General features: G+C 37.9%; 19 protein-coding genes and 4 pseudogenes across 32 annotated transcripts; 14 read left to right on the forward strand and 9 right to left on the reverse strand.

Annotated features, from left to right (window-relative positions):
* Positions 1–3,355: 3,355 nt before the first annotated feature.
* LOC136266809 (3'-5' exoribonuclease HELZ2-like) lies at positions 3,356–30,262 on the reverse strand. Of its 2 annotated transcripts, none has more exons than XM_066061830.1 (23): positions 30,071–30,262; positions 22,409–22,561; positions 19,718–19,876; positions 19,583–19,656; positions 19,364–19,533; positions 15,660–16,629; positions 15,477–15,603; positions 14,133–14,344; positions 12,064–12,153; positions 11,924–12,008; positions 7,956–11,874; positions 7,815–7,909; positions 7,608–7,760; positions 7,357–7,503; positions 7,066–7,166; positions 6,505–6,635; positions 6,346–6,452; positions 6,132–6,295; positions 5,963–6,085; positions 5,687–5,911; positions 5,470–5,632; positions 5,235–5,414; positions 3,356–3,595 (listed from the first exon to the last, which is right to left on the reverse strand). In XM_066061830.1, the coding sequence occupies exons 2-23, from the start codon at positions 22,557–22,559 to the stop codon at positions 3,489–3,491; spliced, it is 7,653 nt and encodes a 2,550-aa protein (XP_065917902.1). In that variant the 5' UTR covers positions 22,560–22,561; positions 30,071–30,262; the 3' UTR covers positions 3,356–3,488. The 2 variants fall into 2 exon arrangements, with proteins under 2 accessions (XP_065917902.1, XP_065917901.1); XM_066061829.1 differs by having other exon boundaries at positions 7,608–7,763.
* Positions 30,263–46,216: 15,954 nt separating this feature from the next.
* LOC136266817 (extracellular serine proteinase-like) lies at positions 46,217–49,822 on the forward strand. The gene is made up of 6 exons (XM_066061841.1): positions 46,217–46,631; positions 46,798–46,950; positions 47,006–47,131; positions 48,361–48,532; positions 48,680–49,085; positions 49,312–49,822. Exons 1-6 carry the CDS (start codon positions 46,344–46,346, stop codon positions 49,682–49,684), a joined length of 1,518 nt encoding a protein of 505 aa, XP_065917913.1. The 5' UTR covers positions 46,217–46,343; the 3' UTR covers positions 49,685–49,822.
* A 5,676-nt stretch (positions 49,823–55,498) lies between these two features.
* On the forward strand, positions 55,499–81,528 carry LOC136266810 (3'-5' exoribonuclease HELZ2-like). 2 transcript variants are annotated; one of them, XM_066061832.1, is made up of 24 exons: positions 55,499–55,667; positions 60,521–60,665; positions 61,506–61,667; positions 62,620–62,654; positions 63,047–63,207; positions 70,146–71,121; positions 71,177–71,303; positions 72,023–72,234; positions 73,817–73,906; positions 73,956–74,037; positions 74,088–74,178; positions 74,281–78,015; positions 78,065–78,159; positions 78,212–78,373; positions 78,720–78,872; positions 79,584–79,684; positions 79,755–79,885; positions 79,945–80,051; positions 80,101–80,264; positions 80,324–80,452; positions 80,505–80,726; positions 80,787–80,949; positions 80,996–81,175; positions 81,283–81,528. In XM_066061832.1, the coding sequence occupies exons 2-24, from the start codon at positions 60,530–60,532 to the stop codon at positions 81,387–81,389; spliced, it is 7,521 nt and encodes a 2,506-aa protein (XP_065917904.1). In that variant the 5' UTR covers positions 55,499–55,667; positions 60,521–60,529; the 3' UTR covers positions 81,390–81,528. The 2 variants fall into 2 exon arrangements, with proteins under 2 accessions (XP_065917904.1, XP_065917903.1); XM_066061831.1 differs by having other exon boundaries at positions 74,088–78,015.
* A 4,339-nt stretch (positions 81,529–85,867) lies between these two features.
* LOC136266808 (3'-5' exoribonuclease HELZ2-like) lies at positions 85,868–133,945 on the reverse strand. Of its 6 annotated transcripts, none has more exons than XM_066061827.1 (23): positions 133,791–133,936; positions 130,414–130,591; positions 129,444–129,599; positions 129,343–129,395; positions 129,120–129,292; positions 123,927–124,860; positions 123,766–123,880; positions 118,983–119,194; positions 111,013–111,099; positions 110,878–110,962; positions 106,897–110,830; positions 106,756–106,844; positions 106,551–106,703; positions 106,064–106,216; positions 96,493–96,593; positions 96,312–96,442; positions 96,156–96,262; positions 95,941–96,104; positions 87,084–87,209; positions 86,808–87,029; positions 86,558–86,753; positions 86,321–86,500; positions 85,868–86,092 (listed from the first exon to the last, which is right to left on the reverse strand). In XM_066061827.1, exons 2-23 carry the CDS (start codon positions 130,580–130,582, stop codon positions 85,974–85,976), a joined length of 7,659 nt encoding a protein of 2,552 aa, XP_065917899.1. In that variant the 5' UTR covers positions 130,583–130,591; positions 133,791–133,936; the 3' UTR covers positions 85,868–85,973. The 6 variants fall into 6 exon arrangements, 5 of the variants coding, with proteins under 5 accessions (XP_065917899.1, XP_065917898.1, XP_065917897.1 ...); XM_066061826.1 differs by having other exon boundaries at positions 106,551–106,706; XM_066061825.1 differs by having other exon boundaries at positions 106,750–106,844.
* On the reverse strand, positions 114,159–117,184 carry LOC136266811 (zinc finger MYM-type protein 1-like; annotated as a pseudogene).
* A 52-nt stretch (positions 133,946–133,997) lies between the features above and the next one.
* Positions 133,998–139,433, reverse strand: LOC136266816 (MFS-type efflux pump MSMEG_3705-like). 3 transcript variants are annotated; one of them, XR_010706304.1, is made up of 6 exons: positions 138,946–139,433; positions 137,080–137,388; positions 136,291–136,345; positions 134,921–135,493; positions 134,756–134,869; positions 134,428–134,565 (listed from the first exon to the last, which is right to left on the reverse strand). XR_010706304.1 is itself a non-coding variant. In XM_066061840.1 (5 exons), exons 1-5 carry the CDS (start codon positions 139,281–139,283, stop codon positions 134,176–134,178), a joined length of 1,665 nt encoding a protein of 554 aa, XP_065917912.1. In that variant the 5' UTR covers positions 139,284–139,416; the 3' UTR covers positions 133,998–134,175. The 3 variants fall into 3 exon arrangements, 1 of the variants encoding a protein (XP_065917912.1); XR_010706303.1 differs by having other exon boundaries at positions 134,561–134,700; positions 138,946–139,432; XM_066061840.1 differs by lacking the exon at positions 134,756–134,869 and having other exon boundaries at positions 133,998–134,565; positions 138,946–139,416.
* On the forward strand, positions 139,289–142,583 carry LOC136266819 (NF-kappa-B inhibitor-like protein 1). Its single transcript, XM_066061843.1, has 2 exons — positions 139,289–140,884; positions 141,503–142,583. The coding sequence occupies exon 1, from the start codon at positions 139,323–139,325 to the stop codon at positions 140,391–140,393; it is 1,071 nt and encodes a 356-aa protein (XP_065917915.1). The 5' UTR covers positions 139,289–139,322; the 3' UTR covers positions 140,394–140,884; positions 141,503–142,583.
* A 396-nt stretch (positions 142,584–142,979) lies between these two features.
* LOC136266821 (cyclin-dependent kinase 1-like) lies at positions 142,980–149,997 on the forward strand. The gene is made up of 6 exons (XM_066061844.1): positions 142,980–143,276; positions 143,327–143,450; positions 143,677–143,847; positions 143,897–144,060; positions 144,107–144,251; positions 149,686–149,997. The coding sequence occupies exons 1-6, from the start codon at positions 143,062–143,064 to the stop codon at positions 149,794–149,796; spliced, it is 930 nt and encodes a 309-aa protein (XP_065917916.1). The 5' UTR covers positions 142,980–143,061; the 3' UTR covers positions 149,797–149,997.
* On the reverse strand, positions 149,952–152,022 carry LOC136266824 (syntaxin-6-like). The gene is made up of 8 exons (XM_066061848.1): positions 151,862–152,022; positions 151,367–151,539; positions 151,185–151,279; positions 150,822–150,884; positions 150,551–150,664; positions 150,363–150,469; positions 150,189–150,283; positions 149,952–150,128 (listed from the first exon to the last, which is right to left on the reverse strand). Exons 1-8 carry the CDS (start codon positions 151,894–151,896, stop codon positions 150,049–150,051), a joined length of 762 nt encoding a protein of 253 aa, XP_065917920.1. The 5' UTR covers positions 151,897–152,022; the 3' UTR covers positions 149,952–150,048.
* A 3-nt stretch (positions 152,023–152,025) lies between these two features.
* On the forward strand, positions 152,026–156,522 carry LOC136266814 (WD repeat-containing protein 47-like). Of its 2 annotated transcripts, none has more exons than XM_066061835.1 (4): positions 152,026–152,163; positions 152,223–153,613; positions 154,051–154,208; positions 155,609–156,522. In XM_066061835.1, the coding sequence occupies exons 2-4, from the start codon at positions 152,237–152,239 to the stop codon at positions 156,378–156,380; spliced, it is 2,307 nt and encodes a 768-aa protein (XP_065917907.1). In that variant the 5' UTR covers positions 152,026–152,163; positions 152,223–152,236; the 3' UTR covers positions 156,381–156,522. The 2 variants fall into 2 exon arrangements, with proteins under 2 accessions (XP_065917907.1, XP_065917908.1); XM_066061836.1 differs by having other exon boundaries at positions 152,026–152,158.
* On the reverse strand, positions 156,468–157,902 carry LOC136266818 (death domain-associated protein 6-like). The gene has a single exon (XM_066061842.1). It carries the CDS (start codon positions 157,844–157,846, stop codon positions 156,599–156,601), a length of 1,248 nt encoding a protein of 415 aa, XP_065917914.1. The 5' UTR covers positions 157,847–157,902; the 3' UTR covers positions 156,468–156,598.
* Positions 157,878–168,892, forward strand: LOC136266813 (solute carrier family 53 member 1-like). 2 transcript variants are annotated; one of them, XM_066061834.1, is made up of 13 exons: positions 157,878–158,032; positions 158,080–158,137; positions 158,190–158,291; positions 161,938–162,125; positions 162,581–162,628; positions 162,683–163,160; positions 163,642–163,838; positions 165,348–165,527; positions 166,194–166,332; positions 167,692–167,895; positions 167,944–168,098; positions 168,216–168,308; positions 168,369–168,533. In XM_066061834.1, the coding sequence occupies exons 1-13, from the start codon at positions 157,964–157,966 to the stop codon at positions 168,396–168,398; spliced, it is 1,941 nt and encodes a 646-aa protein (XP_065917906.1). In that variant the 5' UTR covers positions 157,878–157,963; the 3' UTR covers positions 168,399–168,533. The 2 variants fall into 2 exon arrangements, with proteins under 2 accessions (XP_065917906.1, XP_065917905.1); XM_066061833.1 differs by having other exon boundaries at positions 157,879–158,032; positions 168,172–168,308; positions 168,369–168,892.
* Positions 168,893–169,775: 883 nt separating this feature from the next.
* On the reverse strand, positions 169,776–171,670 carry LOC136266822 (large ribosomal subunit protein uL18-like). The gene is made up of 8 exons (XM_066061845.1): positions 171,514–171,670; positions 171,295–171,364; positions 171,136–171,251; positions 170,939–171,073; positions 170,688–170,890; positions 170,366–170,543; positions 169,999–170,087; positions 169,776–169,940 (listed from the first exon to the last, which is right to left on the reverse strand). Exons 1-8 carry the CDS (start codon positions 171,514–171,516, stop codon positions 169,847–169,849), a joined length of 888 nt encoding a protein of 295 aa, XP_065917917.1. The 5' UTR covers positions 171,517–171,670; the 3' UTR covers positions 169,776–169,846.
* Positions 171,671–173,471: 1,801 nt separating this feature from the next.
* Positions 173,472–179,709, forward strand: LOC136266815 (long-chain fatty acid transport protein 4-like). Of its 2 annotated transcripts, none has more exons than XM_066061838.1 (6): positions 173,472–173,708; positions 173,853–174,274; positions 174,681–174,830; positions 174,893–174,962; positions 176,922–177,123; positions 178,698–179,709. In XM_066061838.1, exons 1-6 carry the CDS (start codon positions 173,545–173,547, stop codon positions 179,640–179,642), a joined length of 1,953 nt encoding a protein of 650 aa, XP_065917910.1. In that variant the 5' UTR covers positions 173,472–173,544; the 3' UTR covers positions 179,643–179,709. The 2 variants fall into 2 exon arrangements, with proteins under 2 accessions (XP_065917910.1, XP_065917911.1); XM_066061839.1 differs by having other exon boundaries at positions 173,853–174,271.
* A 4,186-nt stretch (positions 179,710–183,895) lies between these two features.
* LOC136266823 (long-chain fatty acid transport protein 4-like) lies at positions 183,896–185,251 on the forward strand. The gene is made up of 2 exons (XM_066061846.1): positions 183,896–183,913; positions 184,213–185,251. Exons 1-2 carry the CDS (start codon positions 183,911–183,913, stop codon positions 185,020–185,022), a joined length of 813 nt encoding a protein of 270 aa, XP_065917918.1. The 5' UTR covers positions 183,896–183,910; the 3' UTR covers positions 185,023–185,251.
* A 1,620-nt stretch (positions 185,252–186,871) lies between these two features.
* LOC136267633 (long-chain fatty acid transport protein 4-like) lies at positions 186,872–188,734 on the forward strand (annotated as a pseudogene).
* Positions 188,735–189,558: 824 nt separating this feature from the next.
* LOC136267171 (uncharacterized) lies at positions 189,559–212,519 on the forward strand. Of its 2 annotated transcripts, XM_066062260.1 has the most exons (4): positions 189,559–189,772; positions 207,188–207,264; positions 209,222–211,840; positions 211,939–212,519. In XM_066062260.1, exons 2-4 carry the CDS (start codon positions 207,246–207,248, stop codon positions 212,361–212,363), a joined length of 3,063 nt encoding a protein of 1,020 aa, XP_065918332.1. In that variant the 5' UTR covers positions 189,559–189,772; positions 207,188–207,245; the 3' UTR covers positions 212,364–212,519. The 2 variants fall into 2 exon arrangements, with proteins under 2 accessions (XP_065918332.1, XP_065918331.1); XM_066062259.1 differs by lacking the exons at positions 189,559–189,772; positions 207,188–207,264 and having other exon boundaries at positions 209,140–211,840.
* On the reverse strand, positions 194,064–199,616 carry LOC136267634 (uncharacterized). The gene has a single exon (XM_066062790.1). It carries the CDS (start codon positions 199,614–199,616, stop codon positions 194,064–194,066), a length of 5,553 nt encoding a protein of 1,850 aa, XP_065918862.1.
* Positions 212,520–216,343: 3,824 nt separating the features above from the next.
* Positions 216,344–217,833, forward strand: LOC136267636 (long-chain fatty acid transport protein 1 pseudogene; annotated as a pseudogene).
* Positions 217,834–230,585: 12,752 nt separating this feature from the next.
* LOC136267235 (uncharacterized) lies at positions 230,586–232,165 on the forward strand. Its single transcript, XM_066062320.1, has 2 exons — positions 230,586–231,146; positions 231,201–232,165. Exons 1-2 carry the CDS (start codon positions 230,726–230,728, stop codon positions 231,464–231,466), a joined length of 687 nt encoding a protein of 228 aa, XP_065918392.1. The 5' UTR covers positions 230,586–230,725; the 3' UTR covers positions 231,467–232,165.
* Positions 231,572–233,875, reverse strand: LOC136267234 (tigger transposable element-derived protein 6-like). The gene is made up of 4 exons (XM_066062319.1): positions 233,717–233,875; positions 233,527–233,633; positions 233,320–233,464; positions 231,572–233,167 (listed from the first exon to the last, which is right to left on the reverse strand). Exons 3-4 carry the CDS (start codon positions 233,457–233,459, stop codon positions 231,733–231,735), a joined length of 1,575 nt encoding a protein of 524 aa, XP_065918391.1. The 5' UTR covers positions 233,460–233,464; positions 233,527–233,633; positions 233,717–233,875; the 3' UTR covers positions 231,572–231,732.
* A 3,678-nt stretch (positions 233,876–237,553) lies between these two features.
* Positions 237,554–268,658, forward strand: LOC136266004 (protein NLRC3-like). The gene is made up of 4 exons (XM_066060955.1): positions 237,554–237,822; positions 259,515–262,239; positions 267,831–268,015; positions 268,071–268,658. Exons 1-4 carry the CDS (start codon positions 237,650–237,652, stop codon positions 268,165–268,167), a joined length of 3,180 nt encoding a protein of 1,059 aa, XP_065917027.1. The 5' UTR covers positions 237,554–237,649; the 3' UTR covers positions 268,168–268,658.
* Positions 268,659–270,460: 1,802 nt separating this feature from the next.
* Positions 270,461–271,702, forward strand: LOC136267637 (long-chain fatty acid transport protein 1 pseudogene; annotated as a pseudogene).
* Positions 271,703–288,358: the final 16,656 nt, after the last annotated feature.

The raw sequence follows: 288,358 nt of genomic DNA on the forward strand, positions 1-288,358 counted from the left end.
TCAGTCAATATGGGGATGTCAGAGTTGTTTGAGTGAGGTTTTGACAGAAATCTTCTTGAACTGTACATTTAATCATGTGCTGAAGACAACAAAATTACCATTAGAAAGTATGTTACCATAATTTGCTTTTTCCTTGTTGTAAAATAATTTTCGTATGCAAAACTTGTATGAAAATTTCTTACACGAAAACTTTTACCCACGATTAAACTACTCTAATAGAGTAATCATTCATGTAAATCATACGAAAATATTTTTACACGAAAATTTTATCACAAAAATTTTTTTGCGTAAAAATAAAGCGAATTACGGTAGTCCCAGATGTAGACTTAAGTATGTACAGCAACTGATGAGAACACTGTTATACACAAAGGATCCAGTGTTGCTATCCAGTGTTGTGTTTTTACTGTACATGAATATTATGCTACACATCAAATAAAAGTCAATTCCCTCTTTATTGCATGTATGCATTGTTTGCTGTCTGGGGCTTCTCATGTACTGCTCATTATTTGTTGCATATCATTGCATGCATTACTGATTATCTGTGGTTTTGTTGCTTTTACCATTGCTCATTTTGAGGCTTGTCATGCATTGCTCTTTGTTTGTGACTTATCATGCATTGTTTGTTGTTTTTTTTATCATGCATTGCTCACATTGTTTGTTGCTCATCATGCATTGCTCATTGCTTGTTGTGCATCACTGCTCCTCGCTTGACATGCATTGCTCGTTGTTGTTGCTTAGGCCATGCAAAGTTAATTATATGTTTCTGGTTCTATCAATTCCCCAAAATTGACCAGGTGACCGGGCTTTTTTTTTACAACTTTTTGATGCGGTAGAGTACATTTGACATAGCAATACATGGAATTATCGGGGAAAAGCAGTACATGGAATTGTAGGAAAAACAAAGTTAATGTATGAAGTTAGTGCATCTTTATAAGAAAAGAGTGTTTACAAGACATGAAAACTTTTCAACACATAAATTATTATAAATTATTGTATAGTGATTGCACAATTCAGTCAATAAAAAAGACCAGGAAGGGAACCAGAAACCCATAATTAGAAACCCCCTTAACGGGAAAAAAAAACAAAGAAAATATTATAGGCTTACATTAAAAAATCAAAAATCTCATTACTACAGGGTACACCACTTATGAAAATAACTTGAAAATTAGTGTATATAATCATTGCAGCAGTGCTTATTGGTGGATTGAAATGAATTGGAGTAACAATTACAGGGTTATAATTTCAAAACCAAAGAAGTGTAAATTCATGGGGTCAAGATGCCACTCTAATATAATAGAACAGCTGACGTAGGATTAGTTTGATGAAGATTTATTGGAATCCCTGGTACTGTCTCATTTGTCTTACTGTGTAACAGGACCATCACTGGGAAGCACTCTACTGCAAAGACTTCAGAGGATGCAGAACCGTGCAGTAAGGTTGTGTTATGACCTAAGGAAATATGATCACGTGTCTGAATTTTATCATAGATTACAACGGTTGCCACTGCCTTATTTTATTCAGTTTAAATCATTGTGTTTAATGTACCATCAGTACCACCAAGTTAAATGTATTCCACTTGAACCATCAATTGTTTTTGGTGAAACTACTTCTTATAGTGCAAGGACACCAGTATATTTTGCGAACATACCTATTTTCCACTTATGCTTTACTCAACGTTTTTTTTTTGTTATATAACCATTCAATAGTGGAATGTATTACCATCATCTGTAACTGACTGTATTAATTCTCCATTTTATGAGTACGTGGATGCCTTAAGCAGCACCGTCTTTGATAACATTAATAATGATTATAACTATATGCATGTTTGTGTGTGTGTGTGTGTGTGTGTGTATGTGTGTGTGTGTTGTAAGTTGTTTACCTTGGTTGTCTTTGTATTGGTTATACCTTGCTTTATTTAGTTTTGTGTGTACTATCTATGTACTGTAATGTGTCCCTCCGGGCAAGGAAGAACAGTTATAGCCAATTACTCGGAGGTTAAATATATAAATCAAAATTGATAAGGTGAGACCAAAAAAAAAAAGGGTCACAGCCAGCTGAGTCGACAATAGCTGCCCACCTCACCAACTATACGTTTATAGCTGATAAAGTACATAAAATCCTAACATAGCTCGCTACACACTGCTCTAAAACTGTGACTGCTTTATTAGAGTGACTGCTCTATTAGAGTATCTCGATCGGTCAAGAGCCCCCTTTGACCTCCCCGTATCCGCCCCTGTAAAGCACACTCTATCTAACTAGCTATAACAAGTGCTCGTTTTGTAATGCCCAGCAAGCAGTAATGAAAAAGCCTGTTTTGATACATCTCAATTACAATAAACAAAATTGTCTTGATAATGAAATGGCAGTGGATACTGAATCAAAAGTCGGTTCAATAAACCGGGCTCACTATTGAACCGACAGTAAAACTTCAACAAAAGGGTCACCAAACAAAAAAACACAAAACTCATCCGGGGATTGAGCCCTGGACTACTTACTGGTGCTTTATGCAGGTGTGCTACCACTGTTAGCTACCCACTACCCTACTTTTCTATCTTACAAATGTTACTCACGTAGTAGTCTCAGTATAATATAGTAAGAAGAATGTAACCTAAAGGTGAAAAAGAAACCAAGACTGAACCCAACCTTAACCTACTTTTCACATCCCCTAAAGTCGAATTCTCAAGGCAACTACTGGACGCGTCCCCTAAAATCAAATGCTCGGGGAAACCTTCTGGTTCAGTAACCACTTTCTAATGATAAATATTGCCATGGAGTACTTTTACATTTTCTTTGCATACTATTAACAGGCAGTAATCCCCTACCACCTAAAGACCTCTGGACATATAGTCCATCTACATCACTGATCACATTAAAGGCTTACATAATATTCCTTATTGTAACACCCAGCTCAGTTCGAGATCACTCAACCACACTCCAGCAGAATAAAGCAGTAAGGGGACTGCACACAAGTTGACTGCACTGACATTTCCACTATTTAAGTGACTAGAAAGAATTATCCTATTGTACTTGGCTAAAAGATGTATCTTTATTGTTTCATGGTATACCACATTAGCCTCCAGTACAGTATGTTTCCTCAATTCTAAACACTGGATTTGGCTGTTTAGAAATGAGATACCAGGCCATCACCAAACTCCAGACAATGTTATACATTTCTCACAACCAAGACATACGTAAACACAACAGCAATGCAGATGGGCTACCTAGTACATTTCATTGCATGCATACAAGTGTAAGGAACTGTACTTACTTGGAAAAGTAATTGTGTATGTAATTCAATGGTCATAATGTTATTGTATGGTTATAATGAAATATTTTCATGCAACACAGAACGTAATTGAAACACTGTGTAGCACAGCTACAATATTTATATAATTTTAAAATATGCACCGGTATTATATAGCAAATATATACACCTCATTACAAAAGGCCTTACAACAAAAGCTACATGGGATGAGGGTATAACTATATTAACAACGGCGAGGAAAAGATGAAGCCTTCACTACACATCTTTTATAGTAGTAGTGTGACAGTAATCTTCTCCAGGTGCCGTCATAATCAAGAAGGAGGGAATTTCCTAAGTAATGAACAACAACATGACAAACAAGCTGCAAAAATGCAATAGAAATACAACTGTTTAAGTAAGCCATGAATTATCAACCAACATTTATTACTGACTGGGGAATATTTGTGAATTTTCTGTAAATGCATAATATTATTGTTCATTGATCAACTGCAGACTAAGCGTAATTCTGTAGTTTATCTGTTTGAAAAGGTGTTAAATGGTCAACAAGAATGGATCTAAGGAGAAACAGACTTGATGCAACATGCTGCTTTTTCCATGACTGAAGAGGAAGATGATGTCCTTTGTTAGCATCACTGCTACTCTACACTGACTGTATACACAGTAGTAAATACCCTAATAGTCTTAAAAATTTGTACACATGTAAAGGTGGTGAAGAAGATGTAATCCATCTTACCACTATCACAAGCAAGTACTTAGGTAAAACTGTTAGTTTGTTTGTTTACATCTTTATTACACAATCTACTCACTCAAATGTAAGTGAGTGTATACATTAATACCTGGTCAGTTGCATAGTCAATGGTACTGTAGGACAGAACAGAGTTATCAGGAAAAAAATTGTTACTAGTTATATAATCCTAATGGTCAATAATTAACTAATGTATGTCAAGGGCGGGTTTAGGGGGATGCATGGGGGGCTGAGGTGCCCCTCTCCCCCACTTTTATGGGACACTGTTTGCAAGAAAAGATCGAGATACTCTAATAGAACAGTCAGGATCTGGATACTCTAATAGAGCAGTCACAGTATTTAGAGAAGCAGTGTAGCTAGCTACTTAGCTACGTATGTGTAGTTATAAATAAGGAGATATAATTGGTGGAGAGTAGCTATTGTCAGCAAGCTGTGATATTTTTGGTCTTCAACTTACAGCTGGCCTAGCCCCCTCCTGCTCCACCGCCCCTGTTTCAGGGGTAAGTGTTCTAAAAAACTCAATACTCTAATAGAACAGTCAACTACTCTAAAACATCCATCATTAAAATTATAAAGAACAAAGACCAACTCTTAGACCTATTGAACTTCAACTTCGAACTCAAACCATACTGCAGCATTAATGCTGTGCCCTTTATAAAATTATTTATGAAAGCTAGTTACTACTGCTATAAAATAATGATTTCACTTTAGAAATTGGTAAAGTGGCTCACAGTGCTTATTCAATAAGGTTTAGTCAAAATTATTGCAAAAGTCGATCTCAGAAAGTTAAATTTGCAAAATTATCCTGTGAGGGCATACTCCCAGACCTCCATAGATTAAGTGTGCTCTGCATGGTAAGTGGCCTTTGCATACTGTACTACTAGTTGTATCTACCAGTTGACACTTTTCTTAGCTCCCACTATAGATGTCCCTAGATTAGCACCCCCCTTGGGAAATCCTAGATCCGCCCTTGTGTGTGGAGTCAATGTCAATAGTTGATAATCCCTGTTTACATTGTCTCAGTCTAATGCAGATAACTGTGAGAGCAAGTGGGCTACTAAACCTGGAACAGCACTTACAGTGTAGCAAAAAGACTGGTAACGAAAATTGGAAATTCCTATGAGGTTCCCAGAGTTATAGCTCTAAGAATGAAATGTGCCTGATAATTAACAGCTTACACTGCATTATTAAAAATTTTATAGTAATTGGGTATATCATACTCACCAACGATGACCAGACCATGTTTGGCACGTGTGATCCCAACACAAATTTGGTGATGGTCAGTAATGAAGCCCAAATGCTCTCTGATCCATGTTCTGTCTGCCTGGACAGCTGCTTTATTTTCAATGCTCCGTTTAGGCATTGACCGTACAGTAGAGAAGATCACAAAATCAAATTCACTTCCTGGAGTATGAGTGATGGAGTAACAACATTGAATGTTACACTTTTAAATGATTACCTTGACTTTCATTGATAGTGCATACAGTGACATTTAGCTTCCTTTCCTTTACTATATCCTCCAGGAGTTTCTTTTGAGCTTTATAAGGAGTCAGGACAGCAATGCCTGGATCCTTTATGATACTCTTTCTGGCCTTTTGTTTCAGTGCTACAATAATCTCAGCCTGTAGGTTACCACATTGTACACCGTGTACACATCATAAAGTGATTTAACCCACAATCTTCTCTGCTTCAGTCCTGTTGCTCTTTGACTCCTGGTGGACTTTGTGATGGCTACTACCATCTTCCTCCTTCCCTTCCACATCACAAAAAGCAATTGGACAATTTTTATTATCATTAGGCCAAAATCCTTCTAATGAACAAAACCGTCGTGACACAGATGGGTGTGTTATGAGCCGACCATCATAGAATTCTTCAGATGGAAACTCACAAATTGCTTCATGCTGTAATACAAATTGGCGGTCTACCTACAATTGCAGTGTAGTATTGCATACCATTCTGTATTGAATAGTAAGCATCATTAATGAATATCTGCTACTTTCTAAAAATACTGCATAACGCTCGAACAGGGAACATCCCAATCCCTTTTCTTTAGCAGGGTTGTAGTTAATCACTGGCTGTAATAGATAGGATGTAACATACCACAGGGAATGTCCCAATTACTTGTAGTTGCTGGTGATCTCCAATAAGGGTCACATGATCTGCCAGTTGTATGGGAATCATAGCCTCAGGCTCTGTTGCCATAGCAGCCTCATCAATGATCAGATGGGTAGGTTTAATATTATCAACCACACGAACACTACTGGCCTCGTTACAGGTACAAAACACTGTATGGGAACTAAACACATCAGGGTAGCTACTATGATGTGCAGCTTACCTATCTGATAATTGCCATCACGTATGACCATTTTTTCAGCATCTGAAATAGTCATATTGAACTTCATTCTTTCAAGTGGAGAAGGAAGCTTATTTTCCTTTGCATATCTATAAGCCAAGCAAGAACTGATATCTGCCAATGAAATTTTATAGTTTAAACCTTTCAAATCTATCTTCCATTGCTAATAGTTCTCCAGAAAGTGGACATTCTCTGCTACGAATCTTTTTATGCAAGGCATATGGTTCATGAGCCTTGCTACATTCTTGTTCAGAGCTGGGCTTGTTGAGCACCTGTACATGGTGTAGTATTACTAGTGAACAGACATGGTGACTACATGACTACAGAGGTTTTTAAAAGTTCTTGCAATTCTGTAATTCAAATATATACACACACATGCACATTACAATACAATTCAATTAGTTTTTAGTTACCATTTTGCTTGTAATTTTATGTCTGCTGATTTTATTATTAGTAGGCACAAAAATGTGAAGAGTCTATATGAACTATTGTATGTACACATTCACATACTTGAATACCTATAAGTAAGAGGTAATACATTGGTGGTACGGTTTTAGTAGAGGATAATTATATTTCTGACAATAACTGTTGAGATAATTAGAACAATAACATGTGTATACATATGGTTAAATCATGTACAGGGAACTTAACAAACCAAGAACTTTAGCAAGAACTTTACAAACCCCTTTAACATTAAGTTACCTTGTTGCTGTGTGGTCCATAATATGATTTAGTCTCAATACTTTTACTGTATATTCTCAATATACGAAGATCCTTAACGTTGGGATGCTTCAAAAACATGTCTATATAAAAAAGAAAAACAAAACGTTTGTTATTCATGGTACAATGTCTTGCCATAGTATTATAGTGTCTTACAAGTAAGTAGTGATAAAGAGTAGTGTAGGTCTTTATAACACTATGTTACAAATTTTGTCAACTCTTCTGACAGTTCGTGCCTCATGAGCTACATGCTGTACACTACTGTATACTTACCCAGTACAACATCTACTGATTTATTGGATGGTCCACAATACATCACACATCTTATCTTCTCATCTGGCTCAGATCGTGGATTAGTTGGAAAATTGAATTGGATGAATGCATAGGCAAGGTGAGACCCAGTTACTGACTTTCCAGTTCCTGCAAGTTATAAGACAACATGTTCATACAGCACTGCTCAGTTAAATAGGAGTACAGGTAAAGAGTTATGTTTGGGTGGATCTTTGTGCATGTAGTATTATTACCAGGTGGACCCTGTATCAGCTGAAACGTGTTCCTCATCGCAGTCTCCACTGATCTTGCTTGTTCTCCATTGAGTCGTTTTCGTTGTTTATCTGACCATAATTCGTAGACTAGTCGGTTCTGCCTGATCTGAATGAGTCTTTGATCAGCATATGCTGCTAAAAGTATACACTAGTACATTCATAAAGTTTTACATCTATAGGACTTACAAGTTTTTCTCCTTCTAATTCCATTTCCCACAGCTATTTCCTTACACAGATGATTCTCCGTGTACCGCAGAGCAAGTAGGGACCTATACATCCTCCTGTAGTGACATAACATTACATCATGTCTGTAGTATGGTACATTACCTGTATGGGAGATCTAATGGGATTACTTGAATCTCACAAGTACTATCCTTCAAATACTGTCTCATAAATGGTGACACTCGTGCAGTATCTTTACTGGCAAATTTCAAGTGGATCACTTTCCTACTTCCTTCAACCAACTTCTTAGCATTTTGCTTTTTAGATCTTCTCTTTGTGAAAACCATTGTTTGGCTTTCACCACCATCTTGTTCATCTTCAATCTGGTGGATGATAAAATGGTAGACTGCACTTGCAGTGGTCACCTTCCTTCCATCAACTTCCTTTTCTTCACCCAGTGGTATGTTGTAGCGAGCACACACTAAGTTACCAACTTGAAGATCAAAATATTCTCCACAACGCTCCTCAAACTTGGCGGGTATAGTTAGTGTAATATCAGCAAGTTCTTCTTTAGCTGTATCTTCTTTAATAGGAGAATAATAAACATCATCAAGGGAAGATCCTGGTTGTCGCAGGTTGGGCCATTTTAGTGGAACATTTTGAATTAGTTGTATCTCAGCCTCACCAACACTTTGTACTGCAGCCTCAGCCAGTAATACACTCTCCCACAGTTCAATGTACTCGTGAATATCATTGTACTTCACTTTAGAGGCATGGGATAATATTGGACTAGAAAAACAATCAGCAGGTTTAGTACTATGTTGTACACACACATTCAACATTGGAGCTACCTCCAACAACTGGATACAAGGTGACAAGATGTGGTCACTATAACTTGCTGTAAAGGAAACTTCAAAACTTTCATAAATTTTAAATGACCGCTTTGCTTCATATAAGAAAAATGAAGCGCTCCCTGGAAATATGCTACCATCACCAGAAATACATTGGTGACTACCCAGAAGATCTTTAAGTGGAGCAGCCAAATCTGGTGAGGGAAGTTTCTTGAAATTTGTTACCGTCTTCCAATCTTTTGTGACCAGTGACATCGATCTACTAGGAAACTCAGCCATGTAGCAACGTTGTGTCAAGGCTGCAGTCTGACTTTCAGTAGGCTTACTAGCAGCTACACTATCACTAGCTGCTTCTGCTATGTAGAAAGTAATCATTGTATCCTTAGTTAGCTCAAAACTAGGCTGACATTTTTCAGCATTTATGAACAACCCATCAACTGCCAATTTACCACTAAATGATGTAATTTTTGCTTTCCACATGTACACCTTGCTTCCTTTTGCATCATTATCCTCTTTTGGACTTCCCATAATTGGTTTAGCAACCCATGGTCTAGCATTACTTGTGATGCTGCTGAGATGGAAGCTACGCTGGTCCAGTGATAGACAGTGATAATCTAATTCTTGAATGACAAAGTACAAACTCTTCTCTACTTTTGATATGTACACTGTACAGGATTGAGAGCATTTCGCCAGTGACAAAGCAATACTCAGACAATCACATTCTTTCCCTACCTTTCTAGCATTCCATGACTTTGTGTTACAATCTACACAAATTTCCTTTATCTCATCAGATGTATATTCAGCTGCTGTTGACGAAGACAGACTCTGCAGGATCAACCGTTGTACTACAATATCGATGTACCTTCTTAGAGGAGAGGTGGAATGAGTGTACAAACAACATAAGTCATTGTGACCGTACACCTCATTTTCATCCTGTGGCAGTGATACCAAGTAACCATTATTTAGTGACAGTGTCTTTTGCTGCTGTAGTATTGAAGTGCAGATATATTCAGCTCGACATCTAGTGCTGTTTACTTCTTTAAAAAGAACTGCAAGTTGAGGATAGTAATTGGTAATCCTAAGTACATTTTTAGCTTGCATCAAATTACCATGTTGTAAAGCCTCATAAAGGTGTCTACCGAGTACATCCATGATAACAACAGGACCAGGTTCTGTGGTGACCTTCAGATTATCAGCAAGTGTTTTGTGAACTGGAGAATGCACTACTATATCTTTGTAGTTCTTAAGAACCCTCACTAGTTGCTCTTGGTTTGGTGGTTTCTGTCTACGTAACAAAGCTAACTCAGGAAAGGCAGTTAATATATGCTCTGCTGCAATCTTGTTGGCCCACACCATCAGTTCCTTGACCAGGAAATAAGCTTGTGGGCTAGAAAGCTGATTTGCATCTTCTGTGGAGTAATCCATGTCATCAGATTTCACTCTGTTTCTGAAGAATGACTCACTGATCTGTAGTAGCAGTGCAAGTCTTTGCTCCAATCCAAATGTCTTATTGGTAGACAAGGCTTTGTGGAAATGTGCAACTTTCTCATCCAGTGATATATCCTTAACTTCAGCTAGTGAATGTTGCACTTCTTCATAAGTTAGTCGTGCTCTGGATTGCACATAACTCTCACAGATCTTTACTGTGCCAGGAACAATCTGTATATTATTACCATCAATACGTACTTGACAAGTATATGATATTGCAGAAGCTTTTCTGTCACAATCAAGGCTAAGAGAACTTCTTACCTTCTCTGGAAGTATGGGATAAACTGATGGACTAAACTCTTCGCATATTGACTTCAGAGGACTCAATGAGGACACATACACTGCAGTGCTTCTTTTCTGAGCCCCAACATCAACTTCACTCCCCTTCTTCACAGTTCCTCCAACATTGGTGATGTGTACTCCCAACTGGTAACACTTACCATCATCACTGGCAACAGGTTCCAGTGTAAGAGCATCATCCAGTACCATAGCTTCTGGTGGGTCAATGGTGAACGCATGATCATAGTGAGGTAGGGAAGACCCAGTAGTGGCTACTGTTGCAATCTCATCATTGAATGGAACCTTATCAATGTGGTCAGTATTGACATGATTGTGAGCTAACAGTAGTCGTTCTCCATGATACAGTGTTAATCCTTTTGGTATAGCAGCAATCACCACACCAAGTGGATAACGATATTTTGGCCTCCACCTCAAGTACCACACCACAAACAACAACTTTTGTGCAATGCTAAGAGGAATAACATCCTTTATTTGAGGAATTTCTATCTTTTCATCAGGTTTGCTAGGGATGTTAAAGGACTTTGGATCAAATATTGTCACAGCACGTCGCTTGTATTTCAACTCCTCTTTAATGATAAGATCTTTTGATGCTTGCTCTAACATCTCACGGGACAAGCCAGGCAGATTGACTAGTTTGGGACTCTTCCGATCAATAGGAGAGAAAAATATAGCATTGTAATTGTCTACACGACACACAAACTGTCGCTGTGGACCTTGCTCTACTACCTCACACACACGACCACATCGATCACTATTCTTGTACACACGTACAATTACCTGTGCTCCTTCTAGAGCACAACGTCGATTGTTTATTCCCTGGATTGTTATAGGTGGCTTCTTTGGATCTAGTGGAATTGCTAAAGACTTTCTAAAAGTCACATTCTCCAAGTAACACTCAATTAGAGTGGGTTCCAATGCAGCATCTTCAGGTGCTTTATCAACAGCTACTGAATCACTCCGTTCAAGGACGTAACCACGATCACCATTATCAAGATTTCCTAATATCACTTTTACATTCTGACAAGCTTTATTGGACTGAAACGCTCTTTTGTAAGCCTCTAAAATACTATCACTCACTTCATGAACTTTACTGCAAGGAGAAGCCAGCACATCTTGAATATCCCCAAACACTTCAATGTAAAGTTTATGAATACTTTCTTGTACAGCTGATCCACCTGCCTCGTAACATTGTGGTGTCAACTTGAGGGAGGAAGTCTCCAAACATCTTTTGACATACTCCCTCCAACAATAAATAATGTAACCAGTTGATTTTTCAATGGAAAAGAGCAGGAAGGGATTACCAACACAAACTACCAGTGACTGTGCTCTTGTTATGACAGTATTAAAGGCATACTGATCACAGATTGACTTTGTTGGATTTGATGTAGAGCCATCATCTTCAGTTTTCTCCAGAGTACTGATGAAAATAGCTCTAAATTCTCGTCCTGTTATATAATTGTTAAGTATTAAATCTGTACAGACATAACGACATACCTTGTAGCTCAAATGTTGCTAGTGTTTGTATATCTTTTATATTTTTGAAGTCTTGTTGGTTGAGCATTTTCCTCATACACCTCGCCTACAGTGTACATGTCACACTTATAATGGAATGGTCTTTATACATCCTGAATTACCTGGTTTCTACTGGATGCCATGGCACAAATAGTTGAAAGATTCTTTTTTCCCCATTGTGTAGTTGGCCAGGGATCAACATATCGTTGTATCTACAAATATGTAACAATGCAATGAAATGATTCTACACACTTTTGAATTTCTACTATATATATATATGTGACCGGATTTCATATAGCAAGGCTTCCACACGCACAAAATCAAACTTATGTTTTTACCAGAAACGGATTGCTGGTCTAACACACTATCATATTCCACACTGTACTTCCTTCAGGACTGGCAAGTCTGGTTTCTGTAGCAGCTTTCTTCCGACCCTGTCAAAGCCACGAGTGGGAGATTGGTGCCATTAAATGGCCATGGCTTTGTGATAATGCTGTGTGGTGAGCTGGGACTTCACAGAGAGCTCGCCAATAGTGTTCTCAGTAAATTTGGAGAGATTTGAGGGCCATGGAGGGCCCAAACTTGGCCTCTGGATTCCATTCGTCTTCTTACTTCATTTTATACCCCTATATTAAGCCCACCCACCACCCCCCCACCCTATTACTGCCACCTGTGATATTATTACCCACTCGAAAAAAGCTGCCCAAAACAGGGCAAATTTTGGGTATCAGAAATTAATACACCCACTCACTGATAGCTAGTAAATAGATGAATAATTGGTGCAAATTTTGTTTGCACAGCTGTAGGCACTGGGAAGTTATTACACAATGATTAATTAAAATCGCCATATCTCCTAACGAAGTTTTGTGCGTCGAAGCCTTGTTTTGTCAAATTCAGTCACATATATACTTATAGTACATTGATAACAGGAATTACAGAATTAATGGTAAGAATGAGCACTGTCCTGTTTACAGAGTCCAGCATTGCAGCCAGTGTGCACATATGCCCGTGCTTCAGTGTTAGGAGATCTCTATATCATATTATGTGACCGGATCTCCCCATGTTCATGCGTTTTTCAAAATTCCATTTTGTTACACTTTCCTTATCTAGATAGCCATAGGAATGGTCAACAGCTCTAGAATGAGATCTTTTGAAGCCAGCACTACAGAGTGGTAGCAACGATACAATGGAAAACAAACTACAGGCACTTACATAAATGGTCACAACTTAGGAATGAAGTTTTTTACAGGTATGCAATCTTCAGGTTCTCCATGAACAGGTAGATCTATTGTTGGGTATGTTATGTCTACCAAGTGCTTCCTACAACTGGGGCAAAGGTGAAAACTCAAGAAAAAAACTAGAGTAAGTCACTCGTACAATACAAGACAAACTAACACTCATATCTTACACCTCCTTGGGAGCAATGACACGAAACAAAGATTTTCAAACTCCTCTTGTTTTGGAGAACACGATTCTGCCACAGTTTTTGTTGTTAGTACCTTCCTTCATTGCAAAACAAGTGCTCAAAATTTATAGAAGTTTTTACAATTTGTTTAATGAATTCTACTGTAAAATTAGGCTTGCCCGAACATGTGGGATTCTTGCAGATTTGGTCACATATATCCCCCAGGTTTATATCACAATATGGAACATATACATTGACATATATATTCTGAAAGCATAACTGATACTTTATATGACATCATCTAATTGTTTTCAAGATAGTGGTATATATATAGCACTGTTACGGAAGAACGTATAACCACGAATTACTTGAAAGAAGATGATTGTTAGCACAGATGAATGGGCTGTAAACCACGAAAAAAGATTCATTGAAGCGAAACATGATGATTGATTATCATGGTTAAATTCGTGATGGCCACAAACCAACAAGCAGTGCTTATATAAGGCATTAGCAAGTGTATTTTAAGTTGGCTTTTTAAACAGCAGTGGGGATACTGGCTATTTCTTGTGAATAATTCCTCTATGGCAATTGGCCAAGTATTGGCCAACTTTCCCCCAAAATGTACCAGTATTGGATCGGATGGTAAAATGTGGTATCGATGTATCCTTAATTGATACTATCAATGTACTACTGAAACAAGATACATGAATGATGGTATTACAACATAGCTTTGTGGGAACTGAGGAAGTGAGGAACAGTAAGACATGTTCATACATCTTCACTAACTTGCTCTAGAGTAGCTCTGGCTTCTATTTCACTGTAATCTTGTGATGAAATAGTAATTGTACTATTCACTGATGTACAGACAAACTCCAGAGCAGAAACAGTCTTGGGGTGCAGTCTGCTGTTAGTACGTACTTGTAGTGTGGACTTGAAGAACAGGTTTGATGGTAGCCTCAAGATACTATCATGACAACGATAGTTGGTCAGTAGTAGACCTACATAACGACAACACATATAAGTTGCATAATTATTTTCAAACAGTAAGGTAGTACTGTTTAGTAGGGATTTCCCAAATCTTGAACAGTACCCACTAAAATGCTGCCTCTAAAAACCACCTTAGTAATAAACAGCGAAAAGTACCTTGGTGGGAATAGTCTTATCGTATGTAACGACAAAATAAATCTAACATACATGCGCCAATATTGGAATATTACCAAAATCCAATATTTAGTTTGCCTCCCTCCCTCCCTGACCACGGTTGCAAGGCTAGAGGTTATAAATGACGCATCATACAGCCACCATTTTTTGCTACAATATGTACATCTCACACTTGGCATGCGCCTACTGGGGTTCCACCTTCTGTGCACTTTGTCTTTTAATCTTCAATAATGCTGATCATCTTCTTCGTACATATCAAGGTGTTAATTTTCCATATCAACATTTTCCATATTAGATGCCACAAAGTTATTAAAAGTGGTACTCACACTGCTTTTAGAGATATAGCTGGTAGACAGTTGGTAGACACTGCACAATAGGACCTTTATTAACTAGCTGGATCAATAACAATTAAGCAACATGTCCCTTTACAATCTAGCTGGATCAATAGCAATTGAGGAACACACCCCAAATGATTTTAGCTATACTTATAGTGATTGATCATTATAAACTTGCTTCTTATTTGTAGCACAGTGAAAAGCGAGGCATGCTATGACCATTCCATTTAAATTATCACATATAGTCTAGTTGGCTGAGGCTTACGTGAGATACTCTAATAAAGCAGTCACCCTAATACAACAGCCATGTTCAATTTCTAATATAACAGCCAAATGTGAATGTAACAATGAACTACTATATTAAAATTAAATGAAGTAGGGATCTAAGAGTTATATAAAAACCAATTATATAAATAATGGTATTACAACATAGCTCCATGGGAAAATCACTACTTTGGCAGTGAACAGATCAATTCATGCCTATGTAGGGATTCTCCCATAAAATAATACCATCATTCATAAAATCTTGTCTGATTTTATCCTACTTCATTTTTTAAACTAATATAATTTTACTGTACCACGTAGTTTAAATGTGGACTAAATAAATTATATTTACTGTTGTATTCATTCTAACCTGCATAAGGATTCTCTTTACGGACACCCAGAATGCTGCCATAAAGTTCATGAAGCCGTTGAAGCAAGGATGTACCCAATTCATTGGCACGTGCTTTATCACCCAAAACCAACATCTGAGGTCCAATCTATTACAAAAATATAACACTCTAACACACTATTGTGTTGATAGACAATACTGTACTTGTAAGTGATCTCCAGCAATGACAATCTTAGTGTTATCATCAGCTAAACCAAGTGGTGCTATGGCTTCTGGTTCACGTGTTTGAGCTCCTTCATCAATCAAGATGTGAGAAAATGGTCTGACTCCAAGCTTTATAAGTTGAGGTGCTGTCAGGAATGTGGTGATAACCAAACGACATCTTTTGATTTCATGTATCCTCTGATGGTTGGAACTTTTGATCAACAAATTAGGATAAGCACCATTGTAATTATATCTATCAGTCCCAATCAATCTGATTGGTATCACTCCATGTGGGATACAATGTTTGTCCATTAGTGGACCAAAGCAGGTATCAATGTAAGCATCTGCTGACTGCAAGTGACTGGTGCAAATCAGAATACGATTGCTCCATTTCTTAAGAAAGTTGACTGCTGCAGTGGCAAGTAATCTTGTCTTCCCAGTACCAAATGGACCAGTGACAAGAAATGGAACACTAGAGTCACAGGCCATCATCTTCTTAAGGGTTAGTAGCTGATACTCCTTGTCCAGGAGCAAGCAATCTGACACAGGCATGGGAGTGCGTGGAAGCTTCTCTTGTTTAGTGTTGAGACCATGAGGAATGAGACGCTCAATAATTTTCCAATTCATGCTATCCAAAGACTTGTGAAGGTTCCGAAAGTATGAATGCTTTAAAACAAAGCAAACAGGAAAATTCTGAGATTTCATTTTGATTTTAGACTTTAGTAGGTCAAAATCCTTTTCATTGTCAAACTTGATGTTAACTACATCTAATCCTTTCTTGCTGACATCATATTTTAATATTTCAGCATGCATGGTAGTGCTACCTACTGTGATTGTTACATCTTCAGCAGCTTGTTGTAGGTATGCAACATCATCACTATTTAACCCCTTCATACATCCATACAGCTGCAGCTCTTCATCATGTCTATCACGTCTTTTGAACAAAGATACTTCAAGTTGCTTGTTACACCTTTAATAAAAACATAGACATGTGACAATAGCTACATTTTAGGTATAAATGGGTAGCTATATGATTTATATGATAACAAAATTGCTGATCAGTTTATAGTGAGCATACTTCCACGTAAGTCTACAGATAGTAAAACACAATTCCTATGGCTTTGTGCATGTCTACAAATTTCAACACAGCTTACTGAGGGTGGTTCCATGTATATCTATAAACAGTATAAGACATTCCCAATGGCTCACAAATGAAGCTGGTCTAATGCACGACTTAGACTATGACTTATACAATAACACTCAACTAGTGGACATGGCTCCACACAAGCCTGAAGACAGCAACAGACATGGCTTTGTGCATACCTATAGACCAAAATACACTCACTGACAAATAGACATGGCTCCATGTTGAGTTCCACATATAATGTCTACAGACAGTAGCATACAATATCAATATGTAGGCATGGCTCATTAAAGAAGCTGGGCTGGACTATGATGCATCAATACACTTCCACACCATCAAACCAATTAATTCATTTCACATGTGATCCAATTCAGGTCGGAATAGTGTTTTATAACAAAGTAAATTCCTTCCAAGATTGGTGTGCATGATTGTTTATTAGGATTTTTATTTTGCAGTGACTGTTCTATTAGAGTATATGCAAAACGTGTGATAGGTTGCATTTGCTCAACTTTTAACAAAGCAAATCTTGCACTTTTACCTGCATATTCTATAAGGTCTGATGATCCAGACAAAAGGCAACACAGTTGACCTGACCCAGTTTCAACACTGATTTCAATACTAAATTTATAGAAAATATAGAGGAAATATAAACTTATATTTGATTCATTTTTTAATGGCAGTTTTAGTTTTACTATGCAAAACAAAAAAAATACATTGTTGTGGTTCCGCATCATACAGGAATGATGAAGTTATAAAGTACCCCTAGTAGAGCATTTTACTGTGATAATGAAACTATATACGTACATGTGTATATGTGAAAGTCCCTTTATTATTATTTTGTTGTATTCTGTGACACATTACCATGAATCTGGATATGCAAAAGATTTCAGCACGATGTAGGTTTGGATAATCTTTCACAGAGTTAAGGATGATTGATGTAAATGACCAATGATTTGTCATGCCAAAAAGGCTGAAGAAATAAGCTAACAATGCACAAAGCCACAATTAAAGTTTATTATTATTAACAACATTGCAGCCATTCCATGGCCACTATTTTAGTCTGTCAGTTCCTTGATTTAAATGAAAGTTGTAGTTTAGTACACTAGAATGGTTTATAATCACATACGTAGATCTTTCAGTAGGTTAGAACATTCTATGTGCGTTGTATTAGAAATACTCAGAAAAAATGTGTAGTCAGTTCGAGTTCATCTGAGCCCCACTAAATATAGTAATATCAAAGAGGTGAACATGTGTTCACTGCCAATGGTTTTGTACTACTAGAACAAGTACCTTTTCATGTTGTAAACATGTTTGCATGCCTAAATCGTCTATACTACATGTATGGAATATTTCTAAAACCTCATAACTATTTGTTCTTGTCCATATCAAAGCACTTTTTATAAACAGCTCCAGTATTTAAAAGGCTTCACAGTGTTACAAAATGTTTGGGAACCTGGCACACGTAACAAGAGTTATTAACAAAAATGAGGGCTCAGATGAACACAAACCGATTATAGAGTACTACAAAAATATTAAAACAGGCTACAGTATATCAAGACACACGATAGTGTGTTGTGCGGCCAAGTACAGCCAGTGTGAGTGCGCAACAGACAAGTGTGTATTGTACAGCTCGTTGTTTTACTTCCTCGGGGTAGGGCACCTCCCATACCAAATTTAAGTTGAATCAACCAAGCCAACACTGAGATATGTACCTTCAGTGCTTTCAAGTTTGTTTGTATTTGTTCACTTTGTAAAATCACCGTGTAGATCTCGCTGTAGATAGTTCAGCTATATGTAACCCCCTCTAGCTACAGGGTTCAGTTTGTGTAACAAGTCACCCTAATAGCTACATGATAATCATTTTATTCAGTTTCAAAATTTACAATAAATACATAGATTCACACAAATAGCAGGCTTTGTAGTTCATAAATTCTTGCATATGTACTTGCTCCCTTCTCAAATTGGAATCATTTTTGTACTGAAAATACTCTCCACCTTCAGTGCCCCACATATTTGAGACAGCACCTTATGTGGTTGAGAAATATTAGCCCCTCAAAGTTCAGCTTAATTTCTTCGTGTTTTTTTCTTCATTTAGGTGACCTGGGGGGCTTACATTATTCTTTTTGCATACTTTACAAAAACAACTATTAAATGCAAATGTTTAGCTCGATTTTCTTGAACTTTGGTGCACTTTAAGAATATATTGTGGCAAGATCACATACCAAGTTTGTTGCAAATCTGATAAACAGTCATAGAACTATGGATGATCATTTGCATTGAAAAGGCTGCCTTGTTGTCACGCCTACAGGGTAAACCGCTTATGAGAGTAACTTATAAATTGGTATGTGTATAGGCTAACCATCATAGCTCAAACCTTTTGTGGTTTAAAAGAAATTGCTTTTCATCCTGTATGATGTACGTATCTATGATGATTTTTAGACATGGCATTTTAGTGATTCGCGTTACTGTAGGTGGCAATCCTACTAAACAGCACTACCATACTGTTTGATACACACATCCACACCCACATCCACAAACACACCTTTATTCATTTGTTTACCTTTTCTCCAGCACTCTTTTGTGTTCATGCTCCTCATAATACAACAAGGTGTGGAACTTGTCCACATAATTCTCCCTAGTAAGTGGCATAGTCAGCAGGTGTGCATTCAGTTTACTCTCAGGTGGGAGCTCATAGTTCTGCTTGTGTTTGAGCTTAGTCAGACCTCCAGCCTAACATTACATTTACTACTAAAATTATGTTTAAGGCTAGTCCACTGACCTTGTAGGAATAGGACTCAGAAAAGCTCCTTACTGGCACAAAAGGTTGAAATGATGATGGATCAGGCTGCTGACCTACACGTATTAGTGGACAATAAATGACCAGACAAGCATGCAATGAAAACAAATAGCTTACGGTTTAGCATTGCTTGCTTTTCTTTGTTCCATTCATGCAGCTCAAGACCATTATGAGCATACGTACATTTTGGTCCCAGACAGAAATCGCTATGACACTGCTGAAAGTTACCACGGATACGCATTGCTCTATTTCTAGGGAATGGTCTTAGTAGCAGTCCTGTATATGCAATATTACTTGTAATAAGTACATGTAGACTGTTCAAAATTCATGCATGGGCTAACATACCAATGCATAAATCCAGGCAGCAATGTTTGCATTCCACTCTTTTGTGGTAATTAAAAGTGCAATTTCACATACAATACAAGTTTATAACTTTTACAAGCACAAGGGAAAATTAGGAATTTTTAGGGATCATACAACTACAACTACAAGTGACACAAGTGAGACACGCCTTTCTCTGGTGTAGTGCAGCCTCAAAAACATACTTTATTGTAGTACAGTGGAACCTGTGTTACGGTCACCTGGATTAAGTGGTCACCTTTGCATAACGGCCATGGTCACGAGGTCCCAAATATTTTCTCATACAAATGTATGCATTGTGGTCTACATTAAGCAGTCACCTGTCTAATGTGTATAACAGCCAACCAAGAATTCACCTATAAATCACTGTATACATAACTTCATCCTTCGTATAATGGTCACTACCCTTTTATGGTGGCTCGTTAAGCCAATTGTCTGGTAACAGGCACCATTTCAATTGATGTGCAATTATTACACTTCCCGTCTTTCAATGAATGCTATATAATCTATCAGGCTTCATTGTTTAAATGTAGTCAATAGCTATAACCAACATTCATAACAAGCTCACCTTACCCTTTCTGTACAAAAAATTATAGTTGAAGCGAGCCTCTTAATAATAATTACTAACTTTTAATGGTCATAGCCACTAAATTGCTGCTGACCACCTTATGCAGGTTTTCTCCACCTGTAGTATAAAGGCCAGATATATCTGGTCCCAAGGTGACCATTACAGACAGGTTCTACTGTATCTTGGTCTCAAGAGCACTCCCCATACACCATCACTCTTTGTTCTTGCCTGTACAGCCATATTCAGTGCTGTCAAGACCCAAAATGCAGCCAATCACATGCTGGATACAACGCGCATTAAAAAGAAGTAACGCGTTACAATTTCCAGATGTAATATCTGTTATATATTACTCGTTACTTTGTCATGTAATGCGTTATATTACTTTGTTAAAACATAAGTAATATTATTACATAATGCGTTACAAATGAACTCAATACGCCCAACTCTGAGCTTTACTCCCGTGCACACTTCTCACCTACACCAGCCCACAAGCTCTTGGCACACTTTACCAGTGACAGGAATGGAAAAAAATATTTCTTGACATATATAATTAGCCCTTCACTGATAAATGTCATACACCCCAAAATGTACTAAAACATTTATGATAAAATCTTCTGATCATTATGATTGAAAGTAGTAAAATGTGCTCAACTTCAAATAATTTATGCCCATTTGAAGTGCAAATTTGTGTCACGGCTTACTCCTTGATAACAACTCTGCTTCAACTTACGAAGTCACCTTGTGCTACTATAAACCCCACAGTAAAGAACTTTTATCTAGAAATGTGTATAAGAGAGTTTAAAAAAGGTACTGAAGGAACTGTAGATGAGGAGTACACCCATAAAATTAGTTTTACTTCCCATTCTTTATGTTCCTCTACAATTTATGGTATCGTCTCTTGTTCCACTACACTTTTATCACTTGGATCCCTACTCGTTTATAAATTGTTATATATATGTGTGACTGTTTCTATTAGGGTGAGTGCTGTATTAGAGTATTTCAAGTCAGCCTCTCATCTACCAAGAGCTGGTCACTATTTTCATATTTTCACTGTGCTAGTATTAGCTACCATTGTGATCAAGTAAATAGATTGTTAAGTGGTGTGGTCTCCACACTTAATCATTATTAATCAATCAAGATCATTAGTTGACATGCTCTCAAACCTATTGTGAAATTACAGGTATCTATCAAGTGTTCAGTACCTCCTACAGTGGTGTAAGTGCTTTAAATAATTTTGTGGGGTCTAAAAATATGCTGCTCAAGGAAAGTGTTGATACAGAAAATTAAAGCCTTGATATGGTTTTATTGAATGAAGAAGACAACAACCAGCCTGACTGTAGATAACAAGGAGCAGAGGGCACACACTCATTGGAACCCCAAAAGACACATGATACTAGTGAGTTTGTTATTGTGGCGTAAAATGGTGGCCATGGGCTGCTTCATTTGGCCTTCACCTTGCAATTGTGGGTGAAAATTTGAGTTCTGGTGATTTTTTTAAAACAATTCTATATCCGACTGCCTGTAAGTGTTTAATACTGTATTTGATGTTAGGTGGACTAATGTTATTCAATAAAGGCAATTTTCATCACATAAGATGTCTCTAGGATTAAATATGACATTTTAAGCAGTGCACATGTCTTCATCTCTTCATGCAATTCCCTGAGCTACACACACACTGATCTGTACCAGATGGTGATGTGTGTGTATATATAGTACCTCATCCCTTAGGGCTTCTATTTCTTCCCTCTCCTTTTTGTTTGACAGTACTACTGTACTGTTTGATAGAGCCATTTAAATTTTATGTAAAGACTACACAATTAAATGTGATAATGTTACAAGTCAATTCGACATCACAAATATCCAATATTTGTACAGCTTACCTGATTCATGACAACGAACTTTCACTAAATCGGCATCTTGATGGTGAGGTAGATCTAAATGTAAACATCCATCCTTCAATAAAGATTCGATTGATTCATATTGATTGTACAGTTGATAACACTGCCAGCAGACTGTTTTCAGTTCAGGCATTCCTGTGAAACAAATATATATATTTATGTAATAGTTATACCGCTGGCACAAGTGCTTTGCCTGATATATATGCACGCGCCTGAGGGCCACAGGTCCGAGGGCAAGTGCATATATACAGGCAAAGCACAAGTGTCCGTGGTATAACTAATATGTTCTACATGCAGTACTTAAGTTGAAAAACTACTTACTGTATGGCCTCCACCTGTAAAACTAATGGGATGACTGTAGGTTTGTCTTTTCACATGCATCTATTAGGTGAGCACGCCCAAGTGGAATGTATTGCAGTGGATCCTCAGTTATTCAAACAGCTTTGTTCTTATAGTTAGTTAGCCAGAAGTGTTCAGATAAGTAAAATTGTTTGGATAACTGAAGCCCACTGATTTATATACAGAGCTTTGTTCAACTACTCTAATAGAACAGTCATTTACTCTAATAGAATGCACACTGATGACAAAATACTCTAATAGAAAAAATAGTCACATTTGGTGTTCTGATAATCAAGGTGTTCAGATATGGATAAGTGAGGATCCACTGTAATTTTAAGTTGGATTAGGGAAACAAAGGAATAGGGAATAGCTAAAAGCTTATGAAACAAGAGAGGTTACCTATACCTGCAGATATATTAAGGTGCCGGAAACCCATCTAATGGGAAACCTTATGAAGTGAAGCCATAATATTACTACAAGAATTTGCTTTATTAGATCACGTGATTACATTTACGTAATAATAATATGGCTACACTGCGTGTTAAAGCACGTGGCTTTGTTGTAAGAAGAAATTCGCTGTTGTTTAATGTGTAGTAGTAAAAAAGACGTTCACGAAAGTAAGTAGAGTAGTATAGAAACTTAGTTTAGGGGATTCATATCCTTTGTGCAAAATTTTGGTGGCAAGGGTAATTTGTGGTTTTAGTATGGTATCCCAAATAGTGAGGACAGGTTTTCTGTGTCCTAGTATACTAGTGAGTTAGACCTCTGTATTTGTGTTAGCTTGTGTAATATACGTAGGCGTAGTGACCAGTAGTGTAAAGAAATGGCTTCTAATGCTGCAGTGAGTAATATTCGCAATGTTTTCACAACTTTGCAATGCCATGAAAATTATGATGGTTAATAGCTCTTGTGTGTTGAAAGCTACTTAGACTTCTCTATTACTGGCACTAGCTAGTAGCCTATACCAGTGTACGGTGTTGTGATCACAGATCTGTAGGTGCTCTCTTCAATGAAATTTGATGCCAAGTGGTTATTCTGAAGGTGCATTTTACCCCGTGGCGTAAGTCGGCAAGTAAAGATCCCACTTCTCTGAACTTGTAGCCAGGAGAAGAGGGTACATTACTTCTTCAATTACAATTTGACTTGTGTGTGTAACCTGTAAGGTCTGTGTGCAAGAACTAAATTTAGGAGAGTATGCGTATTTTCAGATTTTCAATGGCTTCCAGTATACCGCCACCTTAACGGATATTCAATCCCTAATTTAATCTAACCATGACTGAATTAGGGATTAAATGTCCATTAGAGGTACGTACGTATAGACAATCTCTCTGTTTCACAGGCTTTTAGTTGTTCCTTTAATTCAAAACTTTTTTCTTTAATCCCTAATCCATTCCTTCTATTTGTTTATATTTTTTGTGGCTGAACTCTCTACAAGGTGACTTCTCCTAGCTAATCACTCTACAGGGTGACTTGTTTCTAGCTGAACTCTCTACAGAATGATCTGTTTGTAGCTGAAATCTCTACAGACTGATCTGTTTGTAGCTGAAATCTCTACAGGGTAACTTGTTTGTAGCTGAACTTTCTACAGGGTGGTTTCTTTGTAGCGAACTCTCTACACGGTGACTCTTCTAGCTGATCTCTTTATAGAGTGACTTGTTTCTAGCTGATCTCTCCACAGGATGATTTGTTTCTAGCTGAGCTCTCTACAGGGTGATTTGGTCGTAGCTGAACTCTCTACAGGGTGATTAGTTTGTAGCTGAACTCTCTGCAAGGTGATTTGTTTCTAGCTGATCTCTCTACATGGTAACTTTTTTGTAGCTGAACTCTCTACAATATGTCTAGTTTCTAGCTCATCTCTCGACAGGGTGACTTATTTCCTGCTGATCTCTTTGCAGAGCGACTCGCTTCCAGCAGGTGATCTCTCTGCAGGGTAACTTATTTCTACCTGAACTCTCTACAGGATGACTTGAAATATAGTGGAAGGGCTACTTGTTTCTAGCTGACCTCTCTTCAGGGTGGCTGGTCTATTAAAGTGACTGCTCTATTAGAGTATCTTGATCTCACACTTGCTACACCGAGTTGGATTTCGTGCTTTAACTCTGTGGTTTTATTCGCTAATCTCAATCGCATAATTGTTACACACTGTTGGTTTTTTTCGTTGTATCTTTATGGTCTTTAACTTACCACAAAAAGTTTGAGGTTCAATAGTTAACCTACCCACGCACCAATTTTCAGCTTCTTCCCATAAGCGGTTACCCTGTAGGCGTGACAATATATTGGTGTTATTATTCGTGAATAATTGCTAATAACTCCTTGACTGGTTATCACATTCCAGCCAAGCTTGGTACCAGGATGCGCCTTTATACTCCCTTTCTGTGTGCTAAATCTCAAGGCAATCAGATATTGTGTTCATGTTTTTATGGCAGTTTTAGTAAGTGTGCGAAAATATGAAGATAAAGAAAAAAACAACAAAGAAACTAAGTCTAGAAGTCTCGTATCTCAGGAATGCTTGAAGCGATTTTGCTGAAGTTTGGTTTGTGGGGTACTGATGTTGGCAGATGTGTCCACAGCAAAAATTTTGCTGTTCATAAAGGAAACACGGAACTATGAATGCGTGAAAATCACGTTTTCTTTCTTCCTGTCAATATACTCATGATGTGGCATACCAGCTTTTTTGGCCGCACAACATACTGTGTGTCTTGATCCCTTGAATTTATTAAAATTCTTTATATACACATTAACATACAGCATACTATTGATTTATTTCTCAGCTTGTTTTGTAACGATACATACAGTACATTAACATTAAATGTATTTCGTAATTCACCACTTACTTCATAATTCATTAATTACGTTGCTATGCATAAAAAAGGAAGCGACATTTGAACAAACCACTTTGAACTACAAATTACGGACAACGGTATCTTCTTAACTGTTTTATAGTTTGTCTATCATGTTATCATATGCAAATTCTTTACACTTGGCTGTTCTTAATTTTTGTTTGCATATAAAGGGGATATGCCTCCTTTCAACTCGAGAAGATACACCATTCCTGGTAGCATACAAGGCCTGTTACATTGTTTTTCAGCCATTATACGCCTGTTATAGCACATAGGCTAGCTCCTACTAAACTGTTTCACCTGGTTTCAGTTACGGCCACACACCCTTCAAGTAAAAAAGACAAAAACAGAAAGCTAAGCTTTAATACAGTACATAAACAGCCTTTATGCATTGAATATTTTCTGTAGTTCAAAGCCTGTTTGCTCATGTGGATGTTGGACAGACACACTGTTTTAGCTAAACCAATTTCAGGGCACACCTTCGGTCGGCTGTGGGCACATGCCTGGTTTTAAAAGGGTGCAGCTCTCCAAAAAGCCAGGGTGAAAAAGTTAGGAAATCAAAGGTTGTGGCCAAGAAATGGTTGCAATCATGCTAATACCAATCATTTTTTTCTTGATGATGGTTATTAAAATTGGGCATCATCACAGCCATTTCTTGGCTGCCACCTTTGATCTCCTAACTTTTTCACCCTGGCTTTTTGGAGGGCTGCACCCTTTTTTCACAGCTTGGTATAGATATCAATTTTTTGTGGACAAATCTGCTAAATATATGCACCTTCAAATTCATCTTATTTCAGTTCTTTGTAAATATATATAGCCATGCAATCTTTGATGATTCCTGGGAAAAAAGTTAAAAGGAAGTATCAAGGCCAACCATAGGATGGCTTTGGAACTTGTGATTGCAAAAAAAAAATGATATTTGCACAAAAACAAATGATAACTGCACAAAAACAAATGATATCTGCACAAAAACAGCCAAACTCAGGCACTGTTAAAAAAAAACATTTAATAGCATTAACATCATTGCAGCCATTTGTTGGCCACCACCTTTAATTTTACAACTTTTTTCACCCAGGTTTTTTAATAAGGCCACACCTTTTTCACAGTTTGACTGTTTTTGTGTGGATCTCTGTATCATCAATACATTCTTATGTTCTGTACAAAGTTACAGTAACAATAGAAGATTTGACATGTCATTTCAAAACTACTGGTTTTGTTTAACTATTTTAACTATGCAGTCATAATCTGTCAGTGATGGAGTATGCTTGCCTATCATAGCTATAACAGCCTCACTACAGAGCACTGATTGTGTAACGATTGTAATTAGCTATTAAACTATATTGTACGTTGTGTGGGAGAATTAAAGTGCCAATGAGTATACTGTATTTTTCATAAAGTACCAATTAGGTACATAACTGTAGTTATACGTTACACTGTAGTTAGACACCACATACCAGCATCTTCAAGGCTAAGTAGCTGTAGGAGGTATAAGAATGATGCAACGTAGAAACCGAGGCATAGCAGAAGTTTCTACTGCGTCATTCTGACACATCCTATGAGCATAGCTGAGGTTTCTGTTGCATCATTCTGACACCTCCTATGAAACATTGAAGTTGCTGGTACTGGTATCTAACTGTCTTTGAAAATGATCAACTAACAGTGAAAAATATATTGTAGCTATGCACTGGCTTAGTAACTGAAGACTTTGTGAAAGGCTGTATGGAAAACCTCACTTGAAAATTTACCTGCCATTTGAAAAGCCAGATATTATACTGTGGTAGACTGGTGATACACACTACTTACTTTAGTGGCATCAACAAGTAATGCATCAGTTTAAGCAAGAGAAATATTACAAAATTAGTAAAGTATAGCTGAAGTAAGGTGTGGGTACCAGACAAGCATTCTCACAGCTACACAGTCGAAATTTTTAAGCTTTCATGAGCAAAAACTCAACTGATAACTTCAACCTGCTCATGTAGAAGTGAAAGCAGAGTCACATAGCTAGCTAGCATTACAATGCCACTTGTCATGTCACTATAATGCAGCCCATTTTCTAGGATAGTAAGACACTAAATACCTGCCTTGGCACTGCAGTGAACTCACCGATATGAGGTGGTGAAGAACTCTAGCTAGCTACTAAGTTGGTTGTGCTATTGTTTCATTGACAATATTTCAATTAATAATACATTCTTGTGTGTATAGTGATAATGAACCGGTGTTTTTAACCACAAGTCTCTTACTACTAAGAGTGTCTCTTCATGAATAAGAACTTCAGTTTGAATTGAACTTCAAAGCATTGCTCATATACCTTTTTCTAAAGTATGTTATGCATATAATTGGGCAAAAATACGTACATGTACAGTACACTTGGGAAAATACAGGGGTAGGTATAAACAGTGGACCTGGGGACTGGGGACTCAAGGACCCACAGAGACCCAAACTTTTAATGGAATTTTGCATACTTCGCAACGTTTATATATATTCTGTACTTTCACTAGACACTTCTGCTAGTCACAGTGGCTAATCTCACATGGCCAATCCACTTTCTCCTTGACTTTATCTGCTTTTTGCCTGTTGCAATTGTTCACACTGATTAGAAATAATAAGTGCGTCTGAAAATTGCCTACAATATGCTACTCATTGCTGCACCTGTGCTACACAACACAAAGAGCACGCTAGCCTATTATGTCACCAGTTAATAAAGTTCAGTGCACATGAAAATGGTTCAGTGAAGCAATTACTACAAGGTACACCAACAGCTTGATAAACATCTTCATGCCATGTAGCACATGAAGGCAACAAGCTGTTAGAAACATTAATTAATACTACAGTTACTAAAGTAGTCAAGGTGCAAAGAATGAGTGACTTACGAGGCACTTATACTTTCTAGGTATTGTGCAAGGAACCGTCATGATTACAGGACAGAGAAAAAGTGATCTAGGCTATTTGAGACTATAGCCACTGTGACTTGCAAAGGTATCTAGTCTAGTACAAGGATAGAATGATAAACATTAAAAGTTCTACTAAATGTAGGGTCCCCACGGATCCTTGGATCCCCAGGTCCACCGTTTATACCTGGGTAACAGTACAGTTATGTAAGATATGTGTATGGCGTAGGTAAAAACAGTGGACCTGGGGACCAAGGACCCAGGACCCGCAGAAATTCAACTCTTCTTGGAATTTTATACTCTTCACAGTATTCTATACTTGTAATAGGTACCTCTGCAAGTGGCCAATCCACTTTTTCTCCCTCGAGGTGTCTCGCACGATGTTTGCACCAATTAGAAATTATGAGCACCTCTGAAAAAGTGTCCGAAGCTGACTGCATTAACTATAGGTCACTTGCTATTTCCCCAGAATTTGTTTGCACAATGTTCCTAAACTTCTCTAGTAGCTAGGCGGCATAATAGACTAGTATGCTTACTGTGCAGCAGGTAGTGGCCTATACATGCAGTCAGCTTCAGACACTTTTTCAGAGGCGCTTATAATTTCTAATGGGTGTAAACATCGTGTAAGACATCACAAGAGAGGGAAAAGTGGATTGGCCATGCAAGAATACTTGCAGAGGTACCTAGTACAAATATAGAATACCGTGAAGTATATAAAATTCCAAGCAGAGTTGGATTTCCGCGGGTCCGCTGGTCCCCGGGTCCACTGTTTTTACCTACTCATGTGTAGTATGTCATCAAAACAATCCCACTCAGACAGCATGAATGATCACAAGACATTTAAAGTTAAATCAATTCTACCAGTTAGATCACCAAAAATCGAAGTGGTTCGGACATGGGAGATGAATGCTCCAAGAAAGATGACCAGGAAGTATAACACTTAAAGCACCACCTATGCCTGTGTGTATGAAAAATACAGCACACCGGGGTGCGTCAAGGCTAATACAGTACTCGGCTTTGCCTTAATTGCGTTGTATATCAGCCTCTCAATATACCTACCCCATCATGCTGTATTCTCCGTACAGCGGTGCTTTAACTATATCATGTGAGCCACATAATGATTGGCTAAATTACTGACAATCCCCCACACAGTTGTAAAGTAGCTTTGGCTTGAGCTATGGTGCAACACAGATAACCACATAATTAAATTTATACGGTTGGATAGCTGGAAATATCTTGTTATGATTTGATTAGCAAAGCCCATCTGGGGCATAAAGATTTTAAAACTCTCTGAATCTTGCTTTCGACTACCACTAGCACTACCATGACCCAGCTATATACTGTAGTAAAATTGTGGAGTACTGAGCCGCGGGCCACAATAACCAGGGACCAAATACTCTAGCCGCAGAACCATGACTGTCGTGATACCGTGCCAAGCATGTACTCCCACAAGACCGCTGCCGGAGTACTGCCACAGGCATTTGTCCGCACAGTTCTGGACTCAGCTAGAGCCTCTACAGTGAAGTAGGCGAATTAATGTACACATTCACGATGAATAAGTATCAGTAATAACTAACCTGTGCCGGATCTCGTATAGTTGTCTTGACTACGTCACCCGGCCGGCTTCTCCACTCGTTAGTACTCTTGCAGCTGCTACCTCTAATGAATACACGATGGTAAATACACAATCATCTTGAAAACGGTATTATAGTGACGAGGCACTTTCAAAATGGTCAGGTTCAGCCCCCTTTTAAACGGTCATAAATAGCCAGTATACGGAGAAGTGAAGAATGCAAAGAATTCTCGGATTTGTTTGCGTTTGTAATTACAAGGATTTCTTATTTCATGGAAAAATAGTTTAATTAGTGTACTATAGTAATCAAGGGGGTTCCCCCGTTGAATAAACATTTATTTATTTATTTCAGTATTCGCTGTGCATATCAAAACTTGTGTAAGATATTCCGGATTTCCGAATGGGTTACGCCCGTTTCGTATAAAATAACACCGTCCTCTAAACAAGGCGCCATAACTTCCGCGTACTTTGGTTGACAGACACGAAATTTGGTTTATCAGATTCCTTGATGAAAGGCGATTCGATTCATGTGTAAGTTCTTTGTGTAGTAACGAAGGGGAAGCTAGAAAGGAGCCTTGTACCGCGAAATTTACGTGTCCAGAATGCCCGTAAAAACACGTGTTTTTAAACATATTTCTATAAACTAACCTGTTTAACAATTTGTACGGTCGGAGTCTTATTAAGCATCCTTCGCTGCGTAGAATGATACCAAATTTAGCGAATTTGGTTGAGGATAACAACTTGTAAATTGGGATTTTCCCGGCGAGATAATTAAATTTTCCAATAGGTTAATGTATGGAGCGCGTATTATGTCATCATCAGCAGTAAATAACTGTCGCTATGGCGACATTTTCCCATTTGTACGGTCGGAATTGGATAGAGAAATTGAAGGGCTTTCTTTTATTGTATGGTGTGCTGTAGAAATTTTGTGAGTTAAAGGTTGTAAATTAGTGTTTTAGCTTGTAGTGTAAAATACATGTATTTTGTATTGGACAAAAAATGACAAGGAATGATGAGATTTTATGATCAGCCTGTTTTACCAAGTTAAGGTTTCAAAAAGGATATTAAACAGATATTAGATTTATTTAATGCATAATTCTTAATTTTTAAAGGTTTAACCCATTGTTTGAAAACTTTTAATGTTGACCACCTGAAAATGCTTGAGTTTACAAATCCCATACATATGTTTTGATATGGTCTAGAGTCACGGCACCGCGACTGGACATTTTGCTGCTAAAGTCACGGTGCAGTCACCCAGAATTCACACACTAGTTGTATGAAGGTAAGTTTTTGTTGAGTTTGAGGCGAGCTAGAGTTGGCAGGAGTCTAGTGTTCCCCGAATATTCGACTTTAGGGCACGCGCCTAGTATGCCGCGAGCATTCAACTTTAGGGGACGCGCCTAGTAGTATGCCCCGAGCATTCGAGTGCGTCTTGTACTTTAGGGTTAGGTAAGGGTTCACTGAGGTTTAGTTTCTTTTCAATTATACTGGTGTTATGTATAGACAGTCTAGGCTTCTTCGAGAATGACATATATAAGGTACAAACTAAGAGCGTAAGGTAGTTGGTACCGCAGTGATACAGTGGTAGAGGGCTGGCCTAGAGCATGGGACGTCCCGAGTTCGAGCCTCGCTCAGTTTAGCCAAAAAAAATTTTTTTTTCATTTTATTAGGTTTTTTGTCTAAGTTTTTTTATTTTTTTTTTATTCACGTGATTGCGGTGACTCTAGGCACACCCTTTAATTTTTAATTAATGTGTATAGAAAGGACAGAAACTCTTTTGGCGCATCCTTGGCAACAAATCAATCCCATCTTACCATCTTAGTGTAAACTCAACTATTGAAGAAATCTGGGTGTGCTTGCATCTGTCCAGTGGTCCACCCATCATTATTGGCTCTTTTTACTGTCCCCCTAATTCTGCAGTTTCAGTGCTAGATGATTTATCAGCAAGTTTATCATATATCAAGTCACACTATCCTCCTTCTAGGATAATACTAGGCGGGCTCAATACTAGGCAAAGATTTTAACTCTTCTGGTGTTGATTGGTCAAGCTGTTGCTTAACTGACTCTTATGTATCCACCTCTCTTAGAGAAAGACTAATCCAATTTTCAAATGACTTTCAACTTCAACAAGTTGTTACCTTTCCAACATGTAGGGCTAATGTATTGGATCTATGCTTTACCACACACCTATAGACCTGATCAGGGCCGCCCACAGGGGGGGGGGGGGGGGGGGAACTGGGGCATTTTGCCCCGGGCCCCAGTCTGAAAGGGGCCCCAGGAGGCCCCACGAAGGGCCCCTTGAATACCTGTTTAAAAGATCAATATACTCTAATAGAGCAGTCAGACCTAAATACTCTAATAGAGCAGTCACAGTATTCTTCAGAGAAGCAGTGTAGTAAGCTTATAGATAAGGAGATATGGTTGGTGAGGGGTAGGTATTGCATTGTTAGCAGGTCATGACCTTTTTTTTTTTTTTTTTGGTCTTCAACTTACAGCTTGGGTAAAGTTGTGATTCAGAATGGAAACCTCCTTGCTTCTGGGGCCCCACTTTAACTCTTTTGCCCTGGGCCCCTTAATTTCTCTGGGCGGCCCTGGACCTGATTCTCAACTGTATAATACATGAGAGTGTGGCTGACTTATCTGTGGAATACTTTTCTTTAAACCAAGGTGCACAAAGATCTGTTGAAGAAAAATGGAAATTTATCTAGCTATAATAGCTGCATTTTGAAAATTGTTGATGACCATGCATGCCCCATGTAAGTTATTAAGTGCTAGGTTACACCTCCCTTGGATGTCAGCTCCCTTAAAGAGATTAATTAAAAGAAAATAACATTTATAACAAAACAAAATGTTTTCATCATGTCTCGGACTGGCAGGAGTATAGAACATAAGAACACAAGTTAGAAACCTTACACGTCATCAACATAAAAATTACCTTTCAAATATCTTATCAAATTCTAATAACAGTAAACCTTTTTGAAGATACCTTAATACAAGAGTACAAGACAGTATAGGTATCGGGAACATTGAAAACCCAAGGTTGCAACACTGTTACTGATCCTCATGATAAGGCAGAACTTCTTAACAAGCATTTTCAGTCTGTCTTTACAACTCAAGACCCAGATTGCATTCCAGACAAAGCTCCATCCCCATACACATCAATTCCTGGCATATAAATAACTACACAAGGTGTATACAACTTGTTGTATAATTGTAAAATTTGCAAATCTCTTGGACCAGATGGTATACATGCACATTTTTTAAAGGCTACGGCAACTGAAATTGCACTTGTTTATCTCACCTGTTTCAATAATTTTTATCAGATGAAATTTTGCCATCAACTTGGAAGCAAGCCTTAAGCTTACGTGAGTCCCATTTTCATAAAACTGATCCAAAGAACTACCATCCTGTATCACTAACACGTATTGTGTGCAAAATATGGAACATATCATATGCAGTCAAATGATGCACCATTTGGAAGCAAACAATATCCTTGCTGAAAATCAGTTTGGTTTTTGATCTAATCATTCTTGTGAGTCTCAATTAGCTACTTATTGCTATCGATGACTTTGCCAAAACAGTAGATCAGAAACTCCAAGTGGATGTAGGCATTGTAGATTTTTAAAAGTCTTTGACAAGGTATCACACCCCAGACTATTACACAAATTGAACCATTATGGGATCCAAGGGAAAATGTTAAACTGGCCGACAGCATTTTTATCTGACCGAATGCAACAAGTAATAGTAAATGGCTCACTGTCCTCCCATTGTAATGTAACGTCAGGTGTACCCCAAGGCTCTGTCTTGGACCCGGCTCTGTTTTTAGTTTATATCAATGACATTGTTACAGATATTCAACGCCAAATTAGACTGTTTGCTGATGACTGCCTTATCTATAGAACTATTCATTCTCATGAAGATCATGTAATTTTACAACAAGACTTGAACACCTTAACAGAATGGGCAGACAGATGGAAAATGATGTTCAACGTTTCAAAATGTATAGTATAATGCAAATCAGTACAGCTCTTCACAAAAGCATTTTTGTCTACAGAATGAATGGCAACCCACTAAGTCTTGTTACAGAACACAGATACCTTGAGACACTGATTACCAACCAACTACTAGGGTTTCTGCAACATAATCTACAAGGCTGCTCAAGAACACTTAAGGAACATAGCTACAAACAACTCATTTTACCTACTGTAAAATACTGCTCAGCTATTTGGGACCCCCACCATCAGAATGCTATCCACCAACTAGAAATGATTCAACACTGTGCTGCAAGATTTGTGTTAAATAGACCTTGGAGAAGAAACAATCAAGACAGTATATCACAGATGTTAATGAACTTGAAATGGCCTTCCCTTCAAGATCGAAAAAAACATTCTCTCCTTTTACTTTATAAAATAGTAACAAATCACCTCAAAGTCCCGTTAAATTACCTACCCTACCAATCATACTCTATAGTACCCGATCTCAACACCCTCTTAAAGTATCGCCACTATCTAGTATCCACTAACATATGTGGCCGGATTTGACAAAACCAGGCTTCCACACACATCCAATTGTTTGACTTTAACTGCTTGTAACTTGACCACACAGTAAGCTATTGATCTACAACTTTTACACAATTGTGTCATTGCATAAGATATGCCATCACAGGTCAAATTTGATTTGAAAGTGATAGCATGCTCCCACATTAAATCACGATCTATTAAAGTCACAAATCTGGATGTGTGTGGAAGCCTGGTTGTCAACTCCAGTCACATACATCATTATTCCTTTTTCCCAAGAACTATCTCTCAATGGAGCAATCTCCCCATTAGCAACATTACTGGCTTGACTCTTGAACAATTTAAAGAATCCTTATCATCTACTTTACTATTAAATTTATAATTGCGTATTTGTACATTAGCATGTTACCCTTAATTAAATACAGGGCTTTGCTAACTATTGCTAATAATAAGTAATAATGTTTGTACTGAGATATTAACACTCCATGAATCCTATAACATTACAAGTAGAAGGAAAATTTTAAGGAATCGACTCACAGGCTTATGTCTTTTTTCCTGTAATAATAATAAACATAGAAAGATAAAGTAGCTAGTGAAACAAGCTATAGGGAATATAGCTAGCTATAGCTGCAACAAGAAAGATTGTCTATTCCTGAAAACATACTAATGGACATTATAATTCCTAGCCTAGTTGAGTGTTCACAACTTTAATCAATTTTCCTTCTACTTGTTTGTTTACTTGTTATAATGACTACTATAAACCCACACATAAAAAAAGAATGGCATTGGACATGCCATAAAATTAATTTTGTGTCTAAACACACACCCTAACAATCAGTTAGTGAAAAGTGGCCATTACTCTTCATTTTCAGCTTGAAAATTGTGTGTTGTGTATGGCATATGTGTACATAAAATGAATTTGAATATTTTGTGCTTTATGCAATACGCAATTTTCAAACATACACTGTATGACCAATATATATATATATACACAGTCCATGATGTGGGTATTGCACTGCGGTTGGCAAAAAGGCACATCTCAGCTCAGGACAGCAGTGAAAAATCAAACCTGTGGCATCGGTTAGTCCGTTAGTCAGTCAACACAAAATTCTGTTAAATACGGGCTTGGCTATGTCTGCCAAGGTAAGGTGTATGAGGTTGTTTTGAGTGATATTGGCTAGAAAAGCCTAAGCCTCCATGATCCCTAATTATACAGTACTACCATACTATGTGATAACGACGTGGCTTAGTTAACAAGGTCCTTATGCAGCTGACTACTTGCATATAGCTATAATTTATGAATGAGTAATTACCAACAAATAAATAGGATCAGTGCTGGGCCATGCATGCTTTATTGGACATGACAACTGCTAACTTAAAATGCTTGCCACTCAGGAGATTTCAGGCTGTATTGCATTGAGTAGATGCATGAATGAAGCATTAAAAGTTGGCTTACATCTGTTAACTGTTCAACATCATTAATTTTTGAATTGCTAACACATATACATTATTTATAATATATAGCTGTACATTTATACATACAGTTTAAGAAATAATAATCAATAATGTATACACAGGCTGCATTGAATGTCCTTGACTCCATAGCTGAGAACAATAGAGTAACTGAGATCTGACTAAGGAATTATATAGGTTTTCATAAAGGATATTGTTTGTCCTAACAGTACGACGGAGAAGTCCCAGGCTTTTGCTGCAATGATCTTATGTATATGCATGTGCTCTGACCATTGGAGGTTGCCAGTAAGTGTATACATTTATAGGGCAATGAAAGTCATATTATTTACTATGAATCATCTTGCAAAACTCAACTTGAGTGGCTACAATTGCTACCACTAATGTATACATATGAACTCAATGACTTACGTATAGTGTTTCTAGTAAAGTGCCTTAATGCAGCCATCTGGTCATTTTAACATCATCCATTAGCATATAAAATAATTTGCTACAAGATCTGGAAACTCCTGAACTGAAGTTAGTTCATTCCAAACTGCATACATCAGCACTTCTATTTCAGCAGAATTGTCAGACTGTGGAACTATCTACCTGTAAATGACACATCTCTTTCAGTTCACAAACTTAAGCAACATTTTCTACCTCCAGGAAGAATTCTTAATCAACTTTAATTCTAATTTACCCTGCACCTTTTGTACTGTCTGTCCTTATTATCAATGTCAAATTTCAACTAGCTTCCACACTTTTAACACATGTTATTAACTCTGATCCATGACTCACTTGTAACTCACTCATGCACACACTGTATGCATATCTTAAGTAGTTTAATTTGTTTCTCAGGCTGCAGGACCGTTGACCTTTAGGTTGTGAAGTTTTAATAAATAAACGTTGTATATATGTACTGAGGGTAAATGAATATAGCTATATATGACAAAATAATTATTATACCATTATGTACAGGAATACTGGAGGCTTTTACTATAGCATTCTATTTCCTAAAACAGAAAGAAACTTACAGACCATGATCATGGTGTTCCCTTTTGTGCTTATATGTTGTTTACTCTGTAAATAAAAGTTAACATCATTGACCATTATGGGAAGTAAAGGGGGACAATGGGTCACGTGCACCATGCAGCGTTACTATTTATAGCTATGCATGTGCGCACTCAACTCAAGGCACAGACGAAAGTATTGGAGTCGCAGATTCTGTCCAGCTCTATCAGTTGAATAGCAGCCCATCATATGTGTACATGTGTGTGTAGCATATCATTTACAAGTCAACAAATTGGTTGTTCCCACTTGTGGTATAGTGCACCAAGGCATGTACTTGAGTACATGAAAATTTGCCACATTTTTTGCATAATTGTCAGTACATGCACCAAACATATATGGATATAATTAAAATGTACCCTAAAACACTCTATAAATTTAATTAATTTCTAAGGCTTCCTAATAGTGGCTCTGCGAGTTGCCCATACATTTATAGCTATAGGACATCAAGGTTTTTATGATATTCTATAAAAAACCTATTAATAGTTATGAACTTTTGCTACCCCTGATTGAAGTGGGCAAGTATCAGGCATGATTACTCTACCAAAAATTAATTAAAATTCTTAAAATTTACACTGATTGATGGTGTGAATTAATTAGAATTTGGCCTATTTTCAGTGATTTTCAATTTTTTTTATTTCTGCTTCCAACTATAAACAGATATTGCAAAATCTGCTTTATAAGAAATTTAGTCCCACCTGTTATGCACACATTGGTATCAATAAAATTTCTATTAGTAATTATCTGTGGGAGGAGAAACGTTTTTACGAAATTTCCTAAAATGGATGTTTTCTCTTGCAAAGTATTTATCGTAGACAAATTTTACAATTTGCTCTGGTAGATGTGTTGAGGTTTTGACTAGTTACCCATGGATATCAAGATTTTGAAGATTTGAAGTAATACCAAAAGGCAGATACAAAAAATCCAAACTGTAGTAAAATCCAATTAGCGTCCATTTAAAACTAGTTTCCATAGCAACCAACACTTCAGAGGGTAGAGTTACTTGAGGTACTTGTATGGTAAAATTTCTAGATGACAAGCTTAATTGATTACGTTGTTACAGCACAAAATGTAAAAATCACATTTTACTCAAGTACATGCCTTGGTGCACTATATACAATATAAGTATGCTTGTTTGGGTTGATGTAGCAGCCATTGTATGAGTTATGTCAAAGTAGTAATTAGTTTTGCACATGTTCATTGATGACTACAAAATAGAACATAATTTCATGATATTTGACCTATTGATGATGAATGGAGGGTATATTTGTACCAATATGCAAGGTACATGGCTAGTTAGTCAGCTGTTGACATGGCAAGCATGTACTAGACTTCAATAGCTAGTCCATGTCATAGCTAGTGTGATGATCATGATTTTGGTGTGACGGTCAGTAATAATCCCAAATGCTCTATGATCCATGTCATATCTGCCTTGTGCTCAAACATTATAAAAAAAGATCACAAAATCAATCCAGTGGTTAATTAATATGCATTAATGACTAGCCAGTGTAGCCTGCATGATTTTATAGTTATATCACAGCAGGAGCAGGATATATCTTTTTATTACTATGAGGCTGAGCTGAGGACAAGTGTCAGTAACTAATTACAAGGTATTCTAGTACTGAACTGGTTTATATCCAACACAGTTCTGCAGCTGCAGTAAATTTTTTGAAATATGGCATTTTTTATATTACCAAATATAGACTATAGTCTAGCTTGTTACACAAGATTTTGCTCATTTTGTTCTAATAAGTCCTGTACTTTGAATTTTGTAATGTAAGAATTTTCATGTTTTGTTCTGGCCTCAATTTTATGAACATGTAGACTTGCCATAGCATAACAATGTTCAGTATCTCTTAACGTAGGCCTTGCATGATGACCTCGTGTATGGTCACATATACTTTAGATCTCTTTTTTCCACAATACAAAACACAGTACAATTAGTCCATTAATCATATAATTTGGTTATACAAATTTATGTAAGAGACAAAGGTATATCAGTGTGCGGCTAGTATATAGCTATACTCTGAAATGCAGGAAGTTGGCACACAATAGATCTGCATCCACTTTATGCTACATACACATGCAGTATACTATCACTACTATACTGTCTTCGGTCATGATCCATGCTGCATGAATCAGTTGATATCAGTTGCAAGCCAATAAATACCCAAGCTTTGTATAACAGAGAAAGAAGATCAAAGGAGAATATACATTTTCAATGTACATAGAAATCCACTATCAACATACTGGTAGTTGAAATCTTATGAAATACAAGTCAGTTATGATCCATATAATATTATAAACATAGTACATGATCTCTAACCATTTATACACTCTAAATGCCTTTAAAATTTGCACATTCCTCCAAATAGCTATAGTAACAAACATGTGCATCACAGGATTAATTGAGCACATGTGTAGACCAGCCAAAACACAAACAAACAGTGCTATGTAATATTTCCACCACAAACGCAACTCATTTTCAGATACAATTACAGACAACCAGATTCAGTAGCTATATACTCATGCTTTCATTGCAATGAAATCATAAAAACTACCTTGATCCTGTTAAATGGATTTTTAATCGTAATAGTGGACTGTAAAAAATTATCTACACAGCTATCCAAAAGCACACAAAACTCCTTTTTATTTAAGGCTTAACACCTTAATTGAGAGGCATTTATGATGAAACACTGAAGAGAACATATTTGAGTAAAGTTGTTGGACATACTGTAATAGATTTAATTATAAAATGCACACATACTGTAGCTACATAATTTTTTTGCTATATTTTGACTTTGGTGCATGCAGACTACTATTACCTATAAAACTATAGCCCGATCACCTTTCACATATGCAACTAACTTAGTCACTTAAAACCAGCCCTTTGACCACTTTTTTAACCCCATGCCAGTGTTTGATGTCTCGGTAACTATATTTGATAGTGGCAGTGCATGTAACAAAGTGCATCTGTACATGTAACTATTAGTCATAGTCAGTCATCATCAATCTTATAGTAGCTATCATGCAAGAAAATTTTGCATGATTAAAAAGTATCAACAACGTATTAATGTGTGTATTTATAGCTGTAACTATAGCTAAATAATGTGCAGATCGTGTACCATACAAAACTGTTTATAACCCGTAAATTGATAAAAACAACACATACAGACTGGCTATGGTCACAGTAAACACATCTTTAGGTAGAGGAAGACTTTGGCAAGGGAAACTCAGTGGGCTTTACAAAATGTCTCTTTTCTTCATAGTGTTTCAGCAATCTATCCCACATTCCATCATATCTGAGAAGCATTTCATTTCCTATTGTAGAAATAAGATCTTGCATGTGATGATGTGTAGTTTGTATACACATGTAGTTACTGGAGTGTGGACATACCATGATTACTTGGTATCTACTATAAATGAGTATTTGTTACTCTGTAACAGTACATGGTACTTCCCTCAGAGTGTATGTCTGTGGCAGTTACTCCCCAGGGTGTTAAATATAAACATGAGAACTCTTTCAAAGTGGAAGTGGTTACTCTTCATTGTTATAGTCGCATAAGGTATTAAATCTGTTGCAATTAATAGATATAACATTATACAAATTATTTCAAGTAATATATAACCACTTAATCATACTATTATAGACATTAATTTATTTCATTTTGGCTTGTGCATTGCCATGGTTACATGAACAGTTGGGTGATGTGAGAAGTAACACCAAATATTCTGCATTAAATTGACACTCTTTGTGTGACCCATTCCTATACTCCCCGCTTCTTTGAAAAATTATTAAATTTAAAGCTAAAAAATCTGCAATGTTTATGTAATGGAGCATGTAGCTACTGCATGTTCGTCAATCAATGATCATGCAATTATGAAAAATAATTTTTTCTTTAATTGAATCCCTACACAACGTGGAAGATATAAATGTCATTTCTGTACATTTCCAGCAAACATACATTTCCTTGATATTTCATGAAGTTCAAGCAAAATTTCCCTTGACATTTCGTGAAGCCAATTTCCATGCACAACGTTTCCTGTTAGCAAGACTGATGGCATTTTCAGGGTAGAATGACATTTTGTCAAACTTCTTATTTATTTCCATGAAAACTCATGATAAAAGATTTTATTTTTCATATATCATATATGATTCTATTTTATGCGTAATGACTAGCAGAATATTATATCTTAAATCTTTTGTAAAAAAAATTGTGCAAGAAATTTTACAAATTATGGTACAACACAAGAAATATTAAAATTTCATATAAATATTTCTTAATTGCATTCAGTCTTGGTGGCGCACTGTACATAAATTCAGAAGTATGAAGTGCATATATACTAATGGTGTGCTACTTGCAGTCGTCTCTTCTAAAGTATATATATCATACTAAGTGACTGCATTGCAGGGAACATGCCATTCTATCCTACATCAAAGTAAAATTGTAGGAGGATATGATATAGTTAAACTCCAGGAATAGAAGTTAGATCAGATTCCTTAATATGAAGAGCACCTTCAGTTGGATCAAAGGAAACATAAAGCCATATATAATGTAAAACTGCAATCACAGCAAAATTGAAACCATACAAAACTTTACTAGTCTGTAGTTCTTTATGTAATCAAAATGCTTCAAAGGGTTACTAACATGATATCTACACCTCAATTTAGAAATTGTCATGTTGTTTATGATGTCAAATGCTTCAAAGTATAGGATAGAAGCTAGCTAAACTCCACACCTACACTTGTAGGATATCTGTTATGCATTACCTTGGTTTTGCATTTCATCTCAGCCTCTGGTTGATAACAATGATATCCTACTTGGTGTGACCATAGGAAGTGTCTAGTACATACTGTTGGAGGTGCAAAATTGAATACTCTTCTATCTAAGACTGTTTCTCGTTAAAAAAACTATGTAATCAAAACTAAAACTATTGTTATTTATTCACTATTTATAGTAGTGACATTTACCACTCTGCATTTACTGTGCATAATATCAAGAGTTAATAATAGTAACTCCTGCAGTGGCTAAAAAAACTATATTTTTACAACTAGCCAAATCTGAGAGTGGGAGGTTTGTTACACATGTAAACAAAATTTGCATTTATGATTGATGTATATACATATTGTACTCTATTATTATTGTTGTGATTGTCTAAATAGCTAAAGTAGTGAAGAGAGAACTTGTGTAGTGAAGTGTCAGTGAATGGGAAAGGCCTAGAGGGGCTGGGGCATATATACTGTCCCAGGAATTTTTTGAAATGTAGCTGTGATGAGATTGAATCTGGAAGCAATTTGACTAAAATCTGGATGTTTTAAGGAAATGGTGAATCGAAAGGATAAAAAGAACTACCTATATTATATAGAGGCAGCTTAGTTACAGGATTTAAAAGTAATTTTTTAGAATAAACTATTGTTTAACTAGCTAGATTTTAGAGCAATTGTGGACTGTAATAAAAGTAACTATGACTGTAGGCTGAATTTGTAAGGCATTTTTCTTATCAAATAGTGGAGTGGAGAAATTTTTTGAAAAATAGCTATCTCAAGATAGGATCTTGAGATACTTTTAACCAAATCCCTGTAAAAGAGATTTAAGTTGCACACAAGTGCACATAATGTAACTTTGAGATTATACTTTTCTGTGGTACAGTTTGCTATTTTAGCCTGACTTTTACAACTAGCCCAATCACCATTTACAACTAGCCAAAAGTCACTTACAACTAGCTTTTTGGCCACAACTAGCCCCCCCTTTTAGCCCCTGATTACTCTTGATGATATGTTGCTTGCTTTCCTTTACTAATTGCAAATGTGATGTGTAAATATCAACTCCAAGATATAGCCTAGGGAAATGTCTGATTTTGTAGGAAAACAGGACTTACAAGTGGCTAAGCAAATTCCATGTACTCATTCTGTCTTGACATTATCACTCCAACTGCACATCAACTTTATTGATTATATTAAGATCTCTATAGCTATATAACAGATTTTAGTTTTCCATTCTATTTGGAAATGTGATGCATTAGGTCAAGGACACATCATGTAAATTTTATACATGCAGTTATGAAACTTCGGCATTATGGTGAATTTTGCAAGTATAAAGCTTAATTGCTTGAGATCAGCAACATACGGAAAAAGGCATATGTAGTATGAATGTTGTTATATATGATTGTGTGTCTTGATATAGACATTTTATGGTTGCATGCTTATAATACTACTTTCATGACATCATAGTAATAATCTAGTCACCATAGTTACATAGAGTTTAAAGAAGGCATTTTGTGACTTCACATTAAAAGAAACAGTATAAGTGTTTTGCTAAGTACAGTAGCTACATCTTAGAACTTACTTATAGATCTTAGGAAGTGATAAATGACTGTAATCATTGTGAATTTTATTGCTAGGTGAAAAGAGCTGTTCTCACACCCTCTCTCAACCTTCTTAATAAGGTTAGGCTGAATATATGTACAGCTTCTCTTTACATGCTTTATACAGTGTCATGCATGCAATTCACCTTTAGAGCTGTAACTTAAAAGATTAGGTCAAGGACACACAATATAAATTTACTTTACTGAATTCACCAAAGTTTTGTGTTACCAAAGTATGTACGTACTAGACATTTCCTATAGTCACGCAATGAAATATTACCTTTGGTGCAAAATGTCACGTGTCCTGAACTGGTGAATTAGAAGACATGCATTTCGGTACCATATGCATATTGTCCCTCATCTGTATTGTGTTTAGGAAATGTGTTGGAACCATACATATGACATTTCTTGATATTTTGTACATAGACACAGAAATTTTGAATTAATGGAATGTTCCCTGTGGTCACCTATGAAAGTATAATATGTATACTTCAGGGGGAACATCATACTGGTTACTGCAAGCAGTACACCATTAGTATGAACCAGGTTTGTAGTAATTGTATTTGTAATTGTACTTAATTTATTTTCAAGTAATTGCTCACCTAGCATAAAATTAATAGTAATTGTAATTGTAATTAGCTGTTCAGTCAATAATCATTATGTAATTCAATGCAAGTAATCAAAGTTACGCTAATTATAACAGTACTACCCCATGACTTGACTAGTGTCTATATATGTACACAATGATTTCTGACAATGCTCCTCATACACCTACAGTAGAAGAAACAAGTGGAAAAGAAGTAGAATCAGTAGCACCCCCAACTAAAAAAAGAAATTGTTTGGCTGATACCTCAAACACAGTGGATGGTTTTTAGAAGGTTCAATAGTAGAGAAAGAATTTAAAGCATATCTAGATGACACAGATTTTACAAAGGATGAAAACTCTTTAAATTTTTGGAAGATAAAAGCAAATAAATACCCCATTTTAAGTACAATAGCAAAGAATATGCTGGGAGTTCCAGCAACATCTACACCAATTGAGCGTGCATTCAGCCATAGTGGCAATATTCTCAGGCCAAATAGATGTAGACTATTACCAAAAAAATGGAACAGTTAATATACATGTACCTAAAGATTAATGCTGGAGAATTGTACGTTATTGTTGTACCCCAATGTACAGTAGTAATTGAAAAGTAATTGTAATTGTTAATCATTATTTTACATACTGAAGTAATTGTAATTGTAATCGTTAGATTGGCTTAAAAAGTAATTGTAATTGTACTGATTACTTTTGGTTGGTAATTACTGACAACAAGCCTGGTATGAACTATGTACTTTTGTATTTATGTACAGTGTGCACACCACCTAGCTATATGAATACAAGAAATATCAAGAAATATCTATAATACGTACATGAAATTTAATCGTTTTCTTTGTTTTATTTTAATTTGCTAAATAATTTTGCAAAAATATTGAGATATACTCTAATAGATCAACTAGTCATTGTACATAAATAGTAGTTTTCATTCAGTTTGAATCATGAAAATACTTTTACACAAAACATAGGGAAAAAAGTGACATCTCTGGACCAAAAATCAGTGTGGAAATGTACAGAAATTAAATGTCAGTGTTGAATTTTACTATATCATACCTGGAGTAAATCAGTATATTGCAAATGTCACATGTTGTGACGTTTCCTAAAACATTGAAAATTTCACGTGTCTGGACATTTCCTCTGCCAAAAAAATTGACATGTTGTTAGATTTCCTGCACATGTATGTATTCAGAAATTTGACATTTACATGAGATTTCCTAAGTCAAGGACACATGTCATGTAGTGAGATTTCCTAACCTAAGCAAATTTTCACTCATTTTAGTCCAAGATTTTCATTCCCAACTGCTGTCATACCAGACTGGAAATGCAATATATATGGTACATTATATAGACTCCATTATAGGCCAAGGACACGCCATGTAAATTTCAAGAACATTTCCTACAGTAACAGGAAATGTGATAACCCAACCCCCAATAAAATATAGTATCTTGGTAATATAGGTTTCTTATACATTTTACAAGCTCTATTGCCATGTAGGAAATGTCCATAAATGTCATGTGTACGTGTCCTAACCTGGTAGAGAGGATAATGCACATTGCCACCATACTGTCCCCTGTGTTAAGGAAATGTGATGACACATGACAATTTACTGACATTTCCTAGACAGGAAATTTGCATTTTGACACCACCTATCTTGAATGCAGGAAATGTCAAGCAATTGCTGAACATTTGATCTTTCCTGTGTTTCAGAAATGTCACTAAATGGCTATCCTGCATTAGGAAATGTCATGGAAACTTCACTCTATACTACTTCAGGAAATGTCAATGAAATGTGAATTTCATGTACACCGAAAGTGTATTTCTGTACATTTATGGGAATTTCCGAATACCTGAAATGCAGCTATTCTTCCTGTGAAAAAATTTATCAAGAATTTTTTATGAAAATAAAGTGAATTACAGAGTATGGTAAGAAATTTGACAAAATCTCATCTACCCTAATGTCAGGAAATGTCATCAGTCCTTCTAAAAGGAAATGTTGTGCATGGAAATTGACTTCATGAATTGTCAAGGAAATGTACACATGTGTACGCTGGAAATGTACAGAAATGACATTTAGCTATATCTTCCTGTGTATATATCACCTTTGTGCAGGAATTCAAAGAAAATAATTATAGCAGGATACAAAAACTGCCCTGATATAATTTTGTTTACAGAATTCTTATAACAAATTCACCTCATTTGTTATAAAAGCAACAACACTTGTAGTAGAACAGTAGAACAAAGTTGAATATCAAAGAGATAACAAGAAACAGTCAAAATGATGTTTAAATATCAGCTACAGAAGATCCTACTAGTAGCTGTTACTATGATCATGATCACTTCAGCAATGAAATGTGACAAGTTGATACCTACCAGTAGTTCAGTGGGGAATAGTGGAACTACATCAGCTACTATACTGGAGACTGGTCGATACGTAGTCACTACCATTCTTTACACCAGATCACGCAAAATTCAGTCTCTCATTGAAAGACTAAATGGAGCAAGTAACATTCAGTACTCAGATGAATCATTTACAGCCACATTTTTTCCTAAAGATCTGAAAAAGGTACGTATGCTGTACTGATGTAGGAAAGGTATAGTGTCACAATAACTACAATTGTATTTGTACAATATTACTATATAGCTCCGCACATACATGGTCACACACACACACACACGCACACACAAGAAACCTTGCCAAGCATTATTTGCATATGTGGTAATGGTCACAGCTATGTCGCAGTGACCGGGTCGAGTCTATCAAGATGATTGAACTGATAGACAAGTCTTACAAATGTCAGAAGATGATCAAAGGTGGAAAAGGATCTGTCATTCCATCCAGCTACATTGTGATGATGAAGGGAAACTCCAGCATGTCTGAAATGGTGAGTGAATGTGCATAGCATCGTATTCAATGTTATGTTATATTATTGCTGTAAGATGCCAACCATTTCCAGTGAAACAAATGATATTGACAGTTCTGTGATGATTGGTGATGTTAAAGAATTTCACTCTTCACATCTTCATGGGGCCATAGTAAAAATGAATCATGATGGAGTTGACATGGTATGTAGGTAGTAACAGAATACTTAATTTAACTGTACGTATGTTTATATACTTACATGTGTGCGTGGGTGTGTGCACACATTTGCGTGTGTACATGTGCCGCATGCGTGCGCATGCATTTAGCATGTGCATGTACATATTAATTATTCACCAAAGCCACTTTTTCACTACCGATCCGATACCTATAGTGGAGATACATTTGAGGACGGAAATGGCGAATACCGATACTTTGCCCCACTTGCATTTCTCATAGCTTACTAAAAAGGGCTAATCCCATCAACTGCAGTTTGCAGTGGCTATATACATCAATTAGCTACACGAAGATAATAGTTTATGGCTTCAGTGAATCTTATTTTGTGACTTAGCTACTTCAGTTTCCACTGTACTAAGGCCACTCCAAATAAATTCTCTGTTTCCCGTCTTGGACTCAGGAATATTTGCATGCAGGCGGGCGGTCCATTTCCATTATTTCATTATAAGCTGTTGCTGAGGGGCACCTGCCTGCCCATTGAACCCTGGGCATGCTGTAGGTTCTGTGTAGGTTCTTTTCTGTAGGTTATAATTAATTTTTCAAATATTTTGTTAGCATTCTATAGAGATGTGTGGGAGGAAGGGAGTGCCACTAGGGCCGGAGTAAAAAAAAATTTTATAAGATTGGCTAGCTTTTCAAGCCATTATTTGCCTGGCACAGCCAAAAAGGCTGCATAAAAGCATGCTTAAGCTTGTTCCTTCCTTTGTAAGTTGCAAAAACAACACAAACGTGAAGTTTGTGCTGACTTGATAGCACTGTTGACACGTGAGCTGACACTGTTTCAAGATAGCTTTTACTGAACCTATCAGTATGCAAGAATAACCGGAAAATAATGGAAGAATACAGAATAATGGAATATTTAGAGCTGGCAGTAGCTAACCAGATGCGGGCGGTGGACGGGAAACAGAGAATTTATTTGGAGTGGCTAATAATGCTAGTAGCTGGCTTCTTTTAAAGAATTCATGGCTTATATCAACTTTTGCTCAACTCCGTTCAATGCGCTATGTATGCTGCCATCTTGATAAGTAATTAAATTACGTCATTTAAAGTATCGGTTGGTATCGGGCATTTATAGCTTTACCGATACAAGTCCGATACCGCCAAAATAGGGCCGATACCGATACTAATATCGGTATCGGTGCATCACTAGTACATATGTGTATATGACTTCACTGTCATGCTGGCGATATCTTGTCAGATGTGTCAACAGTCAGAAGTGGAATACATTGAAGAAGATCAGATAGTACAAGCAACAAGACAAACTTCACAGTGGCATTTAGATAGGATTGGTGAGCGTAATTACCCACTGAATGGACTGTATGGCCCCGACAATGATGGAGCAGGAGTTGACATCTATATCTTAGACACAGGTTAGCTGATGTCTAACTTACGCTAACAAACATCTACATACTATATGTACCCTGCATGAGTTTTCCAATATTTCTTGATTCCCCTTAATTAAATTAGTACATACATAAATATAATTTTTACACATAAAATTGCAATTGCTTCCACAGGCATCAGATTTGATCATCAGGAGTTTCAAGGAAGAGCTAAATATGATAACTATGATCCCACTGATGAAGACACTGGCAGTAATCGACAAGGAAAAGATTGTAACAGTCATGGAACTCATGTTGCTGCTTTAGCGGTTGGAAAGACTTTTGGTGCTGCTAGGGGAGCTACAGTGTACAGCACTCGTGTGCTGAGGTGTAATGGAATGGGCCCAGTTAGTAGGGTTGTTCGTGGAATAAACCATGTTATTAATGTCAAAGAAAGAAACAGAAGCAGGAGGATTATCATTAATATGTCATTAGGAGGAACAGGAGTGAGTCAAACACAACTGGATGCAGTCAAAGCTGCTACAAATGCGGGAATACTTGTGGTGGTCTCTGCCGGCAATAATTTCACTGACGCATGCAGGTAAATTGAAAAAGTACGATATTTAGTTTCAGTATATATATATATCAGTTTTAAAATACAGTATGTATGACATGCATGTGACCAACTGATCATGAGCTGGTATTTTTTACACCTAAAGAGAATATCCGATTGGTTAGGTCCACATAATTGATTTAGATTATAATTCAATCACTGCATTAGACCTAGATAACATTAATATGATGTATGCATTATCCCAATTCCACAGTCAGACACCTGCTGCATCACCTGATGCTATAACAGTAGGAGGAACACGTCGAGGTGACAAACTTTATAAAACAGGAGATAAAACTGGAACAAACTATGGAAAATGTGTAGACGTATTTGCCCCAGGACAGGATATAAGGAGTGCAGGATGTACCAGTCGTACTGCCGTGGTTACTTTCAGTGGTACATCAATGGCCACTCCACTTGTGAGTGGAGCAGCAGCCATTTATTGGAACCGTAACAAAGAGGCTGGACCACAAGAACTAAAAAGAACCGTTATAAATTATGGTACTGCTAACAGGATTAGTTTCAATGAGATTAAGTCATCAAAGCAAAGAAGGGAAACACCAAACTGCCTCCTGTTTATTGATTGATTCAGATGACTTTGTATTTATGCAATAATTGTTTATTATATACATACAAACAAATCAGGAGCATTGTGTAGTCTACACACCACATTTTTTATTATCATTACAGCATTCATTACATCATCTGAATTATGTGACCAGATCTCTAAGAACCCAACATATTTATATTCACATGTGGAGGATTGTCAGATGTATTTATGCAAGTGTGGTGGTAAAGGTCTTGCAAATCTATATCTGGCAAATACCAGACTGCAGATACTGGCAAATACCAGACTGCAGATACTCCAATATAGCGGTAAAGTACTCTGATACAATAATCAGCTATTCTAATATTAATGCTTATTATATAACCTGTCTTTCATCCAGAACAGCTTCATCCATATTAAGCACCTCTAAAATGATTACCATAACATTCAGCTTTCTGAGCTTTGGCTTGTTTTTTCTTAACTAGTTTGGAAACATTCCTAACAGTTTATTGTTTCATTAATGTACTCAAATGGTGTGTGGGTATGGGTGCGTGCGTGCGTGCGTGCGTGCGTGCGTGCGTGCGTGCGTGCGTGCGTGCGTGCGTGCGTGTGTGATATTGGATCAAAGCGAGTTTATGGCTGGCTTTGGGTGGCTATTTAAAATACGATTTTTTTACGCAGCTAAGCTGTAAAAAGGATGGTTCCTGGTGAAAACATAAAGGTAGCTGCCAAGGAAATGATGTTAATTACAATCAGTTTTTAATGGTTAAAAGCCTGAATGGAATTAAGCCATTTCTGGGTCACCATCTATGATTTTAAAACTTTTTCACCCAGGCTTTTGATAACCGCACCCTTTTTACAGCTCAGTTGTTTTTGCAAAAATATAATATCACCAAGACCTACTGTACTTTATATGGTCACTATATGATGAAGCCATAAAGTACATGCACTTAAAAATTATACTGTATACGTTTTGGGATCTGCTTGACATGTCCAGAGGATGTCACCATAACTGCTGAGTTTGGGACCAACTTAGTCATAATTTAATTTTATTAGGGTCATGAAGTGCATCCCTTAGCTAATATCCATATTTGGTGCCTAGGTGTACATGTGTTGCCTGCTGTTACTGCTTGATCTTTGTAGGCCTTTGTAGGAGGTGATCTTTTAGGTGGTGTGACCATGAAAATTTACCAATTACCAGTAATGGATGTCAACCCAGAAGGTGTCAAAAATTTATTAGATAATCAAGTAAACAAAGTATCAGGTCCAGATCAGATTTTATCTCGATTTTTAAAATCATTCGCAAATTATATTACACCATCCCTTGTGTTAATCTTCAAAGCTTCTTTACATCAAACTTAAGGTCAACTGAATGGAAGCATGCTATCATACTGCCTGTGTTTAAGAAGGGAGACCATAAATTGCCACCAACTACTTCCCAATATCCTTAACCTCCATCTGTTGTAAACTCTTAGAGCACATCATCTATTTTTCCATCAACTCTCATTTGGAGAAATGTCAACTTATTCGGGAAGAGCAACACTGTTTCCAGAAAAAGAAGTCCTGTGAAACACAACTTATTCACACCATTCATGAATTTGCACCATTACTCAACAACAGTGGGGAAGTTAATAGATGCACTATTTCTCAATTTCAGCAAAGCCTTTGATAAAGTCCCACTTGTAAGACTTCTTCAAAAACTTGAATGTTACAGAATATGCCCACACCTTGATGATTGGATAAAAGATTTAGTGAACATAGGCAACAGCAAGTGGTTTTGAATGGCATATCTAGTGAACAGTGTGAGGTCATCTCGGGTGTACTACAAGGTACAGTATTGGTGTGAACTCTCAAATACGACTATATGCTACTTTTTAGACAAATTCACACAATTTAGGATTGTTTAGCATTGCAGAGAGACCTTGATGCCATAGTGAAATGGAGTGAAGACTGGCAAATGTTTTTCAATTTTAGCAAGTGAGCACACCTCAAGATTACTAACAGGATGCAAACAACTGATTCAACATACCTTATGAAACAACATGAAATCCATCGATCCAAAAATGCCACTTACCTAGGTGTTATTATTGACGAACATCTCAATTGGGCAAACCATATTCAACATGCTGTCTGTAAAGAAAACCCTGCCAATGTTTTCTTATGACGAAACATCTCCTCCTGCCCTCTGCAGATCAAGAAAATGTGTTATTTAGTAATGGTACATTCCATCTTGGAATATGTGTCAATCGTTTGGTCTGCACACACAAACAGCAATATACACAAGTTAGAGATGGTCCAGCGTAGGGCTGGAGTTGGACCAGTTTCAACTGTCATCAAAACTGGTATTTACCTAAATATCACTATACTAACAACTGGTATATATACAACCCAGCATCAATGGGTCTGTGGTGTTAATACTACAAAATAACAATAAGGTACTGTGTTCCACCACTGAGTAACTTTAAATCTAAAAGAAGCATTGAGTGTATAAGAAAGATGACATCTGGGTGGCTGAGCAAATAACTGTGTCTAGTTTGAGTAGGGACCCGCCGATTATGCTCATAAGTTTACCTATTATGCTATGCTGCACTGCTCAAAAATTCACCTATTATGCTTAAATTAATGCTCAATATCTACCTATTATGCTCGATTATGCTCAATGTTCATACCTTAGTTCATATGCTTTGCTACTAGTTTAACACTGTATAGAAAACAAATGAGTGGCTGGAGCATAAATAATAAATTCCTGCTGCATATGTAAGAGAAAAGATCAATATACTCGTCAGTTTGATGATTGTTCTATTAGAGTTACTGACTGCTCTATTAGAGTATATCGATCTTATTTTGCAATTGTCATTTTCCAGCAAGAATTTATACTATCGTACAAATATTTAACCTATTATGCTGGCATTATGCTCAATGCTTTTAGGTACCTATTATGCTCAAAATTATGCCAGCATAATCGGCGGGTCCCTAAGTTTGAGTGACATATTGATGTTGTCATCCAAATTTTATGGGTGGATCGAACTAACGGAGTATGTTGTGTCTGAAAATACTGATGGTACATTGTGAACAATATTGAAGTTTTATTCATTAATGAATTTCTGAGCCAATTTCCTTGTCAAGGAACTGATGCATGGTGTGGCCAACAGGGTTGCACATACAATGCCAAAGCGCTGCAGAGAATGTTTCACTTTTCAAGTTGGAAACTTGGTGTGTGCTCACTATAACATCACATACTGGGAAGTAACTCCTGTCCACACATATGGACTCCACTGTAGGCCTAAAAGCATTAAGCATTGATACCTATGCCTTTTGCTGTTTGTAGTAAACACTTCTTTTTTACTCTGTGTATACTAAAATAAATACATTGTAATCTTACATATATACCAATGTTAGAATATAATACTTAGTAAACTAGTATCTTTGCATGTTATTATAGTACATCATATATTTACATTGTGGTCCTTATAGTACTGTGACTCAAAATAGCAAATCAAAATAAAATGGCATATGAAACATCCAACTGGATGGACAAAAATGCATGCATGTACGTAACAAGTGTGAGACTAACTATTTTATAATTTTGGGCTCTGTAAAAAAGACACTTTAAATTATATACAAGCTAGAGATTAAGCTTAACTTGATCTACTATGCTGTGACACTTATGTCCAACTTTGTGATTTTTGCAGGGCTCCATTTATATACATAGCCCTGTTGATAGAGCATACACCTGTACAGTCATTTTCAATTTTGGATAAATGAGGGTTTGGTTAAATGAGTGTCGGATAACTGAGAGCCTACAGTAATAAGACCATACATCCACTTATAATGGCATGGTCAGTCTGGGGTCCCTAACATATATGTTAACATAATTATGCTAACATGTGCATGACCTTATAATAACTGTGTAAACATGATCTCATGCATCAAAAAAATCACCTCATTATATATAGTGACCTTTTTAAGGCCGGGTAAACTTGATTAATTGCTTCTCATCCCTGCCCGCATCCTTTTTACCCCACCACCTCTAATTTCATAGTTGCTGTTATCAATATATGCACATATATTTTGATGCTAAGAAAGCTGACCATCATTTTTCAGCACAGCATATCTCACCTGTACCTCAGAAATGGAGGTAAATTGTAAGAAGCACTAGTTCTTAAAAGGCTTTAACTAACCTTTATATATAGTAATAGACAGCTTAATTTGGACTATTTTCTTTAATAACAAAAAATGAAAAATGACCTGCCGCCCACATGGAGACTGAATTTTTGTGGATGAGAAGCAAGTAATCAAGTTTGCCTGGTCTAAGTAGATCATACATATATATGTAGCCACACATGCCACACATCTCTCATTATCATGTAATTATTAAGACTGTCTAAGATATTTTAGTTCCATGCATGCATTTGAATCTAGTTAACAGAGAATCTACTATAAAGCTACTTTGAGCCAAATTGTAAAAAGTACAGCACCAGTATATACTTGATTTTTATGCTAACACCAACAGATACATACCACAGAATAGTTGTATTGTATATTGTAATGTTTTACTCCACAGAAGCCTCCATATGGAGTATATAGTACAACAATGATCATATAAAGTTAGCTAAAATTAATAATGTTGCTTATAAATAAATTAATGTTGGGTGATTCAACAGCACTGCTGGTAGGGACCCGCCGATTATGCTGGCATAATTATGGGCATAATAGGTGTCTGAAAGCATTGAGCATAATGCTAGCATAATAGGTAGAATATTTGTGTAATAGTATGAATTCTTACTTATAAAAATAGCTATCACAGAAACATCGATATACTCTAATAGAACAGTCAGTAATTCTAATAGAACAATCACATAGCTGACTGTTCTATTAGAGTATATCGATCTTTTCTGTGATATGCATTTTGACAAGTAGGTTTGTGCTTCAGCCACTTATTATTTCTCCATAAACTGGAAATTATTAGCAGAGCATGAGAACTGAGGCATAAATAATTTGGCATAATTTGAGCATAATAGGTAAGTTTTGAGCATAAACTTAAGCATAATAGGTAAATTTTTGAGCAGTGCAGCATAGCATAATAGGTAAAATTATGAGCATAATCGGCGGGTCCCTAACTGCTGGACTAAACAATTTAGCTAATTGTGGTGGAGTAATAAGAGTAGAAGTAAACACTGATCAATTCTTGAGTGTGGTTGTAAAAATTGTTGTTAGTTATGTATATGTGTGTGTGGATTTTAAACCTCTTTACAGTCTTGAGCAATCATCATAACTATGCAGAGCACAAAATGCATACTTCAAACATGAACTATAAGCTTTAAACTCATGATGTGCACCCTTTCTGTCGGAGACTATATAAACCTTCTTGGCAGACTGAGGAGGACTTCAGCCTCCACTTCTTCTGCCTATGTCCGGTGAATGATCAAGCCACCCTCCCAGCTGTAGAACTGATCGTAATTATACAGTCCCCGTGCTGGCATTCTTTGTACTGGTGTTAGTAGCTAGGCCAGGGTATGAGAAATAAGCCATCATTATTAAACAATGAGACACAATAAACTACACCATATAAATGAGTCCTCAGTCACATGCAACCACTAAAATAGGGTTAATGAGAATACCACACCCTGTGGGCATGGAATGCATGCATGCATGTACATTAGTCAGAAAGTCATTCTGGGGAAGGGAAGTTACATAAAGGTGGGGCATTGAGGAGACATTATGCAATCACGTGTTTTGACAGAAAACGCCATATCCTTGCGTAGTCTCGTGCCCAGCGGGGCTCGCGTTTGCGCATTAGCGCGAGCCCGGCTGGGCACGAGACTAACCCTTGCGTGCGCAAAACTGTGAAAGTGGGCTGTACCTGCACTGACCTGGCAACCATGAAAAATGCCCCGTCACTCTACGCTGTTCCGAGGTAGTCGTATCGTTGTCAGTGTATTGTACTGGGAGGCAGTAGCTGCATGATTGAGTCTATAAATAAAAAGGGTGACAAGACGAGATCCAGAGATCTGCCGTGACAGGTTAGCTATCAAACCGTGATGTATTCTCGGTCAGGTATCTGACTAATAATTGTACCACTGTGTGAAGGGTAAACTGAGTTGAGGTTGAGTTGATCCATAAACTGAGTCAAGTCTTGTAGTCTCGCTTCTAGTGCTATAGGCTCGCTATGAGGTGGGCGCAGTTGTATTGGGCTCGAGTCGTGTATATTAAACGGTTATATATCTTCCTGCTACTAACCGCCACGCTATAATGGCATCCTTGTTTACCTACGGTAGCTGAGGTACGGTACTCGTCACTGTCCACGCATCATGGGATTACGAATTTCCAGCTGTTGGATTCCAGCTGTTGAGGTTTTTTTTTCAGAGTCCCCAGCTAAAGATGATAGCTATGTGGTTTTTGATTGCACCAGTAATAATATTATTATGTGGCATTGTGATATAAGATATAGAGTGCTAAACAAAACAAAGACTTGAACCCAGAACCCCCATGATCACCACTATGCTATGCCATTACTGCCTAATTGCTTCTCTTATTTTCTATATAACTGTTAAATATATAAGTGTTATAACCAAGAGGAATTTACCTGTTGAAACAGTCGAATCTCATGCTGTTGAACTGACAGTTTTTAGTTAAATTACATAATGCTGTAACTATTATTTTTTTGTAACTTACTCTGTTCCCCTGGACGTATCAGTTATTCTGTCAGTCCAGTGATGATAAAATAAGAAATTATATCAGAAGCACACCCAAGTGAACACTAAACCTGACCCTAATTAGCACTATGCGTGGTAGCATACAACCCTAGCTCGCATTGAACTTACCAAAACTTATCTTCTCACAACTAGTGTACTTAAGCGATGATGGGTGTGACTCAGACAAAGCTATGGTGGGTGTGACTCAGATAAAAAGCAGAAAACTCTCTATCTGGCTTCCAGACGAATAGGCACTGCATAGTTAAGTAGCTAGCTATTCACGCAACCGGTTCTCTGTTTACTATCCATAGATCATGCCACACTGAGGTTGTGTATAGAGGTTTACATAATGTTTACAATGAAACTGTAAGCAACAACCTGAAAACTGAAAGATGTCATTAAAATGTGCAGTATTACATCACCACAACTTTGATAGGTCACGTTTCTGGTGACTTCCTGTATTGTATAGATTCCACAATCCTCTGTACATGTTAGTCAGCATGAAATGCATGTTGAAACTTCCCTTACCCACTATTGCACAACATACGATTTATAATGTAATAGCAGTGCCGCGGCTGCATGGTGTAATTAACAGTAATTATACGTCATACAGTACATGATAGATTTTGTTGCAACTTCTGGTTGGTGAAACAGCATGGAAAACAATTTGGTGGTATATTGTACCTAGAGCCAGGCAATGAATTTTATTGTGGGCTACCATTCTCATGTCCAGCCGGCTCGCGCTAATGCGCAAACACTGTCTGGTAACAATGCTCGAGTTTATTGGACCCAGAAGTGCTATCCAGCCAAAATATTGGCTGGCCAATCAGAATCGAGTAGTTGCATAATGTTTAAAAATCATTCAAAAATGGCTAGGAATAAAGCAAAACTCACAAAAGGGTGATTTACTAGATGCGATCTCTTCATACATCGTATTAGTAGTGGACAGTGTTTCATTACTGGTGAAACATCGAGTCACCAATCTTCAGTTTTATGAGGTGACATTGGAAGACACAACTTGACAACAGACCTCTTGAATAACCTAGGTGAATACTTGTAATAAAACGGTTTTAAATAGTCTGCTTTTTCATCAACTTCCAATGCATTCGTGCGATTATGCAACTCCTCAATTCTGATTGACCAGCCAATATTTTGGCTGGATAGCACTTCTGGGTCCAAGAAACTCGGTCATTGTCACCTGACGGTGTTTACGCGTTAGCTTGAGCCCGGTTGGGCACAAGACTAGCAGTTCGTTCATGTTAGCACGATAGCACGGTTCAGTTTGACTCGGTTCGGTACAGCCCAGTATTGCCTCTGCTCACACTACGCAGTCTTGCTCGCTAAGTCATCCGGTTTCCAAATGTGCACAATTAAATATTAATTAATTTGCTTACTAAAATTGGATGCAGCTCTTGCCCTTTAAGTCTCTTGTGCTGGAATTCTTTCATTTCAACAAGACAGCAATAGATAGGTGGCCGTGTAGAGCTGCAGAAATCCCGCCGCGAATCAAAGTGAGTGAAATAGTAACTGGCACGACGACAAGTAGTTCATAACTGTCACTAGGCTTTCTTTCGTGCTGAACCTTGTGTCAGTGTTTCTGAGTCCTTCTTCATAGCATGTTGAGTTTATAAAATTATTATTTTGTGCACCTGGTGAGTAATTATTGTACCATACCGTGCTGGCCTGGTTCAATCAGGTGGGCTGGCTCGGTTCGGTTGGGCCTGGTACGGACGGTGTTCACATTGCACTTTTTACCGAGCCGTACTGTTCCAAACCGTGCTACTGGGCTAGTGTGAATGGGGTATAGGCTACCATATGATAGAAGAGTTTAGCAGGAGGACACCTTGACAACTACCAGACGCCGGCGAGCTAGCACATGTAGGTTAGCCATTTGGCTCCACATCCACCTGACTGTAGACACCAGGCTGTTAACAATAGCGAAGTACACGCTGTCATGTGTCCTGTACTGCTTCCAGCTGTACTGGACCTACATGTAATTATATGCATTGGGTGTCCCCTTATGGGATTCGAAGTTACGATTTTGCATTCGAATGCTTCCAACAAACAAACCTCCACATTTCAGTACATTTGTTTATGCACTAATATAAAGCTGAAAATCTGTCCGTCTGTCTGACTGTCGTGCATTGCTTTGGAATTCAAAATTATCTTGCCAACTACTACATGTATAACTGCAGTGTTTGTGTCAAACAAAATGTTCATTTAAGAACTATATTGAAACTTGCATCTGTGGTTGTTTACAGTGCATTGAATGCAAGGGTATATATAGAGCTACTGGAACTTTTCTGTAAACTGCATGCACACCACAAGTAGACACCTGTGCCATTCAACTTATGGATGCCTTTATAAATATCTTCAACACACAATTCTTCTATGTGTGATCCTTAGTGTGGTGTTAGTGGTTAGTGCATGCGTCTGATAACTGTGAGGTTGTGGGATCAAGCTGAATTTTTGTACTTAATAGCAATCAATAATACCGTAGCTTCATTTACTGGCATGTGAGTGTTTACATGTAGATATTGTTACATTTGATAAGATACGTATGCTTCACTGGAATATATACACATGCTGTGGAACACTATAATATGTCCAGATTCTGTATTTATAAACAACAGGATAGATATTGTTTCAGTATTACAGTATATTACAGGCTATTATACATGTGCTTTCAATCAGACATTGTTTCAGTTTGAAAAAGTATTAACTGGTACTTTTTTTAGCTTGTTAGTCATGAACTCAGTTAAATTTACTGAAATAACTAGCACATAGGACAGATATTAGTACCCTTTCTACTTTTTCCAAGTAACTTCTCTTGAAGTTTTGTGCTTGTTTTAGAGTATAGGTTATATGTGTTGTGTTGTGTCTATTCAGTACAGTAAAGTTGGATAACTTTTAAATATAGTTTGAAAGTACATGTACTGTGGAATACTGTATTGTTTCTATAGCCTGCACTATAATTATAGTTGCTGTTTCAGTCAAAAGCACATTGAATCCTATGGACAAGGGAGTGTGTAACTTCGTACACTACCAATACTACGGGCGAAATTCAAACATGACGTCCAGTGTTACTATGTATATAATTGGTTACATCATTCTTACATGCAACAGGGATACACTGAATGGGCTGCTACTCCATCGTCTCTTAGTAAAGCTGCTTTGATAGGAAGATCGTCGAGTCAAAGGTAAAGCTTGGAATAGTCATGTGGAGTAATTCTGCGTGATTATCAACTGTAGCAAGACTATCTGTGCTACTATTCCTCCATTGTGTGCCATTGAACTTTGTTTATATAGTTTCACTTTGTCGCAGCGGAAACATAACGTACTCAAGCATACATCTTCACATTATATCCTAATTGGGAAATTTTAAAAGTTACTTATTATAGTACATGGCAGTCATGTTTGAATTTCGCTGTTTACAGAGTTACATGCTCCCTTGTCCGTAGGATTCGATGTGCTCCTGTTTCAGTATTTTATGGTATACTTTGAAATGCATTTTATGTACTATATACTTGTAAAATTTTACTTTGCACACAAAAACAGTGTCACAGGGCACACTTTTTGCAAAGCACACAAAGTTCTTTTGCAATGTAAATTCACTTCAATACGAATTAGTTACACAAATATTTTCCTTGTGGCAGCTACCATTCAAATATTTTATTTTTGGTGTATAGTTATAGTTTAAACAGTGGTTATACTATATAAAGCTGTAACAAAGTGTAGGAGGCTGTATTACAGTATGTATACACCCTAATAATCATCAAATATGTTCATTAATTGTGACTGGGCCTGCGAAAACAGGGCATGTGGGCACATGATTTTTGCCTACTTTTTCACAGTTCCTTGACTCATAACTTTTTACACCATTATGCTATGGCAATGAAAATTTTAGCCATTAGTAAGCATTTAATTGGCTTTATGATGCAAGTTACAGAATGTAAATATTCTGTTCCAGTACTGAGATGTGACCTATAGTGTGACAGGGTGTTGTTTGTGCTCACATGCCCTGTTTTCACAGGCCCAGTCACAATTATTGACATAACATTAGTAACAAAGCTTTGAAGCTTTAGTAACATATTCAAAAGATGTTTTGGAACCCCTGGTACAGACACTAGATTTCAAGCAATTGTTTCAAGCTTGCATGACCAGTATATTTTTGTTTCAAGGTTTACAGTATGTCTGAAGTCTGCTGGCACTGTTATCAACTGTACAATCAAGAACAGTTTGTTGGATCATTATGGCAACAAAGATGTTTAGACCAAGACCATCAAGGTGGAAATTTAGTACATGTCAGATATCATTATGAATCAGGTACAAGCATATTTATATTCAGTAACAGTTGCTATCTATACATGTAGTAGATTTGTAATATGCATGTTCTATATAATATATTTTACAAGTTAGTAACCATAGCTACATACTACAATTTTCAGCAAGGAAAACCATACAGCGGCAGCTACTATGAGCTAGCGTTTATGTGGATTTTCAATAACTGACCCATTTTTATGTACTATTACCCACTTGGCTCCTCTCAAAATTGTTATTCCTTGACTTACAACAACTCCTTTGCTTAATTTCTCCCTCAAACATGTGATATCAACATTTGTATCAACATTTCAAATACAGACCATGGCTCTTATCTGAAGGCAGCTCTTATGACAATAATGCAAGGTAGAGCTGTGGCTTCTATCCAAGGACGAGAGCCACAGTTATTAGTGGATAAAATACTTTATATTGTTTTAAATTAACATTAAAAATATTAAATAAAACTTCATCACTGTTGGGCCATTTAGTGGTAGTTAGGTATACATATATCTGAGTCCTCATTAATTTTGTTGTTATTATCTACATGAGTCAGCTGTCCAAACATTTAGTAGCACTTTGAATACTGAAACTGTGTATTATGATTTAAGTGAGTTATGAGGCTTTGACAATATCCCACACATTTAGTATAGACATGTTTACAACATGATAACATTATTGTTCCAGTTACAAAACCATTGGTAGTGTCCAGAGTGAACAAATGTTCACCTATTTGATATTTCTAGTAGTGTTTTTGGTGGGGCTCAGTGAATGAAACCAAATTTATGCTGTTCAATGGTTAACATACATGCAACTTCTTACCTAGTGTGAATGTATATGTATGTATAGGGCTGCTACTAAGACCAATTCCTGAGGAGGCGTTATCAAGGGTTACCGGCAACTTTCAACTGTGTCAAAAGAATCCCTGTCCAACACCCTGGTGTACATATGCCCATAATGATCTAGAGCTGAGTGAATGGAATAAAGAAAGATTGGCTGCTAGATCAAGCAGTAAGTTGCACATTAAGCTTAACTTGTACAAGTGTAGGAAAAATTGGAGTACGGATCATAGAGTGAAATAAAAACAATGAAACTAGGACGTCATCTGTACCTAAAGCTATATTAATGGACATTTAATTCCTACTTCAATCATATACAGCCTGTCAATAGTGTATCCATGGGATTAAATGAACACTAGTATAGCTTCAGGTGTAGGTGACCTCCCTTGTTTCATTGCTTTTTATTTCTATATTCCCTACTCAAAATATAATTCTTTAAACTTGCTTGATTACTTTTTTGTAACATGATTTATGACTGGAAAATCAATGCACACTGCATCAAAGGAAAAAATAGCACAAGAGATGCTTTTTTAAACTACAGCACTATGAATGAAGAACAGTACAAGAAGCACGTTTTATGGTCACTATGTAAACTATGACTATACATGCACCCCAACCATTGATTATTGAAAAGTGCAGTGGCCATTCTGCTTCATTTTTAGCACGTTCCACCCTTTAGAGTCTACAGCATTGCAAAACAGTATGAGAAGTGCCTCTGCAAACAACCCAATAACTATGGGATTGTTGTACTAAAGTCATGAGGCGTTGCTGTGGATCAACAGCTATGTGATAGCAGAGAAAGAAATAAGACACAAATCTTAGTCCATAATGTATGTGCTATAGATGCTGTGATTAGCAAAAAGGCATGTCTTGGGCAGAAAAAAATGTTGTACAGTGAAGAAATCAAGCCATTAGCCTAAACCGTATTACGTTACACTTGGCTGAAGGCATCAGTCAGTCTGTCTGTGTTTCTTTCTTTCTTTCATGGAAACCTGCTGGTAGGGTTTGGGGTCACTCTATAGGTTGGGTGACAGTTTTGAGCAGGAAAGCCCAAACCTTCATGATCCCTACTATATAGTTCTACTATTGTACTGTATGATAAATTCATTATGAAAATTATATAGATCAGCTCCTACCAACTTCACGTCAACCTAACAAGGTAAGTAACGTGACTTTAAGATGTAATAACTCGGTGGAATGAACCAGTGCAACCACCAGTTCATTCCTCCCCTATATGGACACATAGATTCAATTACCCATAACTAGATCACTTGATATCGGGATTTTTGACTTTAAATCTCACATTCAATCTCATTCTAAATCACTTTTTGCCAAAAACTTCGTGAAAATCCCTAATACTAAAGGTATGATTTTCCAAAACTCCTTTTATACTAAGATGATTCCTTTTTTAATATTCTAAAAGACTCCTTCATCCCAAATAACTTCCAACTTAACAATTTCTAGCTTATATCCAAAAATATTAATTGTAAAATTTTATTTAGCAATTAACAAAATCTAGCTGATTCAAAAATTAAATTAATAATTTACCAGGGTGGAGGTCTGAAGAGCAAGTGTAACTATGAGTTACCACCTGAGGATAAACTGGATGCAGGCTTGTTGACCCAGCGACTTACTTGGGAGAATTATGTTGACAAGTTCCACACCTTGTTGTATTATGAGGAACATGAGCACAAAAGAGTGCTGAAGGAAAGGTAAACATGATTGTTGTTTTGATAAAAAATCAGTAACATATGCAGCATTAACATTGGGGCCTCCAGGAAATTCCTTCATTAAAATAACTAATATATTGGGATGTAAGTAGTCTATATAGGGCACCTGTGGTATCGTACATACTTATATATATTTTTACCATACTATGTGGTGCTAACTAGTATCTCTTCTATAAATTAGTGACAAAAACAAGTTGATGCTGTGCTACTTCTAAAAACCAGATGCCCAGTTATATAGCTAACACTATCCCTTGAATTGATTATAAGATTTAGAAATAAGTGTAACGCGGAATCACTACATTGTACTAAAGATAAATTTTTCAGTGCTTTCAGCTTTTCTTGCTGTTTCTTGCTGTGTGTAGCTCTATCATCGCATTTTGCCATGTGCGCTTATCATCCATGGTTAATTACAAGAAATGAGTATGTGCTTAACAAATAATATGCGCTTAGGGGTGGTCCACAATTATCTGCTTTTTCACAAGCGTACAAACCATACGCTTGGGGGAGGGGGTAAAATTGCATGTACGCTTTTTAAAATGTCGATCACGTGAGTTGGCGAGAAATCCAAATGTAGTGATAAGACTCATTGTAGGAGTGCCTTTTAGTGGTTAGAAGAGCAACAGACTTACAGCTACAAAGTTATAAAGCAAAAACCGAGCAAGTGTAAAATCACGGGATTGAGATGCTCTATTAAAGCAGTCACTGGGGTCAAAAAAGGTGCATAAAAATGTCAAAAAAATGAACTGATCATAATCAGAGTTCGAACCAAGGACCTCCATACCTAACACCTGCATCCTTAACCACTAAACCACTGCTATCTCGGCTTCGTCTGATCACTTCACTTAATTTCTACCTTATAAATGAAAATTCTAGCTTAATAAGTAAAACTGATCTGCCAATAGAAAATCTAGATTGTTCTAGAACATTCTATGTGTGTTCTATTAGATGATTTCAGTGAAAGCAAAAACGTGCACTCTATTAGAGCATTAACACCATACTTAACACTTTGAAGCTCAATCTAGTAGCTATTTCATCAAATCAGAGCCATTTTCATATCAATCAGTGATTATTTGTAGTATTAACTTAGTTTCGCCCCCAGGCGGTCTGCGAGCAGACTAGTATGACCGACTTGCGCCAATCATCATCATCATAATAAGTGCTATATGCTTGCAAAACTTGTGATACAACAACCTGGAAATCATATCCCAGTAAAAATGTGCAGGATTTGGTTTTTGAAAATACAAAAAGAAGTGAAATCTACTCAAAAACAGCCAAGCTGTAAAAAAAGAGTGCGGCCCTCAAAAGCCTGGGTGAAAAAAGTTGTGAAATCAAAGGTGGCGGCCAAGAAATGGCTGCAATGATGTTAATGCTAATAAATTTTAACAATGCACACAGCCATTATTAAAATTTTTAGTATTAACATCATTGCAGCCATTTCTCCCAGCCATTGTTAAAATTTATTAGCATCATTGCAGCCATTTCTTGGCCGCCACCTTTGATTTCACAACTTTTTTCACCCAGGCTTTTGAGGGCCGCCCTTTTTTTACAGCTTGGCTGTTTTTGAGTGGTATTGATATCATGATATGTCAATACAAAATTTTCAATTTGTTGTGCTACTTCTAAAAGCCAGGTGCCATGTAGCTAGCTGGAATAAATCATCAATGCACTATGCTATTATTTTTATTCTAGCTAATCAGGACACACGATAGTGTGTCGTGCAGCCAAGTACAACTAGTGCAGACATGCAACAGACAAGTGTGCATATTACAGGAACCATGAAAATACTTTTTTCACGTATTTGTAGCTCCATAGTTCCTGAGCGAAAATTACCCAATTTTACTGCGGAAACTCCCTTGGGGTAGGGCACCTCCTATTCTAAATTTGAGGTGAATCCGCCCAACCATTACTGAGATATGTGCCTTCAAAGTTTTTCCTATTTTCTTTGTATTTTTCTTCATCTTCTGCTTCTTTTTTCTTCTTTTTGCTCCACTCGCTATAGCTTGTGCATGCTACTTCAAATTTTGAGGGCAGTAAGAGCATAGTGCAGCACATTTCCAGCCCAATTTTCGTAGAGATCAAATTAAGAACAACAGAATTATGTGTAATTTTGAAAATTTCAAAAGCAATTTGTTGTCATGCCTACGAGGTAATCCACTTGACAGAATAACTTTAAAATCGGTCTGAACATGAAGTTCCTATTGTAGTGCAAAACTTTTGTGGTTTGAAAGCACTGAGAGTATTAACTAAGGAGATATAAAGCAAAACCAATCATGTGAAAAAATCACAATCAAGATACTCTAACAGAACAGTCACTGAGAAGTAATATTAAACAAGTTGATGTTGTGCTACTTCTAAAAACCAGGCGTCATGCAGCAAACAAACCTAAATGGAATTAATTGAATTAATTAACAGTGTACTAAACTATTAATATTTATATTGGGTTTTGCTTTGTTGCTACATACACAATTGAATCAGTAATTTGTATTTCATAATTGATGAAATATTTTGTAATTCTGTAATTATGTTGCTAAGCACTGCTAAGGAGGCGTACCTCAAACAAAATGCTTTAACCTACTAATAATGCAAAGAGGTATCTTCTTAACTGTTATATAGTCTGTCTATAAGGCCACGAAAAGTTAATTATATGTTTCTGGTTCCCTTCCTGGTCATTTTTTTGCTGAATGAATTGTGCAATCACCATACAATAATTTGTAATAATTATATCTGTTGAAAGGTTTTCATGTCTTGTAAACACTCTTTCCTTATAAGGATGCACTGACTTTATAAAATAACTTTGTTTTTCCCTATAATTCCATGTACTGCTATGAATGTAGTGTATCACATCAAAAAGTTGCCAAAAAAACCCTGGTCATCTGGTCAATTTTGGGGAATTGGTAGGACCAGAAACATGTAACTAACTTCGCACAGCCTAACATTTTCTTACGCAAATTCTCCAGGCAAAAGCCTCAAAGTTGCTCTTCATTTTCATTCGCGTATGTATGGGCATGCCCCCATAGGAATTTGTGATGTCCAGTAGCCTAGGAGGCCAGCTGTGTTGTTTTTCGGCTGTTTGATGTCCTTAGAACTATTTGGGTAAGGCCTTCACCGCATCCTTATAAACTCGTTTCACCCGTATTTCAAACCGGCACATATTAACCATCTTAAATCAAAGCTTACCTGCCCAGAAGTTTAATACAGGTTCTATACAGCCTTTATTTATCACATAAAAGCTGTTTTTAGCGAACAATTTTGCTCACGTGGGTACAGAAAGACAAACAAATATACAAATATACAAACATATAAACATACAAACATACACACACTTTTTGGAAAATAATTTCAGTAAACCAGGTGCGCGCCCACAGCCGGCTTTTGGCCATCTGTGCGCGTGCACCTGGTTTTAAAAAAGGTGTGCAAAAGTACCAGAAAAAAATCTCCAGGTTTCAAACCAGGGACCTCCACACCTACATATCCAATCCCTTACCACTCTGTCACTGCTGTCAGTTGCTTACCTCACTTAATTTCTACCTTATAAATATGAAAGTTCCAGTTTAGTACCAGGTTTTTCCAGTCTGTTGTCCTATTATAATTACGCATGCGCTAAAAAATCTATGACTGAAGGACCATTCATTGGTGATAAAGGAGTCACAACAACACAGTGAGTATTAGTTTCACCACATTAACAAGTATTCAACATAATAGGACACACATAGTTACGTGAATCTCGTTTGGATCTTCCTTTTACTCCGCACTGCTAAACGCATGTGCCAAAATACATAGGACAAGGGGCTGTAAATCCCAGTACACTAAAATGATAACTCGTAGATCTATCAGTGGAAGTTCTGGAACATTCTATATGCGTTGTATTGAAGTGCTCAGAAAAAATGTGTGCTCTATTATAATTATAGTGTACTACCGTAGAGTCGGGTTGTTAAGCGCGTGTATCTATTAAGCGCATATTATTTGTTAAGCGCATACACGTGCACGTTTCTTGTAACTAACTATGGATGATTAGCGCACATGGCCAAATGCGACAATTAAGTTACACACAGCAAAAAAAATGGTAAGAAAAGCTGAAAGTATTGAAAAATTAATGTCTCCTCAAGCGCTTACGTCTCCCTTGAGGTCTCTCTTCGCTATGTATACAGCAAATCAGCCATCTGGATAGTGATAATCTCATTAATCACGAAGGATTTCACCCAGAAATGGAGTCAAATATCCTTACATATTGGCGTGGTTACCGACACAAACTGCATAGTATGATTTTTACAAAAAGTTTTCTCCGAACATTATAAACGCATGCGCTTAACAACCCGACTTTACGGTACAAAAATTATGAAAATAGCCTATATCAAGTGTGTCATGCAACCAAATACAGCCGGTGTGGGCGGGTGACATACAATTTTTTTCAATTCTATAATTACGTTGCTATGCACTGTTAAGGAAGTGTACCTCAAATAATCCACTTTAAGCCACTAATAATGCACAGAAGTGTCTTCTTAACTGTTTTGTAGTTTGTCTATGGCATTGTCTTATGCAAATTCTCCAGGAAAAGCCTCAAAGCTGCTCTTAATTTTCATCCAGGGCACACCCCTTTCAGCTTGAAGGAATTTCTTATACCCAGCAGCCATGCATGGTATAAGTCACCCTATAGAGAATTCAGCTACAGTTAAGCTACAACAAGTTTTCCTATAGAGAATTCAGCTACATTAAAAGTCACCTTATAGAAAGTTTAACTTTTAAGTGTCTCTATGTAGTTTTTGGCTGCATTACATGTCACCTTACGAAAAGTTCAGCTGTAAACCAGTCATTCTGTAGAGAATTCAGCAATGTTACAAATCACCCTATATAGAGATTTCAGCTATACAAACAAGTAAAATTCAGCTATGCATATAACAAGTCACACAGGAGAGAATTCAGCTACAACATTTACCCTGTAGAAAATTCAGCTACAAACAAGTCACCTTGTAGAGAGTTCAGCTACAACAAGTCACCCTATAGAGAGTTCAGCTACATTAAAAGTCACCCTGTAGAGAGTTCAGTTACAAACAAGTCACCCTGTAGAGAGTTTATCCACATTATAAGTCACCCTCCAGCTCCAAAAAGTCACCCTGCAGAGAGTTCAACTAAAGACAAGTTACATTGTGAAAGTTCAACTACAAACAAGTCTACCCCTAATGAGTTTTGTAATAACTTAAGTAACTTTTATGATCACACCTGTGCGTTATAATCTTTTGATTGCTGCACAGTAATAAATATAATATAATAAGTCACCCAGTAAAATGTTCATCTCTATAAATAAAGTCACTCTGTAGACAGTTCAGCTACAACAAGTCATCCTGTAGAGAGTTCTATGACAAGTCACCCTGTAGAGTTCAGTTACAACAATAAGTCATCCAGTAGAGCCCTCGATAGTTCTGCTATAACAAGTCACCCTTTAGAGAGTTCAGCTATGATAATCATTCTGTAGAGAGTTCAACTACAAACAAGTCAAACTGTAGGGGAGATATAATTTATTACTTTTAAAAATGGGTGACCCTCAAATAAAAACCAGTGTGAAAAAAGATGTGAAATCCAAGGTGGCAGCCAAGAAAAGGCTGTGATGGTAGGTTTATGGCTTAAATTTTAATAGCAACAGTCAGGGGTGTAGCCAGACTTTTGGTGATGCCAGGGCCTAGCTGTAAGCTAAAGACCAAAAAAAAGTCAAGTGGAATGTTCTTGGGGGAAGGCCTGGGTGCTTCCCCTAGATCACGTCTGAACGAAAACGATGCATACACAAAACGTGCCCTTAGGCAGTAACATTAAAAGGTGCTGTTGGTGCATCTAGCTAGCTAAAACCTACACACTGCTGTTTATGCAGCTTATAGAAACTATAAACCTATTGTAGCTAATACTAACTTAATCTCAGTTCACTTCCAGACCGGCAACCAACTTCAAATTTTCTAGCACATGGGAACCCTCCACGCTTGAGTCGTTTAGTTGGCAATGCTTCCTTGCGGGTATACATTATTCTCGGTCAGCCCTCCTGTTGATGGTCAGTAACTTCAGACTTGGCTTGTACTCCAATGTATTCGAGACATCACGTGCCTGCAACATGTGACAAATAAACAAACCATTCATCAGATAAATATACATCAACTATTCACAGTTTGTGCTCACCTAACACATGTATAACACGACCACTCAAGTTTATCACAGCTGCTACCTTGTAATATGTCTGCCTCAACCAATCAACACTCTTCCGCCATTTCCACCATGCAACACATGCGCTACTGATCATGTGATGCAATAGATCTCGATGATTTGCAATAGTTTAGCATTAATGCAATGCGACCCTTAAGAGTAGTACAGAGGAGCACTAGTGTGCAAGTAGCTACCGGAAAGCTCCAGGGCTATAAGATTTGATGTGATTTTTAGTTTTAAAATATTCTGCCTCTGATAAGGGGGTTCGGATGAACCCCCTTCCTGGCTACGCCCTTGATTTCCCCTCCACCAACTACACCTCCTTATTTATAACTACCTACGTAGCTTGTTACACTGCTTCTCTGAATACTGAGACTGATTTATCTCAATCTGACTGCTCTATTAGAGTATCTCGAATTATTGATGCCCGGGCCCAGTGGCTATGCCCCTGACAACAGTTCAGGTTGAATTTGGTGCTGAATTCTAGTGAAACATGGAGAAGGCAACACAAATTCACCTGAGTTTTATCATTATTAAAAATTTTGCCATAAACCTACCATCACAGCCATTTCTTGGTTGCCACCTTGGATTTCACATCTTTTTTCATGCTGGCTTTTTTGGGGAGCACACCTTTTTTACAGCTTGGCTGTTTTGGAGTAGATTAAATACATTTTCATCTCCTGGTATATACAAATGTTGTCACTAACATAATATTAGCAATGATTTGCACCCTACAGGTGTAACAAGGAGCTAAGGATATCACTGTTTGAAATACATGATGAAGCCAGTGAAATACATAATGAAGCCAGTGAAATACATTATGGAGCCAGTTTGGAGGGGCTGAATAGTAATGATGTTGCATATGTCGAGCAAGCTGCTACTCATGTTGAGATTACAGTAGATAGTACTACTATAATTGCCGAAATCACTAACTACAATGTCAGCGACAAGGGATTAGATGAGGTGAACATTGAGTTTAAAGAAAAACAAGCATATGATCTTATAGAGAAAAAGATAAAAGGGACATCCCAATGTCTCCCTGTTTGCTTTAAGTTGAAGCATTCTTACTTTCAGAATCTCCACAAATCGGTGGATAGAGTGTCACCTAAGATAATTAAGCGCCTCTTTCCAGATGAACTTGATGCTAGACAAAGGACGCTGCCATTTACTGCCATGCCTGAGTCAGACTGTCTGCTACTTGACAAGGAGTATCAGCTGTTAGCACTAAAGAAGATGATGGCCTGTGACTCCAGTGTTCCATTCCTAGTAACTGGTCCTTTTGGTACTGGGAAGACAAGACTGCTTGCCACTGCAGCAGTTAATTTTCTTAAGAAACGTAAAAATCGTGTTTTAATTTGTACCAGTCATTTGCATTCAGCAGATGCTTATATTGATAGCTACTTTGGACCAATGTTAGCTGACCACTGTTTCCCACAGAATGTTAGGCCTATCAGATTGGTTGGGGATGGTTACAAATATCATGGATATTATCGCCATCTGTTTGCAAACAATTCTAACAGAGATAAAATTGAAAAATCTCGTCTTGTAATCACCTCATTGCTAACAGCACCTCAGCTTATTTGGATGAAGGGCAGACCATTCACTCACATCTTGATTGATGAAGGAGCTCAAACACGTGAACCAGAAGCCATAGCACCACTTGGTTTAGCTGATGATAATACTAAGATTGTCATTGCTGGAGATCATTTACAAGTACAGTATGTCCATCAATACCATTGTGTGTTAGTGTGTTCTTTTTTCTTCATAGATTGGACCTCAGGTGTTGGTTTTAGGAGAAAAGGCACATGCCAATGGGTTAAGTAAATCATTGCTCCTACGACTTCATAAACATTACCAAGACGTTTTTAAGCACACCAAAAATAATCCCTACACAGGTTAGTATGAAATATTAGTTGTGGTTTCTAATATAGGTTTCTAATATAGGTTTATGTAAAACAGCCTGGCTGTAAAGAAAAGCATCACTGCAGGCTACAATATACACTGTGACATCAACAGTTGTACACTAATGCCTGCATTAATGCTCTTTATCCTTGTACTAATATAGCACCACAGAGTTGTTAAATGTAGGGTGGGGGCACTCACTGGTCTAAAATTTTTTTTTAATAAAATATAAAAATAAACTTAAAAAAAACAACAAGAAGTAAAAAGCAAAAGGCACTTTGCCCACACTATGCTATGAAGTGGGTACCACGAGTTGCTGAATACACAATGTATTTTTACATTCTACATTAGAGCTGTGTGATAATGAAATTTCTGATACGTATCTTGATAATGCTACTCATTATCACGACTATCACGATACTTGCATAAACCACAAAGACCAATACAAACTATTTTTACTCTGTATAAATTTACTCTAAGCCAGCACTAATCACAATGAAAATCTGCATCAAAAAAAATTACCTGGAAATTGTTACAGGAAAAGGGTGATAAATGACTGCTATTCATAAATTGTAGTTTGTAGTATGCAGAAGTTTACTATTATCATGATAATGAAAACTTCCACGATAACGATATTGCATTGAAATTATCCTAATTATCACACAGCCCTAGTCTACATTATTGAATTCATAATTTATATTGTGTCTTGTAGCTCTACTGCTCACCAACTATCGTTGTCATGATAGTATCCTGAGGCTACCATCAAACTTGTTCTACAAGTCCACACTACAAGTACGTACTAATAGCAACCTACATCCCAAGACTGTGTCTGCTCTGGAGTTTGTCTGTACTTCAGTAGATAGTTCAATTACTGCTTCATCAGGGGATTGCAGTGAAGAAGAGGCCAGAGCTACACTAGAGCAAGTTAGTTACACCTGTGGAGTTAATGAAACATTTTGAAAAGCTGCACATGCATATCGGAGGAGGTTGCATGGTCATGTGCAATCATACATTCCATAATCTCAAAGAAATGTTTAACTAATTTGACACATAATGATTCTATAGGGCAACTATGTGTTCCTTGTCTTTCACAAGCCTTCTCATACCAGTATGTTGCTTTAACCCTTGAACCCGCATAGAACTTCTGAGGAATGTGTGTTTACACTATAGCAGTGTTCAATTAAACTATTTTCTACAAATAGCTTTTAGTGTTTTAGGCTGAAGGGTGAATTTACGTCATTATTGTCACCATTTATGCCTGTATTGTGTAAACACTCACAAAGGCTTACTTGTTATGAAACATGTTAATTGAACAGCAACAAATCGTGTTTCTGCGATTGAATATTCCCCCGAAGTGTTTTAGTTCAGTCATGGGTTTAATCACATAAGTCATATATAGCCCAATGCAGAATTTAATGGCAAAGCAAGTGGTATTTGATAGGAGCAACCACTATTGAGTTATGAATCATTTTATAAAGGCAGGGGCATGGGAAGCATGGGTGCTTGGGCACCCATAAATATTTCCAGTGGCGTAACTAACGGGTGTCAGCACACTACTATATATTACTGAAATGATCATGATATTCTAATAGAGCAGTCAATGACTCTAGTAAAGCAGTCACACTCGAGACTTTTTTTTTTGGTCTTCAGGTTTACCACTGGGCACCCATAAGTTAAATATCTTCCTGCATCCCTGAAAGATATGTAAAGGGTTTGAACGTTTCTTTACTAAAAGTTTAGTAGTTTGGCCCAACAGTTTAGCGTCAGCATAAAACTCTAGGTACTGTTTAAATCCTTATATATCAGCAGTTGAATGACATAAATTGTGTAGCCATAGGAAGTACACTTTGAAAGTTACAGCGCTTTGTTTAAGGAATGCATATTTGATCCAGTTTTCTAGATTATGTGGGTTTTAGGGTTAAACATTCACTTGCATAGCACACGGTACGATGTTCAGTTATGTAAATGTATGGCATAAGGCTGACGCATGAGCACATAAGATTTTCTCATGACTTTCCTCAATTTTACTGAACGCAAGAGCTGTGCTACTGGTATGTTAAGTTGGCATTGCTGTTGCTTGATGGTGCTTGAAATCTTTTGTTGCTGCTTCAAATGTAAAAATGGTTAGCTTGTCTTCAAATAGCAACCACTTTTTAATTTCGACGTCCGTAGATGCCATCAATCCCACATTTACAACACCAGGTCCAGCATATCACCAAATTGCAGTACTGTGACAAAGCATGTAAATCAGCAACATAGTTCTGCCTTGTTCTCGTACTCTCAAGTTATATCAAAACCTTTGAACAATTTCAGGCTAAGGTGGGTTACAATAATCCCCATTGCTAGTATGTGATAACAATACATCTGTATAGGATTAAAGCAGTTGTACCATTAACAGACACAAGAGTGCACAATTATGCATACTACAGATCCCCCATTCAACTTGAAACTGCTGTTTTTCATGATTTAGGTAAACTATATTTTTAATGTATGCATAACTTATTAGGTGAAGCAGTATATCAATCCCTGGCCAGCTGCACAGTGGGGATATAAAGACTACTCAACTATCTGTGTTATGGCATCCAGTAAGAGCCAGGTGAAGTTGTTTACTGATGATGGACTTTTTATGTATATTGCCTGTTTAGGTGAGATTAATGAGAAAACTTCTGAAAACTGATTTCAAGAGTATCAAGGGTATCCATATTTTAGCAACATATGAGCTGCAAGGTTTGTGGTACAACATATCCAAAACTGTTTACTGTTTGGTGACACTTTAGGACGAGAATTCAGAGCTGTATTCCTTAGTACTCTGGAGATAACTAAACCAGATGGATCCACACTAAATCCAACAAAGTCGATCTGTGACAAGTATGCCTTTAATACTGTCATAACAAGAGCGCAGTCCCTAATAGTTTGTGTTGGTAATCCCTTCCTGCTCTTCTCCATTGAAAAATCCACTCCTGATTATAGCATTTATTGTTGGAGGGAGTATGTTAAAAGATGTTTGGAGACATCATCTCTCAAGCTAACACCACAATGTTATGATGCAGGTGAATCAGTTGTGCAGACACACATCCATAAGCTTTATGTCGAGGTGTTTGGGGATCTGCAGGATATGCTGACTTCTCCTTGTATTAAAGCTCATAAAGTGAACGATAGCATTTTAGAAGCTTACAAAAGAGCATTTCAGTCCAGCAAAGCTTGTCGGAATGTCAAGGTAATGTTGGGAAAACTTGGTGATGGTGACCGTGGTTATGTGCTGCAAAGAAGTGATTCAAAATCTGCTGCCAAAGCACCTAAGGATGCTTCAATGGATGCCACTGAAATAGAGTGTATATTGGAGGGTGAAACATTTAGGAGATGTAAGGCAATACCACAAGATCCAAAGGAGTTACCAATAATAATCCAGGGGGTTGACAATCGACGTGGTGCTCTAGAAGGAGCAAAGGTGAAAGTACGTGTGTACAAAGATAGTGATCGATGTGGTCGTGTGTGTGAGTTAGTAGAACAAGGACCACAGCGACAATTTGTATGTCGTGTGGACAATCACAATGCAATTTTTCTCTATCCCATTGATCGTAAGAATCCCAAATTAATTAACCTGCCTGGTTTGTCCCCTGAGATGCTAGAGCGAGCATCTAATGAGCTTATTATTAAAAAGGAATTGGATTACAAGCAACATGCTGTGACTGTATTTGATCCGACATCTTTTCACATTCCTAAAAAAAGTGATAAAAAGTTTAAGATAGACATACCTCAGATAAAAGATGTTATTCCACTTAGTATTGCACAAAAGTTGTTGTTTGTGGTGTGGTACTTGAGGTGGAGGCCAAAATATCGTTATCCACTTGGTATAGTGATTGCTGCTATACCAAGAGGATTAACATTGTATCATGGAGAACGACTGCTGTTAGCTCACCATCACATCAACACTGCTCCTGTTGATGATATAGATGATGATGAAACTTTAATAGTAACCACTGCTGGATCATGCCTACCTTTCTATGATAATGCCTTCACCATTGACCCACCAGAAGCTATGGTACTGGATGATGCTCTTACACTGGAACCTGTTGCCAGTGATGATGATAAGTGTTACCAGTTGGGAATACACATCACCAATGTTGGAGGAGCTGTGAGGAAGGGAAGTGGGGTTGATGTCAGTGCACTGGAGAGAGCCACTGCAGTGTACATCTCCAGGCTTAATCCTATGAAATCGTTTTGTGAAGAATTTAGTCCATCATTTTACCCCATACTTCCAGAGAAGGTAAGAGGTTCTCTTAGCCTTGACTGTCACAGAGAAGCTCCTGCAATATCATATACTTGTCAAGTACATATTGTTGGTAAAAATATACAGATTGTGCCTGGCACAGTAAAGATCAGTGAAAGTTGTGTGCAATCCAGAGCACGACTGACTTATGAAGAAGTGCAACATTCTTTAGTTGAAAAAAAAGATACATCGCTAGATGAGAAGGTCACAGATTACAACAAAACCTTGTCTACCAATACGACATTTGGGTTACAGCAAAGACTTGCACTGCTACTGAAGATTAGTGAATCATTCTTCAGAAACAGGGTGAAATCTGATGATATGGACTACTCCACTGAAGATGCAAATGAGCTGTCCAGTCCACAAGCTTATTTCCTGGTAAAGGAACTGATGGTGTGGGCCAACAGGATTGCAGCAGAACATATTCTAACTGCCTTTCCTGAGTTAGCTTTGTTACGTGTACAGAAGCCACCCAATCAAGACCAACTGGTAAAATGTCTTGAGAAATGTAAAGATATTGTAGCACATTCTCCAGTCCACAAGACACTTGCTGATTACTTGAAGGTCCCCAATGAACCTGGACCTGTTGTTATGATGAATGTCCTCTATATACAACTTTTTCAGGCTTTGCAACATGGTGATTTGATGCAAGCAAAAAATTTACTGAGGATCACCAATTACCATCCTCAGCTTGCAGTTCTCTGTAAGGAAGTGAATGGCACCAAATGTAGAGCTGAATATGTCTGTTCTTCAGTGCTACAGCAACAAATGCCACTTTCACTAGATTATTGTAGTTATTTGGTGTCTTTGCCTCAGGATGGAAATGAAGTATATGGTCATGACGACTTGTGTTGTTTATACACTCATTCCACTTCTCCTCTAAGAAGGTACATCGATATTGTAGTACAGCGGTTGATCTTGCAGAGCTTGTCTTCATCAACAACAGCTGAATATACATCTGATGAGGTAAAGGAAATTTGTGTAGATTGTAACACAAAGACATTGAATGCTAAAAAGGCAGGAAAAGAATGTGATTGCCTGAGTATTGCTTTGTCACTGGTAAAATGCTCTGAATCCTGTACAGTGTACATATCAAAAGTAGAGAAGAGTTTGTACTTTGTCATTCAAGAATTAGATTATCACTGTCTATCACTGGACCAGCGTAACTTCCACCTCAGCAGCATCACAAGTAATGCTAAACCATGGGTTGCTAAACCATCAGCGGGAAATGTGCAGGAAGATGTCAATACGGAAGGCTGTAAGACATATGTTTGGAAAGCTAAAGTTACATCATTTAGTGGTACACTGGCAGTTGACGGTTTGTTTGTAAATTCTAAAAAGTGTCAGCCTACTGTTGAGTTAACTAAAGACACAATGATCACTTTCTACATAGCAGAAGCAGCTAGTGATAGTGTGGCTTCTAGTAAGCCTACTGACAGCCAGGCTGCAGCCTTGGTACAGCATTGTTTCATGGCTGGGTTTCCTAGTAAATCAATGTCATTGGGTATAAAGGATTGGAAAAAGGTAACCGAGTTTATGAAATTTCCATCACTAGATTCTGCTGCTCCAGTTAAAGATCTCCTAGGTAGCCAGAAGTGCGATTCTGGTGATAACAGTATTGTTTTTCCAGGAAGCGCTTCATTTTTCTTATATGAAGCAAAGCGTTCATTCAAGATTTATGAAAGTTTTCAAATTTCTTTTGCAGCTAATTACAGAGATCACATCTTGTCCCCTTGTGTCCAGTTGTTGGAGGTCGCACCAATGTTGAATGTGTGTGTACAACACAGTACTAAACCTGCTGATTGCTTTTCTAGTTCAATATTATCCCATGCTTCTAAAGTGGAATACAATGACATTCACGAGTACATTGAACTGTGGGAGAGTGTGTTACTGGCTGAGGCTGCAGTACAAAGTGTTGGTGAGGCTGAGATACAACTAATTCAAAATGTTCCACTAAAATGGCCCAACCTGCGACAACCAGGATCTTCCCTTGATGATGTTTACTATTCTCCTTTCAAACAAGGCACAGTAAAAGAAGAACTTGCTGATATTACACTAACTATACCTGCCAAGTTTGAGGAGCGTTGTGGAGAATATTTTGATCTTCAAGTTGGCAACTTGGTGTGTGCTCGCTACAACATACCACTTGGTGAAGAAAAGGAAGTTGATGGCAGGAAAGTGACCACTGCAAGTGCAGTCTACCATTTTGTAATTCATCAGATAGAAGATCAAGATGGAGGTGGAAGTCAAACAATGACCACTTCAAAGAGAAGTAGTAAAAAGCAAAATGCCAAGAAGTCAGTTGAAAGAAGTGGTAAAGTGATTCACATGAAATTTGCCAGCAAAGATATTGCACGAGTGTCACCATTCATGAGACAGTATTTGAAGGATAGTACTTGTGAAATTCAAATAATCCCACTGGATCTTCCATACAGGTAATGTATGTACATACTACAGACATGATGTAATGTGATGTCACTACAGGAGGATGTACAGGTCCCTACTTGCTCTACGTTACAGTAAGAACCAGTTATGTAAAGACATAGCTGTGGGAAATGGAATTAAAAATAGTAGAAGATGTAAGTACGTACCATGCACATGGGACACTTTGTATAATAATGTATCTTACAGCTCGTGGTCAAAGATTTGTTCAAGTCACGCAGGACCCACTGGTATATGAATTGTGGTCGGGTAGAAAACCATCATCAAAACCAAAACAACTCAATAGTGAACAAGCAGAATCAGTGGAGGTTTCAATGAAGAACAAGTTTCAACTGATACAGGGTCCACCTGGTAATAATTACCATGATGTATAATTACAATAATCAGCCAATTATTTTTACCTGCAGTCCTTTGGCGGCTGGATTTATTATAAAGCCATTCAAATGACAAAGTAGTTTGAAATATAGCCATGGCATTACAGTTTCCATTGCAATTTAGATAGAACAGTTCAGGTGTGTAGTAGTATCATGAGTGCTCATGGATGGGTGAGTATAGGCTTAATTGATAAAGATTACTGAAGCTTTAAGTCAAAATGATAGGTCTATGCCTGGAATACTTGTAAATATAGTGGCATATTCAAAAATGTATAATAAATTTTAATGCATCACACATGCACTCATTATCTTATGACCTGCAGGAACTGGGAAGTCAGTGACTGGATCTCACCTTGCCTATGCGTTCATCATGTCCAATTCTGGTTTCACAACCAATCCACGATCCGAACCAGATGAGAAGATAAGATGTGTGATGTATTGTGGACCATCCAATAAATCAGTAGATGTTGTACTGGGTAAGTCAGCAGTGTGCAACTTTACTTACGTAAACTTGGAAATGTTCATGCAGTGTGAGAAATAAATGTAATTTGTAAAATAAACTCTTCACAAACTTTTAGTGGCCTTGCATTGTAATGAGAGCTGCATAAACCACAAACTTCATGGGTTTTGTACAGTAACATACGTTATAGAATGCATTTAAGCTTACCATGAGACTCTATACTGCAATATACTTACGGTTCACGTCTCATACTGTAAATACAAACATTGTCAACTGAAATAAAATACTCTGTATCATTGTATGCAAGCTTGAATTTTATTCATGGTTTCACATAATGAAAGTATTGCAGTGGTAGTTCTGTCCAGTCATGTGTTTCAAATGCCATTATGTGATTTTTGTGTACGTCGTATTTGGATTATTTTTATTACAAGTAGTGATAACACAAATATTTGTCTTGTTCTTGTGCTGTACTCTAAAAAGCAATAAACACAGATAGTTTGCTAAAGTATCTTTTTGTTGAGGCACAACATAATACCTTAAGCACATCCGTATTAATCACACATTATCACTGCTCATAATCCTGACACAGTACACGGAATAGTGATAACAATAGCTTACTAGTTTTTGGACTTTAAATTGTTGTTATATCATCAACTGGTGTATGAACCATTGTGTGTACACTAACTGTTTACCATCAATAGATTAATTTCTTTTTTATTTTATCCAGACATGTTTTTGAAGCATCCAAATATCAAAGATCTTCGTATATTGAGAATATACAGTAAAAGTATTGAGACTAAATATTACTATGGACCACACAGTAATAAGGTACATAATACATTTACTGCATTTGGTCACAACTACATAATATGTTGAGTATCTACTCTACTACATACAGGTGCTCAACAAGCCTAGTTCTGAACAAGAGTGTAGCAAGGCTCATGAACCATATGCTTTGCATAAGAAAATCCGTAGCAGAGAGTGTCCACTTTCTGGAGAAATATTGGCAATGGAAGAAAGATTTAAGAGGTATAAACCCACAAACTTTATAGTTGGCAAACATCATGTAGTTCTTGTTTTGGTTATAGATATATGAAAGAAAATAAACTTCCTTCTCCACTTGAAAGAATCAAATTCAACACAATCATGAAGGACGCTGAAGAAATGGTGATACGTGAAGGCGATTATCAGATTGGTAAGCTGCACATCTTACTAGCTATTGTGATGTTTTTACTCCCAAACAGTGTTTTGTACCTGTAATGAGGCCAGTAGTGTTCGTGTCGTTGATAATATTAAACCCACACATCTGATTATTGATGAGGCTGCCATGGCAACAGAGCCTGAGGCCATGATTCCCATACAACTAGCAGATCATGTGACCCTCATTGGAGATCACCAGCAACTACAAGTAATTGAGACATACTCTACACCATGTTCCTGATAATATTGTATGGTATGTCCTCACAGCCAGTGATTAACTACAACCCTGCTAAAGAGAAAGGATTAGGATGTTCCCTGTTTGAGCGCTATGTAATATTGTTAGAAAGTAGTGGATATTGGAATTCATTTATGATGCTTACTACTCAATATAGAATGGTATGAAATCCTAATATCACAAATTAAAGTAGATTGTCAATTTCTTATACAGCATGAAGCAATTTGTGAGTTCCCTTCTGAAGAGTTTTATTATGGAGAGCTCATAACCGACCGGTCTGTGTCTCAACGATTTTGTTCTTTGAAAAAATTCTGGCCTAATGGACCAGACTGTCCAATTGCTTTTTGTGATGTAGAAGGGAAGGAAGAAGGTGGTAGTAGTCATCACAAAGTCCATCAGGAGTCAAAGAGCAACAGAATGGAGGCTGAAAAAATTGTGAGCTACTTGATTTGTGCTATGTATGTGACGTATAATGATGCATGTGGTGACCCACAGGTTGAGATTATTGCCATGCTGAAACAGAAGGCTAAACAGAGCATGATAAAAGAACCAGGAATTGCTGTCCTGACTCCTTACAAAGCTCAAAAGAAGCTCATAGAGGATATAGTGAAAGAGAAGAAGCTAGGTGTAAGAGTGTGTACTATCAATGAAAGTCAAGGTGATCGTTTAATAGTGTATTATTGCTGTCATACATTACTTTACAGGAAGTGAATTTGATTTTGTGATCTTCTCTACTGTACGATCGATGCCTCACCGGACCATTATGAGCAAAGCAGCTGTGCAGGCAGACAGGACATGGATTAGAGAGCATTTGGGCTTCATCACTGACCATCACCAAATTTGTGTTGGGATCACAAGAGCCAAACATGGTCTGGTCATCGTTGGTGAGTACAATTATACCAATACACTGGCTTTATCCTATAACAATTCAATATACAAGAACTTAACATCTCATAATTGCAGGTTGTTTATCATGATGTTGTCCATTTAGGAAATTCTCTGCTTCTCGATTATGACGACACCTGGAGTAGATTGTTGACACACTACTACAACAAAAGATGTCTAGTGAAGGCTTCATCTTTTCCTCGGCGTCGTTAATATATAGCATACCCCATCCTTAGTAGGGCTTTTGTAATATGGTGCATTTTTGTTGCTATAATACGGGTATATGTTTACAATATGAAAATTGTATACATAGCTGTGTAATACTGTCACACCATAATTATGTATATGGGAACCACATAAGGCTGATGCTGTTACTTTGGAAATAAATGGGTTTAAATTGTCTAAATATAATTTATGATGATGGGTGGCTTATTGTAATTCGTATATCCCAGTGAAGTCATTCTTCCTCAAAGAATTTTTACTGGAATATAATTATGTGGTGACTACCACCATACAGTCTAGAAATTAATGTTGTTTACTCTGTAAATAAAAGTTAACATCATTGACCGTTACGGGAGGTAAAGGGGGGACATTGGGTCACGTGCACCATGCAGTGTTACTATTTATAGCTATGCATGTACGCACTCAACTCAAGACACAGATGAAAGTATTGGAGTCGCAGATTCTGTCCAGCTCTATGAGTTGAATAGCAGCCCATCATGCCAAAAACAATTGTCAGCAATTTAAACTTGCTAATGTAGCCATATACCATATATATATATATATACTACTTGCTTTAATATTCTGTCTCGTGCTAACCTCCCATTGGTAGACCATGTTTATTGTGCTGCCAGATAGCTAACTAGCTAATCCAATGAAATCCAGCTGAGAACACTGCAGCTCTTAATTATTTTATAGACTCAGTGAGTCAATCTTTCAACAGCATGCACAGTTGGAGTAACTTCAGATGAACTTGTTTCAGATTGACATGTTTTCAATTGGGAATGCCTCGTTTTGTTTTGTTTGATTTTAACAGGGAGTCTCGGCATCAGGGTATCAGCTGTGCCCTGGGCAACCACCATACATTAATTATACATAGGTGTATACATAACAATGTTTTAAATAATCCAACAACTGAATGTGTTACAATATAATACTCTCAATAGCAGCTTGACACATTATATTGAAATACGTCAAGCGATTAGCCAATAAAATTAGTATTACACTTGTTTGTCAAGGTCCCTTGACAAAAATCTGTAATACTAATTTGATTGGCTAAAATAGTGTGGTGTGCTCCTATTAGAATTAAATGTCTGACTTGACAACTAGTGTTACCATAGTGATAGATGCCCCATGGCATAGCAACAATATGGTTGTTAGGGTAAACGTCATTTTGAGACCATAGTAACGGTTGCTAAGTGTGATTGGTCTATTGCAGTGGTTATTTTTGAATTTCTGTTGCCTAGCAACAGTTGCTATGGTTGTCAGATTAATTTGCAATAGGATGGATGGCTGTGGTATTCAGGATTAATAGTTCTCACATTGTAAACAGAAAGAAAATAGTGCTCGGTTTTGCCTCGTACTATTTTACTCCTTCCTGTTTACAATGCTCGCACTATTAATCCCAAATACGTATACCACAGCCATCCATCCTATTACATATACTAATAAGCTATTGAGATTTCACTTCAGGTGGGCAGATTGTTTCAGATGCATGGTCATGCCACGAGAAACCAGTAGAGTCAATCAATGAAAAATGTGAGTGGACTCTCTGTCTCTCTAGACTTTGAAATGACCACAATATACATGTGCCTGATGCAATAGCTTCATCACATTGAGCATAAGTGGTTTAAGGCAGTTGACTGAATAATTATATAGCTTGCCATGAACCGTACCAAGTTAAATATTGGCTAATATAAATCCCTAAGTATCATACGGTAATACCTGTTTCAGTGGAACACTGTCAAGTGACAGTTGAAATGTCCTCCCAAAGGTACATATGTATGAGGTATATCTACAAAGGTATGTTGTTGAGTCATCCCAATGAATATGCATGAGGATTTTGCAACACTCAGTTTCAACTTGTTAGCAATTAGCTATCCAAGTAAAAAGCTGTGTAACAGCTCTAATAATTTTACATAGATAATAGACATGTAGCTGATATGTTTGGACATATATATATAAATCTTCCAACATGATTTTCTTGTCTTATGCAGGCAAACCAACTTTCAGTTAAGTACATTACATCAATTACATAATAACTTGACTGAGTCTGCGAAAACAGGGCATGTAGGCACAAACTACTCCTTATCACACAACAAGTTGTATCTCAGTACTGGAATAGAATGTTTGACTTCTGTAACTTGTGTTATAAAGCCAACTAGTTTCTTAATGAGTGCTGAAACTTTTATGGCCATAGAATGATGGCAGCAAAAGTTATGTGTGGTGAAGGTTTGGAAAAGCAGGTAAATTTTGTGTGCCTGTTTTGAGGGCCCAGTCACATAATTATTATACTGTACATACATATCATTATTATTACTAGCACAGGTGGCTTTTACTATCAAAGACTTTGCCTTGGTTTGATGTATATTAGTCAGAGTCAATTAGGCAATGTCATAGATGAAAGTTTAGTACATTGCTAACCATTGGAACATGCTGACATCAACAGTTCATAGTAATTATGAGCTCTTGCTGACACGTTGGAAAGATTTACTTTGCACTACTTCTCTTCTATGCTGAGTTCCAAAAGATTTACTTCTCTTTATATAGTACATTGCTAACTTTAGGAAATACCTAACTGTTTAAAGTTTAGTTCCTCAACGTGATGGAACAATTTAATTTGAACAGCTCAACTTCTATATTTAGGCAGCTCAATTTTATTCATGACAAGGAGGCACAAAGGGTTGGTTAAACCCACGTAAATTGGTAATAGAATTAGGGTTTTTGTACAAAGTATGTGGATTTCATAACTCATCCATTCTTCACATTTTAGTTACATGTTTCTGACACCCTGCATTTTCACAGGCCCCTAGCTTTCCATCTACTGTTAGAATGTGTCAGTCTCCCAAATAAATTTTAGTGTGATGTCATTTCAGAAAAGGCTTATCATGTTACATCCTAAAACGTACAATACCCTATTGGCTGTGTATAATAGAGAGATACCTGACTCTTGGGCAAATAGTGACTTTTAAAGCCAGCTGATTGTTCATTATTTTATCTCAGTATTATTATTTGTACCTTTACCAGGTATTTTAGGGAGGCCGCAGGAACTTCAGAAGAAACAGACTCTTCAAAGTCAACCACCATAAATTATGACTTTCAATTGCAGTCTATGACATTAAACGTGTCAACAACCATGCTTCTGCTGGTGACATTCTTCAGCAATCGTCATTATGTTCTTACTCAAAAATAAAAATTATTGATTTAAAATGAAGTCAGTAGGGTTTCAGTGATAAAAAGCAGTGAAACAATTAAGAGATCTAGATGATGATAGCTTTGCCGGAGGGAAAATTCCTACCTACTTGGCATTGTAGCAATGTGGGAAATTCCTACTTGGCATTGTAGGAATGTGTAATGCCAAAGTAGGGATTTTCCATATTGCTACAATACAGATTTCCCTCATAGCTAACTACCATCATCTCGTTTCACTATAGCTACATTTTATTGCTGGAACCCTACTTCATTTTTAAATTAATAATTTTATTGCACTAGTTTATTAGGCCACTCCAATTGGTAATTATGTTTCTGGTCCACCGCCCGCATCCTTTTTTGGAGAACGTGAAATTTCAGAAATACATGGGTAAAATGCCTGCATCAGCTTTTTGAAAAATCTGGATTTCGGAAACAAATATTGGGCTGCAACAACTATGCTAAATCTAACTATCTAAGTGTCATGAATTGTATTTTATCAGTGAAAACCTGCAAGAAATGGGCAAAGTGCATAGTACGGATCGATATACTCTAATAGAACAGTCAGTAAATCAAAAAATACTCTAAATGAGCAGTCACTTCATTGTTGCTTTGTTGCTGAATTCCGCCCGCCCGCACCTGAAACTGATTTTCAAAGGACCAGAAACATAATTACCAATTGGAGTGGCCTTAAAGCACTAATTAGGTCTGACGGTATCTGCATGGTTGGTTAGTCTTGCTTGAGCTTTGCGTGTTCGGTGCCTCAGTAGCTAGCAAGTTGTACATTAGTATAGTTAGCATGCATGACAGACAGCACAAGTACAAACGTGTAGATGATGCGTGTGCTTAGCCGCCCACGTGTTCAATTACACGTAAATTATCGAATGAATGGCATGTGTGGCTTGGGACGAGACTATATAGCATGTGCTTTATATTATACATGCACACTGCCTATAATTATGGTCATATACATCCTTAAGTAGAGGAAGATGCTGAGATGCTGCAGACTGCTATTATCTATATAACTAACCCAATCACCATTCACATGTGTGACTAGCTCAGTCATTAAAACTAGCCCTTAATTTGACCACCTTTTTAACCCCATGCCAGTCTCAGTAGCCAACTAGCTATATTTGATAGTGGCAGTGCATGTAACAAAGTGCATGTGTACATATATAAACTAGTCAGTCATCCTCAATCCTAACTATCATGCAAGGAAAATTTGCATGACTAAAAAGTATCAACAACTTATTAATGTGTGTATTTATAGCTGTAACTATAACTATAGCTAAATGATGTGTAGATTGTGTACCATACAAAACTGTTTACAACCCGTAAATTGATAAAAGCAACACATACAGACTGACTATGATCACAGTAAACACAACTTTAGGTAGAGGAAGAAGTTGGCAAGGGAAACTCAGTGGGTTTCACAACACATCCTATTTCTTCATAGTGTTTCAGCAATCTATCCCAAGTTCCATCATATCTGAGAAGCATTCCATTTCCTATTGCAGAAATAAGATCTTGAATATGATGTGTACGTAGTTTGTGTAACACATGTAGTTACTGGAGTGTGGAACATAACATGATTCTTTGGTATCTACTCTGAAGGAGTATTTGTTACTTTGCAAGAGTATTATTTCAAATTAATATGTAATATGCATACTATTATAGACATTAATTTTGACTTGTGGTTACATGAACAGTTGGGTAATGTGGGAAGTAACACTCACCAACAATGACCAGTCCATGTTTGGCCCGTGTGATCGCTACACAAATTTGGTGACGATCAGTGATGAAGCCCAAATGGTCAGTAATCCACAGTCTATCTGGCTGCACAGCTGCTTTATTTTTAATGCTTCTGCAAGGCATTGATCGTACAGTAGAGAAAATCACAAAATCAAATTCACTTCCTGTAAAGGCAGCACATACATAAATGGCTAGAGACTAGAATATGCTTGTACTATCACCTTGGCTTTCATTGATAGTACCAACGGTGACCATCTTCTTCTCTAAATCTTTCAGAAGGTTTCGTTCCTTCTTTAATAAGTCTTGTACAAGATATTTCTGGGCTTTGTAAGGAGTTAATACAGCAATCTTCAAATCTTTATTTTTCTTTTTGATGCTCTGCAGTATAGCCTGCTTCAATGCCACTATAATTTCAACCTGTGAGTTACAAATAATATTACAAATGTGTGCACTTTAGTACAGCAACATTACAATTTTTTCAGCCTCAATTTTGTTGCTTTTTGACTCCTGATGAACTTTGTGGTCACTGCTTCCTTCTTTTTCCTTCCCTTCCACATCACAAAACACAACCGGACATTCTGGTCCATTTGGCCAAAATCCATCTATTGGACAAAATTGTTCTGCCACAGATCGATCTGTTCTGAGCTCTCCATCATAAAACTCTTCAGATGGAAACTCACAAATCACTTCATGCTATAATAAACAACATAGTGTAGTGTAACAGCCAGAAAACTGGGATGCTACTACCATTCTATATTGGATGGTTAACATATGCAATAGTGATGACTTCATCTCCTTCAACACTTCTGCATAACGCTCAAACAAGGAACGCCCCAATCCATTTTCTTTGGCAGCAAAGTAGTTGATTACTGGCTGCAGTGAAAACACATCGATAACAAAACATGATGGCTAATTGTTTACAATAATATGTCACATTGCAATAATAAGCTCTGTCAATAATCATATGGTATATGGTAGTACTGGGAATCTTGCCCATTAATATATATATATATATCAACTAAAAACCACCTTTATGACTGCTTCACAGCACTGGTTAACCATATTTAAACAAAAAATCCCTCAGAGCAATCCCAAACACTTTCAACAAGTTACTAATCTTACTATAATATTACGTGGAATTTTAAAAATTAACTGAATTTTCTACTGAACTAACTAATGCCTTAAACCCACATAACATAAGTAAACTACGGGTATTGCTACAAACTTGATTTCTTCACTGTTTGCTGTTTGTTTAGGCCTGAGATGTGCCCTTTTACTTATTGCAGCAGTTACAATGGGTGCATTATGGAGTTAACTTTGACCTCCTTTACGTCCCATTCCTCTCTCTAATACTGCATAGGAGTTATTCGTGGTTGGCGCATAATAGTAGAGTGACAAATTTTGCAAAAATCGGTCAGTTGGTAATAAAAGTACTAAATTTTCTGTGGAAGTCGAGTAAGGTATACTAAATGATTTGAGATACAGTGCCACATCAAGATCATTGCGAATTTTTGGAAACTTATAGACCAGCTGCAGGTTATAAAGTCATGTCTAGCTTCCAGGGAAACCATATAAGTGCATTCAAAATTGTCTTGCATACCATAAATTTATTTCAATATTATTACAAGTCTATTAAAAACTCTTTTAAAATGTGGTAAAATGAACTATTTTACTCTTCTAGAGGTGCCAATATATCAGCGTAAAAGTACAGGCACAATCTAATCTATGCAAAAACAGCCAAGCTATATAAATAAGATGCAGCTTTCAAAAAGCCTGGGTGAAAAAAGTTGAGGTGGCAGCCATGAAATAGCTGCAATGATGATAATAAATTTTAATAATGACTTGTGCATTACAAAAGTTTATTAATTATCATCAACATCATTTCATGACCACCACCTTTGATTTCACAACTTTTTTCACCCAGGTTTTTTGAAGGCCGCACCCTTTTATACAGCTTGACTGTTTTTGCATTTTCACGTTTTTTGTATATACTCCAAAGCCAACCATAAACTGACTTTGAGGTTTGCTTTTACACACAACATTGTTCTCAATACAGAAAATACTTACTGATCCGATGCCAAAGCCATACGATCTATGTTACCTAATATGTAGCTACTAATAATTGTTCTATAAGTTTGTGTTTGCTTGTTCAATTTATAAAGTTGTATTAGAGTGCCTATCAGAAATAGTGTTTTATATTCCTTCCAAGTTAGGTGTACATAATTGTACTATTTGTCTATTTCGATTTTGAAGTGACTGTTCTATTAGAGTATCTTAATTTTGCAGTTGCTCAATTTTTAACAAAGCAAGTCTTGCACCTTTTATGCTATAATACGACTTCCAGCTTGTTGTCACAAGTTTTACTAGCACAACACTTATGATGATGATTGGCGCAAGTAAGTCTTACACCCCCGTTCACACTACCTTCTAACCTGGGTAGAGCACGGCACAACAAGGAGAGGTGGGCTGGCACAGGTTGGCTCAGGTTAGGATACAGTGTGAACACATTCAGAGCTGGCCAACTCAGATTAACAATATAACTTGCTTCTGTTGGCCACACAGCGAGTATATTCTACGTTCTAAAATGTTCTTCAAAATGGCTACGACGTACCGTAGTCTAGTAGACTTTGTGACGATTACGCTCGAACGATGCATTAACATTCCTGACCCACTAGCTTAAACATGGCATCTATAACATTGTACAACATGCTTCTACGCTTCCTCACTGCAATTCTAGTGCCTTTTTTATTAAGCACCTAAATAATCAAAAGCTCGTGCGCTTGTCTTAGCTAATTATTATTCAGCGCTCGCACTATCAAACTTGTGTCAGACGCAGTAGTGTGAACAAGTGCCAACCTGAGTTCAATAACCCGAGTTGAAAACACTCTAGCTAACCCGGGATAGTGTGAACGGGGTGTTAATAGTAGTGTGCTATCCCGCCGATCTGTACCAAAATGGCTATATAATATGCTAGCATTTTTAAAAATTGTTAATTTAAAAATGAAGTAGGGATCTATGCAATAAAAGTAATGAAACAAGAGATAACAAGAGATGACAGCATAGTTCAGTGGGAAAGTCCCTACTTTGGCACACTATTCAGTGCTAAAGTAGGGACTTTCCCACCGAGCTATGCTGTAATACCATCATTTATCTCTTACTTTTTATTGCATACATCCATACTTTATTTTTTAAATTAACAATTTTTAAAAAATATTAGTTTGTTTAGTTTTTTGTTGTAGCACAGTTAGACTTGTGACTGTTGTATTAGAGTATCCCAAGTCAGACAAGGGGTGTGTAGCTAGCTAAACTTGTTTTCTGCTAAGTAAATAGTTAGATTGTGAAGAAGCGTGGTCTCCGTACCCTATTGCAATTAGTCAACCTGGGTGGTGTGGTCACAAACCTATCGCGAACTAGTCTGGCGGCACCTGCATGGCACCTGCATGGCACCAAACTAATTGCAAAAGGGATCCCAATCGGATATCTATCTAGTATACCTCTTATTAGTAGCGCCAGAACTGAATGAAGCGTTTCTGAAATAATTTTGTGGCATCTAAAATATGTTCCTGAAAGAAAGTGTTGATACGGAAAATTAACGCCTCAATATATATGGTTTCATTAGATGATGAAGACAAGCAGCCTGACTGGAGATAAAAGAAAAGACAAGGTGCAGAGGGCCTACACTCGTTGAAACCCCAAAAGGCACATCCCACCAGTGAGTTTGTTATTGTGGCGTAAAACGCACTGCTTTGTTTGGTCTCTAGGCTTGTGGACGTGGCTGTACAGCTCTGTGGAGTTGAATAAAGACCACTGCTGTGAATTTGCTTTCATTTTAGCCAGTTTTGAGACCTGAATGGCCCATAACTTGGCCTAATTCATCTCTATGCTTTCCTTTTCATTTTTTAAACAACCTCTTGCCCTCCTTCCGGGCCCCCACCTCCCTCCCCTTTTGCAGTTTACCTGATACAGTCAACCACAATTTAAAAACTATCTAAAATGGTGAGAAACTTGGTTGTTGGCTACTTGCTCTGGAAGGTAAGGAATTGCTGTAAAATGTGTGAAAATTTGGTACACATAGTTTTAACCATTGGCGAACTATAACACACTAAATACTTAAAACTGGCATTTCTTGATACTTTTAAATAGGCAATAAGACCAGTTTTCCCAGACTGGGTCACATATCAGCTAAGATTCAATAGAATACTAGAGAAGTTACAATGATATTGTACTTCAGAGTTTATTTGATTACTTTTGTAATACTCTAATAGAGTGCACAAGAGCACACATAGAATCTTCTAGAATAATCTAGATTTTCCATTGGTAGATCAATGAAATTATGGATTTTTACTATTGTGCAGACTTTAGCTAGACTTTACATTTATAAAGTAGAAATTAAGTGAGGTGATCAGCCATGACAGCAGTGGCTTAGTGGTTAAGGATTTGGGTGTTCAGTATGGAGGTCCCTGGTTTGAATGCTGGTAAGTTTTTTCAACATGTTTCATGCACCTTTTTACCCCGCAGTGACCTGTTCTATTAGACTATTTTTACCCCACAATTTACAGTTGTTTTCTTTTTGCCTTGTAATTCTATAGTTGTCAATGCAATTTCTTTTAAGCCACAAAAGATTTGGGCTATGATGGTTAACCTATACACAAACTGATTTGTAAGTCATTCCCATAAGTGGTTTACCCTGTAGACATGACAAGTCAGCCTTTTTATGCACATAATCATCTATAGCTGGATGACTATTAATCAACTTTGCACCAAACTTGGTACATGATCAAATGTACAAGAGCTCAAGAAAATTGAGTTATGCATTTCCATTTTACAAATAGCACAGTAGGGATATATAATAGTTGTATCATGTACCCAAGTGATTTTCCTGATATGTACACCCATGCTCTCGGGCAGTCAGGCCTGAGAGCATGGGTGTACATATCAGGCAAATCATGAGGGCACATGATACAACTGATATGTACCATGCCAATGCAGGCTACGAGCCTGTGGTAGGCAGGCAGGTAGGCAGGCAGGCAGGCAGGCAAGCAGGTAGACGAAAATTTGAGTTTCAGTGATTTTTAAAAAAATTCTGTATCCAGCCACCATTAAGTGTTTTCTTGTCTTTAATGCTGTATTATTTTGATGCTAGCTGAACTAATATTATTCTGTAAGGTGATTTTCATTGCATAAGGTGTTTCTAGGATGGTTTTTAAGGGTGGAATTTTAGGAGGCGTGCGTTATTTTTGGGAGATCCCTACTTACGTACATAGTACTACCATACTGTTATATATACAAGTACACGAAAAAATTTGGAATTTTCGACTAGAGTAGGAACCATAGCACATCGATAAAAAGTACTGAAACAAGTTGGAGTAGTCCATGATATTAAATCACCGTAAAACAATAAGAAGTGTTATATCCCTACTGTGCATTTCCGTTATGGTATCTTGAGCACAGTAAGGATATAACACTTCTTATTGTTTTACGGTGATTTAATATCATGGACTACTCCAACTTGTTTCAGTACTTTTTATCAATGTGCATGGTCCCTACTCTAGTTGAAAATTCCAAATTCTTTCGTGTACTTGTTTGTTAACTTTTTTTGTAAATAATTTTATTATGGCTAGTGAACCCACACATACCGCATCTTAAATAGCACCGCACGCCCCAGCTATATCAATTATCGTCTAAAAAGTGAAGTATCCATTACACTTCGTTGTCAGTTATGCTCAACCCGTTACACAGCATTTCAAATCAAGAACTGTTCGAAAAGCACCTCTACAATCCACGCATACCAAAAGAAAGAAATCGTGCCGCACACCCCAATTATATTAATTATTGTCTGAAAAGTGAAATATCCATTATGCTTCGCTGTAGGCTATGTTCAACCCATTACACAGCAGTACGAATCTACCTCTGCAATTAAAATAGCCACTATGAAAAATACGGATGATTTCCGTTACGAAGGGAAGCCATTACGTGCTACCGCCAAATCGACACCTTTCGCTGTCAGCAAAGATGAATGGGACACAAAGGAGGACACTGGTAAGTCCATGAAGAATGCATTGTACATACTGCGGTATGCCAAAAGGCACCTGTCGGGCTGAAGCGACGTCGAACAGTGAAAAATCAAGCCCGTAGCCTTAGCCATTATCAAATTACACTTGTCTGAAGGAATCAGTCAGTTACTTACTTAGTCAGTAGAAAATTCCGTGGAATAAAACTTTTTTTAAAATTCTGTAGCAACTTGTTGACAGTGTTTCGGGTCAATCTGAAAGCTTGCTTGGGCTTAGTTTTACCTAACCAATACTGCCTCATCATTGTCAGGGAAATTGAGGATGGTTTTTGGGTGATATTATTTTGTGGGCCACACCTACTCCTTTGTGGTCCCTACTACACAGTAACTATCGTACTGTATGATAATAGTTAGACATCAAAACACAGAGCTCTAAGGAACTTAGTAACCCAAAAGGCCCTGTGTTGTGGTGCCCAAGCAAAGCAAAGACGCTACTACAGGAACGTCACCTGACGGTTTTGTAGAAGCCTATGTTTCATTGTCTAACTTGTTTATACCACAGCTTGTTGCTGTACCTTCACAGCTGCTTGTGATGCAAGAACTGTAGCATTAATTAGTATATAGAAACAAGCCCAATACACCTCCCTGTATCTTATAATGGCACTTGCTATCCATCCCATGTGCTGCCAATGTTACAGGCGCATAATTGCTGTGTTTTGAGGCAGGGATCTATTGAGACATCTACAGGATTAGATACCTGTAAGTAGCCAATGAAATTAGTGTTTGATATCTACTACTTTGGTCAAAACAAGATAAAGCTTATCTTATGAGTACCCCATATCCTGCAATATTGTATCATCCATATTATTATAATGTGACATCATACAAGTAAATGCCATTATGGTGGAACCTCAGTTTTTTTCCAAACTTTCAAACTTGAAAAATGATTGCTCTATTAGAGTATTTGATTATCAGTGTGTTGTGTGGCCAAGAAGCCAGCATGCAACACCCGTGAGTATATTTACAGGAAGAAAATGTGATTTTAGCACCTCCGTAGCTTTGTGCTGCCTTTACGAAACAAGATGAATTTTTTTGTGGACTCCACATACCAAATTTGAGTGAAATCGCTTCAAGCGTTCCCAAGATATGCAACTTCGAAAATTGGCTTATTTTCTTCGTTTTTTTTCTTCTTTTTCTTCGTCTTTTCGTAAACTTACAAAAATTGCCATAAAATGCGAACTCCATATCCACTTGCCTCAAAATTTGGCACACAGAAGGGGAGTATAAAGGAACATCTTGGTACCAAGTTTAGCTGGAATACAATAAACAGGCAAAGAGTTATTAGCGATTATTCACTAAAAATAACACCAATATGTTGTCACGCCTACAGGGTAAACCGCTTACGGGAAGAAGCTAAAAATTGGTGGGTGAATAGATTAACTATTGAACCTCAAACTTTTTGTGGTTTGAAAGAAATCGAGCTAAAAATCACGAAGATACAATGAAAAAACTAACAGTGTATAAAAATTATGTAATCGAGATTAGCTAATAAAAAATGACTACTTGCCACGCCTACCAGAGAAACTGCTAAGAGTAATGCTTTGAAAATCGCTGTACGGATGGAGTAATCATCTTAGAAAGGTTCTTTAATGGTGTAGAAGAACCAGACTTAAAGCCACAGAGTTATAACACAAAATCCAACTTGGTGTAGCAAGTGCGAGATCGAGATACTCTAATAGAGCAGTCATCCTAATAGAGCAGTCACCCTGAAGAGAATTCAAGAGATCAACTAGAAACAAGTAACCTGTATAGAGATCAGCTACAAACAAGTCACCCTGTAGAGAGATCAGCTACAAACAAATCACCCTGTAGAGAGTTCAGCTGAAGAAGTTACCTTGTAGAGAGTTCAGCTACAAAGAAACCACCATGTAGAAAATTCAGCTGCAAACAAATCACCCTGTAGAGACTTCAGTTACATTTCAAGTCACCCAGTAGAGAGATCAGCTGCAAAGAAGTTATCTGTAGGAAATAATTGACATATATGTATTATATATATATAATTTGTACATTTACTGATAAAATCAGAAATATTTAAAGTATTTAAAATCTGCTTCATCTTTTCTTCTTCCTGTGGTAAAGAAACAAATATAGGCTAAAAAAGCCCCAAAGCCGGCCTATTTTGGGGTATACAAATGCAAAAAGAAGTGAAATATAATCCAAAACAGCCAAGCTGTAAAAAAGAGTGCGGCCCTCAAAAAGGCTATAATGAAAAAAGATGTGAAATCCAAGGTGGCGGTCAAGAAATGGCTGTGATGGTAGGTTAATGGTAAAAATTTTAATAACAACAATTCAGGTGAATTTGGTGCCGCTTGGTCTTAGCACAAAATTCACCTGAATTATCGTTATTAAAATTTTTACCATTAACCTACCATCACAGCCATTTCTTGGCTACCTTGGATTTCACATCTTTTTTCACCATAGCCTTTTTGAGGGCCACACTCTTTTTTTACAGCTTGGCTGTTTTGGATTAGATTATTATTACTAGGACCGGGTCACATACAACCAAGTACATACACCAACACAACAACCCCCTGGGGGGGTGAGGCTATGCATGCGACTAGGTGGTGAAGGCACAATCAAAACAATTATGATCTCAATATGTCACAATAGTGACAGATATAACACAATAGTGGCATTGTAACTAGAGGCCACCAGTAGCCAAGTGCCATTACATCATTGGTGTGGCAATGGCACAGTGATGTGTACGCATACAAACATATACAGGAGAGAACTATACATTATTACAGTATAATGCATTATTGGCAACATCACCAAAGATGAATATTATTCAGCTATGTAGCCAATATACAGCATAGTATCAACATCAACTAGAGGTCACCGGTAGCTAAATATGGTTCATCAGTGGTGTGGCAATGGCGCAGTGATGGGTACACACTATATGCATACACAACTAGCAAACCAGAAAAAAAAAGTACAAGTAAACAATACAAACAAATATACCACTATTAATCCTGTTATTGGGTCAGGCGTGGCCACCTTAATTAGCTACCTTCTTCACTGAGGACATCCACTGGCAGCTGGCATGGCAACTTGAGACTTAGTGTACCAGCTGGCAACACTTTCAAAAACAAAGTTCGCTTGTTTAAATAGGTATTTGAATCTGCCTGCTTTGTAGTGGGCATCACGTGCTAACTGTTTTCATTGGTGCTAAATAGAATCGTTGTACGGTTTCTATAACCTCCTCGAAAACACCCGCCCCTTTTTAAGATTGTTCCTTCATACAACATGGATTCTATTCCCAGTGAGTGCGAAGCCTTAGGCCATGTAGTTTTCTCAAACATTTATTTATTTATTCATCATTATTATTTATGACATAATTTTAACCACATTTCTTATTATTCTTAGTACTTGGTTGTATAATTATTATCATTATTAGCACTTTACAGTGACCAGCACTGAAGGTCTAACACACTGTTTTAAGGAGATTTCACATACAACTTCGAGAAGTTACGGACTTTTCAGGTATCTGAACACTAGTTGGACCCCAGGGGGTTCAGATAACTACAACTGTACTTGTAGTTGCTGGTGATCTCCAATGAGAGTCACATGATCTGCTAGTTGTATTGGGATCATGGCCTCAGGCTCTGTTGCCATGGCAGCCTCATCAATAATCAGATGTGTGGGTTTAATATTATCAACCACACGAACACTACTGGCTTCACTGCAGGTACAAAACACTGTTTAGATGAGAGAAGGGTAACATTAGCAGATTATAATGATCTGTTTACCAATCTGGTAATTTCCTTCACGTATAACTGTTGCCTCAGCTTCTTTGATAACTGCATAGAATTGTTTTCTTTCAAATGGAGATGGAAATTTATTTTCCTTTGAATACCTACAAGAAAGAATATTAGTTAAAGGTATTCTATTCAAACAAAAAAAACCTTTCAAATTTTCTTTCCAGTGCCAATATTCTTTCAGAGAATACGCAATCATCACAACGGATCTTCTTATGCAAGGCATACAGTTCATGAACCTCTCTACACTCTTGTTCAGACCTGGGCTTGCTTAATGCCTGCACATGGTACATACAGTAGTAGTTTGATAACTATAACATGTTGATACCTTGTTACTGTGTGGTCCATAATATGATTTAGTTTCAATACTTTTACTGTATATTCTCAATATACGAAGATCTTTAACATTCGGATGCTTCAAAAACATGTCTGTACATAACAAAAGAATATGTACATAATTGCACACACATATATAATACTCTAAGCATCAATTAAACACTACTATGGATATCAAAAGCTTATTAAAATCACCAAACCAGATCATACACCCTAATAGAACAGTGAAGAGATCAATCGATCAATTACTGTGAAGTCTAAGTCAGTTACTACTAAACCTCATAACCTTTGTCACACCATGTTTAGCACCCCTTCAGGAAAGTTATCACCTGTAATAAAAATGCCAGCCAAAACAGCATATAGCTGTAAAAAAAGTGCGCATCTACGTAAGTAAAGCAGAGTTAACTGTGACAAAAAGTAATGATACCATAGCGCGGCCATGTGTGAGGCATTTAAGTTGTAAATATTAATGGGATAATACAATATTATTGTTGAAGTGTAAATGAGAACTATGTGATGCTGCTGGTTTTCAAGTGTGTGAGCATCTTCATAGATGTCACTCAAATTTGATTCTCAATACAGCAATGTGTATAGATTCTCCGATAGCAATAAATAGTTTGAGTTTGGCCGCCTTCCTTTGTTTGTAGCATTGCCGTATACAGGAAAGGCAGCCAAATTCAAACTATTTATTGCTATCAGAGAATCTATACACATTGTTTTATTGAGAATCAAATTGGAGTGGCATTTATGAAGATGCTCACACACTTAAAAACTAGCAGCATTACATAGTTCTCATTAACACTTTAACAATAATATTGTATTATCTAATTAATATTTACAACTTGCATACCTCACACATGGACGCGCAATTTTTTTACAGCTATAAACTGTTTTGGATGGAATCTCAAGCTTTTTTGTTAGAATAATTATACTCTCACTGTTGAAAACAGTAAGTGGGTTTCCGTGGTTTTAACAGAAACCCCTTCTAAATTTAGATTACAGTAACAGAATATTAAAATACAACTGTAATTTTAGTGGCATGCAACTGCAGTCAACTAACATTCATTTTCAGGGGCGTCAGAGTAGGTCCGGCAGATCCAGCAATTGCCGGACCAATACTTGCCATAATAAGATCGATATACTCTAATAGAGCAGTCAGGTACTCTAATAGAACAGTAAGTTACTGAACTACACTATATAAAAACTATATAAAAGGCAATCTAAGGATACAGTACACCACTACAATCTGTGTGAAAGTTTTAGTTGCCTGACCAATCCAAGATTGCTTCCTACTCTCCTGATTTTAACTATTAAACCCTTAGTAATACTTTACCTTTCATCTCGTACTGCATTAAAACAATCAAGATACTCTAATACAGCAGTCACGAAACAGCTCTAGCACGGCAATCAAAGTTACAGCATAGTTACAACTTCTGCCTAGAATTGCACTGTGTAGTTAAATTGCTAGCTACTTACCGACTTTACAACATAAAAATACTGCACTTGTAGAAATGTGACTGTTCTATTAAAGTGATTGACTGCTCAATTAGAGTATCTCGATCTGCTCCAAGCTTTGACTAATTCAAGCAGAGAAGCCATGCCCCTGCCCATATCAGTATGAGTGTTTGTAAAATGGCAAGTATGGTAGAGAAACAGCGAGTAATTCAGTAAACAATAGAGCGGCATGTAATTATTATTATTAATTAGCCCTAATTAGCAATATCCTAATGTAAATTACAATTATATGATTGTAATCAAATTATTCTTAAAAGTATCAATGTCAATCTTGTCAATGTCAGGAATAGGCAGTTGATTCCATTGAATAATTGTTCGTGGTAAGAAAGAGTACTTGTAAACATTGATTCTTGTTTGTAGGTGAATAAGCTTATAAATACATACATAACTAGTATACATCTATGAATCACTCTGAAGTGTACCACTTTTTAAAATTGTATAACTTGCAGCTACTTTGCTCTATCTTCCACCAATATGAAGAGAAAAGAATAGCGTTTTGTAGGTTTCGTATTATTAGAATATACGGTAGCATGTGTAAGTAGCTGTCGTTAGAAATGACGTAAATTTGTATTAGCTACTATTGAGAAACCAGTAAACTGCCGTAATGATGTACTCCAAGTGTAGCAGTTTCTTTTTAATTGCTCATTTAATGGCTTCGCTGCATATTTCCTCTTATGATGGACAGGTCTATTGGTAAGAAGCAGCTGTTCTAACTGACTATAGAGATAGATTTTGGTGATGGATTTAGTGTGCGACAGCATGTGTGAGTGCTGGCAGCAAGGGGGCAAGTGTTACTAACCAATCTGTTAGAGCACCAAAGGCACTTATAAGCTACTGACATAGGTTATAGGATCACAGATGGGACATTTTCCAAGTTGGCTGTCAGCCCAAAGTGTAAGAATTTCCTTTTCGGTCCTTATAAGCTCCTGATGAAGAAAGTGATGAACTCATTATCCATAGGATATATTATTCAGCATATCCATTTCAGTTCTACTATACAGTAGCCAAGCATAAGACAAAAATAACACCATTCACTTCCACTATTCCAGTGGTTTAGTGCCATATATACCTGAGTAAATCAGCGAAGTAGGTGCAGTGGAACCTGTCTATGATGGTTACTTTTAGGCCAAAATTTAATAAGTAGGTAGATGCTTTAGCAAGGCACTGATTTAACCATATAGATGTCTCACAGGAGAATTTAATAGTTGGCCTTCTTAGAGAGGCAGCCTTCTGTACAAGTGGCCATCAAGGCAGGTCCACTGTGTAAGAAATGAAAGCCAAGCATTAGATATTTCATGTGTTGAAGGCATTCCAGGGCCTCTGGCAGTCTGAAATCTCACCACAGTTTACTCAGGCAGTGTTGTAGTCAGCAGCCATATCAGTATACTGCCTAGCAGTGACACTCATCGTGAGTATTTATGTCACAATCCATCTAAGTACAATCCCTGAATGTGTCATTTTGTGTACAGAGTAATCTGCCACAAGGTTGGCCATACCTGAGTAAGGTTTCAGTGTATATCATTAACCATTAATGTTGTTCACCATTGTTAACCGTATGTACTTACATGCATTTTTACTTTTTGTAACTGTTCTTCTTCAGGTTTACTGATGGGCACTATGCAGCTCTGTTGACTGGTCTGTGCATAATGTGGTGATGTGGAATACTAAAACGGTACGTAGCATTTCTTGTATGCACATGTTGCAATGTGTTGCAATGTGTCCACACATCTTAGAAAATAATAAATATAATTATATTCTCCTCTATTAATACATAGTTCCATTGTGCCACTGGGTTGGTGGCTGGATCACCTAAGACATTTGGGTCACATTTTGTCCTGGCTAAGTGGATCTTATCCACTGGCGGGATCAGATCACGTGTATAAATTACAGTGGAACTTGTCTATTGCTACCTTCACTCAATAAGCAAGTAGCAGTGTATAAATTCTCACTTTGGAATTGGCCTTTCGAGAGAGGTTGTCTTTTTATACTGGTGGCCATTAAGACAGGTTTCACTGCAACAACCTTGATTGTACTGATGGAGTGTACATACTAGAGATGCAACTATATCCTCCACTCAGTGTCGAGACTATGTATCGTTGTACTTAAATACTATACTGTTGCAACTCTAGTACACATTTATACCAAGAATGTGTGCTAACTGTTTAGACATACTGGAGCCACACCCACTCATCTGGATTCTACAAATGGAGTCATACCAACTCATTCTCAGTGCACTTACTCCCCTGACCATTGCTTATCTGTGCTTGGATGAATATGCCATCGTGTGAGACCTGTTACCATAGTAGAATCTGCTAGGCCACTGGAGAAGTGGAGACATTATTTTCATAACAGTTATATCACAATCATTATATTGTACAATTCTTACATTATCAGTGTGAAAACTGTTGGGTATTCATGTGTCATCTGTATGTTGTAACTACATGTGTACCCAAATAATTTTGTGTGGGGGTGCTATAAAATGCATGGTGACAAGTCTAAATAATTGGTGGTTTTGCATACTTTCTTTTAGGCTACATGCACTAATTAAATATTCACAGCCTGTTTCAACAACTGGTAACCACAGTTGTGCTCTGTGTAATTCTTTGAATTCTTTAAGCCATACCAAATTACGTGGGGGCGACTAAATTCAAATTTCTAACTAGTCATTCTCAAAAACATATGTAACAATCTCAGTGAAACTTTTATAAACACATTGCCCTACATACCAAACGAGTATTGCGGAAAACAACAATATGGGTTTTGTATTTGGCCTCTAGGTTGACTGAGGACAACTGAAACTTCATTTGATGCTGAAATTACGACTGTAGGGTAATGATGTATGGTGAAATTGATGATGTGAATCTTGAAGCGATTGAGCAAATATTGAAGCGATGGCAGAGCAATCAATGTTCGGAATGCACAAAGGAACCGCAAGGCATGCACTCGTGGTTACGTCTAACTGCATGCATGCAAAAAAAAAAACCTCTCCTTTGATCTTGGCAATCTCAATCTCGAAACAGTTGACATGGAATTATTTCACTATTTGTGTGGTAGTTACTAGTGACATGATGAATTTAAGTTTAGAGTTTCAGAGGGATAGCGTAAATGACGGGAGAGTTACAGGTAGGCCAAATTTGTACAACATTCATTCCTATAAAATCGTCATGTGTACTGGTCACATCATTTATTGTCTGCGGCATGCGTTTCTGCTTTACTGGCCATGTGACTCACTACTGTGTAGTGTTCTGCAATACAGTGCATTTTGTGTATCGCGTATCACCATCAACAAACTGTATACTTTATCACGATACTATAATAATAAAGTGGTCATGGCTAATTATGACTGGCATATTAGCTAAGGCCAGGCCAAGTTGATTCACAGTTTATCGTCCGGGATGTTTGAAAAAGTCATGCGGGCGGGAGGTCATTTTTCATATTTCATAATTTTTTAAACATGGAAAAACATTTAAAAAGTAGCTTCACACAGCTGCTAGCTACTTTAACAATAATTGCAAGCTTTTGTGATTACGTCACTGTTAATACTTAGCTACTCGTTTATGCAATCTCTCTTTAGAAATCCATTTATTGAAGGTTCTAACGAGTCCAGACTGGGGATAATCGTCACGTTTGTTGCACACACCATGTTTTAATATACAAAAATGAGTCTGGAAGCGTAAGCAGTGATTATCACGTGAGAAATAATGAATTATGAAATTATTGCTCTATTCCTAAAAACCCATGCGGGCGGTGACGATAAACTGTGAATTAACTTGGTCTGGCCTAATAGTTGTAACAATGTCCAATTTATCTGTACCTTAAAGAACCAACACTGATTCTATATTCACTGTGTATGCAATTTCTTTATTCAGTGAATGCTGCTAAACTACAGTAATAATTATGCTGATCATGATGTGACAAATAGCTAGTGTGTTCCTGGTATGATTTTTAGTATGGAAAACAGAGTTGCTGTTAAAAGTCAGAGTACAATATAACGGTCGGCCCTCGGCCATTTTCCGACCAAGTGATGCTGTTGATCGATCAATCCAGCCGTTGGTCGGCCATTTTTGCCGATCAAATTTTTTACAACTGTGATTCTTTATTATTAGTCTTTATAACATGTAATATTGTTATTGTCGTATCGTTACCTTTCCTTACCGAAGCTATTTAATCACTGCGTGAAGTCTCGATCCCGTCGAAGCATCGATTCGATGCGCATGCGTAAGCTAGAGCACTGCACCTCGTATTTATCCAAATTATCGATTGTGGGTTACTGTCGATGTTGTGAAGAAGCAATCACTATACTGACTACACGAGTGGCGCCTTCCAAGAGAAGAAATGAAAGTAATGTTTGCGAAGTGGAGGTACAATATTAAGTATAAGATGGCCATTTCGTGGTTATAATCTGTAGAGATGCAGTGACTGGAGAAAGTGGAATGAAAGTCACGTGATAAAAGTGTTCTGCACAAGGAAAGTTCGAGAGTAAGTTTTGATCTATTGCTATTGATTATGATTATGATGTGATTTGGGTTGAGGCTTAGAAGCCTGTATACCCATTCAATTACATACATACACATACATAAATTAGATGCAATAAACAAAAATTAACTATGAATATAATTATTACATTAACATAAATCTATAGTCATAAAAGTAATTATCTATTGCTGATTTAAATTATTTAATGAAGAATTGCCTACAATATCACTTGTAAGATTGTTCCAGTCATTAATTACTCTGGTACCAAAATAGTTGACCCGACATGAATGGTGGGCAGGGGGCTTAAGTAATTTATATGCATGACCTCTAGTTTGTGTATTGTGGGAGAAAGTAAAAAAGTTGGAGTGATCCAGATTGAAGTAATCATTCAACATCTTGAAAAGAAATATTAAGTCACCACGTCTGTGCCTGTACAAAAGAGATGGTAAATTCACTGATGTCGGTCGATCTATGTAAGACTTGTCTCTTAAAGATGGTACTAGATTTGTAGCAAGCCGTTGCACACCCTCAAGTTTACGTTGATCTAATACATAATGGGGTCCCCAAATTACATTTCCATATTCTAATATTGGTCGAATCATTGATTTGTACAATCGTGATAGTACAAATTCATTCAAACCAATAAAGCTTCTTTTCATACAAGCCAATATCCTGTTCGCTTTCATAGACACTTCAGAAGCGTGTTGGTGGAACTTTAAATTCGCATCAAATATAATACCCAAGTCCTTATGACAATTAACTGAGTCCAATGAGACACCATTAAGATAGTAGCCTCCAAAGCTGTGTGTGGCTCGATCAAAGTGAATCACTTTACATTTAGTAACATTGAACTTCAGTTGCCACGCATCACACCATTTGGCTAGATTATCTAAATCAGTTTGGAGTTGTACATGGTCTGCCAATGTAGAAATGGTTCGTATAAGCTTGGTATCATCTGCAAATAAAAACACATGACTTGAGATGGATTTCGGCATATCATTAACATAAATAAGGAAGAGAAGAGGCCCTAGAATTGATCCTTGTGGAACACCACTCTTCACATCTTGCCAACATGATTTTTCCCCATTTAAAACAACGCATTGTCTCCTATTGGATAGAAATCCATCAATCCATCTAAGAAGGTTGCCTGTAATTCCATAGTGTTCAATCTTATACAATAAATGTTTATGTGGTACACTATCAAAAGCTTTCTGCAGATCCATGTAAATAACATCAACAGGTACTCCACGATCAAGTGTTTTTGTTAAAATATCCATAACGTGAAGTAATTAGGTAGTGCACGAATGGCCCTCTAAAAAGCCAAACTGGTGGGATGTCAACAAGTTATTGGAGTTTAAATGTTCTAGTATATTAGTTTTAATAATGGATTCCATAACCTTAACTACTGTAGATGTAAGACTGACAGGTCTATAATTACATGCAAGATGTTTACTTCCTTTCTTATAAATAGGGGTAACAAAAGCAATTTTCCATTCCAATGGCAGAACACCAGACTGGAAAGACTTATTAAATAAAATGGACAGTGGAACTGATAGTTGGTCAGAAAATTCTTTGAATATACGTGGAGGCCAACCCTCTGGACCTGGAGATTTATCTGTTTTTAGCCTATTCAGTTCATCAAATACTAATGAAGCAGTTATTGTTATGTTTTCCAACTTTGGTACCGAAGCTCCTGGATCTAGGGCTGGAAAATTGGTTAAATTTTCATTAGTGAAAACACTTGCAAAATATGAATTCAATAATTCAGCCTTCTCTGGATCAGAAGTAGCTGCAGAACCATCAGGACGTTGGATACTATCAATACCAGATCTTGTTTTCATATTTGAGTTTACATAATGCCAAAAACTTGTAGTCATGGTCAGCTTTAGACAAGGTATAATTTTTCCACAATTTCCGCTTTAATTTCTTCATTCTGAATGCCTCAGGAGACATGTAAATATTTCTTTTCTTCCTTACTCCTGTTGTTAGTGGCACAAATTTATCAATAATATCTTGAAGTACTGTCTTGAAAAATCCCCATGCTTCTTGAGTATTCATAGGCTCCATGATGTCAGGCCAATCGATGGTATGAAATGCTGCACGCATACTGCCGAAGTCAGCTCTGTTAACATTGTATCTAGGGGTGTGGTTTGATTTGATGGTAGAATAGCAAGATAGGTGAAAACGAATGCGTACATGATCACTATTTCCCAAGCCTGGAAGATAATCAATGTGATTGATCATATCAGCTTCATTTGTAAACACGAGGTCAAGCAAACTGGGAGTAGTGCCTGGTCTAAAACGAGTTGGTTCTTGAATGTGCTGGAATAAAAAAAGATCTTGAATAGTGTCTATGAAGGATTCAACATAAGTATTCCTATTCACAAGAGAAACTTTAGCAATAGCTAGTTGATAATTCAATCTGTGCTGACTCAGCACCAAAGCATTTAGCCTAGCTAAGTCTACAAACTGGCTATACAATACATTGATTCATAGTTTTTTTGTAAAATATGTATGCAGCAACACAAATTTTGTACATGTATTACCAAGAGTACATAATAATAGAGTAGGTACTCTTGGTATTACTAATAAACAATTAATTCTCTGTAAAATGCATGTGCATAAAGTTCAGTGAAAAGTAGCTGAAAGTGGTCTCAGATTCAATCTCAGAGTGATCCTTTTTCAAAACTTTCGTGGGGGGGCATGCCCCCAGACCCCCCTAGAAGCTTGTGCTTCGCATTGCGGGGTGTGCTTCGCACACTAGGATAGTACACCTCTATCTTATGGCCATGCAATTTCAGAAATGGCCAATCAAGTTTACTTTTGATTGGCCATTCTGTCCGAGCAATAATTTCCCTTATATTGTACACTGAAAGTACATCTCTACCTGGATACCTGCCTCTATTACACCTAGCTACCACAAACGTTTTATTTTAATACATGCTCCCACAAAGGCTTGTCTGGATTTCTCTGCATTTTGGTGAGTTGTCAAGATGGCTAGTATATACAGCAGATGTTTACTGCTAGTTCTTTATACTTAAAGTGTAACAGCTACTGTTTTTAGAAGACCTGGGTAAGAATATTTTAGCCATAACACAGTAACAGCAGCACTTATAAACACGTATTTGTATGGCTTCTTGTAACGTTGCATTTTATAGCACAGGTAGGTTTTCTGTTCGAGTATTTAGATCACTGTTGCAGTAATAGAGCAATCACTACCTGTTCTACTAGAAAACTTCGATATATCAATATTTCCTAAGTACAGTATCATATCGTGATACTTATTTGCTGTATCGATATATTGCCGTATCGATATGTATTGCAGATCCCTACTACTGTGAGCCTTGATTATTGTCTCATGTAGCCTATATTCAGCTAAGCCTCTGCTATTTTTCTGCAAGGTATTTATCACTTAAAGAGCAGGCATTTTAAATCCCTAATGGATAACTATAATAATTTATACACAAAAAGGACTAGCTATGTGAGACTACAGATTTTTATAGCCACTTTTGACCACTAATCTGCTAAGTAAAAATGCAAAGTGCCACATCACAACATACAGGTGCACTCACCCAGTACAACGTCTACCGATTTGTTAGATGGTCCACAATACATCACACATCTTATCTTCTCATCTGGTGTAGATCGGGGATTGGATGTGAAACCAGAATTGGATCTGATGGATGCATAAGCAAGGTGAGCTCCAGTCACTGACTTTCCAGTTCCTACAAATTACAACAGCAATGCAGTAATGCTTGAGCAATTGTTAGTTTCCAGTATGTAATGTGTAGACAGATTGATATAACAGTATTCCTAGTGGACAACAACTGCAGCATTTCACTATTGAAAAGTATCACTGAGTGCACGTGTAATGTAGTTTGCTTTATTTCATGCAACAAGAATCACTTGATGTCTCTAGGAGAAATTTTGATCCTTGAATAGTTGAATTAATGGCAAGCACTAGACTCAGTAGTATAGTTGTACAAAAATATGGAAAATATCCATACATTTTACAGTGAAAAGAAGAAAGAAAAAGGAATTATGGTAGCATGCTATTACCAGGTGGACCCTGTATCAGCTGAAATTTGTTCCTCATTGCTATCTCCACTGATCTTGCTTGTACTTCGTTAAGTCGTTTTCGTTGTCTATCCGACCACAACTCATATACTAGTGGGTCCTGCCTGATCTGAGTGAGTTTTTGATCAGCACGAGCTGCTAAAACACATTAGTACACAATGTCCATGTATGTGGTACTTACAGATACCATTCCTTCTAGTCATATTTCCCAAAGCAATTTCTTTACACAGAAAATTCTTAGTTGTGCGCAGAGCAAGTAAGGACTTGTACATTCTCCTATAAGATCATTGCACAAATTATGTCTGTGGTATAATAAATGGTACCTTACCTGTATGGGAAATCTAATGCTATTACTTGAATCTCACAGGTACTATCCTTCAAATACTGTCTCATAAATGGTGACACTCTTGCAGTATTTTTATTGGCAAATTTCAAATATATTTTTTGTTTACTCATCATTTCTGAATACTTGCCATGCTGTTTTTCAGATCTTTTACTTGTTGTGGGAGTTTTTGGATCATCTTCATTGGGGGCACCTTCATATTCAATGCGAGTGATAATAAAATGGTACACCGCATTTGCAGTGGTCACTTTTCTGCCATCAACTTCCTTTTCTTTACCCAGTGGTATGTTGTAGCGAGCACACACCAAGTTACCAACTCTTAGGTCAAAATAATCATGACAACGTTCTTCAAATTCAGTTGTAGTCTGTAGTAAAAGCTGCTGTTGCTGATGTTGATCACGCTGCTCAATGGAAGCATTGTTGGGATAAGGGGAATAATAGACATCATCAAGTGATGTAGACGGGTAAAGCTCTGGCCATTCTAGTGGGACATTTTGAATTAATTGTATCTCAGCTTCACCAACACTTTGTGCAGCAGCCTCAGCTAGTAACACACTTTCCCACAGTTCAATGTATTCATTAATGCCATTGTACTTCTCTTTAGAAGCATGGGACAATATTGGACTAGAAAAACAATCAGCAGGTTTAGTACTATGTTGTACACACATATTCAACATTGGAGCTACCTCCAACAACTGGATACAAGGTGACAAGATATGGTCACTGTAACTTGCTGTAAAAGAAGCCTTGAAACTTTCATAAATCTTAAAGGACTGCTTAACTTCATACAAAATAAATGAAGCATTTTGTGGAAACACGTCATTGTTAACATTATTAGATTGACGTTGGTAGCTACTCAGTAGATTTTTTAGTTGATTACCAGTATCTGGTGAAGGAAGTTTCATGAAGTCTGTAACCTTCTTCCAATCCTCCACACGTAATGATGTTGTCATGCCAAGAAAGTCAGCTGAGTAGCAACGCTGTATTAATCCTAAAGTGTGATTATCTGAATCTGAGGAGTCTGGAATTGCAGCTTCAGCTTGTTCATTAGGTGTGGTAGGCAAATAAAATGTGAGACGTGCATCTTGAATTACATCACTGCTTTCAGAATTAGTTTGAGACTGTTCAGACTTAACTTTATATTTTTTGACATTCTCTAATTTATCTAGTACAAGTTCATTATCAGTGAATGATGTAAGCTTTACGATCCATGAATGTGTCCTGCCAACTTTCAGCTGGCCATCATCATCTTGTGGACTTGAAGTAGCAGCAGCTTGAGGTTTAGCATTGCTTGTTATGCTGCTGAGACGAAAGCTACGCTGGTCTGTTGACAGACAATGATAATCTAATTCTTGAATAACAAAGTTTAATGCCCTTTCTACACTAGTAACATATACCATGCAAGTTTGAGAACACTTAGCTAGTGACAAGGCAATACTTAAGCAGTTGTAGTCCTTTTCAAATTTCTTACCACTCAATGTCTTTATATTACATTTTACACAAAGTTCTACCAAGTTCTCTGCTGAATAATCATTATTATTAACCAAATGTAAGCTTTGCAATATCAATCTTTGTACTAGTATGTCAATATATCTTCTCAGAGGAGAGGTGGAATGAGTGTACAAACAACACAGGTCATTGTGACCATACACTTCTTTTTCATCCTGTGGTAGTGATACCAAATAACTACCATTATCCAGTAAAAGTGGTTTCTGCTGCTGAAGCATTGAAGAACAGACATATTCAGCTCGACATTTGGTGCCATTCACTTCTTTACAGATAACTGCAAGCTGAGGGTGATAATTGACAGTTCTCAGTAAGTTTTGTGCCTTCAACAAATTACCACTTTGTAATGCCCCATATAGTTGTTTCCTTGTAGCTTCCATCATCATAACAGATTTGGTATTAATAGGAACATTCACATCCATATTGTCAGCAAGTGCCTTGTGAACTGGAGAGTGTGCCACAATATCTTTACATTTCTCAAGAACTCTTTCTAGTTGTTCTTGGTTAGGTGGCTTCTGTCTACGTAACAAAGCTAACTGAGGGAAAGCAGTTAGTATATGTTCTGCTGCAATCCTATTGGCCCATATCATCAGTTCTGAGACTAAGAAATGAGCTTGTGGGCTGGACAGTTTATCAGCATCTTCAATGGAATAATCCATATCATTAGATTGCATCCTGTTCCTAAAGAATGACTCACTGATTTGTAGCAACAATGTCAGCCTTTGCTTTAATCTAAATGTACAGTTCCTGGGCAAAGTATTGTTATAATATGTAACTTTCTCTGCTAGTGATGCATCATATACTCCAGTTAACAAATGCTGCGCTTCTTCATAAGTTAGTCGAGCTCTGGACTTCACACAACTCTCATAGATGTTTATTGTATTGGATACTATACTAACATTATCATTATCAATGCGCACTTGACAAGTATACGATATTACAGGAGCTTCTTTACCACGGCTGAGGCTAAGTGTGTTCCTCACTCTTTCTGGAAGTAGAGGATAATATATCTTACTAAGGGTGGACCCATATACGGAGGTGGCTCTCTCCACAGCACCAACATCGACTACACTCTCCTTCCTCACAGCTCCTCCAACATTGGTGATGTGTACTCCCAACTGGTAACACTTACCATCATCACTGGCAACAGGTTCCAGTGTAAGAGCATCATCGAAAGCTTTTGCCTCTGGAGGATCAATAGTGAAGGCATGATCATAGCGAGGCTCAGGGGTAGCTATTGCTAAATCTTCACCATCATCTAGACCATCAACAGGAGCAGTGTTGATGTGATGGTGAGCTAATAGCAGTTGTTTTCCATGATACAGTGTAAATCCTTTTGGTATAGCAGCAACCACTACACCAAGTGGATAACGATATTTTGGCCCCCACCTCAAGTACCACACCACAAACAACAAATTTTGTGCAATACTAAGTGGAATAACATCTTTTATCTGAGGAATGTCTATCATCTTACCATCTTTATGAAAAGATGCAGGATCAAATACAGTCACAGCATGCTGCGACTTTTTCAACTCTCCCTCTAAGATTTTATGAGGATCAGATACTCTATTAAGTATCTCACGAGACAAGCGAGGTAGATTTAGTAGTTTGGGATTCTTACGATCAATGGGATAGAGAAATATAGCATTGTAATTGTTCACACGACACACAAATTGTCGTTGTGGTCCTTGCTCTACTACCTCACATACACGACCACATCGATCACTATCTTTGTACACACCTACTTTTACCTGTGCTCCTTCTAGAGCACAACGTCGATTATTTATTCCCTGGATTGTTATTGGTAGCTCTTTTGCATTCAGTGGAATAGCTGTACAATTTCTATATGTCTTACACTCTAAGTAACACTCTATTTGAGGCCCCTCCATAGGGATACCTTCAGGTGCCTCATGAGCAAAGTGTGAATGACCTTTTTGCAGCACATATTCGCTATCACCATTTTCAGTACTCTTTAACATCACTTTTTTGTTCTGAAGTTCCTTCTGATATATTCTCCTATATGCCTGTAAAATGCTATCACTTACTTCACTACAAGGAGAGCAGTGATCAAGTGACATATAAAGATCCCCATACACTTCACTGTAAAGCTTACGAATACTTTCTTGTACAAATGATTCACCCACTTCATAACATTGTGGTGTTAGCTGCAGAGAAGAAGTTTCCAAACATCTTTTGACATACTCCCTCCAACAATAAATGCTATAACCAGGAGTGGATTTTTCAATTGAGAAGAGCAGGAAGGGATTACCAACACAAACTACCAGTGACTGTGCTCTAGTTATGACAGTGTTGAAGACATACTGATTACAAATAGACTTTGTTTGATTTGATGTAGAACCATCATCTTCAGTTTTCTCCAGAGTACTAATAAAAATAGCCCGAAATTCTCTCCCTGTAATATATGGCTAACAACTAAACTATACACAGATTCAATAATACCTTGTAACTCATATGTAGTAGAAGTTTTAATACCTTTTATTTCTTTAAAATTAGGACGGTTAAGCAGTTTTCTCAACATTCTAACCTACAATCATGTGAAAAAATGATATTTTATTGAAAAATACTGTCATCTACCTGATTCCTACTGGATGCTACCACACAAACTGTGGATAAGAATCTTTCATCCCATTCCACAGGCCAGGGATTAATATAGTTGCGTACCTATAAAAGAGATATTATTAAGGAAACTCTATGAGATGTTAATGCCAGCAATGTGCTGGCTACCTTTTGAATCTAACCCAATCTCTAATAGAGCATTTGCTTAATTAAGGGTGCTCTGTACAGTTTGTGTGCGTAAGGCTTCCCAAGTCACATGACGAAACACGTTATTTTTTACGTTGATGGAAATATTATGGTCGTTAATTAGTCTGTGGCTTATTACTGAATTTTTAGCACCTGTGCATTAGGCAACGGGCACGCCCCTTGCTATTTCTACACCTTTATGTTTAAAATAGAACTAGTCTGTCATTTTTCACCCAAAAGGCATGAAAAGTTTGGATGAGTTACTGTAGTAATCTAAAAAAGAGCACTTGCGGTTTTTTGATAACAACTTCAGGTGACAAATAGCATGGAAGTGAAAAGAAATATTGGTGGCAGTGTCAAACCGGAAGTTGAGTATCTGATGATTGAGAAGCTAAAAGATAAAAATAAAAATGCACAATAGTTTGTACTGTTTTGTATAGTGTATCATGAAAGCATCAAGGCTCTAGTGTGTAAACTGTAAGACTAGTTCTAGTTTAAAGGGAAAAATTACACCTTGCATTCTACAGCAAATTAGCAGTTGGATTTGTACTAAAGTGTGCTCTAGTGTTAACTTATATCCAGTAAGCCAAAGTTGAGCACTAAACAAAAAGGTGCAATTATTAATAGTCCTTGATACACACCAAACATAAAGAGTTCTATCAGTAATGCTGAAGAGTATACAACCATTACATTGGTAATCTTGCCTGTTCCAGAAGTTGTGGTCATTTATCAAGGCACAACACTGACAATGAATGTGTAATGCGTTATTATGTAACATGTTATGTATTATTATTATTACCAAGAGTTCATAATATATATACTGAGGAGAGTATCCTTAGGCTACTCTCATATACCCTTGTAGAAGAGCGTATCATGAAGTTAAGACAGAGCACTTCTGAGTTCGCCTGTTTTTCTTTGTATAATTAATGTCATTAGTTGAACATGGTATCGATTGAACGCGTGCCTAACAACGTTGCTAGCAACCAAACTAACTCCAGCTCTAAGCGTTTCTCACCGAACTACAATCATTCCTTCATGGGTTAAGACCACTTCGTAGGCATTTCTTGCTAGGCCACTTGCGAATATGGCTATCCTGAGCATCACGAGTGTGAAATGGTGCCAATGATTCTTGCACTTTTACGGCTGCTTGCACGTCACAAACCACAACATCTTGTCGTTACGTCATAACTTCACGATACGCCCTTCTACAGGGGTATATGAGAGTAGGATACTCTCCTCAGTATATATATTATGAACTCTTGTTATTACCTTTTGTGGTAACTAAGTAATATAATGATAATATTATATACTTTAAAAAACAAGTAATACAACTCAAGTTACTTTACTTACAAATGTAATGTTACCCAAGTAATGAAGTTACTGTAATGACTTGAACATTAAGTAATTTTATTACTACAAGTAATGAAGTTAGCTACTAATCTCGTTACTAATCTACTGAGTAATGCCTACCCACAATTAAGTAACAAAGTAGTAATGAAGCCCACCTTGAATTAATGCCCACCTTGAATTAATGAATGAAGCTTACTGACTAGTTAGGAATACAATTATAACCAAGATATTCACATTGTCCAACATCATGTCACATGGTAAGGTTGCATAAATGACAGCTTAACACTGTGCACACAGTAATGTATAGTCACTTTATTTCATAGGTAATATGTAACTGTAACTATAAGTAATGAGTTACTTTTAAAATGTAACTATCCCAACACTAATCATTGTGGTGTGGCTACATTGTGAGACTATATAGTGATCCACTTTCATTACTATCTCCCATTGTCTTCACAAGTGAAGACGCATCAACTATACCAGTACTGACTGGTACATCACAGCAGAAATGTCATACTGATGCAGATGGCATTGTTCCAAAACTTTAAACCATCTAAAGCCCTGGACCTGACAAAATTCCAACTTGCCTTTTGAAGGAACTGGCTTTTGAGTTAGCATCCAACTTATCTGTGATTTACAAAGTCTCGTTGGGACAGGACCAATTGCCTTAAGAATGGAAATAATATGCTAATGCAGTCCACATTCATAAGAAAGATGACAGATCGCTTCTACTTGTTCCAACATAGTTAAGCTCATAGAGACCAGAAATATTTAGTGTAATAATCAGAGTGGTTTCAGAAAAGGTCAGTTATGCGAAATCCAATAACAACAGTGGACAACTTTCTAGACTTAGGACTACAAACTGATGTGCAATATTGCTAGATTTAAAAAAAATATTTGATAAGGAGTCTCACCAATGTTTGTATTACAAGTTATTGATTATGGGACCTACAGTGTTAAAACGGATTCAGAATTTTCTTATGAATGGAACCCAACAAGTCATAGGCAGTGGAGACGAGGGGGGGAGGGGAAGGCCCCACTTTTATGGGACAATATTTGCAAGAAAAGATTGAAATACTCTAATAGAACAGTCAGGATCTAGATACTCTAATAGAGCAGTCACAATATTCAGAGGGCAGTCAGAGTATTCAGAGAAGTAGTCTAGCAAACTACTTAGCTATGTATGAGTAATAAATAAGGATATATAGCTGGTGGAGGACAGCCATTGTCAGCAGGTAGCTACCTCTTTTTTTGTTTTGGTCTTCAGCTTACAACTGGCCTGGCCCCTCACTTTTTGGTCTGCTCCACCGTCCCTGCAACAAGTGATTATAAATGGGTACAGTATATGTAGTAGCTCTAGTAAAGTGATATCCGGAGTTCTACAAGGGACAGTCCTAGGACCATTATCATTTCCTTGTTATATCAACGACTTTCCCAGTCTTGTTATATCATCTGTAAAACTTTATGCTAATGATGTCATATTTTATAGCAATAGACTCTGCTGCAGACCACGACATCCTACAAACAGGACCTTGTTACTTTATCACACTTGGCAAATGACGTTATTTTAATGTGAGTTACTGTGTAATACAAACAAAAAGAACCCTTCAAGACAGTACTACTATGCAGGGGCGTAGCAAGGCAAAAAATATGAGGGGGGCCCATGCATGCATGTACTGGTATAAGAGGGGAGGGTGAAGTTATGTACTTGTGGGAACATGCATAGTGCGCGAAGCGCACTCAGAGCATGCAAAGCATGCTCTCCTTCTAGGGGGGTCTGGGGGCATGCCCCCCCAGGAAATTTTTGAAAAATAAGTGTTATAAGACTGAATCTGGAAGCAAATTTAACCATTATTTCGGATTACAGGCATGGTTAAATAAAGAGTCTGATAGCAATGATGTATACCATGCATGTGAACATGCATGTTTTTGAATTAATTTCCTATATTAGAAAAGTACATAAATAAGATGTACATATATAGCTATAGCTATAAAAATACTTAGCTATATAATCACAACACAATATTATTAAAACCTTCCAAAATAATACATTCTACGTTTGTTTGCAGATGCAAAGTCCTTAGCTAAGTTACACAAGTCAAGTGAATCTGTAATGTCTCTGTGGATATATAATAGGAACAAATTATTTAATCTGGAACTTGTCATAGTACTTCTGAGATAAGTTTTCACATGTCTGAGGGAAGAAAAGGAGCGTTCAGCAGTAGAAGTTGTCACTGGAAATGTTAGATACAATTTTAAAAGTTTATCAACCTCTCGTAGCATGCCCTTGTATATTGAACTCTCGTTCATTACACTTGCTATTGTTCTCCCATTGGTTACCTTTTTTATGCCTAAACAACTTGTTTTAATTGCATCTGGTAGCATTGACAGTTGGGTCTTCAAGTTTTCAAATGCAAAATCATTCTTCAAATACATCTCTAAATCTGGAGAGATACTCTTTTCTGCATTACCATTAGAAAATTCAATAAGAATCGATTCAATTTCATTTACAATTCCTAGATCCTTTTGAATAAACCTTCTTTCAACTTCACCAGCAGTTGCTTCAGCTACTTCAAAATACATGCGACGGTGTCTGTCTTTCGGAGTTTCATAAATGTGGGAACTTGCACCATCATCAATTCTTCTAGGCCTTTTTCTTTGACGTGGAAGGGTTGGTTCTGCTGTTAAATTGACACTTTCACGCATCACTTCACTGTAAAAACTATTAAACCTTGCTTCATTTCTCATGGAATTTAAATGCGTTATGAGAAGTTGAGCACCACGAACTGCCTCTTGTACAGTGACATCCTTTGCTTGAATATTTATTGATACCTGTTCTGCAGCAGAAAATATGAGATATGCAAGTTTTAGACCAAAAAAAGTATCAAAATTGTCCATCTTTGATGCCATTCCATTAGCTTTTGCAGCATACTCATCATGACCTTTACTAATCTCATCTAAAGCACTCTGGATAGTGCTGTAATTTTTCAATATACTGGAAATCGATGAGTGTCTTACAGTCCATCTAGTTGGACACAACATTCGAAGATGTGGTGTCAGTTCACCAGTATTAACAGTTACTTCCTTTCTTAGACTTTCAAACAATGTTAATCTTTTAGGAGACGTTTTGATCAGTTGTGTTAACTCATAAATAAAGTTTAAAACATCTCTACATCTCTTATCATGTCACAAGTCTTTGTTACATCCTTTAAGCAAAGATTCAAACTGTGAGCAAGGCAATGAACGTACAACGCTTGCTCAACTTCTGCTTTAAATAGAGCTTGCACTCCATTATTGATGCCACTCATATTGGATGCACCATCATAAGCCTGACCTCGGCATTGATTGATTGAAAGCGAACATGTAGAGATTAAAGTATCTTTTACTGCTGAAAAGATTGTTTGGGCTTTAGTATCAGGTAACTGAACAAGGCCAACAGTACTTTCATGTGTTTCATAATTGTCATCTGTCCACCTAAGGGACATTGACATTTGCTCATTGTGAGAAACGTCTGTGGCCTCATCTACAATTACAGAGTACCATAATGATTTGCTAACATCAGCTAAAATGTTCCTCAGAACAGATTTGCTCATTAATGTGATAATCTCGTTAACAATTTCTGGTGATATGTACTCCCTCCGATTGAGCCAAGAGATCATTTCTGGACAATTTTTTGCCTGTAGTAGTAGTAATTGATAGAGGTTACCACTAAATGATTCTGCATCCTCTCTGTGACCACGTAAGGGCAGTCCTTGACGTGAAAGGTATTGGATTGCTTGCAGTAGCTTCATAAACATTTTTCTATGGTACTCTTGATCTTTCCTTAGCTGAGTATCACATAGGGCATCAATTCTAACTCCTTTGGCCTTGGCTGTAAGCTTTTCAACAGCCTCCCTATGCATGTTACTGCATTCATGCTCACGAAACTTTTCGAGAGCTTTCTTCCAATTGTTAAAACCTTGACGAATAAAAGTTGACTTTGCATGTATGGAGTTCAGCAAGCACTGCTCATTAGCTGCTCTACAAGTTGCACAATATACCTTATATTCAGATGTACACACAGTGATCCAAGGATGTGCTTCATACCAACTACTTTGAATCGTTCTTGAATGAGATTTCTGCTTGCCATGTTCTTTGATAGAGTATAACTGTTGTCTTTTAGAGCTATCAACTGCTGAAGGATGGTAAGGAATGTTAAAGTTAGTACAGCACTGACACTCGCATGGACTAGCAATGGATGACGATGATGGACTACTAGTGGTAGCAGTAAGTGATGGCATATCCCTAACTTGATCAAGTTGATGGTAATTCAACAATACAGCTTCACTCAAACTTTGACTTGAGGTATCTGGTTCAAACGAGTGAGGTTGCTCTGATTCAGCTACCTCCATCAGATTCACGCTCACAGATCCATCATTACGCACACTGTTATGGCTAAAACAAGGCGGATTTTCAGATCCACCTCCGCTAGTACCGCTTGAGGAGCCTCCTTTAGAAGCTCCTTCACTAACAACCGAATTCTGTGAGCCTCTGCTAGTGGTACAAAACAATTCGTTTAAAGTTTTCTGCCGAGACATAAAACAGCTCTTCGATAATTATCTAACACATGTCACCATGTGCTAGCACCACGTGAGTTTTAACATATTTCACAGCATTTTAGCGCCTCTATAATTATTTCAAATAAACTGAGTATGCTTTCACTCAGTGTCTCCCTCGGTGTCTCCAATCAATATCGTCAGTCAGGGAAGACAATACATCAGCGAAAGTAGGTATGGTTATATCACGTGATGTATTACTGTAAAATGGCTCCTGCTGGCAACTGAATAAGACCTGGCCTGTTCTCTATATGCATGGCCACAGACTAGGGGGGCCCTGGCCCCTGTGGCCCCCCCTGTTCCTACGCCCCTGCAGTATGTAAATGGTAGATTGTGCCATCACACTAAATACCCAATAGTTTTTCCGGATGAACATTTAACTTTCAATAAGCATATCAGGAAGATTTCTTATAAAGCAAATCAAGTTGAGTCTTTTTTCTATAAAGAAACACCCGTTCTTGTACAGCAAAGGTAAAGGAAGCCTATTATAGATCTATGGTGAGGCCAGTGATTGAGTATGCCAGTGCTGCGTGGTCCCCCCTATACAAAATACAAACATTAACTTAATTGAAGCTGTGCAGCAAAGAGCTGCAAGATTTGTGACTTGGGACTGATACTGTATGTTACAATAACTTGGTTGGACTTCCTTGGAACACCGCTGGGAAATTTCACATATTACTACCATGCTACCTATTAGTGCTGAGCGATATAGATTTTTTTTATGTCGTATGTCATGGCAAAATTTATTCACGATATGAATATATGTCACGATATATACCAATATTTTAACTTGATGCTTATTTTCTTTTTTCAGGTGGTTTTCTACTACACTGTACACAAAACACAGGAATAAGATCATTTATTAGCTAATACATCATATGCACATATACAGCTAGTTACATGATAATTAAAAGAAATGTTGATTTGCATACTGGCAAGTTACAACACCTAGTCTTCCGGTTCACCTACAACTTAATCTGCGATACCTTCATCATCTTGATCTATTATGATATTTAAATTAGAGATTAACTAGGAGGGGCATGCTCCCCCAGGAAATTTTAAAAAACAACATGTACAGATGTTTTTGAAATGGCTTTTTTACATACTCACTGAATCTCTTTCTTTTTTGATATCAAGATAACTTAGAGCAAGTATTATAATTAGTATATTCTACTGACTGTTTTATTAGAGTATTGCACTGACTGCTCTATTAGAGTATTTCGATCTTTTACAAATTCCAAGCTGAAAATTGGCGCTGTTTAATCACAATGGCTTTTCTCACTGGTCTACTGCTTCCTACATGTCCCAAGCACTGCACACACATCTAAGTACAGTAAGTAGATAGCGCCTTCAAAATACCCAACAGTATGCATATGCCACGCCGTTGACGTGGGTGCAGCAAGAGTAATGGCGAAACTGGAGATGCCATTTTATGAGCTCACGTGCGCTATATCGCGATATAATTTCCAGCTATCGTATCACGATATAAAAAATATATGTCGTGATATATTGTATGTCGGCTATATCGCCCAGCACTACTACCTATATAAGATTCTACATAATATAGTCAGTATACCTATATAACAATGGCTACCACAACTACAAGAGGTCATACACAAAGATTTGGATAAATACAAGCTCACCTAAATGTTTATCTGCACTCCCTTTTCCCCTCCACTTTCAAAATGTGGAATAACTTACCGGCTACAGTTATTGAAGCAACAAGTATAGAAGGCCTTAAGAAGAGGAATTATTTTTGTATATAACCCAGCTATTGTATTTACTGTTTGAATTTGTGCATATACTCCATACTGGAGATTCGTACAGTATTTGTAAATAAATAAATGTGGTACCAACCTGTTCTAATATTGTTCTAGCTTCTTCTTGACTAAAGTCTTCCTTTGAGGTAGTAATTGTACTGTCTACTGAAGTACAGACAAATGCAAGAGCAGAAGAAGTCTTTGGATGCAGACTGACATCACTTTTTGTATGCAGTGTAGAGTTGTAGAACAAATATGATGGTAGCCTTAAGATGCTACCATGGCATCGGTAGTTGGTTAGTAAGAGAGCTACAGAAAAGTAAAATAGATGTACATAAAAAGCATGCACACTATTAGTTAGTCACACTAGAACACTCTCCCCAGTTTCCCTTAGGACTCGACCCAATCATGTATATCAAAGGGAGCCTGTACACTATACAACCATCCAATAGATCATCAAATCAAAATAGTGATGTACAAATGTGATATGAGCACATGAAAAAATAAAATTACTACATTAAAAAAAGTCACTTGTGTTGTCTGTGGATAGCCATTCAAAGATGCCAAGTTCAACTTTGCCTCTCAGTATCCCATCACCATACATCAGCAGATGTCAATGGATTGTCACTAGAGCATCCCTGACTCATCTGATGTTGTCTGTGTATCTAACACTGGTGGTAAGTTGCGCACCTTTAGTTGATTTTTTTTTAAATTTCATAAATATTGCAGCTTTTGCAATCACAATTTAGTTTTTTCTTCAAACAAGATGATGTGCACTACACCAGTACATATATCTGTCTGTCCCTTGCTATAAAATCAATATCTATATATTTAAGAGCTTTTGTGCCAATGAAAAACATTTTTAACTTGGGACTACCAAGTTTGTCATGGAGGGAAGTTTCCAATTGCTGTTGTTTGCATCTTACTGCACATAAACTTGAGCTGCATTTTATTGCAAACTACTATAACATACACTTGCAACCATAAGTTATGGTTACATGGTTGTGGTTAGGTAGCAAGTTAGGTAGGTAGTATTTTTCTCTTCATACTGTAGCTTTTACTAACAATCATAGACGGTGCGGGGTGGGGGTGGGGGGTCAGGTGGGCTTAGCCCCCCCCCCCTCAGAATGATGTTTCGCTGAAATTATTCTTCTTGGAGTGGGGCTGAAGCTGTGATGAAATAGATTGATATACACTAATAGAACGCTCAAATACCCTAATAGAGCAGTCAAAGTGCTTCATAAAAACGTGTTCCTAAAAGTAGTAAAATATGAAAATAATAAAATGCCTATAGCAGGAATCGAACCACTATCCTCTTACCTTGAGAGCTGATGTTTTACCACTACAGCAAGTGTCTCCAGGTGGCTAAAGGCTGTTTTGTACTGCTTATAAATGCTATATGTTCATTAACCTTGTAGTCAACAGCTAAAACTTTGCCAAAAGAGGTTTCTATTAAACTGCAATTATTATAGCCTGCTTTAAATACTTGATTAAAAAAAGTTGGTGTTTTAGTTGAAATGCTTCAAATTGTACTTATAATTTAATTCTGGTGAACTTGAGATATTGTGAAAGCTAAAATGGCTACAGCTTCTGGGGGCGCAGTCCCCAGACCCCCTGCTGCCAAAGATCCTATACTCTGGTCAGCCCCCTCACATCAACTACTTCCTTCACAACTGCTAACCATTTCACAGCTGTATGTAGATTGTCTTCATTATGAAGAATCATTAGCATATTAAGTATCTAGAGGGTAACAACCCCTGTGTGAGTAAACTAGAGTGAGAGTCCTTACTTAGTTTATTAGTGTCCACATGCAGATAATGCTATGGTCTACACAGATACATAGCAACACAAATCCCACACAGTGAGCATGCAGAGTATAATAATGAGTTAGATGGTTCAGTAGTTATGGTTTTGCAATTACCTTGCTGAAAAGCTACCAATTTATCATGCTAACTTGCCAACTGTGTTGCACCAGTCAGCTATTTGCATTTTTTGTTCTCTAGAAATTTCTAAAAATAAACTCACAAATGCAAATGCCAGAGGGTTGGAGGTTATTGGTATGTCCTACTATGGGTTCATAAAATTTTAGTAAATTCTTAAATCCTTCTAAGGCATCACATTAAATCTGTTTCACATATTGATAGTTTATCATGCGTTTACATGGTCTATACTAGTGCTGAAATGAATAGAAATGTTTACTATTCAAAAATTGTGAACATAATGACCGATTATTCTTTAAGCATTAATAGACACCAAAATCTTTGTCGGGCAGTAAGGTGATACATGAGAGATACTTTATGAAATTTTCTTTATAATTTCAAACTTCTAAATTGGCTTTATCCATCTGATCACAGCTTACTTACTGTAGTCAAACGAATATTTAAATTGTATGTTATCGAATCAAATAATGTCATACCGACTGAATAATTTCAGCACTAGTCTATACAGGCTACAAATCTACTCTTGACATTATTGGAAATATTGGGTGATTTAAATTAGAGACTGTATAAATAATGATAGTTAGATCGAGATACTCCAATAGTACAGTTAGCAAAGACCAAGATACTCTAATAAAGTAGTCACTGATGCACAACCATATCTGCATAGCAAGTACAGGATTTGATTAGCATCACTGGGAGCTATGAGTAAATATGAGATATGACACACAAAAACTACAAAACTGCAACCCAATAAGGTAGGCACAACTAATACCAAGAGAGTTCGTATACAAAAAGTGCAATAAACAAAATACAGAACAGTTTGGAGATAATTCTGTGCATTTTTTGCTTACATTTTGTGTCCTTAGCAAAGGGATTATAACTAGGGCTTCATAGATATACATGTCAGTACGAGTCAAAGTTGATCTAACATGATCTGACTTTGTGTAGCATGCATAAGCACGCCTAGTTAGGGGTATGGGGCATGCTCACTGCAGGAAATAAATATTTCAAGATTACAAATGATTTTGACACCCAAAACTTCTCTGCAGCCCAAACACTATATCAATGCTAAACTTTGACTTTGCACCGCATACAATTGATTGAATCTATGAATGTGTTGATAAACCCAAGTTGACTGTAATGTTAAGTGATCTTGCTTGCTTTGGCTTTGCTTTTAAGATCTTTTAGGTGCACTTTTTAAAGAAGCACTTTGACTGCTCTATTAAAGTACATCAATTTTTAAGCTGCAAGTTGCCAGCCACTCTTGACCAATTCAGTATACATGGTTTTTGAGCTAACTGGTCACTAAATATCCACTGGCTAACCATTATAATTTCCTCTGGTCCTTAGCAAGAAATTAAAGCAATGGATAACTTATAAAATTTGTAATACCTCAAAGCTGTTCTTCATTTTCATTTGTGACCGGATTTTGGAAAATCAGCCTTAATGTCACATTTTACAGCTGGAATATTTATAATTAAAATAAGGCTTTACAAACTTCAACTCAGCTTTACAGTGATTAGACCAGTGTTCAGTATCCTGAATTACAAGATATTCTGTGAAATATTTTACTAGGTGTATAAGTACTTTAGCTAGTGGTCACACAAATAAGTGTAGATTTCTATGTATTTCAAATGTGACATTAAACTAATTTTCCAAAATCGGGTCACATTTATAAACACAATAATACCACACATTAGTGGGTCATGCAACTCAATAAAGCATACCATACCAGTCAGCGTTGAAACCGGGTTGGGTGACCAGGTCATATGTAAATTAAATAGTGTTTGATGATGTGGGTCATAGTCTAGTCTGAGGTCCTGCTGCAACCCAGAATTCATGAGCCACACCCACTTATCAGGATTACTGTCTGTACGCATACGTGGAGCATGCCACTTATCAGTAGGTGTGTTGCAGTCTGTAGGCATGCCCAAATCTATGTCCGTTGCTCTGCAGGTTTATGTGGGATCATGCCTACTAATAGACTGTTATTGTACAGGTCATAGCTCAGTCTTGCGGCAGGCCAGCTTCTTTCATGAGCCACACCTACTTTAGTATCAGGAATGTGAGATATTCTTTGCAAGGAATATGTGGAGCTACACTAATTTATTAGTACAGCGTGTTGAAGTTTGTACTGAGGTAAGCAAAAATTAAAGGAAACATGTTTTGCTGTTTGTAAACTCACATAGAATGACTGATTGCTAATTAAAAAACTTAGTTACTTATCATATAACTACCTGTTTAATATGCTATTCAAGCCCCCAAACCGTAACTTTTGGTGCACGCCTCGGTTTATTTAATCCAGAACCAGGTCTTACTCTCTTATTTTCATAGATTCTGATCCGTGGTTAATCCGGGTCAGCCATCTGGGTCAGCAGTAGTGACCCAGTTTCAATGCTGGGCTACTAAATAGGAAGAACAATATGATATGATGTTTACACATACAGTGTAAGCTCAATATTTGAACTCCAGTTATCTGAATATTCAGATAACCAAACTCCAAAAATGATTGTACTATTAGAGTAGTGAGTATCCTAATTGGTAGTTAAAAGGTGATTTTGCACAAAATTTCAGAGTTATGAACTTCTCAGTTTTCCAAACACCAGGTGGTCTCCATGGGTTCAGATAATCGAGTTAAAGTGCAAAATGACTGTTGCATTAGAGTGCCCCTAACACTGTTTCTAGATTAGCTGTTTGGTTTGCTAAGAAGCGAAGCTGTGGAAGAAGAATATGGCCTTCAAAAGGCAGGTTGTAAAACTTAAACACGGTTGACATTAATGTCGGTAAGTTTGACAGAACAATGCTGTTTTAATTAATGACTTTGACATTATCATCGCACCACTTCTCAACTGCTAATTTTCATTCATAAAACCTTGCTTATTTTGAAGTTTTTCAGCTGGTTGATTGGCATAGATACATTTACAATTGCATGAAACCAACCAGTGTAAGAATTCTTCGGACCACTTGAGGTTGAATGATCATGAAGTCGTTGAAGCAGTGATACACGTAATTCATTACATGCTTCTTTTCCTGCAACTAATACTTGAGGACCAATCTGTAATAATTAAAGATGATAAAAGAGTAACACCAAATGAAATTACTTGTAAGTGATCTCCAGCAATGACAATCTTAGTGTTATCATCAGCTAAACCTAGTGGTGCTATGGCTTCTGGTTCACGTGTTTGAGCTCCTTCATCAATCAAGATGTGAGTGAATGGTCTGCCTTTGTAAAAACTTAGATGAGGTGCTTTCAGGAATGTGGTAATAATCAAACGACATTTTCTGATTTCATTTCGTTCCCTTTCTTCGTAACCATCAGTAAACAAATGTCTATAATGACCATGATATAAAACATAATCCTTGGTAGTCAGTCTCTTAACAGAGCACCTAATGAAACCATCCTCCAACATTGGCCCAAAGTAGTTATCAATATAAGTGTCTGCTGATTTCAAGTGACTTGTACAAATAAGAACACGACTATGGCGTATTTCAAGAAATTTGACTGCTGCAGTGACAAGCAATCGTGTCTTCCCAGTACCAAAAGGACCAGTTACTAAGAATGGAACACTGGAGTCACAGGCCATTATCTTCTTCAGTGCTAACATTTGATACTCCTTGTCCAGCAGGTTGTAAGAGTTTACTTTAGGCAATTTTTTTTGTTGAGGAGGGGGATAAAAAGGAATAAGACGTTTTATCATATTCAAAGTCAATCTGTCTAATGATCTGTGAAGATTACAATAGTAAGAATGCTTCAATATGAAATGTACAGCAAAACGTGGTAAGGTTGCTTCAATTTTACTCTTCAATACACAAAACTCCTCATCAGTAAACTTAACATGTACCACATCCAGTTCATCATAGCTGAGGTTGTACTTGAAAACTTCAGCAGATATTCTGATAGTGTCATCAACTTTGATCTCAGCACACACTGCATTTTGCTGGATGTATGCTACATCATCACTGTCCAGCCCAACCAAACTCCCATATCTCTCACCTTCTTCATCAAACAAAAACACATCAAGTGGCTGATCACACCTACAATGTAAGTATACATCACAATTATAATGCAGTGTGGGAAGTGTTTGGAATTTTACTTTTTACTTGAATTCTCAGTCAAAGAACAAATGATTATTATTTAGTTTGTTTTCCAGCTTTATAGTAAAAATGAGAGTATGATGGGAATTGAAGGCCTGAAAATAAAGTATTTATGGTTGGTTAGTTGCATCGGACTATGGTACATAAATTACAGATAATTCCAGTGACAAAACAACAACAATGAAGCCATCAGATGTGCTACCCAGCAACACCTTTTTCATATAAGAAGACATAATACAAAGAATGATAAAAGTGTTGCACATACCAGTGGTGGATCCAAGGGGGCACCCCCCTCCCAAAAACAACAAAAACAAAATAAATGATCGAGATACTCTAATAGAGCAGTCAGTCAAATACTCTAATAGAACATTCACACACGTTATTGATAATCCTCCATAGTTGCTGTGTATGAAACAAACTAGCATCTACAACACTATCCCATGCATGGACACACTTAGCTTGCTAAGGATATTTTAATGCACATGGTCTTGTGTATGCCATTCTTTAGGTCCATAATAATTATACATACTTATTAGCCATAACTAGCTGAACTACTCATGACTGCACTTATCTCTTGATCAATGCAGAAAGCAGTATGATTTATAGATATTTGTGCATAAAACTACTCTACATCAAAATTTCCATACCTGAAACATATCAAATAGCTATAGCTTCTGGGGGAATGTGCCCTCCAGACCCCCTGCTCTATCTACCTACTACCCTGGTGCACCCCCTTGCCAAACCCTGGATCCGCCCCTGCATATTATGTGGCATGTGAAAAAGGCACATGTTGGGATCAAGTATGGGCGTAGAAATAGGGGGAAGGGCTCAACGCCCTCCCACTTTGAAGAGTAGAGGGGCATACCCCACTTTTCCAATTAAAGTGCAGCAACTATTGCAGGGGTTTCCCTAAAGAGCGGTAGAGTGGTGCAGCACCGCTCTACTTTACTAATGTGGTAAAAGGAATGTGTATAATTAGCAAATTGACTTTGATGTTTGTAACAAATTGACAGTTTTACCGCTCTATTTTAGTTTGCTGGGGAAAGCTCTGTATTGTACCTCTTTTTAGCCATACTTTACCTTGATTTAGTATGATTAGTGCTAAAGATTATGAAATAGACAAATTTCACACTTTATAACGTACAATAATAACTGTTACATAATTTATCCCCTAGCAACCTGAATTTTGCATAATATGAAGGTGACAATATCTAAAGTAACTTTTTAAAAGGATAGCATAAACGTGTCTTAAGATATGACATCTTGAAGTTTGTAGTTTTCCCATACATATCATGTGGGGGGCAACAGTTGCCCCTTCTGGGCAATCACTTAATCGAGGGATTTCAACATATGCAAAAAGCAAAAATTCAAAAAATTACGTCAATTTTTACATAATTTGTAGGTGTGAATGTTAACAATAATCTCTCCAATTTTTAAAAGGATAGTGTATATAGGTCATAAGATGTGACAGTTTTGAACCCCGTGATTTATGTGATTGCCCAGAAAGGGCAACTGTTGCCCCTCTCATTGACAATGTATGGGAAAATTATAATTTCAAAAGATATTTCATGACTTATATATGCTATCCTTTTGAAACTTGGAGAGGTGACTATAGACATTGCCACCTACAAATAATGTAAGGTTGCTAGAGGCAATAGTTAATTTTTAAACCAGGTGCATGCCCACAGCTGGCCGAAGGCTGGCTGTGGGCACGCGCCTGGTTTACTGAAATTGTTTTCGTAATAAACGTGTGTGTATACCTATCTATGTTTGTCCGTACGCACCCACGTGAGCAAAATTGTTAAATAATGGTAAAAGCAGCTTTTATGTAAGGAGTAAAAGCAAAATGAAGTCTGTATTAAACTTCTGCACAGGTGAACTTCGCTCTGAGGTAGTTTCTTTTCGGCGGACTGAAATACGGGTGTGGCGACTTTCCTCAGACTTCGTAAACTACCTTCCCTTTGAGGTTTTCAGGCGTTTAACAACTGAAAAACAACGGTGCAGACCTTGTACACTATCAGGAATAGCCTATCACTTCGAGTTGAAAGGGGGCGTATCCCTTATGTACGCGAACGAAAATGAAGAGTAGCTTTGAAGCTTTGTCAAGAGAATTTGTAGGAAAAAACACGATAGTCAAACTATAAAACAGTTTAGAAGATACTTCTGTGCGTAATATGTTGGTAAATGCGGTTTGTTTAAGAAGCGTTTCCTTAGCAATGCATAGCAATGTACTTGAACGAATCACGGAAATTTCATGAATTACAAAATACGAGAATTAGCTTATAATATTATTGTACAATCCAAAACTACCCTATTGTAAAATAGTAATACATAGTTGGTTAATTCATAGTAGCATACATAGGCGGCGGAAAGGGGGGGGCTAGGGGGCTGAAGCCCCCCTTGGTCTGCTGAGGGGGGGCTTAGCCCCCCTCAGAATGATATCACACCGAAATTATCTTTCTTGGAGTGGGGCTAAAAACCGTGATAAAGATCGAGATACTCTAATAGAGCAGTCACTCTAATAAAGTAGTCAGTATGTAGTAAGGACCCGCCGATTATGCTCATTATTTTACCTATTATGCTATGCTGCACGGCTCAAAATTTTGCCTATTATGCTTAAATTAATGCCCAATATTTACCTAGTATGCTCAAATTATGCTCAATATTTATACCTCAGTTCTCATGTTTTTCTAGTAAATTTGCACTTTATGAGAAAACAGTAAGTTGCTGAAGCATAGACTCTAAATCCCTGCTTGTCAAAATCCAAGTCACGGAAAAGATCGATATACTCTAATAGAACAGTCAGCTGTCTATTATTTTCTGACTGTTCTATTAGAGTATATCGATCTTTTTCTGTGATATATTTTGATAAGCAAGAATTTATGGTAATGCACAAGTGTTCTGCCTATTAGGCCCCTATTTGGTGATTATTAGTTTCTCATCCACCACCCGCATCCTTCTTAAGCTACCGCATGGTAAGCCATTATTTACTCTGTGCATGCTCAGAAGAACACGTGATACCAAACTGTTATAATTGTTTGTTGATGAACGCTACAATGCGCTAAATATCGCCAGGAGAACTGTTGTTTCCTTAGCAAATTGCTGCAGTGCCAGTTGCAATCGTGTTTTATCGACTTCATCAAAGCAGGCTTTCAGTTGACTGTCGAAAAACAGTTGGCGATCACGAAAAGTAGTGAAGGAAATGTTTGTAGTAAGAAATAAAGACAATTTGGACAAGGTCTGTACATCAGTGTGTTAATATTATAAAATAATGGCATAATGGTAATACCCTCCCGCCCGCATCATAATAATTAGAAAGGCTGGATGAGAAACTAATAATCACCAAATAGGGGCCTTATGGTAGCATTATGCTCAATGCTCATTATTATGCCAGCATAATCGGTGGGTCCCTAGTGTGTAGCAAGCTATGTAAGGATTTTTATGTAGTTTATCAGCTAAAAATGGTAGCTGGTGAGGTGGAAAGCTCTTGTCAGTTGGTTGTGACCTTTTTTTTTTTTTTTTTTTGGTCTCACCTTACCAAACTATAGAAATAAGTCTGGGTCAGCCCAGCCCCCCCTCATATCAACTACTTGCTCCGCCGCTGGTAGCATATACTATCTATGGTTAATCCCAGATGAGTTAGCTAGCTGCATGGCGCCTGGTTTTTAGAAGTAGCACAACATCAACTTGTTTCATCATGAAATTTGTCTATCGGTTTGCTTTGCAATGTATTCATTCTGTCTCCATTAACAGATGTACCTTAAGGTGACTAAATTTAGCGAAACACTAAATTTAGTGATTTTGTATATTGGCGAAATTAGTGCATGCAAAATTTAGCAATTTTATGAATTGTGAATTGATGTGATGAATTAAGCATAAATTTTGCAGGTTTAGCGTGTACTAAATTTAGTAAAAAAACCAAAATCACTAAATTTAGTCAACTTAAGGATCTATGTATAATCAAGAGCATCAGTCTATCTGAAATGCCTTCATTTACTGATGTATCTTGTGCAGTATCTAAGAGTCTATAATCCAAATACACATGGTCTGCTGAAAATGTTCTTAAATTCAAAATCAAATCATATAAAATTCTACCCCAAAAATCCTTAAGTATTGGCATATGCTTTGCATGCTCGCGCACTAACCCAGCTGGTTTTTGTGCGAGATAAACTTTACTGATTGAGTAGATACTTATGTACCTTTCCTTCAACACTCTTTCATGTTCATGCTCCTCATAATACAACAAGGTGTGGAACTTGTCTACATAGTTCTCCCTAGTAAGTGGTTGGGTCAACAGATCTTCTTTTAGTTCACTCTCAGGTGGTAACTCATAGTCAGGCTTATGTTCAAGCGTAGTCAGACTAGCTCCACCCTACAATGTAACACGCAATCAACAGATTTGTTTACAGTAAAGCTGCTAACCAAGTTGGGCTGGTGTGGAGGCCGTGGAGGACGCCGTGGAGGACGCCTGCGATCTACAAATTACTAAGGATAAATAAGTAAGTACCTTTTCTACAACTTACGGTTTAATTTAGCCTGTTTTTCTCTGTTCCATTCACTTAACTCTAAATCATTATGAGCATATGTACACTGAGGTCTTGGACAAGGATCATTACAACATCGTCTAAAATTACCATAAAATTGCAATGTATTTTCAGGAAAAGGTCTTAGTAGAAGTCCTAAAATATACAGTTAATGGTGACCAATAATAACATTAACTATACCAGATTAATTCACAACTTATAGCTAAGCTGAGCTACGGTAAAAGAGTATGGCCTTCAAAAGCAACTAGTGTGAGAAAATGTAACATCAACAGTGGTGAAATGGCTGCAGAGTTTTCTTGGCTGCCACCTTTCTTTTCACACTACTAGGAAAAATATACTCTTTTTCACAGCACAGCTATTTTGGATTAGATATTCTGTTATTCTATTATACAACTGCTCTAAAGAGTAACTTGTTCGTGTGTGTGAATGGATAACCAACAGTAGCAGTATGTCCTGTTAACTATTGTGACTTTAGCTGCTGCGAGATTTTATCACCTTTCACCATTGTTTGTTACATATGTTGACTTTTGCATTATAACTCCTTGATCAGAAAGTTTGTATCTTAGAATTTTCATAGGTGGTATATGCGGCAACAATTCATACTTATAATTTTTTGAAAGTGACATAACTCCCCAGTGCTCATCCAATCTATACATAAATTGGATGGGATATGCGGTGTAATATAATCATATACTGCTCTCCAAAATTGGAATAAGCATCTAAAAGAAAAAGGAGCAAGATGATTTTGAAAGCGTGTATTGGCTGTGTCCCAATTTTCTTTGCAAAATTCATTTCTGTCAGGGTACAAATCAGCTACAAATAATCTTGTATAATGTCTATTAAGCATTCGCACCAGGATTTTGTTTCATTGGCTTCATAACACAGTACAGTCCCAACTTTGACACATTACCGTGTACCTAAGTAGTTTAGGTAGGAGACAGACGCATACCTGACTCTTCATGATAAGTAACCATCACTGAGTTGTGGTCTATGCCACCATTCCACCAGTGGTGGGCGTAAGGATGACTACAACCATTACTCCACAAAGTTAGAGCAAACTCTGCTGTGGTATAGAACTGGTAGCACGTCCAACACACTTCACAGCATACTTCAGCCATACTTCAGCACTGCAAAATGACACACAGTTACACTGGCCACTTCATCACACAGATAAAAACCCTTGGGAACCACCCAGTGCTTAAAGTGAGATTATTTGGAATTACCATAAAACCACATGAGTAATCTTACAGTGCACCAAAACGAATCAATTACAAAGAGGTCACAAGTGCTAATTTTGCTTTAAAAATCCACAGCATGGGATAAATTGACATTGTAATTTTGAGTATCTAAATTTGTAGCATGTAGACATTCTTCAATGCAGTTAAAGAATCAGCTTGCTAGTGCATATAAAAATATAGTACTCACAGCTGATGCACAGCCTTAACACAAAAAGCAGTTTGTTTCAATCATGCAAGTTACATACATATTAGTATATCAAGCATGCTGAATGTGTATGGCACTTACAGAATTCTAAACTGAATTCAATAAAAGATATGTACACTCAAGCTAAAAGCCATTGATAGGCGGCATGCCCAACAATTTTCAACAAAGTTAACAGACAACGGTTATTGCTAACCACAGTAAAATTATGGGTATTACTAATCAACATCACCAGCTACTTATCTCACCAGCATGCTACATGATAGAATCCATTGCTCTGATATAAACACTAGTAACTGCATGCAATAAACCAATTCTTCCTGCCATAGGCCACAAACACCCACAATACATTGCGCACTGATGTGACAAGTCAGAGCACTACGTGTTTATTAGAATGTATTCAGTATACATACATGACCTGTTTATACACACTTAATTTGTGATTCTTGGTTATAATGCTACAAGTATGCTTCTACAATACTATCTGTGTCTGTGTATATGTACATGTATATGTACTTGTGCATTTGATTCAGTTCAAAAAGTTGATTTCTCCTATAGATGGTTTTTTAATGCAAGAACCTCACTACACTGTGATACCATTCTCCACACAGGAGGATCTGCTTTACTGTCTTCTGAGTACAAACTACATCTGCTTTTCAACATGTAATAACTGGTTATCAGGGTATACATATGGAACATGTAAAGTAAGCAGTCTAATTAAGCAGATGCAAATTAAACAGTACCACAACTTGGGGATTTTTTACTCACATTGCAATTTTAGCAGATGAAACAGCTACTGTATACCCTGGGAAATTATTTTCAAGGCTGAGCAAAACAAAATTTTGCAGATTTGCAAACATATTGAATTTATTTAGTTAATAATCAACACATTAATATTGAAAGGGAGATGCCCCCAAAAATATGTAAAATGCTTACAATGATGTAAAAACACAGTGATTTTCATGTATTTTCAAAGCACCCACAACATTATGTAGTGGTACCCACAAAAAACGGTCTGCTAATTACTCACATACCCCTAAGGAATACTCCATCATTTTCATGGCTGTAGCTGCAGCGGATACGTGGGCCTAGCATAGTTTCTGACCCTGGCTCCCAATGCGTAATAATTGTGGGATTCACCCATTACCAAGACTATGGAAATTCACCTTAAACCAATTAGTCTAAACACAAAAAAACAGTCTGGAACATTGTGAATTGCATGAAGAGTTGATGCCCTAGAGTGGGCCATTCAGTTTAAAGACAAAAGTTAAGGAAAGCTGCTTTGAGAATAGTGCCGCATGAGTAGAATGACTTTTTTCTAGTTTCTGTAGGCCTATATAAACAGACACCATGTTTCCTAAACCAACTTTTAGTGGGTTTCTCGGGCGTTTTTGACCTTACCATACCGGTAGAAATGCGGAATTCCGTTAAAATCAGTAAATTTTATTAGGTACACAATCCCAATGGCTATTTTCAATATGGCAATCCCAAATGTATTTTATGGAAGTCTAAATATTTCAAAGAATATTAACCCCTAAAACCTCAAAATCAGAAAAAAAAAATTACATTTAGGATATGATATATTATGGTACCATATATGTGGTTCATTGGCATCTGCCAAAATAATCCCTGTCATGACTCAAATGTTCCATGGCTAATGCCAGTAAATGATTTGAGGAACCTATTAACAGTCCACCAATAGCCAAACATATGAAGAAGTTTGCGGACATTTGCTATACTTTTATCGATGGCAAAAATGCCAGCTGGAACAGGCATGTCCAATACATTTTGATTGAAAAACCATTAAAATTTTAAAATTAATTACCGTGTACCACTTACCTCGAGTCTGTTTAGTAACTTTCCGAATTTGATACATGTAGAGCAACTCTCTGCGAGTACAATGATACCAAAAGAAGTCCAATTCATGGAAATTTAGATACGTCAAAATGGCCTAAACTGACCGGGTGTAGGAAATTTCCCCATACACTTTGTATTGGGCGTTTCGGGGGCATGCAATAAAATTCATAACCTGCGACACGTGATAGATACCTCAGATTCCGAACCAGATTTGGAAAGAGCAGTGAATAGTGATTAAGATGAGCTATAGCAGAAGGAAATCAGAGGAAATTTAAGTGCATCATTTTAAGGTTGAAAATCACTTACTTTTTCTATGGCAAATTGAATGGAGGTTATTGGAAGGGAACGCTCCGGAACACTCTGAGCTATTTCGATGTCTTGACAGCCATTAACCTTCACTACATTAGTGTTACAATGAAACAAAAGCATTGTGAATTAGTTCTGCAGGTTAGTTTGCGAAAATCACATTGTTCCGTGATTAAGGCAAATTATGTCCATGCCATGTAGTAAACTTCTTCATATACATGATTCCTGCCAATTTAAGTGTACAATAGGAAAGACATTTATTAATTTGATATTTCATCTCCAATGTTACAGTAACTGACTACTGGAGTTCTTTTGTGTCAGCCACTTTGTTGAGCAAACACAGCATTTTAATTAAAAAATCTTTGCCTTATTCAAACTGTGGGCAGAGAGGCAAACTCTGCCCAATCCTGTGATGATGGAATTGTTTCCATTACTGAAGAAGCATTACCACGTAACAAATTTTCCACAACTGTAGCTGTATTGCATGTAACCCATGCATAACAAATGACCCTGCAGAACGTCACGAAACACCTGAGTAACTGAAGTTATCACGTGATGCTGTCACAAACAAACTGACCACATAACCATGTGGGCCACCATAGATAACCTATGGAGCCACCATTTCATTGTGATAAAATTACCGGCTGTGATTTATGCGTAACTAATATGTCTCCACCAACCGGCATTTCGCCTGCTGTCTTACTAGCTATTAAAACTACTTACGCGTCAATTGTGAAGGGCTCGCCCACCAGCAGCCTTGTAGTGTAGCCCAGTCAATCACTTAATCAATTGCCATTGTGCATATATTCTGGCTCGTCCCTTATTGAATCTCCGCTTCAAGTACGCACATTGCTACGGATTCCCCCGGATATGGGGAATAATGAATTTTATGTGTACGCTATACAGATTAGAGCTGAAAGTATACATATGTCATAGCAAAGTGATATATTGCAATAAAAACAATTACAAAGTTCATAGTTTACCACATAATATACATAATATAACAGTCAAACTGTTTTAAGCACACAAATCGCTCCAAGCATATGTACACTTAGTTTGGATTGTACAGCTTAGCTATATGAGTTGATGCCGGTATACAATATAAAATTTATTGTTCATCTGTGCTAGTAACCACACTAGCATACAAATTGTTCCGAGCTTTAGACACCTCATAACGAAGCACAAAGTACGTTATAACAAACAAGAACGAGCCCATCATGTAGAACCCTGGAAAAGTTATCAACAGAGCCCATTTCCTGTCCAGACCAGCTTGCACAAACACAGACACTAAAACATTAAAGTTTCCACCAATCACAGTGATAATAAATAGATAGACAGCAATTACTGAGCCTTGAATGAGTGCAGGTACAATATCAACTACCACAGCTACAGTGACCCCTATCCACATCTCGCCAAACACAAATGCTGGTAGAAGTATCAGGAAACACCATGGGAATGGTAGGAATAATGCTCCAGCTGCAAATGGTGCAGCAATCATCTAAAGCAACAACAAAAAATAATGCAAAAAATATTATATATAAACATTTAAATCACGAGACGCTATCATCAAACACACAAACAACACTAAATTAAATAGATGATCAGTCCCAAGTATGAATAAGAGTGTCATCTCCTATGGTGAAATTATGACTAAAATATATAAGGACAATTACATAATTGACTGGTACCTTGTATGAATAAATATTCACGCTAGTGTGGGTGGGATGCTATTTGAAATTTCTTTAATAACAAAATACCATATAGCTACACAGCCACCTCAATGAAACAAATACCGGCCTAATCTGCAATACACACATATACAATAGTAATATTTCAATAGAAACTACACAGACCTGGCTTAGTGCAAGCACCCATAGACGATGATGAGGTTGTCCATATTTGGCAACTAAGTCAGCTGCAAGTCCACCAAGAAATGCTCCGACAATTCCCCCGATGGCAGGTATCCATGACATAAACTCTGTTATCTGATCACTACTGAGACCTTTATCATTAGCATAAAACAATTGAGCATTGTAGCCCCAAACATATCCCCCAGCGTTCCTGACACCTCCTGCTACTATCAGCAACCACAAACCAAATGAAAACATGGATGGATAGACTGCCATCGGCTTGTAACCACAAAACAAACTTTTTGGAAAGAAGTTAAGTAACAGTAATAGTGTTCGGTCCTTGAAACTCAGACTGCTTGCAAGTTGTCTCTTCTTCTGTACTTCATTGACTTGTCTCTTTGGTTCTTCAATAGTCAACAAGATGAATGGAGCAATAGCAACACCAAATCCTCCAGTAAGATAAAACACCCAGTGCCAACTCAGTTTCTCAGCCACTTGGTTGCCAATAGCAAACGCAGCTCCATATCCAATGTAGATACCCCAGTTATAGATCCCCAGTACAATACCGTGTAACTCCTCAATAGGTAAATAAGAAATATATGAAGAAAAAATGCGTGCTACTATCACATAGCGTAATGATGATGTAATGAATAAGTGTTGTGATTTGGGTGCACGAATGGTACATCAAGGAATATCTATGTAAACCATACAAAGCCATGTACCGTATATGACCGTATTAAAGCCGGGCTCAAATGCACGCAGGGGCTCAAATATACGCCGGGTACAGCTAGTGGACTGTCATAATAAACGCCAGGGCTCATTTAAACACCGGGGTGCTAATGATATGCACTGAAAGGGGTTCTAAACTCGTGTCAGCTGCTAACTATACAGTGATGTCTCGTCACCAGTCTTATGATGTCTTGTCTTGTTCGACTATGCCTTCTCTTCTGGTGATGGCCATAGCGTATTTATCGTGGTTATTGTCATCTTTCCGCCCGACTTCCAATGTTTCACCCAGCAGAGGAGTCCAAATGGGTTTATGTACGTGATGGGCTATGGATTTCGTATTTCGTAGGTACTTGTACTGGCACCTATCATTCTCAACGAGTGGCTAGTAAGAAATAAACGCCCGGGTCAAAATTAACACCGGTCTCGTTTAAACGCCGGGTCAAAAATTGGTTTATAGGAAATAAACGCCCGGGCTTCTATACGGTCATATACGGTACATAGTTTGGTGACAGTCATTAAGAGCTTGACTTGGAAAAATTTGCACTGATCATAACCATAATTTGTATGTGGGAGTAATTTACTCTCCTATATTACTCACAAAAGAACACATCGTGAAAATTATATATTCACAAACTCATACTCACTTTTGGAAAGTAATTGACAATGATACAAGCAGCAAATGGAGTACAGCCGGCTGAACTGGATAAAATTAATAATGTCACAGATAATTTGTATATACAGTCAATGAGTTAGTATACACTTGTATTCATGTAATTCTTGAGATAAGTCACATGATAGCTACAAGTCAGTGAATTTTTGTAGTGGCTTTGGTGTATATACACACACACTGCTTAACATGGGAGATTGCTTACTACATATACTATGTTTAAATGGAGTGGGGCATTTTCACGGATGGTTAACATACATCGATAACCAAATAATACAGAAGTTTTAATCCTTGTCATTGACAGTAGCTATTCTGTAATCCAATACTCAATGGAACAAAGAGTTATATGAAAGCAGTTGCATTTAAGCCATGTCATGAACGTCATAACACAAACAAGTTCTATTACGGATGTCACAGCCATGAAACTGTATACACGGGTAATTATACTTGGCATCCTTCAAATTAGTAGTAAATTGTCAAAATGCATTAATTGTAAATATACACGATTGAAAAGCCAATGGATTAGCAAGGCTATGATGTTGTCGGTACTGCTGAATTGGGGAGAGTTTTAGAAATACCCAAGGCTATTGAAATAATGATGACCACTGCATGACTATTGAAAACAGATAATAAACAGGTATACAAATGATAAACAGAAAGACAGTTTAATGAACTCCCCCGCCAAATATTCTAGATATTGTATATGAAATTGATTTCTTATGGCTGCAATTAAATCTTGTCTAATTTTCTACTCGTATATGCTTACCCTATTGCCACTCCAAACCTGGCCAATACCAATTGCCAGTACTCTTTAACAAAACCAGTTATACCTGTTAGAACACTCCATATTATCAGGTTTATACACAGAAATATCTTTAAGTGGTGGAAGTCGGCAAGTACACCCATGAAAAGTGCAGACACAGCAAAGATGTTGTCAAACACTGGTCCAGCTACCAGCTGATACTGGAATCCAGTACCATCATAGTTGTAGGCACATGGATGATGCACAGTCTTGTTACCAAGTTGTCCGAGACTGAAAGTGATGTTTGCAGTTGAGCAAAATGACTCGTTAGCACTGCAAAAGTAATAGAAAACACATGCTCACAAACACACAGCACAAGAATCAAACAGCACTTAGTAAGTTCTCCCTAAAGTGATGGGTGTTGCCCAAAATGCTGTTGTTAAAAATTATCACAGCAAAATGACAGAGGACAGATGAAAATCACTTTCATGGGATAGCCTTAATGTATCTAACTTATAATTCCAGTAATAAAAACAAGAAAACATTCACAGACAGCTACACATTGAATTTTAATGAAATCATTAAAGTTGGAATTATTCCTGCCAGACAACTATAGAGGTCAAATGAAGTAATAGCGCACTGCCACCATTTCATGCCACAATAACAAACACACTGTGCATGGCATGTGCCTTTCCGGTTCCGACAAGTATCCACCTTTGACAAGTATCCACCTTTTGTTCTTTGCCTTTCCTTTTATCATCAATTACAAGTCTTCTTCTTCTTCATGCAAGGAAACCATACCAAGTTCTGCATTGACACTTTCTTCAGAGGAGTGTATTTAGATGCCACGAAACTATATTTGAAGCACTTAAGCCACTGTAGGTGGAGAAGATAAGTGTAGTTGCACCTATATCATTGGTCTGACAATGCCCCTAACGATCAGAACATGCCACCTCAAACTTAACAATCAGAACATGCAGTGGCCATGCCCTTAATGATCTAACTGCAATAATCTAAGACATGGCAAACCATGCTGTTGCTCACTCGAGATAAGCGGTGAGATCAAAATACTCTAATAAAGCAGTCACAGCCACAGATCTATAGCATAGCTAAAAAATAACAAGTATAATAAAAGTATTAATGTAAAAAATGAAGTAGAGTTTCACGATAAAATATAGTGAATAAGAGATTTGATATGCTGGGAGTTATTACAACAACATAGCTATGTGGAAAAATCCCTACTTTGGCATTGAACAGATGGTAGTAACATGCCAATGTAGGGATTGTCCCACGTAGCTATGTTGTAATAGCTACCACCATTGTTTTAACGTATAGTGGGAAATTTTCAAGGGATGAAACTTTCGTGAAACTGTGCAAAATACGATTTCACGTTTTTTAATCCACGAAAGTCTAGAAAGCGGGCAATAGCTATGTGTATTAACTGAAACATTTCACGATTATATTTCACAAAGCTATTGTTGCTCGCGAAATTCGCAAAAGTTTCGTCCCTCAAAATTTTCCGGCTATACAGTATCCTAAAAGGTTGTATTTTATATACGCATGGTAATAGCTAGTATGCACATATCTATGTGCACAGGACATGGCATACTTGGAAAAATTATTTCTTGACCGCATGATTGCATGTGACAAATAGCTTCAAGTAGCTAGGCTCTCAATTTAGTTTGAACAGTGTGAAAAGAGAAACTCAGGGTGGTATTCAAGTCCCATGTTGTGTTTATCAACCGACATTGATTACAATCAAACATGAAGCACTAGTAAGACAGCCTTGAAAACACTTTGAAAGCAAGTTCTCTACTTGCACAGCTAATGTTGTGCACATTTGCTCAGCTGTGATATGCACAACAAGTCGGCATGCACATATATACTAACCCTTTACTGCACAGGCTACTCCATCTATTGAGCTGATGCTGTGACAAGCTATAGTTTGCAGTGAACCTTCCCTGCACATCATCGTTCACCATACACTCTTGATTACCATATTGCAGCTCCTGGGCGACTGGCTCTGCTACTATTGATAGTGAGAACTTGTCTAACTGGTTTACCGCGTACGTGAAGAACAGCAGCGTCAATACGTAGGCTGCATATGTCCTGTTAGGTCTTGTATTTGATGTATAAATGCCTCCCTTTTCAAACTGAGCACTCAACGCAACATCTTTGAAGTTTCCATCCACCAAACATGCTTGTCTTTCCTCGTGACTCGCATCCATTTGCACCAATCACACTATCACGCTAAGATGACGTAATTGATGTCCAGTGTAGAGAGCGAGGAAAGAACAGCCAGGAAAAAACTGAAGAAATATGTTCAACGCGGAAATGTCAAGAAACTAAGGAAGTTAATTAGTCAAACTAATTTTGACTTCAACTTGATAGTCGACAGAAGCAAAGGATGGGGTGCGCTTCATTTAGCATGTGACCTTGGTCAATGGGAGATAGTAACATTTCTGGTAAAGAATGGATCAGATGTGTCATTTTTAGACAGTAACTTGATATCCCCAGTGCATATCCTGCTACACAAGGCATGTAGCTGGGTCAAGTATGATTATTCTGAACCTGAGGTAGGAGCTATGCTCGAGTGTACTTTATTGGTACTTCATGCTAGTCAGAAAATTGATGCTGATAGTTTTAAATGGACTGACAATGAAGATATGGCAGTAATTGACCTTATAGAATATCTGGTAGACCAACTAACAGTTGTCAAGTGTGATCATTCATTGTTGGATGAACTCTTAGGACATTTGTCACATATTTCAGTTGATGGTTCTTGGAACACCAAAATTAAGGAATGCTATTTTGATGATGTCAGTCAAGATCCTTTTGAAGGTTACAGCTCTGATGTGGAGTATGCGTATGAAAACTTTGATACATTTGCTGATAGAATAACTAGAGAGCGACAGGAAAAAAAGAGAGGGAAATGTGAAGAGGAGCATGTAAACAGGAAAAAAGCTAAGAAATCCTTCGGCCCTCCATTGAAACTGAAACCAGAGTCCCCTAAACTTGATGTGTTAAAGGTGAAAAAGGAAACATATGAGGAAAATTATCAACTGTTTATTGGTAAAGAACATTCTAGTGTATCTTTTGATGACATACCCTGGCCTGGTGGGAGTCATGCTACCGCAGCTGAACAAGCTAAAGTCTGTTTGTATTCCAGTGATCCACAAGTGTCGAGGAGTGTCGTGAGAGATCAACAGCGTCGGTGGCATCCAGACAAGTTTGTACAACTCTTTGGACAATGTCTCAGTGAAAATGAAAGAGATAAGATATTAGAACATGTTAAGCAACTGTCACAGGCTATTAATGATTATGATAAAGTACCATGATGTTAATTTTTTTTTTTAGAGAATAATATTTACAAGTACAACATTTCAATTAAATAAAAGTCTTTGCCTTGCTCAAGCTGAGCAGAGAAGCAAACTCTGCCCAATCCTGTGACAATGGAATTGTCATTACTGATGCAGCATTACCACGTTGAACACCCTTCTGAATCAACAATTGGGTGGCCCTATTATCTCCAGACTACTACATTACCCAGGAACGTTAAAAAAGTAATCCTATATATTATGACTGTTATATCATTTCCACTATTTAGCAATCAAGGATAGACGTAATTGCGGTTGTCTTATGACTGTATAATGATAAATTAGCTACTATGTTGACATGTAACTAACCGCTGGAATGCGGAAGTAATTTTTGTTTACGTCAGTTCCTAGCGCAACTATGTTCCATTTAAATAGCACTAATCAATGATGACCTCTGTTTGTACAAGCTGCGGAGTCGTATGTGCCCAGAATAACAGTGTTACGAGAAGAAAGTGAGTTTAATATGTTATTGCAATGCCAATGGTACTATTCTCGCGTTAATTCAATGCGGTTGTTCGATGCGCGGCATTCTCAAAACCACTAATCAACCCGCGCTTTTGCATCAAGCAAGTCTGCGAGAAAAGAATCTTAGTTGTACATTGTAATAGTTCTACTTCCAATGCTGAACGGAAAGGGTGGCGTCGCGGGCTTGATGGTATTATACTAAATATAATACCCATGGGATTGTTTATAATGTGGTAACAGGAGCTTATAACTGCACAGGCATCTTACAATATACTTGGTCAAGGTGTGGTGTGTGGCGGGCTTATTCAACTGTCAGGCAAACTCATGGCCTTGCATCCACACAATTGTCAGCAAAGTAGCAGTGTCTAGTCAGGATTTTGTTGTAACAAAGCAGTGGTCATCAATATTATTGTGGTTTTAAGTTAAAGTGACCTCAGACCACTGACCCCTTTGTGGTTTAGATAGGTGGGAAAGGTGAACCCAGCAGGTGTTTCATGATTTATCACGTTCAGTGACCCTCAGTTATCTTGTTTATAATATGGGATATTTGTGTATTGGATTGCATGTACTGTGAAACTCATTATAAAATGAATTTCTTTTTTTAGGCTGTGTCTTTAGTGTAATGGCTGCTGCACAAGTGATGATACAAATGAAGCACGAGGATGAGTTTGGGTTTTCATGTCCTTCTGCACCCCCACCCAGTCCAGAAATTCCCATGAAAAGAAATATATTCAGCTGTATTAACTTAACAATGGACTCTTCAAGAACTTCTGCCTATCACAGAGAACAAGATGATATTGAAATGGATCCAGATGAACTGATGTTTAACTCTCACAACAGTGGTTCATTACTGTCATACCAAATCCCTTCTAATTTCAGTGTGGGTAGTTTTGATTCAGTGTCTGCCACCCCAAGTCTGTCAGTACCTTCAAATAGTTATTGTGAACAATCTGAGACAACTCTTCAAGCACGTATGGGTCGAATACAGATCAGTGGTTCTCCCACGAAAAAGATAATTCTTTGTGCAGACAGTCAGCCCCTTCCCACTGGATCAGGAAGTTTCATATCAAGAGATGTTCCATCCAGCCCACCACACAGTCCAGCAAGAAAAAGAAAAATATCAGCTCACAGAAGCCAAGAAGGGAACTTTTCGTTTAGTCCATCCCCGAGCAGTACAACTGACATGGATCAAGGTGAAGTAGAAATCATGGAGAAGAAACGATGTATACTATCGGATGAGCATTTGTCATCTTTTAGTGTCACCAAACCACAACTGATGCGACGAAGAAATGCCATTTGTCATCCTCAACCTCATTTAAGTATGTTCAGAAAAGATCTGTCTCCAGTCCCTGATAACTATGGTGTATTTCATGCATCATTAAAACTGGATGAGACAAGACCGCCAACAAGAAAGATTTCTGATTCACCGATATTCACATCCTTTGGTCAATTTCTAAATGTTGACAATAATAGCATGGACACTTCACAAGGTCCGGTATTCCCTCGATCTTTATGACTATCTAATCTTGTAAATACACAATACTCTGTCCATTAAATGACAGGTTTTTTTCTTTTTCATTTTTACACCTCCCCATCTTAAATTATATTCCCTTGTACAGTTTTTGTATTTGTAGATTTGTACTGTGTTATTATTAAGCAAGAAAGTTTCTGCTTTACATGTGAAAAGTGATAACTTGGGATAATATTAATTATAGTTTCCTGTTTCGAAAGTGGCATGACCTGTAATCAGATCATTCTTAGAACCCACAAGTCTGGCTTGTTTGGAGCCGTTAAACCCTGGCTGCTTAAAGACATTCATTGATCTCTGACATCAATATTGTTGATCCTGTGACAGATGTGATGGATCAGTCATAAGGGCAACTGATCACATCTGCCTATTGAGTCTTGTTAAAGGGTTGTCTCCATGGTAAACAGACCTTGACATTTCAGGTATGTTGATACCAAGCCAAAAACAAGGTATCTATCACCAAATACAATAACTCAATCAAAATATTGAATGGGGCATGAGACAGAGTTATATGAGTGTCTACCGTGCGTACGGCTTCATTTAAAAGTCGCGCACGCGACATATTAACCACGTGATCCTAAAATTTGAAATCGTGGCGGAAGAACACGCTTATTGATACCTGATTTGATTTTTAAAATGGATAGGCAAAACGGACATTCTAGCATGTATACTAAGATCGAAAAGATTGGTGAAGGCACCTACGGTGTCGTGTACAAAGCGCGGAACAAGATAACGGGCCAGTTAGTAGCTTTGAAAAAGATTCGATTGGAGAACCTAGAAGAGGGCGTCCCTAGCACAGCAATCAGGGAAATCTCATTGCTAAAGGAACTCAAGCATCCTAATATAGTTAGGTAAGTTTGTTTTGCTGTACTGAAAAACGTTTGATTTGTCTTAATTGCAGATTAGAAGATGTCACACATGAAGATGTCAAGCTCTACCTGGTTTTTGAATATATGGAAATGGACTTGAAAAAGTACTTGGACAGTCTACCTCCTGCCACAATGGTGGAACCAATGCTAGCAAAGGTAAAATAAGTCAATTGTACTGAAGTACAAAGACAAAGAACAAAACATAATTTACAACCTTATAATAAAATCTAAACAAGCATAGCTTCCAAGCATTTATTAGTACATAGCCTTTTGGTTAAGGATCATAAGTGGCTATTGAAGTACAAGCTACATATCTCGAGGTTGCTGGCATCAAAAATGTCATAGAAACCTTTTTAGTGAGATCATTGTATTCCTATTGCAGAGTTACTTGTACCAGATTTTACAAGGCATTGTATTCTGCCACTCAAGAAGAGTATTACATCGTGATCTTAAGCCACAGAACTTGTTGATTGATTCTAAGGGAGCCATCAAACTAGCCGACTTTGGACTGGGTCGTGCTTTTGGTATTCCAGTTCGTGCTTACACACATGAGGTAAACATCATATTTTTGTATCAAAGATTTCCACATTGTGTTTTAATAGGTTGTTACACTCTGGTATCGTGCTCCTGAGGTGTTGCTTGGAGCTCAGCGTTATTCGTGCCCTGTCGATGTGTGGTCTATTGGTTGCATTTTTGCTGAAATTGTAAATAAGCGTCCATTGTTTCAAGGAGACTCTGAAATCGACCAGCTTTTCAAGATATTCAGGTTTGTTGTGAATTGTACAAAAATTCTGTTGTGATTTGTTACACAGGACAATGGGCACACCTACTAACCAGGTGTGGCCTGGAGTTACTGATCTTACGGATTATAAATCTACCTTTCCTAAGTGGAATTCACAAGATCTTGGTACGGTGATGAAAAACCAGCTCACTACAGCCGGTGTTGATGTATTAAAGGTACTGCACGTGTAATTCTTGTATTAGATGGCTGCTTAGTATTAGGAGGGGAAAGGGACATCAAGCATTTTGTATCAAAAAATGCCAAACAAACTTTTGTTGTAGAGTGTTGTGTGAAAGGAAACCTATACATGCACTGTATAATCGTTTGGCTATGTGATTACAATGGGTAGGAGTTGATCATGCATCCACTGTTTGTCAAATCATAGATATTAGAGAGAAGGGATAGGCAACCGAGCGCGCACCGTGTATATCTACCATTGATTGTGGTTGAAGCACTCCTCGGTATTGATTAAATCCATGTGGACAGGATGGCAGTTTGTGGTTTAGTCGTCTTACAGTTGATTTCAACCACCTTGTAGTATTTTAGTTGATATACAAGACTTTTAATACTTCTGGCTTCTGTTGTTTAATCGTCTTGGGTGGTTTTCATCGCCATTTACGATTTTGATCATCAATGAGTACCTCCGTTTTTTGTCTACCTGTTACGAAGAACAGAAGTCTAGTTCCACTCACTGGGGAAATAGTGCTGAAGTCTTTGCAATACTTTGAAGTTTTGCACAGTATCACTGAAAGATGTTTCTCGCATAACAGCGCTTGTGTTGAAGTTGATAAATCATGGAGTAGTATTTTAAAGAACCGAGATGAGACTGCCAAAGGGCATTAAACAAGCGGAATAATAAAATGAAGTACACCATGCAAAACTATGTCACTTTAGGGTTACTGTGGCATTGTTTGCCAGTCGAAAGTGAACTTACCATGAACACAACAGGTACACAAAAAAATTGTGTCGACTGAGATTAAAACAATTGATGGTGGCAAAATCTCACAACAAGACTTACAATAGGAGTTTGCCTAGTACTTGTAAAACATAAAGAGATTGTCATGAAATACTCCACGCCCGTAGAAAGTAGTCCAGAGCAGAAGACACCATTTTGGCCTCATGAATTCACCAACGGCGGAGTGTTTCAGGGCGCGCACTAGTTTCTAATCCCTGTACTCTAATATCTATGGTCAAATGTAGTGATGTGATATTGCATGCCCTGGCTAGTTGGCATTTGTGGCCTAATTTAGTGAAGCTGACCATTTCAGCACAATGCACATACATGTACTCTACTCAAAATCACCAGCTACATGTGTGAAATTTGGAATTTTTGAGAATTTTGCAAGTGATGGCTGCTCCGTGAAATAATTATATTCATAAGTGCCACAATTAATGTCTTGTGGTGCTTGTGGGCTCTCTGGTTACATATATTGTTTCTGGGAATTAGTGAATAAAAATGCAAATACATTGCTGCAAAATTCCGAATTTCCACCACCTACACGGTGCATGAGACTAGAATGCTTCTGGTGTGTTCTCAGTCTTTTATTCGGCATTGTACGTAGTTATGTAGCTGCACATGGTAAGCCTAGTACCCACTAGGGTTGGGCGATATTGAAAATTTCCTCCCACGGTTATTGTGGAGTTTATTATCACGATTATTGCAAATATCACGGTATTGAAATGAACTATAGCAAGTACACTCAAAACGGTTTACACAGTATATTTGCATGGGTGAACTTTGTTTACTAGCTACAGCAGCTACTACACTGAACTGTAAGGAGTTTGGAAAAACCAGCCTAATTTATAGAGATGCCATGGAGTGCATATAAAATTAATTTTGAAAAGAGGTATAGTTCCTATGTATATAGCTAGCAAAGGTGAGGCCAGAATTTTCATCCCACAATCACAGTAGTGTTACATCCAGTACACATGCCCCGCGTGTATTCTAATAATTAGTGTGTCGCTTCGTGTAGTATAGTCTCGCGTTACCAAACCAATACACGCCAGGCGCTTATCGATATCCTGATTATAAGTGCCGGCTGTAATTGGTCTGGTGATATTACAACCCATTACCAGTTCAGTAGTGCAGCATATGGTGCGCAAGCAATTAGCATAAACGGCGCCCGTATTTGTGGGGTTTACCTCTGTTTGACAACGAAGGGCCACTGTTGCTAAGGAATTGTAGTGGTGAGTAGTAAATGTAACAACCTGTCACTTGTGTTAGCTGTGTTATATAGAATGGTCCTAACTCTAGTGTAATACAATATTAGGTATCTATGGAAACAGCTGCCGCCACGGCTATACTGTGCACGCTGCTACATTCCAGTAGAAGTGGTAATGAGTCGTAATGTCACCAGACCAATTACAGCCAGCACTTATGGACTTTATCCACAATGACGTCACAAGCACAAGATGGCTGCGTTATTTGGGGTACTAATGTACAGACGCCTATGGAGAAATTGTTTTGATCGATCATATTTCAGCCAGGGAAGGAGATATCGAGCTCTAAGCAACAGGTATGAGTACAAGACAACACGATAAACGATTTGTAACGCATGGTGAAAATATTCGAGATAACGTGCTTGTTTGCAATGATTTTTGTTACGTTATACCCATACCTGTTGGCTACTGGTCAGTATCTTTCTTTACGAGTGAAATATGATCGATCAAAACAATTTCTCCATAGGTGCCTGTACATTGGTACCCCAAATAACGTGGCCATCTTGTGCTTGTGACGTCATTGTGGACAAATTCCATAATCAGGATATCGATAAGCGCCTGGTGTATTGGTCTGGCAACGCGAGCGCCTGGTGTGTAGTAGTGCATGGGTTATAGGTTTTTGGTTTTTCAAAACCAAGGCAGTATCGGTTATTGCCAGCTGTATCGTCTTGTTACCGTCATACAGGTATATCGCCCATCCCTAGTACGCGCTTCATGTGCACCAAAATAAAAGTGCTCATATCGATCGATAATGTGGTGCCTGGATGCGCTCACTGATATTTAGTGAAGAAGAACCTGAAGAGTAACTTCAAGAAAAGCAAAAATAAAGAAGACGACTGGTTAAACAAAATTCTCTCGAAAGTCGTCACGGTAGAGAAGATTCAGCTGGGCTCCATGAGGAACTTGGCGAAGAAGCTACATGTAGGTATCTCAAGAACGCGATGAGTAAGCTGCACCGGTAGGAGTTAACTGGCATTATACAACCAAAAGCTACAGTACCTGGGTCACCATAAAAACTGGGTCACCACCACCATGTGCTGTCCTCCTAAACCTGTGATTTTGACAAGCGGGAGAATTACGAGATACTTCATTGATATACTGTACAAAAGTGGTATCACTGCTGTTGGCAAAGTTCTTGATATGCAAGTAAAGGCTATCATCAGTGATCAACAGTCCTGTTATTTGTGATCATGTGTCCGATATTTTACTGGTGATACAAAGCGGTGGGTTTGTACGTGGTATATTGAGCATTAGACACTACAATATTATGAACTCTTATTATTATGAGGTTGGAAGTTCAATGGAAAATGCAGCACAACTTAACTAAGGTAAAGTGCCAAGTGCTGTGTTAGTCTTGATCAAAGCTACATTACAAAGAAATGTGTTTTGGTTATATGATTTCTTTAGCTAATTTAAGATTTCAAGCTTTCCCATTCTTCCAGCATTGCAGGCAGGACTTGTGAGTGATAGCAAGTGAACAATGGCATTGTTTGGCACGTAGCAACCAGAATTAAAGCTTTCGTCAATATGACTTATCGTAAGTCACCAATCGGCACTTGTAAAGTATACAGACTACAAAGGGTATATAGAAGCTACCCAGTAACACTGTGGGCTGTTGTACCCTCTAAAACATTTCTTACGATCATTTCCATTCAATAATTATTGTTCCTAAACTGCTCTACAAGCTATGCCAGCTGGTTAACCATGCAGTTGTGTAAAATTAATTTTGTATTGAAAACCAGTATGGTTACTGGTTTTGCATCTAGCCTGAAGATCTCTTGATCAGTTGGCCTCATCTTCATGAAACTTCTGTGAAATGGAGTTATCCAATGACTGTATGTGCCACAAAAATTTCACAAAGAACCAACAAGGCATCAAAGAGTTACTCACGAATTCGCACGGTCTATCAATAATTGGTCGATTACTGAAGTACGGGGTGCCAATAATTTTCGCATGATAGACTTTACAATTTCATGATGTTCACTCACGTGAGATAAGCCGGAAGTCCATATGTCATTGCAGTGAAGAAGTAATTACAAACACTTGACAAAATGATGCTGAATTGTCGACTTGTGCTATTTTCTAGTTTCAAAATAAGCCAGCAGAGTCAAAATAGTGATTTCTGGGTTTATTCAATGTAACCACAATCCTTGTTGATTTATTCCAGCAATCTCATGGATTTTTTTCACAGTTTCTATTTCAAAATTTTCAAGTTTTTCTTATATATCTAGTATTATAGTGAATGGAGGTGTACTACTCCTTCCGGGTTTGTTTCTAAGATTCAGAAAAATTGTTTTGGAAATTTCATATTCTCCACCACCTTGTTTTCTTATTACCCTCTATGATGCATTCAGGTAGTGATGTAATGAGAGCACATAATTGTATCATGTGAGCATGCATGGTTACCATGGTGCCAGAAAGATCCAGCCACTTTTATCGATGTTACTGCAGAAACAGCCATAGAAGACGTAACTAATTATAAAAGCATATATACGGGCATACACTATAAACTCCTCGCCACCACACTTGTGTGCTACAGCCCAGGTTTTACAAATTCCATTGGCTTCACATTGTGCCCGTATAACTATTATTCAGTTTAACTAGTGTCACAGGCTTTCCATGAGCACTCAATTTTGTTTATGTGTGGCTCTGGAGCACTTACAACGATGATGTTTGTAGTGCTGTACACTGGTATTCGATCCTCCCATGTAATGACATTTTAGATGTTGGTGTAAATTCTTTGTTTGTTGACACATACTTTGGTTGATTAAGGTAACCTTGCCTTTTTAAACCTTAAAGACAGCAGAACTTGTTATGTGTTGTGCGTTTGTATGATCACAAATAACCTTATGTGTTAGAGAAGACTTTGCCTTCCAAGTAGTCAGAGTGGGCTGGGTCACAGTGTAGTGGGTGGAAGAAACAGTCAATTGTTATATCAACAACTTTGAGGTCCTAATGATGAGGTGCAATGTGTACCACAATCATGTTGTAATCAGCTTCATCAGTAAGTTTGTGTTGGCTTGCCAACATTGATTGACAACTTGTGAAAGTTACACTTCATTCAAAAACCAAATTAATGTTTTAGTCTAAATCCTTTGAAATCTGACCCATCAAACATCATTGATGTTTTCATGGCTGCTGGACAGGCCACAATGTAATTTGTAAAGGATGTATGATGCTGTTGTATATCATAGCTTGGTACTCAATAACCCGTGTCTGGTTTCCATGTATCACTAAATTCTGTCAGTACCCATTTCACTATCATTCATTAGAACTAGCTTACAGGAAACCAGTTTTTTCACCATGGACATCCTATCATGCAGGGCTTTTGGGTGTTTCCCTGGGAGTGTAAATATAGTTGTTTAACGTTTACATTGTTGTTCTCTACAGAAAATGTTGATTTACAATCCCGCAAGACGCATATCAGCGAAGTCTGCAATGAAGCACAGTTTCTTTGATGATCTTGACAAAACGACGCTGCCAGCTGCAGAGAATGTCTGAAACATTTAATACACACAGTACATGGCCTATAATACTAGTGTATGACACAACAACTGCTTCAGAGTGTAATTCTACATGCAAGTTTTGTTTTCTACTTTACAATAATATAACCTTTATTGCATGCATTCCTGTTAATTTGTTTATTGTATTGTATATATATATATATAATATTAAAATTTGATTAAAAAAATAAACATACAATATGTTTATCCATAAATCGTGTGTGAGGTGTAATATTGTTTGTGTGGTGTCTTAAAATGGTACAGCAAATAAAACTACAACGACGATTAACAAAAGGACAAGTATTACAATACAACATAATTGTGCTCTTCCTACATTAAAAAGGGAAAAAAAAGATCACTAACAAAATAAGACTTTGTTTAGTGACTTACCACTAGTTTTTTTGATTGCGAGTTCAACTCGTTTTGTAAGTGTTCTTAATCTTGAATCTGTGTGTTCCAATTCTCTATCAAAATCTTCTAGGATTCTATAATGTAAAAACAAAATGATCTTCAAATTACCAAATATGCATGGTGGGTGTTAAATAGAAACTGACAGTAACTTACACAGCTTGTTCATCCAGTTCATCACCAATGGCAACACCCATTCTTTTCAATGTCTGTACACTTTGTCCGACGTCTTCTAACTGTTCATCTTGTTTGACCATCATAGTCTGGAGAAGAAATGAATATAATAATCCCACATCCTCCATTACAGTCAGGACTCATAGTTATACAAGGCACTCTGTATTTACCTGTTGTTGATTGTGTTGCTGTTCAATGAAGCCTTGGTTAGATCTCTCCATTTCATCATCAAGCTTTCTATATCTGCCTTGTGGAGCTTTCCTTGATGAGGACCCCAATAATGTCTAACCATAGCAACACAATGACATCAGTAATACATGACATCAATGAAACATATATTATTAGGAAGTCTTAACCAGGGTTCCTGGTACAGATAGGAAATACAATGGGATGTACTATTTATAGTAGTTACCAATAGCAACTTCTATATATGTAACTTACTTTTCTTTGGTGAGCTTCAAGTTTGGCCTTTGTGGCATCACTGTTTAAATGGGTCCTGATTTTCTATTGAACAAACAAAGACAATCAATCAACTGTTAAAATGGTCATTAATTGGTTTCCCAGTAATGATGACTACATGCTGGTGAAAACTGTTTATGGTATACCCACCAATAAGCCAATTGTGGCAGACAATATTAACACTAATTTAACAGATGTCAGGTAACTGTTTAAAATCAAAACAATTCCCACCCATGGAAAAGTGGTCCAATAAAAAGGTCTCTCCCACAAAACAGTACAAGAGTTTATGACATTTCAGACTGCACTCTGGTGGGGTCATGGTGTAACAGAGCACCTATTACTTACTTCGACTGTTGCTGTAGTGTTTCTGACAAACTGTTTTCTTTGCTCAAGTTCTCCTACATCAATTCTGAACTTGTGTTGATTATTTTCAGCAATGGCTTACATCAGTTAAGGAAAGAACTCACCCACAATACAACAAGAGGGAAACTACATTATAATGATGTACGCATACAGAAAAAGGATACTGATAGTTTGTCCTAAATCTTGTAAGTCCCATTCAATGCTCTTTAGACAGCTTTTCAATTCTGTTGTGGTTGTCTGTAGTTGTACATTGTCAGCACTCCCGCCTGGTTGTTCAATTTGGGCTGACCACTGCGTGTAGAGGGTCTGTGCCGTCTTTAACGATTGGCTCACCTCCCTAAATAGAGAGACATTCAGTCATTCAATCGTAAAAGGGAGTTGTGTGTATACATACAAACGAAGCCATTACGTTAAATACAACCCGAGTCCATAGTCTCCCAAGTGAAGTCATACTGATTAACTTTTCCCAAAAGCGCACTCAACAGCAGATTTAGAATAGTTACAGTTAACACTATATACACTTAATACTGCGATAACTTGAGCGTGTGTAACATGCGCGAGACTTATGTACTACAGCTAAAGACACAAATTCAAATGTTACCCTGACCCTTTCTCTTCGGCAATGTAAACAAAGAACTCGAGACAGAACACACACTTACTCTTTTACAACGAAGAAAGGGTCCTCCAGCGACATTATGATAATAAATATAAACGATCTTTATCTAAAAGAAGTGATTTAATCGACCGCACCAACTTTTCTGTCCCAACGCACTCACTCCCTACATTTATTGTGAACTCCCTTATTACGTAATGCCACAAGCACGTGAGCGTACTTCTAATTAAAGCTCATTGCAGCTGTCGTTAGTAACCGACTTTCTAAGTTCGAGTGCAGGTTTGATTATAAGTTAGCAGTGAGCAGAGAGCACGGACTTAGCTATGTCAGCTTGAGTAATCGAGTAAGGTTTGTTTAGTAGTATAGATGGTTGTTTATTTGTTCACAAATTTTCTTACACATTTTAGTATGTAGACTGATTATGACTTCGTCTGTAACTCTTAATGAGCAGAAGGTAATTGGTTTATTGCGGCAATTTGTACAGGAAGCTGAGCTCGAGGCGCAAACACTGACTGCTGAGCAAGTGCAGGATGTGCCTCAGCTTCCAGGGGACGTGTCGTCACTCCGAAATGAAATAGTGGCGGGAAACTGGAGCAAGGCGCTTCAGCTGCTAAACAGTTTTACTATTAACAACTCAGACTCACTGTCTACCATGAAGTACAGTATTTGCAAGCAAAGATACTTGGAAAGTATTAACAATTTATTTAGCAGCAGTAGTAACAACATTCATTTCAAGAAAGGCCTCAAGGAGCCCAGTAAGGAAGAACTGGTGAAATTTGTCAACCCTGAACAACTCAAATTGGTAGCCAGTAATCTCAAGTCTTTAGAAAAGCTCTGCTCACAAGAAGAGTATTTCAAGTTTTCATTTCTTATTTCATGTCCGGACTTGAAGACTCATCCGAATTACTCAGATTGGAGTGTAGAGTCAGGAAGGGTTAACACAGCCTCTGAAGTGTGTTGGTTAGCAATGAAATCAAAGTATTCTTCATTGTTTGACAGACATTATGGCCCTACTACCAAACCTAAGCAGTGTAATAGATTAATGCAGCTTGTGGCCAAAGGATTTTTGTACGAAAAATGTGAGAAATTCTTACAGCAGCAGAGGAGTGGTAGTGATAATAAAATATGTTACTCTGAGCTTGGTGAAATGTTAGACGTTTATTCGTGGCTGGAACAGCTACCAGAGGAAACGTTTCAAGTATCCCCACAAATAGTATCTCTTTGTATTGAAGAGCTATGCTGTATCCAGTCCACCAATGACCATCATGATGGCCCACAGGAACTATCAAATGGTCATTTCCTTCCTAACTCCAGAGATACTGAGAATGCCATGGTAACTGACAATGGTAAAGCTGCCACAGTAAGATTCAGCCAGCCAGAAGGAGTTGGCAGCCCTCTTAATCATCATGCGGGGGATGGCGATAATCAAGTTGCTATAGTGCAAGAAAAGAAACTTCAAGCTACAGAGACCAAGTCTCATGTTACAGAGGAAATCAAGATGGCAGTTATTAACTCCCACCAACCTCCTCCACAGTCAGATACTGGCACTGCCATTGCTTCTGAGTACATTGCTCCACGAGATATCTACACTCCCGAGAATTGTCAGTTTCAAGTTGAACCATTAGTTAACTCTTCTACACCTAAGCCATTACACAGCAAACACGTTGTAGTGTTACCAGTGACGTCACCGATACACTGCAATGATGAAGCTCCAGATTATGGACCATACCACACACCTACTGGCTTGAGGAAACAAGCAACTGAAGTGGCCACAATGATGAGTCTTGAAGACATGGAGGTACCTATGTGTAAGATATATACTTACGATTTAATCCAGTGTTTGTGACATGCAATGTGTGGTCTCTTATTGTAACATACATCAATACTCTTACTAGGGTTTGGAAATGCTTAGAATTTGTATCTGATCCCCTACTTTGCAGAAATCCTGTTTAAACTTCAAAAGTAGGGCTATGCCGGCCTCAAATTAAGCCCTTATTCAGTTGCTTGTGCTACAAAACAAACATGTTGGCTTCTGTGTAGATCATGTACCATGTGGAAGAAATTGGTGACTAGCTGGGCTAGCATCTGTACACTTATGTACCCCCAGGTTTATGACTTTTTAATATTGCCAACAATGTTGTATGGAAACTTAAGTTTTGTCTGCTATACCAAAAATTTTAACTTCATGCAAGCATAATAATTCTAGACACTATTTTATGGCTGTCATTTTGTTAGTTTCCAAGGTACCACATGGTTGCCAGTATAAAGGAGACTCAGGCAGTTAGAGCGGTGACGTTTGACCCAGATGGTCAGTTTGTTGCTATTGGAGCAAACTCCAAATCACTTCGTGTTTGCTCCTTACTACCGATACTTCAACCGGATAACAATAATGAGTGAGTCTACTTTTAGTTGTTGCTGTTGTTGTTTTTGGCAAACTCTTCACCATGTTTGCTATTTAACTACAGTGAAGTGCTTTATATGTTGTGCATCCTCAAAAGTTGTCTTCTAATTTTCCCAAACTTTGTCTCTTGTAAAGTTCTATGAATGTGACAAGGTATGCAAAAAAATGGACAGAAAATTTACCCACTTGTCAGAATTTGCAATGCTCATAACTCCCTATACTATATCTCCACATGTCTTCAACTGTTTATTCTTAAAAATGTATCACCTCATCAGTAAGAACATCTTGAAGTATGTGTTAAAACCAGTAGACAATTGTAATACATAGGTCCCACTCTCCAATGACCTTAAGTTTTATTTACTCAAGTATTCACATATGTTCTAATTCAGTGGAAATTTGTGTGTTTGTTTTGTGGCCAGATACCTGTTCTTTGCTTCCGTACCTGGTCATATTATATAGACTTCAGGTATGCTTGTGTACAGTGCAGTTGTCAAATACTCAATGCAGTGTGTTGTTTTTCATTTCCAGAACGTTGTACACAATTTCACATGCTTAATGTCTTATAAAGTAGTCGAAATATGTGTATGTGATCAGATCTGCAAGAATTACACATGTTCATGCAAGGCTAATGTAAACACATTTTGTGAAATATTTTAATTTTGAAGGAAGGTGCTTGCTAAGAGCAAAAACCTTGTATTCCCCAAAGCCATAGTTCAAACATCATAGTCCATGTCACTACTCCCAAGAACAAGGTATAAGGTCACATTGGACATGTGGTTTGCTCTTGTCGTCCTGGTGATAGGAAGGATCTACTTACCCAGCACTAGATTTTCCTGTTTTATTGGGTGTAGTAGGTCACATCTCTACATAGGACTGAGTTCATAAGTTATGACCTTTTAACTGTGTGTAGTTTATTTTCCATATTATCTCCGTACAAATTGATCTTTCTGTTGTTACTACTATGCAGCGATTTTTCTTAGGGCTAACCATTCCTATGTAGATAAAGGAAAGTGTAATAAAGTGAAATTTGAGAAATGCATGAACATGTGGGGTTCTTGGGGATCTGGTCACATGTTTTACAACCTACCAACTCCATACAGCCAAAATACAGTGTGGCAGTGTACATGCATGGTCCATATTTTTGTCAGTCGTCACAATAGCCTCCAGCAGACTTCATTTTTGCAAAATCTGTGAGGCACATTTGCTTAATAATTTCTCTGTATCTTTTAGAATTCAGAAATTGTTTTACCATGTACACCTTCTATCAGATCAGAAAACTATGAGTGCAGGCTTCTGTTTTGTAAATATCACAGAATCTTGTACATGTGAATCACTATCTGTATATCACATGATTTGTGCATTATGGATCACATGCATATCTTCTTGTTGCAGGTCACATGATCTCCCAGTACTCTACCATCACCCCAAGTACCACAAGGGATCTGTGTATTGTCTAGCTTGGAGCAATGAGGGTCTGATTGCATCTGGATCTAATGACCAGACTGTACGACTCTTGAAGTTTGACAGTGATACTTCAACAGTGGTAGGGTCTCCTGAAGATATTCATATACACAAGGGGACAATCCGAGATGTTTTATTCCTTGCCAACGGATATCTCATTTCTGCTGGGGCAGGAGATTGTGCCGTGAAAGTCTATGATTGCCTGGCAGAACGTTGTGTCCGTAACTATGCTAGCCACTCCAGTCAAGTGCTGGCACTATCATCTATAGCAGAAAACGTTAACCAAGTGTTGTCAGCTGGGCATGATCACAACTTGGTGCTGTGGGATGTACGTCAACCACAGCCAGTTCATACTGGCAAGCTCTCTGCACCACTAACTTCTGTAACAAACCACAACAAAGATATTTGTGTGTCAATGTTAGACGGCAGCTTAGCATTCCTGGACTTGAGACAGTTTTCTGTCATCCATGAGCTACAGTATTTACACAGAGATGAGTGTCGCAGTGTCTCTTATTCCCCTAATGGACATTTTGTCTTGTCAGGGTCGTATGATAACACCATCCAACTGACAAACATCCATTCCAAGTTGTCGCAAGTGGCAGCCAAACACAGTGACAAAGTTGTGCAGTGCAGGTGGCACTGTAGTGGTGACATGTTTGCCAGTACTAGCGTGGACAAACTTGTTTGCTTCTGGGAAGCTTAACTACACACCACACATCTTGATTTGTATATTATACTGACTATTCCGTATGTTATACATGATTTGTAACACAGGTACGTATATAACATGTTTAACATTGTTCTATAAATAAACACTGTATAACAGAGATAACAATTCTAACAGATATTTACAATGGCATTAAGGGTATCCGGAAAAAAAAATACATTAGAAAAAGATGTGTTATACCTCAAGAAAAACTACTAATCAATGACAATAATATCGTATGAATATTCTTTGAATTTTCCCTGTGGTTTGTCTGTGTTTGGCGTGAGCTGTTTGCTAGGGCCCCTACAGGCACCAGACACTGGAGTTTTACCATTGACAGCTTCTTTAGGTGAGTGTTCGATAATCATTGGGGGTGAGGGGCTTGTTAAAGGTGCTGGAAACAAATCCTCTTTAGTAACAGTTAAGTCTCTGTCCTTATCATCTGTGTGACTGGTGTCCATGACCATTTCATTAACGTCAGTTTTGCTACTACAAGGCAGTTCAGTGTTCTCTTGCACAGCAACCTCAACACTATTGTCAGTTTCCACTATTGGTTCATCCTTGTCTAAATCTAATGTGATTTTAAAAGAGTTTTCATCATTGCCAACATCACTGATATCTGACTCGTATGTCTTTTTGTTTCCTGATTCAATCCCTTCTTCTTCTTGCCCTGATTCTTTTTCTGATTCGTCTTGGTCATCTTCTTCATTATCTTCTCCTACTCCTTGTGGATTAACCTCCTGTTTAACAACAAAGTCCTCTATTACCTGTGCCATCTTTTCTTCTCCCTCGTGATGGTGTTTGTCCAATACACCACGCAGTTCAACATCATCCAGTGCTGGATCACGTCTGTCTTTACACTCGTCGGTTAAATGTGAGCCAAAGTAGTTGACAAAATCACTCTGCCTACGTCGTTTCAATTCCTTTATGACGTCTTGAAATATACGGCGGGCTAGTGGCCCCTGCTCTTCACTGGTGATGCACAAGTTGTATTTTGTGTTACACCTTGTAACCATTGTCAGTATATCAACATAGTCAGGAAAGCAATCAACCGACTTGTCAAGTAGTCGGTTAATTTTCTGATTCAACTCTTCGTATTTCGTCCCACCAAATGATTTAGCGTTGTATTTAACTGCTATTTCAGGAGAAGTTCCTTGCAGCCGGCAAATGTCCTCCCAAGTTTTAATTAGTTTTCTTTGGAGAGCGTCCACCTTCATGTAAGCGGAATCGTCACGGTTCATTTCATTGAAACTCAGAGATTCCTCGTTAAACTTCTTGATCTGTCTCGAGTAAACCTCCATTTTCTTCTGCAATTTTTTGATTCGATATTCAAACGAAGCTTGCTTGCGATTTTGCCGCCCACCTGCACTCACTGGCTTACTGTCCGAAGGCTCAGCAGATCCTGATGCTCCCTGGTCCTGTAACTCTTTCCCACCTGGCGCACTGGATGCCTCAGCCATCATATATTCGGAAAACCAAAAAATTTAAACCTCCAAAATTATTAGCGCGTGTAACAATATTTACCACCCCCGCGATACAGTCCCACGGCACCCTGAGAGACCCCGCCCTGAGATAACGAGATGAAATTCGGGCAGCACTTGCTGTCACACTTGACTCCAGAATGGCGGAAGCAGTACGTGAACTACGAGGTTAGCTGTGTTACACTGTTACCAGTGATACGAACAAGTGCGTACAGGAGCTCAAAGATCTCCTGTACAAAATGATAGGAAACGAGGCGACGACGTACATGGATGGTAAGCGGTTTTCATTGTGAATGTTACCTCATACTTTGTTTCTTAACAACAGAAGTGACTGGGCTTACAGTATACACAGTGGACACAGAACTGCAGGATCAATTCTTTGTTGAAGTGCACAAGCAACTGCATAAAGTGGAGTCGTTCTTTAAAGGTATGACAATATGCATGTAGTTATGGCAATGAAACTTTGATATCCAAACAACCACACTGCCTTGCCTGTAAACCTGTTTCAAAACATGCTAAAGTCTGGGTCACCACATTATATTTGTGCCAATTCTGTTCCTGTCCTAGTGTCAGGAATATTTGCGTGTGGGTGGGCGGTCCATTTCCATTATAAGACTGGCAGCTTTTCAAGCCATTATTTGTCTGGCACAACCATAAAAAGCTGCATTTAAACAATTGTGCTACTTCTAAAAACCAGCCGCCATGCAGCTAGCTAACTCATCTGGAATTAACCAACTATGTATTAAAGTTGTGCTATAATGTATAATTATATTGTAGTTCTTGGATTTTGTAATTCATGAACTTTTCATAATTCTTCAATTACGTTGTTATGCACTGCTAAGGAAGCGCTTGTTAATAATAAAACCACTTTTAACAAATTACGCACAGAAGTATCTTCGAAACTGTTTTATAGTTTGACTATAGTGTTTTTTTCCCACAAATTCTCTTGACAAAGCCTCAAAGCTGCTCTTCATCTTCGTTCGCGTACGTAGGGGGTACGCCCCCTTCCCAACTCGAGATAGGCTATTCTTGGTAATCTACGAGGCTGGCACTGTTGTTTCTCAATTGTTAAGTGCCTGTAATACCTGAAGGGAAGGCAATTCACAAAGTCTGAGGAGAGTTGCCACACCCTTGTTTCAAAACGTGATCCAGTACGTCACTTCCTGCCTTTTACCCAATCGACGGTTTAGACCCTTTAGACCGGACCAACGGTTGTGATTCAACCAAGTTGCTTGTTGATAGATTTTATACTCGTGTGTCAGTGTTTCACTGGTCACATGGCATGTTGTAGGAATTTTAAATTTCACGTGATAGGCGTGCACGTGAACGCATTGCATTTTGGTGTTGCAAAGATTTTGAAATCCTCAGTAGGTAAACACACACTTTTACGAAAACAATTTCAGTAAACCAGGCATGCGCCCACAGCCAGCCTAAGGCCGGCTGTGGGCGCGTGCCTGGTTTAAAAAGCATGCTTAAGCTGTACCACAGATTATCGAGAGAGGGGATAGAAAACTATCACGTGACTCATTAAATTTGTTTTAACAATCAGTCCTACACGATTCTTTATCACTATCTAGTGGAATGAAATGGTTTATAGTACTCTCTGGTAATGCTCACTTGTGTATCTATCTAGGCATTCTATCCACTATCCACTGCCTGGTCGAATTTTATTCCCGTGCGCACTCCTCACCTACACCAGCCCACAAGCTTGTGGTACACCTTACCAGTGACAGGAATGGAATTGGATAATTCTTTGCCATTCACTGATGAATGCCATACACCCCGAAACGTATTAAAACTTCGATGAAAGAGTCTTTTGGACATTATAACTGAAAGTAGCAAAACAGATTCAACTTCAAAATGATTCATGCCCTTTGAAGTGCGAATTTGTGGTACAGCAATAACAATGGTTAGGCGGCTCTGCTTCGAGTTATGAAGTCGCCTTGTGCTACTGTACACCCCAAAGAAAACAACTTTTCTCTACAAACATTTATAAGAGAGTTTACACAAGGTGTAAATGGAACTGTAGGTGAGGAGTGCGCCCGTAAAAATTAGTTTTCTATCCCCTCTCTCGATAATCTATGGCTGTACCGTACACAAGGAAATGTTGACGTAAGAAAAATTTGACGAATTCACACTTCAGCAGATTTGACGAATAAAACGTTGACAAAAATCAAGAAATTGTAGACAAACCTGTACTTTTAAAGGCGCTTATAAACAGTTGACGAATTTAAATTTGATGAATTAAACCGATTCATCAAATTCATCAAATTTTTCTGACATCAAAATTTCCTTGCGTACGGTACCTTCCTTTTCAGTTGCAAAAATAACACACAGATGTGAATTTATGTCCAACTGCTGACACAGGAGCTGACAAGATAGCTTTTACTGACCTTACATAAGAAGAACCAGAAAATAATGGAAGAATACGGAATAATGAGAGCTGACAGCAACCCAGTAATCAGATGCAGGCGGTGGACGGGAAACAAGAGAATTTATGTAGAGTGCCTTAGTTGTACTCATTTATAATGACATAGCTAGGGAATTTTGATGTAAAGGAAAGTTATACGGCAAAGAATCAGACTTGTACACTCCTTACAACTATAACTACATTCATCTATTGTATGTACTAATGGAGCACACTGACTAGTAACTGTAAAAAGATTTTTAAAAATATTGACAAATTGGATGGCCAAGTATTTTGATAAGTAAAATTTTGATGATTTGTACTATAAAGTTTTTTAGTGGACATAGTTTGACGAATTGAAAGAGAGTTATCATTCAGTAACATTAAACTTTTACACTACACAATTTACAAAATTATGAGGTTACAGCCAGTAAATTAAAGTTTGTGTACAAAGCTTCTTTGAAGTTCTCAGAAGTTTGGTTCTTCGAGCAGCTTTCAGGTATGGTACTGCCCAAGTGCAATGTCGCACTGGCTCGCACGCACAGCTTTGCTCGAGATTTTTAAAAATCGCTAACTAAAGGGCATGTCAACTGTTTCGCTCACGATTCTCGTGAGCTAAACAGCTGCCACGCTGCCTCGCGAGTGAAACAATTGCCACGCCCCCAATTAGTGATTTTTAAAAATCTGAGCAAAGATGCAAGTGCGACGTTGCGCTTGGGCAGTACCATATAAAGTTCACTGCAGTTTTAAAATAATAGAATATATGTCACTTATTTCACCTGTACATGTATCAAACTTTTTTGTTGGTAAAATGATACTACAGTGAAACCTCTCTATTACGGACATTTTGGGACCCACAATTTTTGGCCATTTTTTGCTGTAATATAGAGGTTTTCCTCTTTCAGAGGTAAAAATGTATTAACCAGACCTGTTGGGACCAAAATTTTTGTCCTTATTATGGAGGTTTTTCTGTTGTGTCCTTAATTCGGGGAGTTTGTTAAGAGAGGTTCCACTGTATTCCATACTGTACACACCTAGTCTCCTATCTAGCTATTATCCATCCACATAAACCACTTAGCACATGTGACTATATGTGTACTTACACCCTTACATGTTTACCATTCAAGTAAGGGACAAATTTGCAGGTGCTTGGCTGTTCACAAAATTTTTATCCTCAAAAATATGTCTATGCCAGAGTCAATTATTACTGCCTGACATAAGCCATTTGTCAGGCAAATATCATACCTGGCCAACCACAATGGAACCTGCCTGACTAAATGTCAGATCAAAATACAAGGAAGTAGTCCAGGTTGTATAGTTATTTTAGTGCATAAGAAAACACAATAATGATTGCACCATTATACATACTAAGATTAAGTAAATCTATTGATGTACTCCCTGAATGCCTAATTGTGTAAAGTAGCAGTGTATCAATGTCAGGTAAAGCTTTAGTTTGCCTGACATTTTCACTGGGGTTTTTAAAAAAATTATAATTGTCTCTGGTATAGTTGTGATGTCTGTATGAAAATGAGTATCCTTTAAAAATGAAACTACACTTTTATCGGTGTCCAAAGGCTTTTTGTTCATCCACAAACATTGTACAACTGTGAAGATTTGTGTGTGTATAGTATATTCTTGTGGTGTCACTGGTGTATCATTACTTTAGCACAAGAAGCTGAGGCTATGTTCAAGTTTAGAGAGTTGAAGGAGGAAGCTACTTCTTATCAGGAGAAACAAATGCATGGCCGCCGCAGCCACAGTCTACCTCAGTTAGTTGGCAATCCAAACATAGAGGTGCTGAAACTGGCATTCAGTGAGTACTACCTCAACCTCATCTTGCTACAGAACTACCAGGTTAGGATGATCCAGTGAATTTAAATCTCTTCAAAAGCATTTTTGATGCATGTTGTTGATCATTGTCCTGAAAATATCTGTGGTATTTATTGTAGTTTTGGTGGTGCATGTGCTTAACCATTAATCAAAGGTCACAATTTCTAATGCAACAAAATCTTCAGTGTATGTTCAAAGATTCTGTGTACACTTGTGTGGTCTAGTGTCCTGTATACAAAGATAGGTCTATGTATTACTATGCAACCATTGTGGATCTCACAAGCAGTGGCGTAGCAACATCAGGGCTAGAACCTTGTTAATGACAGCCTATGTAACTGGAGCTCGATCTGTTGATTTAAAAGTATGGTTATAACAGCCGAAAGCCCTGGGCTATGCCACTGTTTAATTATATATGAAGAGGTGTATACTATTGTGCCGTACTGTACAGCACACACATTACACTGGCATTTTTCACACAGCAACTTAACTATACAGCATTCAGGAAGATACTCAAGAAACATGACAAGGTACTTTATGAGTTTTCTTTTCTTGTTTGCTTTAAGCATGTTAATTTTTGCTAGCTTACCACAAGCTATGAAGGGACTCAGATCTTCAAGCAGAGAGTGGAAGATAACCATTTCTACACTTCCAATGAAGTGGAGAAGTTGATCTCGGAAACTGAGAATATTTTTGCTATTTGTCTGGAGGGTGGGGATAAAGCTAGGGCCATGAAGAAGCTAAGGGTACCTCCCCTGGGGGGACAGGTGAGTCAAAGTGCCTGTACACACACACACACACTGTACAGACATGTACACACTTGCACACTACACACACCCACACAATTACACACTGTACATAGACACTATGCACAGACACCATGCACAGACACTATGCACAAACAACACGCATACACTATATACAGGCATACAAGCATTACACCCTACATAATATTACACACACACACACATATTTACATTCAGAGATCCCATTGGGTGACGCTACGTGCTGGAATCTTCATGGGCATCACACTCACCAGTATAATAGTCATCATCCTAGCAAGTGAGTATTGTGTATGTATTAGATACCCTTTCCTTCCTTTATAATGTGCACTTGGAGGGCTGACATGTTTTTCCATTTTTCAGAGGAAGCGCTGCACAGCAAAATATTTGTCCTTGGTCTAATACTGTTTGTTGGATAATACTAGCAGCTCTCCTGAAATGTGGAGACCTGGCCTCAGATTTTGTTTTCATAGTCCCATTATACTTTAAACTGGGCTCAAGTAAATGTCAGGTCATATGTATGTGAAGGCTGAGGGTGCTTACATATGGCAACCCTTGATTTCTGAAATACTAGCAACAGTTACCCAAGGAGCAGATTAATACATAGAGTAACTAAATATTAGGGGACTTCTGTTAATAAGGGGTTCTTTAAGAGGTGACTCCAAAACTTTCAGAATAGACATACAGTATGTTTATTGTATATGTGTTCACTGACAACTTCATCATTCCATTAATGCTCACATGTTCGTTATCTTATCTAGTTATCTTTCATCGACCAGATGGTTGGTCTGAAGATTGGGATTCTCTCTATCATGGTCTCAGGGGTGGGATGTTGATTGTGCTGGCGTTGTATGGCTTTGCGATCAACACATACATCTGGCGTACCACTGGTGTCAACAGTACTCTGATCTTCGAGTTTGATCCTCGTGACTATCGTAGCTTCAATGAGCTTTTTGAAGTATGTTGGGTAAAAGGTGTGCCGAATGTACTGTAATTGGAGCACTTGTAATCTTGTGATTGAGAAACTGCTACTGTAGTTTAATGGTTTTGTGTTCCACATCAAAAAGTTTTCCTTGTAGTTAATAAGTTGTACAGTTTTACAGGAATCTGCATTATACATGTACTCCACAAGGTCTCCCTAAAGAGTGGTGTGGCTTTATTTTGCTTCTATTTCTTCCTTTGATGTGCCAAAAAATTTCTTTTATTTTTATTTTGTGTACATGATGCTCGCAATGAAGGAGTTATTTTGCTTTGTGCGATGGTTTTTCGGTAGACAATACTAGTGATGCACCAGTAAATAATTGAAAATTGGTTTATTGGCCAGATTTCAGCAATATCGGTATCAGTAATTATTAGCAGATGATTAATTTTACTGACCCTGATGTTATTGTTTTCATAATAATAAGGCACAAATAAAGTTTTAAATGGTAATTTTACAAAATACGCATGAAATTTTAAACATCAGATCGGTTATTGGTATTGGCCATGATTTGAATTTCAATACTGGATAGTCGGCAAATCTCTTATCAGACACTACTGTACATCCTTACAGTACCCTCATATATCCTTCACAAAAGGTGTTGCATCCGTAGCCCACTGTTGAATCTAGAGCGTACACGTTCTGTATACGCAGCTTCTATATTCTTCTTAATACAACTAACACAACATCACCTGAATACAAACAGCACAGACGCCATAATTGCAGCAAGAAACCATAATATCTACTTGTGTACAAAGGTGTGAATGCATGTATGTTTACAAAAAAACAATTTACTTGTTAAGCTGCACTAATATACACATACCAAAAACTAAACATGCTAATTACAGTGTTAACAAATACATACTGTAAACAAGTTTGTTGTGCATGAGTCCACAGTTACCACTAAAGCATAGATTGTATCAGTATGATAACTGTTAGTAATTGAGTTGATCCAATAAGCCATATGGCACATCAGCAGCCATATACCTTTAAGTATGTCATATTCTAAAAATATATATAGATACAGTGTGGTTTTCCTTGTTTGTGAGGAAATGAGCTCTTTGTTATTATCTGTCAATGTCAAAGCTTCCTTCCCTATGTTGAGAGATAGGGTAATGAATAATGAATCTAAGGAATCCAACAAATTGGAGTGTTTTCATGAGAAATTCCTTTTGCTGTATAGTGACATCAGGCACACTAAAGGAAGTTACTTAAAATATAATAAGCATGCATGTACAGTAAGGTTACTTTTTATCCTGTGTGACTCACTAAGTCTGATTACCTGTTTAATGTAGACGCCTTGGGACAACAATTAGTATCCTGATTATGAAAGTGCCAGATTAGTTTATGTACAGAAGGACACTTGGGGACCTTAACTGCAGATGTAAGTGTCTGGGTGTCCTCAAGTGTCCACAGGTTCCAGTATACACGGGTTACTTAGTCAATACTGATTGTTTGTTCTGTTAAGTGTTTCTCTTCTATCTATAGGCTGCTTCTGTGATGGGCGTTATTTGGATAATTTGTGCGTGCTTGTTTGTGTTTGCTGATCGGCTGGGCATCCCAGCTGAAGTTGGGCCTTCTGTTATGCTGTTAATATTTCCTGCTATTTTCTTCATGCCCTTGCCAATCTTCTACTTCCGGTCTCGTCTCTGGCTAATGAGAATACTGGTAAGTCCATGAGGGTAGGAACAATATTTTAGTAAAAAGACGAGAGTTTAATTATAAGAATTTAGTGTGTATCATGTCTACTATCTTTTCAAGGATAAATAATTTCACGCATGAAACTAAGACCCCAACAAAAATTTTGGCCATATGAACTTCTCACTTTGTAGAAGGTAAATGGCGGTTATTGCTGGAACAATTGATCAATACAGTTTATTGTTTTCAATGAAATACTTTACATCATGTTTTTGCTATAATTCATGACATATAATGACATCATTGTAATCCAATATCACCCTTGTAATCCAACATCACCCTGTGTGATGATGTCACAGACATGGAGTTGATATTTGTTGTATATTATTACATCACTGTTCTACATCATCTGTTGGTACTGTAACTACACTTTCTAGACTATCACCATTTCCTAACCTCTTCTTTGATTATAGCTCTGATAGTTTGATATTGTGAAGATTTTGATAAAATTATGTTGATGATTTTTTTGTTATCTTACAGTGGTAAAATCATAGAGATCTATAGGAACCTCAGAAACTGTCCTTTATACAGAGGCTAAAATGTACAGTGTCCTTTTTTGGAGAGTCCTTTAAGAGCCCAAGAATTAATCCTTTAAGTATGTAATGGGTTACAATGGAGATTGTTTTGTTTTGTTAGGGCCGAATTGTGTTGGCTCCCTTCTTCTATGTCGACTTTGCTGATTTTTGGTTGGCTGATCAACTGAATAGCCTTGCTGTTGTGATCTTGGATGTTGAGTCATTTGGTTGCTGGGTTGCCTGGGGCAACCATAACCCAGGTAGGTCAGTGTTAATTAGGACTGAAACGATCATGGATTTTTAGTATTCGAGTAATCTCTAGCATTAACGATCGAGTACTCACGAATACTAGCTACTTTTAACCGTACCTACTACTGTATGTGACATGTTTTGTAACATGTACTATATGTAGTTTAAACATTTCAAGTAACAGTGATTCTAAATACACTACATTAAAGTGGCCAGTAAATGTTCCTGACAAGCAAAGTGTTTTAAACTGAACAAATCAAACTTCACGTGATAACAAATGCATCTTGCGAGCTGATAAATATTGGATCACTTGATCTTACCAAGTACTCGAGTACCAACTTTACTATTCAAGTACTAAAGTCCTTAATGAGTACTCAAGTATTTGCAGTATTTGTTTCAGCCCTAGTATATTAATATTGTAATAGCTACAAGTATTAGTACCACATGTCCAGCTAATTTTTTTTTTTTATCACTGTATGAAGGCATTTGTGAGTTGGGCAGAACTATCAGCACTAATACTGATACTTGTAATTATATTGGTATTGATACTGTTGTAAGAATTGGCATCGATATTATCAGTATTTCTATTGCCAATTTTTAGTCTATTCCACTGATATATTTCATATTATTAAGACCCCTCAAGTGATTTTGTAGCTCTGTTGCTAATGAGTGGAAGGTTGGTGTGCATTTTGGTTCAAATCACACACTGATCAAGTTTGCTTTTTCATCGCCATGACAGCTGTGGGCTCCTGAATATTGTACAAAAAAATCAAGGTGTAGATACATGTAAAGGAGCTGTACATGTACACTGTAGCTTTGGAAGAACTTTAGCTCACCAAATAACTGCTACGCTTGCAGTGATCAAAATACTCTAATAGAGCAGTCATATATACTCTAATAAAACAGCCAGGTACAGCTGATATGATTTCAGAAAAATTTTTGACCTACTAGATGAAAAAAACCCTTTAAACACAAGATTAATTTAAGTATCACCTAAAGGTCTTTCTATTGTTTTGCCTTGACATGATCAGACAACACAAGCTTGGTGTCAAACACTTGTAAACACCTACAAAATTGTTAGAAAGCATATTAAATACAGCAGTGAATATTGGTTACACTTTTTAAAAGTATCCACTGTTTATTTTGTTCATCTAAAGGCCTGTAGACAAATGTGGAATATAAAATGTGGCATCAATATAGCCTTATTTGTGTGTGTAGTGTAGTGTAGTGTAGTGTAGTGTAGTGTAGTGTAGTGTAGTGTAGTGTAGTGTAGTGTAGTGTAGTGTAGTGTAGTGTAGTGTAGTGTAGTGTAGTGTAGTGTAGTGTGTAACATATATAACAGATTTGTGTGTGTGTTGTTGTTTACCCAGACTCTGATCCTGAATGTGGTTCAGTCACTTATGGTCTGAGACCTTTCCTTGCAATTCTACCAGCTTGGTTTCGATTTGCCCAATGCATCAGGCGTTACCGTGACACCAAACGTGCCTTTCCACATCTAGTGAATGCTGGAAAGTATTCCACTACCTTCTTTGTTGTTTTCTTTTCGTCCCTTGCAGCAGCTTTAAGGGATGAAGGTACATAAATACTCTATCAACATGAGTACCATCATTCTGTACTTCCAGATGATGAGTCAGTTGGTTATTACGTGACATTCTTCCTGTGGATCATATCAGCACTGGTCAGTACTGCCTACACTTTCTCATGGGATATCAAGATGGATTGGGGTTTGTTTGATGGTAAATTCTTTCTTAGAGAAGAATTGATATATCCTAAAAAGGTTTGTACATGCATGTATGCTTGTAGTGTTTGTGTGCATGCGTGTTATTGCAATGTTGTTCTATTGCTGGCAGATTTACTATGTGCTCGCCATATTTGAAGATTTAATCTTCCGTAGTCTCTGGACGCTAAATATTTCGGTTGGAGAGGTAGATATTCTCCCACACAGGCTGATCCTAACATCTGTCTTAGCCGTGATGGAAGTATTCAGGTGTGTATTGTGGTGTATATAAGACAATAATATGGTTACTCACTTTCTCTTCCTTATTAGACGATTTATCTGGAACTTCTTCCGCCTTGAAGCAGAACACTTGAATAACGTTGGTGAATTCAGAGCCGTGAGAGACATATCATTGCGGCCAATCAAGCGGCAAACAAAGGAGGACAAAGATGAAGATGGCGATGTTCTCTCTCCTCTGCCAGCCAACATTCAACAAGGAGCCTCGCTTCAACTAGTACATGTGACTTCTTCACAAAATGTCCACAATGCTTCCATCAGATCATCAGACATTAGTAGTATCCAATCACTAGATCTTGCTGGTAACTGCACACTTGTAGTAGAGAATGAATACTCAAGTCCTGCAACAGAAACTAACAAGCTGGAGTTGCAATTGGTAACACCAAATCAACAAGTAGTGCAGGCTGAAGTCATGGAAACAATAGCAGAGGCTAACATGTAATGAAATTCCATCAAAGTGAAATTATTTCTTCCCGACAAACACACATTATTCATTCAATTGTATGGTGTGCTGTGTGTCATGATTCAATCCATTGTACCGTATATGACCGTATTAAGGCCAGGCTCAAATATACGCCGGGTACAGCTAGGGGACTGTCATAATAAATTCCGGGGCTCATTTAAACGCCGGGGTGCTAATGATATGCACTGAAAGGGGTTCTAAACTCATGTCAGCTGCTAACTATACAGTGATGTCTTGTCTTATGATTATGATTACATACTGGGTCGAGACAGCACAGCTGATAATTGACCCAGGTAATTACAGACAAAAAAAACAAACATTTAGCATATACATGCATACATAAAATTATTTATTGTGTGATGACAAGGTGGTTGGTAAAAATTTCTGTGGATTGCTCTTCAATAAAGTTGTTAGGTAAAGTGTGTCTTGTTCGACTATGCCTTCTCTTCTGGTGATGGCCATAACGTATTTATCGTGGTCATTGTCATCTTTCCGCCCGACTTCCAATGTTTCACCCAGCAGAGGAGTCCAAATGGGTTTATGTACGTGATGGGCTATGGATTTCGTATTTCGTAGGTACTTTTACTGGGACCTGTCATTCTCAACGAGTGGCTAGTAAGAAATAAACGCCCGGGTCCAAATTAACGCCGGTCTCGTTTAAACGCCGGGTCAAAAATGGTTTATAGGAAATAAACGCCCGGGCTTCTATACGGTCATATACGGTATGCTGTGTGTCAAGATTTCTTAATTTTTTTATCGACCACCATCACTATGATGAAAGTATTACTAGTGGTGACTTTGTTTTATCCATGCCAGGAAGTGTCGACACCTATAACTTCTGGCTTGTACCAATTGAGAATTACTCATTAAAGAAAATTGTTACAAATAAAAAAAATACCCATGCCTTTTCTAGCAAAACAATTTTCATAATCACAGTTGCATTGCTGTGACCTTGTTTAAATAAGCTGATTACATAATTATTATTTCCAGTCAATTATAATGAAATTTTACATTAATTTTAGTAATGCAACATTTGCCATTTGTTCCACTATGCTTCATTCTGTATCTTTCGCAAAAAGGCTGCCTTCTTTTGAGCTACTCTAGCCCTGCGTTGCTGTAGTGACATCTTCTTGCGATTCCATCTACAAAAAAAGATGAAATATAATTACATGTACACTGTGCAACACTTAGTTAACTCACTGTTTTGGTTTAACTTCTTTCTTCGGTTTCGGCTTTGCTGTAGGATCTTCCCGAATCTTTGCATATGCATTTTTATACATCGTCTCCATCTGTAACAAGATGCCATTATAACCTACTGTATGGACATAGCAACAAGTGCTGCATCACATGGGACCGACCAATGGTGTCCTGGCCTTCCCTTGTACTAAGATACTTTGGGACCATAACTAAGTCTCTGGATTATGTAGGCATCCACATTAATAGGTTTAAGTGTAATGACACCTTGGGACAACCAACATGTTCTCATTTTCCAAGTTAGATTTTGTACTAATGAATAGTTCGGGACGTTAACCAAGTGTCTGGTGTCAGGGTTCAAGTCACAGCTTACATTGTCTGCTGTTATGCCAGCCTTGATGAATTGAGAGAAGTGTGTTTTGTATTTCTCCTCATTCTCATCTTGCAGCAACCTCATATAGTCAGCAACATGTCCACCAAACAGGTACTTCCTCAAGACATCAGCATTCAATTCTTCGGACTCCTGATCATAACCGACCAAACACTTTGGACTAAAGATTGAAACAAGAAGCAGTCTCATGACCTACACTAACACTACAAGCACGCACACGTTTCTAAATCAATATGTATACAGCTAGGTATTTTACTAATGGAGGCCACTACTTTAAAAGTTACAAGAGGAGGGTTTTACTCACCTGTGAGGTACATCTATCCCACCATCTGCAGCTCCTTTCATTGCAGCAAACACTCGGTTACCAGTTGTTGTCCTGGTGAGGCCGGCATCTAAGAAAGCTCTAAATGCTCCAGGACCCTCCGTGTTGTCTTCCACACTGTAGTATTCTCCATTCACATCTTCTTGGCCGGAATATTTGTCCGCCAAATTGTACTTTGTCAGCAACTGTTTGAAGTAAGATTTGACCAACGAGTCAAAAGGATTTTTACTTACTCTTCTGGCTAACAGCAAACCAGTAGCATAAGCAGCAGAGTAATTTGTGAGTCCAACCTTAATACCATAGTTAGGCAGCTCATGTGAGTAAGCCGCAGCAATGATCACATCACCCTCTATCCTAGCATAGGCTATCTGTGATGGCGTGACACGTGGAACTTAACACACAAGTGGTATTAATTTGTGAACTGTCTTACTTGACAAATGATATCTTTGTTCGTGAAGCGGACTATCATGCGATACTTAGGTGTGTTGTATTTGTTCTTGTCTTGTATGACGAGCCGCTTACGAGCATAATAGTCCGTCTTGCCCTCTGGAAGAATAGAATGGTTGACGGTCAGCTGAACCACGCTTACCTCTTCGTCTCTTAAACTTGACCTGGTACCTCTTGAAGTACGCTTTACGCTTGATGGCTTTCACGAAAGGCTACAAGAACAACACACATTACAGCTGACGACCAGCACGTGCTACAATTGTATCCGTCTCCATCAAGCCCGCTAGTAACAAACTTTACATAAAGTGACTATGAACTGATATAAGGTGTGATTATTTTATACTTCTACACTTCACCGTACCATTTTTCTCCCTCTACAGCGGCTTTCTTCAACAAGACGGTAAGATGCTACCCGGAAGTATCCGAAGAGAAATCGGTACAAGTGCGCGTATTTATTAGCATACGGTCTTCTTCAGTCATGACGATTTACAACATCTACATCTTCAACAAAAATGGTACGTGTCTTTACTACAATGCTTGGAACGCAAAGAAAACTCACAATAGTTTATCTCAGGACGAAGAATTCAAGTTAATGTATGGTATGATATTTTCCATCAAGTCCTTCATCTCAAGAATGTCAGAAAAGACTTCCAAGGACTCTTTTGTGAGCTACAAGACTTCACATTACAAGCTACACTACTACGAGTCACCTACTGGAATTAAAATTATTTTAAATACAGACACTAGCAGAGGAAGTCTGCTCAATACGCTTCAACACATTTACAGAAAGATATTCGTGGAGTATGTCACATACAATCCGGAGTGCAAGCCAGACTGTTGGGTTGAGAGTGAACTGTTTGTTTCAGAACTAAACCAGTATGTAAAATCGCTGAATTTCTTTGCATAGTAAAATTTTATTTTCAGTACATATTGTATGTGTGTAAAGCGGTGTACTCTCAAAGATGATCAAATTATTTGTTAGCATGGACCAATTCCTTTGGCTGGGTTACTTATTGGATATGCAGAGTCACACAAACACACCCCTGGTTAACACAGAAGATAATGTGGCCAAACTTTACAATGCGAATCAAATTTCTATGGAATGAGAACAGAACAGTTATCATGTCAATATTAGAAGGAAGCCATGGAATCTGCTTATCTGTCAAATATAAGCTGTGTGGTACCTGCATGTAGAACTTGCTGACTGCTGTGTAATGGGTATAGTCCGAGTGTTCTATTAGAGATTTATGACCAAAGAAGTGCCTGTCTGAGAGACTTTATTTTATTTTCATGGCACTGCAACTGGTCCGGTCTCACTGTAGAAGAGAAATGGATCATTTTATTTATTTCAGAAGTCACTGTTACTTCCCCCTAAGGCCAAGCAAACTTGATTACTTGTTTCTCATCTACAAAAATTTGGATTTCCATGCGGGTGGGATGTCATTTTTCATTATACAGCTTTACTATAAAGGTTCGCTAAAGCCTTTTAAGAACTAGTACTTACATTTCTGAGGTGCAAGTGACATTTGCTGTGGTGTAAAATGATAGCCAGCCTTCTTAGCATCAAAATAAGTGTGAATGTGATTGATAACAGCAATAATGAAAATAGAGGTGGTAGGGTAGAAAGAGGTACAGCGTGGATGAGAAACAATTAATCAAGTTTGCCTGGCCTAAAAGTTGCTCAGTATGTCAGGTAGAGGGTTTGCAAATGTGCAGCTAGTACTTGTTGGACAGCATTATAATTAATATGTTGTGATAGCTAAGTTTAGTTGTCAAGGGAACTGCTGACTTTGAGGTCACACGTATAGGTTGTTGTGGTTCTTCAGATGTGACCATTCAAAGAAGTGTACATTACCCTTATCAAAGACCTTTCACCTTTCTCACTTCAAACGACACGTAGCTGGCTTATGTTTTTTTCCTTCCTTCCTGGTACCGCTAGCTGGCCACCTTAAAGCCCACGTCGAAAAGTGTTATGTGTGTGCAATTGTTTTAATTATAAAGGAGGCTCAAGGAGAGTGAGCTCCGTTGTGTTAGCAGCATAAACTGCCATTTGCATGACTGTGCTTCGACGAAAGGCCCGCTCGTCCTCTACTCAGCCCAAAAGAGCTTCTTCGCATTGTGAGGAACGAAACGAACCTGGCACCAATCATGGCTGACACTTTCTGCCATCAAGTCCGGAGACTTTCCCCAGAGCAGACCAGTGACTGGTCTAAGAGCGGAACAAGCTACTCGTACGTTGCTCCGACAGCAAATCTTCCTGAGCCTCCTGAATAAGAAATGCCAAGGGCCATGCCTTTTATATGGGGATGACCACGTGTTTTGTAATGCGCATGTGCTGTAGCAGTGCCGACTCCAATAATTTAGTGCACACCAAAAACTAACCTGACCTGCCATGAAGCCGGGAAAAGCACTGCTTACTGGAGTACTGGTCGGTTCAGGACTTTGGCTGTTGGGTAGCCCAGTTTTGGGCTCTATTGGAATTTCGTTAGGTGCTTTTCTAATGTTTGGTGGGTGGAAGTTCGTGAAACAACTGCAAACGTTCCCCAGGGATTTCCGGTGAGTTATCCACAACAGTATATATCAGGACCTTTCATCTGAATTCATATTTAATACACAGATGCCAGTTGAGGTCATCAATGTGACCTTTTAAATAGAATCATGCAATTGTGGTATTGTATATTATTATTGTGTGTATTGTAGAGCATTGATGGCATTATTGAGTGTGCAGGGAGAGATGCGACGCAACACTGCCAACGATACTACCATACCTGACATGTTTGCTCAATCACTTGCCAAGCACAAGGACAAGGCAGCCATTTTGTATGAAGATCAGACGTGGAGTTTCCAAGATTTAGAAAACTATTCTAACTCCGTTGCCAACTATTTCATGAGCGAAGGCTTCCACTGTGGAGATGTAGTAGCTGTAGTATTAGAAAACTCACCAGAATATGTTGGACTATGGCTGGGAATGGCAAAGGTCGGAATACATGCTGCTCTCATCAACACAAACCTGCGTGGTGATGCATTGGTCCACTGTATCACTGTGTCAGAGGCAAGATGTGTGGTGTATGGGAAACAGTTCTCTGAAGTGATAGTCAGTATTGCTTCATCATTAGAAGGTGGTCAGTTTGTAGCTACGTAAGACCATAACCTACACTCCTTTGTATGTATTCTTATTTGAGAAATTGTAAATTGAAGAATGACAACCGTCTTGCAATCCACTGTATCTGAATACAATATGAACATTGCAATAACAGCCAAGTACTGATCTATTAAGACTTAACTTTCAGTTTATTTTACAATCAAGTATGCTATTATATTGGTGAGGGGGTGGGGGCATTAATAAATCCTATGGTGAAATAGCGTGTAATATGAAAATGCTCTAGCTGTTCTTTGCCTGTTCATAAAATTGTGTGCATATCCTTTCATACGAATTTTATGTGCTTGCATCAATACATCACCTAGTATTGTTGTGTTAAGCCTTGTCCGTGAGGCAGTAGTAGTCTTAGGTTTTTTTACTTCAACTAGGCAATGACATTGATGGTAGGAGAGAGTGCAGAATGATGTGTGCTCGTGGGTTTGCCTCTGATGTCCCCAATGCCATTGCATTGGATGATAAACTAGAGACTGCTTCTAAACAGCCTCCAAGTAATCCAGAGTATGTCAAGTCATTCTCAGGTATGCACTAACTGCATAACAGTTGTAATCGTATGTGATGTTGTTGACTGTTCATTCTCTAGGGACTTTGTTTTATATTTACACTTCGGGAACAACTGGTCTACCCAAGCCTGCCATAGTGAAGCACAGCAGGTACTAATTTGGTACTTCATTCTAGTCAGTGATCCTGAATAACCTTGTACCCTTAAAAATGACCCTATACATACAAAAATATAATGACCTTTTGGTTATAGCATCGCTAAATCTTGTACCTCTTTACATAGTCTAATGTACACATATCGAAGTATATCCACCTTTGTTACCAATTTGTGTGTTTGTAATCCTGTTGTGGTATATATAGTGAGGGATGAATAGTTGAACTGTGCTGATTGTAGTGTCTTTGTCCCTACAAGCTATCTCGTACATATAGATGTTTATTTCTTTTGGACTTGGTTTTTAAATGGACCCAGCATTAGAGGTGTGCACCTATAAAATTTTATTCACTACTTAACCTGCATGCGCCGATATATCAGCGTTTTTTTATAAAACTCAAAATACGTACAATTATTATTATTACTAATGGATGAATGTGTGATGGCTTCTAAACCTGCGGTGTATGAAGCTTGTCTAATTACATTAGTCCAAAAACCACCTATCACTGGAAAGTACATTCATTGGGCTACTTAAACGGCAATGAATAACCATTGTAACAACATTCACTCAATTGTTATGACGAGCTGAAGATCGACGTCTGGTTTCCCCTACCTCGTGAACACATGGTCTGCCAGCCATTTTTATGAATGTCTGACTCACGTGAGCTTTATATGCCGTGATTCTCCAATGCATGGCGAATCTACTAGCATTTATTTCAGCTCGATACAGTGAACTGAGACGGAGTTTTGATCCATTTTCTGGAGGTATGTATTGGCATGCATGTTTTAATTACGTACATGTTGTTTCTTGGTGAGTTTTGGCCCCATACATGTGTCGAAGGGTAAATCCCTTGGTATCATATTATTCCTTATTACATCACAAATATAGCAGCACAAATTGCGTAGCCGTAGAGTTATTAGTTCAACAGCTGCAGCGTTTTGTTTGAGGCCATGCGTAAAAGCCGATATATTGGCATATGCATTTTCAGTGCATTGTTACTAAAAATTACGTGTGGGTTTAAGGGTTAATAGTGGATGACCACTGATACATAGCAAAAAAAACATTGCTAAGATACCAGTTACTGAATTACAGTGATCAGTGTGTTCACCACTTTTTTAGCTACTCAACTGTTAGTGTGTTTGAATTAAACATGTGGCAGCCTATTAATGGTTTTTTTTTCACCAGTTATTGGAGTTCTAGAAACCTCCAATGGCAGATCGTGGATGGGGCATTTGGGCCCCCTACCTACCTTGTGGAGGAGCCTGCCATACTTCTGATTAAAACACTAGCTGAACTTTGTATGTCAGGCCAAGATCAGTTTAGCTATAAAACTCATGAAAATATGGCATTTTAATAGTATTTATTACAAATTCACCTGAAACCAAAGTAAACCAATCCAAACTGGCTATGAAACTATCACCTTTGTGCATATCAAGCGCTTCTAAAAATACTTATCGTGTTGCTGCTGTTTAAGACATTTGGAGCCTTTTAACAGCTTTTAAGACTTCACAACCATCTGTAAAGGTCAAAATGACAAAAATCAAGTGAGACACTATTAAGAGGTGATTATTTGTTTCTTCAAAAATGCAGCAACTAACAAGAGAATCTGGCTCTTCCCAACCACCTACAACTTAGCCTGTTTGTGCCCCTCCCCTTACCAGCTCCTGGATCCTCCCCTGACCTCTGATTGATTAATCAGTTATTCAGTGAGCAATAACCAGCATCTGTTCAGTCCCTGGCATTTATTTTTATTAATGTGCACCAGACAGAGAGTGACAATGGTTTATATGGTGGTGACTGGTGGTTTGGAGTTACCACTTCATTGGCCACTATACATATCAACTATGTTACAAAGTTTAAGGTGCAGGTAACTTACACGGCCTAAACATTGAGGTTTACAATGCCTGATGTGCCCTAGTGTAGAGTTGTAGAGTTAAGGTTTTTCTGTTTGACTATTAGGTACTTCTACATGGCCAGAGGGATTGAGAAGTTCTTCAATGTAACAGGGTCAGACATCATCTACACAGCTTTACCGCTCTACCACACCAACGCTAACGTGTTGGGGATAGGACAGATGATCAACCAGGGTAGTACTGTAGCCCTGAGGAAGAAGTTCTCTGCTAGCAACTTCTGGAATGACTGTATCAAGTATCAGTGCACGGTGAGTGGTTGTGCTGTTAGGGTATTTTGTCTTGTCTAAGTGGATGTTACATGTCTAGATTATGTATGGGAGGTACCCAAACACAGGAGCCTTTTTGCGAGCCATTTTATTTAGGCCAGACCCTCAGTAGGGTGGATAGGGCACCAGATGATAGAAGGGACATGGATTCTACTACGACAACATTAGTAGCATGGGTCCATGTATGAATGCACACACACACACACGCACGCACGCACGCACGTATGCACACACACACACACACACACACACACACACACACACACACACACACACACACACACACACACACACACACACACACACACACACACACACACACATACACACACACACACAAACACACACAAGGTTTAAGAGCATTCGAATGTGAATTCAAATCGCTCAAAGGTAGGTAGCTAGTATCTATAATTAGGTGTTTGCAACTGAAAGCACTACCAGGCAGGACACACACTAGGTGTAAAGTTGTTTGTTATGATAAAGCTTGTGCTTTGCTATTGTCTATACTCACTTTGCTGACTGCGTCAAGGAATATTTAATCAAGTAGGTGTTTAGAATTCTCACAATAGGGCCTTTATTCCTTAAATACAATAATCTGAAAAGTATAATTGTGGGTTTTAGTTACTACAAATAGTAATTTCTAGCATTTGTTTAAATACATGCACTACACTCAGGGCCCTTGAGGGCCCAGGACAAATTCAGAATGTGGGACCCTGATTTATACCTTTAGCATGTGTGCCCCCCAGGAAATTTTAAAAAATTTATACCCTTGAGTATGAGAGTATTTCAATAGTTTATCAGTATAATATTAATGTTTACTTGACTTGTATTAGAGTGATTGATCTATTAGGGTATCTTGAGCTTGAATTTTATAGTACCGTACGCAAGGAAATTTTGACGTCAACAAAAATTGACGAATTGGTTTTAATTCATCAAATGTTTATAAGCACCTTTAAAAGTACAGTTTTTGTCTATAATTTCTTGATTTTCGCCAACATTTTATTTGTCAAATCTACTGAAGTGTGAATTCTTTTTTTTGTGTGTCAAAATTTTCTTGTGTACGGTAAGCTATTTTATAGTAAGCTTTCTGCCAAATACGTACCACCTAGGAAAAATTTAAACACTGTACCCTCTGAAATTGAATGTGAGATTTTACAGTTTGTTAGAGTAGCTGAATATTTTCCTGACTGCTGTATTAGGGTGACTATTCTATCAGAGTATCTCAATCTTGATAAAAAAGTCACAGTGCTCCTTATAAGATGTATTATGAGTAATAGTTTGTTGTCCCTGGAAATACACCCATTTGCTATGGATCTTATGAATTTTCTAGCTATCTCTTACTGTGTCTTCGAGTCTACAGGGAAGGTTTACACTGCTGTGTGTTCGTTCAGTTTTATTGTATGTGTGGATATAGTTATTGTGTAGCTATGAGGCCTCTTTGGGTCCCCTTACAAAGAGGGCAAAATGCCCCAGTCGTTTTACCCCCCACCCCCGTCGGTGGCCCTGACTATACACTACCCACATAGTTCACCTGTTTTTTATATCTATATATCTAGGCAGTGCAATACATTGGTGAGATCTGCCGCTTCCTACTAGCTCAGCCTGTTAAGCCAGTTGACAAGCAGCACAATGTCAGACTAGCCTATGGCAATGGACTACGTGCACACATTTGGGAAGAGTTTAAGGAACGCTTTCAAATTACACGAATTGGTGAATTCTATGGTGCTACAGAAGGCAATTGCAGTTTGGGAAACACCACGGGTAAAGTTGGATCTGTTGGATTTCTCTCTGTGTTAGTCCCAGCAGCCTATCCTTTAAAGATTGTACGTATTGACCCAGATACTAATGAACCAATAAGAAATTCATCAGGTTTTTGTGAAATAGTCGATTACAATGAACCAGGAGAGCTTATTGGAAAGATTATACAAAATGATCTCCTTAGAGAATACACTGGTTACAAAGGACTCTCAAATCAGACACAAAAGAAAGTGTTAACGGATGTGTTCAGCAGAGGGGACCGTTTTTTCCGTACTGGTGATATCGTGAAAATGGACGACTTGGGATATGTTTATTTCACTGACAGGACTGGGGATACGTTCCGCTGGCGTGGTGAGAATGTGTCAACTACAGAAGTAGAGAACACCACTGCTAAAGTGTACAAGAATCTCCAAGTGGCTTGTTATGGAGTGGAGGTACCTGGAGCAGAGGGTCGTGCTGGTATGATAGCTATTGTACAACAAGATGGTATTGACATGGATGAGTTGTCAAGGGAACTACAACAACGATTACCGACTTATGCTGTTCCTCTGTTTGTACGTGTAGTCGAGAAACTGGAGTATACGGCAACTGAGAAGATCATCAAACGACATTTGAGGGAAGAATCATTTGACATCAAACATATTAGTGATCCTCTCTACTTCCTGGACCCAGCCAGTAAGATATACATTCCTCTAACTGAAGAAGTCTACAAGAAGATTTGTGACAAGGAGTACAAATTTTAGATTGTAGCTATTAGAGATAACTGTTTTTCTAGATTTAATAATGATGGCACCTGTGTGTTTGAACTTACCCTTTGCTTTCTTGCGGTAGCTACAGGGAGTACGCTGATCACAAATGGTACACTAGTACTAGGGGAATTTCCAAATTGGTAGGGAGTGACCCCGTACAGGTGACATCACTGCCGCAAAACAGCACTGCTTGAACATCATGCTTGCTTGTGTGGTGGTATCAATACTGTATTTCATAGTAACAGAGTAACTTATCTAACTGATGGATTTTGGAGTTGTTCGTACATTGCATGTGCCACACTGAGGTGACTAGCTGGACTACGGGTGTAATAAACGTTCCTTGATTTCTGCACAGGTACAGTAAGAATGTTTCCATCGTGAATTATAAATGTAGAGCATTTTTTCCAATTCCAGACACCACAGAACAACAGACTACATCTAATTCCAGACACTATTATTACCCATGCACCGAAGCTATGTTGGTATTTACTTTTGGGGGTCACAGGAGGTGACATTCAGTTGTCTAACTGAATAATCACATCAAGGGCAAATCTAGGAGGGGGGTGGGGGGCACACTGATAGAAGTGATCCATACTGCAAAATTTGAAGCATGAACCTTGGAAATTAACATTCTAAGATTGAATTGTGACCGAAATTTAATAGTTCAACACTGGAAGTATGAATGCTAATAGTATAGCCATAGATAGTATATTCTACATATCAGAATAATAGTATCTATGGTATAGCTGAAATTATAGTGTAGGGTCAAGGCTGCTCCCCAAGGAAAATTTGAAAAATTAATATATCTGAGATTGAATTTGTGAATGTTTATGAAAATTCAATACTGGAAGCATGAGTGCTACTGAGCTGGTACTACAAGGTCTGAGCTCTAAAAACTGACTTTGAGAATGATTTTGGTGACAATTTTGAGTCTGACTGAAATTTAAGTTGTTGAACGTTCACTACTGAGCCACAAAACAGAATTAGCATAAGGTAAAGCACATGCACTGCAAAATATTTAAACATATATGTGCAGTGTGTGCCGGTGCATGATTTTTCATCTGCAGAGAGTTTCTAGTCACATTGACTAGGGTGTGGATATAGTCAGCAACTCAATTCAGAACGGAACGGTGTTTTAGCTGATAAACAATGTTTTATAATTACACTGCTCTTAACTGTTTTATTAGAGTACTAGCACTGGTACCTGCCCCTATGGTGTAGGACTGTTTACAATGTCATGCACTTTACACTAAGTTTAATCTTGTAGCTATCTAGTGACAAAAATTCCCTAACTACACATGTAGCTTGCTACACTGCTATACTGTGACTGCTCTATTAGAGTATTTCGATCTGGACTGAGTATATCGATCTTTTTACCCCCCCTCCCCCCTCCTTTCCATGGGCGGCCCTGGCATCAGTATACACTGCCCTACAGCACTGGTATGGGCCAGCTTAAGTTGAATGGAAAGCTGTTTACTTGTGGTCTGCATGCTGTTTACAGAAAGAATTCAAGAGAATTTTTGTCTACACCCTTGTACTAATCGTGCTGTAAATGACGAATGACGGCAGTTAGAAGCTTCATTTAAAAATGATGCATTTCTTAGATGATGTGCACTTTGTTTGACACAGCAACTGCTTTGATACATGTATCAGTTAGCGAGATAAACGTCTGACGTCAAAGGAATATAGACAGACAGACAGACGCCTTTTCAGCTTTATATATATAGTAGCAATTCAGACCTCCCAAATTTTATACTTTCAATTACACTGTACAAGTAACAATTATAAACTTACTGAAATTGTTATCCATACCCGTGTTTTCAATCTGCAGTCACTTACGCACGTTTTAATCTTTACCTTGTAAAATTCCGTAAAGCCATCATAAAGATATCGTAAATTAAAGTTTACTTAATTATTTTCCCCACAGATTATTCATTGGGAGCAGTGACACTGCTATTATTATGCAAATCATGGCCTGACCAGCACTTTTACTGCCAGTTTCAGTAGCCCTAAAGGGATTTATAATCTGGAGCGCTGAATCCAAATATGATGGTGATTTTTGCATTTGAGTATGATTTTGCAGATTTTTCCAACACAAACTGTACTGGAATCCGGAGGTATGCTCTTGTAACATGGATTTTATGTTGTAGTGTAACCTTCTGCCGACGATGAACATGTATTTTGATAGTTATTTGCTGCGGGTATTAGCGGGTTATAAACATGGTTTTGTATCTGTGATAAGCCTAGGGCTGCTAATTATGGTAATGCTGCTAGCAATACATTCGTCTATTTTGTTACATAATAGTGTCTGGTAGATATATTCATGTAGGAATGCTTAAATGGTTGTTTTTCACTGCCCACTTAATCAAAGATTTTGCTGTATTAGTAGACCTATGTGCCATAGCTTAAGGGTGATACCATTCAATACTGCTTAATATAAATGTGCTTTACACACTATATGAAGTTGCATTGAAGTGATTATGGTGGCTAAGATCACCAAAATAAGTTCTTAATATATATGTGTGTAAAGTGATATAATAGTGATTTGGTGATTTGGCTGTGTGCTGAAGATACAGGGGTCAAAGTGCTACATTTAATATAGATGAGATTCATGGCATACCTAATAGTTAATATGAAATCAAAAGCAATGAATAAAGGCATTTTTATTGTTGGAATTTACATTGGTGCCTAACTATGGATTTAATATGTACCAAAGCAGTATACAAATTAGCAATCATAACAGTGTTATAGTGGGCAAACATGGTTTGTAATTACATTTTCAATGTGTACACTTGTTCATTTCACTACAGTAAAAATTTCATGCACATGTTCACTCAAGTTATAGCCAATTACTGTAGCAGTGCCATATTTTCAATGGGCAAGTCCATACAGAAAATTCTTTACACTGTCAGACATTTTGAGTCATAAAATGATAACAAAAAAAGATATTAAGAATATTTCTTCACATCTTGCTTAGTGGAATGTTCCTTTGCAAATATGGAATCTAAAATATTCAAATTATGCAATTTTAAAAATAGTCTGAAAATTGCTATAATTATATAGATACTGGATGACTGTTCTATTAGAGTATCTCAATCTCCACCTGATGCCTGTATGGGAAATTAGAGACAGATTATAGACTACACAATTATAAACTGTAGCAAAATTATATCTAAGGGGCCTACTATGTTCAATGACCAACACTGAGAAAAATTTCTGAAGGGCACTGTGCCCCCTTCCCCCCTCCTCCTAATCCACCTCTGCACGCGTGTTGAAGCATGATATGACATTGACAAGCATAATTGTAAGGATTCCAGTTTGTAAAGGGGCTTTACTGAAGACAGTGTTATAGTCATTATATCTAAAGTACCATGGAGCTTGCAGATTACAATAGTTTAATAATAAAAGTAAATACAATAAAAATCAGCTAGTAGCTGAAGATTTATATTCTCTAATAGAGCAGTCACCACATTTTGGGATATATATGTTCACAGTTATCAAATACTCTAATAGAGCAATCAGGATACAATTTTTCAACAGTATATTTTGGGCACATTGGTACACAACTGAGCATAATTGGGGAATTTTGGAGCATTACTCAATAGCACAATTTCAAAAACATAATGAACTCAAGCCTATTCTAAAGTGATTCACTGGTATTTTGTGCATTGTCGGGTAGCCTAGGTATCGCTCATATATTGAGCATTAGCTAATTGGCATTTAGGTGACTGATAAAAGGGAGGAAAGGGTTGATTACTGCTTGCCAACGACAGGGGCTGACTGCATAGCACGATGTGCATGGATTGACTTACATTTAGTTAAAAGGATAATGCTTCTATGCGATGTGCATTCACATAATCATGTTGTCAACTCACGTGTATGAATTGTTCGTTTTCATTTTGCATGCAAGCAACCTGAAATTGACTGTAACATCTGAGTGTTAGCTGTACGTTGTACACATAGTGAGGGAAAGTCCCAGTACCAGACTTAGCTATCACATTACAGGTAGACACCATCATATGGACATTGTTATATCTATCAGCTACTAGTTGCAAACGAAGCTACTTTACATTACTTGTTTTTACATTAAAATTGTAGGAACATAGCACAGTCACTGTAGATTTAAGAGCTGCACTTGTTGAGGTCTTCCGGACCATCAATTAACCAAACAGTGACGCATATACCAGGCAGGAAAAGAAATTGCTTCAGACTCGCGAAATTTAAATGTGCTGAATGACTAGCTCAACATTATCTAACATAGGATGGTGAGTAATTTGGTTGCATTATTAAAAGAGCTTGGTTGTAAAGAAATAACTCCTATGTGTGAATATGTTCAATTGCATTCACAACTGCCAAGCAACAATAGGTTTTTATTCCTGAGATCTGAAATTTTAATTATGGGTTTTAGTTACTAAAAAACATTCATATTTCATTCAAACATTCGAATCCTAATTTCTAGCATTCATTTAAACATTATTGAAGTCACGCATCCACACATAAGCATCATACACACACACACACATACCCACACACACACGTTCACCTGTTTTTTATTTCTATCTAGGCAGTGCAATACATTGGTGAGATCTGCCGCTTCCTACTGGCTCAACCTGTTAAACCAGTTGACAAGCAACACAGTGTCAGACTAGCCTATGGCAATGGACTACGTGCACACATTTGGGAAGAGCTTAAAGAACGTTTTCAAATTACACAAATTGGTGAATTCTATGGTGCTACAGAAGGCAATTGCGGTTTGGGAAACATCACGGGTAAAGTTGGATCTGTTGGATTTCTCTCCGTGTTGGTCCCAGCAGCCTATCCTTTAAAGATTGTACGTATTGACCCAGATACTAATGAACCAATAAGAAATTCATCAGGTTATTGTGAAGTAGTTGATTATAATGAACCAGGAGAGCTGATTGGGAAGATTATACAAAATGATCTCCTTAGAGAGTACACTGGTTATAAAGGACTCTCAAATCAGACACAAAAGAAAGTGTTAACAGATGTGTTCAGCAGAGGGGACCGCTTTTTCCGTACTGGTGATATCGTGAAAATGGACGACTTGGGATATGTTTATTTCACTGACAGGACTGGGGATACGTTCCGCTGGCGTGGTGAGAATGTGTCAACTACAGAAGTAGAGAACACCACTGCTAAAGTGTACAAGAATCTCCAAGTGGCTTGTTATGGAGTGGAGGTACCTGGAGCAGAGGGTCGTGCTGGTATGATAGCTATTGTACAACAAGATGGTATTGACATGGATGAGTTGTCAAGGGAACTACAACAACGATTACCGACTTATGCTGTTCCTCTGTTTGTACGTGTAGTCGAGAAACTGGAGTATACGGCAACTGAGAAGATCATCAAATGACATTTGAGGGAAGAATCATTTGACATCAAACATATTAGTGATCCTCTCTACTCCCTGGACCCAGCCAGTAAGATATACATTCCTCTAACTGAAGAAGTCTACAAGAAGATTTGTGACAAGGAGTACAAATTTTAGAGTGTAGATATTAGAGCTTACTGTTTTTCTAGATTTAATAATTTAATGATGGCACCTGTGTGTTTGAAATTACTCTTTGCCTTCTTGTAGTAGCTGCAGGGAGTACAAATGGTATACGCTAGTATTAGGGATTGGTAGGGCGTGTAATCCTGCACAGCTGACCTTACTGCCTTAAAACAGTACTGCTCGGACATCATGCTTGCTTGTGTGGTGGTACCATTACAGAAACTCATCTAAACTGGTGGATTTTGGAGTTGTGCATACACTAAGCCACACAGAGGCGACTAGCTGGACTACAGGTTTCTTGGTTCTACATAGGTACAGTAAGAATGTTTCCATCATGAAATGTGAATGCATATAAATGTACATTTTTCAAATTCCAGACACCACATAACAACAGATTACATCTAATTCTGAACACTATTACCCATGCACCATAGCTATGTTAGTATTTATTCATGGGGTGGTCACAGGAGGTGATGCCAGCTGAATAATCACGCCAGAGGTGGATCTAGCTATAGGATTTTGCTAAGGGAAGGGGGGCACACTGGTAGAAGTAAATCCAGTGTACGAAGCATGAGCCTCCTCAGGGGGGGGGGGAAATTAATGTTCTGAGATTTAATTTGGTGGCAATTTTGACTGAAGTTTTATAGTTTAACACTGGAAGTAAGAATGCTAATTGTATAGTTACTGAACTGGAAAACAGAATTAGTATAGTATGAGATCTAGCTAAGCTATGCACATTAGTATACGCTCCCCAAAGAAATTTGAAAAATCAACTTTCTGAGATTGAATTTGGTAGCAATTTTGTAAATGCATATGAAAATTCAATGGCTGAAAACATGAATGCTGCTGAGCTGATAGTATAAGCTCTCTTAATAAATTTTTGAAAAATTGGCCTTTTTGAGAATGATTTTGGTGATAATTTTGGTTGAAATTAAGTTGCTAAATGTTCAAATATTATCTACTGAGTTACAAAACAGAATTAGCATATGGTAAAGGCACAAGTACTGCAAAATATTTAAACAGATATTGCTGGCATGTGATGTGCCGGTACATGATTTTTCATCTCCAGAGAATTTCTAGTTACATTAACTAGGGTGTGGATAGGTAGTAACTCAATTCACATCAGGCGTTTTTTTTTGTTAATACTGATAAACAGTGTTTTGTAATTACACTACTCTTTACTGTATGTTCTATTAGAGTATCTCAACCTGTAAATGTAAAGGGCCACCTATTCCCCTTGTGCTATGCCTATATGGGTAGCAATTTTCTAGAGACAGATTTATTATTATATTATATTATACAAAGTCATAAACTTGATATCAAAAGTACCTATATACGTAGCTATGTCAATGAGCAACACTATAAAAATTTCTGAAGCTACCCTAAATTTACCCTGCACACATGTTGAAACATGATATGACGTCGACAAGCATAACTTATATATTGTAATGATTTCCAGTTTGTAAAAGGGTTTTACTGAAGACAGTGTTTTGTAGCCATTATATCTAAAGTCAGTTTACTTAAGTTGGTGCCATGTAAGTTATATGGCTAGCTACACCAGTCTAGCACTGACCCAATGGCCAAATTTTAACTACAATAAAATACTTTGTAGCAGTTTAATAGCTATGTATGTTTTGTGAGAGCCTTTTGTGAGGAAATCTTGGCTGACTACATAGTACGATGTACATGGATTGACGTTAAAAGGATAATGCTTCTTTGTGATGTTAAAGTAATTTCTTTCCTGTCTGGTATATGCATCACTGTTCCATTAATTGATGTTCTGGCAAGTGCAGCTCTCAACTATGCTCCTACAGAAAAACAAGTAATATACTTCAGTAGCTAAAGTAGTGCAGCTATATTTGCAGCTAATAGCTGGGTCCAGGTGGTATATATAACAATGTCCATGTGATGGTGTCTGTAGAATGTGATATCTAGACTGGTACTGGGGGCTTCCCTCACTACATGCACAGTGTAAAGTTAGCACTCATAGGTGTTACAGTCAATTTCAGGTTACTTGTGAATACAAATGAACAATTCACACACATGAGTTACAAACGTGATCATGTGAATGCTACTCGCAGTGTTTAAATGTGCTGAATAACTAGCTCAGTATGTTCCTGGCATTGTGTAACATAGGATGGCGAATAATTTGGTTGCATTATTAAAAATTTGGTTGCATTATTAAAAAGAGCTTGATTGTAAAGAAACAACTCATATGTGTGAATACCATATGTGTGAATTGTTCAATCACATTTCACATTCACAAGCAACAATAAGTCTTTATTCCTAATATCTGAAAATTTTAATTATGAGTTTTAGTTACTAGAAACATTCACATTTTGTCATTCAAACATTTGAACCCTAAATTCTAGCATTCGTTTAAGCACTACTGAAGTCACACATACACTACACACATGTACAAACGCACGCACGCACACACACTCACACACACACATGCACATACACACACACACACACACACACACACACACACACACACACACACACACACACACACACACATACACATGCACACACTACACTACACATGGTTCACCTATGTTCTCTGTTCTTTTATATCTAGACAGTGCAATACATTGGTGAGATTTGCCGCTTCCTACTGGCTCAACCTGCTAAACCAGTTGACAAGCAACACAGTGTCAGACTAGCCTATGGCAACTGATGGACTACGTGCTCACATTTGGGAAGGGTTTAAGGAATGCTTTCAAGTTACACAAATTGGTGAATTCTATGGGTAATTGCGGTTTGGGAAACATCACGGGTAAAGTTGGATCTGTTGGATTTCTCTCTGTGTTGGTCCCAGCAGCCTATCCTTTACAGATTATACGTATTGACCCAGGTATTAATGAACCAATAAGAAATTCATCTGGTTATTGTGAAGTAGTTGATTACAATGAACCAGGAGAGCTTATTGGAAAGATTATACAAATAATCTCCTTAGAGAGTACACTGGTTACAAAGGACTCTCAAATTGGACACAAAAGAAGGATGTGTTCAGCAGAGGAGACCACTTTTTCCATACTGGTGATATCGTGAAAATGGACAACTTAGGATATGTTTATTTTACTGACAGGACTGGGGATACGTTCCGCTGGCGTGGTGAGAATACGAACGTGTCAACTACAGAAGTAGAGAACACCACTGCTAAAGTGTATACAAGAATCTCCAAGTGGCTTGTTATGGAGTGGAGGTACCTGGGGCAGAGGGTCGTGCTGGTATGATAGCTATTGTACAACAAGATGATATTGACATGGACGAGTTGTCAAGGGAACTAGCTACAACAACAATTACCAACTTATGCTGTTCCTCTGTTTGTACGTGTTGTGGTGGAGAAACTGGATCGAGTATACAGGATTATCAAGCTACATTGAGGGAAGAGTCATTTGACATCAAACATCATTAGTGATTCTCTCTACTTCCTGGACCCAGCCAGTAATTAAGACATACGTTCCTCTAACTGAAGGAGTCTACAAGAAGATTTGTGACAAGGAGTACCAATTTTAGGTGATAACTATTATTGTTTTAATGATGCAGCCAGCTAATGATCACGATGTGTATTAACTACTGTACCTGTAGCTCTGCTTTTCTGTGGTAATTACAGTACTTTGTTCACAAATAACACACTAGGGTACCCTACCCTATACCATATAGCCTAAATATTTCGAGGGGCAAATATTTCGAGTATGAGCAATGTTGTTAAAAAGTAAAATTTTCGCAGATTTGCAAACACTCCCAAAATGTAGGATATGCATGCTATATTATTCGAACGAAAAATGATCAGCGGCGCGGCGCTTCCAAAAAAAGTTGATGGTGAACGACTATCGAAGATTTACGAAAATTCTATATAAAAGTACTGGGTGGTGAATGCGGCTCGAAGTATAACTCGCCTTTTAAGCTACAAGCAGGCTTTCTGTTGTCGTGAACGATTACCACAAGGTCACGAAAAACTCATATAAAAGTATGGGCAGTGAATGAATGTTCGAACTGGAACTCGCCACTAAAGCCACGGGCCAGCTTCTTCTCGCCGGATGTACTACTTCTTAGGCAGAAGGATATGTCACTTAGTAAGAATTGCTCGTAACTGATCTACCGTCCATGTAATGAATCGATTCGCATTCCGTTCACCGTCATGACGTATGAAAAAATCACGTGTTCATTAGAATGTATTCGGCAGTGCATATCCTGTATTAGACTATATAGAGGTCTAAATATTTCAAGGCTAAAATTTTCGCTGATAAGCCCGAAACCGCGAAACCAGCGAAAATTTCCCCCTCGAAATATTTAGGTTGTACGGTAACTTTGGGTGGTGTCTGGGTTTGGGTTAATGCAGTGGGTGACGTCTGGGCACGAGACTAGATAGGCGTGGTAGTGCACGTGAATGGGTGATAAACGAAAAAGACTGGAACAGTTCTAGCTACTACATAGGGAAATCATTGCTCGTGTACGTCGTGGTGTGCAGTATAAATTTTGGCCAGTCTTGGAATTCAGTTGGAGTTGTGTGTAACCGCGAGCGTAACCGTTTTCCGTACTCTGTGTACATTGGAGAAAGGTGAAAAAACGTTCTTCAATTTCTGCCTAGATACGAAAGGTATATACAGTAAACCATAGTGTAACGTTATGAATCTCTAATCGATAAGCTCCTGTACTGAAATAAAGGAACACTTTATTGTCATTGTATTGCCATCATGAAGCTTTGGCTTATGCATAAGTAGCTTGTGAAAAGGGAGGGGCTATGAAAAAGAACTCTCCCCATCCATTGGCTAAAGGGGGCAGATTCTCTTAAGGATAAATAATTAGGCCACTGTTTGGTGATTTTCTGTTTGTCATTAGAAGATTCCAAATGTAAAGTGCGGTGGGTGGGTCATTACCTATAGTTAGTACTAGACTTATTTTCACGCCTCTACTCTCCAGGACCTGATACTATTTGCATAACAGGCAATTTTAACTTATATTAGCTAACTCAACATACCTACTGTAGTTGGCAACTATCCTCTTTAGATGATGCTACATTATACAGTAGTTGTCCTTTGTCACATGATCAGTTCCACTCAAGGATCAACTTTTTACTTGTAAACTTCATTGTACCAATCTGTCATATTCTGTTGGCTACACTGCACAAGGTAGCTACTTTATGAGTGTAGCAACCTTGAAAAACTGACTCAATATTTGGTTAATCAGATGAAATTATTAATAACAGGAAAATACGGGTGGCAGTAAAAATATATGTGGGCAATGAAAATTAAGTAGTGGCCTTAAATTTCTAGGAGTATAGCAGAATAACAGTTAAGATCAAGATAATAGCAATAAAATTTACTGTCAACAATGTACCCTACTAGCCCTTATGTATTCTATTATCTATGCTGTATTGTTACTTTTTGTGAAGGGGCAAGTGGCGCCAGACTAATAATATAGGAGTTACCAGTTATCATCTTCAGACTTGGCTGCAGTGGTGGTAAATTCCATGTTAGTGGTACACATAACATATAACTACAAAAATAACCACAAATTCCCAATTGCTTCTTGGGATAGAAATTGATCAAAATTTATGAGCCGTAACTCTTGGTAGCCTTGATCCTTTATCACAACATTAGAATTCAACCTTCCTCTGTGAGTAAACCTTCACCTAAAACTAAAAGCATTGCTAGTGTGGTTGCCTGTCGCTGCATCATTTGAGCATGAATTTGGGCTCCAAAAATTGGTTTTCGTCTATAAGCACCAAACTGGAGATAATTGCGTGCCTCTATTGTAACTTTATGATTATGATTATGATTAGATACTGGAAAGACAGCACTCAGTGCTGGTTACATCCAGGAGGGGGGGGGACCCTCAAAACAAAAAGGGGGTTAATTACAACAAATCTAGTCCAAAAATACAATTATTAAACTGTTCTAGTGACTCTGTATCGATGATGTGATTAGGGAGGTTATTCCATTACTTGATAGTTCCTGGAAAGTAACTCCGTTGGTAAGCAAGTGTTCTAGTTGGAGGAATTATATATCTGTATTGGTGATGCAATCTAGTTGGATATGAAGTAGGCTTGAAATACTCAGGGAGCTGGATAGATGGCAAAGCGTGATGTAATACTCTATATAGTAAGTTCAAACGATCAATACATCTTCTGCTCTGTAGGCTCTTCCAATGCAGTTGATCCAACAGGTAAGTGACACTACTCATTGGATTGTAATCCGATGCTACCCATCTTGCAGCACGACGTTGTACCTTCTCTAAAGTATTAATTAAGTATAGCTGGTGAGGGTCCCAGACACAACTAGCATATTCCAGCAGAGGACGTATTGATGTTAAATAGGCTGTTATCTTAACTTCTTTGGAGCATTTACTTATATTACGTTTAAGAAAGTTGAGACTTTTAGTTGCTTTGCCGCAAAGATGATCGATGTGGTGGGACCAAGACATTGATTGGTGGAATATGACCCCTAGATATGGATGCTGACTCTTCAGTTCCAGAGCTTTATTGTCAATGCTGTAGGTGGTGAGCATGGGAGTTTTGCTTCTTGAACAACGTAGAAAAACACACTTTTCAACATTTAGTTTCATTTGCCAAGTTTTAGCCCAGTGGAAGACTTTATTTAGATCTTGTTGTAGGATACTATTGTCTTCTTCTGAATCAATAATTCTGTAAATAATACAGTCATCGGCAAAGAGACGAATCGAGGAGTTGATATTTGTAGATATGTCATTGATGTAAAGTAGGAACATTAATGGCCCAAGTACAGTGCCTTGTGGGACACCTGACTTTACTGGAACAAACCTGGAAGTTACATTATTTAGCACTACTCTTTGTTTGCGTTGTGTTAGCCAAGCCTTAATCCATTGATGAAGGTCTCCTTGTATTCCATAGTGTGATAGTTTCTGTAATAATCGTTTATGAGGAACTGAGTCAAAAGCTTTTGAGAAATCTAATAAAATTAGATCTATTTGTTTCTGTTGGTCCATTACCTTTAAGATTTCCTCTGTTAGCATTACTAGTTGGGATTGACATGAGTACTTAGGCCTAAAACCGTGTTGGTAACTTGCTCACATCACAGTAGTATTCCATCATCAATTGAAAGAGGTAAATGCAAAGTGGTTAAATTTTGAACATTTCTAACCATCTATCTGGGTGAACCAGACATAGGGCAAATTATGCCGAAAATCACACCTTGACTCTTCTGCCCACTTTACTACTTAAAATAGAAACCGTGACATAAAACTATTGTAAGATTCATAAGTGTACTGTAGCTAGTATCAAGACACACGGTAGTGTGTCGTGCGGCCCAAGAAGCCGGCACGTAACACCCATGAGTATATTGACAGGAAAAAAGAAAACGCAATTTTCGCACCTCCGTAGCTCTGTGCTTCCTTGATGAAACAAGACGATTTTTTCTGTGGACATGCCCTCCAACTGCAGCACTCCACATTCCAAATTTGAGCGAAATCGCTTTGCGCGTTCCCGAGATATGCGACTTCAAAAAATGGCTCAGTTTCTTCGTTTTTTTTTCTTCTTATTTTTCTTTTTCTTGTCGCACACTTACAAAAACTGCTATAAAACTCGAACGCCATATCCGATTGCCTTGGAATTTGGCACACAGAAGGGGGATATAAAGGCGCATCTCGGTACCAACTTTGGCTGGAATACGATAAACAGGCAAAGAGTTATGAGCGATTATTCACGAAAAATAACACCAATATGTTGTCACGCCTACAGGGTAAACCGCGTATGGGAAGAAGCTGAAAATCGGTGGGTGAATAGGTTAACTATTGAACCTCAAACCTTTTGTGGTTTGAAAGAAATCGAGCTAAAAACCAGGAAGATACAACGAAAAAACCAACAGTGTGTAACAATTACGCAATCGAGATCAGCTAATAAAAAAACGACTGCTTGCCACGCCTACCAGATAAACCGCTTGGGGTAATGCTTTGAAAATCGTTGTACAGATGGAGTAATCATCTTAGAAAGGCTCATCAATAGTGTAGAAGAATCAGACTTAAAGCCACGGAGTTATAACACGAAATCCAACTTGATGCAGCAAGTGCGAGATCGAGATACTCTAATAGAGCAGTCATCCTAATAGAGCAGTCACCCTGAAGAGAATTCAAGAGATCAGCTAGAAATAAGAAACCTGTATAGAGATCAGCTACACACAAGTCACCCTGTAGAGAGATCAGCTAGAAGAAGTTACCTTGTAGGGAGTTCATGCAACTATGGAAAGAGATAGTTCAGCTAGAAAAAATCACCTTGTAGAGTTCAGCTACAAAGAAACCACCATGTAGAGAGTTCAGCTACAAACAAATCGTCCTGTGGAGAGATCAATAGAAGAAGTTACCTTGCAGAGAGTTCAGCTACAAAGAAACCATCATGTAGAGAGTTCAGCTACAAACAAATCTCCCTGTAGAGAGATCAGCTAGAAGAAGTTACCTTGTAGAGAGTTCAGCTACAAACAAATCACCCTGTAGAAAGACCAGCTAGAAGAGGTCACCTTGTAGAGAGCTCAGTTACAAAAAACCACCATGTAGAGAGCTCAGCTACAAACTAGTGACCTTGTAGAGACATCAGCTAGAAGAAGTTACCTTGTAGAGAGTTCAGCTACAAAGAAACCATTCTTTAAAGAGCTCAGCTGCAAACAAACCACCTGTACAGAATTCAGCTACAAATAAATCACCCTGTAGAAAGATGAGCTAGAAAAAGTTACCTTGTAAGGGGGACGGCGTGATAGTAGTAGCCTTCTGCAGCGATCTACGTGAAGGATTGCCTCGTAGTTTACGGATAACTCAAGCCTGTCGTTAACCTTCAAGTCTATTTACTGCACACACTAAAATCACGTGCTCATTTACATTACATCATACACTACTAATTCTATATAACGCTATACTAATGTAAGTCAGTCCGTGACATCTTCGGGGGGGCCGCCAAGTTCCTTGATCCAGTGTTTTACCTTGTCCATACCCCTCTCTGCGGCTCTTCGTTTAGGACGTTCCCTTCCACTATTCTTATCTTCACTGTTGGCTGCACTGTTAAGTTTATCATGAGACTGAGAAGTTTTGTCACTTGCTGTCAGATTAGAGGATACTTCTAAGGGAATAAGTTTAGCTATAGGACGATTAGTTCTTCCATGTGTTGTTCTAATGTTTGCAGCCCGGACCAGTCCATCATTTCCCTTCAACAACTCTTCCACTACTGCCAATCTCCATGAAATCCTAGGGCTCTCATCATACACTAATACAACGTCACCTTGCTTGATTCGTTGGTCATTGTTCCCTGAAGCTCTGTGATGTTCTCTGAGTGAGGTGAGGTATTCGTGCCTCCATCGGAACCAGAACTGATTTAGCAGAGCTGCTTGTATCTGTGCTCTTCGAGTTACTTCTGAGGAGTTGCCAAACGTGGGGTCATCTATTTCTTGCTTCATTACATACTCGTGGGGAAGTGACACAATACGACGACCATGTAAAAGGTGAGATGGGGTTAGGGGTTCATCATCGTCTAGCTCTGAGGACACGTATGTCAAAGGTCTATTGTTTAGAATGGCCTCAACTTCAACCACCAGTGTTTGAAGGACTAGGAGTGAAACTCTTGATCTGCCAAGCACCTTCTTCAGGGCCATCTTGGTGAGACCAATTAGACGCTCCCACCAGCCACTGTACCAAGGAGCACGTTTTGGTATAAAACGCCATTGCACACCACGTCTCCCCAGTGCTTCAGTAAGGTGGTCTGATTTCAATAGCTGTTGTAGATCTTCTGCAGCTGCTGTATATGTTGAGGCATTATCGGACACCAGAATTTGTGGTAAGGATTTGCGGCTAGAAAACCTCCTAAATGCAAGTAGAAATGTTTCCACTGTCAAGTCTGTCACAACTTCGAGATGGATAGCCCTGCTTGTAGCACATGTAAATAAACATACATACACTTTGGCTTCTGAATTCATATGTCGTACATACATTGCACCGGTAAAATCAATACCTGTGACCTCAAAGGGTTCAGACTCACGTGTTCTGATCTCTGGTAGTGGTGCAGGGTCCGGAATGGTGTATGGCTTTCCCATGTGTCTACAACAAGTAGTGCAGTGGAGGAGGATTGACTTGATACGTTGCCTTCCAGTTGGGATCCAGAATTTCTGTCTGATCATAGTCAAGGTTGAATTGGTGCCGGCATGAAACAATCTGACATGAGCATCTAAGATGATGAGAGATGTTAAATGGTGCTTTGGTGGTAATAGCAAAGGAAATTTGGCAGTTGCACTTAGGGGGGCATTGTGAATTCTGCCTCCACAACGAAGTAGTCCATCATCAAGAAACAGGCGTAACTGACGGATAAGGGTGTTTCTCTTCCTACGAGACTTGGTAGTAATGTTGACTAGAACATTGCTGTAAACTTCTTGTTGGCTTGTCTTGACCCACTTCACTTCAGCGTAGCATAGTTCAGAAGGTGTCAATGGTCCTGTTGATCTTTCCTGATGTTGTGCTCGGCAGTTTGCAATGAATCTCAACACATAGGCTGACACTGCTAGTAGCTTGGAGAGAGTGCTGTGTTTGGAGATGTCAATTACACATTGAATACCAGTAGGATGTGACTCTGAAGCATTGGATGGTTGAAATTCTGTGGCAGTGACGGCTAATGCTTGCAGTTCAACAGTAGGTGAGTACTGCCAAGTAGGCCAACTGTCATCACAAGCAAGCCACTGGGGTCCGTGTTTCCACAATTCAGACAACTTCAGTTGTGAAGCGGTGATTCCTCTGGTCAGCAAATCTGCAGGGTTGTCCTGTGTTGGGCAATATCGCCAAGCATGTGGTTCTGAGAGGTGGTGAATTTCAGATATGCGGTTGGCTACAAATGTGTTGGTCCGTTTCTCACCCTGTATCCAGTGCAGGACAATTTGGCTGTCTGACCAGAAACAAGTGGATAAACTGAGAGGGTGAAGAGCTTGTAAAATAAAATTGCATAGTCGCACTGCTGTGAGAGCACCCATCAGCTCAAGTTTAGGTAATGTTAGTGGTTTGAGGGGTGCGACCCTGGACTTAGCCATGACGAATGAAGTACTATTTCCTCTACAAATGAAAGCCACTGCTCCATAAGCTGTCAGACTGGCATCAGCAAACACGTGAAGTTTGTCAAGTTGATTTGACAAATTGACTGTAGGGAAGTACTGCCTGGGGATCTGTACACTTCTGGCATCCTGGATATTCGTTGCTATGTTCAGCCACTGTGTTTGGTCTTCGTCGGATAGTGGTTCATCCCAGTCCAAGTTACGTTGCCACAATGATTGCATAAATATCTTGGCTCTGACTGTCACGGGAGACAACAGTCCTAGTGGGTCGAAAACCTTGGAGGACTCCTTCAACACTTCTCTCTTTGTGACTAGTGAAGTGATACTTGGAATAGGTGACTTGGACGTGAGGTGTAGAGTGTCTGCTTGTGTGTCCCACTGTAGTCCCAAGACATTGACTGGGTTGCTCAGGTCTGCTACCTTGTCTCTGGTTGCTTGCTCTGTGAGTTTGCAGCTGTTTGATGCCCAACTTCTTAGATTAAAATGTGCCTCTGTCATTATGGATCGAGCATTCTTGTATAACTGAACAGCCTCTGATTCTGAAGAGCATCCAGACACTATGTTATCTACATATAGGTTGGCGAGCATGTTCTGGGCAATGGGTGAGTTGTGCTGGGACAAATGACAGTGTAAGGCAGCATTTAACATGAAAGGTGAGCACACAGCACCAAACAAAACTACTCTAAATCTGTAAGTTACAAACTCACTCTCTGGGTCCTTTGGGTTACTCAGCCACAGAAATCTTGTCCAATCTCTATCATCCTCATGAAGAGAGATGTGCAGAAATGCCTTCTCTATGTCTGTACATATTCCAATGGTGTGAAGGCGGAAACGAAGAATGATAGAGCACAGATCATTCAGCTGGGGTTGGCCTGTGAGCAAACAGTCATTCAGACTTGGTTGATTCCTGGCTTGATGGCAACTGCAATCATAAACTATCCGAAGCGGGGTAGTAGGTGAGTCTTTGCGGACAGCATGATGTGGAATATAGTGGCATCTAGAGGTGTTGGTTGGGTGTTCTACTTTCTCGATAAAGCCACGCTGCTCCTGATCAGCTAGGATGTCATTGTACTTGGCAAGTAAATGAGAATTCTGTGCCAGTTTGCGAGCCAATATTCTTGTTCGGTGAATACAAGTTGAGAGATTTGTCGGAAGGGGAGCATGATTGTCCTTCCATGGGAAACGAGCACTGTATGAACCATCAGTCAAGCGTGTCACATTGTTGGCAATGTATGTGTCAAGAGTACTGTTAGTGGATTCCTCCTTTGGCGTGATTCCTACCGATTCTACAGACCAGAATTGCTCTAGGTTAGGAGTAGGTTGAGCTGCAACATGAAATGAACTAACAACTGGCTTCCTTGCAGAGGGTGTCTCTATTGGACCTGACAGAAGATAGCCGAGTTTGGATTTAACGGCAGTAGGACCATTGCCTCTGATCACATGGTCCTCCACAATGTTCCAATATTGGTCAGCTCCTATTAGTAGAGTGATAGAAAATTGATCAGTTGGAGGAATCGGGTGAGCCAAACGTAATCCTTTGAGATAGGGGAGGTTCGTGAGTGATGTTTGATCCACTGTATGTATCGGTGCGGCAATTGTCGGCACAATCAGGACGGTTAATGGTAACAGTTTACCAGAAATACTATGGAGGTTTATTGTTGCAACATCAAACTTGCTCGTGTTGCTGGTACCACTACCAAAGGTGGACAGGGAAAGTTCTATACTGTCATGTGGTTGTATCTGTAAGCATTCTGCTAAGCCTTTGGTAAGGAAGGAGCGTTGAGACCCCTCATCAAAGAGGATATTTGATTCCACATATGTGCCTCCAGCTGAAATGGTAGCTACTGCAGTCTTGAGCAGGCAAGTGTTGCTGCTTGCCAGGTGTAGTGAAGCTGATGTGGTTGGTTCTGAGACAATGGTACTCAAGGATCCTTCTGTGGTAAGAGAGGTTGATTCAGTGTTGGGTCCAGGTCGAATGGTCTCCTGTTTCTTCGAATTGGCTTCACTGCAAAGGCTGGTATGGTGCTTACGTTGGCACTTGCGGCAGCGATACCTTGAATTGCAGACACTGACTTTATGCTTCCCAAGACAGTTGAAGCAGAGGTTCTTCTCGGTTACCAGCTCCTTGCGTGCTTGACTGGTTGCTACGGTCTGGCAATCTGAAGGGGAGTGGGCTCCCTTGCAGAAAACACATGTGCGTTGAGCAGGTGTACTGGATCGTCCTGTGTGTTTGTTGATGGCCTTACTTGTGCCAGCATGAAAGGCTGCAGTGGGGTGAGTACTCTGAAAGGCATGACCTGTCAAAAGTTCTGATTCAAATACCCTGACTTCCTTCTTGATTGCGTTTTGTAATTCTGTCAAGGTCCACTCATCGCTGTCATGTTCTCTAACCATAGTCTTCCTTGTAGCCGGTGGTAACTTGTTTAGAATTATTGGGACTAATAGATTCTCATAGGTGTCTGTGGCTTTGCCCAAGGAGGAGAGACTTCTTACATGTCTTTCAATAGTGTCATAAAACTGCTGCAAGCCAGTGAGTGTATTAGGGGGCTTTGGAAGATCTATAAAGGCTTGCATGTGGGCTGCAACTAACTTGTGAGAGCTGCCATAGCGGTCTTTGAGGAGTGTCAACGAGTGTTCATAATTGTCACTTGTCAATGAAAATCCAGCAACAACTTGAGAGGCTTCACCGCGAAGAAGTGATTTGAGATTGTTCAACTTCTGGACTTCAGAAATAGCAGGGTTGCTGTGCACAGCGGCATCGAAGCCATCCCAGAAGGGCTGCCATTCCAGTGCGTTACCGGAGAAAGTAGGTAAATCAAGCCTGGGTAATCGCACGGTTGTGTTAACTGCCTGTGTGACCTGTGACGCTTTGGTAGGAGGATGAGGACTGGCTGATGTGTTTGTATCTGCTTTCATTGTCAGTGATGAAGTATCAGAGGAACGTGAAGCATCTTTGGTCTCAACTGTGTCTGTTTTAGATTCTAGTGTTACTGGTGGTTCTGTGATACTAGCACTAGGTGGGCGGTGTGTTTCTGTATCCTTAGGCTGTGGTACGACTGATATGGGTAGTTCCAGTACCTGAAGACGTTTCTGTAGTCGCTTCCCTTTTGACAGAGTCCTTGATATTTCTGATTGAAGTTCTTCTGATTCCAATACCTCCATTTCCAGTTCATCTTCGTTGGTTAAAGCCAAAATCTGCTTGTCTAAATCTGTCAGTATTGTTTTCTTCCTGTCCAGCTGTAAGATCAGTTCGTCGAGTGTGTCAGCATCGTCTTCTTCAGGTGTAGAGGTGGTGCACCGTTCCAGTAACTCGTTGGTAGAGGTAAAGAGACGTTTCAGGTGAGCGCGGTATCCACGACGAGACTGAACGAGGCGTTTGAGTTCATCGGCCATGGTAGAGGCTCCAGTCGGCGTTGCTGTGGATGAAACAAACAAAGAAATGTTCTGAAAATGTTTCGCTTGCCTTAGTTGGTACCGTTAAACTGCCACGGTACCACGACGTTTAAGTAGCGAGTTAACAATGAGACTAAGGTGAAACGAATCTTCTCCCCTTACAGCACCAGAAATAAGGGGGACGGCGTGATAGTAGTAGCCTTCTGCAGCGATCTACGTGAAGGATTGCCTCGTAGTTTACGGATAACTCAAGCCTGTCGTTAACCTTCAAGTCTATTTACTGCACACACTAAAATCACGTGCTCATTTACATTACATCATACACTACTAATTCTATATAACGCTATACTAATGTAAGTCAGTCCGTGACACCTTGTAGAGAGTTCAGTTACAAAGAAACCACCATGTAGAGAATTCAGCTACAAACTAGTGACCCTGTAAAGACATCAGCTAGAAGAAGTTACCTTGAGAGAGTTCAGCTACAAAGAAACCATTATTTAAAGAGCTCAGCTGCAAACAAATCACCTATACAGAATTCAGCTACAAACAAATCACCATGTAGAGAGATCAGCTAGAAGAAGTTAACTTGTAGAGAGTTCAGCTACAAAGAAACCATCATTTAGAGAGTTCAGCTTCAAACAAATCACCTGTAGAGAGTTCAGCTACAAACAAATCTCCCTGTAGAGAGATCAGCTAGAAGAAGTTACCTTGTAGATCGCTCAGCTACAAACAAATTACCCTGTAGAGAGATCAGCTAGAAGAAGTTAGCTTGTAGAGAGTTCAGCTACAAAGAAACCACCATGTAGAGAGTTCAGCTGCAAAGAAATCACCCTGTATAAAATTCTGCCACGAACAAATTGCCCTGTAGAAAGATCAGTTAGAAGAAGTTACCTTGTAGAGAGTTCAGCTACAAAGAAACCATTTTGTAAAGAGCTCAGCTGCAAACAAATCACCTGTACAGAATTCAGCTACGAACAAATCACCCTGTAGAGAGATCAGCTAGAAGAAGTTACCTTGTAGATAGTTCAGCTACACACAAATCTCCCTGTAGAGAGATCAGCTAGAAGAAATTACCTTGTAGAGAGTTCAGCTACAAAGAAAACTCCATATAGAGAGTTCAGCTGCAAAGAAATCACCCTGTAGAAAATTCTGCCAGAAACAAATTGCCCCGTAGAAAGATCAGTTAGAAGAAGTTACCTTGTAGAGAGTTCAGCTACAAAGAAACCATTCTGTAAAGAGCTCAGCTGCAAACAAATCACCTGTACAGAATTCAGCTACAAACAAATCACCCTGCAGAGAGATCAGCTAGAAGAAGTTAACTTGTAGAGAGTTCAGCTACAAAGAAACCATCATTTAGAAAGTTCAGCTACAAACAAATCTCCCTGTAGAGAGATCAGCTAGAAGAAGTTACCTTTTAGAGAGTGAAGCTACAAACAAATCACCCTATTGAAAGATCAGCTAGAAGAAGTCACCTTGTAGAAAGTTAAGTTACAAAGAAACCACCATGTAGAGAGTTCAGCTACAAACTACGTAGCTACCTTGTAGAGACATCAGCTAGAAAAGTTACCTTGTAGAGAGTTCAGCTACAAAGAAACCATTCTGTAAAGAGCTCAGCTGCAAACAAATCACCTGTACAGAATTCAGCTACGAACAAATCATCCTGTAGAGAGATCAGCTAGAAGAAGTTACCTTGTAGATAGCTCAGCTACAAACAAATCTCCCTGTAGAGACATCAGCTAGAAGAAATTACCTTGTAGAGAGTTCAGCTACAAAGAAACCATTCTGTAAAGAGCTCAGCTGCAAACAAATCACCTGTAAAGAATTCAGCTACAAACAAATCACCCTGTAGAGAGATCAGCTAGAAGAAATTACCTTGTAGAGAGTTCAGCTACAAAGAAACCATCATGTAGAGAGTTCAGCTGCAAAGAAATCACCCTGTAGAAAATTCTGCCAGAAACAAATTGCCCTGTAGAAAGATCAGTTAGAAGAAGTTACCTTTTAGAGAGTTCAGCTACAAAGAAATCTCCCTGTAGAGAGATCAACTAGAAGAAGTTAACCTTGTAGATAGTTCAGCTACAAACAAATCACCCTGTAGAAAGATCAGTTAGAAGAAGTTACTTTGTAGAGAGTTCAACTACAAAGAAACCATTCTGTAAAGAGCTCAGCTGCAAACAAATCACCTGTAAAGAATTCAGCTACAAACAAATCACCCTGTAGAGAGATCAGCTAGAAGAAATTACCTTGTAGATAGTTCAGCTACAAACAAATCACCCTGTAGAAAGATCAGTTAGAAGAAGTTACTTTGTAGAGAGTTCAACTACAAAGAAACCATTCTGTAAAGAGCTCAGCTGCAAACAAATCACCTATACAGAATTCAGCTACAAGCAAATCACCCTGTAGAGAGATCAGCTAGAAGAAGTTACCTTGTAGATAGTTCAGCTACAAAAAATCTCCCTGTAGAGAGATCAGCTAGAAGAAATTACCTTGTAGAGAGTTCAGCTACAAAGAAACCATCATGTAGAGAGTTCAGTTGCAAAGAAATCACCACTACCCAAATTTCAAGGCAATAGCTATTTCCAATCTGAAGTTATCAATTGTCAAAGTTGGCAAATTGGATGTGTGTGGAAGACCCCTTTTCGCAAATCCGATCACATATGTATTATATATATAATTTGTACATTTACTGATAAAAATATTTAAAGTACATCTACTTCATCTTTTCGTCTTCCTGTAGTAAAGAAAAAAAACATAGGTTAAAAAAGTCCCAAAGCTGGCCATAGGCCGGCTTTGGGGTATACAAATACAAAAAGAAATGAAATCTAATCCAAAACAGCCAAGCTGTAAAAAAAGTGTGCGGCCCTCAGAAAGGCTATGGTGAAAAAAGATGTGAAATCCAAGGTGGCGGCCACGAAATGGCTGTGATGGTAGGTTAATGGTAAAAATTTTAATAACGACAATTCAGGTGAACTTTGTGCAGCACAAAAATTCACCTGAATTGTCGTTATTAAAATTTTTACCATTAACCTACCATCACAGCCATTTCTTGGCCGCCACCTTGGATTTCACATCTTTTTTCACCATAGCCTTTCTGAGGGCCGCACACTTTTTTTACAGCTTGGCTGTTTTGGATTAGATAATACATATTATAGCAACATTATTGTCATGTGCAGTTTAACTACAAAAGCATTTAGCCAATCCAGTCAATCTCACATGACTGTGGTCTCTAATGATACAATGCCTAAATTGTGCCAACGTATACAGAAAGGCATGTGCAGATGTTGTTAATAGTACTGCACAAGATGTTGAGTGTTAAAATCACAATAATAGTGGATAACACATGAGCTTGATGTTATTTGATGTAGCACCTTTTAGTTTTATTTAACAGCTCCTGACAAAAATAATCTTCTATACTTTTAAGCATCTCACTGTTGTTTTATGCCAAGATTTCTAAGTTGGTTGGGTAAGCTATGTTGTCAGGGTGTGATTTTGGCTTACTTCGCCTTATTTCGGGTTCACCCAGATGGTTAGAGATGTTGAAATTTAACCGTGCTTTGTATGTTACTTCTTTGTTGATGGATGAGTGCTACTGTGATGTGAGGAAGTTATGGTTATCATTCATTTGGTGTCTTGTAAATCATGCTCAAGTGATACAGCGACAGGAAATCTACCTCACCAATTAAACTACCAATGACTTTAAATGAAAGTTTACTCACAGAGGAAGGTTGAACTCCAGAACTGTGATAAAATTTCAAGAGTTATGGCTTGTAATCTCAGATTTGGTCGATATTTTGATCAATTTCTTCTACCCAGAAGGCAATGGAATTTAGCACCACTGCAGCTGTGTTTAAGTGATAGTTCATCCAACATGTAGCGACAGTTAGCAAAGATATGTCACATTGGTATGAAGTAGGGCTGCAATGGATGTTAAACTTAGTATACATACTAATCAATTTGTTCCTGAAATATATGCAAAATTTATAGTAGCTGCATTTATTAATCAGTTTTACATAGCAGAAGAGGCCATCTTGTAGAAATATAGATGGTAACCAAAATCATTTTACTGTACACACTTGTAATGTACTAGTAAACGAATACCTGTTCTTCATGATTCAACTTGAGTAACTGTTGAAACTGAGCTGAAATGGCTACAGAATCGTTATTTTCAGAAAGTGTACATATAAGTATTATATATGGTTATCTTCTGGCAAAATAAACATATTACAAAAGCTAGCAAACAAGCGTAACATATATATGAAAGTAACTAGTAACTAGATACTTTTCTGAAGTAACTACCCCAACTCTGGAAATAGCCACAGTAAATTGTTGCATGTCGCATTGTTATACATATATACTTGTGTTTAAAATGTGGTATCATAAATACAGGTACTTCCACATGACAGGTACTAATGTTGTCATTAGCTATGAATGTTATCTAGGGTTGTTGTGCTCAACTAATAGGTAAAGATCTAGCTGGATTCGCTGCACAGGCTTGAATTGTCACGTCAATCAAACTTTATGTAGGGTTAATTGGCAATGAAAAAATCAACCTCCTTCAGTTTGGGTCTACTAGTTTTAAAGGGCAGGTTTGCTACTGAGAAAATTCCTTCCGTTTGGCATATAATTGTGCCATAAACTTCAAGGAATTTTGGCTCATATACATAAAAATGGGCAGGAACGTCTAGAATGCTGTCCTTTGTTTTTTTTAGTTAAAGGGCGAGGTGTTCTACAAAATGCATACATGTACTTAAAAGGTAATTCACTGTACTTTAAATTTCACTAAAACAACACATGCATGGGCAGTGGAAGTGGGGATGCCATCCATCTATTTTACAGGTGGTGCTATGCACTCCCAGTTTCAGCACCCGAGTGTGGTGTCACGTGAACTGCATGGTTTCCGGAAACTGTCAATCACGATCGATGTACTCTAATAGAGCAGTCACTCTGATAGAGGAGTCACCTTATTACAGTTTAACTGCTGAAATGCCCGAAAAATTTAATCTCCTACACCTACTTTTCAAAATGTAGGTCCAGAAAAGTGTTTGAGATAACCTAATCATTCATGTTGTTAAATGAGCTTAAGGTGGGTGATATTTTATTGGAGACCCGTCAAGTCATAGGAGGCAGAAACTAAGTAAAGCTTTTAGTATCATTTACAATAATAGTTCATGTGTCAACACTACAATTGGGATACTTGCAGCATTCGTTACCCCAAGAATTGCATCTGTTTTCAAAAGTATAATGTCTACCTTAAAGCGTGCAGTGCAAACAGCAAGGGGAATGACCATATTATTTGCCTGCAGTTTTGATGTTGGATTGATCAGACGGAGTAGGTGAAGAAAATACAGAGGTTCTTTTTCGTTGCTAACCCTATGTTTTTGGACCTTCCTCACAGCATAGTGATGCAATTGCAGTCCCTACTGCAATTTTGAGATTGTTTACTATCTGGCTGGTGGCGATGAAATTGTCATGTCGATAAAGAATACGAAATTCTACAGTTGGACTGGATATATCAAAGCTGACCATTCTCTGCAAGTTGGTTTTCATCATGGCTCATTACAATCCCAAATGCAGCAGCTATTACAAAATAAGTATTTACATCTAATCCATGTTTCCTATCTTGCTTAATGTGTTCTTGCACCTGGGAATCCAGCACTGCTCCAATTAGCAGCGACCTTTCAAGGAAATTTGTATTGTCTTCTACAGTCTCATCAGGGTCTTCAGCAGTTTCAGTTGACAATCATTTGGGCTACTTAAATGTGGAACAGTACTGATTCTTACACCTTCTTATGGAGGTTTCTGTTAGCCTGCACTATAATATCACATAGCCGTTATGTTAGATTATAAGAATCAAACATGGAGATTTTCTGCCACATGGTTTCTTGTTCAATTTAGCTTCTACTTTGGTGATGGCCATTTCAATTGCCATAGGTGGCATCTTCTTGCTCAGTGGGCCAGTTGGATCAGACAAGCCACTCAGCAAAGATGACTGAGATGACAATACTTCAAAACACTGGAATCAGATCCTGTTGCCATATTCCATCTGTTGTTGCCAAGGTAGTTGCATTTCGTCACCTGTTGTAGAAACTAGTCTGTTGATCAAATGCTCTTGGGACCATCCAAACTTCACAGGCCTACCGGTTGCCTTTTTCTTTCTCATGAGCAGTGTAAGTGGCCTGGAAAGAGTTCCATACAATATCTGGGATGAATCTACCAGCAAGCCCAATAAAGTTCTTTATTTCCTCACACTCTTCAGGGCTGGAAAATTATTATGTAACGGCCCATTGTACCATCAGCACCGTCAGTATAAATGTATACCACTTTAGCCACCTATTGTGTTTGGTGGAACTTCCTCTTATTGTACAAGAGCACCTATATATTTTGCAAATATACCTAAATTCTGTTTAAGTTTTGCTCAGCGTTTTTTTTTTCCCGCTACAAAGCTATTAAATGGTGGAATGCACTGCCACTGGTGACAAACCACATTAATTCTCCTTTTAACAAATATGTGGATGCTCTTAGACAGTATAATGACTCACTTTATTGATTGTATGTGTATATAGTCTTTTTGTTTTTGTTTTATAATTTTGTTGATATGTCTGTGGTCATTTTTGTATTGCTTTGGTTTTTACTGATGTGTATGTGAAGTGTTCCTCTGGGCAAGGAAGAACGGCTGTAGTTGTTTGTCTGGAGGTTAAATATATAGCAAGACTGAACAGTATAGGGCCAAATAGTAGCAGCACTAATACTTGTGAGGGGTGTCTTTCGTACGTGCATACACTACAGGGGAGTGAACAAGAACACAGTCCCAGATCAGTACCCTATACCAAGGATCAACGAGTTGATCAGCAAGGTAGGGAGAGAAGCCAAAGATTTTCACCTTGCTGGACTTAATGAAGGGCTACAGATGGCTGAGGATTCTGAGCCGAATACCGTTTTTACATGCTATATGGGGTTGTATCAATACCAGTTCGGTTTTAAAAATGTGCCTGCTACCTTCATGAGTCGTCTATTTTCTAGAAAGATCGCTGATTACTTTCAATAGAGAACACATAAGTCATGCTCATGTGGTGAAAAATAGACTTAAAGAGATTCGTTCAAATAATCTAAGTATGTGTTTGCCACAATGGGGATAAAGTACTTGGGCATACACTGACTACAGAGAGACAAAGTAACTGCTTGATTTGATTTGATTTGGTTCAGAGCACGTACGAAAGCTGCCTGGGAGATGCTCGTTTAATACAAAATTGGTATGTCCAGTGCCACTCTTTCTTTTGATGTGGTATGCACCAGTTCACCAGTCATAATTATATTGCAAAAATGTATAAACAATCAAGTTAGTACACAAAAAAGTTAAAGAATTTTAGGAAATGAAACAAGGGAGCCACTTACACCTGCAGATGTGCTTATACCTACTTCAGTCATGGGTATAGAGGGATTAAATTCCAATTCCAGTAGTATACTTGCAGACTCTAATCAAGTTTAAATTTATTTTCCTTGTATTTGTAATAAATTATTACAGTAGGTAAAAGTCCTTAGCTGCTGATGCAATGTACAAATTCATTTATTAACAGGTGTGGCAGCAGTAAAAGTATTCCTCCAAGAAGTAGCAGGAGTTTCAGTGAAGGGCAGATGACAATGTCCAATACAGGTGAGTAAAGCTTCCAGTGTGTGTGATAATTATGTTGTGGTTTAAAATGGCAGATCAAACACCAAACACTGTTTATTGTTTACTAGTATTGGTATAACTTCTTTACCATGCAGAACTTACCTTACACCTTGTAGTTACACTGCTTAGTAGGGTTCCCCCCTAAAGTAATGTATGGAAAGCAAAAATCACCTTTACAAAATAATCTTACTCCAGTCAACATCAATTACAGCATTAAAAACACAGAAAACACTTACAGGGGTATTATTTTTTTTTTAAATGCCATATTTGAAATTTTGTCTGCCAGCTTACCTGCCTGATCACAGTTGTAAGGCTAGAGGCCAAACAAAGCAGCACATGACCACCATTTTTACACCACAACAGCAAACCCCCCAGTGGGATGTGCCTTCTGTAGTTCTGATGAATCTCTGCCTTCTGTGCTTAGCCATTCCTTTTATCTTCAATAGTTCATAAATAGGGAAAGAAATCATGACTATCACTGGATTGCTATCAGGGACTGATATACTGCTGCGGTCACAAAAATAAAGCTACTACATCCTGTCAGCCACTACTGACTGTTTAGCAGATTTCTCCAAGATAGTAGCACTCAGTTAATAGGTTTTGCATAATAAGAATGTGCCACAATGCAACTGTAGCATCAACTGTACCATCTAAGTTTTACGTGTCTGTTTCTTAGATGTTACAGAGCCTTAACCTTGATCTTTACTTGTGGTGGTCCCTTCCCGCATGGCCAATTCTCGAGCCTTCATTTGTTTCGTCATTGCTTCTTAGTTGTTTTTGCAGTTGATTCTTTCTCCTGAGACTTCTCTGGCCTTCCACAAGGCCGTTTACCAAGCTGCTTGGGCTTCTGTGTACATGCAATGTGAAAAGTTCTGATCACGTGACAGTCTGTGCAGTATTATAGTTAAATTTTGTGAGGGGCTTTATGCTTGGTACTATGCAGTGTAGCCGCACTTGGTCAGTGCATTATCTAGTAGGTCTATCAAAGCCAGAGGACTCCACACAGTTATTTTTGATAGATCATACAGGAGTTCTTCTCCATTATTCAATGTACTCCTAATGTTTACTGTAGAACAACACCTGTTGCTGTCAGTTATATTATTCTTTGCACTTCTTGTTTTGTTATATATAGTGACGAATGTATCTATGCATGTGGGTGATATTCTGCAAAAAGGTAAAAAATCTAGAGAAAGTACTACAAAGCTCAAAATTTTCTGAAAAGAGAAAAGACATATCTTCCTCATACAATGCTGAATCTGGCATACCAAATCATGCAGTGTGATATTAACAGGAACCACACTAATGAAAGTTCTGTATGCATAGCTCTGTGCTACCCTAAATGAATGGGACAATTTTTACAGCAGGCATGCCCTTCACTCTCAGTACTCTACATATCATATCTAGGCAAACTTTCCCAAAATACATACTGTGAATGCTATCCCACTAGGGACCTGTGAGAAGGCTTAAAGCCTGTGAATACAGGGAGTACATGTAAGCTCTTGGGTTCAATTCTATTATTTTTTGCACAGTTATGAAAAATACCAACACATTATCCAATTGCCTTAAAATAATAGCACACTTAGAAGAGGTCAAAAGACAAGTTTGGTATGAATCTGACAGAGGCATATTGGTCTAAAATAATACCAATCTGTTTATCATGCCTACAGGATAAACTGCTTATGTCAATGAGTTGAAAGTTGGCCTGTGTGTAGGTTAACCACCATATGTAGGTCCATAGCTTGACCTTTTTGTGGTTTGATAGTGTGTATAGGTCAACCACCATAACTTAAACCTTTTGTGGTTTGTAAGAAATGGGTGTAATGACAGTGACAGTATTATTAACTTTGGAACTTATGTATCTATCACATTATTATGTCTTTGACATTTGTAGGCATTGAACTTCTAACTGTAATCTGTTGTTTATTTGTCATTTATGTAGTGGTTCCAACTATTGCAGTATTAGGCAGTTACTGTGCTGGCAAGACATCTATAGTTCACCGATATCATTATGACGAATTTAAGCTGTTTCCTGCAGCTTGCGGTTTTGTCCCTCATGTTATAGAAAAAGATGAAAGAAAATTAATGGTACTGGACACAGAAGATTATATGTTTCACTGCCTTAAGAATTTTGATGAGGATCCACTTTTTTCAATGTTTATAAAGAATGTACAAGGTATTATGCTAGTACTTGATATTACTAACAGTTTCCACAACGATCCTATACTACCTGAAGGTATTATTAAAGTAGTAGAAAGGCTCAATCTAGTGATGTTGCTGGTAGGGAATAAACTTGATCAGGAGTCTGAACGACAAATTTCTTATGAGGAGTGCCAAAAAGTTGCTGAAGAGCATGGTTTTACATATGTTGAGGTGAGTGCCAAAACAGGATACAACATCAACAAGGCTTTTCAAATGTTAAGTGCATTAATCAGTAAGGATCCATGGAGATTGGTCAGTAAAAGACCCCACAGAGTATTATTGAATCGAAATATTGGCGATGCCATAAGGGAACACAAAACTATTCAAATTAGGTTTCTTAAAATATTGCTAACTGGATCTGGTGCAGCTGGTAAGACCAGTTTTTGTCACTTACTATTAAACCAAAAGTTTAGGAAAGATCACCACAGCACCAATTTGGTACATACTAGTCATGCTATAACAGTTACTAAGGCTGTTATACAGTCATCATGTACACCAAGTGCAACAGAATGGGTTCAACTAGGTTTTAATACTGAGATAGATTACCTACAATCATTATTTTCTATGTCATCAGCACCAAGAGAAATGGCTACCAGAGAAATGTCTATCATACCTACCAGTTCTCATAGAAAACCATGGGAATTTCTTAAACAATTATTTTCATCAAATACTAGTAATGTTGAAAGAAAAATACCAAGTAAACATTTGTCAACTTTTGACAGAATGGTGCAAAGTTGTGTTCGCTCACAATTTGACAGCTCAAGTTCTTTATTACACTACTGTCCTGAGGATGTTCTAAACATTATCACAATCCTGGACACTGGAGGTCAGCCAGAGTATATACATTTATTGCCTGTGTTAAATCTCTCCCCTGTAATTAATTTTATTATTCATGACCTGTCAAAAGATCTTACTGATCAAGTAATGGTAAAACATAGTCAAGATGGTAAGCCAACATTCACCCCTTATCCCTTGAGTTATTCTAACCTTGATATGATCAAACTGTTGATGTCAACAGTCAATGATTCTGTAGAAAGAGATTCATCTTGTATTCTGAAGACTGCTAAACCCGGGACTGATAGCAACTGCTATCTGTGCTTGGTGGGGACACATGCAGACAAGGTAACTCCAGATGTAATTACAGTCAAAGCAGACAAATTAACTGGGGTGGTGGATAATATGAAATGTAGAGCGTCAGTGTGGCAAAGAGAAGATGGCAGTGTTCTATTTCCAGTTGATAACACAACTGCTGGTACCAACCATGAAGACCCTAATGCAATGCTGATTCGAAACAGAATAGAGGAATTAGCTTCTAAAAGAAATACATATGAATTACCTGTAACATGGATGTTATTAAATCTTGAAATTCAACAAGTTTGCTCTAAGAAGTCAATGTTTTATATTTCATTTGATGAATGCCTTACAATTGCTAGGACTAGTGGGTTAGTCTTTAATCCAAGGGAAGTTAAGAATGTTCTCAGATATTATCATTTATTAGGAGTTCTGTTGTATTATGAAGAGGTGCCAGGATTATGTGATTATATCATTACTGACCACCAGTGGTTATTTGAAAAATTAAGTCAAGTTGTGTGCCTTGCTTTCCAGGGCACATACAATGATCATTCTGCGGCACAGAGGTTTAACTATCAAGGCTTGCTTTCTAAAGATGTTTTTCAAAATGTCAAATGGGAAAGTGATATTAAATGGGAATCTTTTTTATGTCTTCTTGTTCAAATGAAGGCCGTTGCCACTGTCACCACTAAAGGACAAACAGAATATTTTATACCTTTTGTTCTACCTAATTACAGTGATCAGCAGAAAAGTGAACTTCTTTTCCAGTATGGGCATCTTAAAGGAGATCCTTTTCTGATACGTTTTAAATCAGGATTGTTACCTAGGGGATTATTTTGTTCTCTGATAGTACAACTACTTCAACCACCAACAGAATGGCACCCTCACTTTTCACAAGGTGACACTCACCACACTTTTAGAAATCTTATCACATTTGCTTTACCAAATGCTTATTCCTTGTCACTGTTTGATAAAGTGTCTTGTTTAGAAATACAAATACGCCATAAAGAAAGAGATTTCAACTCTCCTGGTCATTACAAAATACTAAAGAGAGTGGAGCGCTCCTTAACCCTAGCATGTAAACACTTAAAATTTAATCACACAAGATTGGAGCATGGATTTTGGTGTACATGTCATGACAGTCTTGATGGTCATATTGCCATTCTGCCAACTTTTTACTTTATACCACCGCAATTTGCTACATGTAGTCTAAACAGTACTAAACATGTGAGATTGAACCAATCACATTTACTGTGGCTGACCAACAAAGTTTTTCCCACTGAAAATGGTAAGTTATGGTGTGATGATGTTTCTGTGCACTGTCTTCGTGTGCATGTGTGTTGGTAGAAAGTTTACCTTGTTCAACATTGTCTATCATTTTTATAGGACAACTATGCAAACCAGAAACTAACGTTCAAAAAGATTTACCTGATGCCACTCAAGGAATTACCTGTGACAACTCAACAACAGTGTCTTCTCCACAGTCCACCACTAATATCAAGCTATTACGTGAGATAGTAGTTCAAAAAGTAGCAGCTTACTGGGATGAAGTATCTGATTATTTAGAGTACGAGCCTGAATATCAACATCTAATACGGAAGAAGTGTCATAATGACCCAGAGGAGTGCTGTCTAGAACTGTTGAAGGACTGGTTTTCCAGCAGCAGGGGAGTATCACCAAAGTCATGGCCTAAACTAGTTAGTGTTTTAAGAGAAATAAAAGGTCATGCATCAACAGCTGAAAAGATAGCAAAAGATTTAGCCAAAGCAGGAGTCGCTGGAGTAAAACCATGCGAAAATGCTACCATTTAATATTTAGGCTATATGCATTAACAAAGAGTACATTGCTACCTGTTATAATAACTATATGGTGTTTGCATAATTATATGCATTTAAACACAGTGTTACTACTTGTTGGGTTATTGGTATTAAGGTTAGTACAGATGGACTCTATGCATAGCGCATAGAATAGGACTGAATAGTACCACATGTTTTATTGTGTGCTTAAGTTACTAGTTGGAACTTAAGGGAAATGATGAGGAAATACATGGTGTCAAATGACAAGGCTCAGGGTTGGAAAAGAAGGAAGATTATACAGTCAAATTTATATGTGGTCAGAATTTCCAACCATCCACAAATGAGTGATTTCTGTCTATGAGTTAAAAGTTGATTAGTGGTATATATAATATATTATGTCAAGGTAGAATTTTGTAGGCAGTCAAGTTGTAGAACATCAGCCAGGCAATCACAGGTCTCAGGTTCAATACTTTATGCCCATGCCAGTTTATGTTTCCTTCAGCAAGATGATATGCTTTGTGACACTGTGCATGCATGCTCCATGGAGCTGTTAATGTAACTTCATGTGAAATACGTAGCACTGATCATGAGTGCTATCGGGTGATACGAGTCAGCATGGGCAATGGGATGGTAGGTATCACAGGTGAAGGTGTTGGCACTTAAAAAGTTCATCACTTGGTATAGATGGTTGGATTTACTTCCACGGTTACCACCAAATGTTATGGTTGTTGTGTTGGCTGGTTTCCCAGTTAACACCTTATCATCATTTGCTTGACAAATCAATTTCAGTGGTTATATATTGAAAGAAGTTGTTACATGCATGGTTACAGCATTGAAGTTTGTTGATACCTGCAATACTTCTCCCATGTTACCATGTAGTTAATTTATAATTGCTTTTTCAAGCTGAATTAAATATTGGAGCTGCTTAGGAGCTCCTTACTGATATAATTATAATGTAACACCTCAGTACATAAACAAAGCTACAATGCATGGTAAAGTTCTCCCGCCCAACTATATTGCTGTGATGAAATATGAAAAATGTGTATAGTTGCAGTGGTGGCTGTAATGTTTATTTCACCATGTAGTTCAAAGAGCAAAGTTATGATTTAATATTGTGTAAGCACGGGATGCATGGTCACTATGCGAGTTTTCCAGACAGCTTTGTTAAGCTAGTATAAATGACTAACTATGTACGTACATAAGTATAGAAAGCACCTGACTAAGTATGCTACCAGAGTCTTATTGGACTGGTACGGTATATCTCCAGCTGCAAGATACCATGGTATTGTTAGTTTTACATGTGCATGCAGACGCTTCAACTTTCATGCTCAATATGTAATTACAAATAAGAGCATTTCAATCTACAATTCAGTTTGTAGCTGAAGAATAAATTTTCATTCTTATTGTTTACATTTTTCATTACTTTGAAACTTAGCAGGCAGAGATAACACATAGATAGTTTCGTCATATTGTAAGTTTGGATTTCAAGGTTAGGATATGAATTACAATTTTTCATTGATCAGGGAATGAAAAGTGTAACAAAATACCAACCATGATATGGCAAGATGTTTGGCACAATGGTGAGATAGATGTCTGAAATCATGAAGAAGAGATTCCATATATAGCAGTGTACAAACCGGTCGTGATCATTTTTATCACTATGTGTAATATGTGCTAATAGTATAATTATATAGCTACTGCATGCTTGAGCTAGAAAACAGAATTAGTTAGTATAGTAGCTATGAGATCTAGCTAAGCTATGCAATTAGTATATGCTCCCCAAAGAAATTTGAAAAATAAACTAAATTTGGTAGCAATTTTGTACATGTTTATGAAAAGGAAACATGAGTGCTACTGAGCTGATAGGATAAGGTCTATAAGCTCTCTTAAGGAAATTTTGAAAAATAGGCCTTTTGAGGATGATTTTGGTGATACTTTTGGCTGAAATTAAGTTGCTAAATGTTCAAATATTATCTACTGAGCTACAAAACAGAATTAGCATAAGGTAAAGACACAAGCACTGCAAAATATTTAAACAGATATTGCTGGCATGTGATGTGCCGGTGCATGATTTTTCATCTCCAGAGAATTTCTAGTCACATTAACTAGGGTGTGGATAGGGTGAGTAACTCAGGTGTTGTAGTTGTTTATACTGATAAACAGTGTTTTGTAATTACTCTACTCTTGACTGTTCTATTAGAGTATCTCAACCTGTAAATATAAAGGGCCACCTATTTCCCCTTGTGCTATGCCTATATGGGTAGCAATTTTCTAGAGACAGATTTATTATTATATTATATTATATTATACACAGTCATAAACTACATCAAAAACGTTTGATATCAAAGGTGCCTATATAGCTATGTCAATGAGCAACACTATAAAAATTTCTGAAGCTACCCTAAATCTACCCCTGCACACATGTTGAAACATGATATGATGTCGACAAGCATAACTTATTGTAATGATTTCCAGTTTGTAAAAGGGTTTTACTGAAGGCAGTGTTTTGTAGCTATTATATCTAAAGTAGCATACTTAAGATGGTGCCATGTAAGTTATATGGCTAGCTACACCAGTCTAGCACTGACCCAATATATAGCCAAATTTTAACTACAATAAATTATTTTGTAGCAGTTTAATAGCTATGTATGTTTTGTGAGAGCCTTCTTATTAAAATGTGTTATTGCTAAAGCTGACTTGAAATGCCATAAACAAACTGTTTTCCTGTACCAATTATGCCTTGGGGGTATAATAGCACTGAGCATAGTGCCAGTATAATAGACACAATTTTTGTGCATTAGTTATCAGTAGGCATGAGGCTATTATGCTCCAAAAATTTAGCATTATGCTTTTGAGCAGTGCTCAAAAATTCACCTATTATGCTTTTGAGAATTGCCCATTATTCCCAAAATTATGCCACCATAATTGGCTAATAATGCCAGTTCATTGCTGTATCAGGCCATTTTCATTGATGTTTAAGCTTCAATAGTCTTGAATTCTTTAGCTGGTTGCTGTATTAGAGTATTTCATTTCAATGTTACTGCTTTATTAGAGTAAATAATATTCAGTGACTGTTCTATTAGAGTTTCTGACTGCTCTATTAGAGTATCTCGATTTTTTAACGGAATTGTGCAGTCTGCAGATTTTCCTACTGTTAAAGCTTTATAATCACCTCAAAATGCTAGCATAATTCCTGATTCCCACACATACCTATTATGCCCGAAATTATGCCGGCATAATCGCCGCATTCCTAGTTATCAGAGAAGCTGAAACTGTATTATTTTACATTATGCAGATTAGGAATAGTCTAATAATAAAAGCAAACACAAAAACCAGCTGGTTGTATATACATGTGAAGGGAAGAGTGCCTAAAGATCGATGTATTCTAATAGACAGTCACCACATTTTGAAATATTCTAATAAAACATTCACAGATGTATTAAATACTCTAATAGAGCAATCAAGATACAATTTTTCAGCAGCATAATTATTTTGTCACACAACTGAGCATAATTGGAGTATAACAGGGAAATCTTGGAGCCTTGCTCGAAGTATAATAGGCGATTTCAAAAGCATAATAGGTTCAGGTCTATTCTAAAGTGATTTACTGCATTACCGGGTATCCTATTAGGTATAGCTTGTATATGAGGGTTACCTAATTGGCGTCTAGACAACTGTAGGAAAGGGTTGATTACTGCTTTCCAATTACAGGGGCTAACTACATAGTGCAATGTACATGGATTGACGTTAAAAGGATAATGCATCTTTGTGATGTTAAAGTAATTTCTTTCCTGTCTGGCATATGCATCACTGTTCTGTTAATTAATGGTCCAGAAGACCTCAACAGATGCAGCTCTCAAATCCACAGTGACTGCACTGTGCTCCTACAATTTTAATGCAAAAACAAGTAATGTAAGTACTTTAAAGTAGTGTAGCTTTATTCGCAGCTAGTAGCTGGGTACAGGTGTTAATGTCCATGTGATGGTGTCTATAGAATGACTAGTTACTCTATCTGTAATGACATAGCTAAACTGGTGCTGGGGGCTTTCCCTTGCTACGTGCACAGTGTAAAGATAGCACTCGTAGGTGTTACAGTCAATTTCAGGTTGCTTGTAAAATACAAATGAACAATTCACACATGTGAGTTGCAAACGTGAATGCTACTCGCAACATTTAAATGTGCTGAATAACTAGCTCTGCATGTTCCTGGCATTGTGTAACATAAGATGGCAAGTAATTTGGTTGCATTATTAAAAAGAGCTTGGTTGTAAAGAAATAACTCATATGTGTGAATACCATATGTCCCAAATTGTTCAATCGTATTCACAAGCAACAATAAGTCTTTATTCCTAAGGTCTGAAATTTTTAATTATGGGTTTTAGTTACTAGAAACATTCACATATTTTCATTCAAACATTTGAATCCTAAATAGCATTTGTTTAAGCTCTACTGAAGTCACACATACACTACACATGCACACACATGCATACAAACGCACGCACATACTACACACACACACACACGCGCACACACAGAGTTCACCTGTTTTATCTATCTAGGCAGTGCAATACATTGGTGAGATCTGCCGCTTCCTACTGGCTCAACCTGTTAAACCAGTTGATAAGCAACACAGTGTCAGACTAGCCTATATATATGGCAATGGACTATGTGCACACATTTGGGAAGAGTTTAAGGAACGCTTTCAAATTACACAAATCGGTGAACTCTATGGTGCTACAGAAGGCAATTGCAGTTTGGGAAACATCACAGGTAAAGTTGGATTTCTCTCTGTGTTAGTCCCAGCAGCCTATCCTTTAAAGATTGTATGTATTGACCCAGATACTAATGAACCAATAAGAAATTCATCAGGTTTTTGTGAAGTAGTGATTACAATGAAGCATATTGGGAAGATTGTACAAAATGATCTCCTTAGAGAGTACACTAGTTACAAAGGACTCTCAAATCAGACACAAAAGAAAGTGTTATCGTATGTGTTCAGCAAAGGGGGTCACTTTTTCCACACTGGTGATATTGTGAAAATGGACGACTTAGTATATGTTTATTTTACTGACAGAACTGGGGATACGTTCCGCTGGTGTGGTGAGAACGTGTCAACAACAGAAGTAGAGAACACCACTGCTAAAGTGTGCAAGAATCTCCAAGTGGCTTGTTATGGTGTTGGGGTACCTGGGGCAGAGGGTCGTGCTGGTATGATAGCCATTGTACAACAAGATGGCATTGATATGGATGAGTTATCAAGGGAACTACAACAACGATTACCAACTTATGCCATTCCACTGTTTGTATGTGTTGTCGAGAAACTGGAGTATACAGCAACTGAGAAGATTATCAAGTGACATCTGAGGGAAGAGTCATTTGACATCAAACATATTAGTGATCCTCTCTACTTTCTGGACCCAGCCAGTAAGACATACATTCCTCTAACTGAAGGAGTCTACAAGAAGATTTGTGACAAGGAGTACAAATTTTAGTTGGCAGCTTGGCCGCCTAACTGTTTTTTTAGTTATTTAAATTTTTAATAATGGCACCTGAACTTACCTGCTTCCTTGTGGTAGCTACAGTCATAGATTGTTAGTGTGCTCACAAATGTCGTGTGTACACTAGCTAGGGGCCAGGATTTCTGAATTGATATGCCGTGATCCTGTATGAGCCTTGTAGTATGGTAAAAAATATGCTATACTGCTGCTTGTATGGTAGTATGTTGTGCATACCACACCAAGGAGACAGGGAGTACAGGTATAAATGTTCCTGCATGCACAGGAAAGTTTCTGTTGCATAGTTCGAATTCCCTTACTGTATGCAAAATATTAGGTTAGCAGAGGTGGATTCCAGAAACCTCTTCCAGAATTTAGCTGGTGGGCTTGCAGCAGCTGCAGGAAAACCAAACCATCTTAATTTGCATGGATATTCTAATAGAACAGCCAAAACTACCCTACTGAATAGAACATTCATAATGGAATACAATTTTAAAAATTGGTTACTGAAGATTAAGGATACAGAATAATTTAGCAGCTATTGGCTTTTTCAATTGAACGTTTTGGATAATTATGCATACTACAGCCAAAATTCCATATTTGATCATGACATTGAGGACTTAGACAATCAATAAGATTCCTTGTCTCCTGTCACCTTATTAAGATCAGGTAGTGAGGGCGGGTGGCTAATAAAATTACCAGCTAAGTAGTTTCAAAGAATAGACTAATCTATAATGGCCATGGAGATTTCAAAGGATTGTAAATGTATTGAGATGACAACAGTAAGTGAGGACAGGGATGATTGTAGATAATGTCCAAGAACACTTATTTCAGTGGTATCAAGGAGTTACTATTCTCCAGTTCAGATATGCGTAATCTGTATGTAAGTAATCTTCCTTGGTCTGCTTTTGATCTCTTGCAGATTCCAAATGTTGGTGGATGGAGTCTAAAGGACACATCAACTCCAATAGAACAACTGTATGCATTAGTAGATTCATTGCAAATCACAATGTCAGGACGGTAAGGAGTTGTAGCTAATAAGTGATGGAGGGATGGTTGCCTGAGGAGATGCACTAGCATACATTCCCGGTAAATCAGCATAAATATGCAACACAAAGCTTGATCATGTCTGTAAGTAAAACAGCCTTAAGATAGAGCAACAGGGTAAAACATTAGCTGTGATGGGACGTGTATAACCACTTCACATCACACTGAATATACAATTACTGCAGACTTACTGGTGTGGGAAGGGTCAGAGGCAGCTCGCAGGATAAAGGAAAGGTGACCAGGATGATACCCCAACAAAAGTCTGTTCCAAGTTTTACAGCAGGATTCCAAACGCACAAGTTTGCTCTGAACAGACAGTGTGTCCAAATAATCATCATACCTTGAGCGCTCATCAGCCACTAGCATGCAGCTTCTTTGACAGCAGATAAAGAGAGCGAGGTATTGGAAAAGATGACAACTACGAACAAGCCTTAGATTAAAGTTGATAATCAGATGCTTGGGTCTGTATAAGCATCCGCCAGATGAACCTGCAATTAACTGCTGAAGTTGGGGGTCTCCCGATGTGCTGATGCAAGATAGGAGGCATAGCTTAACCTCTCTGGACACTACTGAAATACTTGGACAGCAGACACCAGGATAGTAGAGAATGGCCTGAGTGGCACATCTAGGAAGTCCCAGCCTCTTCTTAAGGTAGTGGGTGGCTAAATTCTCCAACTTACTAATAGCAGAACTTGGCATCCACAGACAAATGAAAATGTAATAACAAAACAATACAGTTTCTGTACAGCCATAGCTTATATTCACCACGGATTGGCAGTAAGTATGTAGCTGATATAAGAGCAGAGACAGTGAGTTAATCATTTTCTTGTCTGCAGCAGCTTTAGTGGCACTCAAGGACACCTCCAATGATTTCCCCAAAATGTAGTGCCACCTTCAGTGATCAACTTAGTGCAGCCTCCAGACAGTTGAATTCCTTCTTTCCTATGACTGTGGCCATCAAACACATAGGAGACACATTTGGAAGGCTTAAAAGACAGTTCCAGATCTGCAGCTTTTTGATCAATTTGCAGCAACGCATGTACAGATACATGTACTTCTAGGGAATCTGATATCAATGTCGCATCATCTGCATAAGCCTTGACTGCATGTTCCATGAAAGAATGGATAAAAACAAGTATAAGGAAATTTAAGTTTGATTAAGGATCATAGAAAAATGGTAGGGAAACAAGGGAGGTCACCTATACACCTGCAGATATACTAGTGAACATTTAATCCCTAATTCAGTCATGGGTATAGTGATTAAATGTTCACTAGTATATCTGCAGGTGTAGGCGACCTCCCTTGTTTCCCTACTTTTTTCTATGATCCCTTATTGAACTTAAAATTCCTAATTTTTCGTTAATTTAACTCTTCAGTTGCCTAGAGACTAAAGATTGTTCCAATCTTTAAATCAGGTGAGTCCACCTCAGTAAATCAGGTGAGCCCATGCAATTTCTCTACTCAGTAATACTTCTAAAGTTCTGGAATGAACAAAATGGTTGATCATGTTTCAACTTTTATCAACCCTGCTCAGTTTGGATTTATGCACAATTGGTCCACTACTCAACAGCTACCTTTATTTTTACATCTTCTCGTGACTAATTTGATGCTATTTACTTAGATATCAGTAAGGCATTTGATTCAGTTTCCCATTCTTATCTACTGTCCAAACTTCATAACTTTAGCATTTCAGGTAGCTTGTGGCTTTGGCTTCCAGCCTACCTTAGTACCAGATTCCAGTTCGTTTCTATTAATAACTGTCATTCCAATCTTTTATCTGTTGAATCTGGGATACCCCATGGGCAGTCTCCTTTGTCCACTTCTCTTTATCATGTTTATAAATGATCTACATATTTCCATTACTGACAGTAAATTCAGGCACATTAGGACACCTCCTGGCAAACAACTATTACAACGTGACCTTGATAACCTTCTAACATCTTCTAATTTACATTTTATTAACTCATCTAAAAAGTTGCCCATTTATCTTTTAATTGAAAGTTTCTTACTTCATATACTATTAGTGGTAGCATAATCATTACTAAACAATCACATAAAAATCTTGAAGTTACGCTAAGTGATAATCCTGAATGGAAAACTCATCATGATATTATTTTAATAAGATATTGGATCTTGTACAAAGAACCTTCAGTTCATCTATACCACCACTGACTAAAGTTAAGTTATATGTATCTCTAATCAGGTCTCAACTCATGTAGTGCTCCCCTATCTGGCATCCGTATTTAGTGAAAGACATCGATAACCTAGAACATATTCAGAGACAAGCCACAAAGTATATTCTGAATGATTACATTTCTGACTAGACTTCTCAAACTAGAGCTTCTCCCATTAATGTACACCTTTGAGCTTTCAGACATCATGTTTTTCATCAAATCTATTAAAAATCCAACCAATATTCATCATTTCATTTCCTTTTCTACCAGGAGGCTTCAAATTACATCATAATGCATCATTGGCCTTCTACCACTAACAAGGCCACTTCTGTTTCCTGTCCACCACCCGCATCTGGTTACTGTCAGCTCTAAATACTCCATTATACTGTTTTTTCCATTATTTTCTGGTTATAATGGAATAACAGAAATGGACCGCCTACTCACATGCACATATGCCTGAGTCCAGGACGAGGAACAGAGAGTTTATTTTGAGTGGCCTAAGCAACAACACTTTCATTTCATAATGATCTCACTGCTTGAAGTGTCTTAGTTTACTACAGTGGTATATCCCCAGTATATGGAACAGTTAATTGTTTGTTATTTTAGTAGTTTTTCAGTAAACCCACATTCACTGATGTTTTACTGAGAGTTTAAAACTTAGTAAAATAATTATGTTCCATATACTTAAGTTTACTGACACTTTACTATCAGTATAACTACAGTAAGGCATCTTAACAAATTAGTAAACTAAGAACCTTCAAGCAGTGCGATCTGTTGCTTATGGAATGCCCTTCCATTAATCGACATTAATCTGACACTATCAGGAATAGAGTTAAGTCACATTTCTGGGATCATTTCACTCATAACTTTGACCCCCTCAATCCTAATACATTGCACTACCTCTGTCCCTGTAGTTGGCATGTTACTGATTATTTCTCTATTAATACACGCTGTTATATCATGTGGTCTTTTACTTCACTTTATAATCACCATTTGTGGCTGTAGTTACAAGCCTACAGACCTTTAGTACACCATATGCATTGCCATACTTGTACTTGTGTGTGTTGTGCATGTGTGCATGTACTAATAATTTATGGCGATGCCAGAACACGGCAAATAGGCGCTTCCAAAACACCACTTACTATGTATTTTATTAGTTAATTCTGTGAAAGAATCATGAAGAAACTAGAAATCAGTTACAAATAATTTAGAACCCCAAATGGAGTTCACATTGTTCTAAATATTGGACTTTACATGGATGGAAATGTCAATTGTGGTTTTCAGTAATCATTTGCATTCATCGAACATATAATCCAACTATGCTGAACATCTGCCAAGCAAGATAAGTGTGTGTGTGGTGAGATTAATTGTTGGGTCTTCCCCACATGTTTCTATCCTTGAAATCCCTTTGAAGATCAAGATGGCTATAGAACAGTCATTTTCTCTAAAACCAAACAGCAGGCTTTGACAGCAAAAGTACAAAAAATGTAAAAGTGTGTGTGGTATTTGTTAGTACAATTTTCTTGTGTTGTTTCAGCTCTCACTTGCTGACTTAGCTATAGCTATACTGCATGTGATGAATTATTCTAATTGACAAATCAAAGGTGGTGCCCAACAAGCTGCTAACTATGCTTGCAATGGTGTTGTAGCTAACAACTTGTGCTGAAGCCTTAGGAATAGCTACTATGAGAAATGAGAATGTTAATACACAGCACATTTTAATTCCAGTCCACTAGCTGTGGTATCCAAACACACCTTCATTATAAACAATGATTACAATGATATAGCTATGTCCCTGTGATCAAGAGTTAATGGTGCATGTGATGAAAGTAAGTAATGCGTTGCAGTATAAACAATCAACATGTTCATGCTGAAGCAGTATGTGAACTCTCATCATGCATCACTTCGAGCATCTCTTATAGTACTAGCTATGATGTGGTCTACCTGTAATTTGATCCTAATAGATTATAATAGTACAGATACAGCTGCCCTATGTATTTCATTACAAATTATAGCCCAAGATGTAGAATGACATGCAGCTGTTCAGAATCACATATTGATGTGTTTATGAATATACATCACAGTATTAAAAATGTGTAAAGCCCTACACACTGCCGTGTTCTTAAATGTTATTGAGATAGATGGCATTCCATTGTATTGCATTAGTAACTAGGTGAATGGTTACACTGAAGGAGAGTAAGTTTTGTAGCAATTTATTGCAGTTTACAGAAATACATATTCTCAAGTTTGCAACTATACTGTAACTATACTATAACAGGAAGCCAAAATATATAATTTAATTTGAGACAACTGAAATAACTATATGTAACAGACATACTTTAAGCATTTCAAATTTAAATCAACACATGCAGCATGACATACAACTGTATATGTGTGACCGGATTTGCAAATAGGCACACATTTTACATGTTAACAGATAAAATGTTATAACAGTTGACTACTTTTACTGATCAAGTTGTTCTTTGTATCAAGATGCAGCCAGTTATAATGTACAGCATCAATCATCAAAAACTTCAGATAATTTTGTGTAATGATTAAAAGTTATGAAGTTTCAAAATTTAAAAACTGGGTCAAATTTTGTGCATAAAAGGTACCCTTTTGCAAATGCGATCGCTTATATGTTACATACCAGTCAGTATCTCACAAAATCAAGTTTAAGACAGCCTAGAATTACAAGTACACAGGAGCACAGCAAGGGCGGATTTAGGGGGGGTGCTTGGGGCGCTGAAGCACCCCCCCCCTCCAAAATCTTACAATGAGCAAGCTAGGAAGCTTTTAGAAGCTGTACTACAGGTACAGCTGCATTTTATACACATGTATGGGAAATGAAAAGATGGAAAGAACAAGGGGAATAGTAATCTTATCCAAGAATTACTAAAAGGGGTTCAAAATTATACTTTTGGAGTAAATCTTACCTTAGAAGTTGCTAAATCCGAAATACTCTAATAGAACAGTCAACTACTCTAATAGAACATCCAACATTAAAACTATAATTTCAAGAAGTTACCAGAGTGTAAGCTGAAATTAAACCTATCTTCTTCTAGACCTGTGCACTGCTACCCTCACCATTGTACCAAACATCCTGCCAGATACCAATCACTTCAGGTAAAAAATTTATACCTTTAATGTACTATAAATTGTATAAAACATCATGAATTGAAAATCTATTCTGAAAATAACCTTTTCTGTCAGTTTTTTAGGCTCTGTTACAAACTTGATTCTTGGGTTGGAATGCTTCTCTTGCAAGTAAAACAGTAGTCTTATATAATAATGAATTTCTTAGCTTTATAAAGTCCACAAGGCGGCAACATCTGAGAACTGTTCGTTTTTGTTTTCCTTGCTTGATCAAATCCCATGCTACATTTGTATAAATCTACCAGCTTTGGAGCTTGTACTATCAAATCCCTTGAAGCTCAACTTTAAGCTTAAATGATACTGCAGCATTTATGTTGTCATGATCATTGTGCGCTAAAAAGGGGTTAGTTGTGGTCAAAAACTATTGTATTTGTAGACTATAGTTGTAAAACAATTATAATGATGGATGGATCCATCATTTTAATATTTAGATTGAAATAGCAACCTGCACTTCAGAACAGTGGTTACATATGAAGTAGATCCAATCCTGTGTTTTAAATATGTGACCGGGCCTGCAAAAACAGGGCATGTGGACACAAACTGCACCTGTCACTTTACAGGTCATATCTCAGAACTGGAACGGAATATTTGCAATCTGTAACTTGTATCATAAAGCCAACGATATGCTTATTGAGAGCTGAAAATAGCATTGTCATAGCACAATGGTACAAAAAGTATGAATGATAAAAGTTTGGAAAAGTAGGCAAAAATCATGTGCCCACTTACCCTATTTTTGCAGGCCCAGTCACACATTCTCTTTGACCTTACATTCAATTAACTATACTGTCTATACACTCTTTATTCTCTTTGACAAGCCACTATTAGTGCTGAAACGAGTAGCAATTTTTACTATTCGAATAGTTGTTAACAAATAACCGAATATTCGATTATTCTTTAAGCTTATACTCCTATTGAATAAGTACTGAAACCTTTTGTGAGGGAGCAAGGTAAAGCCTAAGAGCTATTTCTATATTTTCTAAAATTGAATTTTTATATCATAGATACATCACTTCATTCACAATCTTAAGTTTCAAGGCTGGCTTTTCCATCTGAATACAGTGTACAAAGTGCTAATGATTATTCAAATAGTGTGTTAATGAATCGAATAGTGTCATGCTGACCGAATAGTCAAATAACCGAATAATCATTTCAGCACTAGCCACTATTATACATTTTCAAATCCAATAACAAGAAACAGTGTATATAGTTCTTAAAATTACTTCCAACTGAAATTAAAATTACTTCCACCTAAACTCATTTATCTTGTACCCACATTTGGTTAAAAATAGCTTCTAGATACAATCTTGTGATAGCCATTTTCCAAAAATTTCCAGGGGGTCCGGTAGTATATATGCCACCAGATCTATAGAGCCCCTCTAGCTGGAGAATTATATACAGCTGAGTGCACATGCACTCCATACATTGGTGAGTTAGTCTACTTGCCCTCTCCACTCCCACTTACCCTCTCTACTATACTGTTTGGACAGCTAGTGTAGTTTGAGCCATGATACTGTAAATTATGCTATACTTCAAAACACTAAATTTGATCATGTGCAGCTGCCAATACCCATATGTTTCCACTACTAGTTCTTTAAGATGTTAGTCTAAGATTGAATTTTAGCTAGATGGCTGCACCCTTTACACTGCTTGAAGATTCTTAGTTTACTAATTTGTTAAGATGCCTTACTGTAGTTATACTGATAGTAAAGTGTCAGTAAACTTAAGTATATGGAACATAATTATTTTACTAAGTTTTAAACTCTCAGTAAAACATCAGTGAATGCGGGTTTACTGAAAAACTACTAAAATAACAAACAATTAACTGTTCCATATACTGGGGATATACCACTGTAGTAAACTAAGATACTTCAAGCAGTGTTAGTTATATTGACAAGCTGTAGAGGAATAATGGTATCACATAAACAAAGTGACATCATTTTCACTCAAAATTACTACCAAATCCAATCTCAATAGGCCAAATTTGCAAAATTTTCCTGTGGGGGTATGCCCTCAGACCCCCCTAGATAGAGCATGCTCCACATGCTGAGTGTGCTTCTCACACTAGTTGTATCAACTATCTTGCTACATATATAAATGTCCATGTTAGCACCCCCCCCTTCTGAAATCCTAGACCCGCCCTTGCACAGTAGGGATCATATATAACACTTCTTATTGTTATACTGCGATTTAATATCATACACTACTCCAGCTTGTTTCAGTACTTTTTATCGATGTGCTATGGTTCCTACTCTAGTTGAAAATTCCAAATTTTTCTGAGTACTTGTTTGTTAACTTTAAATATTATTATTATGACTGGTGAACCCACGCATACCACATCTGAAATAGTGCCGCACGCCTCAGCTATATCAATTATTGTCTGAAAAATATATTACGCTTTGTTGTCAGCTATGTTCAATCCGTTATACAGCATTTCGGATCTAGAACTGCTCGAAAAGCACCGGGGTCCCAAAGCACATCTGCAATCCAAGGAAATGGTGCCGCGAGCCCCAGTTATATCAATTATCATCTGAAAGGTGAAGTGTCCATTACACTTTGTTGTGGCTGTGTTCAACCCGTTACACGGCAGTACGAATCGAAAACTGTTCGAAAAGCACCTCTGCAATCAAAACAGCCACTATGAAAAATACGGACGATTTCCGTTACGAAGGGAAGCCATCACATGCTATTGCCAAATAGGCACTTTTCACTGTCAGCAAAGATGAATGGGACACAAAGGAGGACACTGGTAAGTCCATGAAGAATGCATTGTACGTACTACGGTATGCCAAAAGGCACCTCTCGGGCCAAAGCGACGTCGAACAGTGAAAAAAAAATCAAGTCTGTAGCCTTAGCCGTTGTTGAGTTATGCTAGCTTGTCTGAAGGTATTAGGCAGTCAGTTGGTCAGTAGAAAATTCCGTTAAATAAATTACTTTAAAAATTCCATAGCAAATTGTTGAAAGCGTTTCGGGTCGATCTGAAAGCTTCTTTTGGGCTTTGTTTTACCTAGCCAACAATGCCTCATTGTTGTTGGGTCAGGGAAAATTGAGGCTGGTTTTTGGGTGATGTTATTTCGTGGGTCATGCCTACTCCTTTGTGGTCCCTACTATATAGTACTATTGTACATGTACAGTTTATATAGCAGCTTAATTAAGTCATGGATTTAATTTGTCATGCATATCTCATACATGTATATACAAGCAACCCCCATTTTGCTTGAACTACTCACTGATCATGCAGTAGAAGCATGCACTATGCAGGCTTAAGCATGTTAGAAATATAACTAGAATATCAATTACCTTACAACAGTGCATGCATTCAGTTTAAATCAGCATGCATATTACGTAGCTATACACATGAATTGTCACAATTACACTGATACACCATTACAATCACAATTAAATGTGAAGTTAAAACTTTCAGCATCTCCTCAGGAAGCTGTGCCAATTCCAAGTGCAATTGTACCCATAAAAATCTGTGTAGAAAGCATCAACTTTAAATTCTTTACCAATAGGTGTTTGCAGAAAGCTTTTCAGTGCATCCAGTCTGCGTTTTCCTGAAGTGCAACACTCTTTAAATGAATTATAAATTTCATATGGACTTTCAAGTATTGCATGGTATGTCAAGCTTAGTATCTTCTATTACTAGATAGTCACCTGCCTTCATGAAATGGCTCAGATGTTCAGTGACCACATCATTAATATGAAAACTATTGACAACCAGCCAAGGATGTGGTAGATGCTGCTGCAGCATGGAAGATGTCAAGTCATATCCAACAATTAAGCAACTTTTAATAAAAAAATTTTTATTGGCAAGATACACGCGTCTACACTGGAAGCAGATTTTCAAGGCTCTGTTATGGAGCGTCAGATAACTTTTAAACCTTTTCCAGGTTCTAGCAGGAATGGCCAGCATGACATCTACTTTCATGTAAAATGTAACAGCTTAATACGGCCTTCTTCATGGTACAAAGTAGGGGGTTTAACATTACACATAGAACAATTGGCAATGAAAATATTGGCTCACCCCAACAATCCAGGCGCGAACTTTTTAACGATTCCAGGTTATACCAGGCTAGATCTATCCTTTCTTGAATACTTCAGCTAGCTATACCGTTCGTGACGAACGTTTTACACGGTACAAATAATTTTATAAAAATCACCATCTCAATCCAATAGTTGCATACCCTGGCTGAGCACTGATTATTAGACGCGCGCTATATTGCGTGGGCGAGTTGCAATGGAGAAGTATTCCGTTCTTGAATGTTTAATTCATCAACTTTTCAATGGTCAATAGTCCTTGTACATCATGCTAATAACTTTTTTTGATCACGTGATACATCTTTGTATTTTGTACATGTAATCAAATAAATATTTTGAAAAATGGTCATTATAAAAATTTCAAGTTATTTGTTTGCAGTTCTCCAACGTATAAACCTGTGGAAAAAACAGTCACATTTAAATTGGTGAATTTAAAAAAATCTTTATCACGCACACACTACACACACACACTACACACACACACACACACACACACTACACACACACACACACACACACACAAACACACTACACACTTCACTACATATTCACATAAAAATAAAACACTACAAGGTATGGTAATGATTGTTTACATTGGTTAATTTTGTGGTGTGCCACATATAGCAACAAGGGAAATGTGTATCTGTGATCAAGAATTTAATTTAGTTTGTAATATCATAATTAGATGGTCACACTATCTTTGTCAACTAGAGATGAACTGGCTTTTGGTAAAAAGCGAGGGGTAGCCAATGCCTTGGGACTCTTGTATGCTATGTGAGAAATCCAATCAGAAATACACAAATATATTAGAAACCAAATCCTAAATCCAAAATCATGTAAAAATAATGGAGAAAGTGAGTTTAACAAAGTAGACAATGATCGATCATGAATAACTAGAACAAGATGTAGATCAACAACTGTACAGGTAGTTACTAGTTAGCAATATCACTAAATGCTTTTAAAAATACATAAAGATTGGGAGTCTCGTACACGCCAGTTGGGTGCTTTTCGTGGGCGTTGGCAACCCCTCTGGTACACCATTTCTGTGTTTTGCGTGGGCGTTGGCTACCCCTCGGGAAAAATAAAATAATGAAAGACTATACAGAAGCTGATCTGTACAGAAGATGAGCCCTGCACAGCTACGTGGGCTTCTTTTTACAAAGCATACACTCACCTTATTTGCACATTGCCCAATCATCATCATGGACGCTTCCACCTCCCACCGTGCACTAAAGTAATAGAAACAAACATCATTAAATAATATAAGCATTAATATTATTATAGCATAACACAGCAGCACAATATTACAGCATGATAAACAAACCAAAGTATTTATACAGAAAACTATGTCATAGACATTTAATCGTCTTTGAGCAAGGCCATTTTAACGAAGGCGCAAATTGGGCGTGGGCGTGGGCGGGCAATTCATTACATTCTTTTCGCCGTTTATAACTATCACTGGCAAACTAATGCATATACAATATCAAAGAACGTATATATTTAAACAGTTGGCTGAGCATATAAAAGTTGCTAAAATTAACAGGTTTTTGTAGAATCAGTTTTATTTTTAAAATTCTAATTGAACAAACAGTACATTTTCATACTGTAGCTGAATGACATTAAAATACATTGAATTGTCTGATATGATAATGATACAGGCGAATGATTGTTACATGGAAAGCCTAGAATGCAATATTGGTGGGGTTAATTCTATCAACTTCTTATCTCACATGACCACATACAGTATTGGTAGTACCAATGGTTAGCCCCTTACCACATTTCAAGCAAAAAAAAAAAGAAAAAAAAGTGAAACATGATGATGATACAGGCGAATGATTGTTACATGGAAAGCCTAGAATGCAATATTGGTGAGGTCAATTCTATCAACTGCTGATCTCACATGACCACATACACCTTTGGTAGCTAGTACCAATGGTTAGCCCCTTACCATATTTCAAGCAAAAAAAAAAAAAAAAAAAGTGAAGTTTTGGCCGAATTTCAGCATATAGATGGTTCAGCCAGATGGCTAACAAGCTTCAAATTATAACCATACTCCGCATGCAGGTACTTTACCTAGTACTGGTCATTGTTGACCCACGGCGCAGTTGCTGCTCTGCTTGTCCTGTGCTCCAGAGCAAGAAACATTTTGTCTGTCGCCAAAAAGCTGCACAGATCGTGCAGCCACCGGAAACTGACCAATAAAACCAAACCACCAATACTTTGAGTTGATGAAAGACTACTTGAAAAATGTTGAGAGTGAATATCGTAGCATACGAAGAACCCTACGAACTGCTGCAACGAAAAATCACGTGATTTTAAGACATTTGTATCGTTTTCTACCAGAAGAAAGTGACAAACTTGGCTGCCACGCTGGTGTTATTCAAGTTACACTTAGCCTAACATATGACACTGATTAGTTAGGTAGTTGATTGGAGGATATCGATTTTTCGCGTTGCGGACCCTATCTATGGTGGTTGGCCACGTGCCACGGAAGATTTCAGCTGCCTACAGTGTATTTTTGGAGTTTGGGGGAGTAATTCGCTGTACTATCACAGGGCTAAGACAGTATTCAAGGGATTTGAGACAGGGAGGCTTAGATGTGCCATGTAAGATAACTTTCATTGGTGAAAATCCTCACCTATCAAATGTTGCAAAACTGATCAAGCGTTTTGAAATGAAAAAAAGAAAATTTGATGGTGAGCATAGTGATAAAGAAGAGACACATCCTAGTAAAAAGCAGAAGGATGATTCTCAGGATGACTCCATTCAAGAGGTTATTTGCGTTGAGGATCTACCTACCGATAGTGAAGAACTGCAACCAGCGGAACAGTGGGTCAGTTTCAACAGGAAAATGCTCAGTATCGTAGATAGAGAAACAATTGTGAAAGGTTTGTAACAATTGGTTTTGTTGCAGTATGATATGGTATAAAATATTTCTGTAGGTTTGATGCTGAATGATAAACATATCAACTATTCACAGGAAATTCTTAGAGCACAGTTCCAAAGTGTTGGTATTGTTGGACTGCAGTCAACATTAACTTTTGGCAACCACTCTAGCATGGTATGTGGTGATAAGTACCTGCAGATCATCCACTGCAGACAAAACCATTGGATTGTGGCCTCAACCATTAAATCCTACCCAGAAGTTTTTATCTATGATTCATTGTACGAGTCGGTAGATGAGCCAACAATGAATAAGATAAAATAAGTGTTTGGGGTACATACCTCTGTTAAGATAGCCACTGGCATCTCCAAACAAGAAGGTTTTGCAGATTGTGGCTTATTTGCTATAGCCACCTGTGTTTCATTGTGGAAAGCAGCCATCAAAGTATTTACAAAATTTCATGAGAACTCATTTAATTAATTGTTTTGAAAATGGCATGTTTGTTGAATTTCCTAGTGTTTGATTGATTCTACAATATTACAGTATATGAACAGAACCGTGTATAATACAATAAAATGATGTAGCTACTTTTATAGTTTGATGGCGTCCAGTATTCCAGCCTTTCTGAATCCATTTACTACCATCTGTGGCTTTGTTTCCATCTCTTTCCAAGCTTCTATAATCCACTTGGCACTAGGAATTTTCACCACTCCAAGGTTTACATCCACCTTTACTTCTTTGACTGATGACACCTTTAACTGTTTACTGACTTCCTTTGCATACCATGATTGAAAATTAGCCCTAAGACGATCCTTCATGGACTTATTAATGGCAATATCCAATGGCTGCAACTTGTCAGTACAGTTGGCAGGAATCTGTACTGTATAAATGTTGTGAGCAGTAAGTAATGAAAAAATTGCATTGGTAGTCTGTCCACGAAATCCATCATATATGGCAAGTGCAGGGTAGTCATCTTGTAAACCCAATTCTTTTCTTTTACGGTTAACAAAAGGAATAATGACCTTTTCTAGGTATCGCTTCATTGTGTCCTCATTTGACCAATGATTGTCGGAATGCCAAATATCCCAACCAGCTGGAAATTTCAGATCAGGATGGCACCTTGTTTTTCCCTTATAGATCAACTGAGGCGGTAGATACTCACCCTTAGCATTTGCAGCCAATACTGCTGTAATTTGCCGCTCATCATCTGAGTGTGCAATTGGTACGACCTTTGCCCCTACTTTGTGGATCGTCCAGTTTCCAGTGGGAATAATTGAAAGCCCAGTTTGGTCCCAGTTAAAAATCAGATCAGTTGGTATGCTCCTCATTACAGCTACTGCAGCAACATCAGCCAAAAAAACCTCTTTGACTTCTTCAAACTCAGAAATTGTAATTTTCCCTGCTATCGAACATTTTCTCTTCACATATCCCATACGATTCAGAATAGACCTTGCCAAACTTTTGGTGATATTAATATGACCACCATAAAAATGCCCATCATGCTGCCTAAGCTTGGTCACGTCTCTTGCTGCAACAATTCCTTCTGCTGCTTCCATCACCACAGTTGCATTGACTACTGTGCCTGCCAATCTAAGAGACTCAATATACTGTTGGACAGCAGCATCCATTTCTTCACCAAGAATCAAAGGTCTTTTCTTCTTCGTTGGAAGGGTTTCTACCGTCACCGCTTCTTTAGCTTTTTCTGGATCTTTAGATGCATTTTTAGACGCTTCTTCGCAAGCTTCGCTGAGTGCATCCAAATATGCTGACTTCAACTGCCTTGCTGTAGATTCATTGATATGTATTTTCCACAGTGAACTGAAATGGGCTGCAGCTTTTGTTGGGCCGTGATCCGCAACGTATTTGCCGATTTGAGCTCTTTGTCGGTCGGAGTACGTGTTGTATTTTCCTCTGTCCTTGGACTTGGACGACTCCATCATTTTCGCAACGCCTTCATCTGCCATTTTAATTTCTTTAGGCACGGGTAGTAGCTTCTTGTTATCGTCCTCATCTTCTTTATTCACCCTGCGGAAGTATTTGTACAACGCCACATGGTCACAAGTTTCAATCACGTGATCATGAAGATAATGATTTTGTGTTGGCGGTGACTTTGATTTGGCGATTTAGGCAGAATTCGTCAAACCGCCAAATTAAAATCACCGTCAAATGTACCGCACCTACGGTATCTCCAAGAATATCCACTCGCAATTACGTCTTTTTGCTGATGACTGTCTTCTCTATAGAGCAATAAATACTGAACAGGATACTCTTCAATTACAACAGGACTTTGACCTATTATCCAGTTGGGCAGAAACATGGCAACTGAAATTCAACATAAACAAATGTACTATAATGCGATTCACTAGGTCTACATCACCACTCACATTTAATTATCAACTCAACAATCAAGTCTTATCCACTGCAGATCAACATCTTTATCTTGGTGTATTACCGGACAAGAAATTATCATGGTCACCACATATATCTCGCACTGCAAGTAAAGCCACATGAACTCTAAACTTTCTAAAACATAATTTAAGCACCTGCTCTACAGATGTAAAAGCTGCAGCTTACCTTTTAATGGTCCGTCCCTCAATGGAATATGCAGCTGCAGTCTGGGATCCCCACCATACTGGGGATATCCAACATTTAGAAAAGGTACAATGCGGAGCTGCAAGATGGGCACTTAATGATTATGAACGATATAATTCAGTTACATCTATGTTGGAAAATTTAGGATGGGGCACCCTTAAAAAGACACATGATAACAAGATTACAAACACTATTTAAAATATTACACAATGACTATGCGTTTGAAATTCCACATCACTATCTCCACCAAACATGACACACCAGACAGTATCACCCCCAACATTTCATTATTCCAAATTCATCTACTGTAACGTATCAACAGAGCTTTTACTCAAAAACAATTAGTGAATGGAACAACTTACCCACTGCAATAATTAATCACGATGATTTGAACTTATTTACTAATAACTTACTAACATTACTATAGACTCTTAAATCATTGTAGCTAGCTAATACTTGTAAATCTTTGTAAATTCTTTTCCTGTAGGCACCGGCCTATTATGCCCGAAATTTTACCTATTATGCTTTTGAGCATTGCTCAAAAATTAAGCCTATTATGCTTAAAATTATGCTTTCAAAATCAAAATTATGCTCTAGAAGTGACTGTTTTATTAGAGTATATCAGCCTTACCTGACTGCTCTATTAGAGTATCTCGATCTTATTTCTGCAAAGTGTGAATAACCAACAAAGAAACGGTTTAATAAGTTGTATTACGTGTTTTTGATTATAAAATGCACTAATAATACTATTGGCAGTGAATATTTGCTTTCTTTCAGGCGCGCGTATTGCGCATTTAATTAATTTTTCAAACATCGTCCCTATAGAGCAGTTTCAAAACCATGGTAACCAAAAATTACGCAATGGACCACACCCAAATCGCCATGTTTTTGTACCAGATTGCTTGATGTTGCAAGTTGAATTCCTCGCTAAATCCATGCCAAAACTTATTAATTCGTGAGTAAAATAGATGCCAGTGATAGAATAAAATGTGCAGGTGAGTTATTAGGCATTAAAAGATACGTACTGCCTCCCAACAGGGCAGTTTCGAAGGAAAGAGAAATGCGTAAAAATGGATTTGGCCAAATTACGACCTATTCACCGCCCAAAGGTGGTTAAAACTAGGGGAAACTTACAGTATAGGTCTTTACCCAGCACCACAGCAGCGTACAGCCACATCCAGCTATCCCAGGATTAGCCAGAGCTCATGAAAGGCACGAGACCGGTAATGGCGTACTACCAAACTGTGATAAAACGCCAGCAAAAGAAGACTCTTAGTGGTGAATTTTGCTAGAGTTAAGTTTTATTGTCGAAATCAACCATCAGTTGAACTTTAGCGGTCTTATTTTGCTGTCTGATTTTTCACACGAAGTGGGAATCCCAGCACATGAGCGATTCTGGCTAACTCGGGGATAGCTCGATGTGGCTGTACGATGCTGTGGTGCTGAATAAAGACCTATACTGCAGGTTTCCCCTAGTTTTAACCACCTTTGGGCGGTGAATAGGTCTAAATTTGGCCAAATCCATCTTTACGCATTTCTCCTTCCTACGAAACTACCCTGTTGGGAGGCAGTACGGATCTTTTAATGCGTAATAACTCACCTACATGCTTTATTCTATCACTGGCATCTCTTTTACTTACGTATTAATAAGTCTTGGCATGGATTTAGCGAGGAATTCAACTTGCAACATGAAACAGTCTGGTACAAAAACATGGCGATTTGGGTGTGTCCATTGCGTAATTTTTGGTTACCATGGTTTTGAAACTGCTCTATTATGCTGGCATTATGCTTGATGCTTTTGGCCACCTATTATGCTTTAAATTATGCCGGCATAATCGGCCGGTGCCTATTTTCCTGGGCACATCAGCAGAGATGCCAGCCCAGAATTAATAATTAAAATTAATAATAAACCCTACGAACCGCTGCAACGAAAAATCATGTGATTTTAAGACTTGTATCGTTTTCTACTAGAAGAAAGTGACAAAACTTGGCTGCCACGCTGGTGTTATTCAAGTTAGTACACTTAGCATAACACATGACAATAGTTAGGTAGTTGATTGGAAGAGATTGATTTTTCGCATTGTGGACCCTAAGTTTGATGATCATCTACTGGGGTGATCTCATAGTCCCTTCAGGATCCAGTGTCATAATACTTTAGTGTCTATTGTACACCATACATACCTTAAATTGCTCCAGGATCACCCTGGTGTTCTTAGGGAGCAAGGCATTTCATCTGACCAATCTCGTCCTGGTAACATATACCACCCTGATTTTCATCTCGGTTGTCCTGCCTATTTTGATCTCTCCGTCAGGAGTACCACACAGTCTGCTGTCATATCTTCTGCTTCTTCTCAGGCTGGGATGGCCACTGCTGTTGGTGAGATAGCTAAGGACACTCAATTCTAGGACATTGTGAATGATAATGGTTAGAAACGGTCGAGTTTACCTCAAAAGTTTGCTAGGCACCAACTTCTCCAGCAACTGTCTGTGACTTTGTGGAGGTACAATGCAAAAATGATACTCCACCAGTATTCGCTTACTACTGAGGACGAATTTCCTGACTTTGACATTGGTTAAGTTAAGCATGTAGCTACACTGTAAATACAATAGTGGTCACAACACGCTAACACAGGTGTGATATCATTGTCCAAACTGGCACATCCTTACAAGAATAGTATGCACACCATATTAGTCAGGAGTGGAAGGGTAGAATGTGATGGTTTTATTATCAAAGTCAACCACTCATCATAGTATTATTGTGAAATATTACATCATCTGCAGTTTCACAATTGGTGTAACATTACTGGAATGTCAACAATCTACAAACAGTACACAACACTCTTAGTCATGCAGTCACTGCTTTCAAATCTATACTTAAACATCGTTTCAAAATGTATATAAAACCTATATCACCAAGCCTGGAGTTTGATTGTGGGTTTAGTTTCACTCAACTGAGGCTACCTTAAGATATGTATGGGCCCCCACTGATCATCAGTATACAGTGGCGATTCTAGACCTGACCTACAGGGGGGGCCCAGTAGGGAACGGCATAACTATTGTTGTTTGGCTATAGTATAAAGTAGAATTTTCAGGGGGGTCTGGGGGTGCAACCCCCAGAAGCTGCAGGATTTTTGCAATTTAAAGGCTTGAAAACAGCCTAAAATTTGTTCTAAAACATGAAAAATGCTAAAAATAACAATGCCAATCTATACAGCAACTTTTCCCCAAGATTTTTTAAGTTATTTTTTAACAGGGGGGGCCTTGGCCCCCCCTGGCCCCCCCTTAGAATCGCCTATGTCAGTATACAAATTTTTGATCTCTACTGTTGACTGGATTGATCTAATGGAAATTCTATGAGTTAATGTTAATCAAGAGTAAATTTACTCTTGGTTAATGCAAATTGGTTACTTTATTGATACAAGCATACCGGCATTGTTTACCGACTTGAACTGTCACTACAATAAAATGTGTTTTTGTGCATATCACACACACATCACATACTTCGGCGGAGTATGTGATGTGTAGGAGATACACATTTGCTAACTAATGGACAAATGTGGACAATCATCTCCTACATATCACATACACCACAGGAGTGCATGCTATGTGCAACACATTTAGAGCATACCACATATGCACAAATACACATTGTGTAATTTAAGTAGCAAAAATATGTGTGAAACATTGATTGGTTGAAAATCGCTAATAATACGCGCGGGGGGGTGCCCACGGTTGTAAACTGGTGCCATAAGTCTTACCGCTGGTTTTCCCGGTAAACTCTTCATGCTTACATCAGCATGTATAAACGAGAAACTACGGGTAGTATTGCGGAGATTGTTTATTGGGACTACTCGCGTTTTTTGCTTACTTTCCCGGTATCCTTACTTTGGGTTGCTAAAGTTGGAGTTTGCTTACATGATGGAAGGACTAGAGCTGTTGGAGATTACTTTTATGAAGTTCTATGGAAAGATCGGCGAAGTAACGTATGACCACGATCTCATTCTCACTGAACTGTGCGAATGCAGGTTGATAAAAAAGGACAATTGCAAACAAATTGCAAATTTACCCGAAACTCCGGATAAAAATAGGTAAACAGTTCGCATTCACTCACTTAAGTGTAGCAGGACCATTTTCTCATAATATTTACTATTTATTGGTCACTGACTCACTGTAACCATAGATGCTATGCTGATTGGAAGCTCTATTTCGTGCGCCGGCACTTCTCTTGTTCCGAAAGTGATCAATTTGGCAGTTGTGTCAGACATTATTTGCTATACCAAAGGCCGGCTTGGGGCGACACGCCTGGTTTACTGTAGTGGTGTGTGTGCGTGCATGCGTGTGTCTATGTGTGTTTGTTTGCACCCACGTGAGCAAATGGTATGTGTGAGAAATGAAGACTATATAGTCTTGTAGAGTAAGTTTTGCTATAGGGCAGGTCATGCCGGTTTTCAAATTTGGTGTGGCAGCTTTCTGAAAACCCTGTGAATGCTTTCGCTATGGGCTCTATGGGCATTTGACAATGGCGAAACTACACTGCTGGCCTCCTAGACTACTAGAATAGTGTAGTGCTTTGAGTTCAGAAAGGGCGTGTCCAGCTCATACGTATTTGAAAATGAAGAGCAGCCTAGGAAATTTGGCCTAGTTTGAAAACACACTAGACAAATTATAAATCACTCAAGAAGATACTTCTCTTTGTGTACTTGTATGTTTAACTTTGTTTCCAGTAAGTCGTTCCTTAGTACCAAAATAAATACGTAATCAGTAATTAATGAATTACACATTTTGTTTAGCATTACTGTAATTAATTTAATGGCTTCTATTTAACCTGCAAGCCTGGTTTTTTAGATGTAGCACAGCATCAACTTGTTTTATAAGGTGTTATGTTATAGTTAAACCCCACCACAAGTAGAATATCAATAGAATATCAACCAACCGAGGAAGCCGAAGTGTTGATAACTAGATATCCTACGAGTGCAGGTGGGGTTTAACTAGCTTCTATCCCACACTCTGAAGTAGTCAAGTTCATAAACAATGTGTTCATAAACATGTCAGTTGTGTATGACTTAATTGTTTGCTGAATATGTAGTTTATGTAATGGTATGGCTTCAATTTTGCTGAACATGTAGTTTTATAGTGTGTATGGCTTCAATTTGCTTTGATTGCACGTCTTTTAACTGAATGTGTAATTTCCATATATGTACTGGGGTTTAACTACCATGTACTGGGGTTTAACTACCATGTACTGGGGTTTAACTACCATGTACCGGGGTTTAACTACCATGTACTGGGCTTTAACTACCATGTACTGGGTACCATGTACTGGGGTTTAACTACCATGTACTGGGGTTTAACTACCATGTACTGGGTACCATGTACTGGGGTTTAACTACCATGTGCCGGGGTTTAACTACCATGTACTGGGGTTTAACTACCATATACTCCCAGTTGTTTACTTAGATGTATGGCTTCAGTGGGATAGAATGGCACATATTACCAAGCAGCTGTAAGTTAAACAAAATATTTGTATCTAGTGCACTCGGCCATCCTAGAATCACTTATATAGCTTCAATGTAATTGCAGTATTTGTTGAGATGATGCTTAGAAATACCCGAAACAGGTACACAGACTATGTGACTTCATGCCTGATGATCACTAAAGCTTTAGAGAAGGCATTGAACTGCACTAACACATGGCACAAGCCATTTGAAATTGTCTCAGTTTAATGCAGTGCCACTAGTTTGTACTATATGTCTTTAAAGACATGTACACATTCCATTGCCTGTGTACATGGGCTTGTTCTCACCTCCCCCGTCAACAGGTAGTGACTACCCCTTGTGTTGTGCTAGTCTTGACTTGTTATGGTGTAGACACTAAACTAATAACATGAGATTGGAAGCTCTGTGCACTGACTCAATATAACGCGTAGATTTCAGTTAGGCACTCCTCATAGTTTTGCAAATTTGACTTTCAGTTGGTGAAGGGCTAGAAAAGTATAGTTAATTGGGTGTTACCTTTGTAGGTAAGGCTTGTGAAGAACTACACTGTAAGTATGTCAATATAAGTGAATATTCAACCCAAGCTGTCTCGTAGCACAATATTAATTAAGTAGCACAATATTAATTAAGTAGCACAACAAAAACCAGTATACTTAATTTTCGAGAACATTTCACATAATTATAAACGCATTGATTTCTGTAAAAAGTATTGATGGAAAGGATCACCAGGGATTAATAGGTGTGTAGATTATATCTACTTCATTTGTACTCCACAATGGTGTGATTCTCATGAGATAAAAGGGTTCCGTTACTGAAAAACAAGACTTATATTACCGTGAAGGTGGCGTGTAACACTGCAACTTTCCGACAAATAGACGCTGGTAAAACACCACATAATATAACTACTCTACACGTAATATAAAACTGGAAATGATAACTTTCTTCAAGATTTTTGTGCTACTTTTGAAATTGCATAATCTGATGTCGAGCTTGTCCTATCCCTGTATAGATCCTGTGTATATATATATATCTGCTACCATAGCAACATTACACCATCTTAGAGTACAACCCATTGTGTAACCCTGATATCGTAGGCAAGAGTGCTGGGTCAGCTGTTGCAGTGGAATATGTATTAGCTATATACTTAGCTATATTAATGACACACTAATAACTATTAACAAGTGATAACAACTGCATGTACAACACAATATGGAGAGTATTTATAACTACAAAGTACACAGTATTTATACTAACCAGAAGCCGTACAATTACATGCCTAATGCTATTACTACATAACTACAATACTTATAAAACCACTACAGAACTACCATATACTACATCTCCCCTTCTGGGGTATAAACACAACACAACAATGAAGAGTTCAGTTTAGTCATCAGTTTCGACAAGACGATCTGGTGGTTTGGAAATGCGACCACTTCTGGTCTGTTTCACTGTGACTGGTTCTGGAACTTGTTCAGATTGAACTTGTTCTTGTTCTGGTTGGGTGGATTCTGATTGAAAACTAACAGTGGTCATATTGTTCTTGTTTTTACTATTGTCATTCTTGTTGCTATTAGCCTTTGGTGTTTCTACATTACTCTTTTTCTGAGATGGCATTGGTAGTATCATTTTTCTGTTTCTACGATACATACTATGGTTTTTCGATTGTATCATGTATGATCTAGTGCCTTGAGGTTTTACAATAGTTTCTTTCTCTTTTCTGTCTGGAAGCCATACTTCATCTCCCTCTTTAAGAGGCTTGAGATCAGAAGCCTTGTTTCTTAAGTCAAAGTTTTGCTTCTGCCTTTGTTTGATCTGGGTTTCTTTCTTTCTCAAATCTTGGCCATTAGGGAGTTTTGGCTTCAATTGTTGCTGTGTGGTAGGTACCAGAGTACGAAGTTATCTACCCTTGGGCTGGACTATAGACTATAGCCATCTTCAAGTGGTGTAGAATGGTAAGCTAGCATAGCCGTGTATGGATCATTGCTCTTACTCAGAAGAGTTTTCACTGTGCGCACAGCACATTCTGCAGCTCCATTTGCTTGAGGAAATTGAGGGCTGCTTGTGATATGAGTAAAATCATATTGCTTAGCAAACTCTGTGAAAACTGTTGAAGAGTATTGAGGACCATTTTGTGATACAACTACGTGAGGCAGACCATGTCTGGCAAAAATTTACTTAAGTTGTTTGATCACTGCATTTGATGTTGTTGAAGTAAGTTTGGCTAGTTCAATGTAACGTGAATAATAATCCACCACTAGGAGGTAAGAAGAACTGTTCCATTCAAATAGATCTGTGGCAACTTTTTGCCAAGGATGTTCTGGTAAAGTTGATGGTAGTAAAGGCTCTGGATGTTGTAGTTTGTGTTGGCAACATGTTGGACACTTAGAAATCATTTGTTCGATGTCTTTGTAAATGCCTGGCCACCATACTGATTGAGCTGCCCTTCTACGACACTTGGTAATACCCTGATGTCCGACATGAAGCTTGTCCAGAATGTTTGGTCTGAGATTGGAAGGGATTACAAGTCTGTTTCCTCTAAGTAAAAGACCTTTGTTGACACTTAGTTCACTTGATACAGCATGGTAAATCTTGTAAGGACCTTTCACTGAAGCTTTCTCTGGCCAACCTTATAAGCAGTAGTTTTTCAGTTGGATACAGATAGGATCTTCTTGTTGAGATTGTATTTGTTTTAGTCTTGTGTCTGTGGCTGGTAGGTTGTTAATAACTAGGAACCAACTTCTTTTTGAAAACTGTCATCTGCACTGTTTGGAGTAGAAACTGGAGCATGAGATAGTGCGTCTTCAGTGTACAGGTACTTTCCTGGTACATGTGAAATGGAATAGTTGAATCTCATTATTCTAAGACGGAAACATTGTACTCGAAGTGGTAGCTCATCAAGATTCTTGGCTAAAAGTAAAGGGACTAATGGTTTGTGATCAGTTTCTATTTGAAAGGTAAGTCCGATTAAGTAGTCTTGGAATCTCTCACACGCCCATGTCACAGCTAGTGCCTCTTTTTCTATCTGGGCATATCTCTTCTCTGTGTCAGTGAGAGATCTAGAAATGAAAGCAATAGGACGCAAGTTGCCATTTGGCTGTTGCTGTTGTAAGACTGCCCCCAATCCAAATGAGGAGGTATCAGCTGACACAATAGTTGGATTGCTAGGATTGTATAGGCCCAAAACTTGGCTGGATCCTAGAGCATTCTTGATGTCAGTAAAAGCTTTGGCTTGATTATCACCCCACATCCACTGGTTCTTGGAGCTCAGTAAATCTCTCAATGGTTTTGTTTGATCTACTAAGAAGGGTGAAAATTTGCTCAATTGATTGATCATACCTAAAAACTGTTGTAGCTCACGAATGTTAGTTGGTGCTTTCATGTCTCTGATAGCACGTATTTTGTCAGGATTAGGATGTACTCCTGAGTGATCAACCAGTTGGCCAAGGAATTTAATTTCTGACTTGTTGAATTCACACTTGTCTTTGCTCAGTGTTAGCCCAGATTGCTTGATACATTGAAGAGCTGCCATAAGGTGGACATCGTGTTCTTCTTGATTTGAGCCATACAATAAAATGTCGTCCACCAAGTAAACTACTCCTTTAAAGCCTTGTAAAATTTCACTCATTCTCCGCTGAAAATGTTCAGGTGCAGAGGTTAGCCGAAGGGTAGGTGGTTGGAACAAAAACGGCCGTAGGGAGTAATAAATGTAGTAAGTAGTTTAGACTCTTCTGCAAGTTCAATTTGCCAAAAGCCAGAATTGGCATCAAGTTTTGAGAACACTTTGGCATTTCCAATTTGTGCTAGTACTTGCTCCACTGATGGGAGGATATGATGCTCTCTTTTCATGCTTTGGTTAAGCTTGGTCAAGTCCACACAAATTCGGACTGCTCCACTCGGTTTTGGCACGACTACCATCCCAGCACACCAGTCTGTGGGAGTTGTAACTTTGGAAATAACCCTCATTCGGTCCAGTTCAGCCTTTACCTTTGGCAACAGTGGTGCAGCAACTCGTCTGGGGGTAGTTAATGCAAATGGCTTAGCATCATCAGTCAGCTTGATAGTATAGTTATCAGTCAGTCTGCCTAAGCCAGCAAATAGCTCTCGAAATTGAGTGACTGCATTAAATGCTTGTACTGGTTCAACCTGCTGAATGATCTTCAGTGCATTGATTGCCGGTCGTCCCAAAAGTGCTTTGCGTAACCCTTTGATAACATAGATTGACTGCTGTGTTTCCACTTGGGCACTTTGAAGTATTCCCTTAAATTGGCCTTGTACATTTAAGGCATGTTGACTAGGACCGCTTAGTACACGATCTGTTGGCTGTAAGAGGCCGTCGTGTTGCTCATGGTACTCTTCCTCTGAAATGACAGTGACATCTGCCCCTGTATCAATTTTGAATTCTAAACTTCGATTGTTTAAGGTCAGTGTTGTTGTCCATGGAGCTTCTTTGGAACTAAATGAATCTGTCTCTGAGTGTATTACACCTAAAACGTCATCTACATGCTGATATATTCATTATCAACCAACACTTCCCCCACATGTCTCTTTGACCTGCACAAAGCCTTATAATGGCCTTTTTTGTGACATTTGTGACAAACAGAATCCCTAGCAGGGCAGAACTTTTTCTCATGTGAAGGGGTTTGACCACATCTGGTGCAGGCTTGGCTTAAGGTTTGCTTAAATGAATTCATGGTGGACTGCCTGAGCTTATGTTGGGGAGGAATGCTTTTATTTGTAAACACTTTTTAATTACATCTACACTAATTGACTCACTATGGCCTCTCACTGTTGATTGCTGCTGCTTGACAGCTTCACTTTGGCTAGCAATTTCAATGGCCTTCGTCAATGTTAGCTCTGCTTCTAACTGCATTCTTTGTGATAATTTGCTGTCACGAATGCCAACCACAATTCTGTCATGAATCATCTCGTCGTGTAAATTGCCATAATTGCAATAACGAGCTAAACAGTGTAGATCAGTGGTAAAACTGTCGACAGACTCTCCAGTCTCTTGCTTGCGACTATTGAATTTTGCATACTCAAATATGATATTGCGTCGTTTCACAAAGTGAGGATCAAACTTTGTTTAACCGTGTCGTACTTTTTCAAGTCTTCATCTGAAAGTGTGAACGACTGTAGTATGTCATCAGCTTTGTCTCCCATTGAATAGATCAAAGTATTGACTTGGCTTTCCTCAGACTTTCCAGCAAGTCCAGAAGCATGACGAAAACATTCGAAACGGTGAATCCAGTTTGGTCACTCACTTGGCGTAGAGAAGTCAAATGTTTCTATCGCAGGAATCTGGTAGGAAGCCATCACTCTGGGTTCACTTGGCACTTCTGACACCATGTATTAGCTATATACTTAGCTATATACTTAGCTATATTAATGAACTATTAACAAGTGATAATAACTGTACAACACAATATGGAGAGTGTCTATAACTACAAAGTACACAGCATTTATACTAACCAGAAGTCATACAATTACATGCCTAATGCTATTACTACATAACTACAATACTTATAAAACCACTACAGAACTACCATATACTACAGAATACAGAAGAAAGTAGCACTACCCGAATTCTCACAGAAGTAATGGAAGGCTTTTACCTACATGCCAACAGGTTGTACTCTAAGATCGTGAAATGTTGTGTATCAGAGGCCATTATATTAATGTTTTGTAATAGCTACAGATTATCATATTTTTGTAATTGTCACACTTTAGGTAGATGATTAACATGTATTGTAAATAGGAATAAGGTCTGAGTATGTAACCCTGTATGAGGCTTTTGTTGGAATGACAGATAAAAGTTGCTATCAATGTTGAGTAGCAGCAAGAGTCACTATCTAACACTGGGGTAGTCGGCAGGATCGATCTCTCCGGCCGAGCAACTAATCCTGAACCTCAGGCAAAGAAGCTGTGGTGCCGTGGCGGGTTTGTGTGTAATGGTACCCGGAAAGGTCGGACAATAGTATACCGCTGCTCGGTTGTTTCTTTGTCATCTTCTTTTAGAGCGGCCAGAGAAGTTGAGCTGGTCAGTGATTGTTAATGGCGACGGATCCGGGACCGGCTGAAGCTAGCCATCGATCGGGCAAATTAAACCACTAATTCTACCTGGCACTTTTTCTGGAGAAGGAAGCTTTTGTTCCTGGAATCAACATTTTGAAAGCGTGGCCATTATCAATGGATGGGACAATGTAGAAAAATTACAGTGGATGCATGTGCGCCTGACAGGAAAAGCCCATGTGGCGCTCACACGTGTCAGTCATAGGTCCTATCAAGAAGCAAAGGAAGCTCTGAAAGAATGTTTCAACCCGCCCGTAGTGAAAGAACTGTATAAGGTGGAATTACGGTCTCGAGTGAACGGAAGTCTGAGAGCTGGGGCGATTATGCAGACCAACGTAGTGTACTCGTGGACAAAGCCTACCCAGAACTGGAGGAGGAGGCAAGAGAGTATATCACGCTAAATATCTACCTGGATCAGCTACAGCAGCCACAGACCGCCCTTGTAGTAAGACAAGAGCGACCAAGGACATTAACAGAAGCAGTCAAGGCAACACTAGAGCTAGAAACCTTTTTACCAAGGCATGATGAATGCGGTGAAGATAATCAGGACGTGGCTGTATCGAGGCAGGTATCTTCTCAAGAAGCTGATGTTCCAGTTAAGATAGACACACTTAGTAGTATTACTACATTATTGGAAAACCTCAACACACAATTAACACAGCTAGAAGGAAAGCTGAGAAGTTGGCACCCTTGTCAAATAGATTCTCACCAAAGAGGAAGACATACAAGGGATCAAACTTACAAGCTTACAAGCAGCAACACTTTGCTCACAAAAATACTAAGACATCCCATGATCATTACCAAGCATCAGAGGATATGCTATCTCCCTCACAGGTACATCAATGTGATAGTGTGTCAAAAAATGGTGTAGATGTCATTGCTATAAATAGTGTATCAAACTATTCAGGGCTTGCAAGTGTATTTGGAAACTAAGTATCCTTCCTAGTGGACACTGGAGCTTCAGTATCACTTATTTGTGAGGAGATGTGGGACCATTTAAAGCCATCTGACCATCCCAAATTAACTCCAGTGAGAACATGTTTGGTGGGTGCTGACGGCTCTCCATTACAAACTCAGGGGTCAACAGCGGTGGAATTAACTATCTCAGGGAAGACGTTTAAGCAAGAACTAATTATAGTCAACTCATTAACATCTGAGGGAATCCTAGGATTGAATTTCCTAGAGGCCAATGGATGTATAGAGACTTGGTTCATGGGTAGTTAATTGCTCGGGGTTCAAGAGTAGCTCTATCTGCCAAAAATTCTGAACCAACTACTGCACAGGTAGAGATTTGTGTCCAAGAATCCTTTACTGTTGCGTGCTTCAGTGAAATGGAGGTCATGGGTGAGATACCTCTAGCATGTGAGGGAAACTGGTTGGTAGAGAACAAAGAATCTAAGAAACCTCAAGTATTAATAGCAAGGGAAATTGTTGCACCCCAGAATGGTCTTGTGCCCCTACGTGTGTTAAATCTTGAGTCACAACCTATCACAGTTTTTAAAGGGACCAGAGTTGCCAAAGCAGAAGCCATTGACCCTACTAGGGAAATATCAACTGTGGGTAGACAGTCCAACACCAGGGGGGGTTTAGAAAACCCGGACCGGACCGGACCAGGTCAACTTCTTCAAGTAAGCCAATTCACACAATAGCTGTAACGTACAATTCACGCAATAGGTAGCTATAACATACACTCTTCACCTTGTAGCCACTCTGCCAAGAACATAATTAGCTAGCTACGATGGCTCAGACTGCAACAGCGATCGCGCACGAAACTTCATCCACGATAAAACAACTTAACCAAGCTATTAAAATCTTTCTACTACATTACACTACACAATCGCTACAAACTCTTTCTGTTGTACTCAACTGTTACACACACTAGTAACCGCCCAAAGTTATTAGACTTGTGATGTACAAAGTGAAAGGAACTAAGATAACAGCAAACCTCTGAATTTATTTCGGTAGTGATGAATGAGTAATGGAGTATTTATAGCTACATGTCAAGGTAAGCTTTAAATAGAACAAAACCTTGCTACTCCAGAAATCTTTATTATAGCTACCCTGCATGGGCACTAGCTTACCTTTCTTAGTTTAGCCAGTCATCCATGACCATTCCTTTACATAAGTTCGAAGGTTAGCTGTTATCTCAGTTCCTTTCACTTTGTATATCACGATTCTAATAAATTAGGGCGGTTACTAGTGTGTGTGTGTAACAGTTGAGCACAACAGAAAGAGCTTGTAGCTTTGTAGTGATTGTGTAGTGTAATGTAGTAGAAAGTATTTTAATAGCTTGGTTAGGTTGTTTTATCGTGGATGAAGTTTCGTGCGCGATCGCTGTTGCAGTCTGAGCCATCGTAGCTAGCTAATTATGTTCTTGGCAGAGTGGCTACAAGGTGAAGAGTGTATGTTATAGCTAGCTATTGCGTGAATTGTATGTTACAGCTATTGTGTGAATTGGCTTACTTGAAGAAGTTGACCTGGTCCGGTCCGGTCAGGTAAGGTCCGGTCCGGGTTTTCTAAACTCGGGGGCCCCCCAACACCAGATGCACCGAGAAAGAATGGGAAGAAGTGTTAAGTAACATCATGCAACAGACGCCTGCTAACCTTAATGATCACCAACTTCAACAATTAAGTGTATTGTTGACACATTATGCTCACATATTTGCTGTACATCCTAATGACCTGGGCCGTACTATTATACTAAGTCATAAAATTGAAACTTGTGGTAGCCCTATTCGACAACCTGTGAGGCGAGTACCATTACCCCAGAGGGATGAGATCAAGAAGTTTTTGACAGAAATGCAGGAAAAAGATATCATCACACCATCAAAAAGTCCATGGGCTTCCCCTATTGTATTAGTACCTAAAAAGGATGGCTCTGTACGATTTTGTTTTGATTACCGAAAAGTTAATGAACTAACCCACAAGGATGCTTACCCAATACCAAGGGTAGATGACACTCTAGATACACTCGCAGGGTCAAAGTGTTTTTCAACATTAGATTTAAAAAGTGGGTATTGGCAGGTGGAGGTAGACAGGGAACATAGAGAAAAAACAGCTTTTTGTACCCATGAGGGTTTATTTCAATTTAACGTGATGCTGTTTGGGTTATGCAATGCCCTGGCAACATTTCAGCGCCTGATGTTGTCGATGTTGAGTAGCAGCGAGGGTCACGATCTAACAGTTGTAATGGCAGCAGATATATGCAAAGGGTCTATGGTCCTTTAGAACCATTTGTGAAATTTGAATCAAATGATCAAGAGGTTAAATCAAGCTATCAAAACATCCTAAAACGGTCGATCAAGCACCTTAAAAGCCAACTTGTAAGAAAAGGAGGCTTTTATATCAAGCAATCAAAGTACCTTTTTAGTTGAAATCAAGTGATCAAGGCGTATTTTCACTAATCAAAGATCTTGATCCATGGTTCTACAAGTTTATTGGTAGTAACTATCCCTTGTAACAACCTACTCTGGTGTAAGCCGACCCAAGTGAGGAGTGCAAACTGTTGACCCACATTACATACTTGTACCAATCTTACCAAAACCAGTGCGTTTGCAATAAGGTCAAACAAACTTGGTAGAATTCAACTGTTTGTTCAAATGTTCAAACTGTCGAATGTTGTATAATGATTTGAATATTATAAACTAATTAGATGTGGGGAAGATGTGGTAATGCATCAGACATCAGTTACTATGTGACCTCAGAAGACAGGTTTAGTGGTGAACCAATCAGTCAAATAAGACCCTATTGTCAGCAATGCTAGAAACCTGCCCATTGATGTATGTTTCTTTTTCCATTTTGTAAAAAGTTATGCACTTAATTTACTCATAGTAAAATTATTAATTGTCATAGTTAACGTTTGAAAATTCATGAACTTTTGCAAAGGGATTGTTTGAACTCTAGTTAGCCAAACTTGTTTGGGTCCTAAATTGCAATAAACTTTGTTCGTATGACATCTACTTATGCTTTTTTCTAGTAAAATATCGAGACACATTCTCAGGCCTTAAATTAATGTGCTGTCAGCAGACAAAATCCACACAAATAGCACAACATCTGCACATAATTAGTTTTGGGTGGGCACACATGTTCTTGCAAAACCAATAATGGTACCATAAAAGCTGGTGTGTACAGGTTTGTTTGCAGTGCTAACAATAACTCACATGGTTGCTAGGAGATAATTATTACATTTTCCCAACCCAAGGATTTACTAATGCCACCTCCCCTTTGTGTACTGCTACCACTAGCAGCTGTAATGACCACCTGGTGATATGTTGCAGCTATGTGGTTGTATTTAACTTCAAAACTTTCAATGGAAACTCCCTATTCCAATTCCAGCAGTGTAAAGTGCTCCTCTAGCTCATGTCTGTACAATTTGACTCTATGTCTGTACATTTGTGAATATGTAAGGACATTTGTCCTTGGCACCTTAAAAATTAAATTAAGGCCTGCATTCTTCTAGTGACGAATCACTGCTTTGCAGATTCCAATGGTACAAGTGTGTGGTGTGGCTGTCACCAGACCCCTGCACTACTTAGGCCATGAAAAATTACTCTTTTTGTCATTCCCACTCACATCACTTCATTCCACGTTCTCAAATTTTATTACTGACTATTAATCACGTGAGCTTATATTTTGGTGCTTAGAAGATTGCTATCATTTTGCAGCACAGAAAAGGCCCCTTGCTGCTCACAGAGCAGTGGCATAGTCAAGGGTGGGCCTGAGTGGGCACGTACCCATCCAAATTTCCCTGAGACAGCGGCGCCTGCTCACTAATGATATTATAAACAAGAAACGAGTAGTGCATACTTTGGCAGTGCCATGGTTTCATTGTAAATCAACAGCTGATAACGAGACAAGTTCAATAATTACATCAAATGATCTGAGTAGCTTCGATGTTTTCTATTTAATGCACAGCATCACATGATTCAAATTTTAGGTGGGGGAAGAAAAGCACAAGGAAAGAAGGAATCCAGTTTTTTTCAGATCTGGATTACTGAGTTGTGAGGAGCAGCATGGATTCTGTTGTTGACGAGGTTATAAGTGACCTGAGTGATAAATGAAATATTAAATTCTCCCATGTTAGACAAGTCGGTTGGAGATGAAAGATTCAGTTAAGCCATATGACTATCTTAAGAGTCAGGCTGGAGTAGAATAAGTTGTGTGCAAGTTCAGATGAGCTAAAAAAGAACAAGACAAGGAGGTGTAATAAGTTAGTTTTCATTTCTAGCTTCTATATCATTCATGCAGTAGCATTAGACTAGTGAAATAAGCTGCAGAAATAGCAGTGTAGCATATTATTAGCTAGCTAGATATATTTATGCACTTTTGAGACAGGTTTTAAACCAAATGTACATAGAGTCCTATTTTGTGCTAGTTAGCTGCATGGGGTGAAATGTGTGGGTGAGTGTGTCCACCCATCCCTGAAGGGATGGCTACGCCACTGACACAGAGTCACAGTTAAATGTAAGTATTACCTTCTAGAAGGGTTTGACTATCCTCTATAGTAATAGATAACCTGCTATTGCAGTGATTTGGACCATTTTCTTCAATAATAAAAATGGAAATGACCTCCCGCCCACATGGAAATTCCAATTTTTGTGGATGGAAAACCAGTAATCTGGGCTTAGCACTGGGTCGGCTATGCCAGACTAATAATAAGTCTTTGCTGGACTAAGGGTATGGCTACAGATAATATCCACGATGCGAAGTGTGATGTTATAATGAAGAAAGTGAAGGTGTTATTATGTGGACTTCAGAGACTTTGTCACATACTAAACATTGTTTGTAGTTTCAACGCATGGAACAAGGAGGTGATAAATATTTGTATCCGTGTTATAATCATGTGTGATTTTTGTACAGTAATCACATAACCAAGTATTAAGTAGCACATGATGCGAGAAATTGGGCTTCACTCGACTCACTGCTTCAAAAAGCAGAAATCATAAAACATTAGTGTACTAATTATGAAGGTAGGATATTTCCCCAGTGATAAAGTACGTATTTGGTTTATTTTACCCCAATTCTAGATGTTAATTCAACAAGTTGATGTTATACTTTATCTATAACACCAGGCTTAATCAACCGCTACTTTTGTATATCAACCAGGTAAAATTTAATGGAGTTTAACTAGTTAAACTAGGTTAATGTTGCGGTTGAGCATGCATGAGTGTATTATGGTAGTGACTAGCCGGAAGCTCCACCATGACTGGAGGGAAGATTGGGAAGGCACATACATGAGAAGGTTTGGCAATAATTGGAGAATAACATTGCACATGCGTTACAAGAAAAAAGCGCGTGGAGAGGTGTTAGAACACATGGTGCTATGTGGCATAGTGAATCTTGTCATTTCGTTAACATACTGCCTGTCACGAAGAAGAGACAAACAACGAGCAACCAACTACTAACATTATTTTACTCTCAAGTAATTTTCATATAAAACTAGTGGTACATATAGCAACCATACAATTACGTATTATAATAATGACATCATAATGAACAATAAATTAGTCAGTGTTCTCTTCATGACACTGCCTAAAAAGACGCTGCAAGACGGGCTTTACGGCAAAAAATGAAACAGTCTTGCATCTATACCAGAAGTTCAATACGGCCAACTCAATAAGTCATTCATCGTTTTGTTGATATGCTGCCAGGAGGACACACAAGAGGGGCATCACAGAAGAGTCATGGAACTAGACCAGACATTACTACCAGTACAATCATTGATATTCCACCTAAAAGATGCTGAGAAGAGATGCAGTAAGGCGTTACAGCCGGAGATAACGGAAAAGTCAGGGAACTTAATGGAAGCTACTGCTAATACAGGAACCAACGGAGGCTATTAAATGGCTCCCCTAATGTAGAATAATGTCCCCACAATCGTCCAGGAGATTACGAGATTGCTCCATTCTTAACAACTAAACCTATGTATCAATGATACCAAGCAAGTTCTAATTAGCTACAATATATTTGTCTTTGTTGTTTGTAGGCGACTCCCTTCCATAGATGCTATTGGGACCTTACTATTAGGGACACTCCTTGGTCTCAGGGTCTGCAGTGCCCTGGCGTGGACCACCGGGTGAATGTGTGCGCCTCTGTACTGCTTACCACATGCCTCCTTAGCATACAAACTGTAATACAGTAATTTGGCAAAAAAAAATAATTTGCAACAAGCAATCAATGTTGACCGGTAACAAAGAACGTTCACCTGAGCAGATTAAGGTACTGCCCCCACACCCTCCCCTAAAAGAATAGAACACTGATACATACTAGTATAGGTGTGTGTATATATATATATATATAGTGTATGTTAGATGTTAGTATTTTCATTTGTAGTAATTCTGGTACATGTAGTATATTTACAACTGATAAGTGTGTCTGAGGTAACAGTACAGACAGTATGCGACCACCTCCTCTCCTCCATAGGTGCCGTTGGGACCTTAATATAATGAACACTCCTTGGTCTCAGGGTCCGCAGTGCCCCAGCGCGGACCGCTGGGTGAATGTGTGCTCCTCCGTAGTGCCTCCTTATTAGCATACAAACTGCAATAATTGGCAGAGGATAACTTTCAACAGTTTAAATGGCAATCAGTGTTGACTGCATGGTGACAGAGTTTTCATTTGTGCAAAAAAGGTATTGTCCCCACATCCCCTCCCCTAAAGGGATAGAACACTATTTATATGTGTGTATATATATATATATATATATATATGGGTAGAATGTACATGCATATATATATATATCTAATCCAAAACAGCCAAGCTGTAAAAAAAGTGTGCGGCCCTCAAAAAGGCTATGGTGAAAAAAGATGTGAAATCCAAGGTGGTGACCAAGAAATGGCTGTGATGGTAGGTTAATGGTAAAAATTTTAATAATGACAATTCAGGTGAATTTTGTGCCGCTTCACAAAATTCACCTGAATTGTCGTTATTAAAATTTTTACCATTAACCTACCATCACAGCCATTTCTTGGCCACCACTTTGGATTTCACATCTTTTTTCACCATAGCCTTTTTGAGGGTCGCACACTTTTTTTACAGCTTGGCTGTTTTGGATTAGATTTCATTTCTTTTTGTATTTGTATACCCCAATAGGCCGGCTTTGGGACTTTTTAAACCTATCTTTTTTCTTTACTACAGGAAGAAGAAAAGATGAAGTAGATGTACTTTAAATATTTTATGTACAAATTATATATATAATACATAATACTATATTGATTACAGAAATCTCCATGGTGGTTCTTTGTAACTGAACACTCTACAAGGTGACTTCTTGTAGATGCTCTCTCTACAGGGTGAATTGTTTGTAGCTGAGCGATCTACAAGGTAACTTCTTCTAGCTGATCTCTCTACAGGGTGATTTGTTTGTAGCTGAATTCTGTACAGGTGATTTGTTTGCAGCTGAGCTCTTTACAGAATGGTTTCTTTGTAGCTGAACTCTCTACAAGGTAACTTTTCTAGCTGATGTCTCTACAAGGTCACTAGTTTGTAGCGAACTCTCTACATGGTGGTTTCTTTGTAACTGAACTTTCTACAAGGTGACTTCTTCTAGCTGATCTTTCTACAGGGTGATTTGTTTGTAGCTGAACTCTCTACAAGGTAACTTCTTCTAGCTGATCTCTCTACAGGGTGATTTGTTTGTAGCTGAACTATCTACAAGATAACTTCTTCTAGCTGATCTCTCTACAGGGTGATTTGTTTGTAGCTGAATTCTGTATAGGTGATTTGTTTGCAGCTGAGCTCTTTACAGAATGGTTTCTTTGTAGCTGAACTCTCTACAAGGTGACTTCTTCTAGCTGATCTTTCTACAGGGTGATTTGTTTGAAGCTGAACTCTCTACAAGGAAACTTCTTCTAACTGATCTCTCTACAGGGAGATTTGTTCATAGCTGAACTGTCTACAGGTGATTTCTTTGCAGCTGAACTCTCTACATGATGGTTTCTTTGTAGCAAGGTAACTTCTTTCAGCTGATCTCTCTATACAGGGAGATTTGTTTGTAGCTGAACTCTCTACATGATGGTTTCTTTGTAGCTAAACTCTCTGCAAGGTAACTTCTTCTATTGATCTCTCTACAGGGCGATTTGTTTGTAGCTGAACTCTCTACATGGTGGTTTCTTTGTAGCTGAACTCTACAAGGTGATTTCTTCTAGCTGAACTATCTCTTTCCATAGTTGCATGAACTCCCTACCAGGTAAATTCTTCTAGCTGATCTCTCTACAGGGTGAATTGTTTGTAGTTGATCTCTCTACAGGGTGACTTGTTTGTAGCTGATCTCTATACAGGTTACTTGTTTCTAGCTGATCTCTTGAATTCTCTTCAGGTTGACTGCTCTATTAGGGTGACTGCTTTATTAGAGTATCTCGATCTCGCACTTGCTGTGCCAAGTTGGATTTCGTGTTATAACCCCGTGGCTTTAAGTCTGATTCTTCTACACCATTGATGAGCCTTTCTAAGATGATTACTCCATTTGTACAGCGATTTTCAAAACATTACCCCAAGTGGTTTATCTGGTAGGCGTGACAAGCAGTCGTTTTTTTATTAGCTAATCTCAATTGCATAATTGTTACATACTGTTGGTTTTTTCATTGTATCTTCCTGGTTTTTAGCTCAATTTCTTTCAAACCACAAAAGGTTTGAGGTTCAATAGTTAACCTATTGACACACCAATTTTCAGCTTCTTCCCATACATGGTTTACCCTGTAGGTATGATAACATATTGGTGTTATTTTCGTGAATAATCGCTCATAACTCTTTGCCTGTTTATTGTATTCCAGCCAAAGTTGGTACTGAGATGCGCCTTTATCCCCCCCCCCCCCCCCCCCCCCGTCTGTGTGCCAAATTTCAAAGCAATCGGATATGGCGTTCGCATTGTATAGCAGTTTTTGTAAGTGTGCGACAAGATGTAGAAAAATAAGAAGAAAAAAAACAAAGAAACTAAGCCAATTTTTGAAGTCGCATATCTGGGGAACGCGTGAAGCGATTTCACTCAAATTTGGAATATGGAGTGCTGAAGTTGGAGGGCATGTCCACAGCAACAATCGTCTTGTTTCATCAAGAAAGCACAGAGCTACGAAGGTGCGAAAATTGTGTTTTCTTTCTTCCTGTCAATATACTCACGGGTGTTGCGCACCGGCTTCTTGAGCCGCATGACACACTACTGTATGTCTTGATGTATATGTATGTAGGGGTGTATATGTTTATGTGTGTACATGTATATTATATGTGTGTATGTATATGTAGAAGCAGCATGTACATATATACGGATGCATGTGTGTAGATATAATTGCACATGTTGGTAGTTTCGTATGCAGTGGAGATAGTCATTCTTATACATGTACCGTATTTCTATATTTATAAACTGTTAAAAATATTTTGTTGAAGCTAGCATCCGACGAAAATTAATTGTGCAAAAAAATTTTACCAATGTAATATTCGAGAAGTTGAATGAATTTGTTTAACTGCTTTCTGGCCACCTGGATCGAGGTTGCTGCGGTCTTTTAAAAACAAAGGCCTCCCTCATCCTAGGAGAGAAGGGAGCTGTGCGGTCTATTTCGCTGCACATTGGTAATGATGCCATCTGATTCCGTGATAGACAACTACTACAGGACACATTAAATGGAGTATATATGCACAAATATGCAAGTTGATGAAATAAGCTTCTAGCTGCAGCCATTTCACTCCAGTCCATTGCTTGACTTGTGACAGACAACTTCTGAATCTGGGGTGCAGCCTCCATGGAATGGAGATGCCACAATTCAGTCTTGCTGCTTGTCATTCTGCTTCCTCAAAAAAGGCTGTATAGAATTAATAAAGTTACATAATTCATTGTTAAAAAATTTTCGTCACTTGAGGACACAGGTGAAAAACTTTTAACGCGAAAATTTAACTCGTGAAAAATTCTCACAGCTTATATTTATAGAAATACGGTATATATTCATAATAACATAAATGTATTTGTGTTTTAATAAGGTGACAATACAGACAATATGCGATTTGCTACACTTAAAGTACATTAAGGAAATAAATGTTTTTATATGGTATGGCACAGGTTTCCCAATCACATGATGATATTTGGTTAGGAAAAGCTTATGTGAGGTACCTAATAACCAATTCTCTAACCTGTCGGCCATTTCAAGGATCCCGGCCCTATAGATATTGTTCATATCAAAGGTACAACGGAGAATATGACCAGTGCCAGCCAAGCTAATTGAAAAAAGATGTGAAATCCAAGGTGGCGGCCAAGAAATGGCTGTGATGGTAGTTTAATGTTAAAAATTTTAATAACAACAATTCAGGTGAATTTGGTGCCGCTTGGTCTTGGCACAAAATTCACCTGAATTGTTGTTATTAAAATTTTTACCATTAACCTACCATCACAGCCATTTCTTGGCCGCCACTTTGGATTTCACATCTTTTTTCACCATGGCCTTTTTGGGGGCCGCACCTTTTTTTACAGCTTAGCTGTTTTTGATTAGATTTCACTTCTTTTTGTATTTGGGGATTTTTTAACCTATCTTTCTTTCTTTACCACAGGAAGAAGAAAAGATGAAGCAGATGTTAAATACTTAAAACATTTCTGATTTTATCAGTAAATGTACAAATTATATATATATAATACATATATTTATTACAGAACACTCTACACTGTGGTTTCTTTATAACTGAACACTCTACAAGGTGACTTCTTCTAGCTGATCTCTCTACAGAGTGAATTGTTTGTAGCTGAACTATCTACAAGGTAATTTCTTCTAGCTGATCTCACTACAGGGTGATTAGTTTGTAGCTGAACTATCTACAAGGTAACTTCTTTTAGCTGATCTTTCTACAGGGCAATTTGTTTGTAGCTGAATTTTCTACAGGGCAATTTCTTTGTAGCTGAACTCTCTACAAGGTAACTTCTTCTAGCTGATGTCTCTACAGGGTCACTGGTTTGTAGCCAAACTCTCTACATGGTGGTTTCTTTGTAACTGAACTCTCTACAAGGTGACTTCTTCTAGGTGATATTTCTACAGGGTGATTTGTTCGTAGCTGAACTCTCCACATGATGGTTTCTTCGCAGCTGTCTCTACAAGGTAACTTCTTCTAGCTGATGTCTCTACAGAGTCACTGGTTTGTAGCCAAACTCTACATGGTGGTTTCTTTGTAACTGAACTCTCTACAAGGTGACTTCTTCTAGCTGATATTTCTACAGGGTGATTTGTTTGTAGCTGAACTCTCTACATGGTAGTTTTTTTGTAGCTGAACTCTCTACAATGTAACTTCTTCTAGCTGAACTCTCTACAGGTGGCTTGTTTCTAACTGATCTCTCTACAGGGTGACTTGTTTCTAGCTGAACTCTCTACAGGGTGATTGTTTGTAGCTGAACTCTCTACAAGATAACTTCTTCTAGCTGATCTTTCTACAGGGTAATTTGTTTGTAGCTGAATTCTCTACAGGGTGATTTGTTTGTAGCTGAACTCTCTACATGGTAGTTTCTTTGTAGCTGAACTCTCTACAATGTAACTTCTTCTAGCTGAACTCTCTACAGGGTGACTTGTTTGTAGCTGATCTCTCTACAGGGTGATTTGTTTGTAGCTGAACTCTCTACAAGGTAACTTCTTCTAGCTGATCTTTCTACAGGGTAATTTGTTTGCAGCTGAACTCTCTACATGGTAGTTTCTTTGTAGCTGAACTCTCTACAGTGTAACTTCTTCTAGCTGAACTCTCTACAGGATGACTTGTTTCTAGCTGATCTCTGTACAGGGTGACTTGTTCCTAGCTGAACTCTCTACAGGTGATCTGTTTGCAGCTGAACTCTCTTACATGATGGTTTCGTTGTAGCTGAACTCTCTACAAAGTGACTTCTTCTAGCTGATCTATCTACAGGATGACTTGTTTCTAACTGAACACTCTACAGTGTGATCTGTTCATAGCGGAACTTTCTACTGGGTGATTTGTTTGCAGCTAAACTCTTTGCATGATTGTTTCTTTGTAATTGAACTCTCTACAAGGTAACTTCTTCTAGCTGATCTCTCTACAGGGCAATTTGTGTGTAGCTGAATTCTCTACAGGGTGATTTATCTGAGCTGAACTCTCTACATGATGGCTTCTTTGTAGCTGAACTCTCTATTAGGTACTTTCTTCTAGCTGATCTGACTACAGGGTGACTTGTTTGTAGCTGAATTCCCTACACAATAACTTGCAATGTAATATAACTGAGTAAATTATAAATGCAGCTGAATGCTTTATTAGGGTGACTGTTCTATTAGAGTATCTCGATCTCGCATTTGCTGCACGTAGTTGCCTTTCGAATCATAACTCAGTGATTTGTAATCCGATTCTTCTGTACTACTGCAAGGACTTTCTATGATGATTATTCCAGCTACATACTGATTTTCAGCTCGTTGCTCTAAGCGGTTTGCCTGGTAGACACGAAAACTAATAGTTTTTTATTCATAAAAATCGATCGCGTAAATTTGACACAGGTTGGGTTTTGTGTCATATCTCCATGGTCTTTATCCCGATTCCTTTCAAACTACAAAAAGGCACTCCTACGATGGTTGCTCCATCTACATATCAATTTTCAACTGATTCCTCCAAGGGGTTTACCCTGTAGGCGTGACAGACCTTCGACCTTATTTTACGCAAATAATCGGTCATAACTCAGTGAATGTTCATCAGATTCCTACCAAAGTTGGTTCAGAGACCCGCCTTAATGAGCCCTTTAAGTGTGCCAAATTTCAGCCCAATCCAAGCACGCATTCATGTTTATGGCGAATTTTGCGAAGTGTGCGAAATGAAGATGAAGAAAAAAAACGAAGAAATTAAACGAAATTTTGTTCGCTCGTATCTCGAAAATGGCCAAAGCGATTTTCTTCAAATTTGGTATGTATACTCCCCTGACTGGGCGGCACGTCTCTAGCAAATTTGGTTCCAATCGGATAAGGGATCACAGAGCTACATAGGTGTGAAAATTGCGTTTTCTTTCTTCCTGTTAATATACTCACGGTGTGGCGTGCCAACTTCTTGGGCCGCACGACACACTACCGTGTGTCTTGATTTGTGCTATAATGAATTCTAATACATGGAATGCAGTGTACATGCATAATTTTCCTTGTGTTGTATATTCTTTTGTAAATAAGTTACCAATTGTATGGGATTACTTGGTATAGAAGTACTTATGAAAATACAATAGATTTCTGAATGCACATTATTGTGGTTTGTAAATGTTCCCACAGATGTTTAATAGATGCTTTACGGCAAGGAGTACAAAGTATTGAACAGCTCAATGAATTGTTAAGAGTTCTGAAATTAGACAGCAGGTTTCAGGAGATAGCCAATAATATGAAGGTGGTGTACAGAGTTCTTATGAGTGAGGAAAATATTGTTAAAGGTTGTGATTATAGCAAGCTACTTGCATGTTTAAAAAGGAAGAAGTTCTTTACAAAACATGATGAAACAATACTGTCAACAAGTTGTAACAAAGCCAAACAAATCATAGAAATATTAAAAGATAAGGAATTGGATTCTTTTGGAACCTTCATGACATGTCTTGAAGAAACAAACCAGGATAATTTAGTTGCAAGTCTAAGTGACATAAATCCATGTTATTCTTTGGACAGCTTTAAACATTTTCTACACGAGCGATACACCAACTCTTCTTTCACAGGAACTTCTAACATTAATCTTAGTCTTCCAGTATCAGACTGCATCAACATTGCTCTCATTGAAATCAGTGAAACAAATCACAGAGAAGGCTCCACTTTCTTTGACTACTATAGTTTATTGCTCAAACAAGACAACAGCTATTCTAGACAATTCCTCGATTCTTATTCAGATATAGTGGCTGAGAATTGCAGAGTAATTTTGATACAAGGTTATCCTGGAAGTGGAAAGACATTTTTAGCAAAAAAAATATGTGTAAACTGGGCCAAAGGAAAGCTGTTACAAGAATTTAAGTATGTTATGTTTTTGCATTTGAGAGATGGAGGAGTTGCTAGTGCAGAATCGTTTGATGAACTGGTTGAATTGTACCGAGGTAGTTCAGCAAAAATGATTATTAATAAGATATATGACAGCAATGGCAAAGGTGTTTTGATTATTTTAGAGGGATGGGATGAACTGCCAGAACGTAGACAACATGACAGTTTATTCACACGTCTCATATCCGGTGATGTTTTGCCTAAGGCAGTAGTTTTAATAACAAGCCGTCCTTCTGCCATTAGAAGCCTGGAATATGCACATATTGAACGTAGAATTGAAATCCTTGGGTTTACAGATAAACAAGTGAAGCAAAACATAACGTGTTATTTTCAAAAATATAGTAACAGTAGTGAACTAGAGCAGCAGTTTCATTCTGAATTGAATCGTCTTCTGCTTCTAAAGTACTTTGTGTTTGTTCCCATTAACCTGTGCATTGTGCTTTACATTTTTGACAAAAGTAATGGGCAATTACCAAATACATTTACAGATATTTATAAAAATTTAGTTTTAATTCAGTTAAGACGACACCAAGCTAGGAATTCGCATGGTAGTTCATCCATTAACACTCTAAATGACTTGCCTGAAGAAGTTGATGAAATGCTACTACGGCTGAGTAAAATGGCATATTACTGTTTACAAAATAATGTAACCTTAACTTTCGATGAAGCAAGGATAAGACAATATTGTTTTAGTTCAAGTGATGAGAACCTAGATGGTTTTGATGGGATGGGGTTATTGCAAGTAACCAATCACAGACACTTTGAGTCTTATAGCAAAACATATGAATTTATTCATCGCACTCTTCAAGAGCTCTTGGCTGCTTGGTATTTATCTTGTCAACCTAAATCATTTCAGCTAAAACAGCTACAAAGTATTTTCAACCAGAAAGAATTGGAAATGGTTTGGATATTCTATGCAGGATTAACAAAATTTATAAATGCATCTTTTAAAGATATACTTTCAGCAAATCGTGTGCTTAGGATTAAATTGTTAGGCTACAAGATAGTTAACGTGTTCGTGTTGAGTTTTGCAAGTAAATTATTTCTTAGCTATAAATTTCGAGGTACATGTATGTGCAAAGCAATTGAAAGACATTATGGAGGAATACATTATTCTTCTGGGGTGTCTCATTACATTTCAGGAGAATTCCAGTGTATATTAATAGAAGCAGTTATGGAGGCACAAAATCCTGAACTTTGTAGAAACATCTGTGACAGTTACCTGTTTTATGGAGATACATGCTGGTTTTCCGTTCCGGATTCTGCTGCAACACCTCAAATATTATCTGCACTATCTTACTGCATTGCACACAGTGGAAAGAAGTGGATCGTTCAGTGTAAAATGTTGGATTCCTCCCAGGCAGACAATTTGCTTAAGTATTTAGTTTGTGAAAAAGCACCCAGCAACAAGTGTGGTAAATGTGTTGCATGTAAAATCAACCCTAAAGGAAGCATATATGTCCTTGATATTAACAGCAGCCACAACCAAGTAGATGGCTCCCTGAAACTACTTCAACCTCAAATTAACCTTCAATGGCTTATACTGTCATTTTGTACGTCTGTCAATGATGAGTTTGTACTAGAACTTGCAGAAGCATTAGCAGGCAACACCACTTTAAAAAAGCTTCACCTAACTGGTTGTAATGTTACTAGTAATGGAATAAAAGTTATTTCTCACATGTTGAAGAAGAACAAAACATTATCATGGATTGGCTTGGCAGATAATATGTCTAAGTTAAATGAAAATGACATTGCATTTTTGTTAAAAGAAATACGAAATCACAATAATACAGTTAATATGATATTTATGGACAGTGTTTTTCACACATCAGAAATAGTTCAAGAACAATTGCAAATCGTTAACTATAACAGACAAGAGAGAGGGGTGGAAAAGCTAAGTCTTACTCTTCTGGATGTCTTCAAGCATCGTGACATATGTCAGAAAATTTTTTCCAAACTATCTTTCATACAAAATCAAAAGGTACGTATGGTTATGTGTACTTACCTTCTTATATGTGAGACTTGTGTTCTATCATTGTGATATGTTGCTTGGCATAATAGCTTCTTTGCACAACAGTTGGTACAATTTTTGCATCCATTTTAATGTGGTTGTAATTTTTTTTGAGATTTTTGTTTTGCTGCAAAATAACAAAAAACTGCATGCTTTTGTGAACCTTTATTGCTACATGTACAGTACATGCAATACAATTCATATAGGTTTTCTAGTTATGCATGCACAAATACACCATTGGTTTAAGAGAATGAGCAAAATTTATACAAAAGTCTCCTAAACAGGTTCCTCTTAATAAGCTTAATTCTGCATGCCATCACCAAAGCTACAGCAAACTGACACCCATAGTTGATTTCTGTCAGTGTGTCTTGAAATAAACCAACCGCGCTATTTTCAAATGTAACCCGGTAGGTGATCAGCTGGGCTACAGTGAGAGATACAGGTGTATTCAAAACATGAAATCATACAAGGACATCTATCATCACATTTACGCATCGTGTCTGCAGTATTTCTGTCTAGGGGTATGCTTTGTATAGGAAGCTGTTAGAGAAGCATGAGTGGAGCGTAATGTAGTGGTAGTAGCAGAAATACATTGTTAAATGGTAGAGTCTTAAATCCTTTAAAGGCCAGCAGTAATTTTGTTACAGTAGTTTTTATATGATGTGCATTAATAAGAATGCTATAAAATTACTCACAGTGTTGCTATTTAGTTACCTTTAAGACAATTACAGTATTTTTGAATAGCTTTGCGTAGCTTCCTTTTCATTAACAGATTCATTCTGTACATGGAGTAGTCTGCAGGTGCAACCGTCTTGTTGAGCAGTAGCTGTGCCAGACTACATAAAACTAGTTTGCAGGTTAAATGTTGTATTTTGCCTCATCAAACCATCAAATCTCTAATGTTATGCCTTTTATAAAGTTTCAGATTTGACTTAGAATAATACAGAATTCTACTCTTGCGGAGACACGTGTTCACCACCATTTTATTTTGTGTGAGATCGCATGCAAGCAAAATGTTTCTATGACTCATAGAAATTCCTAAATAGTTCGTCACTCCAGCAGTTGGTTCACCTTGAGTGAACCAAATTACAAAATTTCTTAACCATATACACAGAAAATCCTAAGCATGCACAAAATTCCTAAAGTATATACAGATGATAACAATAACATTAATTGCTGCTGTGAGGTCTTTTTTGGGATTCTCCTATTATTGTTGCAGCTTTGTGGTGTAAGGTTCGAGCTTGGGGTATTGATTCCTGTCCAACAGCAACAGCTTCTCCAGACTCATCTTGCTGTGTGTCTTCCTCTTCATATGCTCCTGTGTCGTTAATATTCAACTTGATTGGATTTAAATGTTTAATGCTGCAACGAAGCATGTGAGGCTTATCTGAGTTCACAGTTTTTACTACTGCTGCTCTACTTGCATCATCTCTTCCCATTAGTAGCTAGCTCAGTAATAATATCCAGTTTCCAAAATGCTTGCTTGGTGAAATCATCATACAGCACTACAACATTTTCTGATTTAGCTAGTTTCTCAGAAAACTTGTTAAACGTAGAGTGTGTTTCATGAAGATTCAGCAAAACTTGCTGTCTAGTGAATTTGCTAAGTAGAGTACAATGATATTTTACCCTTAATTCTAATCAAAGATTCATTAGTGCTGAATATCTTCCAATATTAGGAATATTAGCAACTCTTTGTCCATAAACACATGTATCAAGTGGGATGGCGATAGAGTACAACTGACCCCTTCAGAATCACCAAAGAAGTAGGTGAGTGATCTAGAATTCAAGACTGCTTTAACTTCTATCAATAAGGTGCTCAACTTATTATGGTTCATCTAGCACTTCCTGAGACAACATTTTACTGAACATACCATACGTTCCCAGATACCACCCCACCGTGGTGCCCGTTCAACTATGAACTTCAAAGTGACTTTATTACTAGTAAGATATCTTGTAACCTCTGGCAAGTGGATCATTTTCTCCGCCTTAAACGTCTTGGCATTGTCAGATTATATAGTTGATGGCAACCTTGTTCCAACAAACTGTCAAAAGGCCAGTAGAAATGAATCAGCTGACAGTAAATCAGTGAGCTACAAATGTATTGCCCTGGTTGTGACACATGTAAATAAACAGATATACACTTTGGTCGCCATGTTAACGCTCTCAGTGTGAGCATTAAATAGACCAGCAAAGTCAATTCCAAAGTGTGTAAAAGGTGGATTGTTAGACACTCATTCTGCTGTCAGTTCAGCCACATAAAATGGCAATCCTTCACATTTCAAACACATGACAAACATCTTCAGCGATATTGTCACTGTATGTTTACCCCTGAGTATCCAGTAATTCTCACAGAGTAGAGTAAGAATGTCATTAACTCCACTGTATTTAGATTTCTGATTCTGATGATACTGTAGAATAAGTAATTCAACAAATGGATGATCGTGAGGCAGAGAAATCGGATTCTTGCTGCCTAGAGACAATGTGGAGTTGTTCAGCCTTCCACAGCACTTCAAAATACCTTGATCAAGGAACAAGCCACACTGTTTAACATAAATTGGACCGCCAACGGTCTTATCACTGGACAGATACTTAATTTCTGTACGAAAGGACTCATCCTGAATTGCCTTGATCCAGTACACCTCAGCTTCATTTACCTCTTCAGTAGTACATAGGTGAAGAACATTTTTGACCTCATTTCAACACATCAGAAGGGAATTGGAACTGCTCCTGTTCTTCATAAGACGCTTAACAAAGTGAATCATATAGACCGTAGTCTTCAACAATTTGTATAAACTACTAAAGTGTTGGCAGTCAATATTCTCTAGAAGCTTGTAAGGAGTTGTTCGAACAGCAAAGGTCTGGGAGACCACAGGTGCATCTCTAACGAGTTCTGTACAAGCCTCCTCACTGACACTGAAATCATTTGCATATGGCCACTCTGACTTTGGCCCCGGGGAACACAAAAACTCTGGCCCTTTCCACCAAGCTTGATTATTGCTTAGTTCGTTTCCATTCAATCCTCGAAAGGCCATATCTGCAGGGTTGAGTGAGCCTGGGCAATGTCTCAAATCCTCATTAGCAGAGTATTGCCTGATTTCATTGACCTTGTGATTGACATATTGTCTCCATGGCTTATGATTGTGAATCCAGTATAGAACAACCGTTGAGTCACTACAATAGTGTTGTCATTGTAGGTGAGAATTTGAGTGAATCCTCAAGTGTGCTGACCAATCAAGTTAGTATCAATGCAGCCAGTAGTTCAAGCCTGGAAATAGTCTGTATCTTCATTGGAGCAACACGAGTTTTCGATGCCACTATGGTTGATGAGATACTTCCATCCTCGAAAACAGTTCTAAAATAAATTACAGCTCCATATGGTTGTGCTGAGGCATCACTAAACCCATGTAGTTCAAATGATATTGCTAGAAGAGAACCCTTGAAATAGCATCGTGGTACCTTGAGTTTCTGAAGACAGCTTAATTCAGCAATCAGTGACTTCCATTCAGTCAGGGTGTATCTACCTCTTGGGGTGGACCATCCCACAAAGATCCAAACATACTGTAAGCTTCAATCTAATTACGGATGGGCTAACCAAACCCAACAGGTCAAATATTAGGCTAGCGCTTACTTTGAGCACGGATTGTTTAGTTAATGGAAGGTGATTCACATAACCCGACAGTTCAGAAAGGTCCACAAGAAGTTCATCTGATGCCTGATCCCAAAACTCCCAGCAGTTTGCTGTAGTTTTCTTCCTTGCTGTTGCCAGCCATACTAATAAGAGATTGGGTGTAAGAACATTTTTCTTCAGCCACAAATGGATTGCTATGGTTGGTAGACTTGTCTTGAGGGTCATCCATTTCCTTGATTCAATGTAAAAGTTGAGGGGAATTAGTGGTTATAGTAATTTTTGTTGTACATATGTAACAAAAAATTGAAATTTTCAACATGAGTAGAGATCAAAGTAATAAAAAGTGCTGAAACAAGTGAAATTATCTACCACTTGAAGCCATGCTAGAACACACATAATCCCTACTTCATGCCATTGCATACAGAATCTCGCCAACTAAAGTAGGGATTATGTTTGTTCTAGCATGGCTTCAGGTGGTAGATAGCTAATCTCAATTATTTCAAGCATGTGTTCTAGCATGGCTTCAGGTGGTAAATCTCACTTGTTTTTGTACTTTGTATTACTTTAATCTCTACTCATGTTGAAAATTCTGAATTTGTGATCCAGTCTGCAAAAGGATCTTATCACCTATTTGTACATTTCAAGTAGTGGTGGTTTAAACTTTATGAATGAGTATATCTCACCAATGGCTAAAGTCTCGCCCACCAATTTGCACGCAATATACACTAATTCCTTGCCTTTAAGACCATGCAGAGTACAAGTAGCTAGTACAAAGTTTCCTGCTATTTTAAATAGGGTTTTTCATGGTGGTGGAAGTATCAAGCAAGCTTTAATCAGGGTGGTGGGGAGGGCTCTGGGTTTATTTCAAAATTCAAGAGAAAGCCATAAGGGAGCATCAGGCTGAGTTACAAGCCCCCAGTGGCTCAAAAGTAGCTAAAACTAGAGGAATGTATGGCACAGCCTCTTAGCCAACTCCACAGAGACATCCAGCTTGTTCCACCGTCCAAACTTTAACCAGAGCTCTATGAAGACCTCAAACCACCTGCATGGACTGCCACAGGCTTTGGGAAAAGCAGCTTTTAAAAGCCGATAGCTCTACTTTGAGTGTGGACATCAGTAGTTTAAGTGTTTACAGCAAAATCTCAGCTTCACTTTGATGGGCAATAAGACCGGTTTTGCCAGACCTGGTTGCATTTTTTTTGTTACACATATTGTGATAAATGGTTTTGATTATCAATACTTATCGAGATACATATAGTTTTTTTCATTATCACACAACCCTATTTTACACCCAAGTCAATGTCATGGATGTGGCCAGATCCTAGAGTGGTTGTTAGTGGCCAGATCCTAGAATGGTTGTTAGTGGCCAGCACTGACCAGTACTCAAATAAACTAACCACCACTATAAATCATCAACTAGATCTATGTAATTTTGCCACAAATAAAAGCATTTAGTGTTTTAATAGTAACTTAAAATATTCATTATTCCCTCATACAGTATTTCCACTACCCTTGGTACATCCTTGAGACTGCATGCTATTTTTAGCTGCAATAGCAGCTGAAAAACAGAAATAAAAAAACTGACACTTTGAGAAATCTACACCTTTGATTCTTTGTCGTATGTGTTGGATCCAAATCATTTGATGTGTAACTTTACTCGGCTAATGTATCTTCTTAGAGTGTCTAATATAAGGCTTGTAGACCTTGTAGCTGCAGTGTGTATCACACGATAACATTTTTATAACAATGACAAAATTCATGAAAATGTATTTAGCAAATGTACCTGCATGAATGCTGAAATAAAAATATTGCTATATAACCTCATTATGTGATATAATTAATAAATGTATCTTTGTGCATGAATTTATATAATTATATGATTAATGTGTGTGATCATGGAATTATGTTTTGTTTTATTCTATTTTATCAGTTGCCACTAAGTATCTCCGGAGACATTCAGTCGTCTGGAGAAAGACAAAGAATTTTCTTTGGTGCATATCCCATAAGAATTGCATGCCCTGAATGTAACGAAGAAATGGACACTAAAGTTGCTCACAAGATTGGCTCCTTTACATGGGTGTTGATTTTGATATTGGTGTTGACTTTTTTGTTGCCGTAAGTGATTTTCATTAATTATACGCTAAGTGAGAATGCAACTTTCACATTACAGGCTTGTGCCCTGTGTTCTGTGTATCAACCAGACCAAGGATGTATCTCACTCATGCTCAAAGTGTAATGCTCTCCTTGGAGTCTATCAGAAACTTTAAGGAGATCTATATAATTGTTACTGACAACAAAACACTTAGTGCATAAATGATTACAGCTGCTAGCCTTTTGTTATAGGTTATGAAATATTCATTTTTGATAGCTACATATTTATAATATATTTAGATGATAACCATGCAGTGCCTAAAACACACAGACATTATTTCTTAGTTTTAATTTTTTTTTGTTGTAGCCAAATTGTAGCTAAATGTATTATTTTCAAATGTTTACGTGTTGTCGAGAAACTGGAGTATACAGCAACTGAGAAGATTATCAAGCGACATCTGAGAGAAGCATCATTTGATGTCAAACATATTAGTGATCCTCTCTACTTTCTGGACCCAGCCAGTAAGACATACTATACATTCCTCTAACTGAAGAAGTCTACAAGAAGATTTGTGACAAGGAGTACAAATTTTAGATTGTAGCTATTAGAGCTAACTGTTTTTCTAGATTTAATAATTTAATGATGGCACTTTTGTGTTTGAACTTACCCTGTGGTAGCTATACAGGGAGTATGTTGTTCACAATTAGTGCAAGGGAATTGGTAGGGAATGACCCTGTACAGCTGACCTTACTGCCTTAAAACAGTACTGTTTGGACATCATGCCTGCTTTTGTGGTGGTATCATTACTGTATTTTACATTAACTTATCTAAACTGGTGGATTTTGGAGTTGTGCATACACTGTGCCACACTGAAGTGAATAGCTGGACTACAGGTGTATTAAACGTTCCTTGATTTCTGCACAGGTACAGTAAGAATGTTTCCATCATGCTTATAAATGTAGAACATTTTTCAAATTCCAGACATTACATAACAACAGACTGCATCTAATTCCTACCCATGCACCATAACTGTGTTAGTATTTATTCACAGTGGGGGTGGGGTGGTCACAGGAAGTGACACCAACTGGCACACTGGCAGAAGTGACTCCATGGTGTGTGAAGCATGAGCTTTCCGGGGGAAAATTAATGTTCCGATATTGAGTTTGGTGGCAATTTTGACTGAATTTTGCTGATAGTTCAACACTGGAAGTATGAATGCTAATAGTATAGCTACTGAGCTAGAAAACAGAATTAGCTAGTATAGGTAGCCGTTTTGTAAATGTTTATGAAAATTCTGTACTGGAAACATGGATGCTACTTAGCTGATAAATGTGGTCTATAAGCTCTCTTAAGGAAATTTTGAAAAGTTGGCCTATTGAGAATGATTTTGGTGATAATTTTGGCTGAAATTAAGTTGTTTAATGTTCAAATATTAGCTACTGAGCTACAAAACAGAATTAGCATAAGGTAAAGGCTATACTTCTTGCAGATTAGAATATTCTAATAATAAAAGCAAACACAAAAATCAGCTAGTTGTATATACATGTGAAGGGAAGAGTAGCTAAAGATTGATGTCACCACATTTTTGAATATCCTAATAAAACATTCACAGTTGTATCAAATACTCTAATAGAGCAATCACTATACAATTTTTCAACAGCATAATTATTTTGGCACACAACTGAGCGTAGTTGGAACATAACAGGGAAATCTTGGAGCATTGCTCAAAAGCATAATAGGCAATTTCAAAAGCATAATAGGCTCAGGTCTATTCTAAAGTGATTCGCTGGAATTTGTGCATTGTTGTGTAGTCTACTAGGTATAGTTTGTACATTAAAGGTTAGCTAATTGATGTCTAGACAACTGTGAAAAAAGGAGGAAAGGGTTGATTACTGCTTGCCTATTACAGGGGCTAACTACATAGTGCGATGTGCATGGATCGACTTTAAAAGGATAAAGCCTCTTTGTGACCTGTCTGGTATATGCATCACTGTTCCGTACAGCTCTCAAATCCACAGTGATTGCACTGTGCTCCTACAATTTTAATGTAAAAACAAGTAATGTAAGTACTTTAAAGTAGTGTAGCTTTATTTGCAGCTAGTAGCTGGGTCCAGGTGATATAACAATGTCCATGCGATGGTGTCTGTAGAATGACTAGTTACTCTACATGTAATGTCATAGCTAAACTGGTGCTGGGGGGCTTTCCCTTGCTACGTGCACAGTGTAAAGTTAGCACTAGTAGGTGTTACAGTCAATTTCAGGTTGCTTGCAAAATGCAAATGAACAATTCACACACGTGAATTGCAAACATGATCATGTGAATGCTACTCGCAACATTTAAATGTGCTGAATAACTAGCTCAGTACTCCCCTGGCATTGTCTAACAATATGAGATAGCGAGTAAGTTGGTTGTGTTATTAAAAAGAGCTTAATTGGTTGTAAAGAAATAGCTCACATGTGTGAATACCATGTGTATTGAAAAGTTTAACTGTGGGTTTTAGTTATTAGAAGCAATTGAATTATTTACATTTTTTCATTCAGACAATCAAATTGTAAATTCTAGCATTTGTTTAAGCACTACTGAAGTCACACATACACTATATACACACATCCACACACAAGGTGCACACACACACACACACACACACACACACACACACACACACACACACACACACACACACACACACACACACACACACACACACACACACACACACACACACACACACACACACACACACACACACACACACACACACACACACACACACACACACACACACACACACACACACACACACACACACACACACACACACACACACACACACACTGTTAAACCAGTTGACAAGCAACACAGTGTCAGACTAGCCTATAGCAATGGACTACGTACACACATTTGGGAAGAGTTTAAGGAACGCTTTCAAATTACACAAATTGGTGAATTCTATGGTGTTACAGAAGGCAATTGCGGTTTAGGAAACATCACTGGTAAAGTTGGATCTGTTGGATTAGTCCCAGCAGCCTATCCTTTAAAGATTGTACGTATTGATCTAGATACTAATGAACCAATAAGAAATTCATCAGGTTTTTGTGAAGTAGTTGATTACAATGATCCAGGAGAGCTTATTGGGAATATTATCTCCTTAGAGAATACACTGGTTACAAAGGACTCTCAAATCAGACACAAATTAAAGTGTTAATACATGTGTTCACCAGAGGGTCCACTTTTCCGTTCTGGTGATATCGTGAAAATGGATGACTTAGGATATGTTTATTTTACTGACAGGACTGGAGATACGTTCCGCTGGTGTGGTGAGAACATGTCAACAACAGAAGTAGAGAACACCACTGCTAAAGTGTACAAGAATCTCCAAGTGGCTTGTTATGGTGTTGAGGTACCTGGGGCAGAGGGTCGTGCTGGTATGATAGCCATTGTACAACAAGATGGCATTGATATGGATGAGTTATCAAGGGAACTACAACAACGATTACCAACTTATGCCATTCCATTGTTTGTACGTGTTGTGGAGAAGCTGGAGTATACAGCAACTGAGAAGATTATCAAGCGACATCTGAGAGAAGAGTCATTTGACATCAAACATATTAGTGATCCTCTCTACTTTCTGGACCCAGCCAGTAAGACATACATTCCTCTAACTGAAGGAGTCTACAAGAAGATTTGTGACAAGGAGTACAGATTTTAGTTGGCAGCTGTTAGGCCTAAGCCGCATAACTGCTTTTGTAGTTATTTAATTTTTAATGATGGCACCTGAACTCACCTGCTTCCTTGTGGTAGCTACAGTCATAGATTGTTAGTGTGCTCACAAATTTCACGTGTACATTAGCTAGGGGCCAGGATTTCTGAATTGATATGCCATGATCCTGTATGGGCCTTGTAGTATGGTAAATATGCTATACTGCTACTTGTATGGTAGTATGTTGTGCATATCACACTGAGGAGACAGGGATTACAGGTATAATGTTCCTAAGTTTCTATTGCATAGTTCGAATTTCTTTACTGTGTGCAAAATGTTAGGTTAGCAGAGGTGGATTCCAGAAACCTCTTCCAAGATTTATTTATTTTATTAAAGCTTTACAGCACTAGTGCTGAAGGTCTGTAGGACACCTGGTCCTACAGCCTGCTCAAAGACATTACATACAAAGACATTAGCTACATAAGGTGTGTTTGAAAAGTTGCAGAAAGGAGAAAAATCCATGACTGGACCTAGGTAGCCTCGAACCTGCAGCCATCCGATTTACGCTCGAATTTAGCTGGTGGACTTGCAGCAGGAACACCAGACTATCTTAATTTGCATGGATATTCTAATAAAACAGTCCAAACTACTCTACTGAATAGAACATTCATAATGGAATACAATTTTAAAAATTGGTTACTGAAGATTAAGGATAAAGAATAATTAATAATTTAGCAGCTATTGGCTTTTTTCAATTGAATATTTTGGATAATTATGCATACTACAGCCAAAAACCATATTTGATCATGACATTGAGGACTTAGACAATCAATAATATTCCTTGTCTCCTGTCACCTTATTAAGATCAGGTAGTGAGGGCGGGTGGTTAATAGAATTATCAGCTAACTAGTTTCAAAGAACAGACTATCTATAATGGCCATGGAGGTTTCAAAGGATTGTAAATATATTGAGATGACAACAATAAGTGAGGACAGGGATGATTGTAGATAATGTCCAAGAACACTTATTTCAATGGTATCAGGGAGTTCCTATTCTCCAGTTCAGATATGCGTAATCTGTAAGTCTTCCTTGGTCTGCTTTTAATCTCTTGCAGATTCCAAATGTTGGATGGAGTCTAAAGGACACATCAACTCCAATAGAACAACAGAACTGTATGTATTAGTAGATTCATTGCAAATCACAATGTCAGAATGGTAAGGAGTTGTGATAAGTGATGGAGGGATGGTTGCCTGAGGAGACGCACTAGCATACATTCCTGGTAAATCAGCATAAATATGCAACACAAAGCTTGATCATGTCTGTAAGTAAAATGGCCTTAAGATAGAGCAACAGGGTAAAACATGGGCTGTGATGGGACGTGTATAACCACAGAGAGAACACTTCACATCACACTGAATATGCCATTGCTGCAGATTTACTGGTGTGAGAAGGCAGTTTGCAGGATAAAGGAAAGGTGACCAGGATGACACCCCAACAAAAGTCTGTTCCAAGTTTTACAGCAGGATTCCAAACACACAGGTTTACACTGAACAGACAGAGTGTCCAAATAATCATCATACCTTGAGCACTCATCAGCCACTAGCATGCAGCTTCTTTGACAGCAGATAAAGAGGGTGAGGTATTGGAAAAGATGACAACTGCAAACAAGCCTTAGATTAAAGTTGATAATCAGATGCTTGGGTCTGTATAAGCATCCCCCAGATGAACCAGCAATTAACTGCTGGAGTTCGGGGTCTCCAGATGTGCTGATGCAAGATAGGAGGCTTAGCTTAGCCTCTCTGAACGCTACTGAAATACTTGGACAGCAGACACCAGGATAATAGAGAATGGCCTGAGTGGCACATCTAGGAAGTCCCAGCCTCTTCTTAAGGTAGTGGGTGGCTAAATTCTCCAACTTACTAATAGCAGAACTTGGCATCCACAGACAAATGAAAATGTAATAGCAAAACAATACAGTTTCTGTACAGCCATAGCTTATATTCACCACGGATTGGCAGCAAGTTTGTAGCTGATATAAGAGCAGAGACAGTGAGTTAATCATTTTCTTGTCTGCAGCAGCAACTTTAGTGGCACCTCCAATAATTCCCCCAAAAATGTAGTGCCACCTTCAGTGATCAACTTAGTTCAGCCTCCAGACAGTTGAACTCCTTCTTCCCTATGACTGTGGCCATCAAATAAATAGGAGACACATTTGGAAGGCTTAAAAGACAGTTCCAGATCTGCAGCTTTTTGATCGATTTGCTGCAACACATGTACAGATACATGTACTTCTAGGGAATCTGATATCAATGTCGCATCATCTGCATAAGCCTTGACTGCATGTTCCATGAAAGAATGGATAAAAACAAGTATAAGGAAATTTAAGTTTGATTAAGGATCATAGAAAAAAGGTAGGGAAACAAGGGAGGTCACCTATACGCCTGCAGATATACTAGTGAACATTTAATCCCTAATTTAGTCATGGGTATAGTGATTAAATGTTCACTAGTATATCTGCAGGTGTAGGCGACCTCCCTTGTTTCCCTACTTTTTTCTATGATCCCTTATCGAACTTAAAATTCCTAATTTTTCGTTAATTTAACTCTTCAGTTGCCTAGAGACTAAAGATTGTTCCAATCTTTAAATCAGGTGAGTCCACCTCAGTAAATCAGGTGAGCCCATGCAATTTCTCTACTCAGTAATACTTCTAAAGTTCTGGAATGAACAAAATGGTTGATCATGTTTCAACTTTTATCAACCCTGCTCAGTTTGGATTTATGCACAATTGGTCCACTACTCAACAGCTACTTTTATTTTTACATCTTCTCGTTACTAATTTGATGCTGTTTACTTAGATATCAGTAAGGCATTTGATTCAGTTTCCCATTCTTATCTACTGTCCAAACTTCATAACTTTAGCATTTCAGGTAGCTTGTGGCTTTGGCTTCCAGCCTACCTTAGTACCAGATTCCAGTTCGTTTCTATTAATAACTGTCATTCCAATCTTTTATCTGTTGAATCTGGGATACCCCATGGGCAGTCTCCTTTGTCCACTTCTCTTTATCATGTTTATAAATGATCTACCTATTTCCATTACTGACAGTAAATTCAGGCACATTAGGACACCTCCTGGCAAACAACTATTACAACGTGACCTTGATAACCTTCTAACATCTTCTAATTTACATTTTATTAACTCATCTAAAAAGTTGCCCATTTATCTTTTAATTGAAAGTTTCTTACTTCATATACTATTAGTGGTAGCATAATCATTACTAAACAATCACATAAAAATCTTGAAGTTACGCTAAGTGATAATCCTGAATGGAAAACTCATCATGATATTATTTTAATAAGATATTGGATCTTGTACAAAGAACCTTCAGTTCATCTATACCACCACTGACTAAAGTTAAGTTATATGTATCTCTAATCAGGTCTCAACTCATGTACTGCTCCCCTATCTGGCATCCGTATTTAGTGAAAGACATCGATAACCTAGAACATATTCAGAGACAAGCCACAAAGTATATTCTGAATGATTACATTTCTGACTAGACTTCTCAAACTAGAGCTTCTCCCATTAATGTACACCTTTGAGCTTTCAGACATCATGTTTTTCATCAAATCTATTAAAAATCCAACCAATATTCATCATTTCATTTCCTTTTCTACCAGGAGGCTTCAAATTACATCATAATGCATCATTGGCCTTCTACCACTAACAAGGCCACTTCTGTTTCCTGTCCACCACCCGCATCTGGTTACTGTCAGCTCTAAATACTCCATTATACCATTTTTTCCATTATTTTCTGGTTATAATGGAATAACAGAAATGGACCGCCTACTCACATGCACATATGCCTGAGTCCAGGACGAGGAACAGAGAATTTATTTTGAGTGGCCTAAGCAACAACACTTTCATTTCATAATGATCTGTTGCTTATGGAATGCCCTTCCATTAATCGACGACACTATCAGGAATAGAGTTAAGTCACATTTCTGGGATCATTTCACTCATAACTTTGACCCCCTCAATCCTAATACATTGCACTACCTCTGTCCCTGTAGTTGGCGTGTTACTGATTATTTCTCTATTAATACACACTGTTATAGACAATTTATCATGTGATCTTTTTCTTCACTTTATAATCACCATTTGTGGCTGTAGTTACAAGCCTACAGACCTTTAGTACACCATATGCATTGCCATACTTGTACTTGTGTGTGTTGTGCATGTGTGCATGTACTAATAATTTATGGCGATGCCAGAACACGGCAAATAGGTGCTTCCAAAACACCACTTACTATGTATTTTATTAGTTAATTCTGTGAAAGAATCATGAAGAAACTAGAAATCAGTTACAAATAATTTAGAACCCCAAATGGAGTTCACATTGTTCTAAATATTGGACTTTACATGGATGGAAATGTCAATTGTGGTTTTCAGTAATCATTTGCATTCATCGAACATATAATCCAACTATGCTGAACATCTGCCAAGCAAGATAAGTGTGTGTGTGGTGAGATTAATTGTTGGGTCTTCCCTACATGTTTCTATCCTTGAAATCCCTGTGAAGATCAAGATGGCTATAGAACAGTCATTTTCTCTAAAACCAAACAGCAGGCTTTGACAGCAAAAGTACAAAAAATGTAAAAGTGTGTGTGGTGTTTGTTAGTACAATTTTCTTGTGTTGTTTCAGCTCTCACTTGCTGACTTAGCTATAGCTATACTGCATGTGATGAATTATTCTAATTGACAAATCAAAGGTGGTGCCCAACAAGCTGCTAACTATGCTTGCAATGGTGTTGAAGCTAACAACTTGTGCTGAAGCCTTAGGAATAGCTACTATGAGAAATGAGAATGTTAATACACAGCACATTTTAATTCCAGTCCACTAGCTGTGGTATCCAAACACACCTTCATTATAAACAATGATTACAATGATATAGCTATGTCCCTCTGATCAAGAGTTAATGGTGCATGTGATGAAAGTAAGTAATGCGTTGCAGTATAAACAATCAACATGTTCATGGTGAAGCAGTATGTGAACTCTCATCATGCATCACTTCGAGCATCTCTTATAGTACTAGCTATGATGTGGTCTACCTGTAATTTGATCCTAATAGATTATAATAGTACAGATACAGCTGCCCTATGTATTTCATTACAAATTATAGCCCAAGATGTAGAATGACATGCAGCTGTTCAGAATCACATACTGATGTGTTTATGAATATACATCACAGTATTAAAAATGTGTAAAGCCCTACACACTGCCGGTCTGATTGTGTTCTTAAATGTTATTGAGATAGATGGCATTCCATTGTATTGCATTAGTAACTAGGTGAATGGTTACACTGAAGGAGAGTAAGTTTTATAGCAATTTATTGCAGTTTACAGAAATACATATTCTCAAGTTTGCAACTATACTGTAACTATACTATAACAGGAAGCCAAAATATATAATTTAATTTGAGACAACTGAAATAACTATATGTACCAGACATACTTTAAGCATTTCAAATTTAAATCAACACATGCAGCATGACATACAACTGTATATGTGTGACCGGATTTGCAAATAGGCACACATTTTACATGTTAACAGATAAAATGTTATAACAGTTGACTACTTTTACTGATCAAGTTGTTCTTTGTATCAAGATGCAGCCAGTTATAATGTACAGCATCAATCATCAAAAACTTCAGATAATTTTGTGTAATGATTAAAAGTTATGAAGTTTCAAAATTTAAAAACTGGGTCAAATTTTGTGCATAAAAGGTACCCTTTTGCAAATGCGATCGCTTATATGTTACATACCAGTCAGTATCTCACAAAATCAAGTTTATGACAGCCCAGAATTACAAGTACACAGGAGCACAGCAAGGGCAGATTTAGGGGGGGTGCTTGGGGCGCTGAAGCACCCCCCCCCCCCTCCAAAATCTTACAATGAGCAAGCTAGGAAGCTTTTAGAAGCTGTACTACAGGTACAGCTGCATTTTATACACATGTATGGGAAATGAAAAGATGGAAAGAACAAGGGGAATAGTAATCTTATCCAAGAATTACTAAAAGGGGTTCAAAATTATACTTTTGGAGTAAATCTTACCTTAGAAGTTGCTAAATCCGAAATACTCTAATAGAACAGTCAACTACTCTAATAGAACATCCAACATTAAAACTATAATTTTAAGAAGTTACCAGAGTGTAAGCTGAAATTAAACCTATCTTCTTCTAGACCTGTGCACTGCTACCCTCACCATTGTACCAAACATCCTGCCAGATACCAATCACTTCAGGTAAAAAATTTATACCTTTAATGTACTATAAATTGTATAAAACATCATGAATTGAAAATCTATTCTGAAAATAACCTTTTCTGTCAAATAGTTTAAGTTTTTTAGGCTCTGTTACAAACTTGATTCTTGGGTTGGAATGCTTCTCTTGCAAGTAAAGCAGTAGTCTTATATAATAATGAATTTCTTAGCTTTTATAAAGTCCACAAGGCGGCAACATCTGAGAACTGTTCGTTTTTGTTTCCCTTGCTTGATCAAATCCCATGCTACATTTGTATAAATCTACCAGCTTTGGAGTTTGCACTATCAAATCCCTTGAAGCTCAACTTTAAGCTTAAATGATACTGCAGCATTTATGTTGTCATGATCATTGTGCGCTAAAAAGGGGTTAGTTGTGGCCAAAAACTATTGTATTTGTAGACTATATTTGTAAAACAATTATAATGATGGATGGATCCATCATTTTAATATTTAGATTGAAATAGCAACCTGCACTTCAGAACAGTGGCTGCATATGAAGTAGATCCAATCCTGTGTTTTAAATATGTGACCGGACCTGCAAAAACAGGGCATGTGGACACAAACTGCACCTGTCACTTTACAGGTCATATCTTAGAACTGGAACGGAATATTTGCAATCTGTAACTTGTATCATAAAGCCAACGATATAGCATTGTCATAGCACAATGGTACAAAAAAGTATGAATGATAAAAGTTTGGAAAAGTAGGCAAAAATCATGTGCCCACTTGCCCTATTTTTGCAGGCCCAGTCACACATTCTCTTTGACCTTACATTCAATTAACTATACTGTCTATACACTCTTTATTCTCTTTGACAAGCCACTATTAGTGCTGAAACGAGTAGCAATTTTTACTATTCGAATAGTTGTTAACAAATAACCGAATATTCGATTATTCTTTAAGCTTATACTCCTATTGAATAAGTACCGAAACCTTTTGTGAGGGAGCAAGGTAAAGCCTAAGAGCTATTTCTATACTTTCTAAAATTGAATTTGTATATCATAGATACATCACTTCATTCACAATCTTAAGTTTCAAGGCTGGCTTTTCCATCTGAATAAAATGTACAAAGTGCTAATGATTATTCAAATAGTGTGTTAATGAATTGAATAGTGTCATGCTGACCGAATAGTCAAATAACCGAATAATCGTTTCAGCACTAGCCACTATTATACATTTTCAAATCCAATAACAAGAAACAGTGTATATAGTTCTTAAAATTACTTCCAACTGAAATTAAAATTACTTCCACCTAAACTCATTTATCTTGTACCCACATTTGGTTAAAAATAGCTTCTAGATACAATCTTGTGATAGCCATTTTCCAAAAATTTCCAAGGGGTCCGGTAGTATATATGCCACCAGATCTAGAGCCCCTCTAGCTGGAGAATTATATACAGCTGAGTGCACACGCACTCCATACATTGGTGAGTCAGTCTACTTGCCCTCTCCACTCCCACTTACCCTCTCTACTATACTGTTTGGACAGCTAGTGTAGTTTGAGCCATGATACTGTAAATTATGCTATACTTCAAAACACTAAATTTGATCCTGTGCAGCTGCCAATACCCATATGTTTCCACTACTAGTTCTTTAAGATGTTAGTCTAAGATTGAATTTTAGCTACATGGCTGCACCCTTTAGTTATATTGACAAGCTGTAGAGGAATAATGGTATCACATAAACAAAGTGACATCATTTTCACTCAAAATTACTACCAAATTCAATCTCAATAGGCCAAATTTGCAAAATTTTCCTGTGGGGGTATGCCCTCAGACCCCCCTAGATAGAGCATGCTCCGCATGCTGAGTGTGCTTCTCACACTAGTTGTATCAACTATCTTGCTACATATATAAATGTCCATGTTAGCACCCTCCCTTCTGAAATCCGGCCTAGACCCGCCCTTGCACAGTAGTGATATAACACTTCTTATTGTTATACTGCGATTTAATATCGTACACTACTCCAGCTTGTTTCAGTACTTTTTATCGATGTGCTATGGTTCCTACTCTAGTTGAAAATTCCAAATTTTTCTGAGTACTTGTTTGTTAACTTTAAATATTATTATTATGACTGGTGAACCCACGCATACCACATCTGAAATAGTGCCGCACGCCTCAGCTATATCAATTATTGTCTGAAAAATATATTACGCTTTGTTGTCAGCTATGTTCAATCCGTTATACAGCATTTCGGATCTAGAACTGCTCGAAAAGCACCAGGGTCCCAAAGCACCTCTGCAATCCAAGGAAATGGTGCCGCGAGCCCCAGTTATATCAATTATCATCTGAAAGGTGAAGTGTCCATTACACTTTGTTGTGGCTGTGTTCAACCCGTTACACGGCAGTACGAATCGAAAACTGTTCGAAAATCACCTCTGCAATCAAAACAGCCACTATGAAAAATACGGACGATTTCCGTTACGAAGGGAAGCCATCACGTGCTATTGCCAAATAGGCACTTTTCACTGTCAGCAAAGATGAATGGGACACAAAGGAGGACACTGGTAAGTCCATGAAGAATGCATTGTACGTACTACGGTATGCCAAAAGGCACCTCTCGGGCCAAAGCGACGTCGAACAGTGAAAAAAAATCAAGTCCGTAGCCTTAGCCGTTGTTGAGTTACGCTAGCTTGTCTGAAGGTATTATAAGTCAGTCGGTCAGTAGAAAATTCCGTTAAATAAATTACTTTAAAAATTCCATAGCAAATTGTTGAAAGCGTTTCGGGTCGATCTGAAAGCTTCTTTTGGGCTTTGTTTTACCTAACCAACAATGCCTCATTGTCGTCGGGTCAGGGAAAATTGAGGCTGGTTTTTGGGTGATGTTGTTTCGTGGGTCATGCCTACTCCTTTGTGGTCCCTACTATATAGTACTATTGTACATGTACAGTTTATATAGCAGCTTAATTAAGTCATGGATTTAATTTGTCATGCATATCTCGTACATGTATATACAAGCAACCCCCATTTTGCTTGAACTACTCACTGATCATGCAATAGAAGCATGCACTATGCAGGCTTAAGCATGCACTATGCAGGCTTAAGCATGTTAGAAATATAACTAGAATATCAATTACCTTACAACAGTGCATGCATTCAATTTAAATCAGCATGCATATTATGTAGCTAGCTATACACATGAATTGTCACAATTACACTGATACACCATTACAATCACAATTAAATGTGAAGTTAAAACTTTCAGCATCTCCTCAGGAAGCTGTGCCAATTCCAAGTGCAATTGTACCCATAAAAATCAGTGTAGAAAGCATCAACTTTAAATTCTTTACCAATAGGTGTTTGCAGAAAGCTTTTCAGTGCATCCAGTCTGCGTTTTCCTGAAGTGCAACACTCTTTAAATGAATTATAAATTTCATGTGGACTTTCAAGTATTGGTATGTCAAGCTTAGTATCTTCTATTACTAGATAGTCACCTGCCTTCATGAAATTGCTCAGATGTTCAGTGACCACATCATTAATATGAAAACTATTGACAACCAGCCAAGGATGTGGTAGATGCTGCTGCAGCATGGAAGATGTCAAGTACTGTTGGACCTCATCATTATTTCCTTCAATGAAATTGACTGCATCTGGCTTGTTCTGCTTTATCATATTGTTCAGTGCATGGTGCTGGTCATCAAAGGAGTAAATGGAGCAGTCGATATCCAATGACTTAGCAGTATCGGCATACCACATTGCAGAGGCTCCAGTGAATGTTCCCAGCTCAATGACCACCTTAGGCTTCAAGTGGCTGAATAGTTGGTAGTAGATGGGCAATTCGAGGCAGTTCTTGAACATAAATGTTCCGCGATACTTCGTCACATATTTTCCTAGCGATTCGTAATATGCGAACGATTCTGGAATGTCACTGTGATCTTTTCTTTCTTCGATTGACTGAAATCTGGTAGGGCTAACCAAAGCATTTGATAACTCTTCTCCTGCCTTTCGGATAAGTAGGTAATAGTCATCATCGAAAAACTCTTTCTCCGTTGAAGACGAACTAGCTTACGAGCGAGAGCATCGGCGATAGAAACTGGTTCCGCCGCTAGACGCGCTAGCAAGTTTGCACAGTAAGCTGTTCATGGTTTGTGCGCTGCATATTTTTGGAAACAAAAGGCGAAACATAATGCTCTACTACACTGGTTGAGTGCGGAGCGGAGACACCACACGACTAGCTTAGTAGTAGTAGTATAGCTCACAGTTATACATGGTTTCTCTCGCGCGTAATATTAGCTAATTACCTGCGTAGCTGCGGCACATGCACTCATGCAGCTATATATCATACATTATGAAATTCGGTGAATCATAGTGTTGAGAGCTATAGCTGGTACCACGGTAGCTAACTGATAAGTTCTATTGATCACTGCGTCTGCAACCACGTAACTAGCTATGCTTCGAAGCTTACTTAAAATTCATTATTCCACCGTCGCGTCTGCGCCAATCTCCTCTCCAGTTGGTTGGAAACTCCGCCGGTCTGCTGGCACCACTGATACACGACGTTATTATTCTATTCCGGTAGCTGATGCTGGCAAACATCTAGAAGCTGCAAACGAGAAGCTTCAGCAACTATTGAGGAGTCCAACGCGTTACCAGCCGATCGCTGAAAGGGAAGATCGAAGCGACGTCCCAATCTCATAACATTTGTCAAGGGAAGTACACATCCAATTACCGTAGAGCTATGCTCCTTAAAAATCCTCAAGAAGTAGTGATTTATCATCAACTATTCTCCCTGGTAAAGCCGCAAACAGTCATAGAGCTGGGAACATTTAGCGGAGCTAGCGCGGTGTGGTTCGCCGACACAGCCACTGCATTGGATTACGACTGTCATGTGTACACGTTGGACATTGATCCCGGATTGATCAGTGAGGAAATAAAGAAAATTAATCATAAAAATGTCACCTTTATTGAAGGAGACAGTGGAAAGATTGAAGAAGTTTTCCCACCATCCATGTTGCAGCAGCTGCCTCACCCTTGGCTAGTTGTGGAAGATGCTCATCACAATAGTATAAATGTTCTAAAGTATCTCGATAGTTTCATGACAGCTGGAGACTACATTGTTGTAGAAGATACTGACCCACGTACACCCTACAAGATTGGGATGAATGTCATGTACACAGAGGAAGAGTCACCGCAGAATGGACCAGGGAAGTTAAACATGATGAAGTCATTTCTGAAGGTGCATGGTCAACATTATCTTGTAGACAGCTTCTTTACTGATTTCTATGGTTACAATTGCACCTGGCATTGGCATTGATTCTTGAGAAGGATGCAATGAATGTAGTACTAGAACTTAGCTATGCATGTACATAATAATAGCTAGCTGCCAGTATTAAGTGTAACAGTTTGTGACTGCATGAGCAATTGTATAATTTCATGCATATATATATATATATTGTACATGCATGAAAAAGCATTTTGTTATATCAGCTACATGCATGTCCAGTCAGAAACCTATACTGAGGTAACTCATAATAAACTGTGCATGTCTACTGTTTGTATAGTCACGGTGTATGTGTGCAAAAATTAAAAGTTGAAATATGTATGCAGGCCGTTATATAATAAAGAATGATAGCTATGTATGATTATGAGTTCAGTATAATGGTGTGATGAATAAAAGCAATGTGTCACAGTATATATACAGCATGCATGTGAAACTGTAAAGTCCTACAAAATTGCTACTATGATGTGCAATTTGATCCTATTATTAGATGTTATTATGACAGACAGCTGTTCAATGTATTCCATTATCATTTTACCAGCCTATATGGCTGACTCTGAAGCTTGGTGTTTTAGCTATACACTTACCTTTTTAACCTTTTCTGCAAGAATAATATGCTGTGCCAAAAACAGCCCAGCTGTAAAAAAAGGCGAGGCCAAGAATGCACAAGTACATGTTCATGGAGTAACTACAACCAAAAGACATGATATCAAAATCTGGCCAAGAAAGCATTTACAGTATAGGCACTTTTATGCATTCATTTTCTATATACTTCACATTATCACATCCAGCTAGCTGTACATGTATGCTTGCAATATAAACAATACTACTGAGACGATAAAAGATGATTACACTGCATTGTTACCAAAATTAATTTAACTAAAAATTTACAATTGGTTTCTACTTGGCCATCTTTTTATTTTATTATACAGTGCAAAAAGATGACCAATTAGAAACCAATGGTAAATTTTTAGTTAAATTAATTTTGGTAACAATGCAGTGTAATATCTTTTATCATCTCAATAGTATTGTTTATATTGCAAGCACACATGTACAACTAGCTGGATGTGATAATGTGAAACATATAGAAAATGAATGCACAAAAGTTCCTATACTGTAAATGCTTTCTTGGCCAGATTTTGATATCATGTCTTTTGGTTGTAGTTACTCCATGAACATGTACTTGTGCATTCTTGACCTCGCCTTTTTTTACTGCTGGGCTGTTTTTGGCACAGGATATCACTACTTTTTGTTGAATGGAGAACATACAGTTACCAGTTGAAGATTGGCTATTATTATTATATAGGAGCTAGACACTGCATGCATGCATGCATAATAACGGCTTCAGTATCAGATTAGCTAACTAAATCAGTAGCAAAAGCTTCAAGTTCAGTGTTTAGAAGCGCTACTAAAAGTGACTTGCTAAGAAAACTCTTTCAAACCGTTCAAATTTCTCTCAAGAACTCACGTGATATTTTGTGTGATGTTTCACGTGAGAATAAGAACCGGGGATAGTGACAAAGTCAAGGCTACCATCTTAATGGTTCTTCCTGAAGCGGTGGGTTGCTAGTCTCTGTGCGTAACAAGTGAGGGCGAATCGGCTACAAGTTGTTGCTGAATGTATGCCTAGGAATGGACATGAAGGCGCTGAATACATTACACTATCCTCCCAGTGAATTGCCAAGTAAGTCTCAGGGGCGTACGGAGGGGGGTTTCCAGGGGTTTCAGGAAACCCCTCAGTTTGGATTTTACACAGTACTTGAAACATTAAGAAATTGACACTTCAGGTTTCCAGAATCTGGAATCTGTCATGGAACAGGACACATTTTAAACTGCTTTTATCTTAGTTAAATAATAGTTTCTAGTATGATAGCAACACTTATAGCATTGTTCTGAATTATGATTTGGTGAAAAGATCGAGATACTCTAATAGAGCAGTCAGGCAATATAAACCTCTAATATAACAGTCACTTAGCTGTAGTGGAAGTTTGAATTTTCAAAGAGCACAAAAGCGATCTCATAAACTAACAAACAACTTTTAGCGAAATTAAATGTACAGATACATTGTGTATAAAGCCCCTGATAGCCGCAGCCTTTTTACAATACGACTTCATGGTTGAAAGAAAATCGCTTCGATGGGATGCTATGACGAAGAAAATGAAAAAAAGAACGATGCACATTTGAATAAATAATTTAATTAACGCATGGTAAATGGGTGGGCGATGGAACAAACTACTCCAACAATTTGCCTGACTTTTCGTGTGGTAGTTACTCATTATATAAAGGTTACATGTCCCTGGTTTCGAGGTGGAATCTTTTAGTAAGCCTGAGATTTCGCCATGCGGATTTTAAAAGATTGCGTAATCGATGCCTCATGTAAATGACTCACAGTAGTGGTCGCGTGTTTATTTTTCTGCGGGCGTGCGCTTTGTGCTTCTTGGCCTCGCGACTCACTACCGTGAGTCTTGATTCAAATTAGAGTGTTCAGCTAAATAACAAACCTATTAGAGAGTTCACAATTGCACAATAAGGTTACAGCTGCAACTTTAATCAAGAAGGTTTCATTACATAGCTAGTATACTTCTGCAATTGCCTGTAAAACTGATCCGATAAAGCATAATACACACTGTAAAAATGGAGTGTGCTTTGCACACCAAAATAGCATCACAGTGCACATTTTGGGCACTAAAAGAATGCTGTTTTGAGGCATTCTAATTAAACAAGCAACTATAAACAATCATTTCAGTATCATCAAAAGCAATCTAAATAGCTATGTGATATCAAAGAGTGGTGGCCAAGGAAATGATTACAGTGATACTAACATCATTGCTGGCACTCTTTGATATCACGTACTAGATTGTTTTTGATGGCTACATCCATTTTCACAGCTTATAGCTGCACTCTTTTTTGTGCACATTTTATTCTATGAGCAGTGACTGTGATAGTTACAACTAGTGAATAAGCTTGAAATAAATTGGCACTTGAAAGGTTTTCATCACAAGTTAAAAGTGTAATACATACTACACATACACTTTCTGATAGCGATAATATATACAGCCATGTACATGTATAGCTACATCAAAAATTATAATGTCTTATACAAAAAATTGTCTAAAACTTCATTTACAACTATGCAAAAGTAAAGAAAACACCTATACGAAACTGATGACTAGTCAATTCTGCCTTGATATTTGCAGTACAGAGGAAGTAGTTAATGTGAGGGGGAGAGGGTCTGGGGGGCTGTGCGATTTTAGCTTTTTCAATGTCTCAAAGTTCACCAGAATTAATTTATAAGTACAATTTGAAGCATTTCAACTAAAACATCAACTTTTAAAGTCAAAAGTATGTTATTTGCAGTTAATGAAAACTCTTTTGGCAATACTGACTACATGCAGGATTAATAAACACACAGCATTTATAAGCAGTACAAAACAGCCTGTAGATACCTGGAAACACTTGGTGCAGTGGTATATAATACACTAACTCTCATGTCAGAGGTCGGTGCTTCGATTCCCACTGTATAGGCAAATTTTTTAGACTACTTTTAGGAACACATTTTTATGAACTTTTTGATTGCTCTATTAAGTATTTGAGTGTTCTATTAACTAGAGTATATTGATCTTTTTCATGTTTTTCAGCCCTACTCCATCAAGGATAATTTCGGCAAGATATCATTCCAGGGCTAAGCCCCCTAGCCCCCCAAGGGTAATAATTTATAAAGTACTTGTAATTGGTCTAGTAAATATGGTGTAACTTAATTACAGAGACTTAAATTGTATATTGCAACTGTATATAGTTCTAGATTTGCTGGTTGCTTGGCAATGCACATGTCTGCTATGCTCGCGGTTTTTTCCAGCTAGATGCTTTCAATGAAATGCTAGCACAAATATATTGTAACTCTCTTCATTTACAGAATTTGACCTTATACCTGTATGTAATTTGATATAAGCAATTGAATATTATTTTGTCATAACTCAGGAAGACAGCTATATATGTATCCATTAATGCATATACAACTTACAGTATATGCATGCAGCCTATATAAGATGTATGTATCACACTGTTTATTATGCTATTTGCATCAAGATATAGCAGGACATCACCTACAAACTGGCCATATAAGTAGCAACACAGCTATGTATTCTAATGGATAAATGGATATGACCACATATCCATCAGTATCCATATATCCTTCCATAATTCATAAGATTTCAGTGATAAAACTATAACAGTGGCTTCCTTGCTGTACATGCTATACAGAGCTTTGACTACAGGTAAAAGCAGTTCTTTGTCTACACTGCAGGTTTGCTAGTAGTTTGGTAGGAAGTTCAGCCAGATGAGCAGGAAGTTATAATTACCAAAACCAAACATATTTAGCACCATAGCAACATTAATATTTTCCAATTTCAATGCAGACTACCAAACTGTGATAGTACTAATAACTGTACACCACATTAATTTAAACAAAAAGCTTTTTCTTCTGCTGCATGGCTATATAAATGATAGCCAGCTCTTTAAAAAATTATTTGGCCTGAATAATAATTGATAGCAGCTGTTACATATTACTGATATTCTGACCTAATCAAATTTATTTCCTTCTGCGATGCAATTACACATGATACGATGGCTATAATCTTGTTCAATTAGTTAAAGTGTTATGTATGCATAAGCAGACAGCTGTGGTATTCCATTAAAATTAAGCAGTTGAAATTCATGATTTTACATCTAATGTTAAACATGCATCAGCAGCTGTTGTGTGCAATATCTAACAAAATAATTCTATTACATTTATGAAGTCATATGCCTATAATATAGCATCATGTATGGTAGGTCTACTAATGGATGTGATCTCATATCTAAGTGACATGAAGTAGAGACCTAATGAGAGGCGATCCGTTATAATTAATTGACTCAGTCATGTAACTTCCAAAGTCTGTATTAAGTTGACCAGGTTCCCTTGCATGATGTAGTGCAAAACTATATTTTCAAAATGCTAGCAAATTAAATTTGAGGTTCAGTCCTTTCAAATCCTTTGTTAGTATACATACAAGTCCTGAATACAGTGACTGCTGGACCATCTTCCAGCTTTGGGATCTTGCATCCTTTGCCTAGGAATTCATGTGCTT

This window comes from Dysidea avara, chromosome 9, assembly GCF_963678975.1.
Source record: "Dysidea avara chromosome 9, odDysAvar1.4, whole genome shotgun sequence".
Taxonomy (NCBI): domain Eukaryota; kingdom Metazoa; phylum Porifera; class Demospongiae; order Dictyoceratida; family Dysideidae; genus Dysidea; species Dysidea avara.

Coding starts and splice junctions, on each gene's coding strand:
- LOC136266816 (XM_066061840.1), bottom strand. CDS start 139,283: ATGGATGCGAGTCACGAGGAAAGACAAGCATGTTTGGTGGATGGAAAC. Junction 137,389..138,945: donor AGTAGCCTGTGCAGTAAAGG/GTTAGTATATAT, acceptor TTACTTTTGCAG/TGCTAACGAGTCATTTTGCT. Junction 134,566..134,920: donor GGGTGCTTGCACTAAGCCAG/GTCTGTGTAGTT, acceptor TTGTTGCTTTAG/ATGATTGCTGCACCATTTGC.
- LOC136267234 (XM_066062319.1), bottom strand. CDS start 233,459: ATGTTTCTGCCCAACTGGATAATAGGTCAAAGTCCTGTTGTAATTGAA. Junction 233,168..233,319: donor TATTCTTGGAGATACCGTAG/GTGCGGTACATT, acceptor ATACTTCCGCAG/GGTGAATAAAGAAGATGAGG.
- LOC136266822 (XM_066061845.1), bottom strand. Junction 170,544..170,687: donor GGGATAGATGTACCTCACAG/GTGAGTAAAACC, acceptor TTCAATCTTTAG/TCCAAAGTGTTTGGTCGGTT. Junction 169,941..169,998: donor AAAGAAGTTAAACCAAAACA/GTGAGTTAACTA, acceptor CTTTTTTTGTAG/ATGGAATCGCAAGAAGATGT.
- LOC136267171 (XM_066062259.1), top strand. CDS start 209,155: ATGTCTTTGACATTTGTAGGCATTGAACTTCTAACTGTAATCTGTTGT. Junction 211,841..211,938: donor AGTTTTTCCCACTGAAAATG/GTAAGTTATGGT, acceptor TCATTTTTATAG/GACAACTATGCAAACCAGAA.
- LOC136266815 (XM_066061838.1), top strand. CDS start 173,545: ATGAAGCCGGGAAAAGCACTGCTTACTGGAGTACTGGTCGGTTCAGGA. Junction 174,275..174,680: donor TGCTTCATCATTAGAAGGTG/GTCAGTTTGTAG, acceptor TACTTCAACTAG/GCAATGACATTGATGGTAGG. Junction 174,963..176,921: donor GCCATAGTGAAGCACAGCAG/GTACTAATTTGG, acceptor TTTGACTATTAG/GTACTTCTACATGGCCAGAG.
- LOC136266821 (XM_066061844.1), top strand. CDS start 143,062: ATGGATAGGCAAAACGGACATTCTAGCATGTATACTAAGATCGAAAAG. Junction 143,277..143,326: donor AAGCATCCTAATATAGTTAG/GTAAGTTTGTTT, acceptor TCTTAATTGCAG/ATTAGAAGATGTCACACATG. Junction 144,252..149,685: donor CCGGTGTTGATGTATTAAAG/GTACTGCACGTG, acceptor TGTTCTCTACAG/AAAATGTTGATTTACAATCC.
- LOC136267634 (XM_066062790.1), bottom strand. CDS start 199,616: ATGGCCGATGAACTCAAACGCCTCGTTCAGTCTCGTCGTGGATACCGC.
- LOC136266817 (XM_066061841.1), top strand. CDS start 46,344: ATGATGTTTAAATATCAGCTACAGAAGATCCTACTAGTAGCTGTTACT. Junction 46,632..46,797: donor TTCCTAAAGATCTGAAAAAG/GTACGTATGCTG, acceptor TAATGGTCACAG/CTATGTCGCAGTGACCGGGT. Junction 48,533..48,679: donor CATCTATATCTTAGACACAG/GTTAGCTGATGT, acceptor TTGCTTCCACAG/GCATCAGATTTGATCATCAG.
- LOC136267235 (XM_066062320.1), top strand. CDS start 230,726: ATGGTGGTTGGCCACGTGCCACGGAAGATTTCAGCTGCCTACAGTGTA. Junction 231,147..231,200: donor TAGAGAAACAATTGTGAAAG/GTTTGTAACAAT, acceptor ATATTTCTGTAG/GTTTGATGCTGAATGATAAA.
- LOC136266004 (XM_066060955.1), top strand. CDS start 237,650: ATGATGGAAGGACTAGAGCTGTTGGAGATTACTTTTATGAAGTTCTAT. Junction 262,240..267,830: donor CTTTCATACAAAATCAAAAG/GTACGTATGGTT, acceptor CTATTTTATCAG/TTGCCACTAAGTATCTCCGG. Junction 268,016..268,070: donor GTGTTGACTTTTTTGTTGCC/GTAAGTGATTTT, acceptor TTCACATTACAG/GCTTGTGCCCTGTGTTCTGT.
- LOC136266808 (XM_066061824.1), bottom strand. CDS start 130,582: ATGGCTGAAGTATGCTGTGAAGTGTGTTGGACGTGCTACCAGTTCTAT. Junction 106,845..106,896: donor GCATTAGATTTCCCATACAG/GTAAGGTACCAT, acceptor ATGATCTTATAG/GAGAATGTACAAGTCCTTAC. Junction 86,754..86,807: donor AAATTGAGGCTGAAAAAATT/GTAATGTTGCTG, acceptor TGTAACTCACAG/GTTGAAATTATAGTGGCATT.
- LOC136266819 (XM_066061843.1), top strand. CDS start 139,323: ATGTCCAGTGTAGAGAGCGAGGAAAGAACAGCCAGGAAAAAACTGAAG.
- LOC136266809 (XM_066061829.1), bottom strand. CDS start 22,559: ATGCCTGAACTGAAAACAGTCTGCTGGCAGTGTTATCAACTGTACAAT. Junction 7,910..7,955: donor CCATTAGATCTCCCATACAG/GTAATGTACCAT, acceptor ATGTCACTACAG/GAGGATGTATAGGTCCCTAC. Junction 7,504..7,607: donor GCTGATACAGGGTCCACCTG/GTAATAATACTA, acceptor TATAACTTGCAG/GAACTGGAAAGTCAGTAACT.
- LOC136266814 (XM_066061835.1), top strand. CDS start 152,237: ATGACTTCGTCTGTAACTCTTAATGAGCAGAAGGTAATTGGTTTATTG. Junction 153,614..154,050: donor TGAGTCTTGAAGACATGGAG/GTACCTATGTGT, acceptor TCATTTTGTTAG/TTTCCAAGGTACCACATGGT. Junction 154,209..155,608: donor CAACCGGATAACAATAATGA/GTGAGTCTACTT, acceptor TTCTTGTTGCAG/GTCACATGATCTCCCAGTAC.
- LOC136266818 (XM_066061842.1), bottom strand. CDS start 157,846: ATGATGGCTGAGGCATCCAGTGCGCCAGGTGGGAAAGAGTTACAGGAC.
- LOC136266813 (XM_066061833.1), top strand. CDS start 157,964: ATGAAATTCGGGCAGCACTTGCTGTCACACTTGACTCCAGAATGGCGG. Junction 158,292..161,937: donor AGTGGAGTCGTTCTTTAAAG/GTATGACAATAT, acceptor TCATTACTTTAG/CACAAGAAGCTGAGGCTATG. Junction 168,309..168,368: donor GCCGTGATGGAAGTATTCAG/GTGTGTATTGTG, acceptor CTTCCTTATTAG/ACGATTTATCTGGAACTTCT.
- LOC136266824 (XM_066061848.1), bottom strand. CDS start 151,896: ATGTCGCTGGAGGACCCTTTCTTCGTTGTAAAAGA. Junction 150,885..151,184: donor ACACTACAGCAACAGTCGAA/GTAAGTAATAGG, acceptor TTTGTTCAATAG/AAAATCAGGACCCATTTAAA. Junction 150,284..150,362: donor GAACTGGATGAACAAGCTGT/GTAAGTTACTGT, acceptor TTTACATTATAG/AATCCTAGAAGATTTTGATA.
- LOC136266810 (XM_066061831.1), top strand. CDS start 60,530: ATGTCTGAAGTCTGCTGGCACTGTTATCAACTGTACAATCAAGAACAG. Junction 78,160..78,211: donor AATTAAAAATAGTAGAAGAT/GTAAGTACGTAC, acceptor TGTATCTTACAG/CTCGTGGTCAAAGATTTGTT. Junction 80,052..80,100: donor TGAAGGCGATTATCAGATTG/GTAAGCTGCACA, acceptor ACTCCCAAACAG/TGTTTTGTACCTGTAATGAG.